Consider the following 284,133-nt stretch of genomic DNA (forward strand, 5'->3'; position numbering starts at 1 on the left):
TGAGTCCTAACTACTAGGTTACCAGGGAACTCCCTATACTGGAGGTTCTAGGCAGTGCAACAAAGCAGGAAAAAATTAAAGGCATCTGTATTGGAAAGATAAAACTATCTCTATTCACAGATGGAATATCATATGCATAGAAAACCCCAAGGAATACACATATGTGAAAAAAATTTTTTAAAGATAAAGACTTTAAAAAAATAATAATAAAGATAAAGACTTTAAAGGGAATTTCCTGGCAGCGTAGTAGTTAGCAGATCCCCGATAGTCTAGTAGTTAGGATTTGGGGCTTTCACTGCTATGGCTCAGGTTCAGTCCCTGGTTGGAGAACATCCTTCAAGCTGTGCAGCACAGCCAAAAGAGAAAGAAAGAATAACTAATGGATGAGTTTGGCAACGTCACAGGATACAAGATCAATATACAAAAAATCAATGGTATTTCTATATACTAACAAAAAAACACCTCCCCAAACAAAATTAAGTCAGTGTAGTTCCATCCACACAGCATAAAAAACAAAAGCAGTTAGGATCAACTTAACAGAAGGAAGTGCAACCCTTCAAAAATGAGAAAATATTGCCGGGAGAAATCAAGGAAGATCTAAACAAATGACAAATATTCCATGTTCATGGACTGGAAGACTTTGCATTGTCAGGATGCTAATTCTCCCCAAATTGATCTCTACATTCAACACAGCATCTATTAAAAACCCAGGAAGCTTTTTGTAGAAACTGACAAGCTGGCCTATAAAAGCTAATAGGAATGCGAAGTACCTAAAATATTCAAAAGGATTTTTAAAAATAACAAAGCTGGAGGACTTACATTATCTATTTTTAAGACTTACTTTAATGCTGGAAAACTCAGCACCATACAATCAGCATGGTATTGGCTCATGGACAGGCATATAGATCAGTGGAACAGAACTGAGAGTCTAGAAATAAGCCCTTATACTTATGGTTAAGTGATTTCAACAAAGCAATTCAATGGAGGAAGAGATAGTCTTTGCAACAAATGTGCTGGGACAAATGGATACACAGACACACACACACACAGACACACACACACAGAGACACAAAATGAATTTTAAAATTAACTTGAATGGATTCTACACCTACACAAGAGCTAAAATTATAAAACTTCTAGAATTTCTTCATGACCTTGGGCTAGGCAAAACTCTTAAGATATGACACCAAAAAGTACAATCCATAAAAGAATTTATAAAACTAAACAATCAAAATTAAAAACTTCTATAACACTATTAAGATATTATTCTTCAATACTATTAAGAAAATGAAAAGATGAGCTATAGGCTGGGAGAAAATATTTGCAAATCATTTATCTGATAAAGGATTTGTATCTAGAATATGTAAAGAATTCTTTAACTCAATAAGACATATGACCCAACTTACAAAGGGTAAGTTTTCAGTAGATATTTTATTACAGATATATAAATGGCTAACAAGAATATGAAAAGATGCTCAAAAACCATTAGCCATTAGAGAAATACAAATTGTCAGTTTCTTAAAAGCTTAAACATAAGCTTACCGTATGTATGATCCAGCAATTCTGCTCCTAGCAATCTACCTGAGGAATGAAAGTGTATGTGCACAGAAACTTGTACGTCAGAGCAGTACTGTTCATAAAAGCCCCACGCTGGAAACAAATTAAACATTCATCAATTGGTGAAAAAAAATGGATAAACAAAATGTGGTATATGCATACAGTGGAATACTATTCACAGGAACAATAAAATAAAAAGAACAAACTACCAATACCTTCTATGCCATCAATGAATCTCAAAAACAGTATTCCAAGGAAAGAAGCCAGACACAAAAGACCACATATTGTATGATCCTATTTATATGAAACATCTAGAACAAGGAAATCCATAGAAACAGAAAGCAAAATAGTGGTTGCCCAAGGATGAGGGTGAGAATGGGGACTAACTGCATGTGGGCACAAGGAAAGTTTATGGAGTGATGAGAATATCGTAACATGGGGCAGCGGCAATGGTTCCACAACTCTGCACGTTTACTACAAACTACTGAACTGCACACTTAGAATGAGTGAGTACATTACACCTCAATAGAATTATTTTTAAAAACCCAGTGATGCAAAACAAAGGGAAACTAGGAAGCATGATTAGGTGAACTTTGGATCTGCATATACTTGACTGCCCTCAAGTTCTTCAAGAAAATACTGGTCGTGTCTCTTCTGTGTGTCTGGGGCTGGCACACAATAGGGGTGACTCTTAAGGAGCTCACCATCTCGTGGGTGAGACAAGCACACAGGCCACTGCCCAGCTGGGGTTCAGTACCGGGCTGGCCAGAGAGGCCAGACCACAGCAGCCTTCTCCGCCCTGCTAGGTGGTTTGCACTTTCACCCTGAACTGCAAACCTAGAGAGAGAGAGAGTTAAACAGGGAACTGAGCTCCATTAGAGAAAAACATTTTGTGTCATCACTTGAGATGAAATAGGGAACAGTAAGCCTGGGAGATAATTGGTGAGAACTGTGAGATTCCCCTGCCATTTTCCGGTTGGGTAGAACTATGTTATTGTGAGCAGCAGTAAAAACCAGTGCTGCTGGTCTTTGGGGTGAAGAGGAGTGGGCTCTCTTGCTAGTTGTGAAGGCAGAGGAGTTCAGTGAACAACAGAGAAACGGAAAGTCCAGCAGATGAGCCGAGCTAGAGCTCCCTGGGCCACCCTGTGGTTCTGAGCAAAGCGGTGTAGGTTACATGGAAAGGGCTGTTAGCACATCACAGGCATTTGGCCTTTCTCCCACAGCCCAGAGCCCACAGCTAATCTGGTTTCCTGTTTCGACATAAAGGTACCTGTTTCCATAATCCCAACACGGTTTCTTCTCTCTCCCTCGCTGCTCAGCCTGCTTCTCGAAGGCCCGTCACAGTACTGGGCAGCAGACCTCCACGCTGGGGGCTTGCAGGATCAGCTGCTCCAGAGGACAAAGACACTGCTCCCCAAGCTGAACTGGACAGTAAGCATGGAGATCTGGCCTCGGTTCTTGATAATACTATCGGTTAGTTGATGAAATCAGGTCAGTTGCTCAGACCTTTTGAGATCATTTCTTTATGCTAAAATGAGCCACGTTACCTGGAAGTAACAGGCACAAGGGCCTGAGCATGGAGGTTACTTACTGAGAGGCCCGAGTGAGAATCAACAGTGCTGGTGGGGGGAATGTGGGAGTGACATACCCTTCCAAAAACTTTTAATTGTCACCCGAGAGTGTAACCATCACCCATGAGATGAGACTGGCCAACAGCTGACTTTAGGAAGAGTGTGAATGCAGAGTTTTCTAAGACCCACCGCCACAGGAACCAGCGTGCAGTCTCAGGAAGACAGATGTGGAACGTGGCTCCATCCGGGGAAGTGGAAACTACACGCAGGGGCCCGGTTCTCACACAGGGATGAGCCTATGAACCACAGCGGAGACTTGTCTGCATAAGGACCTGAGCTGCACTTCAGTCCAAGGGAACCAGTCTCTGGGGAGGGGTCAATCTGTGGTTTAAAAACTTTCCAGTGACTTCTACATGCACCAAAGCTAAGTACCTCTGGCTTGGAGTATAAAAAAACAGAGCTGGGTGTTTTGGTTCCAGGCACTCACAGGCCAGTCACATTCTGCTGAGGAACTCTTGTGGAGTTTTAGGGCAGGGAGTGAAGAAAAGGGGGGAGATCCAAGAAAGGGGTGATCTGGACAGGAGCAAACATGCAACACGTTCATGAAGTTTTTTGTGTATTTTTTCATCGGAACCCATTCTTATAAAATACACACACGTCTCTTTGAAAACTACATCTGCCATCCAGTTGGGCTTTTTTCTTATTTTCACAGAAACGTTTTCACTTTGTCCAATATTTTCTCACTGAATTACAATAAAAATATGATTTACCTCTAATTAAAAAAAACAAATAAATCAGGGAAGGGCAAGAAGGTATTAGGAGTGTACTCTTTATTTCTCTTTGGTTTCTTAACACAAAAGACATGCGTTCTATAAATAAAAGGAATGAAGATTTTCTGGGCAACAATAAATCGGGGGGAGGGAGAGTCAGAATTCCTACCTACTCACATCTGTGTGGCCAAGTCAAAAGGCTGGTCTTCAGCTCCCATCCTGGCTTTGCTCTCAGATGAAACCCAGAAGAGAAGGCTCCTTGTGTTATTACCTAAGGGGAAATACCCAAGGACGGCTGAGGCTACAGCCCTCTGCTCAGAGCTGGGCTGGACCCCAAGGCTCACTGTTCACAGTGTCTGTCCCACGTCCCTTCCACAGTTATCTCTGGGTGATGTCTTTTCATGGTTTTCCTGGAAAGGCTCCAACACCAAAGGCTCAGACCAGCCACCTGTGAAAAGTTATGACCGTCAGACCGAGCAACCTACTGTGGGGAGCGTGAAATGTTGGTGTCGGCTCGCTTGTGCTCAGAGCCCAAGTCAAAGCGCTGGCTCCACCTTCCTCGGAAACACTGAGCCCAGGGGCGGCAGTGTAACTCGCCCCGGGAAGTGGGAGTAGGTCTAGGAAGGTCACCACAAGAGTGGCAGATGCTGGGAAACTGAGCTCTCAACCCCGATGGCAACATCTGGGTCAGCATCCTAAGGACCTGGCGAGGCCCACTTGCTGATTCTGAACACATTCACAACTCAGGCTTGTCAGTGCTGTTGCAAATTCACAAAAGGAGGGGCTTATAAGAAGAAGATGCGCATTGCAAACTCCTCTCTTAACAGGAAACACGGGCCCCACCCTCCTTCCACGTCTACCTCGAGAGGCAAACAGGGAGTGAGAGATGCTGGAGCTCCACCGTGAGCCTGGGCTTAAACTGGATCAGACTGTTAAGTCTTTTAAAATAAAAACATAATTTTCGGGTGCTTTTAGCAGAGGCCCAGCTCCACCTAAGTGGCAGGTGTCAAAGGTACTTCCTCTGGAAACATGGCAATTGCACACAGTGGTAAGCCTCCTGGTCCCAGGGTAGGAGAGATGTCTCAGAATACCACATTGTGCCTTTCTGAATGGGCTTCCAGGACACCTGGGCAGAGGCGGCGATGGGCAGGAGACCAACCAAGTAGAGACTGGGACCCTGAGACCCAATCTCGCGTTGGAAACATATCCTCTCTTAAGTCTCTACTGGAAGAATTTTAGGAAAACCTGATTTTGGCAGCAGCAGTTGAGGAACAGCTCCCCTGCCCAGCGCACTGGTCACAGAAGTGTCCTCCCGTCGGTTTTCCGCTGTGCAACGTCAAGGTCCTACCCAGGGAGGGCGAAGGAGGAGCGTGGAGTCTCTTCAAGAGGTCGTGTGCTAAGATCATAGGAAGAAATATAAAATCTGTTCTTTGCAGCAGCAAGAGATTCTTTCGGCTTTTACTTCTTTGGGTCGTAAAGCCGGCTTTGTGAGAGTGTAAAGGTCCACCTTGCTGGTTGGTCTGCCAAGGGCTGGAGGGGAGGCCAGACCCCTGGAGTTGGCGAGTGGATGGGGGAGCAGCGGACTGGCGGGGGAGAGGAGGCGGCTGGACCAAGCCAGCCCTGGGGCTGGTGGAAGGACCAAGTCCCTGGTTAGGTTCTCGAGGTACAAATGGTCGATGTGCCTCAGAAGCGTCATGAAGAGGAAAACTATCCGAGAAGGACAGGTGGGCAAATGAGCATCTGGCCAGACCTGCTGTTTCCTGCTGGTCAAGGAAGGGAGGAACGCGAGTGGGGAGGCACTCTGCATGAGCTCCATGGTGGCAGCGGGAGGGGACCACCGGGGCATGCGGAGCCCCTGGCGACGAGCTGGGAGCTCCCACCTAGAAAGGCGGCGATAACTCAGCCAACTCGCTAAGCCTACAATTAAAAAAGTCCTCTGACAGTGGGTGTGGAGACAAACCCCGTGAGCACCGTGCTACAGGACTGGGTGAGAGTGCACTGGTTCTAGACACGCGGAGGGGCTCAGAGGGAACCCCGCGTGCCCTGCGAGGCCTCAGGACCCTGGGATCCGAAGAATGTGGGAGCAGATACCACCCTTTTCATGGCGGGTGGCGGTTTTCCATTTAAACATGTAACTGCCTTTAGTGTCTTTTATGTTTTCTTCTTGCAAAAAAAAAAAAAGCTCACTTGAAAAAAGTATTTTTCCTTCCAGTTTCTTTCAAGTGTTGCTTTAACTTTCCTTCAGTTTCTTTCAAGTATCTTTTTTTTTTCCTTCTCCCTCGGTTTCTCTCGAATAAGATGAAAAAGACCTCATGGCAATCCCAAAATTAGACACAGGAAAAGCTTCTGTTCTCCCTGCTTACTCAGCAATGTAGACAAGAATCCTCGGGGCCCTTGGATGGAAAGAGGCACAAGGGCCCGTGTGCAGCTGGCCCTGCCATGCTGCAGGCTCGAAGTGAGGACCTCTGGCCTGTGTCCCTCTCCCAAGGCCACATCCCGCAGTTTCCAGCGGCCTCGGCCACTGCAGCTGCCCCATCGCAAACTGGCCACGATACAGCTGGCGTGCGGTGGGCGAGGACTGTCAAGATGGAAAGCCCTCTGCAGAGGGGTGGCCATGGAGCTGTGGCGGCTTGGAGGTGGGCTTGGATGGAGCCCATGGATGTGTGGACTGGCTGAGCCGCCCCGTCACCGGCTGGCGGTGGGACCCACAGGGGCTCTGTCCCCTGCTGTGTATCCTGGTCACCCAGGCCTGAAGATCACAAGGGCTGCACAGCCAGGGAGGACTTGAGCACCTGAAACCCTGGACCTCTGGCGAGCTCACGCTTCACCCTGTCATCTGGTCCAGCACCTCTCCCCAGGGGGACGGTCCCTGGGAGGGAGTGCTGCCCGTGTTTGTACCAGATCCCTGCCCCACCACGGCCCACCCCTGCGCCTTAGATGGTGAGCAGAGGGATGCAGCCCACACCGACCCCACCCTCGTGACAGGCCATGGGGGCCATGAACGTCCAGCGGTCCGTGTCCGGGTTGTACATCTCCACCGAGCTCAGGTTGGACTGTCCGTCATAGCCCCCTACGGCGTAGAGCCGCCCGCAGCTGGCCACCAGGGAGACCCGGCTCCGGCGCGTGAGCATGGGCACGATCAGGCACCACTGGTCCGCCACTGAGCTGTACACCTCGGCGATGCTGAGGAAGCCCGAGCCGTCGTAGCCCCCGCACACGAACATCTTGCTTCCCAGGGAGGCGGCCCCGTGGCGGCAGCGCTTGTTGAGCATGCCGGCCGCCGGGTGCCACGTGGCCGTGTGGTGGTTGTAGTGCTCCACCTGCAGCGGGGAGACGGGCGGTCAGGCCCAGGCTGGGCCACCGGCGGCCCGGCTGCCCTCAGCGCCCGGGGAGAGGCTCGGGGGACGAGGAGCTCTGCCGGGCTGCGCCCTGGCCCCAAGGCCCACGTTCCTCAGCTGCACACCTGCTTGTGAGATGACAGGGAGACGGCCTGGCCTCACCAGCTCTGTCTACACCCACAGAAAGAAACCGAGGAGCTGCCCGCGATGCGCTCGCTCTGTGTGGTGACAGAGCAGCGGGAGTGCGGGGTCTCCCGAGATCCCCACTGTGTGCTCCCCCGCAGCCCTGACGGATGGTGGAATGACCGCTCAATGGCTCTGGAGCTCTTTTTAAAATAAATGCAATTTCAAGTCAAATGGCAAGAAGAACACAACTATCTGAAAGTTCCACTCTGTCTGTGATTGCACTTCCTCTGGGCAGGAATTTCAGGAGGCCTCCAGCACTGCTCACTGAGGAAATGACCAGGGTGGGGGTGAGAATGCGAAGGCCACACTCTTCCTCTCTGTGCACATGGGTTCCCACACTCGGAGGCAGCATTTCAGAGCACGTGGCAGATGGCCTGAGGCCCCAAGATGACACTTTCCCTAGCAGTGGCCAGGCTGAGCCTTTTTCCAAAGAACATCCTTTCAAAATAACTCTCGCAGGTAAAGGGAGTGTAGGTGCCCTTAGCCCAGGAGGAGCCCAGACTCACGCTGCTGAAGATCTGCAGACCGTCATGGCCGCCCGACACGTAGATCCTGCCCTCGAAGACTGTAACCCCCGCAGCACTGCGGTTCGAGCTCATCGGGGTCACCACTGTCCACCTTCAGGAAAGAGGCAAAGGAGAAAGGGAGCCATGAGATCTGGGGATCCTGCCCTCCCAAGACAGCGGGGGAGGATCTGGAGGAGCTGTGCTGTGTTCTGTCCTACCCTGGACGATCCCCCCAATTCTTATGGCCTCCTCCACCACCTCTGCTCAGGTCACTCTGGCTGCCGCCCTTCGCTTAAGCTTCAGGCCACACATTCAAAGTCAGGACGTCCAAGCAAGGCCTCTCTGACAGATCTGCTCCTTCCTGATACCTCTGGTCTTGTGAATGGGACCACCAGCCATCTAGCTGCTAGATTTACAGTTTCGGAATTTTTTAAGACCACTTCTCCATCATCAACATTCTGTGGTCACCATATCTCCGCTGGTTTGCCTCCTGGTCATTGCTTGTCCCCATTTCACTACCATTGCGCTGGCTGTGGCCTCTTGTGGGACCATTGCCACTGCCTGCTTTGGGGGGCTGGCTTTCAGATCATTCCCATCCCACCTGGGCACGGAATGTCCTCTGACAACTCCTATTTCCTCTAAGGCGACTCCAAGTTCCTTAACGTGCTTCTTTGCCACTGGGTCCTCATCCCCTTTCCAGCGGTGCCTCTGCCATGTGCCACCCACACCTGCTCCTCAACCTCACACAGCAGCTCTTTCTTATCTGCAAGCCTCTCTCCCTGCTGTCTCTTCTCCTGGGATGTGTGTTTCCCCTCAGAAAGTATCTCTGCAACTTGACTCTACACCCCCAGCCGTGGGAAGATGGAAGCCCTCCCCACTCTGTACCCAAGAGCTCTAGACACAGGCCCCCAGAGGAAGACCATCGCTGTGTGCAGTAGCCCCGGCAGACGAGGTGCTGCTTAACCATCTTAGAAATCCTGCTCGCTGCCTGACACTTAATAGGTTGGTTAAGTGTGTGGAATAAAGGCTTAAATGCTCTGTGATGGATCCAATGTGTTTATACTGTAGGATTCAAATACTGAATACAAGCAGATTAAAATACTGAAATGAAAAGCTTGGGCTGACCTTGCTGGTGTTTTTCAAAGAGTGTTCTTCAAAATGAGACTACAGGATGGTGACAGATACAGTGAAATTAAAGAGGTTTCTCTACTGCAGAATTTTTAAGTCTTTTAAAATGTTAATATGTGTTATGGGAAGATGAGGCCTCTGGTGGTACAGACATCAATGTTTCCCAAGCTTCTTTAATTTAATGTGTAACTTTTTCCCCCCAAATCATATATTACCCATTCTGGAAAGTGCTATTCATCTATTTATCATGCCCTTTCACCTGCATTTCCATTAAAATGAGTTGATTTATTTAAGTGGTACAGAGCATTAACAAGTGTTTCCAAGTACCTATGCAGACTATTTATTTTTAAAATTTAATTATTCATTCATTTAATCAAAGATTATTAAATATCTATTACATGCAAGGAAGTACAGGTGGTAGACTTCCCTGGTGGCTCAAACAGTAAAGAATCTGCCTGGATTCTTTACTGAATGCAGGAGACCAGGGTTTGATCCCTGGGTTGGGAAGACATCCCGGAGAAGGGAACAGCAATCCACTCCAGTATTCTTGCCTGGAGAATTTCATGGGCAGAGGAGCCTGGAGGGCTGTGGTCTATGGGGTTGTGAAGAGTCAGATACAACTGAGCAACTAACATACACCCCAGGGGCTAAACAGGAGAAATCTTCCTTAACCTCGAGAAGCATGAGGAGAGCACTTCTGATCTTCATACTCTAACAAGCTCCAACGCCCCAGGGGAGCTGGGCTCCTTACTTGTCTGTCTCAGGTGAGTAGGTCTCCACAGAGCTGAGAGAAGAGTTGCCATCGTAGCCACCACAGACGTAGATCTGTCCGTCCAGCACGACCGTCCCCATGGCACTGAAACAGACACGGCTGTCATCCCGAGGGCTTCAGACTTCCCGAGGCAACCTCTCACGTGCAGAGAAGTAAGCTGAGCCCCCAACTGCCTCCTTCTAGAACACACCTAAATCCCAGGTATGTGCCTAAGCAACGGTGTAAAATGGAAATGGAACCGCCCTGGGGTTCCTCTTGCCTCCTGCCCTTCCTGCCCGGGGTGCCTCCTCCACCTCCTTCTCAGCCCTTGATATGCTCTTCTGCCCTGCCGTGCTCAGGGTAGGATTCACCTTTAAGGCCTGGGTCAAATTCCTCCCTCTGCTCCTCCAGAAGCCATCCTGGATTCCTCAGCAAGAATGAGTCCCTCCCGACCCCGCCCTCCCAGCGCAGCTCCTTTCTCACAGCTGTCCGTCACCCAGTCGTCCAGCACACGAGACCTTCACCAGGCATACCGTCCAGGGCACCAGGTCTAGAGAGCCGAGCGAGCCAAAGGCCCTGCCCACAGGGGTACCAGACATCGACCCGCCATCTCTTCACAAGTGGGGACCTCCTGGAAGACGGGGGTCCTCATAGTGAGACCCTGACACTGCTGAGTGTGGTGCTTTGTAAGGAACAAGCCCTTAACAATGGGTGACCGTGACTTCCCCACACATTTCACTATAAGGTATGGCAGACATCTTTTTGTTACATACATGGCCCTGCATGTCCCCTGTTGTCTGAGGGGTCAGGCAACAGCTCCTGTTTATTTCACACCCACTGCACACAGCAGGTGCTCTCTACTTGCTATTTCGCACCCTCAGCACATCCCATGGGAGGCATCACCATCAGCCCTGCAGAGATGGGCAGCTGTGGCTTGAGGAGGCCAGGCGATCCTCTCAGGGCTGCCCAGAGGGCCTGCCTCGGATTTCAGTGCCACAAGCGTGTCTCCCACGCTGTTCATCGCGCCAAGCTCTCCTAATACCAAAGAAGCAGGGATCTGCTGTAATCATACAGTCTTCTGGTCTACACAAAGCCTCAAGGAAAATGAAACATGAGTGCCAAGCTGCCCGACTCACTGTGTTCAGACCTGATGCTGAAGAAGATTAAAAGCGAATCTCGGTGTCTAGCAAACAGTAAAATAATGGATGCCAGGCCTTACAGCCCCCTTTCTAATGTACACAGCAAATCACAGTGATCCAGTGACGTCCCTGAGTCGGCTGAAACAGGACAGGACTTGCCTGAGGAGAGGACTGTGGGAAGGTCACAGACTCACTGGACATGGTACTGTCCTTCAGGAAGTAGACAAAAGTAACAACTGTGGAATTCAACAAAAATGTAAGAAGGATTGAGAGGTGCCACAAAACCATGTGAGATTACCTTTTAATGAAATGGTAAAGACAATGTGAAGAGACAAGGGGAACTACCGCAGAACTGCACTCATCTCACACACTAGCAAAGCAATGCTCAAAATTCTCCAAGCCAGGCTTCAACAGTACGTGAACTGTGAACTTCCAGATGTTCAAGGTGGATTTAGAAAAGACAGAGGAACCAGAGATCAAATTGCCAACATCTGTTGGCTCATAGAAAAAGCAAGGAAATTCCAGAAAAACATCTACTTCTGCTTTATTGATTATGCCAAAGCTTTGGACTGTGTAGATCACAACAAACTGTGGAAAATTCTTCAAGAAACGGGAGTACCAGACCACCTGACCTGCCTCCTGAGAAATCTGAATGTGGGTCAAGAAGCAACAGTTAGAACTGGACATGGAACAACAGACTGGTGCCAAATTGGGAAAGGAGTACGTCAAGGCTGTATATTGTCACCCTTATTTAACTTATATACAGAGTACATCATGTGAAATGTTGGGCTGGATGAAGCACAAGCTGGAATCAAGATTGCTGGGAGAAATATCAATAACCTCACATATGCAGATGATACCACCCTTACGGCAGAAAGCAAAGAACTGAAGAGCCTCTTGATAAAAGTGTAAGAGGAGAGTGAAAAAGCTTGCTTAAATCTCAACATTCAAAAAACTGAGATCATGGCATCTGGTCCCATCACTTCTTGGACAATAGATGGGGAAACAATGGAAACAGTGACAGACTTTATTTTCTTGGGCTCCAAAATCACTGCAGATGGTGATTGCAGCCATGAAATTAAAAGACACTTGCTCCTTGGAAGAAAAGGTATGACCAACCTCAGTTCAGTTGCTCAATCGTGTCCGACTCTTTGCGACCCCATGAGCTGCAGCACACCAGGCCTCCCTGTCCATCACCAATTCCCGGAGCCTACTCAAACTCACGCCCATCGAGTCAGCGATGCCATCCAACCATCTTATCCTCTGTCGTCCCCTTCTCCTCCTGCCCTCAATCTTTTCCAGCATCAGGGTCTTTTCAAATGAGTCAGCTTTTGGCATCAGGTGGCCAAAGTATTGGAGTTTCAGCTTTAGCATTAGTCCTTCCAATGAATATTCAGGACTGATTTCTTTTAGAACTGACTGGTTGGATCTCCTTGCAGTCCAAGGGACTCTCAAGAGTCTTCTCCAACACTACAGTTCAAAAGCATCAATTCTTCGGTGCTCAGCTTTCTTCACAGTCCAACTCTCACAACCATACATGACCACTGGAAAAACCATAGCCTTGACTAGATGGACCTTTGTTGGCAAAGTAATGTCTCTGCTTTTGATTATGCTGTCTAGGTTGGTCATAACTTTCCTTCCAAGGAGTAAGTGTCTTTTAATTTCATAGTGGCAATCACCATATGCAGTGATTTTGGGGCCCCCAAAAACAGTGGGGGCTCCCCACAATTTCCCCATCTATTTGCCATGAACTGATGGGAAACAGTGGAAACAGTGTCAGACTTTATTTTGGGGGGCTCCAAAATCACTGCAGATGGTGACTGCAGCCATGAAATTAAAAGACGCTTACTCCTTGGAAGAAAAGTTATGATCAACCTAGACAGCATATTCTGGAGAAGGCAATGGCACCCCACTCCAGTACTCTTGCCTGGAAAATCCCATGGACGGAGGAGCCTGGTGGGCTGCAGTCCATGGGGTCGCTAGAGTCGGACATGACTGAGCGACTTCACTTTCACTCTTCACTTTAATGCATTGGAGAAGGAAATGGCAACTCACTCCAGTGTTCTTGCCTGGAGAATCCCAGGGATGTGGGAGCCTGGTGGGCTGCTGTCTGTGGGGTCGCACAGAGTCAGACACGACTAAAGCGACTTAGTAGTAGTAGTAGTAGTAGACAGCATATTAAAAAGCAGAGACGTTACTTTGCCAACAAATGTCCGTCTAGTCAAGGCTATGGTTTTTCCTGTGGTCATGTATGGATGTGAGAGTTGGACTGTGAAGAAGCCTGAGTGCCGAAGAATTGATGCTTTTGAACTGTGGAGTTGGAGAAGACTCTTGAGAGTCCCTTGGACTGTAAGGAGATCCAACCAGTCCATCCTAAAGGAAATCAGTCTTGAATATCCACTGGAAGGACTGATGCTAAAGCTGAAACTCCAATACTTTGGCCACCTGATGCGAAGAACTAACTCATTTGAAAAGACCCTGATGCTGGGAAAGACTGAAGGCAGGAGCAGAAGGGGGAGACAGGTTGAGATGGTTGGATGGCATCAGTGACTCAATGGACATGAGTTTGAGCAAGCTCTGGGAACTGGTGATGGACAGGGAGGCCTGGCGTGCTGCAGTCCATGGGGTGGCAAAGAGTTGGACACAACTGAGCGACTGAACTGAACTGAACTGACCATTGTGGACTGGAACAGTCATGGGATAGGGCTCTGGGCAAGGAGCCTGCAGGACTACAGGAGGGCAGGGAACAACGATAGAAAGCAGGCTGTCACCAGCCAGCAGGAGAGAAGGCATGTGGTTCATCAGGGGAGAAGTGACCATGCACATTTTAAGGCAGTTTGTCACTTCAGGGGGATGCAATGGAGCTGGGCCTGTGCGCCTAATAATCACAGTGACGGAAGGCGCCACCCAGCGGACTCCTCCCAGACAGCACTCCAGACCTTGTGACGTCGCAGCTAGCAAGCAGCCCAGAGCAGACACGCAACGAAAAACAACTCATGGCCATTAAAGCGAAAAAGGCCCTCCTGATGGGGGATATTGGGCAGTGAGTCACTTGAGGCCATAGAAAGCTGCAAAGGACGGAAGGAGCCAGAAGGGGAAGCCCCAAGGCAGAGGCAGGAGGAGAAGGAACCACTAGAGGGCAGATCTTTTCTACATATATTTTCTTCCAAAAACGAAGCTCTTTGGCCTTTCGTGAATCTCACTGATACAAAAGCAGGTTCCTTCCTGCTCGAGGTCACACACAGACACGACTGAGTGAGGACAAGCGCATCATGGCTGTGACACTTCCATGTGGCAAAGACTTCCACGCTGAGCAGGACCCCTCTTCCTCACACAGTGACTGCAAAGGACTTCCACGCTGAGCAGGACCCCTCTTCCTCACACAGTGACTGCAAAGGGCTTCCACGCTGAGCAGGACTGCTCTTCCTCACACACAGTGACTGCAAAGGGCTTCCACGCTGAGCAGGACTCCTCTTCCTCACACAGTGACTGCAAAGGACTTCCACGCTGAGCAGGACTCCTCTTCCTCACACAGTGACTGCAAAGGGCTTCCACGCTGAGCAGGACTCCTCTTCCTCACACAGTGACTGCAAAGGACTTCCACGCTGAGCAGGACTCCTCTTCCTCACACAGTGACTGGCATCTCTCTCTCTTTTCACATGAGCTTACGAGGACAAAACCCAAATCACGGCCAAAGGGGTCTGTGAGGCAAATACTCAGGCCCCAGAATTACAAAAGCAGACAAGGCCCTTAAAGGGCAGCTGGTCCAGGGCTTTTCAAAAATAGTATCATTTTAACTTTTTCCTCCCAAAGTTGGGCATATGTCCAGGAGGCGCAATACGTAAAAAGGATCAACGCAGAACCGTTCTGGTTAAATGAACAGGGCACTTTGGATGTCCTTTCATCTCTCGTCTTACTCAGGAAACGTGGGCGGGAGCAGACAAGTGGCTGAAAGGCGTTAGGAGACACAAGCTCGGTCCACCTCACAGCCAGCTGTGTGTTCAGGCCTGGGGACCGTGTGGAGCCCCCAGGTAAAGAGCACTGCTGTGCTCCACAAAACCCCTGCCAGTGAATGCATGTGGGGCGGGGATCCTGGGGGGAAAGAGAGCATAGGGAGGAATTCCCGCCAACTCCCTCGTGTGACTGATAAAAGTTAAATCCTCCTTACTCTTCAGCTTTCAAACTGTGGTCCGGGCACCTCTTTGCCGAAACCTTCCTGATGTTCCAGCCCAGCTTCTCTCCCTCCTCGCGTCTTCCATAATAAAAACCTTCAGTCCTTATCTAGCACTTAAGTTACAGTACAATGTCCACACGCCCCTGTGTCATCTCCCCAGGTCCCTCAAAGGACAAAGTTAAATCCTCCTTACTCTTCAGCTTTCAAACTGTGGTCCAGGCACCTCTTTGCCAAAACCTTCCTGATGTTCCAGCCCAGCTTCTCTCCCTCCTCGAGTCTTCCATAATAAAAACCTTCAGTCCTTATCTAGCACTTAAGTTACAGTACAATCTCCACACGCCCCTGTGTCATCTCCCCAGGTCCCTCAAAGGACAAAGGACAAGGCAGGGGTTTTACCACAAGCAGACGGGGGTGCTGGCTCCCAGGAGGTACGGACAGCGGCTGCAAGAATCCCCAGGCCGAAGCCTGCATTTGTTTTACTTCGTGTCCTGCTGATCTAGGATGGCGCCCCCTTCCTAGACCATGGGGTCCCAAAGAGTGACCCAGGACGTGCAGCCTGCTCCCGGAATACCTTCTCTTGCTGTTCATGCTCCTCACTCGCGTCCACGTGTCCGTCTCCGGGTTGTAGACCTCCACGGTGCTCAGCCGCAGCTGGCCGTCGTACCCGCCGATGGCGTAGAGGAGCCCATTCACCACGGCCACGCCGACGCGGCTGCGGGCTGTGCTCATGGGATGGCACTTCTCCCAGCGGTTGGCGACGGGGTCGAACACTTCCACCACATTCAGGGAGTCACCTGCATAAAAATTTGCTACTCAAATTAAAACAAATGAGACCGCTCGTTTAGATCACGGCTGCTGGGCAATGATTACATGGCATGTTCGACTTGATCTTATCAGCTCTTCCCACACAATCACTCAAGGCTGGAGGGCCCCCTGAGGAACTGGAGCCGGGGATAACCTCAAACCTAATTCTTTAAGGGAAATCAGAAGCAGACTGGAGGCACTTGTTTCCTTTCTAGACAGGGCGCTTTTAAGTGGCAAGGAGGTTCTTCACCTGCTGAAAGGCAAAGGTGAAGGCAAATGGGGTCCACTAGTTCCCCGACCCAGGCGGCATGCCCACAGAGCAGGGCATGGCTCCAGTGCGACTGTTGCTTCCTAGCAGGGGGCCTTGGGCAAGCTGCTTGGCATCCCCATCTTCTGTTCTCACGTATGAGATCATTTCCAGGGCAGAGTTCCCACGAGGATTAAATGACAGAACACCTAGCCGAGTTCTAGACTATACCCCGTGCTCAACAAATGGTAACTACGGCAGCAGGAGTAACTCCAACCCCGCCATTTTCACTGTTGTTTTTTTTTTTTTTTAAAAAGATCAAATGAAATAACCCCTTCCCTGTTTTATTCTGCTTTGGGACACTCAGCACCTGCCACGCTTTATGTTCACTAGTTGAGGACTTACCTTTTCCAGGTCATACAGTTAACAAGCAGCAGAGGCCAGGACCCATCTCCCCACGAAGTTTCAATCAAAAGCAAAACTGCCCAGGACTGCCCACCAGCTCCCCACCTCCCATCAGCCTGGCGGCCTCTGAAGAGGCCAGGCCTTCACATCCTAGGTGACAACTCCCTGTGCCTCTGCACTGCAAGGACTCAGCAGTCTCCACTGCCCTCTCCTAGAGTACTCCCGCCCGACAGTGACGCCTGGGGTGGGCAGGAGGGGCCTGGGCTCCAGGGAGCGTTCCTGAGAACCTGACTGTCTGACACAAGAGTGCCAAGAACATGGGGACTATAAGGCACGTGTATTTCACTAGAGGTTAAGAGTCCAAGAGTGAAAAGTACTGACAGTGCAGACCCTGTGTACTTGGAGAATCTTCCTTCTTACACGGTGACATGCTCAGAGTCTAAGCCCAGAGGGCCACACAACCCGATGTGATTAGCCTGGTAACAGAACTGGGTCTCTGATTATATCGTATCCAGAGCCGAGTAAATCCCGTAGCTGATGGGATATTAGAGAATGAGTGTGGGCCCAGGAGCCAGGCCCTTGCTCAGCCCAAAGAACTTGTGTGAACACAGATCAAGTTCTCTGAGCCTCAATTTCCTCACTGCGAAGGCCAGGCCTGTGGGACTTCTAAAGACCTTTTGTGCTCTGATATTCTGTTTCAAGAGTATTAATATCTGACATGCCCTAACAGCAGAGCAATGATATAAAATCAAGAGGCACCAGGGAGAGGAAGCAGGGAAACCAGGCTAGCTTGTTGGGTGCTTCTTCAACCACGGCGGCCAAGACGGGGCTCTATAAAGGGGAGCTGCAAGATACCTGCTGAGTTGAGGCCCCCCACAGCATAGATGAGCCCAGCGATGGATGTGCAGCAACGAGGCCGAGTTCTGAAAGCCGGCAGGTGGGGCCGGCGCTCCGGCATGAGGTGATAGTCCTTTGCTTCATCTACCAGGTCCCTGGAATAAAGTGCAAGAATCCAGGACAGGAAGGACTCTCTCCTCTTGCCCTACATTTTCAGGTCCCACCTACAACTGCAGGGGAAGCCTAGGAGGAAGGTTTGGTCTCAAAGAACGCAGGCGAGTCCAAGGGAAACTACACACAACCACTGAGACCTACTCGACACTGGAGGGACAAGATGAGTGGAGCCCACCTCCACTAGCTAAATAGAAGAAAAACAGTCTTTTGTAAACTAGCTGGGCTTGGGGAGGCTCAACAAGCTGCCTGCATCCTGTTGCCGCTCAGACCCAGCTCTTCCTTTTCTTTCCTGTAACTCACACCCTGTGATGAACCATCTCACCTGGACTGAGGCAGCAGAAGCCAACTGCTCCTGAGAGACCCCCTGCCTCCAGGCCGGCCTCCACCCTGCCGTCCAGGTTGGCTTTTTTTTTTTTTTTTTTTTTCAGGTTGGTTTTCTAATTAAGACCCTTCCGTAACTACCCACTGCCTACAGAACCAAGCTCAAACTCCCCAACAGCACCCTTGAGACTGCTCATCCCAGGGGCTCAGCTGCCTCCAGCCACACCTCCAGCCCAACCTGACACACACCTTCACACTGCTTGCCCCCCCACCCCCCGACTTCCTCCTGAGCCAGCTTCGAATGTGGAATGTGATGAGCAAGAAGGAAGACGCAGACGCTCCTCTGCTGCTCTACTTTATAACCTCCTCCCCCACGGCTGGCATCTCCTGAGCTGTTTTGGTGGCTCTGCCGCATCACAGTCTCTTTGGTTTACCCTGGGTACCATTTCTGCCTGCTCCTAAACATGCCCCACCCACCCCGCCCAGTACTGCAGCTGGACAAACCCACCCGAGGCCAGCACACTGACTAACGTTAACGGAGGAGGACAAGGAGCCCCAGGAAGTCACCACTAAGTCAGCTGCTGGTGAGGACAGGGTCAGGGCACGCAATACAGACGTCTGTAGGCTCATAAACAGCTTGATGGATGGCGATGCTAGAAAATCCTCAGATAACTTAGGGGAGGAAGACCCTTCTGCCTTGATGCTTCCACAGGGCACATTTCTCTGCTCAACGTGACAGACTTGGACCCTTCTAGGTTCTAGACAGAAGGCAGATCAACCTGTGTGCCACAAATTCAGAATGACCACTCCAAATGCTTCTTCCCCTGAACGAAGCAGCCAGGTTCTCTTCCCCGCCAGACCCTGGGCAGCATCCGTGTGCAGGCCCACCTCCGCTCACCTGCACTTGTGGCAGCAACGCACCAGGTCATCCTGCTGCACGCGGTCCGACAGGAACTGGGGCCGGCAGAGGGGCAGGCGGATATTGGAGAGCAGCTCGGGCAGGCAGGGCCCCCTCTGATCCCGGTCGTACCTGACCCAGGTCAGCACGGCCTCGAAGACCTGCCACGACAGAGAGGGGAGCGCTGGTAGTAACCCCCCCATCCAGAGCCTGCACCCCAGTACCCCCCAATCTCAAACCCTCCACTCCCTTGGGCCCACCCATCTTTCCTCCGACTTGCCTCCTGAATCCACTGCTTTCTCTCCACGTCCCCAGCTACCCCATCCGGTCCAGTCTCTTGAGGGGCAAGCCGAGGCTACTGGAACACCATCCTCGCTTTCATTATGACTCCCTAATGAAAACCTGCCCGAGGTTCCTTCTTCCTCTCTCTCCTACAACAAAGCGCTGTCGACCTTAATTCCCGCAGCTCCTGCATCCTCTTCTCTAGGCAGGCCGGCTGTCCCCTTCACCTAGAATGCCCGCATCTCTTCCTTTCCATCTGAACTCATTCCCATTTCTTTAAGGCCTGGATTCAGAACTGGGTTCTCCAAGGAGCCTTCCCTGGGGGCTCCAGTCACAAGCATCTCTCCCTCTGAAGCCCAAAGGCCCTTGAAGAATGTATCAGAGTAGATGCGAGCTGCCCTGGGCCATATTAACTAGTGGACGAATCAGGGGCAGGGCCCCTTGCTCCTGGGATGGGGCGTGCTCCTCCAAATCTCAGGGTCCATGTTACTGAGCTCAGGCTTTGCTTCTTTGATGGTCACTAACATGCAGGGGAGAGGACTCTTTGGACTTTAAGGAAAGGAGCTGAGCTGGGACTAACATCTCTGCCGAGTGTCTGATGGAGCCTGGGGCTCCTTTGGCCAAGGTACAGCTTCATGATACCCCCAGACCCGTGGCCAGTTGAGCAGAGGCCTTGCTGCCATGGTGCTCCGGCTGTCTGTAGTGCCGGGTCCAAATACACCTCCCCCAAACCCTGCAGCTGATGCCCTTCACTGCCCAGCCCTCATCGCCCTCCAACTCACTGTCCTCTTAAGACAACCTGCACCACACTTTTGTTCAACAGAAAGGATGACCTTCACTCCTCTCTGGCTACTAAAACCGTCCGCTTTCATTTAAGCTTTTCTTTTGTAATTAATTAGGCTGCGTGGGATCTTAGTTGCAGCATGCAAACTCTTAGCTGTGGCCTGTGGTACCAGTTCCCTGTGGTGCCGGCTCAGGGATCAAACCTGGGCCGTCTGCACTGGGGGTGTGAAGCCTTAGCTACTGATCCACCAGGGAAGCCCCTCATTTAAGCTTTTCCTGACCACTCTAAGGTGTTGTCTTTATCCTGAGAGGACCCTATAATCACCCACACCTCGCTTGGCCAGTACCTTCCATGATTTTAAGTGTACTAGCACCTGACCCAGAGAAGGCAATGGCACCCCACTCCAGTACTCTTGCCTGGAGAATCCCAAGGGCAGAGGAGCCTGGTGGGCTGCAGTCCATGGGGTCACGAAGAGTCGAACAGGGCTGAGCGACTTCCCTTTCACTTTTCACTTTCACGCATTGGAGAAGGAAATGGCAACCCACTCCAGTGTTCTTGCCTGGAGAATCCCAGGGACGGCGGAGCCTGGTGGGCTACCGTCTATGGGGTTGCACAGAGTCGGACATGACTGAAGCGACTTAGCAGGAGCAGCACCTGACCACTGCCTCCAGTCCTTCCAGCTCAGCAACCAACTCTACCTAGCCTTTGGCATGGCTCTCCCTCACCCCACACCTCCCTCTCAGGTCCCCCTCCAGCCCATTTCCTTAGCTCTCTCACCTACACGGGTTCCATGGGTTATCATGCCCATGTTAGTCTCCTATTTCTCTTAGTCACACTTACCTGGAAAAAACATGAGTACCCTGATGAAGCCCAGCTCTTTAAATGCAACCCACTCTCTACCCTGCACCAGTACATACAGCTGACAGACAACACACAACAGGGCCAACCAGCTTATGTGACATTTGAGACTGCAGATCTCACCCGGCTCTACCTCCTATCCAGCCCTCTCCAAGACCCGAGCTTCGTCTATTTACTCTCCCCTCTTTCCTCGATGCCTAGCTCGTACCTTTTCATCTCTCCTCAGATGTCTAACATTCTTCCTTCACCCTCGCTCTCAGTTGAGAACACAGGAACAAACCAGAAGACAATGTGAGCAGACTCTCTCAGCACCGCCCTTCCCACTGTGCTGGGCGTGGGCTCTCCTTTTTGCCTTGGACATGAGGGGCCCGAGCTCCTCTCAGACACCCTCCCTGTACCCTACACTCTGTCCATTCTCATTTACCCCAGGACAACAATCTCCCCTTTCTCCTACATTTCCAATTCTTCCCTCTTCTGGAAAATTCCCATCAACAGTCCAATTGTACTGTAATTTCTCTCATCTTAAAACAATCAAGACCCTCTTGACTTCATATGCCCCCTAGCCACTGCCCCATCTCTACTCACCTTTAGAGTAAGACTCTTTCAAGAAGTTATCTGTGCTCATTTCCAGTTCACGGAAACATTACTTCTAAGAGTAAATTTTGGAAAATAACCCAAACATCGAAGAATGAGGACCACACAGTTGATAAAATCAGCTGAGTATTATTTAGACGCTAAAATGTGTGGGAAAAAAGTTCTCATGAAATGTGCAGATGGTATGATAAAGTGAACCCATAAGCAGCAACGGGGCACACACACCACGATCTGCACTGTCTTCTGTTTTACTTTTTCCAAAGATGAGAAAGAACAGCAGCCCCCCATGTCACCTGCAGACTCTGCCCTACAGACCTGTTCCTCCGATTTCACGTTCAGCTCATCCCGAGACACCAGCTCGAGCACGTCCTCCAGGGGCAGGGCCAGGAACTCCTCTGACATGGACACCTCCACAAAGTGCTGGTGGATGAAGCTGTTGGCCGCGTCGTACAGCAGGGCACACATCATGGTCTCGGCAAACTGGCGCACGCCCAGGCAGTTTTTGGGGTGAAGCCTTTTGGCATAAGAGAAGGTGAGAAGAAGAAAGTTAAGAGGAGGAACGTGATCTTGCGTCATTCTCGAGTTGGTTCTGGGCGGAGCTACAGAATGGGGAAAATACACAAGCTTGGCCCTCAGCTTTGTTGGAAACTCCCTGGGTGACATAGGCGGAGCCTCTCTGGGACTCCACTTGTTAAAGGTATAAAACTAAGGCAGATTCTCCTCAAAAACGTCTGCCTCTTGGGACTCGGGTGTCGCCAGGGTGGAGAGAGCTCTATGGGAAGCCCTGCGAAGCACCTTTCGGGAGAGAACGGAGCACATTCTGAGAAACTGTGCTTTCCTTCAGGCGTTGACATTCTTGGTTGAAGGTCCACCTCTGGACATCGGGAAGGCCCTGAAGTTGTAGAATGAGAGTTTAAACCACATGGAGAATGACTTCTCTTACATCAGGCCCCTTCCACGTTTTTCCTTTTTTTCTTTTTTAATTTTTTTTATAAACACAAAGAGGCTCTCTGGGCCTTGGCTGCTCAGACAACAGTGAGACGCATTACTTATGTGGCGCCAGGCCTTCCATACATATTCTTTAGGATCTCTCTCTTTTTTTAAATATTTATTTGGCTGGGCCAGCTCTTAGTTGCATCATGAGGTTCTTTTTCAGTTGCAGCATGTGGGATCTAGTTTCCCAACCAAGGAATTGAACCTGGGCTCCCTGCATTGGGAGCAGAGTCTTAGCCACTGGATCATTAAGGAAGTCCCTCTCTAGGATCTTTTAAACAACACCCCAAAATAACAGTAATTGCGCTCATTTTTAGGTGGAAAACTGAGGCTCAGAAAAACAAAGAAATGTGCTCACAGTCTCTCTACAAGCAAGTGGGGATGCTGAGACTGAACGTTCCCAAAGCCCTCAGGCAGACGTGTGCTCATCAGAGCCAGGGAAACCCGGGGTTCAATTCTGGCCCTGCCACCCTGGGCGACTTGGGGGGATTCCTTAGGCTCCTCAAGTGTCAGTAGTAACCTCAACTAGAAAAGCTACCCACCTCCTGGGGCTGTGGCCATTAGGCAGGAACGTAGGAAATGCACTCAGCATGGTGTCTGGTATGAAGTCAGCTGAAGGTTTAATTTCTAGTACTTTCTAGTATGCTTGTTTTTTGAACTATTATTGCATCTGAGAAAATTCCCAGTGAGCTCAATGTGGTTCCGAAATCTTGATGGTACCAGTAGACCCTGAGGGACAAGGCTTTTCTTATTTTGATTTTGTTACTGATAGTCTTGTGGTGGGAGATGGTAAATATTACATTAAAAACTGCCCAGGTTGACCTTTCCTTGTGAGAATGCCTTCTCTCCTCTCCCACCCCTATTGATTTAAGGGTTACAGTAAGCTATACTTACCAACCAATATTCAGCACTGCCCCCCAGCAGCAGACCTGTCAGGGACTGAGAAGGCGGAGCATCTCGGGAGCCTGGTTTAAGACTAGACTAAATTCTATATAGTTGTTTTTTGTTCCAGCCTGAGCTGGCTCTGTCCATTGCTTTGCAAAGCTAAGCGTAGTTTCAAAGGCCAAGGAAACATGAGCACGGAGCACCCCTGGGCAAGCAGCATGGCCAGGGGGGAACACAGGGCTCAGGGTCAGAGTGTCATCTGTCAGATATCATTAGCCTTTCTCAGGAGGAGACCTGCTCAAAGCACCTCAAACCATTTGGCAGATGAGATACGAGGAGAGACCCCCTACCCCACTCCAGCCTCTATAAGCACATGCTCACTCAACTCCACTGCTCTGACATCAAGAGGGTTCAAATGCCATGGATGGGAGCTGGTAGAGTCCACAGACGTGGGAAAGGACGATCCACACTGCTGCCTGGGACACATGTCAACCCCTCCCTCTGGTCAGGATTCTTGCATCTCACCTTTGACTGGCTTGCCATGATACTGAGTGCAAAACACACCTTCCACTGAAGTGGGTTTTCCCATCTAAGAGGATGGGATGTGGGGAGCCCGTATGAAAGCCAACTGGTGGGGAAGGAGGAGGGAGAGCTGTGCAGGAGAGGGGGCCACTCAGGAGAAGGAGGGAGACAAGAGGGACAGTAACCCACAGGGCCGACAGAGGCCCACATCTGTCAAGAGCCGCTTCCCAGCCTCCTTCCAGGCTGACACAGTTTGACCAGGATAAGATGCAATGCTTTATCGGAGGCAGGAAGCGGCGACTTGAATTGAGTAAGTTACTGGCTTGGTTTACGGGTGCATCTGATGTTCCGATCCAGTTCTGAAAGGAGATTTTGGAAAATACCAACTTCTAATGTCCACCTAAAAACAAGGACGTCCATTCATCTGAAGGCTGGAAAAGGGGTCAAGAGAAAAAAATTAACCCCAATCTCATGGGGAAAAAAATATCAGCAGACTGCAGACCTCACAGGCAGAGCGGCCTCAGGAACTACTGCTCTAAGAACTCTGATGGCTTCATACCTTCTCTGTGCTCTGTCAAGCCCTGGCCTTTCCACTACCGCTCAGGATGGCTTCCCTCAAGTCTTTAGTAATCAGACCTTGAAAGTGAAGGGCCCACGTACTTGTCGTCAAGGGGGCAGCTGGGAGACCCCCTCACACTCTGCAGTCAGGCTCAGGGAGAATCACCCCCCAGAAACTCAGGCAGTGATGGCAGCCACTGAAAAGAAAACAGAAAGGAGGCCAAGCCTCTGGGGCCTGTGGCAGGGAATAAAAAACAGGAATAAGGTGTGAACTTAGGCTTCAGAAGGGGGCTCCCAGTGCTGAACAGAAAAATGTCAAGGATGGACTCAAAACATCAGGCTTTGTGTTTAAGCACCTTTTCCTGAGATGTCATTATTGGCGCATGTAAAAAGTGCACTGGTCTAAAAATCTTTTCAGTGACACTAATAGAGCCTGGATCCAGTGTTGACAGCAAGGATCTCAAAGGCCACTAGGTGGCGCTCTTGTCCCCTTGTGAGAATGGCCACCTTTCCTCCCTTCCAGAGGGCCTTAGTCAGTCTCCAAGTTCTGTGGGAATATAGGGATGAATCAAGTCCAGTCCGTGTCCTTAAGCTCACACAGGAGTAGGACAGACAGTGAGTGCCCCACGGCCTGCCACACGCAGCTTGACCCAGAAGGCATCTCAGGGCCGGTCAAGTCAGGCTTTGGGGCTGCACTCACTACATGGTCTCCACTCCAAAATCCAAACAGGACCACCCACCTCCCAATGAAACCAGCAAAGGGTGCCCCTGCGTGTTAGCATCATTCCCACGGTTGCTGAGACCAGCTGCACACACGGCAGTGCTCACTGATGCCCCTGAGCACCACATGGGCAGGATGTGGATAGCAGTGGGGGTCCTCAGAGCTGTTAAGTGATTTGGGCTTGTGGAGTAGAAATGGGAGAGGGAAGTGGGGGGTTTTCAGAGGGGATGAGGTTCAGGAGGGCAGGTGTGAGGCGAGAGGAATGCTGGTCTTGAGACTAGGGGCCCCGTGATCAGGGGAGCTCAGCTGGAGCCAGGCCCTGGAGAGACCACAGACAGAGGAGCGCTGTGGGGTGCTGTTCTGGCTTGTCTCTGCCTGTGTGTGGCCCAGCACTAACCCTCAGCACTGGGCCTCCAGTGTTCAGAGTTGCCTTTACTTTGTGACTAAGATCTCTGCCTCTTGAGGGAGAGGAAGAGCCTTTTTATCTGCTCAAGTCCTCAAAAGGTCAAGGCCAAGCGTTGGACTTAGGTAAGGCCATAATGCATGGCCCTTACCCTAAAAGCATACAATGATTGTTCCCAGGGGATTAAAGGTTAAAGGGGACAGAGAATTCTAGGAGGTGAAGTTTGGCAGGGGTATTTCAGAGCAGAAGGAAAAAGGAAGGCTAAGAAATTCAAGCAGGGGAAGGATCCACACAAAGACGGAGACAGCTGTGGAACAGTTAGGCAATGCTGACCAAATCTGGAGGTGGCTGGTCAGACTGCAGAGGACCAGGAGAGGACATACACGTCAGGCCAAGGGAGAGTGCAGGCAGGGCTCCATAAATCCTACTCCTCAAAGGTGCATCCCAAAGAACTGGGTACTGCTTCAGAATGATTTCAAGAAACGTCATTTCTGCAGAGTTATCTTCCCAGCTCCTCACTCCCTTCATAAGACTTTCCACGCCCCCAAGACTCAGCAAACTGGCAGAGGATTCCAGAAATGAGATGGTCTGCTCGCCACCACAGGCCACGCCCATCACATCACCTCACCGTTCTCGGAGGAACGTGCAGCAGGCGTCTTTGATGCTCTGCAGCTGCAGGAAACTTGCCCCCATCAGCAATGACTGCACATTCTGCTGGTCAATGGCGAGGTGGCCGTTGTAGGCAAAGTTGATCAGAGCTTCCAGGGCACTAGAGCAAAGAGGAAAGATGCTCTTCAGAGATGGGGCTTGGCTTACAGGAGACTCGTGCCCTCAGTGAGCTGACACCGTTAGCTGAGAATGGGTGGCCCCCTACTCGCAGATACAATTAGCCTGTGTCCTTTGAGAATCTACCTGAAAAGGATAATCATTTCACCATAGCTATACTTCTACTTCTTAGGGTGTCCTTACTGCCCAAATATTTTTATTACAGAAAGTTCTACAAAGAGAAAGCAACAACCCAGAATCTCACCACTGAATGAGTCAACTGTAGTCATTTCTAGGTTCATTTTCATTTCCTACTTCGCTGCATGCTGAAGTTGTATGGATATAATCATTTTGAAGCCCTTTCTGATGTTTCTACACTGTATTCATGGTTTTTTTGGCTGCACTGTGAGGCTTGCAGGGTCTCAGTTATGCAATCAGGGACTGAATGCAGGCCATGGCAGTGGGAGCACCAAGTCCTAACCGCTGGATCACCAGCAAACTCCCCACGTTTAACATTTTTAACGGGTGCTAAATAGTAGTCCAACACATAAATATGCTATAATTTCTTTCTTTATTGGTAAGCATAATAGCTATTACAAATAATGTTTTCCGATTATTTCCTTGGGATAAACTTTCAGCATGAGGCTTTTTCTGCCTTCCAGTTCACACCAAGAATGCAATCCAAGTTCTGTCTGTAGGGCTGTATGTGGTCTGGCCCCTCCACCTCTGACCTCATCACCTTCCACTCTTCCCCTTACTCTGTTCCAACATGTTGAACACACTCTGACCTCAGGGCCTTTGCACTGGCGGCTCCCTCTGTTTGGAGGGCTCCTCTCCTGGATGGCTTACTCCCTCACTTCATCTCAAATGTCACCTCAACACAGAGGGCTTCCCTGATCACCTTGAGATAGCATGGACCCCCACCATCATTCGCTAGCCTTTGTCTGCTTTTCTTTTTGCTTCCCAGCTGTATGTGGCTGTCTACTGCCAGATCGCAGCTACCAGAAAGCTGGCGTAATAAGAGGTGCTGTTTCCTCAACGTTGTGTCTCAGTGCCTACAGCAACACAGATCACAGGTGCTCCGTCTACCTGTTAAATGAGGCGCTTGGATGGCACGTGGCGATTAGCACGGCTCCATCAGACGCAGACCTCAGAGAAGAGCATGTTCAACTGCCCGTGGAGATAGACACGTTGCTGTGTCTCTCCTCACAGGTAGCTGGCCTGAGACTGCACCCCTGCAGTGGGTATATAAACCCTTGCCATGTGCTAGGGCAGGTCACCTTCATTTATCCACAGGATACCGCACAGTCTCCTAGCTGCTCTTTCGAGTTTTCACCGCTGGCAGATTAAGAAGTCGGGTGACAAAGGATAGGTTGCTGGCTAATATTTTAGAGTCACTGGTTTGTTTCTCGTCTCCCCCAACAAGAGTCATCCTGTGTGTCCTCTTCGCTGCTATGTGCCCAGACCCCAGCACAACGCCAGGCAGAGTAGGTGCAATGGACCTCTGCATGTAGCCGAGGTTATGAACAAACAGCCCCCATTCACAGACTTGCAGTCCACTCTTTTACTTCATATAAATACGCCTTTTTCCTCTCAAGGCCCAAAAAAGGCATAAGAAAATGAAAGTCGATCAGTCGTGTCTGACTCTTTGCGATCCCATGGACTGTAGCCCATGGAGTTCTCCAGGCCAGAATACTGGAGTGGGTAGCCTTTCCCTTCTCCAGGGAGAAAAATAAAAAAGGCATACTATGAAATATGTCCCATCTAAACATCTTTCAGTGTCCCAGAAAGCCCTCCATAACAAAGAATCATTGTCCCCAGATGTCAGTAGTGCTGAGGCTGAGAAATTCTGCCCTAGATTAATTTTAGGGTCAGGAGGCAGAACTGGAAACACTGAAAGTGCATCATTTATGCACTTATTTAAAGTTGTCCTTACATCTAGATTCTCTTCATGGAAAAACTCTCCTGATCAGGAGAGTATTTAAATCACACATGGCTATTTAAAACTAAATTTATTATTATTTATTTATTTTTTTGGCTATGCTGTGTGGCTTGCAGGATCTTAGTTCCCCAACCAGGGACTGAACCTGGGCTCCTGGCAGTGAAAGTGTGGAGTGCTAACCACTGGACAACTAGGGGATTCCCCTAAAATCAAATTTAAATTAATTACAATTAAATAATACTTAAAATTCGTCTCTCAGTCCTACCAGCCACATTTCAAGTGCTCAACAGTTGCATGTGCTAAGGGCTACCATTTTGGAGACAACAAATAGAACATCTCCGTCCATACAGGAAGCTCTAATGAATAACGCTGTTCCTGACTTAGGAAAAGGGTAATGAACGAAGACACTTATTGGAAAGACTACTTTGTCAGCTTATAAGGCTGGGAGAAAAGTGAAGAGAATAATACACCACCATCTCTGTACTGAACCCTAGTTCCTATGAGACATGTTACTCTAATAGAGGAAAAACACATAAAAACTCCTTATTTTAACCCTGTCTCAGGCCAGTGGCTGAGGTTCTAGCTTGTTTACTGGGCACCTACTATGTGTGTGGAGCTGTGCTAGATCCTGGGTCCCACTGGAAGGCCCTCAAAGGGCACCAAACACAAGGCTGAAAGCAGGCTGTGGAACCTGAGGGACAAACTTCACACCTTGGGTCCATTCCTTGCATTACAATCTCATCCTGCTTGCACTCCATCATGTCATTTGTAAACATAGCATGGAAATACGGGATAGAGGCTGCTAAGACGATCCGGTGAGCACTGAATTTGTGGTCTCCGATCTGTGGGCAAAGGAAAATACAAAGACAGACATTGAGCAACGCAAATGTGAAAGCCCACCCTATTCCTTCCACAGGTCAACTGTCTGCCCAGTGGAGGGGTATTGAAGGCATCCCAGTACGTGATGGCCAAGGCGTTCCACAAAGACCCTGAAGTACTTTAAACTCAGCATACTCAGTTATAGTCGGAGAATGCAAATAGCACATTTTTAAGAGGTATTAAAGTAGTTAGAAGTTTTTATTTACACAGCAGTCTTCACTGCACCCCTCCACACATCTCCTAGCAACTCAAAGACCTGACTTCCTGAACCCTTTTTCCTGATCCCAATTTTCAGATGGAAGACACAAACTAGCCAAGAGCCCTGAAGCACCTAACAGGAGGCTCCTCAAGAAGAGTAAACACATGAGAAATAAGACCAGGCTTGAAAAGTGCTGGGGGGCAGGGGCACATGTGGGGATCAAGGACAGAGCACATACCATGGGCACAGATATTATGGGGTCCCGGGGTGCCAAGCGGGCTGTGGTAGACCACAAGGAGCCCAGAGTTCTCTTAGGAACGTGACCCTGGCAGCAGCTGGAAGGACTCGGGCTGTGGACTGGCTGGCGCTCTGCACAGCTCACAGGGCTCACAGGGACAGAGGCTGACTCTTTCTAATCTGTACCAAACCCTCACGGACACATCCTTAATCCTAGGGAGTTCTCCAAAGTGCTTTCCCACTGTCTGCCAAAAGGATATTCCTTTTAACAAGCTTTGCCATTTATAGCTCCAAGACACATAAACATTTCCACTTAAGAACTTTCTACTCATCAGAAAGAGCAAAACAGTCTGGTTTTTTCCTTCCTTTTTCATCCAAGTCCCGCATTAGTGAAATGCCAAAGCCATTTCACTACCTCATACTCATCTCTTTGGGTCACATTTATTCAAGGATTCTAGCTGAGGCTGTGTCACCGTGTCCTCTTTTTCACTGAACTTTAGGTTTATTATCTATTAACTGCTTCAAGAACAGGCACACCACCTTCTAAATACCAAAGGATCCTTAACCAGATTCAGATTCTACATGTTCCTCATATAATCCAGGTGTTGTTCTACTACCAGCGTTGGTGACATTATATGGCTGCACGCTGAGGGCTTTTCATAATTTAAAAAAACCACACCAATACACACAATACTTCTTAAAATTGTTCTACAAGGCTTGTAATGAAAACCAGAAGTTTCTGGTCCCCCGATTCCTGCTCCTAAGGGCAGCCTCTTTCTTGTGGTATTTCTCTCCACCTTTCTAAGTAATATGCCTATAATATTATTTCTTGAGGCCTCTCGGGTGACTCAGTGGTAAAGAATCGCCTGACAATGCAAGAGATGCAGGTTCCATCCCTGGGTCGGGACGATACCCTGGAAGGGGAAATGGCCACTCACTCCAGTATTCTTGCCTGCGAAATCCCATGGACAGAAGAGGCTGGCAGGCTATAGTCCATGGGGTCAGAAAAGAGGTGGACACGACTTAGCAGATAAACAACAACAATTATTTCTTGAATTTTCACTGCTAGTTATTACTTGTGGTAGTCAGCCTCTGAACAGCTCCTAACTGACCCCTGTCTCCTGGCATCCATGTCCCTGTGCAGGCCCCTCCCACAATGTCTCAGGGTTGGTCTGCATGACTGATGGAACGTAGCAGAAGTGATGACGGTAGGTCACATTCGAGGCTGGATCACAGAACACACTGGAAATTCTTCTGGTTGTCTCTCCTGGATCACGTACTCTCAGGGAAGCCAGGTAACAACATACCCAAAGGAGAGGTCCGGGCTTCCCTGGTGGCTCAGATGGTAAAGAATCCGCCTGCAATGCAGGAGACCTGGGTTCAATCCATGGGTTGGAAAGATCTCCTGGAGAAGGGAACGGCTACCCACTCCAGTATTCTGGCCTGGAGCATTCCATGGGCTGTATATAGTTTATGGGGTTGCAAAGAGTTGGACACGACTGAGTGACTTTCACTAAGGAGAGGTCCACAGGGGTATAGCCCAAGGTGGCCCAAGGTGACATCTGGACTGCAACCCCATGGGGGCTTCTCAACTCATGACCCACAGAAACTGTGAGGCAATAAATACCTGATATTTTAAGTCACTAAGTTTTAGGGTAATTTGTTATGCAGCAAAATATAACTATGATGTTATCTATTTAATTTTTATGATGGAAGATTAGGATTTTGTTCTAATGCTTTTGTCACATACTACTCCGCTTACTCTCAATTTTTCTATAGAATTATGACAAATTTTGATTAAATTAGCATTAAGAGTTGCCTTATTAGGTCTATGTGAATACTATTTGTAGCCAAGCCAAGATGTATACTATGATTGCATTTCTTTGTTGGTATAAAGCCTATTTCCCCTGAAGATAATAAAGTACTGAACTCCCTTTAATATGTTCCATCAACTACTCTATCAGTTTGTTCTTGTGATATATCTATACTAGATATATATAGGGGAATTCCTTTCCCCTAACCTGTACTGGAATCCCTGTTTCTTGGATCCCATTTAATTCTCTTTTAAATCAATCTCCTTTTTCTGGTGAAAAGTGTCTTCTAGCAGAGCGTCTTTAAAAAGGGTGTACTATGAACTGTTTTTAACTCACAGCATATCTGACACCAAATGTGTTGGCTCTGTTCTCACACCAACCAATTCTCCAACTTTCCAGACACCAACTGGTATCCTACAGTTCAGTTCAGTCAGTCACTTCTGACTCTACAACCCCATGGACTGCAGTACGCCAGCTTCTCTGTCAATCACCATCTCCTGGAGTTTGCTCAAACTCATGTCCGTTGAGTCAGTGATGCCATCCAACCATCCCATCCTCTGTCATCCTGCTCTCCTCCTGCCTTCGATCTTTCCCAGAATCAGGGTCTTTTCCTATGAGTCAGTTCTTTGCATCAGGCGGTCAAAGTATCCTACAATTGAATTCAAATCTGACACTATGTAGAGGTAGTGTGGACCCCTAACAGTTCCACCAGACTGCTCCTGCTTCAGATGCCAGCTGCAAGTCTGGGCCACTTGTACTTTTGACCAATCAGTTATAAGGTCAGAAGAGCGGTGGGGTTCCCCACAATCCCCCTCTTCAGGTTTGAGAATTTGCTAGAATGGTATTTTTAAGTAAGCATGACTGATTAACTCATTGCTCACTGGTGATTAACACCATCTCCAGTCCCTCTCCCCTCTCTAGAGGCAGCGAGGTGGTGCTGAAAGTTCCAAACCTCTAATCACACAGTTGGTTCTTCTGGCAACCAGTTCTCATTCTGAAGCTATGGAGGGGCCCACAAAGAGTTACCTCATTAGCATAAACACAGGCATGGCTGACTTCTCCTCTTACCCCTATTACTTAGAAAATTCCAAGGGTTTTAGAAGCTCTTGGGTTGGGAACTCAGAACAAAAGGCAAGTATTACAACAGAAGATGCTCTTATCAGCCCTACAACTCAGAAAGTTACAAGGGTTTTTGGAGCTCTGTGTCAGGAATCAGGGACAAAGACCAAATATATATTTCTTATTGTATCACAATATCTAAGGGCATATGCACAAAATGTCTGAAAATGTCTTTATTACCCTTAAACTTGGGTGGTATTTTAGCTGGCTATAAAATTCTGTGTTGAGAATTTTTTTTTGGGTGGGGGAGGGCAGTGCTGTGGGATCTTAATTCCTCAACCAGGGATCTACCACAGGATTCACCGTGCCCTTGACAGTCAAAGTGTGGAATCCTAACCACTAGGCTGCCAGGGAATTGCCCTCTTTCAGAATTTCAGAGGTGTCGTTCCACTGTCTTCTAGTTTGTTACTTTCAAGAAAGTTAATGCCATTTTGAATACTAACCCTAAGTATGTGACTGCTCTCTCTAGAGGCTTTTGGGACTTTCTCTTTTTCCTCAGAGATCTGAAACCTCATAAGGCTGTAACTTGGAGTCAATTTTCTTTTATTTACTGTGCAGCATCATTCTATAGACATTATTTCAGTTCTAAGAACACCTTTTCATACCATTTCTTTGATAATTTCCTCCTGTCTACTGTTTATTTAATCTCACATTCCCATTAGTTAGGTATTAGACCTCTTGGAATGATCCTCTATAATTTATCTCTTCTCCCCAATTTTTCATCTCTTTCATTTGGTCTGTCTTCTGGGAATCTACTTAACTTTACCTTTCAATATTTCTGTGTGGTATTTTTCATACTTGCTATCATACTTTTAATTTCTAAGAAGTCTTGTTTTCTGGAGGTTTCTTTTATTTATTTTTTAAGAATCTAGTTCATCTTTTATGAATGCAATATTTTCTCTAATCTCTCTCAAGATATTATAATTAAAATATTTCCTTCTCCTTCTCCCTGCTTTTACTGTTTCTTCTGAGTTCTCTTCTCTTCCATTTGTTTTAGACTGTCTTTTATGTCCTTTAAATGTCTTATAACACCTGGCTATCTGCTCAGACTTTTAAAGCTGCTGGAAAGCTCTGTTTATAATGGCTAAGCTCATCAACTTGTGCACTTCACATTAGTGTAATCAGGCAAGAAGAATCTGCCATTTTTTGAGGGTCCCTCAAAGTAGGCAGTATCTTTAGGACTTCTCTGGAACTATATTTATCAGAGAAAGATCTTTCAGTCTTTTGCATGGGAGCATCTGCCTGCAAATATTCTGAAAACTGTGAGAGAGAAGAATTGTTCTACTAATCACTATATTTATAACTTTGTCTTAAAGCCCCTATTTTCAGTTTTGCTCTGTACTCCATCCCATCTTCTGTGCTTGGTGTACCTCTGATTCAATACCTAAGACTAAAATTTTTGTCTCCTGCGAGAGTAGGGGAGGGGCTGCAGGCATCTGTTTTTTACACAGACTTTCAACTAATCTTCCTGTTTTCAGTATTTGGTTTCTCCAGTTCTGGAGCTAATCCAGGGTTCCGCATTACAAATCCTCTTCCTTGTTAGTTCTCTCCCCACACCTTCAGCAAGAACTTTCAATTCCTCAGGTCCACTAAGTTCATCACACTCACTTCTTGGCTTCAACATTCCAATGACCTCTCATTTGCTGATCTCTCTTCTCCCTCTTCTGTGTGCTGAGTCATGTCTGACTTTTTGCAACCCTATGGACTGTAGCCCACCAGGCTTGTCTGTCCATGGGATTTCCCAGGCAAGAATACCGGAGTGGGTTGCCATTTCCTCTCCAGGGAATCTTCCTGATCCAGAGATCTAAATGAGTGTCTCCTGCACTGGCAGGTGGATTCTTTACCACTGAGCCACCCAGGGAGCCCCCTTTTCCCTCTTACTATCATTTTAACAGTATTACAGGAAGGAATGGAGGATAAAATGTGTATTCAATTTGCTGTGTTAAAACTCCTGTGCATTTATTTTTCATGTAGAAAGGAAACAGAAGACAAAAGGACAAGCTGTATATGCGCGAACTGGGTGACCTGATTTCCCAAAAAAGCTCAGCTAAAGAGACGACAGGGCTATCTTGGGATATGCTAGCCAGATTACATCTGAATTCCGTGCTCAGTTAAGGGGAACAACTAATTTGTCTTTAGGTGATGGCACCTACATGCATTTGAAAAATAGCTGTACCTACACCTAAACAATATAATTTATCTGGCCCACAGACTGGTGCAGGTGTTGATTTGAGGGCCCTTTGCAACAATTCTGCAGAATCCCTTTAGCATGGGAACCCCTGCACCAGAGGTACCTGGAGATCCCTCCTAGTTAGTGGTGTCTGAGACCTTGACTGAGCAAATGCAATCAGAAATCCTGAGCACCTCAGCTCTACCTAAGTTGTGACTTGCTTTAACACACACACACACACACACACACACACACTTTCCCATTTTCTTCCTTGGAAAGACTAAGAAATCTTTCATGCCTGACCCTGCCCAGGTATCTTTGGATCAGCACACAGATAGTGTAGCATGATACCACGAACTCTGTTCCTGTCAAAGGCAGGTGAGACTCAAGATTCAACTAGTTGCTTGTTCAGGCAGGAAAAGCAGCAGGGCGAAATCTGAGTTGGAAGTAATCGGAGACAGGCGTCCCCAAAGAAAGCAAGAGCTACGCCTAGAATAGATTTCTGTCTGATGGGAAACATTTTGATACTATTCCTCCTACCCTCAAGGAGCCCACAATAAACATAAATAAAACAGTAAGTGAATAGTTAAGTGCCTTGCCTGTGCAGGCACAGAATCCCCTTGGGATCAGTGGGGTTTAAGACTAAGCTTTTAGGCAGTCACAAGAGATGCTGAAATTGCATGACAAGTAGTAATCCATAATTTCACTAAGGCACACATTTGAATCATAAAAGCTATGAATCTTGTGGGTAAGGATGAGCCTATAAAAATGAGTAGGCATGGGTTAATCTGTAACATTCCTTCTGGCTAGAAAGTCAATAATTGTCTCTTTAAGAGAGACAGTTATCACGGTAGATAAGAACGGATACTCTGGAACTAAATTAACAGCTAAATTATTAATTACTCTGGGTTCAAATCTAAGTTCTGCCACTTACTAGCAGTATAACCCTGGGCTAGTCATTTAACTTTACTGCCTCAATTCACAAATCTGCAAAAGTGGGGTAAACAGTACCTCCCTCATGGCATTATTGGGAGGATTATATTGGCATTTAATGCAAAGCATTTAAAAGTGCATGGCACATATGATGTGCTACATAAGTGCTTGTTAAAGAAAGAAAGAAAGAAAGAAAGAAAGAAAATGTCCTTATATTGAGAATTTCACAGAAGTTATTTTTAATTCCTTTAAAGAAGGGGTCAACAAACCATGGTTATGGGCCAAAATCTGGCCTGCCTACCTGTTTTTGAACTAAGTATAGGTTTTACATTTTTAAATGGTTGGAAAAAATCAAGCCTCAGATTTCATGACATGTGAAAATCATATAAAATCCAACTTTGAATCCAACCATATACAAAATTTTTGTTTCTGAACACAGACATGCCCACCTGTGATAGTGACCATTGGCCCGCAAAACCAAAAAACTACCTGCTTCTTTACAGAAAAAGTTTGCTGACCTCTGCTCTAGAGTCACAGGGAACAAATATTATGAAGAGGGAGGTGAACACATTCTCTAGAAAGGGAAAGATGCTGACCACTTATTTAAGACACCACCTCATGCCCCACCCACATCACACCTGATTTTCAGAGGTCACACCCTGCTGAACTAGGATGAACTGTCTACACCTTGTGGAATCCAACACTGAGATACAGTGTCTAATACAAAAACACTCGTTCCTTTTGAAAAGGAAGTGAGCTCAGCCTGAAATAGAGGCATTCACACAGGAGTCATGAATGGCCTGTATGGGCCTGCTACCCCAGTTGCCTTTTTTTTTTTTAAACTTCAGTTTCTTAACCATAGTTACACAATCAATCATCCTTTCTCCAACACCCCCATGGAGTTTCAGTGCTAATTAGCCTCAGCAAATAACGCAGCCTTGTCCACCAGCAATGCAGGAGGTGGACTGCCTGGAGATGCCCTGAAGCACTTGCCTTCAGACCTCAGGAACCTACCAATCCCCCACGTTATTCAGCAACCACCCAGCACAAAGCCAGTGAGGCCCAGCTGTCCACCCAAACCAGAATCTTATTCACGTGTCAGACAAGTAAGGCTACTGCATGTTTGAGATGTGAAGCCTCAGTCTTAAGCATGATACTTTTCTGTTCTTATCAGTCCAGTGGACTTCAAACTCCTTGAGGTAATAACGGTCTTGCACATCCCCTAAATAGTTCAGTAAATATGTATTGAAATTAAAATACCAACTCCATCCTTAATGGCTACCCAGAAAATCAACGAATCTTTGCGAAAATAAAGTAATATGGTAGGAAAAAAATGGCAGTTTCACTAAAAGTGATAGCCAAAATGGACCACAGTTTCCTTCAGTTAAATTTAGAGAAGGATATAGAAGACTGAGCAGGGGGCATTGTGAATTTTCTACTCATTTCATTCAAAACTTTTTTACATATATAAGTAGATACAGTAAGGCTTCCCTCATAGCTCGTTTGGTAAAGAATCTGCCTGCAACGCAGGAGACCTGGGTTTGACTCCTGGGTTGGGAAGATCCCCTGGAGAAGGAAATGGCAACTCACTCCAGTATTCTTGCTTAGAGAATTCCAGGGACAGAGGAGCCTGGCAGGCTACTGTCCATGGGGTTGCAAGAGTCGGACTTGACTTAGCGACTAAACCACCACCACCAGATACTGTAAATCTAGAAATAACCACACGCTTGATGGCTAGTACAACAACAATCATGAATATTCATTATCACCTAGATATAAGATGACCTCTATAGCGATGTAATATAAAGTTACTAACTACGTATGAATACTGTTTAATAATATATTTGCTATGAATCCTCTGTAATAGCGCAATGATGATGACAACAGCTCCCGGTAACAAGGAGCTGGCGGGGGCCCCACCAACTTCCGTGTGTGATGGAGCAGTCTGCGGTGGGAGGACGCTGACCACACAGGGCAGGAGCCTTGGCAGCACTTCAGCTTCCCCTCTTTTCTCCTGTTTGATTACATGAGAAACTGAATGACTGGTCTAGACTGCTGAGGCTGGTTCTGCTATTAAGAGTTAAGAGTTCTGAGCACTGTGGTCTGGAGAAAGCCCTGGGAAAATGCAAGAAAGGGGGACCTTCCTTCCTGGTCTTAACAAATGGGCTCTAACCAAAGGTGGTTTCAGCTCTGACTGGCCCCTGGTGGTTACCTGGAGGCTTCCACTCAGCTCACCAGTTAGGTCTTCAAGGACCCCAGGTATGAAAACGCCAGGGAGACGGTGTCTGCTGCAGGCATCAAAGGGCAGAGCAAACACAGCACTGAACTGACTGGGAACACTGCAGGGGACCCAGAAATGGTCGACAGCCATCTACCGCGAAGATAACTCACTTTTTGAATCGGGGAAAATATCCTGACTCTGGATAGGGATAAACAAACCCAGCGTCCGACTGCCCATCGTAACTGGAGCATGTGACCTCCCTGAGGTCAGGTGGACAGGAACTAGGGCCGCTTGGTGTCCTCCTCTGGAAGTGTGAACGGTGGATTCCAGAGCAATGTGACTCCTAGCTCACCTTCCCCTCTCCCTCACCCACCAAAATGAGATCATTATAATAGCCCTAGAGCTAATAAGGAAATTGATTTTGTAATTTTAAAAGTCTCGAAAAGAAGGTCTCCAGGCTGAGACCTGGAGAATTCCACCAAACACTTAAAAAAGAACTAATACCGATTCTAAACTATCTCTTATAGAAAATAGAAGAGAAGGGGACAACTCAAATTGAAGTCAGTATTAGGCTAATACTCAAAGTAGACAACAGAGAGTACAAAAGAGAGGAAACTACAGACCAATATCCCTCAGGAATATAGATGCAAAACCCTTTAACAAAATACAAAAAGAATTAATCATATACTGCAACCAAGTAGGGTTTATTTGGGGGATCCAAAGGAGATTCAATATTCAAAACTCAATCAATATAATCCACCATAAAAACAGGTTAGAAGAAAAATAAATCACATGACCCTCTCAATCAGGGATGTACAACAGAAAAAGCATTTGACAAAATTCAACACCTATTCATGATAAACACTCTAAAAAGACTAGAAATAGGGGGAATTGCCTCAACTTGATAAAGAACATCTACAAAAGACCATCAGCTACCTGCATAGTTACTGGTAAAAGACTGAATACTCTTCCCTGAGAAGAGGAGGAAGGCAAGGTTGTCTACTCCTACCATTGCTATTATGCATAGTCCTGGAAGTTCCAGCCGGTGCAGTGAGGTAACAAAACGAAATACAAGGAATACACATCAGAAAATAAGAAATAATAGTATCCTTATTTGCCAATGACACAATGGTCTAGGTACAAAAGCCAAGGCCATCTACCTCCCCACAAAAGAAAAATGCCAAACGCCACCCAGAAATAACCTAGAACCAATGAGTGAGTTCAGCAAGGTCACAGTATATAAGGCCACAGGACACAATATCATCATAGACAATCAACTGTACTTCCACATACTATCTGTTAACCTGTGTGAGTCAAAATCTAAAATATAATTACATAATTGCTCAAAAAAATTAAACGATGTGAATTTAACAAGTCGAGCTAACAGGACTGATGTGCTAAAAAATGCTGATGAAAGACATCAAAGATCTAAATAAACAGAGAGACATACTGTGTGCAAGGATTACAAGACTCAACACAATAAAAATGTTGTTTCTCTCCAAATTCGTACATAGATTTAATGCAATTCCTACCAAAATTTCAGCAAGAGTCTTTATAGCTATAAACAAGATTATTCCAAAATTTATACGGAAAGGCAAAGGAACTAAAATAGCTAAAGCAGTTTTGAACAAAAATTAAGTGCAAAGGACCAAACAAGCACATGAAAAGATGTCTAACATCATTAGTCATCAGGGAAATGTAAATCAAAGCTGCAACGAGATACCAGTTCACACTCATGAGTATAGCTATTATTAGAAGAAAAAAAAAAAGGAAGAAAAGAAAAAGAAAAATCCAACAGAAAATCCCAAGCGCCGATGAAGATGTGGCAACCCTGGGACCCGTGAGCACTGCTGGTGAGATGCACAGTGGCAGCCACAGCGGAAGGCAGGCTGGCTGCTTCTCAAAAAGCTAAACACAGAACAACAATACGACGCAGCAGCCCCGCTCCCAGGTACGCATCCGAAAGGACTGAACGCAGTCTCAAAGACTTATTTGTACACTCATGTTCACAGTGCCAGTATCCACAGAGGCCGAAAGATGGAGACAACCCAGGTGCCCGTCAATAGATAAGTGGATAAATAAAATGCAGCATATACATATAACAGATCACCGCTCCGCCCTAAAAAGGATGGAATCAAGAAAAAGATAAGCCACAGATTGGAAGGAAATATTTGTAAACACGTGTCTGAGAAAGGACTGTTTTTCAAAAGATGCAAGAAACTTTAAAAAATCCATCAATAAGAAAACAGCTGAATTTAAAAATGGGCAGAAGACTTTAACAGACATCTCCCCAATACAGATGGCAAAAAATAAGTGTATTAAATAAGCATATTAAGACACTCCACACCATGTCATCAGGGAAATGCAAATTAAAACAATGAAGTAACAACACATATCCACTAGAATGGCCAAAACCCAGAGCACTGCTGACACTGAATGCTGGCAAAGATGTGGAGCAACAAAAACGCTCATTCCTCACTGGTGGGAATGCAGAACGGGACAGCTACTGTGGAAGACAGTTTGGCACCTTCTGACAAAGCTAAACATATTCTTAGCATGTAATCTGGCAATCACACTCCCTGGAATTTTCCCAAAGGAGTTAAGAAAAGAGCTATCAAGCCTCATATGAAAAGACATAGACGACCCTTAAATACATATTTAAGTGAAAAGAAAAAAAATCTTTAAAAGGTATCTACTATATGCATCCAACTACCTAACAATCTGGAAAAGGCAAGAACTATGGCGATAGTACAAGGCTCACTGGTTGCCAGGGGTGAGGGAGGGACCAACAGGTGGAGCACAGAGGGTTTTCTGGGCCATGGAATTGCTCTGTGACACTGTAACGGTGGACATGTGTCATTCATTTCTCAAAAACCTTGGAACATACAACACCAAAAGTGAACCCTAAAGTAAAGTACGGACTCTGGGTGGTACTGACGTGTCGATATAGGCTTATTGATTGTAACAAATGTACCAGCTGGGTGCAGGATACTGATAGTGGGGAGGCTCCGTGTGCAGCACGAACAGGGAGTGTATGGGAAATCTCTGTCTTCAGTTCAGTTATGCTGCAAACCTAAAACTGCTCTAAAAAAATAAAAAGAAGACTTTTTTTAAAAGGGGGATGAAATTCTAATACACACTACAACATGGATGAACCTTGAAAACATACTAAGTGAAATAAACCAGGCACAAAAGGACAATATTATATGATTCTACTTATGTGAAGGGAGTGGAATCGTGAAAACCACATGGACAAGAGAATACTGAGTTCTGCAGTACGTTTGTTTGGGTTTTCCCATAAGATGTCATGGAAAAACTCAAACGAACTTTTTGGCTGGCTCTATAAAATGAAGGACACCGGGATCTGGGGGAGGGGCACCGGGGACTTGTTACTCAATGTTTATAGAGTTCTGCTTCAACTGATGAAAAAGTTTCCAAAACACACAGCTGCACCGGCTATCCCACACTGCGAATGCACCTAAGGCCACTGAACTGTATGCTTAAAACAGTTCAAATGGGGGAAACAGGTGAAACAGAACAAATACAGGGGGAGGAGTAGCTCTCCCCATCTCACTACTTGTCACACGTAAAGCCAGAGTGAGCACAGCCGTGCTGTACCGGAGCAGGGAGAGAGACGCTGACCAATGAAAGAGAACGCAGGACCCAGAAGAAGCTCCATCCAGGGACAGCAAAGTGATTTCTGACAAATGCACAAAAGCATCTGCGCACCTCACATGGGAGAAAGACAGGCTTTTTAGCAAATAGGACTGGAGCAATTGGACACCCTTAGGAAAAAAAAAAAAGAACTTCGACATACACCTCGGTTTTTACAAAAATTAACTGCTATCTTGAGAGCAAGCCAGCAAGTGGGAAATTCAGGAAGCATTTCTATGTTGCAATCTTGAATAATCGTTTCTTCTTTGGGAAACCTCAGTTTCTGCTCTTAAGACTGTCGACTGATTGGATGAGGTCCACCCCATCTTGGAAGGTAATCTGCTCTACTCTAAGTTTACTTTTTAAACATTAATCACATCTTAAAAAAATACGCTCAGAGCAACATCTAGACTGGTGTTTGCTCAAACAACTGGGCACCGCAGCCTAGTCAAGCTGACACACAAAATGAACCATTGCACTCAGACAAGCTGGCAGGAATGTAAGATGGCACAGTCCCTCTGCAAAACAAGTTGGCGATTTCTGCTAGAACTGAAACTCAATTCACCACGTGGCATGGCAATTGTGCCCTTGGGCACTTATCCCAGAGAAATGAAAACTGACATTCACACACAACCCTGTAAATGAATGTTCACAGCACCCTTTCTCGTAATACGTGAAAACTGGAAAGAAGCAAAAGGTTCAGCGAGTGAATGGTTAAACAAGATGTGGCACATCCATCCACACCATGGAACACTCCTCAGATCTATTAAAGAGCACACTACTGATACAACAAATTAGATGACCCTCAAATGCACTATGCGGAGTGAAAAAAAGCCAATCTCAAAGGTCACGTACTCGGTGATTCCATTTTATACACCATTCTTGAAATGAGAGGTGGGGAACAAATCAGCGGTTGCCAGCAATTAGGGATGGTGGGTGGGAGGGGGTAGATGTGATGATGAAGGGGCAGCATGAGGGACATCTCTGAGGTCAAGGGGCAGCTCTGCACTGAGGAAGCGGAGGTCACCGGTAACCCCGACAAGAGCAGATGGTGGTTCCCTGACATGAAGAACTTACTTATCCTGAGTTCCACCAAAGGAGCAATCTTTCTCATGTTTCCTGGGATTGTCTAAAAATTAACACTCCTTATATGTTAAATGAATGAAGCCTATGAATAAATCAACTCGATTTAAAATTGAGTCTGGTCATGTCAGTCCCCATTTTGTTGAGCTCCTTACTGCCTGCTGCTGCTGCTAAGTCGCTTCAGTCATGGCCGACTCTGTGCGAACCCATGGACAGCAGCCCACCAGGCTTCCCTATCCCTGGGATTCTCCAGGCAAGAACACTGGAGTGGGTTGCCATTTCCTTCTCCAATGCATGAAAGTGAAAAGTGAAAGTGAAGTCGCTCAGTCCTGTCCGACTCTTAGCGACCGCATGGATTGCAACCTACCAGGCTCCTCTGTCCATGGGATTTGCCAGGCAAGAGTATTGGAGTGGGGTGCCATTGCCTTCTCCACCCTACTGCCTGAGTCAGATCCGAATTCTAAACTGGCCCCCATCTACCTAACCAGTTTTATGCCTCACCATGGCCTCTTCTGGGCTTCCCTGGTGGCTCCGACAGTAAAGAATCTGCCTGCAATGCAGGAGACCAGGATTCAATCCCTGGATGGGGAAGATTCCCCTGGAGATGGGAATGGCTACCCACTCCAGTATTCTCGTCTGGAGAATTCCATGGACAGAGGAGCCTGGGAGGCTACAGTCCATGGGGTCGCAGAGTCAGACAAGACTGAGCGACTCACACTTTCGTGCCTCTCTTCTGAGCTGCTGCCAATTCCCTTACATGGCCCTATTCCCTTGCCTGGATCCTTATTCCTTACTTTTCTGCCTGGTTATTTACTCCTCAACCTCTGAAGACCCAGCTCAACTGCTCCCTCCTCTGAGGGGCTTCCCTGACCCCCAGGCAGTAGGCTCCCCCGTTCCCGCAGCATTTGACATGAGCCTCCAGCACAGAAGATACCACACTATGTTGCCCCTAATGAATGTCTCCCCATCCAGGCTGAAGAATCTTCACGGAAAGGAAGGATTGAATCCTAGCACTTAACACAGTGCCTCATTCTTGAGTCTGCAGAATGAATCCTAAAATGATTTCATTTAAAAGGTGAGAGCTCTCAGTCCTTCATCTGGGGTACAAGTCACACAACTTTTGATGAGTTTCACCTCATCTTTCTGGCTCAGGGCTGTGGGAGCCAGTGGGAGGAAGACACTGGCCCTTGACTAAAGAGAGCATAAGGAGCATTACTCTCTGACCTTATCTGAAAATTCGTCAGCTGAAGTAAAAGCCTCAAGAAAAAGAGGATAAAGCTTGGGGCCAACCCGTGGAGGGCTTGCCTTCCACACTAACAGCGCATCTTGGACCCTGGAAGAAATAAACAAGCCCCGCTGCAGTTGTCTGGTTCAGGGCTATGTCCAACAAGGGGGTGGGGCTGTGTCCCTGGATAGCTTGCCCACTGGCCCTGGACAGGGGCAGAAGGATGCTCATCCCACTACAAGGAAAAATGCTTAGTCCTCACAAACCCACGGGGCTGGGAATGAGACAAGTACAACAGAACGCACTGAACTGGTTCAGTCTGGGGGTTTGATGCCGTTTTAAAGCACATTCTGTGAATGGATAGCCAACAAGGAGCTACTCCAGAGCATATGGAACTCTGGTCAGCGTTGTGTGGTGGCCTGGATGGGATGGAAGTGTGGGGAAGAATGTATATGTACATGTATGTACAGGTATGTACATGTATATGTATGGCTGGGTCCCTTTGCCGTACACCTGAAACTATAACACTGTTTGTTAACTGGCTAAACCCCAATCCAAAAAATGGCTTCTTTGATAGCTCTGCTGGTAAAGAATTTGCCTGCAATCCAGGGGACCCTGGTTTGATTCCTGGTTCTGGAAGATTCACTGGAGAAGGGATAGGGTACCCACTCTAGTATTCTTGGGCTTCCCTTGTGGCTCAGCTGGTAAAGAATCCGCCTGCAATGCAGGAGACCTGGGTTCGATCCCTGGGTTGGGAAGATCCCCTGGAGAAGGGAAAGGCTACCCACTCCAGTATTCTGGCCTGGAGAATTCCAGGGACTGTATGGTCCATGGGGTTGCAAAGAATCAGACATGATTGAGCAACTTTCACTTTCACCAATACAAAATAAAAATTAACAACAACAAAAAAAGCACAGTGTGAAACCCTCTGTGATGAAGCTTGGGTCTCTCCGCTTTAGGGGGCCTCACTGGTTAAGTGATTCAGGAAGGGGGTGAGGGAGGAAGTGGTTGACCAGCTAGCACTAAAAAAAGACCTGGGGCTATGGTCCCACGGAATGAGCCAGTCAAGAGCTGGCTAAACATTCAGGCCTGTCCCCACCTCTTTCAAACCCACCCCCGCCTCACCCGCGTCCAGTAGGGAAGGATGGGAGGAAAAAGGGAGACAGGAGGGAGGAGCCCTCAGAAACCACTAAACATCTAACCATACCAACCACATTCGATCTGCAAATGTTTCTCACCAGCTTAGATGCCTGACCGTGAGAATTCAAGGACTTCAGTAGCATTCCACCCACCTTTCCAATCGTACCTTCTGCCTGGCTCCCCCATGTCTTACTTGCTCAAGAAACATCCTGCATACACTCCTGCAAGCCTGGGCTCTTGAACCGACTCTCCCCAGGCTCTTCCTACCATGTCTGTCTGTCAAAGTCCTATTCATCTTGCAAGGTACCAACGAGACACCATCCTCTCGACGAAACCATCACAAACCCTCTTAACTGGAAGTAACTGCCATCCCTCAGGCCTCTGGTGATATTGGTGCAGTTACAGAACTTACCACCCTCTGCCTTGTCTCACAGTTAACTGATGGCTATCTATTTCCCCTACCAATCTTTAAAGTCCAAAGAAAGAGGTTGACTCCCACTCATGGCAGGGTGCCTCACACACGCAGCAAAGCATCATGCACAGCTAAATGCACTGCAGCAATATGCTGACTGAAGGAGTATCTCCAACCTAACGCCAGAGGCCCTGGAGGGGCACTCAGCAAACACTTTTGAGAGCTTGAAACATGCCAAGAACAGTGTTAGATAAGAGATGCTTCCCATGCTTCCGAAGCTCAACGTCTAGAGGGGAGAAAGACGTTCTCACACGTCTCTGTGTTAGTGTGCTAAGCAGGGTTGGGGGGTGGCAGGTGCACAGGACACACCAGAGTCTACTCAGAAGCTCCAGGGTGGGGCCTGAGTCTGCACTGCTTACAGGCTCTTAGGCAAGGCTGAGGCTGATGCCATGACGCTACTCTGAGTAAGCAGGGGTTGAAGTAAAGTGGGAGAGATTAACTATACCTGGAAGGACATGAGAAAACTGTCATATTTCACACAACATCTCCCCACCGTGAGAGGGCAAAAGAAAGCAGACGGCACGGGTCTCTGCCCATACAGGTTGGCAGGGAGTCAGGTGTGCAAATTTAGGACCACAAGACAGTGCTGAACAGACCAAATGCAAAGTGTTTTAGGAGAAGAGAGGAAGGAGTGTCTGGCCGCTTCTCTCCCTTTGAGAAGGGAAAACTGCAAAAGGAGCTGTGAAGCATGGGTAGGACTCTGCTGGCCGAGGGGAGCGGATACTCCAAGCCCCGGGAATATTAGAGCGGAGGCCCAGAAGACGGAGAACTGACGTCCTAAGACACAGTCAGCAGCTGAGACCGTGGGCAGCTAGGAGAGAAGGGCAGAGAGGGGACGGGTCTGAAGGAACTGGAGTATTGAGAACACAGGTGGAGATCTAGAAAAGTTGTGCAGGGTGGCCGTAGACACCCCCAGAACATCCTTAAGCTTCTCCCTCTTAAAGCTCCCAGGAGGCAGCCACGGATTTCCGAGAGCAGCTTAGGATAATCAGAGGTTCAGTTAGATCAGCAGTCCTTCCATCCATCCTACGGAAAACCAGCCACCGCCTGCTGCTCCTGGGCTCCACCACCCCACGGCTCTCCCCACGTCTTGCCGACTTACAGTGACGAGACGGTCTACAGACACGCGGGACAAAAGATGAGCTTCACCCAATGTGGGCAGGAGCCCCTCTGAAACCCACCAAGAGCTGAGCAGCTCTGTTCTACTTTCCTGCTCCACCAACAAGTTTCTAACCTCTGATTTTCTTTGTGGTGTGGAAGAACAGACGCTCCTTCAAGAACAAGCCAGAACTGGTCTCTCTTGCTCTGGCCATTAGCATTCTCCCTCCTGAACGGGAAAAGAAGAGGAAAGTGCAAACGATACCGTGTGCTTGCTTCATGAATTGTGGAAAACGCATCCTACCTTAGATACACCTGCAGCCTTAGATACACCTCTAAGACCCACTCTGCCTTGCCTTCATTGCCCCCTCATTCATTCATCCGTAGATAAATAAATGCTATCTGGCTTCATTCATTCACTTGCTCATTCAACACGCATCTGTGAGCCGGACTGTACTGTGCAAGGAACTATGCTGGGCTGGGGGCTGCCTCTCCGATCCCGCGTCCTTTTACTTTTCTCCTGGCCACTCTATTCTCATCGCACCAGCTGCCTGCTGTCCCCACAAACGCGAACTATGCTCCTGTTTCACTTGTGCTGATCATTCGCTCTGCCTAGAACACTCTTCCCTCAGATACGCTCATGGATTCCTCCTTCACTTCCTTCAGGTCTTTACTCAGAGAGACTGGCTCAGGTCCCTCCAAAAAAACCCAGCACCCAGTCCCCTTACTATTCTTCTTGACTTTTCTGTCAATGTCACCGCTGGACATTTTACACTGTTCATTTGTTCACTGTGCCCGCTGGGGAAGGTAGTAAGCTCACACCCGCAGGGGCTCTGCCTGCTCGGCTCCTGCCCCGGCACTTTGGACAGTGCTCGACTCAGGGAAGGTGCTGACATTATCTGCTGATACCCTGTTGAATGAGAATGGAAGGGAGGCCACTCAGGACAGACCTGTAAACCAATCCCCTGGCTGCACCAAGATCATCCCATAAAGGGTCTGCAGCGATTCTCAGCACGCTGCCAGAGTTAAAGAATCCCCAGGTTAGGAAAAGGTGAAGAGGGTCTGAATTGGGACAGTGGCTTACTGAGCACCTGCTCTGCAGACGCCTCACTAAATGCTGCACTCACAGCCCCTGTTCTCACAGAGTTATAATCCTGTAGATAACTATGTAATTATCATTACTGATAAATGTCACAAAAGGCACCTGAAAGAGAGAGGACGAGATAAAGCCAACCTGAGAGTTTCAGTCCTACACGACTAGACAGGTGGTGTGCCATCTTTAAACAAAGCGAACAGAAGAAGAGATGGTTTAGAAGAGGCCTCATTTCAGACTCAATGAGCGTAAAGGTCAACAGGACAAATGGGAATGCAGATCCAGTGCTCAAGAGAGAAACAAGAGGCTGAAACCTAGATCTGAAAGGCGTTTGTAATTTGTAGACTATGCCAAGAAAGATGCTGTTGGAAGACAGGTTAGCAAAATGTGTTTCACTGATCCTCTAGCTCTGTTAAGATGACACGACTTTTACATTTACAAATCGCCACAGAAATAAAAAGCTTATAACGTGTATGCCTCACTTAAATGTACATCTCTTAGAAGTTGATTCCTTTTAAGTGACCATTTGAAATGCAGTCATGGGGCTGAGCTAATAAAAAATGTGGTTCCTAATGAGTGAAGCGACTTATTGCAAACACTGAAGATTAAGGACGATTACTCCTTAGCATGAAATGTTTCTGACCAGTGGATCTAGCAAGAGAGACAAATTCTGTTTTTAGTGTCTTTCCAGTTACAAAGCACTGTAAGCAATCTCACTGGCCCACTAGCTAACAAGTCTTCAGCTTGTCTCTTTTTAAATTGTAGTAAAATATACATAAAACTTACTGTTTTAACCATTTTTAGGTGTACAGTTCAGTGACACACTGTTGCAGAACCATCACCACCACCTATCTTTAGAACCTCACCTTCCTAAACAGAAACTCAGTACCCATGAAACACTCACCCCCATTCCCTCCTCCCAGGCCCCGAGAAATCGCCATTCTATTTTCTCTTTTTATGAATTTGACTACTCTGGTTACCCCATTTAAGAAGAATCATACAATATCTGTCCTTCTGTGACCAGCTTATTTTGAAACTTAGCTTAATGTCTTTAAGGTTCATCCATTTGCGCTTAGGGTCGGAATTTCCTTCCTTTTTAAGACTGAATAAAAGATGGGCTCGATAAAGGACAGAAATGGTACGGACATAACAGAAGCAGAAGATATTAAGAAGAGGTGGCAAGAATACACAGAAGAACTGTACAAAAAAGATCTTCATGACCAAGATAATCACGATGGTGTGATCACTCACCTAGAGCCAGACATCCTGGAATGTGAAGTCAAGTGGGCCTTAGGAAGCATCACTACGAACAAAGCTAGTGGAGGTGATAGAATTCCAGTGGAGCTATTTCAAATCCTGAAAGATGATGCTGTGAAAGTGCTGCACTCAATATGCCAGCAAATTTGGAAATCTCAGCAGTGGCCACAGGACTGGAAAAGGTCAGTGTTCATTCCAATCCCAAAGACAGGCAATGCCAAAGAATGCTCAAACTACTGCACAACTGCACTCATCTCACACGCTAGTAAAGTAATGCTCAAAATTCTCCAAGCCAGGCTTCAGCAATACATGAACTGTGAACTTCCTGATGTTCAAGCTGGTTTTAGAAAAGGCAGAGGAACCAGAGATCAAATTGCCAACATCCGCTGGATCATGGAAAAAGCAAGAGAGTTCCAGAAAAACATCTATTTCTGCTTTATTGACTATGCCAAAGCCTTTGACTGTGTGGATCACAATAAACTGTGGAAAATTCTGAAAGAGACAGGAATACCAGACCACCTGACCTGCCTCTTGAGAAATTTGTATGCAGGTCAGGAAGCAACAGTTAGAAATGGACATGGAACAACAGACTGGTTCCAAATAGGAAAAGGAGTACGTCAAGGCTGTATATTGTCACCCTGCTTATTTAACTTCTATGCAGAGCACATCATGAGAAATGCTGGACTGGAAGAAACACAAGCTGGAATCAAGATTGCTGGAAGAAGTATCAATAACCTCAGATATGCAGATGACACCACCCTTAACGGCAGAAAGTGAAGAGGAACTCAAAAGCCTCTTGATGAAAGTGAAAGTGGAGAGTGAAAAAGTTGGCTTAAAGCTCAACGTTCAGAAAATGAAGATCATGGCATCCGGTCCCATCACTTCAGGGGAAATAGATGGGGAAACAGTGGAAACAGTGGCAGACTTTATTTTTTGGGGCTCCAAAATCACTGCAGATGGTGACTGCAGCCATGAAATTAAAAGATGCTTACTCCTTGGAAGGAAAGTTATGACCAACCTAGATAGCATGTTCAAAAGCAGAGACATTACTTTGCCAACAAAGGTTCGTCTAGTCAAGGCTATGGTTTTTCCTGTGGTCATGTATGGATGTGAGAGTTGGACTGTGAAGAAGGTTGAGCACCGAAGAATTGATGCTTTTGAACTGTGGTGTTGGAGAAGACTCTTGAGAGTCCCTTGGACTGCAAGGAGATCCAACCAGTCCATTCTGAAGGAGATCAGCCCTGGGATTTCTTTGGAAGGAATGATGCTAAAGCTGAAACTCCAGTACTTTGGCCACCTCATGCGAAGAGTTGACTCATTGGAAAAGACTCTGATGCTGGGAGGGATTGGGGGCAGGAGGAGAAGGGGACGACAAAGGATGGGATGGCTGGATGGTATCACTGACTCGATGGACGTGAGCCTGAGTGAACTCCGGGAGTTGGTGATGGACAGGGAGGCCTGGCGTGCTGCGATTCATGGGGTCGCAAAGAGTCGGACACGACTGAGTGACTGAACTGAACTGAATATTCCCATGGATATATGGAATATTATTCCACTGCATGTATGGAACAAAATAGACCGCATCTTGTTTGTCCATTCAACCACTGATGCAGCATGCCACTGGGCTGCTTTCGTCTTTTGGACATTGCAAACAATGATGCTATGAACTGGCTTGTACAAATATCTGTTCTTGAGCTTATTTTCCAAAAAAAGCATTTCTGTGTTCTCATCAGACATGCAGCACACGGCCCAGACATACTGAGCCGCACCTGAGCTGCTGACCTACCTGGCCTGCCACAAGCCCGCACTCTGGCCTTTACCTTCCCAGCCCTGCACACAGCCAGTCAGGTCCATGGGAACACAGGAGCCATCACGGTCTCCTCTGGCCTTCCCCTGTGTAAGGAGCTAAGCATCCTCAGCTTCCACTGAGACAGAAAGGGACCATGGTGTCCTTGGTTAATACTTCGGAATAGTCAGCTTCAAGCTTCAACAGAGCTGCAAGGCTTTAAAGATGAGATATTGGGACTTCTCTCGTGGTCTGGAAGCTGAGGTGCTCCCAACGCAGGGGGCCCAGGTTCGCTTCCTGGTCAGGGAACTAGACCCCACGTGCTGCAGCTAAAAAGATCCCTCAAGGAAGACAGAAGACCCATGTGCCAGACAGAGACCCAGCACAGCTCAATAAATAAATTTTTTTTTTAAAAAAAGATGAGATGCATAACGTAACAGTAGCTTCTCCTATGTCAGTTATCGGTCACAGACCAGGCCAGTCCCTTGATCAACTGCTGTGAGCTGGAAAACAAAAAAGTTTTCCATTTCTGGTTCACCTGTACTCTTTAACAAGAGCTGCTTCCAATCTCTGAAACCACAGAAGTAGACACTGGGGCAATAAAGCAAGTGTAACTTACTCCACATGTCTTAAACTTTACAGAGGCTGTATCAGTATACAATAGGGGTCAGCCAATGGGTATGGCCAACACCTGTTTTTATAAATAAAGTTTTACTGGACCACAGCCAGACCCACTTGTTTATATTCTAGGTACAGCTGCTCCTGTGCTGCAACACCCAGAGTTGGATAGCTGCAACTTAAACAGCGTGACCCACAAATCCTAAAATATTTACTATCTGGCTCTTTACAGAATATGCTTGCCAGCTCCTGGTTCACACATCTTGGTTCATTCTTTCTTCTCCCCAACTAAAAACAAGTAATGATGTGATCCACTGTTTGGGTAGAAAAGGCCTAAAAGGACTGTGAGGAAGTTGGCTAGTTTCTATGCCAAGGAGACAATGGGAGTGCCACCAGTCAACAAACCTAAAGTAGAAAGGCAGATGCCATACTTGTAATTCAGGAGGAGCTTGGAACACATCTTTGGAGAAAGGACATGGTCTCATTTTCCATCAATCAGCCCACAAGTTGAACCAGGTGTGGCCAAGGGGCAAACAATGGGATCTCATGTACAAAACAATAAAGGAACCACCTGCAGTAAGAAGCATCCCCAAAGACAGGCTTCTGACATTCACCCAGAAGGCTGGCCAAGCGCCAGAAGCCACAGGATGAACCCAGTGAATGTTGCTCGGTTAGGAACTGATTTTCCAAGATACCTCTGTTGGGCTGCACACAGCAGGCCTACAAGGCCTGTATGTGCCCAGCTTTAAGACCAAAGAGAGAACCTGAAGTCAGCAACAGAGCCATCAATGGTTTAACGGATAGCGGGGATCTTATATGTCTGAAACAAGGTCCTGGAGGGGCATCCCACTGTGTGCAGAAGGCAGGCAGGACATGGGGGTAGTCTTCACTCCCAAGTGGAAGGAGATGACCAGTAGTAGGGAACCTGATGTCAGGTGGGCTCATTAGTCACCAGGAAAACCAACAGAGGGCACACCCCAAACTGTGAGGGGTGAGGGGGGCAGGGAATAAGAGGGTGTAAAGGTCAGTCATGTGAGCAGGATATAGATGAAGCAGGTACTGGTTGGGCAGGAGATGTTCAGAGAGCAAGACAACAGCCATCTTGAGTAGCCTGACCATGTAACTCTCTTTCTCCACCTACAGTCAGGCAGCATCAAGCGCTTTCATTCATCTAAATCAGTGTCCAAATTTAACAACACCCCCGACATAACTCACAAAAGAGCAAAACTGACTTTTTGATGAATATGAATTCATAGCACAGGTGTCCACTGTGATATGTGAACATGTGCTCTAACGGAACACACTCTTCCCCTTAATTTTAACTACTCATCAAAAAGAGGCAAAGCTGAAAAGGAAACACAGCTACCTGAAAAAAGTGAGTAGAGAGCCCCGGTAATGAACAATATTCAGAAGCACAGGATTTCCCAATACAGGGTCATCTCCACATCAAGAGTCAAGAAGTCTTAGGTCCAGAAGACTAGCAGAAAAAGCCCGTGTCTGTCTCCTGTCCTGAAATAGAAGAGTGATACTGCACCTGGCTATACACATCACTGTCCTTTGTGCTCACAGAGGACGCTGCTGACAGAGGACAGCTTGTTTCCTGCTCTGCTTTATATGCCATTAGCAGGTGAGTAATCTGACAGAGGATGCAAAAGCATCTCTTCCACCAACCAACAGCTGTGCTGGATCTCAGGTAATACAGCTTTGTGCCTTAGGCAATCCCTTAATATCGCTAAGCCCCAGGGTTTTTTCATCTGTGAAATGGATGGCTTTGTTAGAAGACCTCGATGGCTCCTTTTAATATGATTATTCTAGCTCTCTAATGGGAGAAGGCAATGGCATCCCACTCCAGTACTCTTGCCTGGAAAATCTCATGGACGGAGGAGCCTGCTGGGCTGCGGTCTATGGGGTCGCACAGAGTCGGACACAACTGAAGTGACTTAGCAGCAGTAGCAGCAGCTCTCTAATTATACCGGTGTAACTCAGTAACGACACATGGCATAAAAATGGCGTGCACCAACAAGTCCTTACCTCACTTCCTGATATCCTCCTCCACCTACTCTTTCATCACAAAATCAGTATGACAACAAATTAGGCAAGATTCCAGACTCAAATGTGTGGCCCTTGAAGTCAGCTTTAGTGAAAATTGTGTACTTGGGTTTAGTGGGTTAGGGTGAGGGTTATGTAGTGTGACCATCTAACTCCATCACGTCCTTTTTGCATCTCTGTGTCTTAGAAGCTTTCCCTGGCTTACCCTTACAGCCTAAATCTCAATCCGAAAATTCACCCCCATTATTGCTTTTCACCAGTCTCTACTCACCCCAAGCATTACTGCCAAAAACAGATCATTCTCTTGCTTACAAATCTCTAGAACCCTCAACACCTGCTTCCATGTGATCACCGTGAACAAAAAAACCTCTCATTTATATTTATTTTCTGTTTCCTTTAGTCCAGCTCATTTTTCTCAAACCACTCGCTCCCCATGAAAGATGCTGTCCCCTTGCTGTCCACTTTACTCCTCTCCTGGGAAACTAATCTCCTTCAGGAGGGCTTTTTTTTCCCTATTAAAAAAATTTTTTTTAGTTTATTTATTTTTAATTGAAGGATAATTGCTTTACAATATTGTGTTGGTTTCTGTCTCAGAAGGGGTTTAGAGTGACGAAAACCTTAGGCTGGGCATTATGCAAAGAATACCGCAAGTTTTCTCATTTAATCCTCATATGAATACTAAGAATTAGAAATCATCCCTATTTTTACATTTGGAAAGCTGAAGCTAAGAGAGCTTAAGTAACTTGCCCAAGGATTTTAATCCAAATCCTTCTTCTATCTCCAAAGCCACACTCCTAACCATTCTACTTAACTGTCTCAGGAGGTCTGACTCAGAAATGTGGAAGAGGAAGTTTCCTTAACCCTGCGGAAAACAAGAAGAGCACAAAGATATCTGCATAGTTTTATTTTTTAAACAGGGGCCTTCGCAGATGCTAACATCCTTCTAGCCAAAGCCCAACAGGGAACAGGATTTCCAGCAGCATCTCCACCTGGAGAGCTCCACCTGGCTCAGCAGCTCGGCCGCAGAGCAGGACAGCATGCCTCCCCAGCAGGAATGGATACAAAAGCACGGGAGGAAGGCTGGGTCTTGTGCCCAGAATGCCAACAAGGAACAGGTGGTTAAGAGGGGGGTCTGTCCCCACGGGAGGCCATCAGTCCATTCTCCGGGACCTCTGCGGTGCTGGTAGCGTGCCTTCTAGTGTGGGGTCAGGGGAGTGGCCCACCTCAAAAGATTTCCAGATCCGATTTTAAAAGCTCTTATTACGAGACAAGGCAGGGGGAGCAATGACTCCTCAGGAAGAGCCCACGCCTCTATCACACCGCAGCTAACTAGGAGGTGGCACGTCTGTGGTGACAAGAAAAGGTGCTTTTCCGTGGTGCCCATCAAAGGTAGAAAGAGCCGCCGCCCCCTTCCTCCACAGAGCGGCTGCAAGTCCGTTTTTTGCTTTTTCTCGTCTGTGTGACAGAAAAAGGAGGCGGGTACCCCAAGGTTTCTACTCCGAGGGCCTCAGCGGCGCACCTCTTAGCGTTTCCTTCTAAGGTCTGAGACTGAGAGGCTGACCCTGTCCGTCTACCCCCTCAGCCCCAAGCCCCCTCTCCCGCTCGGCACCTCTCTTTCCCCGCCGGTCGCTCTCACTCCCATCTCGTTTCTCCACCCTTCAGCGCGCTAGACCTCTCTTCCCAGATCCCCCCATCTCTCTTCCCTCCCCGTTCGGCCCCCGGCCCTTTCAGCCCCGCGCTGCCCGACCCCTGGGACCTTGAGCGTCACGTCGCACAGCTTGCCCTGCCGCCGAATCTCCTCCATGACGCCGTAGCCGCGACTAGGCAACTCGGACACGGAGAAGTGCACCAGGTCCTCCAGCTCCTCCGCGCCGTCCTCCACCATCTTCCCCGGCCGCCGAGACTGCGCAGGCCTGGCTGTGCTGGCTCGGAACTAAACTGGGCGGGGCGAGGGCGCGGGCGGACGGCGGCCCGGGCGCCGGACCGGCGTCGAATGGGCCTGCGCGGCCGCCGTAGTCTCAAATTGCTCTGCGCCGGAAGCCGGGCCGCGGTTTCCCAGGTCTTGCGGCTCCGTTCCCCAGCTACCCCGACCCTGGCTTCGTGCCTGCAGCTCCCGCAGTCTTTCTGGATTAATCGGTCTCATTGCTCGTCCTCCTCTTTCGGCCCTGACCTTATTCGTATCGCAACAGAGGACCGCGGACTTCGTTTCCGCCACCACCTCGTACTTCCGGAATAGCCAGAAGCGGCCCGTTGCCTCGGCGACCGTATACACAGACTGGCAGCGGCGCTGCCGGTATTCCGTAGCTGCTAATGCAGCGGTCCGGCTGGGAGAGGGCTCCTGCCTCCCGAGCGGTGAGCAGGGGTCACGCGCGCTCGGGATGGGGAGAAGGGAGGCTGGAAAGGGGGGTGTCCGCCCGGTGACGGGCAGTTGCTGGAATCTGAAGACCGCTCCTCGCGGGAGTTCCCCGACTTGGCTCGCCGGTCTCCTCCACCGGGCGGAGGAGGGTGCGGTGTCGAGGGGATTCTTTCAGCCTTTTTGCCGCTTAGGGCCTTCGGATCTAATATTCCCTGGTTTCACGAAGGTCCTGCGTCGCGCCTGAGGTTCAGGGACCTCTGCTCTTCTGGACCCTTTTTTATTCGTCGGTTTTCTAACTCGGGAAGCCTGGCGTGCTGGAGTCTATGGGGTGGCAGAGTCGGACACGACTAAGCGACTGAAATGACTTACTAACTATAGAGAGCTTTGGGATTACCAGTTCCGACCCTTTGCTTTATAGATACAGAAACCGCTCCAGAGAGACACAGAAATGGTCCCAAGGCCCATTGCCTCCCAGACTCCATACAGAGGTCCAGCCTGTTGGGTTAGAAAAAGGAGAAAGGCCAGTTCGGCTTGGGTCCGAGTTTGGGGACCTAAGATGCTGCTTCCTTTTTGGTGGCTGTGATTGTTCTTGAGAGTCTGTTCTGGACAGGAGCGCTGAAGACAGGAACCCACCTGAACCTCTGCTTTTCTCCAGTTTTTAGGGGTGCTGGGTGGCAATCTGTTCATTCTCACCCCTAAAACAAGTGAGGAAACTGTGAGCCTCTAAGCAGAGAGGGCTCCTGGTGACTACTCAGAGGTTCACTTATTTACACCAGAGATATCTAAGGGTGGTGTCCATGAGGGAGAGGCATTCCCCACAAGATCCTAGAGAGAAGGACCCTACTAAAAGGGAGAGCGTGGTAAGGAGCTGAGATGGCTTTTTCCAAATGGTGCCTGGAAACCTAGTGTCCTCCTGGAAGGGCTGTGGGCTCAGGGGTTGGTGGTGGTGAGGGAAGGGAGTGACATCTTGTGCCCTTTGGGACTCTCTCAGTTGTGACTGAAGATGGGCCCACACATGGAGATTCAGCCAGCCTCTGACTTCCAGCCATGACCACCACCATCACCAGTCACCATTTCTTAAGCACATGCTCTGTGCTTGGCAGTGTTCTGGACTTAGAGGGGGGATTCAAACGAGATAAAAGGCACCATCCAGTCCTTCAAGCAGCTTGTTATTTAATTTGGGAGCTGAAACTGTCTCAAATGATGCGGTCTAAGAACAGTAACAAGCATTATTTCAGTAAGTGCAAGATGGCATGCATGGGGTCCCTAAATGTCTTGTGTTTGAGGGGCTGCTGGCTAGTGGACACAAAGGAGGCATGCAGTTTGGGGAGAATATAGCTCCTGGCATGCCTGGAGCAATGGCGTGAGCATGGGGAGAATTGGGAAGCACAGATAGAATGGCTGCATGTGCATGTTGGCAAATTCCTGGGCAGAAAGGGGGCAGGCTCTGAGGGGAGGGTGATGCTTGAAGCTGGCCTGTGCTGCTCCTGGGCTGTCCGTGGGTAGGGGCTGCCAGGAAGGAGTTTTAGGCACCTGCCCCCAGAACATGCTCCCTTTCAGAGGGCACCCTGGACAGCATCTTAACTTCCCTGAGCAGGAGGACGGGCCCTCAGACCGGAATGGGGAACTTTAGAGAGTGACACTGCTTGCCCAAGTCAGCACACCTCCCTCTACTCTCCACTCTCCCAATATCCGAGATCAAAGTGAACCTGGAGATGACATAATCTCTTCAGCTTTCTCAATTCGGCAGTCCTGTTAGAGCTACTTGGGACTTTTTATTTCTAGAGCTCAATCTTACAAACAAAATTTTTAGACCTGAAATGGGACAAGGCATGATGCTTACCCACCTGAATACCTTTCACATTCATTTTCTAAAAATGGAAAGATTTTTAGCGTTCCTTAGAATTTTTTGACATTTTCTCTCAGTACTTCATCTTTTGTCATCAGTGTATAAGAGGCACCTAAAGAGCTGATTACATTTTAAGTTCCCCCTTAAAGCAGTAAAAATCAGTGTGATTATTACTTCTATTTAATAACTTTCTTTGCTTTCCCACTCTTGATCAATGTTAGAACCAGAATTTACTAGGTGACAGTATTAAATATATTTACACAGACGTTCTCAGGAGAAGCTAGTGTGATTTGACCAATGAGACTAGTATCCAATAAAATGTGAGATTTCTTAGTTATCATTTGGAGGGTGGTACAATTCAGTTTTTTTAAATGTTTGTGAAATACTTTAGTCATACAAGATATTAGAGATCTAATTGACAACAGCCCCTTTTTTTAGCATCTCTGCTAACTGGTGTCTTGCTTTACTGTTTATGATGTTTATAGTCCTTATTTTGAGAGTCTTTTCCACTATAGGAAAATTCTACATAATAATAAGGTTATTTACCTAAATTTCCCTCCCTGTCACTTACAGCTTTTTTTTTTCTTTTTTTTAAATTTTTTTTAAACTTTACAAAATTGTATTAGTTTTGAAAAATATGGAACGCTTCACGAATTTGCGTTTCATCCTTGCGCAGGGGCCATGCTAATCTTCTCTGTATCGTTCCAATTTTAGTATATGTGCTGCTGAAGCGAGCATATGTCACTTACAGCTTTAAGCCTTCATCCTATTTGATGAAACTACATTTGGTGTTTAACATTTTATTATACATGGTAATTATTCATGATAGTATGAATGAAGGAATACAGACATGTGTGTCTACCTGAAAATGATGAGAATGCACATAATTAGGTTTTAGGAGAGGCAGAGGAGGTAGGAGACTGATTTTTCTCTCGATGGAGTGGTGGAGAAGAAAGAATATTTGACTGCAGGCTCCATTAAATATACTTCCAGGAAATCTTTTTTTCTGATCTATGTTAGTCTAATGGAGGTAGAGGAGGAGGTGCTACATCTCAGGTAAGGTATGTTAATGAAAAAAAATTAGTTCTAATGCATTTCATAGTAAGTATTTTAAGAGGAAAATACAATGAAGAAGGCAAAGTGTAGGTGGACTCTGATACGGAACGTTTCTAGAATCCACATCTAAACTTAGGCCCACTGAAGGGAGCATTCTTTTTGTTTTGTACTTTGGTCTCTTAGGGGGTCGGTGGAGAACGGTGAGGCACCTGAGAAAGTTGGAAGTACACAGACTTGTTGAGCAGGATCCTGTGGGCAGAGCACTGAGATGCTAGGGGGCAAAAAGGCTGGCTGGCTCTCTGAGAGAGGAAAACATGGACCACACATCATGCTTTCTGATCTTGTTGATCAGTGACATCTCCCTTCTAATGGTTGTTTGAGGATGACTACTGAAAATGTTGCTGTTTTCTTCTTTTTAGCTAAAATGGGTTCTAGGAAAAAAGTTCACGCATTTGTCCGTGTGAGACCCACTGATGACTTCGCTCATGAAATGATCAAATATAGAGATGACAACAAAGTAAGTACAGTTGTGTTTGCCTTCACCTGCCTGAGAATCTCTCAGTGCTTTCTCACTACACTGTTTTCAGACCACCTTGTAAGGACCAGGACAGAACTGGTAAAAGTTCAGATGGAATCTAGAGTCCTTCAAGTCCAGAGCACTCTCCCACCAACGCTGTCGATGAGGAAGCTCATGAAACTCCCATTTTTATTGGCGTTTTGATTTAATAGTTTGCCTTTATCCTTGTATCTGACACTGGAAGGTGACATTTGTCCACACTCATAAAACTTTCTGGTGATCAGATCTCCCACTGTACAATCTCCCAGGGAGTACAGTAGGAATGTCTTCAGTTGATTATTGTTAAACTTACCAAAGAGTGGGAGAAACTCTTACGGCAAGAACTCCCCATGTCCTCACCAATGTCTGAGGACTATTCTGAAGCCTGAGACAGATTGAGCACACCTTGAGAGTTATGGAATATTTTTATTCAGCAAACATTTGTGGTTCTACTATGGGCAGCATGGAGACATTGTTCAAGGGAGCAATTCAAAGGTCAACTTTTCAAGCTTTTAAAGTCCTAGCAGTCAGAAAGAAACTCAGGTGCAACCCTGTGAAGTGCACCCTGCTGGACGTGGATTCAGTGACCCTGAAGCACAGAACGTTTAACGTATGAATGGACCAAGCCCTGCTCTGTTGGTCTTATTTTTTCTGCGTGTGGCTGTGTCTTGGCTTCTGGATTAAGGCAGCCAGTGTAAGAGTCCAGTGAGAGTCCATTTACATCAGAAGTCCTCATTTCAAAGACTGGAATCTACCATTAAGCTGCTGCTGCTGCTGCTAAGGCGCTTCAGTCATGTCCGACTCTGTGCGACCCCATAGACGGCAGCCCACTAGGCTCCTGTCCCTGGGATTCTCCAGGCAAGAATACTGGAGTGGGCTGCCATTTCCTTCTCCAATGCATGAAAGTGAAAAGGGAAAGTGAAATCTAACCCAATATATTTCTAAACAAGCTCCTGCCACAGAGGCTTGCCATAGAGGGATCTAAAAATCTAAAAATAAAGTTTTTAGAAATCTTTGCATCTGAAAACGTGCTGATTACAAGTCTGCAGGCACACTTGATTTAGTGCCAGCGAGTTACTATGTCGGAATAGACCAGTGCCTTTCCTGTGGCTATCATTTATTCACTGCTCACCGTGACCCACAGTGTGTGAGGGAGTAGTTGCTCACCACAACGCTGAGGGAGGCCTCACCTCCAGTCACCAAGGAGCTAGGGCTCTAGCCCAGGCCTCCATTCCCAAGCACACTGTTCTCTCTGGCCTGTTTGAAGGTATTCCTGTGCTTATTGGACTTACCTAAAACTTGTTTAATGAGAATGTGATAAATGTGCTTCACCCCATATCACAGATGAGGGAACCCAGACAGCCAGCCCCCTGTCCACGAGGGTGAGATGTGCTGAAACCAGCATGTGCTCCCATCTCCTGCTCCTTCCACCCTGAGGGTGTGTGGCCTTCCTGAAGTGGCTCCCTTCCCCCCATCCTGAAGGTCTTCCAGGATACATGCAAGTCCCTGTTCTTCCTCAGGTTCACCTCCTCTGTTTCCTCCAGGTCAGGCCTTGGCTGCCGTTGACTTTTTTATACCAGTTTCTTAACAAGTCTTCGTTTTTTCCTAGACCATTGATATTCACTTAAAAAAAGATTCTCGGAGGGGAGTTGTCAATAACCAGCAGACAGACTGGTCATTCAAACTGGACAGAGTTCTCCATGATGCCTCCCAGGACCTGGTTTATGAGACAGTTGCGAAGGATGTGGTTTCTCAGGCCCTCAATGGCTTTAACGGTAATTTAATTAACTGTTGTTTTAACGTAAGAACCTGGGGAACACCCCCACCCAGGAAGAGGTACAAGGATTTTATGGTGAATAAAATAAACAACAATTTCTCTTACTAACTTTTGTTTGTCTCCATGTTCTTATGATGGAAAACTTTGGTGACATGGTGGTCATGGCTTGACCCATGGTCCTGGGTTCCTACCTTCATAGGACGATTTAATGACCCTGTCCCTCTATAGGTCATGGGGATTCAACTATTATCCTCTTTCACGTTCCTCGAATATTAGTTTTGGAACAATGTCTTTATGATAAATTTGATGGAGTCAAAACATTTTTCTCCTAGCTACCTGCTAGGAGCTATTTCCATTTATCCTACCAGCACAATCAATCTGTTCCATTCCAGTATTAAGTTATTTACATATATCACTAAAAACTTGAGTAGAGTTTGATATTCTTAAGGTAAAAGCTTAACAAAAAAAGCCATTTAGCAAATTAACATTTATAGGGAAATTTGTACAAACTTGTTCGGTCTAAGATTGTTTTAAAATCTTAAGAATCTTAAGATTTTAAAGTCCTTAGAAAAAATACATCATAGTCTGTAGACTGCCTGTCTGGCGGCTCCTGACAAGCATGTTCCCCGTTTGCAAGTTTTAGGTCTTCTGTTTAAAAGTCAGTTGAGTGTAGATGCCTGAACACTATAGCCTGTATGTGATATATAGGTGTGGTCCTCATTCGTCCTGAGGGGATGTGGCCCTGAGGAAGTAGAGACAGAGGAGCTAAGGCCCAGGGAGGCTGAGTCATGGGCGCTGGGTGCTGTGGAGCCACAAATGGGCTCTGTGTCCCAGCTAAACTGATTCCTTCCTGCACATTCCTGCAGGATTAAAGATACTGTTTCTGACTCCAGTGCAAATGCTGAATTCAGGCCCCTTGTGTTAAAACCTACCAATCCCAGGAACTAGAGCATCCATGTGGAAAAGGTGGACACTGATTTCCCCCACCCAGTGTTGCCTGGGCATTTCTGCTGTGTGAATACCTACAGAAGCAGCCTTTGGGTTGGGTCTGGTTCAGGCTGGCCGAGTCAGGAGGAAAAGCAGATGGGAACTGGGGCCCAAGGTGACTGGTTTGGGTCCCACAGCCTGGTGGTGATGGTAGACCTAAAGCACGAGTGAGTGCAAGTGAACATCTTTCCAGGGAGGGCACTGGGACGGATCAGGACCTAGTCACAGTATTCGGTTTCTGAAAGTGGCCTGGGACCAAGTTTGGTCTTGTGGGAATGTGCTGTCTACACAGAATTCTCACCAGTAACAGAAAATGCCCTTCCCACTCCCATCTCTTCCTGGGGATTCTGAAAGCTCTTCTTTCTTTCTGTCTGGGCAGCCTCATTGGGAGACCTAGCCCTGGGAGCCTAGCTGTCCATGGTCTTGCTGAAGAAGGGCTGAGTTCAATGCTCTCATCACCCTCATCTTGCTAGGAAAATTCCCAGGTCCTCTGTAGCCCAGAATTCTCTGCTCTCCTCAGAAGCCCTAGGATCAGATCCCCTCTTGGAAGGGGAAGCAGTAGAGCCCTCCATGGACCACAGATTCAGAGCAGCTGTCTGTGTTTGACCCTTTACATCCTGTTTCCCTGCTCAGCCACTCACCCTACATGGCAGGAATTCCCGATGTCCTTAGCTGCTCCTGATGGCCACCTTCACACCAGGGTTCTGGCTGGCGCTGGGCATGCTGGGGGAGGGAAAAGCTGTCCTTAGATATATTTTCCTGGATGTCACCAAAATGTGTTTTGAAATGTTTGCAGGCACCATCATGTGTTATGGGCAGACAGGAGCTGGCAAGACGTATACCATGACGGGGGCAACCGAGAATTACAAGCACCGAGGGATCCTCCCTCGTGCCCTACAGCAGGTAGAGTGTGGGCCCGTGGGCAGGATGGCACACAGAAGCTGCCCATCCCAGGCCAGCTCCTGGAGCCAGTGGGATCCAGGCCTCCAAGGAGCTGCAGCCTGTAGGGGAGACAGGTTATGCATGGTGGAGTGTGTGTGTGTGGGTGTGTGACCGACTCCCATGCTAAGCTTGTTTCCCATTTGGTAGAGTGAGTCAGATGTGCAGACTGGCTTCTTGCTGCTCTGTTGGTCTGTGGCCCTGTAACAGAGGATACGGAGGACCTAGTTCTGTTCCTTCCTGGTTTTAATGAGGGGGAGGGACCATTGCAGAGCTTCCTTACTGGCCTGCTCTGGCTTCTTCTACCATCATCACACGACATGAGCTTTCAGGACCATGTCAGCCCTGGGGGTCTGGGAAGTGTGACTGAAGACAGGACAGGAGGGCCTTCCTTTGGAGTCTGCTAGCCTGTGTTCTGTGAGGACCCTCGTTTTGGAAGTGGGAGGCAGAGGATTTTTCCCTAAAAAGCAACTTGAGGTTTTATAGCCCTGTCCAGTAGGAAGTGAAGTTGCCCCTCTTGTGCATAACCATCCATGCTATAATTTTTTGAAGCAATATCCTTAACATCCCACTGTCAATGCCTCAGCATCTTAGACCTTTTTTTTTCCCCTCTTTTATTTTATTATTATTATATTTTTTATAATTTATATAATTTATAATATTTATTATTATATTATTATTCAGTAGGCAGTGAGGGTCTCAAAAATCTTTCTCTTCATCAGATGTTTGGTCTCCTTGTAAAGCTTTGGGTTTTTGAGGTTGAACATGGAGCTTTACTCCATCAATAACATGATTTTCCTGTTGTAGTGTATTGTGAAGTTCTTCTGAAGAAAAATGAATCCAACCCATACCTTTGTGAAAGCCAGTCTCTTTGTCAAAAGGAACAGTGCACTTTCTTACATGGCCAAGTTGTGCAAAGTGTTCTCTCAGCTCACTTGAGGCCGCCTTCCCTGGAATTCTTCTGACAAACGCAACCGGCCAGCTGATATTTGTACGCAGCGCCATAGTGCCCCTCGCTGCCGAAGCCCCCCCATCTTTAGCATCTTAGACCTTGATAGTCTAGCTCGGTGCAGCCCAACAGAAATATAATGTAACTCACATATGCAGGTTTAGGTTTTCCAGTAGCCACATTTTAAAAAGTAAAGCAAATGAAATGAATTGTGGCTTAGCTGGTAAAGAATCCACCTGCAATGTGGGAGACCTGGGTTCCATCCCTGGGTTGGCAAGATCCCCTGGAGAAGGGGAAGGCTACCCACTCCAGTATTCTGGCCTAGAGAATTGCATGGACTATATAGTCCATGGGGTCGCAGAGTCAGACATGACTGAGCAACTTTCACTTAAATGATATATAATATATAATATTTTATTTAACTCAATATAGCCAAAATATCATTTCCATATGTAATCAATGTGAAAATTATTGAGATATTTTACATTCTTTTTCCTTACACTAAGTCTTTGAAATGTATTTTACATGGGCTTCCCAGGTAGCTCAATGGTAAGGAATGCCCCTGAAAATGCAGGAGATCCAGGTTCGATCCCTGGGTTGGGAATATCCCCTGGAGAAAAAAATGGCACCTGACTCCAGTATTCTTGCCTGGAAAATTCCATGGACAGAGGAGCCTGGCAGGCTACAGTCCATGGGGTCGCAAAGAGTCGGACATGCATGACTTAGCGACTAAACAACAACAATGTATTTTATACTTAACAGCCCATTTCATCCTTTTTTTGGCTGCACTGCACAGCATGTGGGATCACAGTTCCCTAACCAGGCTCGAACCCACATTCCCTGCATTGGAAGCATGGAGTCTTAAGCACTGGACCACCAGGGAAGTCCCCATTTCAATTTAGACCCTAAATATTCATCAGAAATAGTTTCTCTGTATTTATATTTCATACAATTGACAGTTGAAAGGGTGGACTAATAAACGCAAACTGTTCCAAACATACTTAAAAGTTTACCAGTAATTGAATTTAGTATCAGTTTTAATTATTTAGTCAAATAAAATTCAATTCCTCATTTTCGTGAGCCACATTTCAAGTGCTGAGCAGCCACCTGTGGCTAGTGTCTGGCATGTGGCACAGCACAGATCTAGCCTGTTAGGATAAGGGGGGACTTCAGGGATCATCCAGCCCAGCTTCCCATTGAACAAATAAGAAAGTTAAGGTCCAGAGACAGGGAAAAGACCAGCCCAAAGTCACCTGCTGATAAGCACTGGAGTTGAGAAGGCTGAGTTCTGGCTTGGCTTTTTCCCTTATTAGCCCAGCCACCACAGATGGGTGTGGCCCCTGCCCTGCTTCAGTCACAGTGGAGTTAGGAGGACACAATCAAATAATGGATGTGAAAGAAGCTTCTGTGTGGTAAAACTCCACAAAATGATATTTTCACTTCACAGTCTTTTCCGTTCATCATGCCTCTACTTCTTGAGACTGTATAATTATTAGCCAATCTGTAAGTCAGGCCTCAAAAAACTACAAGATGATAGTGAATATCACCCGATGAACTACTAGCTGTTGATGAAGACCATCACAGTAACTAGGCCGTAAATTCTTCCAGGGTGAGGATTCTCTCCTGAGCTAAGAACTCCCCTAATCCTGGCTGGTTGTTGGAGTTCTGCTCTTGGTGACGGCTGTCCAATCTCCCATCTAGGTCTTTAAGATGATTGAAGAACGTCCCACACATGCCATTACTGTGCGCGTTTCCTACCTGGAAATCTATAACGAGAGCCTGTTTGATCTCCTATCCACGCTGCCGTATGTTGGACCCTCGGTCACACCTATGACCATCGTGGAGAATCCTCAAGGGGTCTTCATTAAGGGCTTGTCGGTTCACCTCACAAGTCAGGAGGAGGATGCATTCAGCCTCCTTTTTGAGGTGAGATGATCAGGACCACAGGTGCCTTCTTCCTAACCTTCTCTCTCTCCCTTCTTTCCTTTTGTTCCCCTTTTCTTCCCTCCTCCTTAGTTTCTTACTTACTTTGATAACCAGAATTAAAGTTAATATATACTTGTTTAGCAAGTTCAGATAATAATGAAAAAATATAGAAGCAAAAAAGAATTCACTCATCTGTTTTCTACATATGGCAATAATAATGTGTCTTGTGTGTGTATATATATATGTGTGTGTATATATATATATATATTTATTTGGCTGCACCAGGTCTTAGTTGCAGAATATAGGATCTTTAGTAATGGCATGTGGGATCTAGTTCCCTGACTAGGATCAAACCCTGGGCCTCTGCATTGGGAGTGCAGAGTCCTAACCACTGGACCACCAGGGAAGTCCCAATAATATATATTTTGGCTTAATAAATTTGACTTCTAGTCTTTTTTTCTCTTGAAGTTTTTTCTTTATTGACACTGTCCTTTAAAAAGTTAACCATGGGCATTTGTGATATAGAAAAAATTAAAAATTAATGTCCTTGAAATATAAAGGCTCTTACAAATCAATAAAAAAACTCCCTGGGATTTGTTATTCTTTTTAAAATCATGTTTTAAAATAAGATTAAAATTCTTATGCATTGCTGGTGAACTATAAAGTGCTGTAGCCATTTTGGCAGTTTCCTAAAAAGTTAAACATTAATTTTTTCATTGAACCTAGCAATTCTGCTCCTAGAGATCTACCCAAGAGAAATGAAAATCTATGTGCACACAAAGACTTGTACACAGATATTCATAATAGCCAAAGACCAGAAATAACCAAAATATTCATCAACTGGAGAATAGATAAGCAAAATATGGTACATCCAAACAATAGAAAACTAGCGATAAACAAGAAATGGAACATTGGTACATGCTACGACATGGATGAAATTCCTCCTCCCTCCTCGGAAAAATGCTAAGTAAAAGAAATTTTAAAAGGTCACCTAATGTATGAGTCCATTCATTTGAAATGTCCTGATAGTCACATCTATAGAGACAGAAAGCAGATTAGTAGTTGCCTGGGGGAGGGGAGCAGGAAGTGACTGTAAATAGGCCTGAGAAAACTGTTTTGGAGTGATGCAACATTTTAAAAATAGAATTGTGATAGTGACACAACCCTGTAATTTTACTGATTTAAAAAATCACTGAAAAAAAAATCACTGAACTATAATACTTAAAATGGTGAATCTTAGGGTATTTAAAATATATGTCAAATAAAAGTTTTAAAAAAAGTCACTTAGGTGTCCTCAGAGGTGATTTAAACACAGATCCCTTGCAAGTACACAGAAGAAAGAGCCTGCCAGGAGGCAGCAAAAACACATTCTCATCTTATTGCTGCTCCTAACATTTCACCATGAAGAATGATGTTTGCCGAAAGTTTCTTGGCTTAAGGTTAAAGAAGGTCCAAGTTTGTGAAGAGTTTATCACGAATAAGTATTTATTCATACCCGTAGAAGTAACTGGGCTTCTAATCCAAAGAATCCACCTGCTAATACAGGAGACGTGGGTTCAATCCCTGGGTCAGGAAGATCCCCTGGAGGAGGAAATGGCAACCCACTCCAGTATTCTTGCTGGAGAATACCGTGGACAGAGAAGCCTGGTGGACTACAGTCCATGGGGTCGCAGAGTCAGACACGACTGAGCAACTAACACTGGAAGCAAGCACTCTCCTGACTTGTAATCATTTCCTTGGTCTTCATTAGGGCTTAACCACCTGTAGCATAACACTTATATCTCCTCAAACAGTATAAGTTAACCTTTTTGGAAATTTATATAAAAGGAATCATGTAGGATGAATTGTCTTATTTCTTTTACCTACTGTTTATGTGCAATTCATCTGGTATTCTACGTTTTTCACTTTTATCATATTACATTGTGTGAGTATACTGCAGTTTAGTTATCCATTCTACTTCAGATGGACAGTTGGGTTTTACTAATTTGGGGATATATCAGACAATGGCACTAGGAACTAGAACTGCGAATGTTCTTGTATGTATATCTGATGCACATAAGCATGCATTTCTCTAGGTAAAGCCAAGAACTGTAATTGCTGGGTCACAGAGAGTATGTGTCTTAAGCTTTCTTAAACGATACCAATAATGGCATACTCCCTCAACAGGTTGTCAGAATTCCCATTATTCTGATCCTAAAATTTTGACCAGTCTGGCTGGTGTGTATTATTTCCCATTATGGCCCCACTCATTGGGTTTTATTTCCCTGATTATCAGTGAGATTAGGGACCTCATTATGTGTTTATTGACCATTTGAATTTCCCTGTTCATGTCTTTTGATTATTATCTTTACAGATGTCTTTTTTTTCTCTTGTTTGTATAAATTCTTTATAAATTCTGAAAACTAGTTCTTTTCTCAGTTGTATGTATGACAACTGTTTTCTCTCTCCTGTGACTTGTCTTTTTTTCTTGATATGTCAATTTGATGAACAAATATTCTTAATTTTAGGTTAGTTGAATGTGACAATGAGACCTTGGGGATGTAGCCTGGGAGCCAGCCAGGCCTCCTCCACAGCCCAGGGCCTCCCCTCCTCTTTAGGTGCTCCACTCTCTGCAGGGGAAGGCAGTATCACTGATTGGGGGTTTCTTCATAGCACTTCTCAGGGTCCTTTAAGGAGACAGGAGTCCCTCCCGTACAAATCTTTTTCTCTAAGTACAGCCGTTTCTACATGTCTCTTTTTAAGTATATTCTGGTCATAGTGCCTAATCCTGTGGATTAGAGGCAGGGGCTGTCTGTTTAAAGATACAAATTACTGATTTTTTTCCTAATGTTTAAAAGTAATTCATGTTCACTTTAAAAATATGGAAGCATAACCTGTATATATAAAAGATCCACCTATAAACTCCAACCCAGAAGTGACCATTATTAACATCTTGGTAGCACCGTCTGTTTATTCCTTCTTCTATAAATGCTTCTGCATTCCTCAGATTGTACCATCATATGATTTTGTCCTTCATTTTGTTAATGAGGTGGATTACATTGATTGATTTGTGTATGTCAAACCATCCTTGCCTCCAGGGTAAATTCCATTTGGCTGTGGTGGATAGTCCTTTTATTGTGCTGTTGAAGGCAGTTTGCTCTGATTTTTGGATTCTGCATTATTGTTATTAAAAGCTATTTGTCAGCATTCTTCTGGTCACATAACATTGTTCTCCAGATAGATCATTCCTGAATTGTTGGATATGTAGGTTGGTTTTGACTTAATATCTATGAACATTTTTTAGGCTCATAATTTTTGTTGCCACTTTGCTTTTCAGAAAGCTATTATACAAATTCACATGTTGCTAGCAGTGAGTGAAAGTATAGGTCTGGACTCCAATTTGTCTTCTGTTCTACTAGTTTATAAATCAGATTTCCCTGGAAGGCCTGACCAAGGGCTGTGATGTAAAGATCATTTCTGTATAGTTAAAAAATGACTCAAATGCCTTGTTATTTCAATATGTCAAAATGTCTACATGTTTTCTCTCTTCTTTAGGGAGAGACCAACAGGATTATAGCCTCCCACACAATGAACAAGAACTCATCCAGGTCACACTGCATTTTCACCATCTATGTGGAGGTAAGTACAAGCTCTTTGAATAGCTTGGGAAGGGAGGTCGATTCCCATGGAGCCTGTTCAGTAAGAAGCTTCTCACTATGACAGCCTAACCTCTGTTTTGGGTGTTTCACAGGCCCGTTCACGGACCTTATCAGATGAAAAGTACGTCACTTCCAAAATTAACTTGGTGGATCTAGCAGGCTCGGAGAGGCTGGGGAAGTCTAGGGTAAGTGGGGGAGCAGGAAGTTCCTCCTCAACAAGCCATGGCCCTGTTTCCAGCATTTTGTCTGTGTGCGTGGACTGTCCCTCACTGGGCATTTGTGAACACTGTTCCTAGCTAGGCGCAGTTCAGCTTGGGGGACAGAACTAGCAGAGGTGAAACAGCTGCATCAGAGAGGCAATTCCTACCTGGCAGGACTGTTGTAAACGCTAAAGGAGATGATGGCTCCTAAATTCTTAGCAAAGTGCCTGGCAGTCAGTGCTCAGTCAGTGCTCCATGCTCATATTAGCATTTCTCTGTGCATGAGTGTTCATATGATGAATATTTACATGAATTTTTCATCTCACATACATATTCATATGAGTATTAGCATAAGTATTCACAAGAGCATTCAGATGAATGTTTGTATTTGTGTGTTGAATGAATGTTTGTATATTCCCAGGATTATTTGCTCAAATATCTGCACAAATATTCCCCTGTGTGTTCATAACAGTGTGACTCTTAAGGGAGTATTCATATGAATATTCACACAAGTATTCATATTCATATGAGCATTCACTCATATGAATATCTGCATCAGCATTCCTGGGAGTGTTCTTATTAGCCCAATGTGGAATACAAGGAAGAGAAGACCCTGCTTCTGGGCAGGAGGCTCTGGCCTGGCCACAGGCCTGCAGTGTTTTTTGTGGGGCAGCCTTTCCACTTGGCCTGAAGCAGAACTGACCTTTGGTTTGTAGTCTGAGGGCCGAGTCCTGAAGGAAGCCACCTACATCAACAAGTCACTGTCATTCCTGGAGCAGGCCATCATTGCCCTCGGGGACCAGAAGCGAGACCACATCCCCTTCCGGCAGTGCAAGCTCACCCACGCCCTCAAGGACTCATTAGGTGAGGGTGGCTGGTGTGCAGGGAGGAGGGACAGGACTGGTGTGTCTGCTACTGGTGGTAATGGACTTGCTCCCTCCCGGTGGCATGGACTTGCCTGCAGCCTTTTCACAGTGACCTCAGACACACCTGGAAAGGCAAAATCAAGCACAGTGCCCTCTCGTGTCCCCTATGCCATTCTGCTCCCTCCTCAGAGGCTTTGCCTAAGCTTTGGCCTCTACCAGGGGCACCCTCTCATGTCCTGCCATCCCTGAACCAGCGGGCAGAATCCTTCATCGCCTTGAAGCCCCAAGTGGAGGGCCTCTCCTGTGAGGTTTTCCCTTTCCTTCAGCCTCCCTGATTGAGGAGCAGGGGCTGTGTCTTGTCATCCTGTGTTCCCAAGCTTTTGCGTTGGGCCTGAAGGTGGGTGTGTGATTATTAACTGTGTGCCCCCCATAAGCAAAGCCCTGGCCACAGGCCTCTGCCCTGCCCCAGCCATCTCGCCTCTGCTTTCTCCCCAGCTCCTCTTTTAGGTACATTTGGCGGCCTCTCCCTCTTCTCTCCGTCTTCCCCCTGCCTCCCAGGCTTGTGCATGCTTTCGTGTGTCTTCTCTGGCCCTCAAACAGGTCAGGCTGCTAGAACAAAATACTATGGACTGAGGGGCTTACACTATGCAGACATCTGTTTCTCACCCTCCTGGAGGCTGGAAGTCCCAGATCAAGGTCCAGCAGGAATGGTTCCTGGTGAAAACTGTCTTCCTGACATGTAGATGGCCACTTTCTCCTTGTGTTTTTACATGACGGAGAGAGAAAGAAAAGAGATCACAAAGAGACAGAGCTCTGGTCTCTCTCTCTCTCTCTCTCTTAAGGGCACTGATCCTATCATGGGGCTCCACCCTCATGACCTCATCTAAACTTAATCACTTCCTACAGGCCCCACCCCCAAATGCCATCACCTTGGGCACTAGGACTTCAACATATGAATTTTGAGGGGACACAAGTGCTCAGATAATAACAGATCACCACCACCAGCTTCAAAGGAATGTCTTGGCAGAAAACCCATATGGTTCACGGACCTTCTGTGTCTTGCTTTCTGCAGGGGGAAATTGCAACATGGTCCTCGTGACAAACATCTATGGAGAAGCTGCTCAGTTAGAAGAGACGGTATGTAAGGACAATCAGTGCAGCCGGGTTAGCATCCATCCTCAGGCGTGCCGGACTGGGTAAACTGACTCAGTAGCCGCAGACATGGTCAAGAGTGGACGGATCCAGGGGATGAGTCTGAGCCAAAAGGGCTCCAGCCAGGATCCAGATACCAAGTCCCAAGGGGCAGAAGCTGTGTTAAGGGAGAGGCAAGGCAGGGGGCAAGCTCAGTGTGGAAGCCTCTGAGGAGACAAGGCTATGCGTCAGCTGGGTAGGGCAAGCACTGTGTTTTCTGACCCACGCAGTGGGAGGCTCAGGAAAGAGGAAGGAGAAGGTGAGTGGCTGGAGGGGCCCTGGTGGCCATGCTGGGGCCTTGGCTGGTCTCCTGAAGATGGCAGGGGTTGTCACGGGGCTTTAGTAAAAGAGGGTTGTGGCCAGACTCGTGACTCAGGGAGATGAACCCAGCAGCAGGAAACAGGTGATCTGAGGAGGCGAGAGGCTTATGAGAACCAGAGGCAGGAATACAAGCTGAGCTAGTGACACAGGAGAGTCCACATAGCTGGGGCTCCCCGCCTCTCCTCCCAACTCATCATAAGTGAGATAGGACTGGAAATCTCTCCCTAGACATTTTGCTCAAATGTGGATGGCTCAGGGCAAGCTTCAGTCATATGCAGAATCCACTCGGTGAAACAGGTCAGACACTGCAGGGTGAGACGCTCCTGCAAGGCCTCCCAGCTTTGTGCATTAGTGACCGTCCCAGCTTCCAGGGGGAGTTCTCCTGCTGCACACTCAGCGTCCTGGGACGTGGGAGGCCAGAGAGGGGAGCTCCAGCTGACGTGCAGGCAGCATCCCCAGAGGAAGGCTTCAGGACCTACTAGTCTCAGAGTATCATAAAGTGTGAGTGAACCCCAAGAGGAGTCATGTGACTATTGGGCCTTCTGGCTGCCTGGTTTAGAAATCTGTCCTCCTAGACCGTGGAAGACCCTCTCTCCCCGTACGCCCACCTCTGAGATGGTCACACAGGGAGCAGCTCTCCTGGCACCTGCTGTCCCCAGAGGCTCGTGCCCATACCACCTGGGATCTCTGCCCAGAACTGAGTCCACAAGAGCCCCAAGGAGCTGCTGGGAAGGGGTGTCGTGTTGGGACAAACGCAGATTGGCAGTGTGGAAGGTCATGATTCTCTTCTCCAAATTTTCTAACTTTAAAACAGTGCCTGTCGTGATTCGTGTTGCTTTATGCAGTGACCCTGCCTCTGTGTACAAGGGAGTCGTGGCCACACGTGCTGCTGTACTTGCAGCAGGAGTCTGGTTTCACCCCACATAGAAGTAACTCTAATGACAGGGGCCTCTTTGAGGGCTGACTGTGGGCCAGTTCTGTCCAGAGCACATGTAACACCTGAGCACTAAGTCTCCCAGTGACCCTGTGAGCCAGGTCTCCCTGATTTTACAGAGAGGTTATAAGACCCATCTGAGGATGTACAGTCGGTTAGTCTGTGCAGAGCTCTTAACCACTAGGCAAGACTGTCCAGTGGAAGAGGCCTTTCAGGCCTTCCTCAGGCTATTTCTGGGTGACCCATCCCTCCTCTGAGTCTGCCTCCCTGCTTCAGGCCCTGAGTCAGCCCAGCATAGTCTGAGGCTGGGATGTCAGGGCCTGCCCCATGTGCCTCTGGCTGCTCCTCACACTAGGGAGCAGCCCCCCACTCCTCATGGAACATCAGTGCTCCGGGGCTGTCTCCCAAGTGCCTACCCATGGGCCTCCAGCCATAACCACCCCTGGCTAGCTGTGCCCCTGGAGGGACACAGACAAGACCCCCCGGATGTCACTTCATGAGCTCATGGAGCATTCCTCTCTTTGGGGAGATTTGTTTTCTAGTGGACTCCTTTAGACGTTGTTTAGCAAATGTCTCTAGTCACAGGTAATTTGCCAAGAACATAGAGGTCTGTCTGATCTGTTTTTCAGTTGTCTTCACTGCGGTTCGCCAGCAGGATGAAGCTGGTCACCACTGAGCCTACCATCAATGAAAAGTATGACGCTGAGGTATTAAGGGTGTAGGCAGGTGTCTCCCTCTGGGGAAGATGTATGGGTTTGCTGCCTGGGTCCCATGAGCCTGGCTTCCCTTCCTGCTTCCACCAAAGATACCCATGCTATCCTGAGTCAGTCGCTTTCTGTTCTGGGGTAGGTCTCCTTGGGGGCTGCCACCAAGGTGAAAGGGCTAGGTCAGGCCCCCACCCAATGCATGGGGCCTCAAGGCTTCTGAGTACCCCGGGCTTCTGCATGGGAGTCCTTAGAGCTGCTTCTGAGCTTAATCCGTGTGGGCTGTCTCTCAGACTCATCTGGCTAGGTCACTACTGAACAGCTTTCTTCCCAGCCTGAGTGATCCCTCTCGGCATACAGCTGACCAATCAGGAATGCTCAGCATCAACACTAACCAGGGAAATGCGATTTAAAACCTTAGTGGAATTCCACCTTCAAACTAGCAAAAATTAGACATTTTCTGACAATGCAAAACATGGTGAGTATGTGCAGAACAGCAGATCTTATTTATTTCTGGTCAAAGGGTAACTGCCAACCACTTTGGAGAGCATTTTGGCAACATCTACTGAAGTAAAAATACATTTACCAATAATTTGCTTTTCCTTTAAGATGCTTATGCAATCATAGTTATTGGAGAGGAGCATATGTGTGCCCTAAACCCATGACAAATCACCTAAACTTTCCAGACTCTAAATCCTGAAGGAAAATAACAGTCCCAGGGCTCTGTGTATCTAAACCATGGTTTGGAGGTTGAGGAAGAAGTACAGCTTAAAGCTTACCCCAAGGGCTCATTGAACCACAGGTCACTGGACCCGTTCCCAGAGTTCCTGATTGCCTCGGTCTGGAGTGGGGCTGAGGGTTCAGACTTCTCCTAAGTGTTCCCAGTGCTGCTGTTCTGGGACCTCACTTGGAGAATGACTTGCACCGTAGTTAAGAGCCCTGGCACGTGCACTGGGCTATCCTGGTTCAGTAGCCTGTTCTCTTAGCTGTCTAGCCTCAGTGAGATACTTGTTCTTTCTAAGGGAAGAATAAGAGTCCACCCTCAAAGAGATGTTGTGAAGAGTAAGGTAATGAGTAGAAATCATTTAGCACAGTGCTGTCATGGCGTAAATGTTTAGGAAATGTGAGTTAGCAGTCCACTCAGTTCTGCAGACCAGCAGCCTCACTTCTAGGTGTACAGTCCAGTGGCATTCTCACGTATGCACAAAGAGACTTACAGAAAACGGTGCTGCACCGCTTACTGCAATGGTGAAAAGTTAGGAATGCAATTAATAGCCTTTAACGGGAGAGTAGCTAAATAGGTTGTGGAGGGAGGGAGCAGAGCTTGAGCTTTGAGCGTGGATAATCTCTAGGGAGAAAACAACTTGGGGATTGAAGTGGTGGCATCTATCATTCATACCAAGTATAAAGAACATAAAAAGCAATGCTGATTGTTCTTAGTGCATACGTGTGTGTGCAGTCAAAGAAAAAAATGTGTGGGAGTGAAAAGACCAAAGTGAGCTGGGGGTTCCCTCTGGATGTCAGGGTGGGGAATGGACTCAGAGTGGGGTCCAGGGGCTTCACATTTATCTTAAATGTTTTATTTCTTTTAAAAATAAAAAATACCTGCAGCCAGTATTTAGCATGTTGTTTAAAAGTCAGATTTTAGGGTGGTATTCCCAAAGTTTCATGGCATTATTCTCTATGCTTTTCTGTAGCTTGGAGCTTTTCTTATTTATTTTTCTTATTTTCTTATTTGGTATTCACTTAGCTTAGGACTATAACATTACCACCTGTGAACCTGGCTGGGTGGGCATTGCACCTGATGGCAAGGACTTTCATTTTAATATAATTCCTGTTCTGAAATCTGCACTGTTGGTCCTGGACAGCCAAGTTGCCATGTCACCAAATGCGAATGTGTTTATAATCTTTGCAATGAGCCTTTTCCTTTCTGTGCATGAGTTCTTGAGAGAGACCTGGCAAAGTATTTTAGTGCCGCCTTTCCTAGACTGTGGTCAGTATTCCCAGGTTGTCTCCAGCCTGTTTTCAAGGGGGTGGAATAGCTTCTGTAGGGTTCCTTGGCTGGCGGGGCTGGCTGAAAGGTGGGAGACTGAGTTCCTCCTCTGCTACCAGCTCTCTGCAGTGAGTTGCTCAGAGTCTGAGCCTCAGGGTATTCATCTGTGAACTAGGAAGTTGGACTGAAGACCTCCAGTGACCTTCCCACTATGTCTGTGATTCCATGAGGTGGTGGAAGGGTTGTGAGTCATGGGTATAAACAGACAGCAGAAAGACTTGGGGTATCCTAGTCTGCCAAGAAGAAATGCACTTACACGCTGCAGTGAGGTCACATAGGGCAACTGCTTTGGCTGAGAGCTGTTCCCAGCCTGATGTGAACTTAAGCAGAACTCTCTGAATTATCCTCATTACATTTATAATGGAAACACCCTAACCATCAAGGAACTTACGTGGGGTCTGTTTTGTCTCCAAGGTGTTTTTTTTTTTTCCATCCAGAAAATGCTCCTGTGTCTTACAAGGGAGCTGGTCTGCCAGAAGGTGCTGCCAGACCCTATTCTATGGGGTCTGCTGTTCCAGCTCTGTGTCTAGGCAGTTTCTTTCCAGTCAGTCAGTAGAAGAGGACAGATAGAGGCCACTAAGCCTGCCAGGCAGTAAGAAGGTGGCTTCTATGCTCTCAGGGTACAGCTTGGAGCCTGGTGACCCAGGGCAGCAGATGGCCCATTCCCGCCATCACCTGACTGGCTCAGAGGTCTCAGCCTGGCTCCTCACACCACGCTGGACGGAGGAGTCATTGAGCTGGAGGTCCCCTGCAGCTCAGCCAGTTTCCCTGGCTGGGTAGAGTGCATTTTCTAGAACTGAGATCCCTCAGCTGAGACGAGGGGATGAATATGAGTAGGGGCTGGCCACCAGCCCTCTCTCTTAGGAAGGTCTTCCTCAGTCACCTCATAGGAAGTCCACTGAAGGACTATCTTGAGGTTGCCCAGAGGGGCAGAGTCAGAATTTGGACCCTGGTCATGTGTCTTGAGTTCAGGCTTTGTGCTCTGATTTGCCAGTGAGCCACCAGGACCCCTTGCTATAGACTGGTCCCTGCTTTGGTCACCAGATGGACAGAGGACCCTGACAGGCTACAGTTCATGAGGTTGCAAAAGAGTCAGACATGAAGTGACCAAACAACTAAACCTGAGACCCAGCTGGCAGGGGCTCCCTCTAGTGGGCATTTTGGACAACTAAAAGAAGCCTGTTGTTCATACTGAAGGTTCTCAACATGAAGTCCTGGGCTTATATGAAAGACTCAAGGACAGTACCAGATGTAAAATGACTAAGCAATTCAGTTTCTAGAAATGTATCATTTATTCATTCAGCTAAAATTTATGGAGTACTTACCATGTGCCGGGCACTTTTTGAAGCACTTGGGACATGTCAGTGGACCAACAGAAACACAAATCTGTCTTGAAGAGCTGACAGTTCACTGGAGATGGGAGAGACAGATGTAATAAACAGAAGAAATCAGTCAGTTCTAGATTCTTCCATTTGCGACAACATGGATGAACCTGGAGACATCGTGCTAAGTGAAATAAGCCACATACACAAAGAAAAACACTGCATGATCTCACTTATATGTGGAACCTAACAAAGCCAAATTCACAGAAGCAGAAAGCAGAGCAGTGGTTACCAGGAGTGGGAGCAGGCAGGCTAAGATATGGGAGATGTGGGTCAAAGAGTACATATTTTAAGTCCTAAGATGAATGAGTTCCGGGGATCTAACATACAGCATGATGAATACAGTTAATAGTAGTGTGCTGTATACTGAACATTTGCAAAGGAAGTAGATCTCAGAAACTGTACCACATACACAAAAAATGGTGACTAGTGGGTATGTTAATTAGCTTGATTATAGTAGTCATTTCACTGTGTACATGTATATCAAAACATATGTTGTACACCTTAAATATATATAATTTTTCTTAAAACTAAAATAGGTTAAGTTCTAGAGCTTCACTGTCCAATGCAGTAGCCACTACTCACACATGGCTTCTGAAATCAGTAAAAAAACAAAAACAAAAAAAACTTTCTTTTTGGTCACACCTCATGCCACAGGGATACTAGTTCCCCAACCGGGGATCAAACCCATACCCCCGGCAGTGGAAGTGCGGGGTCTTAACCACAGGACCTCCAAGGAAGTGCTCTGAAATCAGTAAAATGAAATAAAATTAAAAATTAAAAAAAAAAAAACTCACTTCCTCTGTCCCACTAGTCACATTTAAGCGTTCAATAGCTTTATGTGGCTTGTGGCACAAACAGAACCTTTCCATCATTACAGCAAGTTCTGTTAGCACCGCTCTAGGGTATGTTCTATGAAAAAAAACTAGAGCAAGATTTTTAAAGAGTGGTGTGAGAGTGGGAGGGGATTGCAGTTTTACATGGGGTAACTGAGGGGCGCCTAATTTAGCAGTGTTTGAACAGAGACTTGAGGGAGGTGAGCTATGTGAATACCTGGGAGAAGAGTGTCCCAGGCAGAGGGGACAGGCAGCACAGAGGCAGGAGTGTGCTCATTTGGTGGGAGTGGCATGAGCAGGGGCAGAAGCGTAGGCAAGGAGTGATGGGGCAGATCACAGCGCATTGCTGCTGCTGCTGCTAAGTCACTTCAGTCGTGTCCGACTCTGTGCGACCCCATAGATGGCAGCCCACCAGGCTCCCCCGTCCCTGGGATTCTCCAGGCAAGAACACCGGAGTGGGTTGCCATTTCCTTCTCCAGTGCATGAAAGTGAAAAGTGAAAGTGAAGTCACTCAGTCGTGTCCAACTCCTAGTGACCCCATGGACTGCAGCCCACCAGGCTCCACCATCCATAGGATCTTCCAGGCAAGAGTACTGGAGTGGGGTGCCATTGCCTTCTCCGACAGAGTGCATAGGTCACTGTTATCCTACACAAAGATGTAAGAGCAAAGGTGTTCTGCAGCATTGTTTATAGCAGCAATAAATGGAGGTGGCATACCTGTCAGTTGGGAATGGTGATGCTTTGTGCAGTGGCTGGAGAGGATGAGGGTGATAACATCCTGGAGGCACAGGCTGCATGGAGAGGGCGGTGACCCTGGTGGATTGAAGTATGCTGGAGCTTCTGGAGTCAGGCTTTAGGGTGGCCCTAGTGGTGCCCATATTCACTCTGTTCTCAGTCTCCCCTGCAAGTAAGAGGCAAAGGACAGAGAAGTGCTGAAACCCCTTCAAACCCTAAACTCACCCAGTTGGGGAAAAGTCACCAGCTTGGAGGGAATCGTCCAAATGTTGAGATCACACTCCATGGATTACCTGCAAGGGCCAGGATGTCTGAGGACAGGGTGGGGGATTATAAGTGGCTTCTCTGACTGTCCTCCTTGCTACCCCCCACCTCAATATGCTTCCCTGGCAGAGAATGGTCAAGAACCTGGAGAAGGAGCTAGCACTGCTCAAGCAGGAACTAGCCATCCATGACAGCCTGGTAAGGGGCTAGAGGTGGTGGGCGGAATACTAGAGGGACTGGGGTCAGGGTACCAAGTGGGAAGAAGGACTATGTGGGAGGGGGCAGTGGGGTCAGGGCAGGGGTGGATCAGAGGGTGGGCTGGGTGAGCAGAGGGACTGGGTGGACAGGGGGCCATGTGGGTCTGGGGCTGAGTAGACAGGGCACTGGGGGAACAGAGACTGCAGGGGCAGAAGGCCTGAGGGATCAGGGATGTCTGTTGGGCAGAGACCCTGGAAGAACAAGATGTGGGCAGGGCTGTCAGATGGCCAGGGAGCAGAGCCAGGCAGTAGGCAGGGGGATGAAGGGCAGGGGCCACAAGCCTGGCAGGTGGGGGTACAGAGGCAGACAGCCTGATGACGGCTCAAGGTCAGGGAGGTGGACAGGCTGGATGGTTATTAGGGGCAGCAGGGAGCTGGAAGGTAGGGGTGGGGGGGCAGGAGACCTCCAGTGCTGGTCTGAGCTGATGCTCATGGTCCAGAGGGTCTCAAGGCAGAGGTGCCCCCTCCCTCCTGTGGCCCTCATCCCACAGTCTGCTGAGACTCAGCCAGCAGAGCCCCCCGGCTTGGAGGAGCAGGCCCTTGTCTGGCAGCCTTTCCTTCCCTGTCCCACCTGGTTGTCCCGTGCTGACCCAAACCTGGCCTGTGAGTCAGGCCCTCCCTACCAGGACATGGTGATGAAGGGAGTGGAGTGGCTTGGGTAGCCAGGCTCTCTGCCCAGCCTCCCCACTTTGGTCCTCAGAATGGTCCCTGCCACCCTGCTTGGGCTCGGGCGCTTGGAGCTTAACAGTACGTTCCTCTTCCTTCTCCAAGGCCAACCGTACCCTCGTGAACTATGACCCTATGGATGAAATCCAGATTGCTGAGATCAACTCCCAGGTGCGAAGGTACCTGGAGGGAACGCTGGAAGAGATTGACGTAAGGAGCCCCTCAGGACCACCATATCTGGCTGGCGCGGGCCTCTGTCTCCGTCTCCGATGTATGCTGTGATAGCCTGGGAACCTCACTGAGAGGGTGCAGGGGGTATAGGGTGGGTGGTGCTGGACTCCTGGCCTCAGGGCCCTTCAGCCCACTGAGGCTGCAAGGCTGTGGGTGCCCCACAGAGTGGCCTACAGCCTTGACCACAGGGGAGGTGGTCCAAGCCTTGACCACGTGGGAGGTGGTCCAAGCCTTGACCACGTGGGAGGTGGTCCAAGCCTTGACCACGTGGGAGGTGGTCCAAGCCTTGAATACAGTGGGGGTGGTCCATCATGGGGCCACCAATACAGATCCTAGAGCCAAGCTGCTCTGGGTCGAATCTCAGAGCTCAGCAGTCTCCCTGCTGAGTGGCCTCAGGAAAATGCTCAAGCTCGTGTACTCTGGTGGCCTGACCTGTATGGTGAGGAGGGAAACCGAGCTGGGATGAACTGAGATGCAACACCTCAGGGGCTTATCTGTGGCAGGCAGAGGGAGGGCATTAAAGGATGACGGTCATGCTGGTTGTCTACAAGGTGGACCCCTCCAGGGCCCATGCTGGAGTGGGCCAAGGAGGAATAGAGCAGCCACAAAGGGAAGGCTCTCAGGGGGAAAGAGGCATTGTTTTCAGAGCACAGGCTGGCAGACTTCTCATCAGGGGGCTCACGGACAGAGCCTTGTCCAGCCTGTTACTGTCAGCAGCTGCCAGAGGCAGGCCTGGGACAGCTGAGGGCTCTTCTGATCTTCCTAGGAAGGGCAGCCCCAGAATGACCGAGGCGTCAAGGCTAATGCTAGAGGGTAGTGGGGTCAAGAGAGGCTGATGGTCTTCCTTCAGCCGCAGGTGTGTGTATGTGTCTGTACCCACACAGAATGGTTCATAATGGATCCTTTTGGAAGCAGGAGAGAGCTGAGGACAGTTAATTTTATTTAGATGTTTTCTTAGTACCTTCAAGAATTAGAGTCATTTCAGTTTTATATAAATCTTCAGTCAGAAAAGGTGATTTTTTTATAGCCTCAATAAATAGTTTCCACACTACTCATCAAGGGTTTCTCTGTTCTTGAGGAGGGCTTGACTGCCACTTTGCTGAGAGGGTGTTGGTACATGTCCCCTTCTTGAGACATATGGTCCAAGGCTTAGTCAGGGGGTCCTGATTTCTCTACAGACACAGCCTTAGTTCCGTGGTGCCCCTGGTCTAACCTCTGCCTTGGTATCCTCTCCAGATAATCAACCTCAGACAGATCCAGGAGGTGTTCAACCAGTTCCGGGTGGTGCTGAGGTAAGGGACCCACCACACCCACCCAGTTCTGCATCAGGCTGCCATTCTCCTTTCCCATGGTCTGGGTGCCGGCCTCCAGGTGCTCTGCCTTCTGTCTGGTGTGCGCGGAGCCGGATCAGAGGCCTCTGGGTATGGCAGTCCCGGGTGACCCCAGCAGTCTGCCTCTGAGCTCTCAGGTCCTCCTACCCTTACCTTCCCCTGGAAGTGGGGACAGCCCCCCTTTTGAGGGTTATGCAGAGAGGAGGCAGTCCCTGGTTTCCTGAGTTTGTTCACTGGACAGGAGGTTTTTATGTGGCCAGAGCAGGGTGTTTTGATGCTCCTGGCACCCTCCTCCCCACCTCAAGAGGGATTTGTGGTTTTCTGGGGTACAGACATACCTGTAGCCTGACTGGCTCATGCTGGGTGTTATCACAGAAGCTGGGCACGTGATTTCGAAGGGCCAGTTAGAGACAGATCGGGATGCATGATGCAGGCTTGGGGTCCTTGTCAAAGGTTATCTTAGAGCAGCTGTCCTTGACACATAGGGTGACCCCTGTGGATTTGGAGACTGGACAGTGGGTACATGCTTTGGGGAGTGGGGAGCGGGAAGCGAGTGTGTTCTGTCTGGTCTGGTTCACGATGAGGGTGTGGCTCTGTCTCAGGGGCCACACACAAACAACTTCTAACTCCAGAACTTGGTGCTGCCCCAGGGAGCTCAGCTTGCCCCAGGTGCGAGGGGTTCTTTCACTCTGTCTCCCAAGCCAACAGGAACAGGAAGTGGAGTCCACTTTGCGCAGGAAGTACACCCTTATAGACAAGAATGACTATGCAGCTATCTCTGCTGTCCAGAAGGTAAGCACGCCTGCCTCTTGCCGACAAGACTCACATCAGAGTTTTGCATTCCCAGATCTTGCCAGAGGCAACGAGTGTCCTGCATTAAAGAAGATCTAGGGTTGTAACAGGTAAAGGTTAACAGCAGCATGAGCATAGAATGACCCATGCAAGAGTCAACCACGTATGAATTCAAAATGATCTCCATAAATTGGAGATGTGCCCAGCAGCAAACAAGACAATTCCCACAGTTAGGTTGGAAATGGGCCTCAGGAGTCTCAGAGTATGGATGAGACACCCAGCTATGAGAACAGTTGGTGTAGACACTGGATGTTTGGTGGGGTGATCAGAGACAGCTGACGTGGGGACAGCCTGAAGTGACATCCGCAGGAGCCACATCCTGGTGTGTGGGATGAACATGTCCACCGTTGGTCCATATACACCGGGGTCCCCCAAGGGCCTGAACACTTGATCTGACCTGCAGACCTGTGACTGGCCTCTGTCCAGGCAGGGCTCGTAGATGCTGATGGCCACCTAGTGGGTGAGCCTGATGGACAAGGCTTCGGACTCGGAGTCGCCCCTTTCTCTACCAAACCCGGGAAGAAATCCAAGTCCAAGAAGATGTTTAAAGAGCAGCTCAGGTGAGTAACGTTCCTGATGCTCCTGCTGATCAGCACCTTGCCCTCCTTGGCTGGTGAAGGGGAGGACACAGCTGTCCCTCCCTTCCCCCAGTCTTAGTGATGGGGTGGGGTGCTCACAATGGACATCACCCGTGCCAATACTAAGAGTGTCTGTTGGGCCCAGGCTGGGACTGCTCATCTGTCATGCTCACAGCGGTTCTGTGAGGTGGGAGTTGACGTCTCCAGTTTACTAATGAGGAAACCAAGGCTCAGAGAGGGGAGGTCATTCCAAGGTCACACTGCTGAGGAGTGGTAGAGTGGAAATGAGATGCTGGGCTGCCACTCGCCCATTGGTACTTCACGTGGAAACCCACCCCACCACCACGTTCCTTCTGTGACCCAGCTAATTGGCACCCATGTCGCATAAAAACCCCAGCTCACCTTGCAGGCAAGACACATTTGTGGGTGTAGGGTGGGAGGAATGTCAAGCTTCCCTTAATGAGCCAGCCTCTCTGGGAAGTGCTGTGTTGTGGTGGACATAGCCCCTACTCTGAGGGTAACTCCTGGGCTCACCTCCTTGCTGTGTACGTCTCTCACCCAAGAGGGTCACCTGTGAGGCATGAGAGCTTCTCTGCCTCGGTTTCCTCCCCCTAAGTGGGAATAATAATAATAGCATCAGTCACTGGGGTGGTTTTAAGGATAAGTGAGTAAACGCAGTCCCCGTCCCTGGAAGACCTCAATACCAACATGTTGTTAACCATCATTACCTTTTCCTTGGGAAAGGACATGGGTCAACGCTGACGGTAGCAAACCGTCACATGCAGGACTGGCGTCAGGTAGCGGGGCGTCCTGGCCTCCTCATGCCTCTTCAGGCAGGGCGGTCACCCCTCTGTGCGGCTGTCAGGCAATCAGTGTGACAGTAGATTGAGGCTTGGGCCCCAGGCCACACCTGTTGCAAGAAGACCAGAGAAGGAAGCAGTCACAGAGGGAGCCATGCATCCTTCCTTCAGTTCAGCCCTGCTCTCACGTGCCTCTCGGGAGGCAGGGCCCTGGGCGCCATCACGTGGAGAGGGATGGCTCTTTTCCCGGGAGCTGGTGTGGGCACTGATGGTAGGTGGGCGAGTGGGTCGTGGGCTGGTCAGAGCAGGGGTGCAGACGTGTCTGTCTTTACTGCTGGGCCTCAGACAGATGCGCCCAGGGTGAGGGCTCTGCTTTCCTTCCCAGGGGCACCTGTGTGACTCCCGCCTCAGCAGCCAGGATGTTCCTTAGAGCCTGTGGCCCACTCCAAGGTCCTCATGCTTCCAAACTGGAGACTCCGCGTTCCTCCCAGGTTTCTCCTGGGAGGAACGGGGAGTCTCCTGGGAGGTTTCTCGCCAGGAGACAAATGCTCCCCTCCTCCTCTCCACGTGCATGGCTTAGGGCTGTACTCTCCGCCCTTTGGAGGTGTGTGTTAAGACCGGAGCTGAGTGGGATGGGGCTCTGGTGTATGAGTGTTGAGCAAGATTACTCCCCTCAGCGTCAGAGACACTGAGCCCGGGGTCTCCCTCCCTTCTCCTTCCAGCTCCTCAGCAAGAAAGGAGGGTGCCAGCAGCCCTCTGAGTGGCAAGGACTTGGATGTTTCCACCTCCAAGACCCAGCTGACCCCGTCCTCCAAGGATGGGGATGTCAAAGACATGGTTGTGCGGGACCGGGAGACCTCCAATACTGAGCCCCTGGCCTCTGACTCCCCAAAGGAGGAATTACGCCCACCCAGGTGACCATCTAATGCTAGCTCCTGCGCCAGATCATACAAAACCAGACTATGACGTGGAAGGAGCACCTGCAGATAGAAGAGAGCTAAATGAGGGTGACAGGCAAAGACTAGGAGCACACCCCCAAGGAGAAACATGGTGGCTTATACAGGCACACACTGGCTCAACCTCAGGAGCCACCCAAGATGCAGGGACACGCGAAATCATTTTAGACCCTCCAAATAGCAATTATTTAAATAATTAAATTTGCACGTTATGGCTAAGTAATGTATTCAAAAGATACAAAATTCTCAAGTGTGAGACCCTTCCTCCAGCTACCCAGTTCCTCTCCCCGGTCAGTCAGTAATTGAGTTTTTAGGAATCTGTCCTGAGGAAATAATAAAGAGATTTAGACATAAATTTATATTAAAAGATTGTGTCATTAATTTAAAAAGCAAAAGGAAAATTTTTTTGGTAACACCTTCAATAGTCAACATTAGGGAAAGGGCACCAAGTGAATGATTCTCTCTGCCCTTGAAATGTACAAAGATGTACATGAAGAATTTTTCTCCAGCTTGTGAACATTTCCAAACATTCAGAGAAGTTGAAAGATCTGTATAGAGAACACCCTCTTGATTGTACTGTTACTGTAGTATTTCATCATGTGTCTTTCTCTCCATCTTTTCATCCATCTTTTCTTTTAAACGGATTTCAAACTAAGTTGCAGACAATCTACTTTTACCTACACGGCACTTCATCTTACATCTAGTTAATAATAACTAGGATTCTCAAAGAGTTTTTAATAGCATGAAAGAATGCTTCTGTGAAGGATGCAGAATTATATATACTGCATGATCCAAATATTAAAAAACATATCAAATAAATTCCTGAAGGAGATACATTAAAGTGTGGTTGCCAGTAGGTAATGAGTGGTATTTTGTTTTTTTATTTTTCCTTATTTTCATTTTCTGCAGTGGGCTGAATAGAACAGAGATGAGAGAATGATTCCTATACAGTTTACCTCTCATCTAGGGTAGGTGGTACCCAGGAATTCTGACCTCCAGCTCACAGAAGCCCCAGGGAAGAAATGTAAAGTGCCCAGTGGCTCCAAGACAGCTGCCCCTTTTCTTCCTTCATCTCCCTCTCCATCTTCAGGCCTAGCACCCCACCCGCCAAGCCTGTGGCCTTTGAGGACTTTAAGAATGAGCGGGGTAGTGAGATCAACCGCATCTTCAAAGAAAACAAATCCATCTTGAACGAACGGAGGAAAAGGGCCAGCGAGACCACACAGCGCATCAATGCCATCAAGCGGGAGATCGACATGACCAAAGAGGCACTCAATTTACAGAAATCACTACGAGAGAAGCAAGGTGAGCGTGCTGAGAAGGTAGTTGGGGGACAGTGGGATCTCATTCATCCTGCTTGGGATGGGCAGACGTGGGCACTGGAGGACCGAGTTGGAAGGGAGCTGCAGGGGATGCCGGGGTGCACCCTTCATCCCTGGGGCATCACTTGGCTCTGGCCAGCCCTGGGGAGCTAGAGTCCTTCTTTGTCCCTCTGCCCACACCTTCTTTGAATATGTGCTTAGTCACTCAGTCGTGTCTGACTCTTTGCAACCCCATGGATTGTGTGTAGTCCATCAGGCTCCTCTGTCCATGGGGATTCTCCAGGCAAGAATACTGGAGTGGGTTGCCACGCCCTTCTCCAGGTCTTTGAATATACAACCCCTTATTATATATTTGAACTCCGGGAGTTGGTGATGGACAGGGAGGCCTGGCATGCTGTGATTCATGGGGTCGCAAAGAGTCAGACACGACTGAGCGACTGAACTGAACATATATTTACATATTTTAAATCATATGCATATTATGCTGATATATCACTTACTCCTCAATATGCCTGGAAAATGTTTATTTTTAAAGGATGGGAAGAAGAAAAAATAAACAGTATTTTTAAATAGTTAAAATTTTATGAATATCAGAAAACATTTTTGCCCTTCCCTACCCCCCAAGCAGTTGTTTTCCCATTGGTTGGTAAAATACCAAGTAAAATAACTTTATCTTAAGGGAACAGATCAAGTAGTTCATTTTTTAAAATACCTGCTAGGTACCTTGACTGGCAGCCACTTGTCAGCCCAGAGTGATCATTTGGGACATTAGACATGAGACATGTCTTCCATGAAAGAAAAATGAAAATCATCTTAAGTTCAACTCTTAAGAAATTTTTTTCTTTGGAGATAATCAGAGAACTTCTGGGAAGTGTAAGAGATGCTATCACTCCCTATCTGAACAGAGTGCCGTAAAGTCTCTGTGATGGATTTTTGGGCCTTTCCTGGCAGTCCAGTGGTTCTTCAGTGCTTCCAATGCAGGAAGAGTGGGTCTGATCCCTGGTCAGGGAACTAAGATCACACATTCCGCATAGTACAGCTCAAAAAAAAAAAAAAAAGATTTGTGTCTATCAAGTAACCACACTGGGACTGGCCCACAGCCCGCTGATCAGGTTGCTCTGCAGTGAAGGTGAGGGCAGACACCTTGAATTGGAGCCCCTGCCTCTCCATGGATGGTGTCAGTGACATCTCATGTGCCTCACTTCTCCCCCGTAAACATCAGCAGAGGTGCTAATGCCTTCCCAGGTACTGGGGACCACCTCATGCACCCTGGCTGCACACCTCAGTCACACACAGGACTAACTCTCCAGGAGCCTGGGCTTGGGTACTAACACGATGCCTTTGCTGGACTTTCAAGTGCTATAGGCAGTAGACCACCAGGTGAGTGGCTCCACAGATAATTCTATCTTAACCCAACAACCCTCATCAAACTGACAGACCTTAAAAAGGACTGTGCAAAGAGACCGTGAGTGGAGGACATGACTCATAGGATGACCGACCCCTCCCTCCTGGAGCCCTCTTCCAGCCACCAGACACAATACAGATGTCTGATGCTTTCTAAAAGGTAGCTGGTGAATGCTGAAGTTAAGACAATCTGAAATTTGGGTTTACATCTACTGTTAATAAGGAATCTTGCCCAACTGCCTTGTGGTACTAGCCAGTCGTAGCAGCTTGTTTATATAACCTATGAAAAAGATAAACACCTGTATAATAAAGGTATTTACTGGATATTCTGGTTAATGGGGTTTAAGATCAAAATAACCATAGAATGTGGGCCATCTGTACCATTTCCTCTACTCGCCTCTCCTGTGGTCCCCTCACCTGAGCTCCCTCTCCCTGTGAGACCTGTCCTGGTAGCCCAGCCTTCTCATGCCTTGTCCACCTCTTCGCTGCACTGCCAGCCCTTCCCCTCGCCCTGTGTTCGTGCTTTGCCAGCACTGCCCTCTTTCTGACCACCTTCCTTCCCACACCCCAGGTGGGCCCCTATTCCCTGACCTCCTCCATCCCCTTGCAGGCGAGTATGAGAACAAAGGGCTGATGATCATCGATGAGGAGGAATTCCTGCTGATCCTGAAGCTTAAAGATCTCAAGAAGCAGTACCGGACGGAGTATCAGGACCTCCGTGACCTCAGGGCTGAGATCCAATACTGCCAGCACCTGGTGGACCAGTGTCGACACCGCCTGCTCACGGGTGTGCCATTTGGGGAGGTTGGCTAGCCACCTGGGGTTCCAGGAGGCTCAGGGCAGGGCCACAGCCTGGATTCTAGAAGTGGCTTCTGAACTACTCTGTGGCAGAGGCAGGGGGACAGGGCTTTAGATGTGTTTCCAGGACTCTGAGGGCAGGAAATGGAGATGGGAAAGGATGAGACCTGGGAGCAGGAAGTGAACAGCGGGCAAGCCTGTGACAGGCACAGGACAGGCACACATAACCTTGACCTGCTTCCTCGAGACTCCCCACCCTCATGATGCTCTCTCTGCATTTCCCTGCAGAATTTGACATCTGGTACAATGAGTCCTTCTTCGTCCCCGAGGACCTGCAGATGGCACTGAAGCCAGGTGGCAGCATCCGGCCAGGCATGATGCCTCTCAGCAAGATTGTGTCTCCGGTGAGTGGCACAGGGTAGGGGTGGGGATGGTGGACAAGCACAGAGCAGTGCCCCCTGCCCCGTCCACAAGCATAGCAGTGGATGGGCTCCTCCTGGCCTTCCTACAGCCGCCCCAGGCAGGTGGGCAGGCACAAATCTCTCCTCAGTTTTGGGGGATGAGGACCCAGGAAACACCACGTGCTGCTGCCAACCTTCCTGAGTGGCTCATCTTGTCCTGATGGCGGTTACAGGCATCTGTGATGACACTGGGAAACTTGGGGCTGAAGGACTGTGAGCTCTCCTGGTGGAGGTTTGCCAGCCTGATGAGGGTCTGCCCTGATGCCCACCACAGGCCCCGTCAGAGCAGATCCTGACGATGCCAGGCAAAGGGTCTGTGCTGAGTTGGGCTTCTTCTAGGGAGAAGACGACCAGGACAGGTTCAGCCAGCTGCAGCAGACGACGCTGCCCGAGGGCCCTGACTCTGTCTCCTTCTACAACGCCAAAGTCAAGATGGAACAGAAGGTAACTTTGGGGATCCAGGTCTCCAGGAGGGCAAGGCCTCAGGGACCTCAGTACTGGGACACCCAGGATGGCCCTCCTCACTTTAGAGGCAGAGGGGGAAAACACCAGCCCAAGGAAATCCAGTCACCCGAGTCAGTGGGTATCTTCTGCCAACTCCAGAGTGGCACACAGTAGTGGTCCCACAGACCTTGGCCAGGCATGGACATGGTCAGTGAGTGCCAAGACAGCCCGTGTGTGGTTCACATGCCAGGGCAGGGCCTGGGGCTCCCCTGAGGCCACGGCCTACTGGGGAGAGGCTCTCCGATGGAGGCCTCCGATGGAGGTGCAGGCCAGTTATGCTCTCCTTGTGTTAAGTGTGCAGTCTTGGTTCAATCAGCTGTGGCTTGGGGCAGGGTCACCTGCCCATCCTAGTTGCCTGGGCCCACTCCTTCAGCAAGAGGATGGCTTTTCCCAGGCAGCCACTTAGCCTTATGCTGTGAGCATTAAGCTTTATTAACCCTGGCCCTGAAGGGAGGCCCAGATCAGTGAACAGGGCCCTGCCTCTGTGGAAAGGCAGGGCTCTATGAGAGAGGATGGAGTGAGGTCAACTAGGCGTAGGCAGCCCAGCTTCAGAGATCATTTGATTGTGGCCACTATGCAGGAGCTTCCTTATCTGACCACAGAGAGGCCTACCCCTCTCGGCCCAGAGGAGGGGGCATATGAGGTGAGGCAGGGGTTCAACTTTATTCTTTTCCATGTGGATATTCAGTTTTCCCAGTACCAATTGTTGAAAAAATGATTCTTCTTCTGTTGAACTGTTTGGTACCCCTGTTGAAATTCAGCTGACCAAAAATGTGATTGAACTTAAAAACTCTAGGAGTCCTGAATAAGTTGAAATTACTTGGTTCCACTTAGATGGAGTAAGTTGAAATAAATGGTTCCACTTATATGAGGTAGTCAAAAATCATAGGGGCATGGAGAAGGAAATGGCAACCCACTCCAGTATTCTTGCCTGGAGAATCCCTTGGACAGAGCCTGGTGGGCTATAGTCCATGGGGTCGCAGAGTTGGACCCGAATGAATGACACACACAAAACAGAGGAGATGCTTGATGGCACAAGGGTATACTTTATCTACTCTCCCATCTCCTGCAGGAAGCAGGATGGGGCAGGCAGCACCTGGGAGGCAGGATGGCTTGCTCCCCCCATCCCTTCTGGAAGTCTTGGGGTCTCAGTGCCTGCAACAGCTGGCCTTGGACAAATAAAAAACTAAGTTGTTTACTGGAAAAAAAAAATCGTAGGGGCAGAAAATCTAAATGAACATTTCTCCAAAGAAGACATACAGATGGCCAAAAACCATATGAAAAGATATTCAACATCACTAATTATCAGAGAAATGCAGTCAAAAGTACACTGAGGTATCACCTCACACCAGTCAGCATGATCATCATTAAAAAGTCCACAAACAACATGTTCAACTCATAAAAACAGAGATTAGAATAGTGGTTACCAGGGAATGGGGGTGGAATGTGGGAAACGGGGAGATGTTGGTCTAAGGATACAAACTTCCAGTTATAAGATGAGTTGGTTCTGGGGGTCTAATGTATAGAATGGCTATTATAGTTAATAATGCTGTTAATAATATATCAATAGCTGAAAATTGCTGAGAGTAGATCTTAAAGGATTTCACCACAGAAAAAGAAATAGTAATTATGTGAAGTGATAGAAGTGTTAGCTAATGCTGTGGTTGCAGTCATTTAGTAATATGTAAGTGTGTCAAGTCAACACATTGTATACCTTAAACGTATGCGGTATTATATTCTATGGCACTTATATCTCAATAAAGCTGAGGCGGGGGAAGTCTACAGACAATAATGATAAATGCCAGAGTGCGTGTGGAGAAGAAGGTGCACTGCTGCACTGTTGGTGGGAATGTAAGTTGGTACAACTGCTGTGGAGAACAGTATGGAGGTTCCTTAAAAAGCTAAAAAATGTAACAACCATGTGATTCAGCAATCCCACTCCTAGTGGTATATCCAGAGAAAAACATAATCCAAAAGGATACACGCTCCCCAATATTCACTGCAGCACTATTTACAACAGCCAAGACATGGAAGCAACCTAAATGTCCATCGACAGAGGAGTGGATAAAGATGTGGTACGTATTACTCAGCCATAAAAAAAGAATGAAATAATGCCATTTGCAGCAACATGGATGGATTTAGAGATTATCACATTAAGTGAAGTAAATCAGAGAAAGACAAGTATCATATGATATCACTCATATGTGGAATCTAATTAAAAATGATAAAAATGAACTTATTTACAAAACAGGAACACGCAGATATCAAAAACAAACTTATGATTACTAAAGGGAAAACATGGGGAGGGAGTGATAAATCAGGAGCTTGGGATTAACATACACACACTACCATATATAAAATAGATAATCAGTGAGGACCTACTGGATAGCACAGGGAACTCAATAGTCTGTGATAACCTATATGAGAAAAGAATGTAACAAAGAATGAATATATGTATACATAATGTATAACTGAATCACTTTGCTGTATACTTGAAACTAACATAGCATTGTAAATCAAGTATTCGCCAGTAAGTTATTTTAAAAAATAAAACCGACTTAAAAATCATAAAGGGAGAAAGTATAATAGTGCTTTTCAGGGTCTAGGGGGAGAGGAGAATGGGGAGTTATTGCTCCACACATATGCCGTTTCAGTTTGGGATGATGAAGTTAGGGAGATGGGTGGTAGTGATGGTTGTACAACATTATGAATGTATTCAGTACCACCGCACTGTATACTTAAAGATGGCCAAGGTGGAAATTTTTATTTTATGTATATTTTACCACAATAAAAAATAATTCCAGCTTCAAGTGGAAGTTTCAGTTTCAGTTCAGATTCACCATGTGGGGAATCTAGGATTCACCCCCATACTCCAAGTTGGTGGGTTTGGCATTTGCTTGCTCACTGCCCTGCCCACTGATGTTGTTTCAGCCTCCTCTCCCCACCTGCTTCCCAAGAGCCTAGCAGTGCATTAAAAGGTAGGATTCATGAACATCTAGTTGATTTGCAGAGGGAAAGCCCTTCAGAGTACATGGGTCCCCATCCCTCTGGAGAGAAAGCCCTCTTCTTTTCTTTTTTTGAACCTAATTCTTGTGAGAAACTTTCAAGTGAGCCCTTGAAATATGCATGTCTGCTTTTCAACATTTAAAACATTTTATACACTTGAGAATGAAAGAATGATGAATGGAACATATTTTTTCCTCACAGAACTGGGACTCATCAAAGGGGGTCCTTGTCCCCAAACGGTGATATCTGCAGGAAGAATGTTGGGGTGGATATAGGTGGTGTGGCTTCTGAGGCCTTGCTAGGTCTGCAGGGCCTGATCAGTTGCTATTTTCTCCCCCTTTCTGTGTCCAGCACAATTATTTGAAAACCATGATGGGCCTCCAGCAGGCACACAGAAAATAGGTACTCACGGCCAGTGCATTGAAGGATGAGATCCCCAGTAAGTCTTGCCTGCTCTAGAGAAGCTGCCAGCACTCCTGCCCAGACTCCAACCCCTCTGCTCCAAGACTGGCACCCAGTCCAGGGAACACAGTGGCCTGCCTGATGGAACAGCCTTCAAAGGACACCCTTGACTACCTTCACAGAATGCTTTTGGTTTCAGTACGCTGTCTTATATGCAGGAACAGGATAAAACAGCTTTTTGGTTTCGACTTTCAGTGCTCATCCAAGAACTTTTATTTTTGGTCATGCAACATGGCACATGGGATCTTGGTCCCAATCCCATCCCCAGGGATGAAACTCGTGCTCCCTGCAGTGGAAGCACCTTAACCACTGTACCACCAAGGAAGTCCCCAAATACCTTTATTTCCTATCTGGGAGGATGTCTTCCCTATGCAGAGGTGGGGTCCTAATAAGTCTCCAGTTAGAAAGTGGACAAGTAGCCCCTGGCAGGCCTTGGTCCCACTGATCAGCGTCTTTTCCTTCCTGAATGGCTATCCTGGGGTGAGCTGGGTCTGAGGAGCCCTGGTTCTCATGGCTCAGGCCATAGCTCTCTGTGTTCCTGAGCCAGTTGAAGGCAGGACTCCCTTCTTCAGCAACAGGGAGAGGATGGGGTGTAGGCAAAAATGACTGAAAGGCAGGTTTTTATCACTAAGTAAGAAGAGGCTTAAAATGAGATCATTCCTGCCATGAAGTTAGTAGTGAGAACCCCATGGTGGGAGGCTGACAAGGAGACTGCAGAACCTGCACTATTTGCAAGACTGAACTAAATAGTACCTTTCCAATCAAAGGCCCCATGATTCTGCTCTTCAGGCCTTCAGTGAGCAGCTGGATGGGGGCTTCTGTTGAGAGAACGTTGAAAAGCTTTTCCTGAGGGCTGTCCTTTCTCTCCGGTCCAGCCCCTTTCTCTTTCACTGACTGGCAGGTGCACAGTGGTCCTAAAACAGATTCCCAGAACAGCTGTGAAGTCCCCAGACTTCATTCTCCTTGATGACACATGGGGGCTGTCACTGATTGATTAGCACTGACAGTGTGCACACAGCCTTGATGGTCAGTCCTCATGTTTCCTTTAAATGTGGCCAAATGACAGATGTGTCCAGGAAGTATGCATTGTCCCAGCAGCTGGAGGCCTTAGAGTTCAGATTCTTTCCCTTCTCTGGTTGCCCCTGCCATTACTAGGACCTGTTTGGGGTTCCTGGGTCTTTAGAACAGCTCAGAAAACAGAACATAGTAAAGGTGATTCAGTGGTAAAGAATTTGCTTGCTAATGCAGGAGACCTGGGTTCAGTCCCTGGGCCAGGAAGATCCCCTGGAAAAAGAAATGGCAACCCACTCCAGTATTCTTGCCTGGGAAATCCCACGGACAGAGGAACCTGGCAGGCTATAGTCTAGTTGGTTTTATAAGAGTTAGCAACTAAATAACAACAGAAAACACAAGGGTACATTTCGTTGGGTGCCAAAGGAAGTAGCCGTTTGTAACATTACAAGCCCCTCTCCTCTTCCCTTCATTTCCCATATGCTAGAATAGCATATGGTATCCTGAATGTCCATGGACAGAACTCCTGGGCAGCCAGACCTGGGGCCTGCAGGCCAGGCAGGCTTGGCCTCTGTCATGGCAGTTGATCCCGTTTGTTTCTAGCTCATTCATCATTACACAGGCCTCTTTGGTCAGTTCTGGCACAAAAGGAAACAAGTAATCATCAGTGTGGGCAGAGCCACAGGAATAAGCCAGGATGGTGCTCAGTTAATCACCCTCCACACAAACTCCTTAGAGGAGCAGATGCTTCCAACATGACAGAGAGCTAGGGGCATCAAGTCCACTCAAATGTGCCTTTTGTTCTAGAAAGTAGTTCCTTCTGAGCTAATCTGACCATCATGGACATCCCTGAAGGGGACTTCCAGTTCCATCAATATGACAGAATAAGATAACCTGAAGATACTCCGACTATGAACAGAGATGCTGTCTAAAGTATACTATTCTTTTAAATACAAAGCTAAATTTGTAAAAGAAAGGGAACTGCCAGGAGCTGGAGAACTGAAAACCAGAGTGGTCAGTGTCAACCAGCTGTGTCTGGGAGGTGTGTGAGTGGATGGTTGCTCTTGAGTGTTCATGTCCACGTAAGTGTGAGAAATAAGACTTGGCCCCTGGCAACCCACTTCAGTACTCTTGCCTGGAAAATCCCATGGATGGAGGAGCCTAGTAGGCTGCAGTCCATGGGGTTGCTAGGAGTTGGACACGACTGAGCAACTTCACTTTCACTTTTCACTTTCATGCATTGGAGAAGGAAATGGCAACCCACTCCAGTGTTCTTGCCTGGAGAATCCCAGGGACGGGGGAGCCTGGTGGGCTGCCGTCTCCAGGGTCTCACAGAGTCGGACACGACTGAAGTGACTTAGCAGCAGCAGCAGCAGCAGCATGCCTCATATGAAGATGGAAATGGAACTCCTTGCAGAAAGGTGTCGGTATCTGATAAAGAGGTAAGCTAGAAAAAATTTTCCCACTGCATGGAGAAATAATGAGAGAAATCCAAAAGGGACATTTTTTGTTATTTTAGGAGGCAAAAATGGAACAAGAGTTTTCCAACTGCAGAATGGATGATCTTGGTACAAACTGGGCTCCCAGTCCCTGGAGCAGATAAACTGAGAGCATAGAGAATGTGGTCACAGATGTGGCCAGGCACATGAAATACCCATTATTTATTTATTCCTGTTCATAACTTCCATGAAAAATTCTCTTTTAACAAGAGATAAATGGACATTATTCTTCAGTGTTGGAGAATCAACTGGCTCATGTTTTCTGGAGGACAATTAGGCAGTGTATTTCCAGAGCCTTAACAACATATACTGGTACACACTTTATGCATTAGTATAAACTTTTTGGACAAAAATTTGGCCATATCTTTAACAACTGTGTGTAACAGATGTGTACCATAAACATATTTGTTCAAATGCAAATGTAATTTATTTTATTGTAAAATTATTTCAAAATATTATATAGTATTTATTTTATAGATAATTATTTTTTTTATTGCCAGATTTTGTAAGTTTTACATTTTAATACTCAAGGGCACCATGATTTCCAAGTACCATGGGCTGGTCAATTACTCTGTGTACTTCTGAGATACTAGTCATTCATTTTCAGCATTGAGTAAAGAAGCCAGATTTATTTCTGTAGGTTCTACAGCAAAGTGTTCAGCTGACAGTGATGCTGTCATCAAGTTATTAAAGTTTCCTTCCTTTCTAATAGTGAACTGACTGGGTAAAGATTTATCTCCTTTTCAATTCCTGGACTTGATGCTAGGTTGATGATACAATTTCACTGAAGCAAACACACAAACTGAAGCGTTTTGCTTTACTTGAGGAAACACTAAATATCAGAGGTAACACTGCTGTTTTCACTTATATATTTTTATTTCTGATGTACAGATTCTATTGACTTTGGACCTAGAACTGTTGCTGTGGAGCAAGGGGATTTGAGTTTAAGAAAACAAAATTGTCTATGAATATCTACGTGGTACTCAGCTTCCATTGCATACACACCAACTGCAGCACGTTTCCTGGAGTGACAACACAGGAGAATCTTCAGAGCAGGGTTTCTGCCGCCAGTAAAGGAGATGCAAGAGATGTGGGTTCGATCCCCAGGTCAGGAAGATTCTCTGAAGAAGTAAATGACAACCCACTCCAGTATTCTTGCCTGGAAAATCCCATGGACAGAGGAGTCTGGCAGACCACAGTCCATGGGGTTCACAAAGAGGCGGACATGACTGAGTGCATGTGCACACACAGTAAGTAGACTAGCACTCTCAAGGTTACTTCTATTGATTAAGTAAGTGAAGTTGCTCAGTCGTGTCCGACTCTTTGTGACCCCGTGGACTGTAGTCTACCAGGCTTCTCCATCCATGGGATTCTCCAGGCAAGAATACTGGAGTGGGTTACCATTTCCTTCTCCAGGGGATCTTCCCGACCCAGAGATCGAACCCAGGTCTCCCACACTGGAGGCAGACAGTTTAACCTCTGAGCCACCAGGGAGTAAACCTCTCCAAAGGACCCCCTGAAAATCTGTTCAAGTAAAGTTAAATTTAATAAACTTCCAGCATTAAAGAGACTGCCAAAGTGTCATAACAATTTCTCAGAAGGGAAAGTCAGAGAGGGTATGTATAGACCTTTAGGGCCCAAACTTGGAGGACGGTGTGGCAACCCGATCCAATATTCTTGCCTGGAAGATCCCATGGACAGAGGAGCCTGGTGGGGTACAGCCCATGGGATCACAAAGAGTTGGACATGACTGAGTGATGGCTGAGAGGAGCTACCCCACGCCCGAGGTCAGGGGCGGCGGCCGGGAGGAGCTACCCCACACCCAAGGTCAGGGGCAGCGGCCGAGAGGAGCAACCCCATGTCCAAGGAGCGGTGGCTGCGCCGGCGCAGGAGGGCCAAGAGAAGCTACTCCACGTGCAACATCAGGAGGGGCGGCTGTGAGGAGATACCCCTCGTCCAAGGTAAGGAGCAGCGGCTGTGCTTTGCTGGAGCAGCCATGAAGAGATACCCCATGTCCAAGGTAAGAGAAACCCAAGTAAGACAGTACGTGTTGCGAGAAACATCAGAGGGCAGACACACAAACCATAATCACAGAAAACTAGTCAATCAAATCACACAACCACAGCCTTGTTTAACTCAATGAAACTAAGCCATGCCTTGTGGGGCCACCCAAGACGGGTGGGTCAGGGTGGAGAGGTCTGACAGAATGTGGTCCACTGGAGAAGGGAATGGCAAACCACTTCAGTATTCTTGCCTTGAGAACACCATGAACAGTATGAAAAGGCAAAATGATAGGATAGTGAAAGAGGTACTCCCCAGGTCAGTAGGTGCCCAATATGCTACTGGAGATCAGTGGGGAAATAACTCCAGAAAGAATGAAGGGATGGAGCCAAAGCAAAAACAATACCTAGTTGTGGATGTGACTGGTGACAGAAGCAAGGTCCAATGCTGTAAAGAGCAATATTGCATAGGAACCTGGAATGTCAGGTCCATGAATCAAGGCAAATTGGAAGTGGTCAAACAAGAGATGGCCAGAGTGAACGTCGACATTCTAGCAATCAGCGAACTCAAATGGACTGGAATGGGTGAATTTAACTCAGATGACCATTATATCTACTACTGCGGGCAGGAATCCCTTAGAAGAAATGGAGTAGCCATCATGGTCAACAAAAGAGTCTGAAATGCAGTGCCTGGATGCAATCTCAAAATGACAGAATGATCTCTGTTCGTTTCCAAGCCAAACCATTCAATATCACAGTAATCCAAGTCTATGCCCCAACCAGTAATGCTGAAGAAGCTGAAGCTGAATGGTTCTATGAAGACCTATAAGACCTTTTAGAACTAACACCCAAAAAAGATGTCCTTTTCATTATAGGGGACTGGAATGCACCAGTAGGAGGTCAAGAAACACCTGTAGTAACAGGCAAATTTGGCCTTGGAATATGGAATGAAGCAGGACAAAGGCTAATAGAGTTTTGCCAAGAGAATGCACTGGTCATAGCAAACACCCTCTTCCAACAACACAAGAGAAGACTCTACACATGGACATCACCAGATGGTCAACACCGAAATCAGATTGGATATATTCTTTGCAGCCAAAGATGGAGCTCTATAGAGTTAGCAAAAACAAGACTGGGAGCTGACTGGCTCAGATCATGAACTCCTTATTGCCAAATTCAGACTTAAATTGAAGACAGTAGGGAAAACCACTAGACCATTCAGGTATGACCTAAATCAAATCCCTTATGATTATACAGTAAAAGTGAGAAATAGATTTAAGGGACTAGATCTGATAGATAGAGTGCCTCATGAACTATGGAGAGAGGTTCGTGACATTGTACAGGAGACAGGGATCAAGACCATCCCCATGGAAAAGAAATGCAAAAAAGCAAAATGGCTGTCTGCGGAGGCCTTACAAATAGCTGTGAAAAGAAGAGAAGCGAAAAGCAAAGGAGAAAAGGAAAGATATAAGCATCTGAATGCAGAGTTCCAAAGAATAGCAAGGAGAGATAAGAAAGCCTTCCTCAGTGATCAGTGCAAAGAAACAGGGGAGAACAACAGAATGGGAAAGACTAGAGATCTCTTCAAGAAAATTAGAGATACCAAGGGAACATTTCATGCAAAGATGGGCTCAATAAAGGACAGAAATGGTATGGACCTAACAGAAGCAGAAGATATTAAGAAGAGGTGGCAAGAATACACAGAACTGTACAAAAAAGATCTTCAAGACCAAGATAATCACAATGGTGTGATCACTCACCTATAGTCAGAAATCCTGGAATGTGAAGTCAAGTGGGCCTTAGAAAGCATCACTACGAACAAAGCTAGTGGAGGTGATGGAATTCAAGTTGAGCTATTTCAGATCCTGGAAGATGATGCTGTGAAAGTGCTGCACTCAATATGCCAGCAAATTTGGAAAACTCAGCAGTGGCCACAGGACTGGAAAAGGTCAGTTTTCATTCCAATCCCAAAGAAAGGCAATGCCAAAGAATGCTCAAACTACTGCACAATTGCACTCACCTCACACTCTAGTAAAGTAATGCTCAAAATTCTCCAAGCCAGGCTTCAGCAATACGTGAACCGTGAACTTCCTGATGTTCAAGCTGGTTTTAGAAAAGGCAGAGGAACCAGAGATCAAATTGCCAACATCCGCTGGATCATCAAAAAAGCAAGAGAGTTCCAGAAAAACATCTATTTCTGCTTTATTGTCTATGCCAAAGCCTTTGACTGTGTGGATCCCAATAAACTGTGGAAAATTCTTCAAGAGATGGGCATACCAGACCACCTGACCTGCCTCTTGAGAAACCTATATGCAGGTCAGGAAGCAACAGTTAGAACTGGACATGCAACAACAGACTGGTTCCAAATAGGAAAAGGAGTACGTCAAGGCTGTATATTGTCACCCTGCTTATTTAACTTATATGCAGAGTACATCATGAGAAATGCTGGGCTGGAAGAAGCACAAGCTGGAATCAAGATTGCTGGGAGAGATATCAATAACCTCAGATACGCAGATGACACCACCCTTATGGCAGAAAGTGAAGAGGAACTAAAAAGCCTCTTGATGAAAGTGAAAGTGGAGAGTGAAAGAGTTGGCTTAAAGCTCAACATTCAGAAAATGAAGACCACGGCATCTGGTCCCATCACTTCATGGGAAATAGATGGGGAAACAGTGGAAACAGTGTCAGACTTTATTTTTTTGGGCTCCAAAATCACTGCAGATGGTGATTGCAGCCAGGAAATTAAAGGATGCTTACTCCTTGGAAGGAAAGTTATGACCAACCTAGACAGCATATTCAAAAGCAGAGAGAGACATTACTTTGCCAACAAAGATCAGTCTAGTCAAGGCTATATTTTTTTCAGTGGTCATATATGGATGTAAAAGTTGGACCGTGAAGAACGCTGAATGCTGAAGAATTGATGCTTTTGAACTGTGGTGTTGGAGAAGACTCTTGAGAGTCCCTTGGACTGCAAGGAGATCCAACCAGTCCATTCTGAAGGAGATCAGCCCTGGGATTTCTTTGGAAGGACTGATGCCAAAGCTGAAACTCCAATACTTTGGCCACCTCATTCGAAGAGTTGACTCATTGGCAAAGACTCTGATGCTGGGAGGGATTGGGGGCAGGAGGAGAAGGGGACGAGAGAGGATGAGAAGGCTGGATGGCATCACTGACTCGATGGACGTGAGTTTGGGTGAATTCCGAGAGTTTGTCATGGACAGGGAGGCCTGGCGTGCTGCGATTCATGGAGTCGCAGAGAGTCAGACACGACATCGACTGAACTGAACTGAGTGACTAATACACACACAGGACCCAAACTGGGTAGATTTAAGGAACATCTTGCAAAGCAGGAAACTGACTGAAATTTGGCAGAGTTTATAACAATAATTTTGGATTGATAGGCACTGTGAGGCAATAGCCTTTAAGCAAGTATTGATGAGTAAAATGCTAGTTTTGACAAGTAAGCTCTTTCTGTTAGTTCACAGTCTTCTAGGATCAAGTATTTACTGAAGCAAAGAGCCGAGTTATTTTTGCCTGTTCTCAGTGTATAAGGACAGGAAAGTATGCCTGGTCCCATTTTTTTTTTTTTTTTTCTTAAACCCAAAGAGAGGAAATTAAATTGGTTTCAGTTCCCTTTATCAGGTTCCTGCAAACTATTTTTGTTGTAAGCAACCATTGGTTGTTAGTAAGTCCTACTATGCTGGTATTATCAAAAAATAGTGATAAGGCTTCTTGTTATCCTGTTGCACCTAATGGCTGCAGTTTCTTGTTTGAGCAACTTGTATATGTATGACAAGACAGTTCCTGAATCTCAGACAGGTCAAGTAATTCTTGGCCTGAAGAAAAGTGATGAAAGTCGTCCATTCTCTGCCTTTCACCAACACATCCTTGTGCACTAAAGGGACTCTGAAGAAACTGCTGAAGGCTACAGACAAAACACTATATGCTTATGACTCCAAAACTGCCCACGATCTTTACCATGAGTGTTCCATTGTCGAGGACACTCATCAGATATTTTCTTTATTGATTTTCCATGATACTTACTTAACCAGATTTGCTGTTAGCTCAGAGACCTTTTGATCAATGTATTAGTTTTCTGTTGCTGTTGCAACAAATTGTGTGTGTGTGCTCTGTGGTGTCTGACTCTTTGTGACCCTACGGACTGTAGCCTGTCAGGCTCCTCTGCCCATGGAGTTTTCCAGGCATGAGTACTGGAACCAGTTGCCATATCCTACTTCAGATCTTCCTGACCCAGGGATTGAACCCACATCTCTTGCATCTTCTGCATTGGCAGGCGGATTCTTTATCATTGAGCCACCAGGGAAGCCCTGGTAACAAATTACCACAAACTTAATACCTTGAAACAATACAACTTTACTATTTTATAGTTTAAAGTCTGACATGGGGCTAAAATGAATGTAACAAAAGGGAAGAATCCATTTCTTTGCCTTTTCCAGTTTCTAGAAGCTGCCTATATTCCTTGGCTTGTGGCCCCTTTACTCCATCTTCAAAGCCATCTGTCTGACTGTTTTTCCTTAGTCTTGACTCCCTCTGACCCTCCTTTTCAGCTTCCTTCTTGTCCCCATCCAGATAATCCAGGATAAGCTATTTTAATATCTGATTAGCAAACTTGATTCTGTCTGCATCTTTGATCCCCTTTTGCCATGTAACTTACCATATTCACAGCCTTCAGATGTTAGAAATGGACATCTTTGGGGGAGGGCATTATTCTACAAATCAGAGTCAATAGTAAAGCAGGAATTTTGTTGACATCCAGGCTACCACTGATGAGAAGGTTAAGGAAATCAGAAGTGATCACAAGGCAAGCATTTTGATATTTGGCTAAAGCCAAACTTAAAAATCAGATTTTGGTAGAATACCAACACTGAGACCGAACTTCAGTACATTCCTAACACCTAGAAATCCACTTCTAGAAATTTATTCTACAGAATTACACGTGTGAAAGTTCTACTAACAAGAGTATTTACTGCCACCAAATTTATGAGAGAAAAATTGTAAGCAACTTAAATGTCTGTCCACACAGAATGGCTGACAAAATATACCTATATTCTGGAATGTTTTGCAACTTAAAATGAAGTAAACTTATACACCAGGAGGATGTTCATGATCTACTGTACTTTTTATAAAAGAGCAAGCTTTGGAACAGTATGCATAATAGGATACCGTTTTACCTTTTATGAGCATGTGTGTGTGTGTGTGCGCGTGCATACACATAGTGTGGGAACATGCAGAGAAAAAAGGCTGGAAGAGTATATACCTATCAACAATATAACTTCTGTATTGTTTGAATTTTCACCATGAGCAGGCATCACTTCAGTTTATCCCTTGAACCAGAAATTCTAATTCTAGGAAATTTACTAATGAAAACATCATGGTGGTGAACAGATTTCTCTGCAAGGATAAACACCCCTGTATATGAGAGTGAACAACTGTTAGCACCCAAAATGAAGAGGGGATCGATTAAAGGAGTTGTACATTTATACTACGGAGGAGTATAGAGCCATTAAAAATAAAGATAATTTACAAAACAGAAATAGACTCACAGATATAGGAAAAAAAAACTTAATGGTTACCAAAGGGGAAACCTGGGGGAGGGATAAATTTGGAGTTTGAGATTAAAATATACACACTACTCTATGTAAAACAGATAAACAACAAGGGCCTACTGTATAGCACAGGAGACTATACTCAATATCTTACGTTAACCTATAATAAAAAAGAAACTAATATATGGCTTCCCAGGTGGTGCGGTGGTAAAAAATCTGCCTGCCAACACAGGAGGTGCAAGAGATATGGGTTGTGGGTTCGATCCCTGGGTCAGGAAGATCCCCTGTAGCAGCAAACAGCAACCCATTCCAGTATTCTTGCCTTGAAAATTCAATGGACAGCGGAGCCTGGTGGGCTACAGTCCATGTTGCAAAGAGTTAAGACAAGACTCTGTGTGTGCACGCACATGTGCACACACACACACATATATATCTATATATATCTGAATCACTTTACTGTACACTTGAAACTAACACAACATTGTAAATCAATTATATTTAATAAAAATTAAATTACCCACACTATAAAGACTGACAGATATACTATTAAATAAAAATACTATAAAACATTATGTATAATGTATGCCATTTCACTCAAATATATACACAAATAATTATTATGCAAATGTGATCAGTAGCTATCTATGTAGGGTGGAATGATGGGTGATTTTTACTTATGATTTTTTTGGAAGAGAGGAGGATGTCAGAGATGGGGGCTCTAGTTCTACACTTCTCTCAGCGTTGAATTTCCAAGGACAATATACGTATTAAGGACCCACAGTTTTGAAGTGTGACTCATTTGAAAAGACCCTGGTGCTGGGAAAGATTGAGAACAGGAGGAGAAGGGGACGACAGAGGATGAGATGGCTGGATGGCCTCACCGACTCGACGGACATGGGTTTGGGTGAACTCCAGGAGTTGGTGATGGACAGGGAGGCCTGGCATGCTGCGGTTCGTGGGGTTGCAGAGTCGGACACCACTGAGCGACTGAACTGATACTGAACTGAGAAATCCTAGAGTAGACATTTTGTCCTGGGTTCCCTGGAGCAGCCACTTAGAAAGCCTGTGCAGCACTCAGTAATCCCTGAGGGCCCACCAACATGCCCCCTTCTACTTGGTTCCACCGCCAACATGGTGCTACATCCAACATGGTATTGCTGCCAACGAGGCACTCGGTCTAATGTGGAATTCCTTTCACATGCTGTCACCACCAGCACAGCGGTGCATCACAGGACAGCTGCACCACACCGTGGCATTCTATCCAACACGGTGCTACATCCAACATGACACCAGAACCAACAAGGCAACTGAGCTGCAGAGTAACTGTGGCTTGAGGAAATCTCCCGGGCAGTGGAGCTTGAGTTCAGCTTCACTGGCCAGCACATCCCAGTGAGGTGCCAGAACAGAGGCAGAATCCAAGTAGTATACATAGGTTAACAAGGAAGGACCATCCACTCTCCCATTCAAGCTTCCTTACCTAGGATCCCAGGAAGGAGGGTAAGAAGAGGAGAATCCTTGGGAAGGGGGCAAATGCTGTAACACAGAGGCAGAGATTTACACACATTTGATATGTGGTTGTTGAGCTTATATACACTACATTTCCCTTTGCCATATCTGGTTTTCTCCCTTTGTGTGTGGGGGGGAATGTCAAAATATTAAAGCTTATCAACAGCAACAGGTCCTTGGACCTGCATTCTACAGCTCTGTTGATTACTCTGGGAGCCTCTTACCTTGGCCTTTCTTGAATTTACCCTCAGGAGAGAGGTTTTTCGGGTCTTTTCTGCAGGCTTTTGCGGAATACATTTTTTCTATAACCAACTCTCCCTTTTATAACTTAAGCTCTTTGCCCTTTGAAAGTCCTTTTCTTTACTAATCAATTTTCAAGGAATATTTTAGTTTACTCATTAACAATGATCACTGCTCTTGACATACACTGCATATTTTTATTGTGTAACACATATTTTAACCACATTGAAGAAAACGATTTAAAGGAAAAATTCCTCATGTTTCTCCCAACTTAATATGTTAAATTTTTCCAATTCAACTCTGAAATGAAATAATCTGACTCACTCTGATCAGTGTTCTAGTTTCTGCATTTAAGATGCTATTTAAGCTTGGGATTAATATACACACACTACTATATATAAAATAGATAACCAACAAGGACCTACTGTATAGCACCGGGAATTCTACTTAACATTCTGTATTAACTTATATGGGAAAAGAATCTGAAAAAGAATGAGTATATGTATCACTATAACTGAATCACTATGCTGTACACATAAAACACTAATTTGTCAATCAACTATAAAGCAAAACAGTTTTTAAAAAAGATGCTATTGTGCAAGTCCATATTGTTTGCCTTCAACATTGCTGTTGACTGCATGGTATTTCATTATGTTGATAAATTAGCGTCTCTTGAGCCATTTCCCAAGTCTAATAGTTTAGGTAGATTGAGACTTTAAAAAGTGTTGGGCGTAGTCTCAATAAAGGAACTTAAAATCACAAAGTGATTACAGATCTTCAAACAAAACAGTTCTAAAGAGAAAATCAAATTTTGGCTAACTATTAAAAGAATTAAAAGATCTCTCTTAATAATTTTAATGTCAAATAAACATGAAAACCAGTGTGTATGAGCACTAGACATAAATAATAAAAGCAACAGTACATAAAAATAAAGTGTATTCATGAAAACCATGTACAAATTAAGAAGAAAGGTATTATTAATTACTCATTAAAAAGTCATAGTCCCTCCCTTTTGTGGCCGATGAAGGGACTTCTCCAATTCCTTCTGAATTTGCCAGAGTGAAGAGGCAACATCACTTCACCAGTTCCACTGTGACTAAGATGTATGGTCTTGCAAAGCAGGATCTGATTCCCCTGGGGGCATGAGAAGGCCTTCCTAGGGCTTTGATACATGTTTCCAGGTCCTCATTGCCCATAAATTTTCTAACATTGGTCAGATCTAGGTCTAGATCACCAACAACTCTTTGTCCCTTTATAAGAAAAAGACATACACCTTACCCTTCTCTACTCTTGGAGGGGGTTTCCTGTCTCTCTCTCTCTCTTGGGCTCATTTCTATTAAGAGTAAAGTTAAATTAAGAACAGGGCACTCTGCCCCAAGTTCTGAATTCAGATAAATGATAGAGTGAGGCAGTGGGAGTATTGGTAACTTTTACTAAATAATTTTGTCTCTTCTATCCCCTATTGCCCAAGAATGCCTAGCTCTTGTTAGATAATCACTTGTGAGCAGACCAAAAAAAAAGGATGAGCTAACGCTCATAAAAAGGAATGAAATATTGCCATTTGCAGCAACATTGATGGACCTAGAGATTATCATACTAAGTCAGAAAGAGAAAGACAAATATCATATGATATCACTTATACATGAAAACTAAAATATGATACAAATGAACAAACATATTTACAAAATAGACTCACAGACCTAGAAAAAAACTTATGGTTACCAAAGGGGATGGAGGAAGGAAAATGGGAGATTGGGAATGACATACACACAGTACTATGAGGGAAAAGAATCTGAAAAGGAATATATGTGCATATATGCGTGTGTGTGTGTTTGTATATATAACGGAATCACTGTGTTATACACTTGAAATTAACATGATATTGTAAATCAACTATACTTCAATTAAAAAAAAATAAGAAATTCTGTTCTGAATGCCAAAAATATCTTTCTTTATTTATGTAATGTAAGCAGGTCTTTAAATGATCATTTCTGAAAGAAAAAAAGCATCAACTATTGACAGTGATTCTTTTAAATATACCTGGAATGTTTTAATGGGACTACTAAGTCTCTTCAGATACACTGGATAAAACTCCCAGATAAAACTTTTAAGTGATTTATTTTAGAGTTGTTGTGCATTACTTGACTAAGTAGTTAAAATTTTTATCAAATCATATCATGAAATATTTGTTATTATGGTAAATCTTTGTTGTTTTAAAAACTGAGGGTTTTTTTTTGTTTGTTTTTTGGCCGGGGGGGGGAGAAATTACATGCTAGTTTAATCAGTTTTTAGTAATAAATACTTTTCTGCTTCATTAAATAGGAAAAGATCTCTTGTAATGAAAATAATCGAGTTATTTACTATTTTCATACTTGATTTTTTATTTTTTTAAAAGCTAAACGCCAGAATTTGCATCACATCCATATGTACATTCTACCCAGGGAAACCATGCATTTATCATACTCTTTGCTTCATAAGTGATTTATAATTTTAGCTATATATTACATTGTATTAGAAATTAGTTAAGAAACAATATAGTTATATATTTAAAATATTTTACCCCTTTACTTATTTGGCTGTGCCAGGTTCTTGGTTGGGGCACGTAGAACCTTTGGTGTTCGTTGTGGCATGCAGCATCTTTAGAACTCTTAGTTGTGGTGTGGGATCTATTCCCGGACCAGGGATGAAACCTGGGTCCCCTGCATTGGCAGCACAGAATCTTAATTACTGGACCACCAAGAAAGTCCTAAGAAATAGTATATTAATATATTATCTGGTTTTTAATAATTATAGAATGGACAACTTAATTATATTAGATCTGTATCACTTTAAACTAAACCTGATGGATTTTAAAAATCTTATAAGATTTATTTCCTAGTGGTTACTGTCATGTTCCTTGAAGTAAGTATTAACATATTTGTTTCATGTAAAAAATAAACTCAGATGTCTTCTGACAGTAAGTAATTCTGATTTAATGGCAAAGAGGAAAGTTGTTAACAACTGGGTTATATAGCTAGCATTTTCCATCTCTTAAAGGAACGAAAGTTGCAGTTCCAAGGTTATGAAGAAAACACACTGATGACATGTGCTGTATTTAGGCGCACAGTTCAGTGGCATTAAGTACCTTCACATTGTTGTGAAACCATCAGCACTGTTCATCTCCAGAACTTCTACAGTCTAGACACAGAGCAGCCAGGTTTTCAGTCTAAGAGCAGGAGAGCTTCCTAAAGGGAAGAAAGCAGATGCCAGGGTAAAGATAAAGGAAATTTTTGCAGTAGTTGACCCGTGATTCTCTGAGGAAGTAAAGGGAGCAAGTGAGTTTACAGTGTTCAAGGATAGGAGGATGAACCTCCACAATTTTAAAGGAGCACCACTGCGGTGATGAGGTCAAGCATGGAGCATGGTATGGAATTTCAGAAGCTCTATGTCCTGTGATTAGAACCCACGGGCTGCTACTGAGGTAAGTGCCTAGTAGGTCCAGAGGGGAATTTGGGTGATGTACAGCACCCTTTGTGCTGTTCAATTCATTAGCTTCATGCAGTAGATCTAAGCAGTTCAGTGCTAACCTCTCAGTTCTGATGAAAATTCCATAAAATCAAGTTTCAACACACATTATTTCTGTTCCTCCTCTGAATAAGTTCATGCTGTTTCTGTCTCCCAGAGATCTATCAGCCACTGGCAGGGTTGGAAGTATCTCTCATACTTCTTTCATAAGCAGTGTGGTCTGATGCTAATACTTGGACTTGGGTGGTAGGTGGCCCTGGAGTTGAGGCCAGGTCTGCCTCTTTCTGTGGATCTTTGGCAAAGGTGTCAGTCCTTCTCAGCCTTGACTTGCATGCAGACTCTCTATAAAATGGGATCGAATATTTGCCTCATTGGACTGTTGGGAAGATAAAGTAAGATGATGACTATTCCCCATTTCTATTAACCCATTCTAGAGCTTTCATGTAATTAAGATAATTGTGCCCACTTTACATGCTGTATCACTTGGCCTCTATTATTGATATTTTTGCATCCTATGAGGAAGGCTGGTTGTCTAAGAGCATCTCCACTGTTAGCCCCAGACTCCAAAGACCAGTCATCACTGTTTTTTCTTGATGCTAGTACCTCTCTCACCTGTGCATTCTTGACTGCTTTGATAAATGGAGTGTCCTCTGGGCTCGCCCATGAACAAGGTTAAATCAGAGGATGGGTTGAGAAAACAGTCCATGGATTAGACACAAGTAGATTCAGCACAAGAAGGAAATGAACGCCATCTGAGATGGGGAGAGTACACAAAACACTTTTGGTATCAAATTTAATAAAACACTGACAAATTCGTGGTCAAAAAGACTTATGCCTATGTTTTCATCTAAGAGTTTTACAGTTTTATTTAGGTTTTTGGTCCATTTTGAGCTAATTTTGTGAGGCAGTAGTTGAAATTCACTTTCTTTTTTGCATTAAAAATTTTTCATTGAAATATACTTGATTTATAATATTGTATTAGTTTCAGATATACTGCAAAGAGATTCAGTTATATATATATATATATATATTTTTTTTACAGTCTCTTCCATTTTAGGTTATTACAAGATATTGAGTATAGTTCCCTGTGCTATACAGTAAGTCCTTGTTGGTTATCTATTTTACATATAGTACAACAGTTTGTATATTTTAATTTGAAACTCCTAATTTGTCCCTCACCCCTCTCTCCCCTTTGGTAGGCTTGTTTGCTATGTCTATGAGTCTATTGCTGTTTTGTAAATAAGTTAATTTATATCATGTTTTTCAGATAAAACATATATATGATATTTGTCTTTATCTGGCTTACTTCACTTAGTATGATAACAAATTCATTCTTTTGCATTTGGATATGCAGTTTGTCCCATGATCAACTAACTGCCTGAATTAATGACCTTTCAGACTTCTTTTTGTGGTCCAATTTGCAAGGTTTTTTTAATTTATTGTTTTGCATCAAAAATTCAGTCAAAGCTGAATTTAGTCACTTTAAGTCTCAACAAGATATCACAAATTTCCCACCAATTGTACAAAATGTCCCCTAGGGCCAGTTTTAAATTAGGTTCACACAACAAAATGCACATTTCATTTGAAAGCTTTTGTGCAGGTGTGCCCAAGCCATCAAATCCAATTAAACAGGAGCAAATGCATTAATAGCTGAAGACTTAGTTTTACATCAGGCTGTCTCTAGAGATGTTCCAAGCAAATAAAATAGTGAAATCCCAAGAACCATTTTTTTTTTTTTTTAAGACTAGCCAAGATAAACTGGTACTAAGTAATTTGGAAGAGTGTCAAGTGGGATTCATTACAGCACTGATTCTGAGAAGAGGGTGCCAACTGCATCTGCCCTTGAAGGATAAGTTGTTTGATCTCTGGCAATGAACCTCAGGGTCTTTGGCTGATGGGACAGGGTGGGCAATAGCTCTAAAGTAGAAGAGAGTGGTATGCGTAGAGAGTAAGGGGTAGAAGGCAGTTCGGCTTACAAAGGCATGCTGGGACAGACGGGTTGGGTGGGATAAGACAGCTCAAACGCCTGGTTTTAGAAACATGAAATGTTAAGAAAAATTACTTGGAAAAAAGGCAAGAAGGTAGGTGGCACGTACTTTCAGTGCATTACTAGGAACTAAGAGGGCTGGTGGTCTCGACCAAGAGTTATTTCATTACCTAGCCTAAGGGAATAAAGCATTGTTATTACTATCAATTATGAGCTTAGAATCTCAAATTATATGCTTGATATTATCCAACAGAAAAAATAACCCCAAAGGGTACAGTTTGAATGCTCTCCTCTTTTATATCAAATCTAACATTTTAATTCTAACATTCCTTTTTTACTCTTAGTTTTCTTTTACAAATCTCTATGAATACCCAATTCTTCAACATGCTCTTATAACCAGCTTTAACGAACTGGCTCCCTTATTAATAAGTTATTACAATAAATCTTTGACACACATTCATTCTGTATTTGTATAAGTCATGTTTCCAACACTTTGAAAACTTTGACAAAATTCAACCGTGATGACCCAAACTATCCTTTAGGCATCCTTTGAGGAAAAAAGCAGCCCTCACTCCACCAAGGAGCCCAAGTACAAATGATCATTGGATTCCTCATTCTGCATGAATTTGTAAAAGACTAAAAAATTTTAAAGCTGTGAAAATGTATTCCAAGGGAATAGGAGGCTCATTCCTGATGCTGTGACACTACACCACAGTACAAACCCTAGGAAGCCAGACATGGCAGGTGAGCCAGACGCTCTCCCATGATGAGCATGTGTTAATATTTAAGAATGATTGCAGGTAGTCTTTCACCTTAGCTAGCTGCTGCTCCATTGTTGAAAGTCCATGTAAAGACGTTCAGATTCTCATCAAAGTGAAAGTCGCTCAGTTGTGTCTGACTCTTAGTGACCCCGTGGACTATACAGTCCATGGAATTCTCCAGGCCAGAATACTAGGGTAGCTGTTCCCCTCTCCAGATCTTCCCAACCCAGGGATTGAACCCAGGCCTCCTGCATTGCAGGAGACTTCTTTACCATCAGGGAAGCCCTCAGATTCCCATAACCTAGCATATAAAGCTGTCTAACCACTGCTTTGGTTCTTTATGGCAAAGAAAACCCTTCTTCAAGTATGATCCATACTTGGCTTTAAGTATGATCCAAAGTTACTAAGAAACTCATTAATGGGGCTAACGTTCACTGCCTAGATTGCCCTCATCTGCCCTCTTTTCTGTCAGATGATTATTAATCAATGCTCAGCGTATGTATCACGTCCTTTCTAAACTCCTCTAGGCATAAAGAGTTACTTCCTTTTCCCATAGCACTCTGGTTCCGTCTTTACAGTACTTTCAATACAGTACTGTCCCTGAACTATTTGAAGTGTTTTCCCAGTTACTCTGAGAGCCTCCCAAAGCCAGAGATTACTTTATCTCTGTATACCCTGTTTCTACCCACAAGTTTTGGCAGATAGAGAGGAGTCAAGAAATTGCTGTTCAGAGAGTACATTTTTGAAAAAGTCCTCTAGTGCCATCATAACTGGTAAACCAAAAAATAAAAACAAAGGATGTTCATAGAGGGAAGAAGAGATTACTAATTTCTTACTCCAGGCCTGGGATTAATTTCAACTTCCCTAGGTCCTTGGGTTAGATGAAACAGTAGCAAAGGGCATTTTTTGTGTAACTCAATACAAATGAGCCTTTTCAGTAGATCTGAGCATCAGTTCTCTAGACACAAACCATTTCTCAATTTTAAAAAAGCATGGAAAATTACTACATGAGTTTTCTCTCTGAGTCGTGAATGCTGTCTGGTGAGGCAGAAATTAGACTGTAAGGGACAAAATGACAAAAAAAAAACTGTCCCTACCATATGGGGTACTTGGCTATGCTGAATTCTGTTCAGTCATATGCTAGGGTTAAGTAGTATGAACCAAACGAACAGATGCTGTGCATATTACAATAGGGTTAAAAGAGTCTGTAAACATTGGACAATCTCTAATCTCAAAAACAGTTCACATTCATTTGAAATGGACAATGGTGCACATTTACAATTTTTCCCAAAGCTACTTTAACTCTTTGACTGTGGTCAAACTATAAAATGGAGAAATCCAAATAACATGGACATTCTTAAGAATATCACATTAGTTCACTATGTTGATGACATCATATTAATGGACCAAATAGGCAATAAATGGCTAGCATGGAGGAGTCTTCGTTATGTGCTACAATGACTGGAAGAATAATCTTATGAAGAATTGGGGGCCACCACATCAGTAAAAAATGTTAGGAGTTCTGTAGTCTGGGATGTCACCTCCAAAACAAAAGACAAATTATTGCATCTTGAACCTTCCACCAGCAAGAAGAAAGTAAAATGTATCTTTGCCCATATTGGAAATAGTCAACCTTTTTGACTTTAGCTGTTCTGATAGGTGTGTAGTGACATCTTGTTCCATTTTAAATTTGCATTTCTTCAATGGCTTCCCTGATAGCTCAGTTGGGTAAAGAATACACATAACAGTGCGAGACCGCAGCTTGATTCCTGGGTTGGGAAGATCCACTGGAGAAGGGATAGGCTACCCACTCCAGTATTCTTGGGCTTCCCTGGTGGCTCAGCTGGTAAAGAATCCACCTGCAATGCAGGAGACCTGGGCTCGATCTCTGGGTTGGGAAGATCCCCTGGAGAAAGGAAAGACTACCCACTCCAGTATTCTGGCCTGGAGAATTCCATGGACTATATAGTTCATGGGGTCGCAAAGAGTTGGACACAACTGAGCAACTCTCACTTTCAATGTCTAATGATGTTGAGCACTTTCCATGTTCTTCTTTGCCATCTGGATATCTTCTTTGATGAAGTGCCTGTTCAGAACTCTTACTCATTTAAAAAATTGTGCTGTTTTCTTATTGGTGATTTTTGACAATTCTTTGCATATTCTGGATTCAAGTTCTTTATTAGATATATGCGTTGCAAAGATTTTTCTCCTAGCTTGTGCTTTGTGTTTTCATTTTCCTAACATTGTCTTTTAAGCAGCAGAAATTTTTAACTTTGGTAAAGTCCATTTTATCAATTTGTTGTTTTATGGACTGAGCTTTTATTGCCTAAGTCAAGGTCACAAAAGGTTTCTCCTGTTTTTCGAAGTTTTATAATGTGAGGATTGACATTTAGGCCTATGACTCCTCTAGAGTTAATTTTTGTTTATGGTGTGAGATATGGATCCGAGTATATTGCTGTGGCCCGCGGGTTCTACAGCGCATGCTCAGTAGTTGTGGCGAATGGGCTAAGCGCTCTATGCATGTGGAATCTTCCGGACCAGCAGTTGAACCCATGTTTGCTGCACTGGCAGGCAGACCCTTAACCACTGGACCGCCAGGGAAGTGTTCTATAATGTTTTGAGTGTATCTCTTGCACAGATTTTTTTGGGGGTATTTACTCTAAATATTTAAATTACTTAACACAGTCTACTGGTTTTAATATTTTACCAGTTCAAATTAAGTATAGAAACTGTAGCTCCCTTTAAGTCCCTTTACCCTCCCCTATTTATAACTGTCTTAAATATTTCTTCTATAGTCACTGCAAACCAAATCAGATATTATATATAGAGAGATTTTTTTGTTTCAACCGTCAAACATAATTTAGAAACCTTGAGAACAGGAAGTATATTGTATTTAGTAATATTTTGTTCTATTGTGCTTTCCTTTTTCCTTATAGCTTAAACTTCCATCTTTCATTATTTCCTTTATATTTGAAGAACATTTTCCAGAAATTTTTATAGTAGGTTCAGTGGTGACAAATTCTTAGCTTTTCTAAGTTTTCTTTCATTCCTAAAGGATAATCTTCCCATATGTAGAATCTGGAATTGGCAGGGTTTTTCTTTTCCCATAGGTTTATTTTATTATTGTTGTTATTTATTTTGGTCGCACCAGGTCTTAGTTATGGCATACAGGACCTTTATTTGCCTATGTGGTATCTAGCTACCTGAACAGGGATCGAAGCCAGGCGCCTTGCATTGGGAGTGCCAAGCCTTAGCCACTGGACCACCAGGGAAGCCTAACAGTTTTCTTTCAGAAACTGGATAATGTTGTGCTACTTCCTTCTGACCACCATGGTGCTGATGAGAAATCTGCCATCCAAAAAATATTTCCTGTAGGTGTTATTGCTCTTTCAGTTTTCAAGATTTTTTCTTTTTTTAGTTTTCAGAAGTTTAAATTTGATGTACCTGGGTATAGATTTCTTTGGGTCTATTCTGTTTTGGATATGTTCAGCTTCTTGAATCTGTAGGTTTATCTATTTTGACAAATTTGTAAGTTTTCAGCCATTGTTTCTTTGAATACTTTTGAGCCTTCTCTTCTTCTGGGACTCTGACTCTGATTTATAGATAGGTTCATTTGTGTCATATTTTAGTACATGTAAGTGATATGTACATATTTAGTACATATCACTACATGTAAGTGATATGTTATTTGTCTTTCTCTTTCTGGTGTCAGCATCTTTCAAAATTGTATTTTGTCATTCAGTTTGTAATTCTCCTGATGAATGATTTTTTTAAAATGGCATCCTGGACTGTCAGAGCATTATGAGACTCTGGATCTTTTGTAAACCTTCTATTTTAGAATGACCTCTCTGACACTAGGCCAGATGGAATAGAGTGTCATGTCCTAAGTGCCAGGTGGGGCTGAAATTTCAGGTTTCCCATTTCACCTTCTATGATACCCCAGAGGGGAGTGGTGCCTTGTTCTTGTTGGATGGAAGTACAGATTTCTGGCTTCCCACTAGGCCTGACAATTGAGAACCAATACAAGGATAAATGTGCAAAGTAGCTGAGAGCAAAAAGCAATATTGCTTCTTAATTTTTTGTTAATTCATTTAGAAGCTTTCTTTTCATGGCCTCTATGTGGCCACACTCTCCTGTTTGTTATTAATTTCACCTGTGTCCCTTTGCTGGCTTACTATTCTTTATAACGTGTAAAGGCTAAGTCTCAAATGCTCAATCTTGAGTACTGTCCTTTTATCTGCTTTTCTTCTTTAGTTGTACTTTTCCCCTAGGAAAACTTGTGCAGTCCTATAGCTTTAAATATCACTTGTATACTGAGGACTCCAAAATTTCTATTTTCTTATGAGGAATCCTCTAAATTCCTGATGGGTATTTTGAACTGCTCACTTGATATCTCCATCTGAATGTTTATCAGCATTTCCTGCCTTAATACATTGAAAGCATAATTATTAATTCCAACCTCTTTCTCCTGGTCTCAAGTCTTCACCAGTTATCTAGGTGTTGAGGTAAAAATTTAGGATTCATCTTTGCTTTCTTTCTTTCTCTCATACCTCACATATAAAACACTGGTAATATTAACAAACTCATCTGTATCATTCTGCACCCTTCTCATTGTTTGGATATACTTACACAAGCACTTATTAATATATTAGTATGCACATCTTGGGCTTCCCTTGTGGCTCAGCTGATAAAGAATCTGCCTGCAAAGTGGGAGATTGGGTTCGATTGCTGGATTGGGAAGATCCCCTGGAGAAGTGAAAGGCTACCCACTCCAGTATTCTGGCCTGGAGAATTCCATGCCATACAGTTCATGGGGTCGCAAAGAGCTGGACACAACTGAGCCACTTTCACTTTCATGCATATCTTGGTTTAATAGACATAGACTCCAAATACTTACTTTTTAAAGTTAACACCCCTTTAAGCCAGTAGATTCACACTTTTTTCTCCTAATTTCTTAAAGGCGCCCTAAATATATACAAACATCTATAGATCAATATATATTTATCAGGGTGTGGTAGTAGTAATTTTTCCTTATTTTTTTTCTCACTCCCTCCTTCAACTCTCAAAACAACTTGACTAAATGGCATATATTTGTTCATATCTTTCATCATCCTCACAAAATCAAATAAATATATGTATGTATATATGTATATTTATATATAAGTCTAAAAATCTTGCTTTTCCCATTCAAAAAATCCCCAAACCTCATAAAAACTCCTCCAGAACATCTAGTACAGTGAAAATTCTTTCTTTTTAATGACAATATTCTTTGGTATAAATAGTCTATGAAGTAGAATTTCAGAAACAGAATTTGCTGAATCAAAAGATACACACACACACACACACACACACAGAGTTTTTATTAAATGGTGTGTGCTAAGTCACTTCAGTTGTGTCCAACTCTTTGTGACCTTATGGACTGTAGCCTGCCAGGTTCCTCTCTGTCCATGGGATTCTCCAGGCAAGAACACTGGAGTGGGTTGCCATGCCCTCCTCCAGGGGATCTTCCCGACCCAGGGATTGAACCCTAGTCTCTTACGCCTCCTGCATTGGCACACAGGTTCTTTACCACTGGCACCACCTGGGAAACCCTATATAACAGCTTGAAAGTGAATGTGTTAGTCACATAGTCCTATCTGACTCTTAGGGACCCCATGGACTGTAGCCTGCCAGGCTCCTCTGTCCATGGAACTCTCTAGGCAAGAATACTGGAGTAGGTAGCCATTCCCTTCTCCAGGGGATCTTCCCGAACCAAGGATTGAACTCGGGTCTCCTGCACTGCAGGCAGATTCTTTACCCTTTGAGCCACCAGGGAAGCCCATATAACAGCTCATTGATACCCAAATCATGTTTCTATTTTAATGTTAGGATGTACTTGTTTGTAGTTATGATGTTATGGTTAATGTGCAACTACAGTAACAGCGAGTTTTGTTTTTTCATTACAAATAATGAAAAATACATTTCTGGAATATGTAACACAATTCCTCTATTTAAAAGTACACTGGACTAGAAAAAAAAAAACTGATGATAGGATCATTAACACTAAGGAATAGATTCAAGGTAATAAATAATCAAGGAAAGTAATTAGGTGTCTTACAAACTGCTGTGATCTTCATAAACCTTGTATTGGCAAGTCTCAACTTTCAAGCATTTGATCTTGATATAACCCAGTCTTGTATATCATTCATGTATACTCCCAAACTGCCTCTGATATTAAATTCAACCTTTTATACACCAGCGGACCATTATTAACCACGGGCTATGGCCATTAAGAATGGGCCTAATTTTGCCAATGTGAAGATATCTGTGGGAGCACATGGGTAGAGACAGGGTTTCCCACATTGCCCTGGCTCACAATGCCCACACTGGATTTGTTGCCACTGCCAACCTTGTCCCCTCTTGGCAAAGACAGGAACTCTGGGGAGCCGTAGGACTGAAGGCCTAGTTCTTGTATGTCCTTCCCAAGTTGGCATTTCTCGAGGAAGTCTTCTGAGAATCCTCAGGTGGGGGCAGGATTTGCTGAAGGCAGAATGGGATGGTAGGAGATGAGGTTAAATAGGTAGGGGCAGCTTCCTCACTCAGCTCCAGCTACTTTGAGGGGGAAACAACCTTTTCTCTCTCTCTTAGAGCCTTAGCCAGGTTCTCATTTGAAGCAGCAGAGCTTTGGCCTGGCACACTGAAAAGAGGAACTACCCAGTGGTACCTCAGAATAAGCTGGCTGTCTTGATCTTATTGTTTCTGAGTTGCACCAGTCCTAAGAACCGCCTTGTCAACACATTACTTCAAAAATTATGTTTACACATAGTAGTTCTGGAAAATGTGCTCAAGCAAGCAATTGATACTCTCTTCAAATCCCAGGGACGGGGGAGCCTGGTGGGTTGCCGTCTGTGGGGTCACACAGAGTCGGACACGACTGAAGTGACTTAGTAGCAGCCACCTTAAAAAATGATTTTTCTTTTCCCATCCAGGTACCAAGAGCGTAACTGGGGGCAATGTCTGATCTTTGGCCTTCCACCTCCCCTAAGGCAAGAAATGCCTGAGTCAACTTTGTTTCAGGGTCACTACTGGCTTTGTTTGGGTTCCCTGAGATGGAGTGCTCTGGGTCTACAGGCGCAGTAATGGCAAGAACAATTATGAAGGATTTTATGGAATGCCTCTTATAATAATGTTTCATTTTAAAACTTTTGACATTTTTCCTTCAAACTTATTTGTAGGCAGTCTTAAACAAGAAACTGGGAGATGGTCAGTTATAGACCAAATTATTCCACAGCTTTGATCAAGAGGCCAGGCCTAAGTATGCGTTTTGTGAACGCATTCTCTTTGAATTTAAAATAGTTGTACAGAGAACTCCTAGTACAGTCATAGATGAGGGCATTTAATAGTATTCAATCTTGCCTGTAAAAACTTGGTTCATTTATTTATGTTTGGGACTTAGTATTTCCCACTGAACCCCACAGGTCAGCATGCTTGTTGCTTTGGTTTCTAACCAGACTAATGCTATCCTAAGACTAAGTATTAGAGATATCAACTGGTACCTCCTGTAAGAGAGCTATCTATTTTGTTACTTAGGAAACAGGAGACCTGTAACTGACTGCTTTTTTCTCATTTATCTCAGTTTAGGTCTTTGTCACCTCACACTTAACATTATTTCAGCCACCTCCACCTATATTTATAATAGTCCTTTCCGGTCTGTCCAACGTGAAGTGGCTCCCAATAGCCTATGTGGTACCCAAGGCATAGGGCTCCAATTTATTCCTTCAAAGCCTAAAAGATAACTTTACTCAGGGAGAGGCATTGTGCAAGCATGTTTTATACAATTTTAATAATCACAACACTCTGTGCAATAGATAATACCTCTATTTTACAGATAAGGCACTGCAAGCATGAAAAGTAACCATGCCTCACGTCACATAGCTAGAAAGTGGCAGGGCGGGTATACAATGCATTCTGGTAAGTGCTGACATTTATTGAAAGTTTAAAGCTTTACAGACATTATCTCATTGGATCCTCACAACAGTGAGGTCCTGTACACATTAATATTCTCATCTTACAATGAGAAAAACCAGAAAAATTAGGCAATATTCATAGTTTGTAAAGAAGTGGCCATGAGAGACTTGAACCAAGGGAGTCAGATGGGGTCTGGATATGCTGAAAAGCCAACAAAAACCCAAAATAATCCTCAAGTGAGAAACAATGATGATAAAGCACTAATAGACACTAACATATAAATATGTGTGTGTAGGATATATAGGATTTTATATCCTTTTATATAGGATATAAAAAAGAGCTAGGAGAGGCTTTATACTCTCATATACTTTGGTTGCTAAAACGGAATACCATAGAGTGGGTAGCTAGCTATAAACTACAGAAACTCACTTCTCAGACAGTTTTGGAGGTTGAAAGTTGGAGATTGAGCTGCCAGTATAACTGAGTTCTGACAAGGGCCACCTTTTGGGTTGCAGACTGAGTTTTCTCCTTATATCCTCAGAACAAACAGGAGAGGGCTCAATGGGCTTTTGAGTGAAGTGCAAATTGCTCAGTCGTGTCTGACTCTTTGCCACCCCATGGACTGCAGCCCACCAGATTCCTCTGTCCATAGGATTCTCCAGGCAAGAATACTGGAGTGGGTTGCCATTCTCTTCTCCAGAGGATCTTCCAGACCCAGGGACTGAACCCAGGCCTCGCTCATTGCAGGCAGATTCTTTACCATCTGAGCCACCAGGGAAGCCATGAGCAATGGGCTCATGAAGAAACAGGCAAAAAGACAGAAACTCTGAAAGGCTATTGCAAAAAAATCTATGTGTGCTCAGTCACTCAGTTGTGTCGGACTCTTTGCGACCCCACGGACTGTAGCCTGCCAGGGTCCTCTGTCCATGGGATTCTCTAAGCAAGAATACTGGAATGGGTTGCCATTTCCTTCTCTCAAGGGCTTTTTATAAGGCCACTAATCTCATTCATGCAGGCTCCATATATCCTGTCCTAAACACCTTCCGAAGGCCCCACATCTTGGGGGATAGAATTTCACATATAAATTTAGGGGATGGAGTACACATTCAGTTCCTAACACATACCTCCATCCAGTTGCTTGCTAGTAAAATCCGGTTCAAAATTACAGTGGAAAAAATAAAACTACAAAAAAATCAGACCTTATGAAACCCTCCCCACCCCCTTAGCCTTTAGCTAATGGCTTTATACACTCTTTATCCTTCCAAAAATAAAACCCACAGCCCTTTCAAGTTATCCTACTTAATCTTACTACGTCATTTGGGCAGGAAAGCGATTCATAACCTTTTCTTAAAGGACATTTCCTCCAAGGTCGTAAGAACCACGCAGAACACGGGAGCCACCGCTCCCAGTGGTTGGGGTGGAGGGTAGAGGTGGCGGGACGTAGTCGGGCGGTGGGCGGACTGAGCCCGGCCGACCCGGCGGGGGCGGGAAGGAGGAAGGGGCGTCCCCAGAGCTCGGCTTCAGCGCGAATCCCCGGCCTAGCTCTACTTCCGTGCTTGTCGACGGGACGAGATGAAGAGGCGAGAGGAAGAGAAGGCGAAGAGGAATAAAGGAGAGAGGGGCGAGAGACTAGGGAGAAGAGGCGCCCGCCTTACCTCAGAGCCCGCAAGCCCAGGGGAGGGGCCCTCGGCGCCGCTGAGGACTCCGGCGCTCCGGGAGGGCAGGTCTTCGAGGGCGGCGGGGCAGGAAGGCTCGTAGTGTCTGGGCGGGCTCGGGCTGTTCGCCCGCAAAAAACCCTGAGGCGCGCCGTGTCACACCTCAGCGCCCCAGCCGCCACAGCGAGCCCGAGGGAGGGGTTGCGGCGCAGCAGCTTTCGGCCCCGAGCTGGGCCGACAGAGCTAGGGCCCGGGGCTTATTGTTCCGGGAAGTCGCAGGCGAAGTCGGGCCGGGTCGGCGGGCTTCGCACAGCTGCTCCCCCCGCCGCTCCTCTCAGAGGACTACCGGCAGCTGCCGGCGCGCCGACTGGCGGCGGAGGCGCGGCGGGTGCGTGTCTCTTTAAGGGGCCGGGCCTGTGCGGCTAAGGGGCGGGCGGGGTAAGCGTCGCTCCCCGTGTGAGTGTGTGGGGGAGAGAGCGGCGGGCGGGCGCCGGAGGGAGGGAGCGAGCGGGCCAGCGACGCGGGCCGCCCCTGCCGCCGCCGCCGCCGCGGTCGGACCAGCGGCCTCCTCCCCTCCCCTCCCTCGCGTCGCCCTGCCGCGGGGAGGGGGCTCGAGTCGCGGTCTCCAGCGGCTCCCGATGAAGCAGCAGCTGCCGCCGCAGCCGCCTCCAAAGATGGGGGATTTCTACGACCCCGAGCACCCGACCCCTGAGTAAGTATCAGCTCCGCGGCCTCCCGCTGCCCTCGGCCGTCTCAGCCCGAGCCGAGGGCGGCGCGTCCTGGCGGATGGCGCGGGGAGTAACGGGCCCGCGGTGAACTCGCGCGGGCGGCGTGCAGAGCGGGCCCGCGCCGCCGCCACGGGCCCCTTGTCCGGGCCGCCGCGGGCCGGTGGTTGGGCCCGGCGTTGGCGCCGCTGCTCGCGTCGCCGCGGCGGTTGGGCCGGGCCGGTGGGGGAGGGGCGGCGCGGCCGCGACCGCCGCCGCCGCGTCTGTACCGATCCGGCCCGCCCGAGGATCGGCGGTCTTCCCCGGATCCTCGTGGCCCATTTGGGCTGCGCTACCTACGAAAGGGACCGAGTCGGAGAAGCAGCCGGTGCCAGACTCGGCGAGGGGGCACCGGCAAGAGTAGGCCGCGAATCCTCGGGCTCAGGTGGAAGCCCGGCCCGTCGCCCGGCCTCCCGGCGACGGCGGCTCTGACCGGAAGGGCCTACGTGCGTCGTTCGGCCCAGGGCGGCCGAGGGGCCCGCGCTGCACTCTCGGTTTTGATTTTTTTTTTTCTTTCCCCTCTTCTCCTGGAACTTGATCCTGGCCTGGTAGTGCTTCCGGCTTCACATTCTGCACCTTTGGCACTTCGGTTTTGTAATGGTGGCGAGGTTTGAGTGGCTCCAATGTGGAGGTGACACCGGGTTTGTTTTTCCGCCCGAAAATGAAAGCCTCCGGAGGGGTATACATTCTCTACCAGATTATGAGATTTGCACACTTTCGGACACTCAACTTCCTCGGTAACAGCAACCTCTTGCCGTGAATAGATGACTTTCTACTCCTTGTGAAGACTTTGTTAAGAAGCAGGAATCGCTTGAGGAGTCTCTAAAGAAGACAGTGGTCTTGAAAACCGAAATATCTAGAAACCAATAGTATATTTTAAGCCTGGGACATTTTTACATTGCTCTTGAGGGCCGTATCAACTACTGTATCTTGAGACAGCTTCCACTCCAGAGCTTGGATTCACTTCTTTCCCTACGTCCTCCCAAGACTATTGTTTTGAAACTTAAACTGCATTTGCTGGTGTTGGCTCAAGTCTGGACCTACAAATGTATGGCATATTTCAAACCTAAACAGTTGATAGAGATATCAAATGAAATTCACTTTTATGACCGGAATGCTTCCAAGATATTTGCTCTTTTGACACATTTCAGCTTAGTTCTGCTATGACTCTTTACGGGCTCTTGGTTTGAGACTTGGAAAACCTCACAAAAAGGAAAATTCTGTATCATGATCCAATAACTGCTCATTGAGCACTTGTCCTGTCCAAAATAACATGCTAGTTCCTGAGTGGTCTTAAGTGCTTGCTTTTCAGTTTTTTTACCAAGTTGTTTGGTGAGGTACAGAAGCCTTAAGGATCACATTCTTAAACTTCTTGAAAGAAAATACAGTTTTTCATATTATATGGAATAATGGACTCAAGTGCATCTTTGATGGACATGAATGTGGGGAGGAATCAGAAATGTTATTTTTTTTATTTAAGGTCTTGGAGTTTTTTTATTTTTATCGCTTTTCTATCTGTCCTGCTTCCTAACAGTGGAGATTTCTAATTTCTGTAGTGACTAAGTGCTAAAATATGTGTGGGGTGTGTGTGTGTGTGTATTAATCGACAAGGAGTGTGTAGAGAATTATAAAACGTTTTATTTTGTAATACTGTAAGAACTGGGAGGGGTCTTGGTAGGAAGCATCCTGAATGATATCACCTGCTTTAACAGATGCAAAAACAACTGAACAACAACAAGTGACAACAAATCCCATGAAGTAGTTTGTATAAGCTAGTTAGGGTGTATAACCCTGGAGAGAGAAAAGTGGTATAGTGGTTAAAGAACTTGGATTTCAGAGCCAGGCATACCTGGGTTTGAACATTCGTTGAACCTTGAACAAGTGACTTCATCTCTCTAAGTTTGAGTTTTTCTTATCTTTGAAATAGGTGTTGTAATGGAAGCAACCTCATAGGACTTTTGGGAGAATCAAATGAGAATAATATATGAAAAGCACTTGACACAGAGTGTGACACATGTAAGTGCTTCTAGCTGGGGTCATCAAGGAACGCTTAAGAGGTAGGATGTTAAGCATGAAACGATTAGGTGGGCTAGAGAGGTGGTGCCAGTGGCTGGGGGGGAGGAATGACCAAGTGCCCTTTTCAGACTGTAGCTGGTTTGAAATATTTCCTAGACACATGAAGAAATGAATCATGAAACTTAAATTCAGTTTGATTGAAGTAACAGTTGGAACTTGATGTTCTGTTTGTCTCCTACCAACTATTTAATGAGACACAGCTGTAAGACCTAGCTTTTCCTCAGGCATCTAGGATTATGTTTCAGGTGAAAGTGACTAATCACCTGAGTATCTGTGCATTAGGTGTCTGCTGTTGAGCAGACCCAGGGCCAGGTGTTGACACTGCAAATTAAAAATCCAGTTGGAGACGTCAAGGAGTTCTTCTAATGAGACACAGGCAAATCCTTAACAGAGATTGCTGTCCTTTGATTGTATGCATATTTACTTTGTGCCAAACATAGGCATGCTGGGGTGAGCAATGTACAAAACAATTTTGCTTGTGTTTGCACCCTTCCTAGTGAGGGGTGATAATATAGAATGTTCAAAGGTTATTACTTTGGAAAGTGGAGCACAATAAGGGGGATCCCGAATTTCTGGGGTAGATGTTGAAATGTAAAATGAGGTGCATTGGGTGAGCCTTCTTGAGAGTAATGTTTAGGCAGACTTAAAAGAGAGGACGTTAGAGGGAATAGTTTGTTCCAAGGCACTGAGGCAGACCTAGAGAGTTCTGCTCAGTATGGCTAGAATGGAATGAACAAAAAAGTAAGAGTATTAATACATTATGTTAGGATGGGGTACAGATTTCACAGGGCTTTGTAGAGTGTTTATAAGTTCTTTGCCTGGAGTTTTCAACCAAGGAGTGACACGGTCTGCTTTCAGCTTCCAAATGATCACTGAAGTTTGCAGAGAGGAACAAACAGTAGAAGCAGGGAGATACATATAATTATAAGGAAGCTGGAAATTGAGGAGAGAGATGCTCATGACTTCTATCAAGGTGCTAACAGGAGATAGTGAAAAATGGTTGAATTCTGGATATATTTTGAAGATCATACCAATGTGATTGTTGATAGATCAGATGTAGCATGTGAGAGAGGAGTCAAGGATGATTCCAAGAATTTGGGTCTGAGCAGTGAGAAAGTTGGGGTTGCCATCAACTAGAATAGGGGTGACTGTGAGAAGAGCACGTTTGGAGAATAGATGAGTTCAGTTTTAGAAGTGGTAAGTTTGAGATGCCTTTTAGATATTCTGGTTGAATTGACATTCAGGTGTGGACTTTAGGAGAAAGGTCTGGACTAGAGATAAACTTTGTAGTCGGCCACTTAGGTAGTATTCAAAGCCACAAGACTGGATGAGAGCACCAAGGGATCCAGTGTGGAGAGAGAAAAGGACGCAAGATTACTGTTGTTGTTCAGTTGCTAAATTGTGTCTGATTCTTTGCAACACCATGGACTGCAGCACACAAGCCTTCCCTATCCTGTAACAGTCTCCTGGAATTTGCTCCATTTCATGTCCGTTGAGTCTGTGATGATCGAACCATCATCCTCTGCTGTACTCTTCTCCTTTTGCCTTCAGTTTCCCCAGTATCAGGGTTTATTCCAGTGAGTTGGCTGTTCGCATCAGGTGGCCATAGTATTGGAGCTTCAGCATCAGTCTTTCCGGTGAATATTCAGGGTTGATTTTATTTCACATTGACTGGTTTGATCTCCTTGCAGTCCTAGGGACTCCAAAGAGTCTTCTCTAGAGCCACAATTCTAAAGCATCAATTCTTCAGCGCTCAGCCTTTTTTATGGTCCAACTCTCACATCTGTACATGAATACTGGGAAAACCATAGCTTTAACTACATGTTTTGGAGCCCAAGAAAATCTGTCACTGCTTCTACTTTTTCCCCTTCTATTTGCCATGAAGTGATAGGACTGGATGCCACGATCTTAGTTTTTTGATTGCTGAGTTTCAGGCCAGCTTTTTCAATCTCCTCTTTCACCCTCAACAAGAGGCTTTTTAGTTCCTCTTCACTTTTTGCAATTAAAGTGGTATCATCTGCATAAATGAGATTGTTAATATTTCTCCCAGACTGCAATCTTGATTCCAGTTTATGATTCATCCACCCTGGCATTTTGCATGATGTACTCTGCATATAAGTTAAACAAGCAGGGTGACAATGTACAGTCTTGACGTACTCCTTTCCTAATTTTGAATCAGTCTGCTGTTCAATGTCTGGTTCTAATTGTTGCTTCTTGACCTGCATACAGGTTTCTCAAGACACAGGTAAGATGGTCTCGTATTCCTATCTCTTTAAGAATTTTCCAGTTTGTTGTGATCAACACAGTCAAAAGCTTTAGTGTAGTCAATGAAGCATATGTTTTTCTATAATTCCCTTGCTTTCTCTGTGATCAGCAAATGTTGGCAGTTTGGTCTCTGGTTCCTTTTTCTTTTCTGAACCCAGGTTGTACATCTGGGAGTTCTTGGTTTACGTATTGTTGTAGCTTAGCCTTACTAGCGTGTGAAATGAGCACAATTGTCTGGTAGTTTAACATTTTTTGGCACCGCCCTTCTTTGGGATTGGAATAAAAACTGACCTCTTCCAATTCTGTGGCCACTGCTGAGTTTTCTGAATTTGCTGACATGTTGAGTGCAGCACTTCAACTGCATCATCTTTTAGGATTTTTAAGTAGCTCAGCTGGAATTACATTGCCTCTACTGTCTTTGTAGAAATACTTCCTAAGGCCCACTTGACTTCACACTCGAGAATGTCTGGCCCTAGGTGAGTGACCACACCACCATGGTTATCCTAGTCATTAAGACCTTTTTTGTATAGTTCTTCTGTGTATTCTTGCCACCTCTTCTTACTCTCTTCTGCCTTTGTTAGGTCCTTACCATTTATGTCCTTTATCATGCCCATTCTTGCATGAAATGTTCACTTGATATTTCCAAATTTTCTTGATCTCTAGTCTTTCCTATTCTGTTGTTTTCCTTTATGTCTTTGCGTTGTTCATTGAAGGTCTTCTTTTCTTGCTATTCTCTGCAACTCTGCATTCAGTTGGGTATATCTTTCCCTTTCCTTTGCTTTTTGCTTCTCTCCTTTCCTCAGCTATTTGTAAAACTTCCTCAGACAACTACTTTGCGTTCTTAAATTTCTTTTTCTTAACTGCAATGCTAAGAGGATTGATATAGAGGGCAGTGTTAACATGGATACCATCCATAAACTTAGGGGGAAAATTATGTCCTCACTAACCTCTAACTAGAAGTTAGCATTTCTTTTAATTACTAATGTAAACAGAAAACTATAGTATTATTAACCCGTGATTTTATTAGCTTGTAATATAGTACCTGTGATTTTACTACTAGTACAAATCACAGATTTTTTATATGTTTTGATTATTGTAAATACTTCATTATCTACGTTCATCATTACATAGAAATTTCAGTAGATTGGAGATCCACCACTAGATTGTTGAGAAGCATATACAGTACTGTATCATACATTTGGGATTTTTGTCCCAAAGGTAATTGGTCTCCTTTGTTTATTTCACATATTTAAAAATATTAAGCTGAAAAGGAATTTGCAGGCTTCACCTGATCCCAGAATCGTCCAAGGCACAAAACATGTTAAACCATTGGACTCTGTATCCTAACTCTTGGTTTAGAATCTCACCTCTTTTACTTAATAGCTGTATGAACCTGGGCAAATTTTGTAATGCCTTGGTGTCCTTGTAGGTAAAGTAAGAATCATAACAGTATTTTCTGCAGAGGGTTTTATTAGGATTTAAGAAATAGAACAGTGTTATTTTTTTTTGAAAAATCTGCTTATTTTTAATTGGAGGATGATTGCTTTAAACTTTTATTAGTATTGGCTAAAAAGATGCAGCTAGAAAGAACAGTACTTTATAAGGCACTGTGATATGAAAAGCATGGTGAATTTGGCAAAAATAAAGTTTATTAGCTGGCAAAAATACTTGAGCATGTTCAAATTAAATATAAAGCAGTGGCGATAGTCATGTTCTTATAACATTCTCATAATTCACCTAAGTTATGGTGGGGTTAGAGATGCCATAGGAAGCCAACTGAAAGATTCCACATAGAGTCTGGACCTTTAGGAGCTTTGCAGCCAGTCCATAATTCAGTTTTTGTTATTTTATAAGAGAAAAATAGCTTTATAGTGATTGAGGTATGTTCTTCAGGCCAAGGTATAGTTTTTGGGCTACTGAGGTATATGGGAGGCCAAACTACTGCTTGGAGGGTTTCCTGGTGATCACAGTAAGCCTGACAATGACTTTGGCTCAGAGGTTAAAGCATCTGCCTCCAATGCGGGAGACCCGGGTTCAATCCCTGGGTCGGGAAGGTCCCCTGGAGAAGGAAATGGCAACCCACTCCAGTACTCTTGCCTGGAGAATCCCATGGACGGAGGAGCCTGGTAGGCTACAGTCCACGGGGTCGCAAAGAGTCGGACACGACTGAGCAACTTCACTTCACTTCACAGTAAGCCTGATGGAGCTACTCTCTTGCTTAGGATAGAGAGAGTGTGTGTGTGTGTGCTCAGTCGTGTCTGACTCTCTGCGACCTTGTGGACTGTCCATGGAATTATTCAGGCAAGAATACTGGAGTGGGTTGCCATTTCCTACTACAGGGGATCTTCCCAACTGAGGGATCAAACCCACGGTTCCTGCATTGGCATACAGATTCTTTACCACTGAGCCACCTGGGAAGCTCAGGATAGAGTATATTTCTCCAGATTTCATGTCCCTCTTTTTGCTCTTGCTTCATCTAGATTTCCGGCCAACGAGTCTTCCTACTGACAGATTATATCTCTAAAAGGGTATCGAGTAACTGTTGATGAGCAGTTGCTGTGTTTCCCTAAGAAATGTTCAAACTGCCAAGACATACCTATCAGTTGTCCCTTTCTAGTTTTAGTGGAACTTTGGTGTTTCAAATCTTTTCTGCCACTTTTCACTGTAGTGACTAATTGATTTAATCTATAAAAGCTGATTCATTGGAAAAGACCCTGATGCTGGGAAAGATTGCAGGCAAAAGGATAAGAGGGCGGCAGAGGATGAGATAGTTAGATAGCATCACTGATACAATGGACATGAATTTGAGCAAACTCTGGGAGATGGTGAAGGACAGGGAAGCCTGGTGTGCTGGAGTCAGTCAGAAAGAGTTGGGCGTGACTTAGCAACTGAAGAACAACTTCCCCTTTAAATCGTAATGCATTGTGATTTACTGTTTAACAGATATTGATGATAATCTTTCTTAACCCTGATGTTTAGTGTTGTTCTGTGAGCATTGTCAGTTTTTGCAGAGAAGCAAGAATAGTCATATGCTAGAATAAAAAGTTGACCAGCTTCGTAATTTCTGTTAATTCTTGTGAGATACTGTAGAGTATCTTATTTTGTAATGTATGTATTGAGGGCTTTTGTAAGACCCTGAAAGACGATTCATATTAGAAACTGAAACATTTACACCTATAGTCACTGAAATTCAGGCTTAGAATTCTTTCTTTTCCTTTCTGAGAGAGATCGCTCTCTAGGGGGAAAGAATCTTTTATTTGGGGGAAAAAAAATTCAAACTTTCAGGGAAGTTCTAAGAATAGCATAGTAAACTCCCGTATTTTCATCTGGATTGACTGGTTGTTGAAATTTTGCCACATTTGCTTCATCTTTCTTTATAAAAATATATATACCTGTGTTTGTTTGTTTGTCTTTAATCTATTTTTAACTGAAGGATAGTTGCTTTACAGAATTTTGTTGTTTTCTGTCAAACTCTGTGTTTGTTTATTTTGGGCTAAGCCATATTCTTGCCTGGAGAATCCCATGGACGGAGGAGCCTGGGGGGCTACAGTCCACGGGGTCACAAAGAGTCGGACACAACTGAGTGACTTCACTCACTCACTCACTCATTCATTTGAGTGTAAGGTGCAGGCACCATGACCCTTTACCCCTACCTAAATAGTTCATAGTATAACCTGAGAACAAGAATGCTCTTAGGTATAACCAACTTGCAGTGATCAAATTCAGGCAGTTTAACATTTATAATACTACACTTGATATATAGTTCATAATTAAAGTGTGCCAGTTACTTCAACAGTGTCCTCTTTTTTTGGCCTGGGGTTATATACTGCATTTAATTGCCATGTTTTTTTAATCTCTGAAGATAGGGCTTTAAATTCAAGGTACTTTACTACTATTAACTCTTTGTACTAAACATAAATATTTTGAAAACAATAACAATGTCTGGTATTGGTTTGAACTGTTTTCATTTTTTCTTTTTATTTATTTATTTAGGCTGCACCCGGAGGCATGCGGGCAGGATCTTGGTTCCCCTAGCACAGAAAGTTCAGGGTCTTAACCACTGGACCACCGGGAAAGTCCAGAAATGGTTTCTTTCTTAATTACTAGAACAATAAATGCTTATTGCAAAAGGCAAGATAATATACTTAACAGAGGAAAAAGTAAAAATCTACCTTTAGCATCTCTTCTTGGCTCCATCTCTTCAAATCCAGCTCATCCTAGAGGTAACCACTACTCACAGTTCAGTGTATACATTTCCAGATCTTTTTGTCTACTACATATACTGCATCATCTGCCTGCTTGCATTTGTGTGTAAGATGTGCTTATCTTTTTTAATAGGGAATGCTCTATATTGTGAATGTGCCATGTTAAGTTGCTTTATTTTATATCATGTTAAGTAGTTTAAAAGCCTTAGGACATGAGCTGCATGGAAAGTATCTCCTTCCAAATGTTTTCCCACAGGGTGAGTTTATCTGGTAATTTACAATGGCGTTTTCGTGATTCTGTTTAGAGTTTGATTCCTACACTTCTCTCTTTCCTTTTCTTTTTTAAAAATCTATTTTAATGTCCATATTTACTTCTGTTTGTCTTGTCTGGTGTTGATGGATTAAAATAGCTTTTATTCCTGCCCTACTTTGATTAGTTGGTTTTTGCAACTCAAGGTATTTAAGCAGTCTCTTGAAAATGGTTAATTTGAAGCTAGCCAACAACCTAGTCAACTGAAGATTCAATAAGTTTTTTTTTTTTTTTTTTATAATGGGATTTATATTTGTAAGTGTACTTTCATGAATTCAAATGAGAGGCAATTATTTTGTATAATTGTTGGTTATTGTACGCTAATTGGGTGTTGTGTTTGAGTCCCTCAGCTTTGGAATTCATGTATAACATTGGTAGGTTGTTTTTTTTAATTAAGCTTAATGATTATTTCAGCGTCTTTTCCAACTGAACAAATATTTTGGTCATTTAGATGGAGGTTTAGAGTTCGTCTGAGGTTCTTAGGTGTTTTTATTTTAGAATGCCTTTTCTGTCCCATTTTAACATCTCACTAGTGAAAATATCCTTAGGATGGTGTGGGTAGTGATAGGGATTTGATCCTGCTGGCAGGCTTCTACCAGGTCTGCTTACTGGGAGCACTGCTGTGGGTGTATAAGAACCTGGAGCAAGTGGTAGTTTCTGATTGTAGCTCTTCCGGCTGCCCACTTCCTGCCAAATGCAGTTAGACTCTTTGGGGAGGGCTATACAGTAATCACCACTATTTGCTTCATAATTACCTCTTTGGAGACTCGTGGACTAACTTGTGTTTTGAGTCTTTTGCGTGATATTTCGCTTCTTGTTGATTAATTGTTAATTACATATGCTCTACTTTAGTAAGCAGAAGATGTCATGTTTAAAATTTTTATGAATTTTTGTATGACTGTAAAGTAGGGCTAATGTTTTTCATAAGTTATATAGATGACTGCAAAAACCCTTTCTTGAGAAGTCCATTTTTCTGATGCTGAACACACAGACTTTCTAAAATTGCCTGGTTAAATGTATATTTCTTCAATTAATTCCTCAATTCTCATATCTATATCAATTCTAAAACATAAGCTACACTTTTTGTGGTACTGCTTCTGTGCTAAAAATTTTAAAGATTATCTGTAGAAAGCAGATGAATTTTGAGGTACAATAAAACACTTTGTTAGAAATAGGTTAAAATGGACTCCTGAGGTTTTCCTCAGGGTCACCGTAATAGGTATCTTATTTTTGCTCAAGTTTATCATATCCATTAAAAAAGAAGTACGAAAGTATAATTATTTAGGAAACCAGTTGTCTAAATTATGAAAACTACAGTATGTAGTCTTCTTGGCAGATTAACGGCAGTTTGTATAAAGAATTAAGGTTAATAACTAAATAGTAAATTGAAACAGTGATAGTTAAATATAAAACCAGTATTTCCCCAATTATAGAATACTCTTGTGTATTATAGAGAGACAGTGAGTCTACCAAAAAATATTTGGGGCTCATCTTTCTTTGGCTACTTTTCTTGATTATTGGAGAGGATAATGATAGTGTCACAGGTTATGAAATTGGAGCAGAAGTTGGAATCTCTGATAGGAAATTTTTTTCATATATGCACATACTAGCTGTTCAATTTGTTAGTCGTGTACTTTTGTGACATGTACCTATTCAGTTCAGTTCAGTCGCTCAGTCGTGTCCGACTCTTTGCGACCCCATGAATCGCAGCACGCCAGGCCTCCCTGTCCATCATAAACTCCCGGAGTTCACCCAGACTCACGTCCATCGACTCAGTGATGCCATCCAGCCATCTCATCCTCTGTCGTCCCCTTCTCCTCCTGCCCCCAATCCCTCCCAGCATCAGAGTCTTTTCCAATGAGTTAACTCTTCGCATGAGGTGGCCAAAGTACTGGAGTTTCAGCTTTAACATCATTCCTTCCAAAGAAATCCCAGGGCTGATCTCCTTCAGAATGGACTGGTTGGATCTCCTTGCAGTCCAAGGGACTCTCAACAGTCTTCTCCAACACCACAGTTCAAAAGCACCAATTCTTCGGCATTCAGCCTTCTTCACAGTCCAACTCTCACATCCATACATGACCACAGGAAAAACCATAGCCTTGACTAGACGGACCTTAGTTGGCAAAGTAATGTCTCTGCTTTTGAATATGCTATCTAGGTTGGTCATAACTTTCCTTCCAAGGAGTAAGCGTCTTTTAATTTCATGGCTGCAGTCACCATCTGCAGTGATTTTGGAGCCCAAAAAAATAAAGTCTGACACTGTTTCCCCATCTATTTCCCCTGAAGTGATGGGACCAGATGCCATGATCTTCATTTTCTGAATGTTGAGCTTTAAGCCAACTTTTTCACTCTCCACTTTCACTTTCATCAGGAGGCTTTTTAGTTCCTCTTCACTTTCTGCCATAAGGGTGATGTCATCTGCATATCTGAGGTTATTGATATTTCTCCCGGCAATCTTGATTCCAGCTTGTGTTTCTTCCAGTCCCTATTAAGTATTTTTATTACTAATTTTTCATACGAATATTTTAAAAGATATATTTGTATGCATGTGTATTTTTTATAATTCTCTAACTTTAAGATACTTTGGGTAGTTCCTCATACAGACCATCAGAGAAAGGCTGACATTTCATTGGAGCCTATCTTAGCATTTATCTCTTCTGTTGCATGATTTAGACATGTTGGTTCTGTTGTTAGGACCTAAGGGATTTTGTAGTCCTGTGCTTAGTCATGTCCGACTCTTTGCAGCCCTATGGACTGTAGCCCGCCAGGCTTCTCTGTCCATGGGGATTCTCCAGGCAAGAATACTGGAGTTGGTTGCCATGCCCTCCTCCAGGGGATCTTCCCAACTGAGGGATTGAACCCAGGTCTGCCGCACTGCAGGTGGATTCATTAATGTCTGAGCCACCAGGGAAGCCTTTTGTAGTCCTAGTTCTAGAAAATCCAAGGACCATGATAAGTATGTTTTAGAGACTTACTCTTTTAAATGGAGGAATCCCAGTAAGTAGCGTCCGGGAACATAGTCATATGTGCTTAGTTAATGTTTGAGTTGATCTGATTGGTCATAACTCTGTTTATCCTGTTTTCCTCATAGAGTGAATGAGGAAAATTATAATCATACTAACATTGATGGTAAGACTGTCTTAAATAACTATTAGATTAGGAGAGGGGAGTCAGGGAATTGAGTTGTATGTGTTGAGCTTATGAAAGTGGTTGGTGCTCAAGACACTTTTTAGGCTTTTTCTGTTGATCTTGGTGAAGACAAACTAATGAAACCCAGAGATCTGGTGATGGTGGTCTGAGAGAGATTATGACTGCTGCCTTAGGTAGGACAGTGTATTGTGCTTTGTGTTAGAACTTACTTCATTTAGTATGGTAACTTTAGGTCCATCCATTTTGTTAAAAATGGCATTATTTCTTCTTTTATGGCTGAGTAGTAGTTCATTTTATATATATATATATATATATATATATATATATATATATATAGCGTGTATAAACACACACACACACACACTACAGCCTCTTTAACCATTCCTCTTTCGATGAACATTCAAATTATTTCTATGTCTTGGCTACTGTGAATAGTGTTTCTATGAATATAGGCGTGCCTGTATCCTTTTGAATTGCAGTTTTGTCTGGATATATGCCCAGGAGTGGGATTTTTGGATCATATGACAACTCTATTTTTAGCTTTTTGAGGAACCTCCATATTGTTTGCCATGGTGGTGGCACCAGTTTCCATTCCCACCAACAGTGTAGGAGGGCTCCCTTTTCTCCACACCCTCTCCAGCATTTGTTGTGGGTAGACTTCTTAATGATGGCCATTCTGACCAATGTGAGGTAGTAATTGTAGTTTTGATTTGCTTTTCTCTAGTAATTAGCCATGTTGAGCATCTTCTTGTGTACCTGTCAGGCATCAACGTGTCTTTTGGGGAAAATGTCTGTATTAAGATCTTCTGCCCATATTTTGATTGGCTCTTTTTTTAATCGAGTTGTTTGTATGTTCTGAGTATTAGCTCCTTGTCAGTTTCATTGTTTGCAAATATTTTCTGTGTGAAGAGTTTTATGGTAAATAGATGTTCTCCTTTCATTGTCTTTGAAGTAATTACAGTATTACTCTTTCAGTTCTTAGTATTGTAGTTGGTTTTCAAATCCAGTTTAACTGACTTTTCTGACTTTTAACTGACTTAACTGACTTTTGAGAGTCCCTTGGACTGCAAGAATATCAAACCAGTCAATCCTAAAGGATATTAGTCCTGAATATTCATTGGAAGGACTGATGCTGAAGCTGAAACTCCAGTACTTTGGCCACCTGATGCGAAGAACTGATCATTTGAAAAGACCCTGATGCTGGGAGAGATTGAAGGCGGGAGAAGGGGATGACAGAGGATGAGATGGTTGGATGGCATCACCGACTCAATGGACATGAGTTTAAGTTCCGGGAGTTGGTGATGGACAGGGAAGCGTGGCGTGCTGCAGTCCATGGGGTGCAAAGAGTGGACACGACTGAGCAACTGAACTGATGACTCTGTTATGCCTCTCCATCAGGTGTTTTGGAAACACATAAAGGGGGAGAAGAGGGATTACAGCATGCCTTCTGAACAAAAGGCCCTAGAAAAGAAAACTTTGGCTGAGTCATATAGTACTTTTTTCATTACACTGTACTAGTTACAGTGTTTACACAGTGTCAGCCTTGATTTTTCAGTGTTTCATAGGTGTTGATGGCAGACATGAAAACCCAATTGCCTAGTCGCACTTCTGGATATGGTATTAGTTACTGTTGTTAATTCCAAGTCATTGTCCTTCTATCCTTTTATTTTACTCTTTGTTGTTTCTCTGTAAGGTGGGCATCTCCCTTGTCAGTTTGAAGTATTTCTTTGTTATAGAGCATAAGTTTTGACCTCGTACAGTAAGCTGTTGACGGCACTCCCCGACCCTCTGTGATGACTAGAATATTTTGGGACTTGACTAGGGCTGTGGACCAACTACATTTTCAAAATTGTAATTTAGTGTAACTTGACTTTTGAGATATAAATTAAAACTAGAAACACATGGTATAGAAGTTATTATGCGTTATTATAGTATGTATCTGGAATTTGATATCTGGTAGTGGAAATTGTACTCAGATTTCTCGTTTGCAAAATGACATACAGAATACTGTTTTTATTAATAGATTTACTTTGAGAACTCAAAAGATAATTTTCACAGGAAGTGAAAATTTAGCACCGTGGTGCCTTATCCAAAGAGATTGGCAAATGGGTGGAAAATAGGTTCAAATATTCAGAATATTAGTATTCTCCTTCCCAAACACAAAATTGCTTTATATTCACTGTTGCTGGTCTTTTCTTTTTTTTTTTTAAAGTTTCTCACCTTAACTATTTTAAAATAAAATGACTCAAGTAGAACTGTGTATTGATGTTATTTGGCAAAAGTTAATATATAGAAAATATTTCCATCGAACATAATGTTTGCTATGGTTACATATTTATGATTTTATTTTGGTTTATTATTGAGGAGTTAAATCTTACAACCATGGAAATAAATTCTAAACCAGATGGGTAAATCCTGGTGATGACTTTTGCTTGGGTCAAGGGTTTAATGCTCAGCCACAGCCAGGTGAATAGGCCCTGATTGTGGGTAGATGGGTGATTGGATGGTAATGGGAATACATATCTTTTGCCAGCACTTTGCTTGCTACATGTGCACACATGGTTTCTTGTTTGCAGATTGGTTATCCTCTTTTGTGTTGCAGTTACACCTTAAGCATTTTTTATTATGAAAAACTTCAAACGTTTGTACAAGAGAGAATGGTATAATTAATACCCTTTGCTCTTCCCAGTGTACTCATCAAGCTTCAGCAGTTATTAATGTTTTGCCATTCTGGTTTCATCTGTCTCCTACTCTTCTGTTGTTGCTGCTGTTGCTACTGCTAAGTCGCTTCAGACCTGTCTAACTCTGTGCAACCCCATAGACGTCAGCCCACCAGGCTCCCCTGCCCCTGGGACTCTCCAGGCAAGAACACTGGACTGGGTTGCCATTTCCTCCTCCAATGCGTGAAAGTGAAAAGTGAAAGTGAAGTCGCTCAGTCGTGTCCGACTCTTAGTGACCCCATAGACGGCAGCCTACCATGCTCCTCCATCCATAGGATTTTCCAGGCAAGAGTACTGGAGTGGGGTGCCATTGCCTTCTCCGCTTCTGTTGTTACTGGAATATTTTAAAGCACCCCAGGTATTCTATCATTTCATACTTACAGAAATAAGACAGGCTTTAAAAATAACCACAATATCATTGTCATATCTAGTGCCCGTGCATACATTCTAAGTTGCTTCAGTCATGTCCAACTCTTTGTGACCCCATGGATTGTAGCCCACCAGGCTCCTCTCTGTCCATGGGGATTCTCCAGGCAAGAATCCTGGAGTGGGTTGCCATGTCCTTCTCTAGGCATATCTAGTGCAACTGGCAGTAAATATTTAATGTTATTTAGTATACTGTCCTTGCTCATTTTTTAAAAAAAAATCAGGATCTAAATAATCATATGATTCCTAGATTTCAAATCTCAATCTGTGATAGTCTCCTTATACGTTTGCTGCATTTTTTTGAAGACTGGTAGTTATATCAGGCCATTTACCCCACCTCCTTCCTGCTAGTAGTTTTTCAGTTACATATTGTATCATGTTGGCCGCAGGTAGGGGAGGGCAGGTACCTGGTTGGTTTAATTTTAGTGACGTCAAAATTAATCATCAAATTCTAGTGTAGTTGGCTTGATCCATTCATTACAAAAGTTCCTCATCAACCTTTCATCTGCTAGGTTTTGCTGCCATTGATGATTATTGCATTTATTAGCTAAAATTCTCCTATAAAGAACAGCTATTACTCACCATCTGTTTGATTGCCCTGAAACACAGACACACGATCAAGACTCTAGTTTGAACACTTCTGTTACTCTTTATTTCATGATGCAGCCCCGTCTGTTGCTAGGCAGATACATTTACTATTACACTAAATCAAAATATGTTTCTCTGAAACTTTTTATTCTTTTTCTCCCAGGTCTGTGTCAGTTCAGTTCAGTTCAGTCGTGCCCGACTTTGCTACCCCATGAATCACAGCACGCCAGGCCTCCCTGTCCATCACAAACTCCCGGAGTTCACTCAGACTCAAGTCCATCGACTCAGTGATGCCATCCGGCCGTCTCATCCTCTGTCGTCCCCTTCTCCTCCTGCCCCCAATCCCTCCCAGCATCAGAGTCTTTTCCAATGAGTCAGCTCTTCGCATGAGGGGGCCAAAGTACTGGAGTTTCAGCTTCAGCATCATTCCCTCCAAAGAAATCCCAGGGCTGATCTCCTTCAGAATGGACTGGTTGGATCTTCTTGCAGTCCAAGGGACTCTCAAGAGTCTTCTCCAACACCACAGTTCAAAAGCATCAATTCTTCGGCGCTCAGCCTTCTTCACAGTCCAACTCTCACATCCATACATGACCACTGGAAAAACCATAGCCTTGACTAGACGAAACTTTGTTGGCAAAGTAATGTCTCTGCTTTTGAATATGCCATCTAGGTTGGTCATAACTTTCCTTCCAAGGAGTAAGCGTCTTTTAATTTCATGGCTGCAGTCACCATCTGCAGTGATTTTGGAGCCCAAAAAAGTAAAGTCTGACACTGTTTCCCCATCAATTTCCCCTGAAGTGATGGGACGGGATGCCATGATCTTCGTTTTTTGAATGTTGAGCTTTAAGCCAACTTTTTCACACTCCACTTTCACTTTCATCAAGTGGAACTTTTGAGTTCCTCTTCACTTTATGCCATAAGGATCGTGTCTTCTGCATATCTGAGGTTATTGATATTTCTCCCGGCAATCTTGATTCCAGCTTGTGCTTCTTCCAGTCCAGTGTTTCTCATGATGTACTCTGCATATAAGTTAAATAAACAGGGTGACAATATACAGCCCTGACGTACTCCTTTTCCTATTTGGAACCAGTCTGTTGTTCCATGTCCAGTTCTAACTGTTGCTTCCTGACCTGCATACAGATTTCTCAAGATGCAGATCAGGTGGTCTGGTATTCCCATACCTTGAAGAATTTTCCACAGTTTATTGTGATCCACACAGTCAAAGGCTTTGGCATAGTCAATAAAGCAGAAATAGATGTTTTTCTGAAACTCTCTTGCTTTTTTGATGATCCAGCGGATGTTGGCAATGTGATCTTTGGTTCCTCTGCCTTTTCTAAAACCAGCTTGAACATCAGGAAGTTCACGGTTCACGTATTGCTGAAGCCTGGCTTGGAGAATTTTGAGCATTACTTTACTAGCGTGTGAGATGAGTGCAGTTGTGCGGTAGTTTGAGCTCTCTTTGGCATTGCCTTTCTTTGGGATTGGAATGAAAACTGACCTTTTCCAGTCCTGTGGCCACTGCTGAGTTTTCCAAATTTGCTGGCATATTTAGTGCAGCACTTTCACAGCATCATCCAGGATTTGAAATAGCTCAACTGGAATTCCATCACCTCCAGCTAATAAATATTTGACTTAAAGAGCAAGGGCTCTGCAGTCAAACAGCCTGAATATTTGGCTCTGCCACGTTACTAGCTATAACTTAAGTTTCTTTATTTGTGAAAATGGGAACACAAATATGTAGTATACTCTTCTTAGATCTGAGGATCAGATGAGCTAGTTGTATGTAAAGCATTTAATGAAATACCTGGAAAAATGGGAAATATTCTGTTAGCTACTTATAATGGTGCTGGCAGTCTAATTGGCTGTAAGATAGTAGTATACATAACATGGTCCGGTTACTAAGAACTTAGCCTTCAGCTCTTTCTGTTGTGATTCGTTGGCTAGTACTAAAAATGAATTTCAGCATTTATGCATAATGTCTTTTGAAGGTTATTTGGTAATGGTTATACCTTCTCCTACAATTTATTAATGAGGAAAATAAAACAGGTAATTTAAGAGATTTAACTCAAAACAGAGAAAAATGTAGTGAAACTCGTTTGTATATAATAAGCCCTAAAATGTTCAAATTACTGCCCAATTATGGGTTTTGGAAAACAGATTACTTTAACTGGAGAACATAATTCAGTTCATGCAAGTGTTGCTGGAGGCTAATTTGGAAGACCAATTTAGAAACATTTCAGGTATACATACTATTGTTAACATTTGGGATGATATTCTTAGCTTTCCTCACTGACTAGAAACTCTTCAGTGATACACTGGAGATCAGCTGTGTTTACAAAGGGATTTCTTGTTTAAAGAAGATAACTTTACTATCTATATAGACACTCCACATTAAAATAAAGTTTCAACTATTTGGGGATATAAGAGTAATTGATGAATATGACATGGGAGAGAGAAATACTGTTTTGATCTATATTTATTTATATAACCAGAGATAGCTTTGAAAAGATGCCATACTGTGAATATTCTTGCTGTAATTTTAATAACATTTAAAAAATAACATTTAATCTGTATACATGAAACTCTTATCAGTCAAAACTCTGTTTGAGATACTATGCTAGTTGAAGATGTGGGCTTTAGAGCAAATGAGAAATAGTGCCTATGTTTATCAAGTCCGTTGGCACTAGTTCAGGTTAGTATATTCATTCCAAACTGCTTTGCCTAAAGTTTCCAGGCCTTTGATTAAAAGCAGTGGTATTCATGGCTATTTTTTTGTCCACATAAATCATATATATATTTCTCATCAGTGTTTTTATTCACTTGTCCTCGTGAGTTCCATTACTTGGATGAGAGGATGGCAAATGTTACAATTTATGACTTGTATGGCTTGTTTTTTCTACAGGTCAGTTTTGAGGTATTGACCTCTTTTCCTTTGAGAATTGTTTAAAATGAGAAAGCTAAAACCTGATATTATTGTTAAGAAATTTCTTTGATTCAAAAAGTAATGAGAATTTATGCTAGGAATGGGACTGGCAAACCCAAGGAGATTGTACAGTAAGGACAAGATGTTATTGATACGTTTGTCTCTTTGTAATTTACACTGTTTTGAGGAAAACGGACACAATAAATGCGAATCAAGACTATATATGTGATTGTCATTCTGCAAAGTTTATGATGTAGGAGGAGGGTGGCTGGAGCTGTAAAATTTTGCTTCTTTCCTAATATTGGAGATAATCACTTAGTACTTGAGAAGGATTCCTTGCCAGTATTTCCTATGGCTCTTACTTGGGCCTTGGTGTGTATAGCAAACCAGTTTTCTCCTGGAGAGCTCAGAGTACCACTTGAAGTCAACCTCTGGGCTAAGATGTTACGAGCAGTGTTATGAAATACTAGCCTTCCGTTTTGTCAGTTATCTTCCTTCCCTTTGTTATCAGCCAGTTCTCTCCTTTCTCTTGAGTTTTCATCTCTTCACAATACTACCTCTGTAATTTGATGGAATTCCAGTTGAGCTCTTTGAAATCCTGAAAGATGATGCTGTGAAAGTGCTGCACTAAATATGCCAGCAAATTTGGAAAACTCAGCAGTGGCCACAGGACTGGAAAAGGTCAGTTTTCATTCCAATCCCAAAGAAAGGCAATGCCAAAGAGAGCTCAAACTACCGCACAACTGCACTCATCTCACACGCTAATAAAGTAATGCTCAAAATTCTCCAAGACAGGCTTCAGCAATACGTGAACCGTGAACTTCCTGATGTTCAAGCTGGTTTTAGAAAAGGCAGAGGAACCAGAGATCAAATTGCCAACATCCACTGGATCATGGAAAAAGCAAGAGAGTTCCAGAAAAAACATCTATTTCTACTTTATCAAGTCAATAAAGCAGAAATAGATGTTTTTCTGGAACTGCCAAAGCCTTTGACTGTGTGGATCACAATAAACTGTGGAAAATTCTGAAAGAGACAGGAATACCAGACCACCTGACCTGCCTCTTGAGAAATTTGTATGCAGGTCAGGAAGCAACAGTTAGAACTGGACATGGAACAACAGACTGGTTCCAAATAGGAAAAGGAGTACGTCAGGGCTGTATATTGTCACCCTGTTTATTTAACTTATATGCAGAGTACATCATGAGAAATGCTGGGCTGGAGGAAGCACAAACTGGAATCAAGATTTCCGGGAGAAATATCAATAACCTCAGATATGCAGAAGACACCATCCTTATGGCAGAAAGTGAAGAGGAACTAAAAAGCCTCTTGATGAGAGTGAAAGAGGAGAGTGAAAAGTTGGCTTAAGGCGCAACATTCAGAAAATGAAGATCATGGCATCCGGTCCCATCACTTCAGGGGAAATTGATGGGGAAACAGTGGAAACAGTGTCAGACTTTATTTTTTTGGGCTCCAAAATCACTGCAGATGGTGACTGCAGCCATGAAATTAAAAGACGCTTACTCCTTGGAAGGAAAGTTATGACCAACCTAGATGGCATATTCAAAAGCAGAGACATTACTTTGCCAACAAAGTTTCGTCTAGTCAAGGCTATGGTTTTTCCAGTGGTCATGTATGGATGTGAGAGTTGGACTGTGAAGAAGGCTGAGCGCCGAAGAATTGATGCTTTTGAACTGTGGTGTTGGAGAAGACTCTTGAGAGTCCCTTGGACTGCAAGAAGATCCAACCAGTCCATTCTGAAGGAGATCAGCCCTGGGATTTCTTTGGAGGGAATGATGCTGAAGCTGAAACTCCAGTACTTTGGCCCCCTCATGCGAAGAGCTGACTCATTGGAAAAGACTCTGATGCTGGGAGGGATTGGGGGCAGGAGGAGAAGGGGACGACAGAGGATGAGATGGCCGGATGGCATCACTGAGTCAATGGACTTGAGTCTGAGTGAACTCCGGGATTGTGATGGACAGGGAGGCCTGGCGTGCTGCGATTCATGGGGTCGCAAAGAGTCGGACACGACTGAGCTACTGAACTGAACTGAATTTTATACTCTATTTATTATAGAGTCGAGTTCAATGCCTACCTGAATACAAATTTAGAAAGATTTCAGGTAATGTTTTTCTAGCTGAGGCTCTAGGATCCCCAAGAGTCCATTAGTCTCTTTAAAAAAAAAAATTCTTAAAGGATGAAGTATTCTGTTGAGGATATTTAATATTTTTTCACATTTTATTATCTTATGTTTAAAAATAATTAAATTTTTGAAATAATTTCAGGCTTATAGAATGATTTCAAAAGGAATAGGGATTTCTTATATACCATTCATCTGGATCCCCCAAATATATATAGCACAGGGAACTCTGCAGAGTGTCATGTGCCAGCCTGGATGGGAGGGGGCTTTAGGGGAGAGTGGATATGTGTATATGTGTGGCTGAGTCCCTTCACTGTTCACCTGAAACTGCCACACATTGTTAATTGGCTATACCCGGATACATAATGTTTTCGGTGTTTAAAAAAAGAAAAGCAAAAAAAAAAAAATCTACTGCACTGAATGGAAAAGTAATACAGATTCACATGTAATAGCAAAGAAAAAAATATAAAGAGGCCCATGTGTCACTCAGATATGAGAAACACCAGCTTTAAGTATTTGAGGAATATTTGAGTTTTAGTAAGAAAGCATTAAAGATTAGGAAGGAGTCACTCTTTAAATCCTTTACTTATTAAAATCAAGATAAAATGCTGTATCTGATGTATGGTTCAGGAAATTCAATAAACTGAAATCCTGGATTGAGACATTCTAGGGCCTCACTTTTATAACCTTATATCTAGGATAAGAATTGTGTCTGATCTTAGGTTAAGTTCTTATCCATATTTTTCTTAAATGTTTCTGATGACAAGGAAACTAAAGTACGCAGTACAGAGGCACATTCCAGTTGCAGCTACCTCATATTTTGTTTTCATAAAGCAGTAAGAAAGACTAACAACTCAGTACCTAATCAGTGGCAAAGGAGCTGAAAAAAGCACTTCCCAGAAAAAAGAAAAAAATGCCAATGACCTATAGATATCTGTTAGGCTGGTAGAACTACAACTGGAGCTATATCTTAAGTACGTTGATGTGTAATTATATCCAGGGCTTTCAGCCCAGAAAAGGTAGAGAGGTATAATTTCCATTTGTGTATGTCTTTTCTCCTTTAAAAGCAATGTGTATGCCCATATAAGCACACACTTTTTGAAAGGATATGCAAAAGATAACAATAGTCGCCTCTAGGTAGATCTAATTTTAGTTGTATATCTTTTTGTAAATTTTATGTTTTTCCCTGTGTACATGTATTTTTCAAATAAAGGAAACTAATATGTTCTAACTTAAAATGAGGTAAAATCTGTCATTCTGTACTTTTGTTGGTCACAGGTCCAACTTTTGGAATTGTGCAAAAATAAGGCTATTTTATCTTCTAAGTTTTCTGATACTTTGAGATGCATTGCTATGGTCCTGTAACTTGTCTTTTTCCAGAGTAAATAAAATTATATCCTTTTAAGTATAACCATTTCCTGTGTAACATGGTATCTGAAATACATTTCCTTACTATCTGACTTGTTTATATTTATGAATCTTGTTGATATGGCCAAATCTCTCTCATTATACACGTCCTCCCTTTGGAAACTTCCTGTGTTTCCTGAGAAGTTGGTTAATTGGTCGATTTGAATAATCATGTCATTCTTTGGTTCTTTGAGCTTGCTCTGACAAAAAATGTTAATTAAATCTTTTTCCACGTGTGTCCTGTGACCTAACAGAGATTTGTCTTTGTGTTGACATGGATAGTCAAAATTCTTTAAATACAGTTCTTCAGTAAGCTGCAGATCTGCATACTGTACATTTTTGACAGAAAATTGGCTGCATATTCCTCTGGTTTTTCTTCTGTAGTAGATTTTCCAAAGAAGAAACAAGGCATTCTAGCATGATCTCATGCTGGAGAGTTAAATGCATGTTTTTGCATTATGTTTTTATGTTTTATGGCGAGGGCACAGGAGACTCAGTACTACCTGTGACTTCTTACCCCTATTCTATCAACTTTCCTTCAAACTTTCCTATTCTTTGCTCTTGACATTATATTATTTACCAAAGCAAGTGTTCTTCTATTAAAAACATTTGTGGCTGATTCCTACTATTAATTATGTCCTAACAATTTCATTACTGTCTTTAAAAAGATCTTTTAAAAACAATTCTTTGCATTCCTATCCTTCCACTGAACTAAGTTGCTTATCTTCCTCTTTGCTGTTATACTTGTGCATACTTCTATCCTTGTGTTTATTTGCTCCATTATGTTGGAGTTACTTTTAGAACAGTTATATTTTATGTTTACAGAGAACCATAAGAGCTGCTTGAGGGGAAGGACTCTGCTTTAATCACCTTTTCTCTCCATCACCTAGCACAGTGCATAACACTATCTTCATTGAATATTTGCTATGCTAAATGTAACTAAGGCTATGAAGGGACAGATAAGCCATATAGAATATACCTGGAGGTTGTATGTATCCTAAGCTTTAATAAAAAACTTACATTTCATTCCATTTTAAGTATTTATGATTTGTTTTTTATTCTTTTGCATGCTTTCTTGGCTGGATGACAATAGAGAAGAAGAAAATGAGGTAAGTGTAATTTAATTAGGTATTCAGTGATTATGAGATTGAAAACATTCAAAATTTAGCTATCATTTTGAATATGAAATGAAGTAATAGTTTTTGCTTAATTTTGTTTTTGGATCTGTAATAATTCATTCCTGTGAGGATGTTGTATATTTCATGAAAATGGTTTTTAAACTTTCAAGCTTCAAGACCTTTTGTCAAGGTAAAGGAAGCTGGCAACTTAAGACAGTTAATTTTTACTGTTTTTATGCACTGAGTTTCCGTGTAAGATTTAATTTGAACAGTGAATTCTCTTTCTTAAGAAATATTTGAAGACCACGGCTCTGTGATAATGCATGTAAAAATGTTTACTTTCCCACCTGAATGGTTACTGTATAATTTTTGAAAACTGATTTCAGATTTTTACCACGTTGAAGTAGAAAACTGTTCTCTTAAATAGCCAGAGTTGATTAAAGAACATCAATTAGAAAAATGTAGAGGGCAAGTGTACTATCTTTAATTTAGACTTGAGTTTGTTGCTGTAGACTTTTCTGATGTTTTGTCTACAACCGAGGTTAAGCCTTTAACTTCTGAAGCCCACCAGTTCCTTTGGTGGTTTGGCAAATAATGAAGGGTAGAGTCTTCTTAAATATATACTTTGTAGTTGTTGCTTATAGTAGGATAATACGATAAGTCTGCTTGGCCTGGGTATGTATGGGGTCCAGCAGATGTAGTGGTTATGTGCCAGGACAGTGATTTCCAGGAAGGCAGAAAGGCCTGGTTCTCATTTGGTTTGGTTACCTCATCTGTAAAATGAGTGAGGTGGGAAACTGCTCTGTACCAGCGGTTCCCCACATCTAGGAAGTCCCTCAGAATTGCCTGAGATGCTTGTTTTCAGAAAACAAAACAAACTTCTTTTTCACTTTAGAGCTATTGAATTGATATTTCCTGGAGTTTTGTCACAGATCTATATTTTCTACCAAGTACCCAAGCGACTCTCTTTTTTTTTAATCTATTTATTTGTGTGGCTGCACTGGGTCTTACTGCAGCACATAGGATATTTAGTAGAAGCATGTGAGCTCTTAGTTGTGGCATGCGGGATCTAGTTTCCCGATCAGGGATGGAACCTGGGCCACCTGCACTAAGAGTGTGGAGCCCTAGCCACTGGACCACCAGGGAAGTCCCCTCAAGTAGTCCCTTCAAGTGATGATTCTGTATGATGCCAGAAGACCACTAGTTGTAATGACTTAAGATGTTTCTTACAGGATAGGGACAAGAACAAAGTATTTTCATGATGGAGATGTTAGCTATTGCTGTCTATCCACATGTCCTCTTATAGTGTATGTTGAAATACACATTAGATTATTTTTAAAATTCTGCTTGGAAAATAGTTCTAAAACTGTAAAATCCTTTAAGAGACAATAAGAGTAGAAAAATATGGATAATTGTTGAAACTGGGGATGGGTACTTAGAGGTTTATTTAACTATTTTACCTATGGGTATGTTTAAAATTTTCCATAATAAAGAGGATTTTTTTTAATGCTTTTATAGCTTAATGAAATTCATGCTGTTTTTGTCATTAAAAAGGACTTTTCATTTCTCTGACATTGTAAACTGTGATGCTAGCCATTTAAATGTAACTTTATTGTAGTAGTAACTGCTCTTTTTGTTCATTCATAGGCAAAGATTGAAAATGTGCCGAAAACAGGTTTCATCAAAGGACCAATATTCAAAGGTGTTGCTTCTAGTCGATTTTTGCCCAAAGGCACCAAGACAAAAGTTAATTTGGAGGAACAGGGACGACAGAAGGTGTCATTCAGCTTCAGCCTTACAAAGAAAACTTTGCAGAACAGGTTTCTGACTGCACTTGGCAATGAAAAGCAAAATGATACTCCAAATTCCCCAGTTGTACCTCTTCAAGTAGACTCGACCCCTAAAGTTAAGACGGACATTGGAGATACATTATCTACTACAGAAGAATCTTCGCCACCGAAATCAAGGGTAGAATTGGGCAAAATCCATTTTAAGAAACATCTGCTTCATGTAACATCCAGGCCACTGCTGACTGCCACCACAGCAGTGGCATCTCCATCTCCTCCCATGGCACCATTACCAGCAGTCAGAGCAGAATCAACAACTGTAGACTCGCCACCCTCATCTCCACCTCCACCACCTCCACCTCCCCAAGCCACAACACCCTCATCACCAGCACCAGTAACAGAGCCAGTGGCCTTGCCACACACACCAGTTACAGTTCTGATGACAGCACCCGTAGATGTAGCTGCTAGAGCCTTGAAGGAGCCACCAGTAACAATTGTACCAGAATCATCAGAAGTGGACACTAAACAGGACCCTGTATCTAATAGTTCAGAAGAACACATAACTCACAGTTTGAATGAGCAAGCAGATATCCCTTCACAAAAAGAAGATTCCCATATTGGGAAGGAAGAAGAAACTCCAGATAGTTCTAAAAGTAGTCTGGGCTCTAAAAAAACAGGTTCTAAGAAGAAATCCTCACAATCTGAAGGCACCTTTCTTGGTTCAGAATCTGATGAAGATTCTGTACGGACTTCCTCAAGTCAAAGATCGCATGATTTAAAATTTTCAGCAAACATTGACAGAGAAAGAGATTCAAAGAAGAGCTTAGCAACTTTAAAAAGTGAGGATTTAGGGAAATCTTCACGATCTAAAACAGAGAGAGATGATAAATATTTTAGCTACTCAAAACTTGAAAGAGATACTCGGTATATATCTTCTCGCTGTAGAGAGAGAGAACGAAGGAGGAGCAGATCTCGGTCTAGATCTGACAGAGGCTCTAGAACTAGTTTATCTTATTCTCGGTCAGAACGATCCCATTATTATGACTCTGATCGTCGCTACCATAGGAGTTCCCCCTATCGAGAAAGGACTCGCTATTCTCGGGCATATACAGATAGCAGGGCGAGAGAGAGTTCTGACTCAGAAGATGAGTATAAGAAGACATACTCAAGGCGCACCTCATCTCATTCTTCCTCTTACAGAGACCTAAGGACATCATCATCCTATTCTAAGTCTGACCGAGACTGTAAAACTGAGTCCTCTTACTTAGAGATTGAGAAAAGAGGAAAGTATTCTTCCAAATTAGAAAGAGAATCCAAAAGGACTTCAGAAAATGAAGCAATGAAAAGATGTTGTTCTCCCCTCAATGAACTCGGATTCCGACAGGGGTCATCATATTCCAAGCATGATAACAATGCTTCCCGTTACAAATCTGCCCCTTCAAAACCTGTATCCAAGTCTGATAAATTTAAAAATTCTTTCTGTTGTACAGAATTGAATGAGGAAACCAAACAGTCTCATTCTTTTAGTTTACAGACTCCTTGTTCAAAAGGTAGTGAATTAAGAGTGATTAGTAAAATTCCTGAGAGAGAGAAGACTCGGTCTCCATCTCCATCAAATCGATTAAATGATTCACCTACTTTTAAAAAGCTAGATGGATCACCTGTTTTTAAGTCTGAATTTAGAGGACATGATAGCCATGATAGTATTAAGGAAGTAGACTCTTTATGTAAAGTGAAGAATGATCAGTTAAGAAGTTATTGTCCCACAGAATTAAATATAAATGGGTCTCCAGGGGCAGAATCTGATTTGGCAGCATTTTGCACTTCTAAACATGACACTGTTTTGATGTCTTCTGATGATAGTGTGACTGGATCAGAGGTATCCCCCTTGGTCAAAACATGCATGCTTTCATCAAATGGATTTCAGAATATTAATAGATGTAAAGAAAAAGACTTGGATGATACTTGCATGAAGCATAGTAAGTCAGAAAGCCCATTTAGAGAAACAGAACCTCTGGTGACACCACACCAAGATCAACTCATATCTTTGCCAGTTATGACTATAGATTATTCCAAAACAGTTGTTAAAGAACCAGTTGAGGTGAGAGTTTCTTACTGTAAAACCAAAGATTCAGATATATACTGTACTTCAAATGACAACCACCCTTCTTCATGTCATTCCGGAGCTGAAAATATTGAGCCTTTAGTCACGAAGATGTCTTCAAATAGCTTTATGAATGTGCATTTGAAATCAAAAACAGTTATATGTGATAATGGAAATCTAACTGATCAGCACTCAAAATTTGCATGTGGAGAATATAAGCAGAGTGTTGGTAGTACTAGTTCAGCTTCTGTTAATCATTTTGATGATTTATATCAAACTCCAGGGAGCTCATGTATTGCTTCATCTCTTCAGAGTCTTCCCCCAGGAATAAAAGTGAACAGTTTAACTCTCTTGCAGTGTGGAGAGAAGATATCTCCAGTTTTGGATGCTGTGCCGAAGAGTAAAAACTCAGAGTTTTTAAAGCATGCAGAGAAAGAAACAGTAATAGAAGTAGGTAGTGACCTTCCTGATTCAGGAAGGGGATTGGCTTCATGGGATAACAGGCATAATAATGGACTGTCTGAGAAATGTGTGCAGGAGGCTCACGAAGAAGGGAATTCTTTATTGCCTGATAGAAGAGGAAGACCAGAGATCTCTTTAGATGAAGAACGTGGAAGAGGACATGCACATACTTCTGATGACTCAGAAGTTGTGTTTTCTTCTTGTGATTTGAATTTAACTATGGAGGACAGTGATGGTATAACATATACCTTAAAATGTGACAGCAGTGGTCATGCCTCAGAGATTGTATCTACTCTCCATGAAGAGTATTCTGGTTCTTCTGAAAGTTCAAGTGATGAAAGTGATTCAGAGGATACAGATTCTGATGATAGCAGTATTCCAAGAAACCGTCTTCAGTCTGTTGTGGTTGTGCCAAAGAATTCTACTTTGACCATGGAAGAAACTAGTCCTTGTTCTTCTCGGAGCAGTCAGAGTTACAGACACTATTCTGATCACTGGGAAGATGAGAGATTGGAGCCAAGGAGACATTCATATGAGGAAAAATTTGAGAGTATAACAAGTAAAGCCTGTCCTCAAACTGAGAAGTTCTTCTTTCATAAAGCAGCAGAGAAAAATTCCGAAATTTCTTTTATACAGCCCAGCCGAAAACAGATAGATAATCACCTGCCTGAAATTGCTCATCCGCAGAGTGATGGGGTTGATAGTACAAGTCATCCAGACATAAAATCCGACCCTCTAGGTCATTCAAATTCTGAGGAAACAGTGAAAGCTAAAATAGTTTCTCAGCAGCAAGAAGAGCTACCAGTTTATTCTTCTGATGATTTTGAAGATGTCTCAAATAAGTCTCGGCAACAGACTGCTTTTCCTAACAGGCCAGATAGTCGACTGGGAAAAACAGACTCAAGTTATTCTTCTTGTGAGATCTCCCGAGTGGATGGCTTCCTTTCATCAGAGGAGCTCAGAAACCTAGGGTGGGACTTGTCTCAACAAGAAAAGCCTACCACCACGTATCAGCAACCTGACAGCAGCTATGGAGCCTGTGGTGGACACAAGTATCAGCAAAGTGCAGAACAGTATAGCGGGGCACGCAATTACTGGCAAGGCAATGGCTACTGGGATCCAAGATCAGCAAGTAGACCGCCAGGAGCTGGGGTTGTGTATGATCGAATTCAAGGGCAGGTACCAGATTCCTTAACAGATGACCGAGAAGAGGAGGAGAATTGGGATCAACGTGGAGGATCTCACTTTTCAAGTCAGTCCAGTAAATTTTTTCTGTCCCTTCAGAAGGACAAGGGTTCAGTGCAAGCACCTGAAATAAGCAGCAATTCCATTAAGGACTCTTTGGCTGTGAGTGAGAAGAAAGATCTTCTGAAAAACTTAGACAGAAATGATATGAAAGATAGAGGGCCTCTTAAAAAAAGAAGACAGGAATTGGAGAGTGATTCTGAAAGTGATGGTGAGCTTCAGGACAGAAAGAAAGTTCGAATGGAGATAGATCAGGGAGAGACAACAGTGCCTCTCGGCTCAGCGCTGGTTGGGCCTTCCTGTGTCATGGAGGACTTCAGGGACCCCCAGCGGTGGAAGGAATATGCCAAGCAAGGGAAGATGCCTTGTTACTTTGATCTGATTGAAGAAAATGTTTATTTAACAGAAAGGTAAGCCAAATTAATACTTGTCTGAGAAGTTTTAACCTCTTTTTGTAGGAAAAAACTTAGCTTTCAGAAGTTAATATATGAGCTCAATTTTATGAAATATGTTGTGTGATAAAATGTAAATTAAAAAATCTAAAAAGTATATTTTTCTATTTAGATTTGGTGGTGTTAGAGTCCCTCCCTCAATTTTTTTTTCCTCTCAGGGAGGGGATATCTGCTTTTTTTTTTCCTCCCTTTACCTCTTTGGTTCTAGAAGTACATTAAAACCAAAGTATATAGAGCAGCCCAGTTTTTCTTAAATTTCTTTTTACATGTGAACCTGGAATAGAAAGTGGAACAAAGCTCCAGCAAAATAGTCTGATCTTAGAGAAGAAAAAAGTTAGGTTGGATTTTTTTTTTTTCTTCATTGTGAAGATTTTTGAAAAATATCTTTAGGTACTTTACAAACTAGAACTAGATTGAAACACTGTTCTTTTGTCATATTTTTAAATCTGATGCTAATAGATTAAACTTGGCAATAAGATGAGTTTTTAGGAAATAAATGGTAAAATCCCTCACATGAAATAAGGTATAATGAGAATAGGCTAATGAAAACATAATTCTCTAGAGCAGAGCTTCTTGGTCAACTTTCTTTCACCTCTTTCTGATAGTCTTAATTTTCTCAATGTAAATATATGTTGAATATGTGTTTAAAAAGTTTATAGTCTCCTAATCACCTACCTCCTTTTGGAAATTTCTCCTCTAGTTGAGAATCAACTTAGCCATCATCCCTTTAAGCATTCAGAATTTTTTAAAATGAAGACATTTTCCACTGTGGAAAAGGTAAAAGACTTCATCTTAACGTTAGACCCATCAGAAGTTTTTCCTATTTAAAAAAAAACACTTTTTTTTTTTGAAGGATAAAAAGAGCCTCTTACAGTAAAATTCATTTGTATCTAGTTGTAAATTAGGTTTAACTTCAAAATATTGACTATTTTAAGTAGTACTCCTTAGGTATTTTGTGAGTAGAGTCATGCAACTTACATGATCTTTGTACAGGAATAGAAATAAAATTAACCCAACTCTCTGGATTTTATTTAGCAGTGAGTTTCAGATACATATAAGACTATACACAATAAATTTGGTTGGTGAGAGGCATTTGAGGGCCTTCTAGAGGGGGAGGCATTTATATATATACACAACATTTGAAATCCTGGAGAGGGGCATGGCAACCCACTCCAGTATTCTTGCCTGGAGAATCCCTTGGACAGAGGAGTCTGGCAGGCCACAGTCCATAGGGTTGCAAAGAGTTGGACACAACTGAAGCGACTTAGTACATATGCAACATTTTAAAGTGCTTGACATATGCTGGGCATTTGTAGAACCCACTGAGAAAACAAGTTACTGTCAAGTATGAGCATTCTTATGTCTAGTGAAAATAGGCTTACATGAAAGAAATCTGGGCTCATTAGTCCTCATCTGGCCTTTTGGAGCAATGCAAAATAAAACTACTGCTTTTATATATAGCTTTTAAGTAGTTGCAAGAAGGTATTTTGTTTATCTTTGGTCATCTTTCTTCAGGCAAAGCATATTCTTATGTGTATTAATGAGTTATGTCTTAAATTGATCCAGATGAATTATTATTGCAACTTGGTGAAAAATGAAAACTCTCATGACCCTGGTTAGGTACTTTCTAAAACTGGGACTGTAGAAGAACTAATGTTGAAGGTGAAAGCAGATTAGTTAGGAGATTAAGACAGTCGCCTAGAGCAGCAGCTGTGCTCTTCACTTGTCTGTTAGTTGAAGAGTAAATCATAGTTCCCTGATCTTAAGAAAGGGAACTTAGTCATCTGTCCTTGAATTTTTTTTAAACAGGATTTGCACAAAAATGATGTTGCTGAAGGAGTCTCTAAAGGGTTTGATTGAGGTAGATTCTTGATTAAAAACTGTTTTTGTTTTTTTAGTTTGTTTGTTTTGTTTTTTAGCAGCCCCTTATCTTCCTCAGCCTAGTATCTCAACTATTATTTGTATAACCATGAGGACTGATTGTTTGTTTTTTTTTGACCACATGGCAGCATACAGGATCTTAGTTTCCCTACCAGGGATCGAACCTGTATCCCCTTGCAGTGGAAGCATGAAGTCTTAACCACTGGACCACAAAGGAGTCCATAAGGACTGATTCTTAAACTTAACTTTAATTAATCAGCTGTGTTATTACCTGATACTCATGAGTTTTCCAATTTTCCTCTGGAGCCAAATATGAGTACTAACTTGAAACTGCTCAGAATTTGAGGCTTAGATGACAAGGACTAGGAAAGAAGACGGAGAAGGCAATGGCACCCCACTCCAGTACTCTTGCCTGGAAAATCCCGTGGACGGAGGAGCCTGGTGGGCTCTAGTCCATGGGGTCGCTAAGAGTCGGACACGACTGAGCGACTTCACTTTCACTGCATTGGAGAAGGAAATGGCAACCCACTCCAGTATTCTTGCCTGGAGAATCCCAGGGACAGAGAAGCCTAGTGGGCTGCTGTCTATGGGGTCGCACAGAGTCAGACACGACTGAAGCGACTTAGCAGCAGCAGCAGGAAAGAAGGCGATAGACTTGAGCTTATCCCATCTTCCCATTTGCCAAGGCTGAGGTTGCCTCTCATCTATTTTGTAACACAGTTCTTTGTGTTTTCAGTCTCATAAATGCTTAGTGGTTCGACATTTTTTCTTTTTAAATGATTGACTGAACCAGAATCATTAAAGGGAAAACAAATGAAATTTGGCATTTTTTGACTGTGTATATTGTATCATTGCTAGGACATTTATTTAACCAATTTTAATAAAATTTTACCTAATAGAAAGAAGAATAAATCCCATCGGGATATTAAGCGAATGCAATGTGAGTGTACACCTCTTTCTAAAGATGAAAGAGCTCAAGGTGAAATAGCATGTGGGGAAGATTGTCTTAATCGTCTTCTCATGATTGAATGGTAAGTAAATCAGAATGCTCTGCTTTTGCTCACTTATTCTATTAAATGTCTCTAAATATTGAGAAGAATTATTAAGAGTAAAATTTTGACTTTTCTCCTCCTACCTACTGTTGAGTATTTATGAGCCATGAAATCTCCCATGTGAAACTAGAGATGAAAACTCCAGTCTCCAGTTTATAAGGAGACAGATTTCCCTCACATTGTGCATTAGATTATGATACACACTGAAAGTGCTCTGTAAGGTAACCCTAATGCTGATATAGCAATATTAATTTTTACCGAGTCTCCTTTTATCTCTTGTAAGGTTCATGTCCTGAGAAGTCAATGTTGGTATTTTTAAATTTTTACTATAAAATGAACTAAAATCCTAACATTTCAAAAGTGCTTAAAGTAAAATGTCTTGTTGTAAGCCTCAATCCCTCTATTTGTATAGTTTTTCCAGGTAAATTTTATGCCTGTAGCAGCAGAGGTAGACATTTCCTTTTTTGTGTGTAAAAATGAAATTCTTACTGTATGTACTGATGAAACTTTGTTCCCCCTCACTTGCCACACACGCTTTTAATATGTTTTGGAGACCTAGTCAGAGCTACATATTTTGACCTACCCAAATCTTCCCCTTGACTATATTGTGTATTCTATTCATAGTTAACGTGTAATTATTAATCTTCTATTGATAGACATTTGGTTCAGTATTTTTCATGTAAATAGTAAATATCTTTACATTAAAAAATGTGATTTTTAAAAAACAATCAGAATGAAAATTGTATCATTTTTAACCATCAAAAGATTATTAAGGTGCTTTATAGTATAAGGGGGCTTCCCAGGTGGTGCTAGTGGTAAAGAATCCACCTGCCAGTGCTGGAGATGCAAGAGATGCAGGTTGCATCCCTGGGTCGGGAAAATCCTTGGAAGTAGGAAATGGCAACTCACTTGAGTATTCCTGCCTGGAAAATTCCATGGGCAGAGGAGCCCGTCAGCTTTGGACTATTAAGAATTCAGTAAATTTTTTATTTTATTCCAGAATCCATTATGGAAGAACCTTGCTTCTTCATGTAGTGCTTACTCTGAACAAGGATGTGTTTAACGATGACTTTGGTTTTGCTTACATGTAGCTCAAGTAGTTAGCTACATTCAAAAGATGAAATTAGTGATGACTGGAGTTGAATATAAGAGAAGGTGCACCGATTGAGAATAAGTTAGCTCTGCATAGTCGTCAGAGTGCCGCAGGCTTCCATGCAGTCTGGAAATGTGTCTTAACACTGAGGGAGGGGTAGTGACTAGTTGAGAGACTGTATTTTGGATACCATGTGTTTAACTAACAGTGTAGGCACTCAGTTCTAAGGAGTCCCTTCATGATGGGAAGAATTATTGACGAAGGGTCACTTGGAGGTTTACCACACATATGCTGATTATGCCATAAAGATACAGATATATTTACATAATTCTAGTGAATACGTTTTTGGTTCTTTTGCTGCTTTTAAGAATTAATTTTCTCGCTGTCTCTTTTCAGTTCTTCTCGGTGTCCAAATGGGGATTATTGTTCCAATAGACGGTTTCAGAGGAAACAGCATGCAGATGTGGAAGTTATCCTCACGGAAAAGAAAGGCTGGGGCTTAAGAGCTGCTAAAGACCTTCCTTCGTAAGTTAGGTTTAGGAAATTAAATAGAAATCTCTTCTCTATATATATGAGAGAGCAGTTTGTCCCTTGTGATGTTTGGAATAGGCAAGTCCTTCTTAGTCTGATAGTCACATTACCTTTAATTCCAGGTAATTACCAAGTATTTGTGTAGACCCCCAAAATCCCCATGAAATTCTGTAAAAAGGAGTTAGGACAGAATCTATAACAGTGAGTCTATGTAAGTTGGGATAAGAGTGGTGAAGAGTATCTAAGGATATTAGAATAGAGAATTAAAGCATACTTGATAAACAGTAAACATTTTTGAATGAATAAATGTTGCCTTCTGTCTAACTCATGTTACTTTTATATGTAATGTAATAAAACAGTTTATTTTCTACCATATTCAGTATTTCCTTTAGCCACTAATTTTTTCTACATAGTATATTTAAATATTCTTATGAAAGTTGATTGTCTTTTTCTTTAAAGTTAAGTATATATAGATTACATGTGTTTATGATGGAAGAATTTTTAAAAATACATCAAAGGAATAAAGGAAGAAAATAAAACAGTTGCTGGCTTCTGGTGACTAAAGCACAGCTATTCTTTCAGAATCCTAAGCATATGGCTACACTTGAATGGGAATTGGAATGGGGTGAGGGGTTTTAATCTTTTTGTTGTGAGGATTCAAAGCAACCAGGTACTTTAGTTTTCTGACAGGAATCCTCATGTATCTTTTGAAAGGTTGGAATTGATATTCATATCACTCTGTCTTTTTAAGAACCAATCAGAAAAACATGTTTCATTTAAAAAAAAGTAAATAGTAGAAACGTCATATTTCTCTTTTTACAAAGTATTATCACAATATCTTGGTTCATAACCATTTTTAAATTGTTTCTTTGAAACATATCTCACCGAATCATCTAAATATATTCCATATCCAAACTCAGTGGATCCATTATAATATTTTAAATAATAGACAAGCTTCTCTTGTCTATTATTAGACATCACACTCAGTATTTCCCAGGGCAGTCCAGTGCGTTTCTAAAGTCACTAACTCTGATCTAGATGCAGCTTTTATTCTACTGAAGCTAGCCAGGTTTTTCTTTTGGAGAATCTTTTTTTTTAAATGTATTTATTTTTTAAAGAAACTCCACTTTGTACATAAACTTCTGTTATGGGCTAGTAATGGATACTATTGTCTTCTGGCAGAGTCTGCACTAACATAGCTTCAACTTAAATATAAATTCTTATTATATGCAACAGAGACTATTCGTTGGCTCAGAAATCCATTTCTTTTATGAAGAAGGAAATGGGAGAGGAGAAAGTCTGTGACTGGTTCACATAGCAGGTTAAAATTTCCTGAAGCTCTTGAGCTTTCCTCAGCTACTCACAAAGAACCCTGCTTTGGTAAAATATATTGGGACTTAATGTTGCCATGTTTCTGACACCTTCACTCATGTAACTTCCATATGCTGATGGTAATACCAGTTTTATAAACTTCTGATTCCAAGCTATTTAGATGTTCACTTTTAGAGTATTCCCACTTAACAAGGACATACTGTCAGATGTGCACAGTGTAAGTAGGTATTTGGAACAAAACTACTAGTTAGTGTTAAAATATGACAGACTCCACCAAAAAAACAAGCAAATCCCTACCAAACCCTCCAGTTTTAGGTTGTAGGAATGGAAGACAATGCTGTCCAGGTTGAACTAATGTTGTTGTTGTTGTGTGTTTAGTTGCTCGGTCATGTTCAATTTTTTTTGTGACCCTTTGGACTGTAGCCCACCAGGCTCCTCCATCCATGAGATTTTTCAGGCATGGACAGAGGATCCTAGCAGGCTAGAGTCCAAAGGCTGGCAAAAAGTCTGATACAACTGAACAATTCAGCATCAGCAGATGTTGGGCAGCTTATCACCTTTGTCTAGTTACAGAAATTTCTGTCACCCCTAAAGGAAACTCCTTAACCCAATCAGCAGAATCTCCTTGTTGCTCCCTCTTCCCAACCTTTGGCAACCTCTAAATCTGCCATTTCTGTGGATTTAACTATTCTAAGTATTTGTTTCCGGCTTCTTAAAGAAAGTTTTAAGCATAGCATTTTTTTAGCATGGCCCCCCTCCCCAAAAAAAGAAATATACTGATTGCAAATACAAATGATTTGCATTTTTACATTTAAAAAGTCTCTTGGGTATTTGTTGCGGTTCAGTTGCTTAGTTGTGTCTGACTCTTTGCCCACCAGGCTTCTTTGTCATGGGATTTCCCAGGCAAGACTACTGGAATGTGTTGCCATTTCCTACTCCAGGGGATCTTCCTGGACCAGGGATGGAATCCATGTCTCCTGCATTAGCAGGTGGATTCTTTACCACTGAGCCACCAGGGAATGCCAGTGGTTAATGTTAGGGTATGTTCGTTTATTTTTTTGCTTTGTGTCTTGGGGGGATCTTAGTTCCCTGACCAGGGAATGAACCCCAGGCTATAGCAGTGAAAGACCAAGTCCTACACACTGGCCCAGGGAATTCCCAGGGCAAGTGTATTTTGCAAGGATTAGAGAAAACTTCCAGGTAGGTCATTTCTTGTCAGAACTTGGGAGTAAGGCATAGAGAAGTATTTGTTTACATGGAGGTAATACTTGAAATCATTGGTGAGAATGAGCTTTTATAAAGGGAGAGAGAAGAGACTGAGAATTAATACCTTCAATAGAGAAGAAACAGATGAGTAACTACTAAAGAACAATCAAGAGTAGAAGCTAACTGAAAGAAGCCAAGAAGAGAGCTTAATCATGACTATTGATAAATGTTAGAGAAAACTAACAGACTTCTTTTTCTCTTTTTGGCCAGGAACACCTTTGTCCTGGAATATTGTGGAGAGGTACTTGATCATAAAGAGTTTAAAGCCCGGGTAAAGGAGTATGCACGAAACAAAAACATCCACTACTATTTCATGGCCCTGAAGAATGATGAGGTAAGTGGCATGAATATGTTTGTTTTGAAGCAGATCTGGAAATTGTTGAGTTTGAAAGGGGTCATTGGTATGGACTATAATATCAATATAATATTGCCACTGAAATGTAAGTGGCAAAAATAAGGAGCTGAACAATGTGTATAGTTTTTTTCTATTTGCTTAAAAAAAGGATGAGGGAGAAATATTTGCATGTATATGTAAATGTAAACATGCATGTTTCATACTACAATTCTTAAAAATCATTGATGTCTCCTAAAGAGCTTTTGTTTATGTGGATTATATTTATCAATATATTAAAAGCTGAGAAGTTGAAAATATTTTTTTATTAAACCATTTAAAAGTGACAATAGTTCAGTTCAGTTCAGTCGCTCAGTCGTGTCCGACTCTTTGCGACCCCATGAATCGCAGCACGCCAGGCCTCCCTGTCCATCACCAACTCCCGGAGTTCACTCAGACTCAGTCCATCGAGTCAGTGATGCCATGCAGCCATCTCATCCTCTGTCGTCCCCTTCTCCTCCTGCCTCCAATCCCTCCCAGCATCAGAGTCTTTTCCAATGAGTCAGTTCTTCACATGAGGTGGCCAAAGTACTGGAGTTTCAGCTTTAGCATCATTCCTTCCAAAGAAATCCCAGGGCTGATCTCCTTCAGAATGGACTGGTTGGATCTCCTTGCAGTCCAAGGGACTCGCAAGAATCTTCTCCAACACCACAGTTCAAAAGCACCAATTCTTCGGCATTCAGCCTTCTTCACAGTCCAACTCTCACATCCATACATGACCACAGGAAAAACCATAGCCTTGACTAGACGGACCTTAGTTGGCAAAGTAATGTCTCTGCTTTTCCAAAATCACCATCTGCAGTGGTTTTGGAGCCCCAAAAAATAAAGTCTGACACTGTTTCCACTGTTTCCCCATCTATTTCTCATGAAGTGATGGGACCAGATGCCATGATCTTCGTTTTCTGAATGTTGAGCTTTAAGCCAACTTTTCACTCTCCTCTTTCACTCTCATCAAGAGGCTTTTTTTAGTTCCTCTTTACTTTCTGCCATAAGGGTGGTGTCATCTGCGTATCTGAGGTTATTGATATTTCTCCCGGCAATCTTGATTCCAGCTTGTGCTTCTTCCAGCCCAGTGTTTCTCATGATGTACTCTGCATATAAGTTAAATAAGCAGGGTGACAATATACAGCCTTGACGCACTCCTTTTCCTATTTGGAACCAGTCTGTTGTTCCATGTCCAGTTCTAACTTTTGCTTCCTGACCTGCATATAGGTTTCTCAAGAGGCAGGTCAGGTGGTCTGGTATTCCCATCTCTTTAAGAATTTTCCACAGTTTATTGGGATCCACAAAGTCAAAGGCTTTGGCATAGTCAATAAAGCAGAAATAGATGTTTTTCTGGAACTCTCTTGCTTTTTCCATGATCTAGCGGATGTTGGCAATTTGATCTCTGGTTCCTCTGCGTTTTCTAAAACCAGCTGGAACATCTGGAAGTTCATGTATTGCTGAAGCCTGGCTGGGAGAATTTTGAGTATTACTTTACTAGCCTGTGAGATGCGTGCAGTTGTGCGGTAGTTTGAGCATTCTTTGGCATTGCCTTTCTTTGGGATTGGAATGAACACTGACCTTTTCCTGTCCTGTGGCCACTGCTGAGTTTTCCAAGTTTGCTGGCATATTGAGTGCAGCACTTTCACAGCATCATCTTCCAGGATTTGAAATAGCTCAACTGGAATTCCATCACCTCCACTAGCTTTGTTCGTAGTGATGCTTTCTAAGGCCCACTTGACTTCACATTCCAGGATTTCTGACTATAGGTGAGTGATCACACCATCGTCATTATCTTGGTCATGAAGATCTTTTTTGTACAGTTCTTCTGTGTATTCTTGCCACCTCTTCTTAATATCTTCTGCTTCTGTTAGGTGCATACCATTTCTGTCCTTTATTGAGCCCATCTTTGCATGAAATGTTCCCTTGGTATCTCTAATTTTCTTGAAGAGATCTCTAGTCTTTCCCATTCTGTTGTTTTCCCCTGTTTCTTTGCACTGATCACTGAGGAAGGCTTTCTTATCTCTCCTTGCTATTCTTTGGAACTCTGCATTCAGATGCTTATATCTTTCCTTTTCTCCTTTGCTTTTCGCTTCTCTTCTTTTCACAGCTATTTGTAAGGCCTCCGCAGACAGCCATTTTGCTTTTTTGCATTTCTTTTCCATGGGGGTGGTCTTGATCCCTGTCTCCTGTACAATGTCACGAACCTCTCTCCATAGTTCATGAGGCACTCTATCTATCAGATCTAGTCCCTTAAATCTATTTCTCACTTTTACTGTATAATCATAAGGGATTTGATTTAGGTCATACCTGAATGGTCTAGTGGTTTTCCCTACTTTCTTCAATTTAAGTCTGAATTTGGCAATAAGGAGTTCATGATCTGAGCCACAGTCAGCTCCTGGTCTGGTTTTTGCTGACTGTGTAGAGCTTCTCCATCTTTGGCTGCAAAGAATATAATCAGTCTGATTTCGGTGTTGACCATCTGGTGACGTCCATGTGTAGAGTCTTTTCTTGTGTTGTTGGAAGAGGGTGTTTGCTATGACCAGTGCATTCTCTTGGCAAAACTCTATTAGCCGTTGCCCTGCTTCATTCCATATTCCAAGGCCAAATTTGCCTGTTACTCCAGGTGTTTCTTGACTTCCTACTGTTGCATTCCAGTCCCCTAAATGAAAAGGACATCTTTTTTGGGTGTTAGTTATAAAAGGTCTTTTAGGTCTTCATAGAACTGTTCAACTTCAGCTTCTTCAGCGTTACTGGTTGGGGCAAAAACTGTGATACTGTGATATCTGGGGCAAAATTACTGTAATATTGAATGGTTTGGCTTGGAAACGAACAGAGATCATTCTTTCGTTTTGAGATTGCATCCAAGTACTGCATTTCGGACTCTTGTTGACCATGATGGCTACTCCATTTCTTCTAAGGGATTCCTGCCTGCAGTAGTAGATATAATGGTCATCTGAGTTAAATTCACCCAATCCAGTCCATTTTAGTTCGCTGATTGTTAGAATGTCGATGTTCACTCTGCCATCTCTTGTTTGACCACTTCCAATTTGCCTTGATTCATGGACCTGACATTCCATGTTCTTATGCAATATTGCTCTTTATAGCATCGGACCTTGCTTGTATCACCAGTCACATCCACACCTGGGTATTGTTTTTGCTTTGGCTCCATCCCTTCTTTCTTTCTGGAGTTATTTCTCCACTGATCTCCAGTAGCATATTGGGCACCTACTGACCTGGGGAGTTCCTGTTTCAGTATCCTATCATTTTGCCTTTTCATACTGTTCATGGGGTTCTCAAGGCAAGAATACTGAAGTGGTTTGCCATTCCCTTCTCCAGTAGACCACATTCTGTCAGACCTCTCCACCCTGACCCACCCGTCTTGGGTGGCCCCATGGGCATGGCTTAATTTCATTGAGTTAGACAAGGTTGTGGTCCTAGTGTGATTAGATTGACTAGTTTTCTGTGAGTATGGTTTCAGTGTGTCTGCTCTCTGATGCCCTCTTGCAACACCTACCGTCTTGTGTTTCTCTTACCTTGGACGTGGGGTATCTCTTCACGGCTGCTCCAGCAAAGCACAGCCACTGCTCCTTATCTTGCATGAGGGATATCTCCTCACCGTTTCCTCTCCTGACTTTGAACGTGGAATAGCTCCTCTAGGCCCTCCTGCTCCCGTGCAGCCACCGCTCCTTGGACGTGGGGTTGCTCCTCCTGGCCACCGCCCCTGGCCTAGGACGTATTAATAAGTGACAATAAGCCCATTATATATTGACACAAATATGCTTTTATGAAAATTGTTTTCCAAAAAAGTTGTTTTTTAGTGAGGAGAACCATTTACAATTTCTTTAATGACTGACTTAATAAATTTAGCTAGATTCTCGTGTCTGCCTCTGTTCAGTCTGGAAATGCAAGTTGTAGGAACTTATCCTTGGATCTGCTGATTCTCACTGTTAGAGTGGACCCAGCAAGAGTTTTAACAAGCTCTCCAGTGGATTTAGATACATACCCAAACTTGAAAGCTACATACTGTGGTATTTCATGCATGCATTTTAAAATGAAGTTTTATACACGTGAAGTAAGTTTGCAGTATAATAGGATGTAAGAAATAGCTAAAAGAAAATGAGACATTGATCAATATGGAGATAATTTGACCCAGAGGTGAAATGTTGATAGCAGATCTCTTCAGAATTAAGAAGCTGGATATTTGACACTGTGATGTGTAAAGTTATGTGAGAGAGTTCTCTAAAGGAACAGGATATTAAGGGTGTTTAATTTGCCAGATGCTTTTCTTTTGCAAAATGCACATATATTTAAGGTCTCATTTTTAACTCTTAAATTATTCTTTTCCCTAGATAATCGATGCCACTCAGAAAGGAAATTGCTCCCGGTTCATGAATCACAGCTGTGAACCCAACTGTGAGACTCAAAAAGTAAGTTGAGGTAGATATGAGTTTGAAATATTTGTTCACAACTGCTGTTCTATTAATTTTAGATCTATATCAAAGATACCCATGGATATTATTTTTAATCATTTTTTCTTACTCTGTTCTTAAAATTTATTTTTAAATAAGTTTAGATTTATAGAATAATAAATAGTGAGGACTGAGTTCCTGTATGCTATCCTGCATTAGCTTCCCCAACTGTCTACTGAATGTAACCATAGTACAGTTACCCAATCCAGGAAATACTATTAACCATTAACTCTTTTAAAGACCTTGCTTAAATTTTGCCATCTGTCATTTTTCTGGTCTAGGATCCCATCCAGGAGCTCCAATTGCATTTAATTGTCACATCTCTTTGCCTATAAGTTTTATATATTGTTAAGGTGCCAAAATGAGAAACTAAATTTTAATTTTGATGAAGTCCAATGTGTAGTATTCAGATTTTATATCAATTATATATCCGTCTTATCCAGGTGCCAGATTTGGTGGTTTTAATATTTGTAAGGGACTGAGTGGCTGCAGATGAGAAAGATAATATGTGGTGTGCATGTAGGTATTCTTCTCACCCTCAACAAGGCCAGACTTTAGGTCTTGGTTATCTTTAGGTCCCTGTGCCTGGCACATAGTTGACATGCTTGATAAATCCATTTACTGAATTTGATAAAACATTTTGAGATAATTAATGATCTCCATACCCTCTGATTTGTGTTTCCAGCTTAGGAAACACACACACACACGTGTGTGTGTGTGCGTGTGCGTGTGTACATGCGCGCGTGTACGCACATGTATGTACATGTGTGTGTGTGAATATATACATATGTGTATATATTCACACACACATACGCGTGTTAGAATATTGTGGTTCTGTTTTAGGTTAAGAAAGCTATGGATTCACTCCCTAAAAAAAATACATCAATAATTTCCTCTCATATTGAAATAATGGTTTTGACTCTTGGATATTTTTTGCTCTTTAATCTCTGTACTAATAGATGTAGCTCTCCCAAGAGCCGAAACATATAATGAATAGGAGAACCCAGTGTGGATTTATTTAATTAAGTTCTGGTTCTAGTTTTGACTGTAGCTGGTGGCCACATGTCTAGCCATGAGACTCTAGTTTTACTGTGTCCCTTCACCTCTTTAAGCCTGGGTTTTTCATCCATAACATGCTCAGATGGTCTGGACAGGAGCTCTCCAGCCAACTTACATCTTAGATATTTTGGAATTACAAGGTCCAGTTCTGGCATATTTACCCCCAGTTTAATTGTCAGGTTTTATGCTCTTTTCTGATGCTTCACTTTCTGTACACTCAGCATTATAACCACGGCTTCATGCAGTTAAACTTTTGGCATTATTGTTTTCCTGTTTCCACACCCCATCTTAGCTTAGAAGATAGTTACTTTTTACATAGTATAAAGTAATACAAATTTGTCTGGTACTCAGTGATACCAAACATTCCCTATATGCCTGTTTTTAGTACAAGTGAATCCTTACTGTATGGAAATGTATTTTTAAACAAGTTAAAATAGCAGTTAATTTTATTAGAGATAAATTATAGATGATACTCTATTGGTAGCTCATTGAGTGGTAACTCATTAAGTGAGCTCATTAAGCTCATTCTTTTTTATTTTTTTTAATTCCTCCATTTGCTGTTTGGAAAAGCATTTATTGTCCAAAGAGACACATACATAATTAAGGCAGATAATGATGATCTTAAAAAAACAAAAGATTAACCAGTCATTAATTTATTTTCTTTTAAAAACAACACCTTAGTGGACTGTGAACGGACAACTGAGAGTTGGGTTTTTTACTACCAAACTGGTTCCTTCAGGCTCAGAGTTAACATTTGACTATCAGTTCCAAAGATATGGGTAAGTATTGATTCTGTTCTGTTTTGCTGCTTCTGATGGGGAAATACTGTTTAGATGTAGGAGTCTAAAACTTAGATATGAATTACTAAGAAGTTATATGTACTTTTAGTTCTTACCTATAGTGTTCTCTTTTAGTGTTTTCCTTTTACATGTCACATCAGGCCATTAAGGGATATTGTGCAGGAACTACATGTTCCTCTGAACCTCATTTATATAATTATGTTTCTAATGTAATTTTAAAACTTTTTATTATAGAAATGTCAACAGGGTGTGGATGTGTATAAAGAAAACAATATAATAAATCCCTGTGTAGCCATAATTCATCTGTCAATTATCAGCTCATGGCTAATCTTGTCTCATCTAGATCATATCATATACTCTGAAAAAATATTTTTGTTACCTAGTTCTGTCTACCAAAAACTGATGCAATAGCACTGAATACCCCTTGCGTTTATATTGTGGTCTTATAAAACCCCACTAAAAGAAAGGTGTCAAGTTTGTGACAGGTATTGACTCTGGATTATCTCCTCATGCCAGAAAACCAGTTATGAACGATTATGAGGGAATCTCACTTACTGAAAGTGGGAGAGTTTTTATTTAGACTTAAGCATCAATAAGAATAATAACTACCAGTGGTTTGAAACACAGTATATAAAATCCATGAGTTTAATGATTCTTTAAAACTGCGTTAGTCATAATTGAAAGGAACCAATTCGTGATTTTGAAAACTAATTTATGGTTTTTTAAATTGAAATATAGTTGATGTGCAGTGGTACAAAAGTTACGTGTGTACAACATGTGTTAAATCACTTCAGTCGTGTCTGACTCTTTGCTACCCTATGGACTGTAGCCCACCAGGCTCCTCTGTCCGTGGGATTCTCCAGGCAAGAATACTGGAGTGGGTTGCCATGTCCTTCGCCAGGGGATCTTCCCGACCCAGGGATCAAACCCACATCTTCTGCATTGGCAGGTGGAGTCTTTACCACTGAGCCACCGGGAAGCCCTTGTAGCCTATTTATTTTATGCATAATAGTTAGTACCTCTTAATCCCCTATCCATCTTTTGCCCCTTCCCCTTTATCTCCCCTTACTAGTAACCACTGATTTAAAAAATAAAAGAGGGAAAAAAGTCAAGCATTTATCCTTCCTTTCTTAAGTGAATTCTATTTCAGATTCAAGCAATTTGTGAGCGGAATTCTTTATAAAGATATTTTAGCTAATAAATGAGGTAGTGATGGTATCACCATTTGCAACACCTAATGAACTAATCGATTTAGGCAGTAGTCAGATATGCTGAGATTGACTGAGTTCCACGTAGGGCTCCATTTTTTTTTCTCTTGTATTTGTACTGTCCCCTTTGAAAGAAGGGAAACTAGAAATTAGATCTGTTTGTGATCCCCAGCTGTATTTATCAAATATTTTCGTGCCTCTGATCGTTACTGTTAAATACTAAAATCTATCAGTTTGCTTTTGGAATAGTCCTTCACGTTTTCCTTAGGTAGCTCTGGTTGCCAAGTAAATAGTTGGCAGAGGTGAATTATACCCAGGGCTGTAAACTTAGGCCTGTTCTTTCTTCCACTTTTTCTTGACTCCATGGTTACATTTATTTATTACTATATGTATTAGTAGTGTCTCATCCTTACATAATGATAATTTTTAATAGCCACGTGTTTCCTAAGTGTCCTTTACTAATTATGCATTGTATTATATATATATATGTATTCATAATAATACATTTTGTTCTGTGTGCCAGTTAAATATTCACGTATAAGTAATAGATACTGATCTATTTAAGCTATTTTGTTCTTAGCCCAAATAGATACATGATTTCTTATTTTCATACATTAGTAGGAGCTCTCATAAATGGAGAAATTACTTATTAACTTCTTGGCTGGTTTTGTCTAGCTAATAAAAGAAGATTGGGAAAAAATGAATTTTTTAAGAGCAATTTTCAGGCATTTCCATTAGCTAGTATCAGATTTGTTGGTATCTCAAAATAATTGTTTGGTTTTTTCCTTTAGGTTGGATTGACTTCTCTCTTATATGTAATTACTATACTACTATCAACAGTTTTTATGGTTTACCTTCACATAACAGACATCTTTCATATGTTCCTTGCACAGGAAAGAAGCACAGAAGTGTTTCTGTGGGTCAGCTAATTGCCGGGGTTACCTGGGAGGAGAGAACAGAGTCAGCATCAGAGCAGCAGGAGGGAAAATGAAGAAAGAACGATCTCGTAAGAAGGATTCAGTAAGTGTTGCATTCTTCTTTCAGCTTTCACCATACACATTTCAAGAAGGAAGGTAACTTTATTTATTGAACTTGGAAAAGTTAAACTACAACCAGAGAAAGTCAGGGTTAGTAGATGAGATAATTTTGGAAAAGTACAGTTGCTATTTTTAGTTCATAGAGATTACACTTGAATACTAAGAACTGTTGAAGTCATCTTGAAAACACATGGGCTAATAGTTTTTAAAAGCCTGTAAAATTTGTAATCTTACTATAAGTAACTTGTTAATCTGTCATGTTAATCTGTTCACATAAGTCTGATCTACATTCCTAATCTTTTAATACTAGTGTTTTCATTTGTTTGCAAGTGTTCTTAAAATCTCTAATCCTCTTTGGGAGCATAAGGTGAGCTTTGAGAAGTAACCGGTGACTCAGGAGTGAGAAAGGGATAGTCTCAGATGGTCTTTTTATTTAACCCATTATACCAGTGGTTGATAGCCTTTTTTCTACCTCAGTTCACACCTGAGACACTACTGGAGGTAAGTGGTATCTTGGTACTGAAGGGACTCTTAACTGGGACAAGAATTTTGTGTTGTTTTTCAAACCTCCCCTGTCTGAGGATCCCTTTGTGAGAGCAGTGTTTCTTCACCTCAGAACCACCTGCAGTGTCCATCCTAAAGATGCACATTTTGGGACCTAACCCTAGACCTGCGAATCTTCAGGGAGGGCTGGGTGAAGGAGCCAGGGAGCCTCAAATGTCAGCCAGCAAATCTATCTATCTGTGATTCTTGCAGCTAGCTCATTTCTAGGCTTTTCAGAAACCCATACTACTAAGAATCATAGATGACAGCCATCTTACTATTTAGATGAGCAGACAACAGACATAAGACACGGAAGGGATAATAGTTAAAAGGTGATTTCAGTAAGTCCAAATTAATTGCAGAGAATGAATTGAGAATCTGAATTCTATAAGAAGATTTAGATAGCAGGAAGCATTGAAAAGGGCTATTTAAAAATTCCCCAAAAAAGGGTCATTTAAAAAATGTAAAAAAGGAAAGTTTATAAGAAACAGTTAGGCTTGTACCACCCAGGATGAACAACTGCTGTTTAGAGTATTGTCATTCAGCTCTGTTTTAGAGAGCATACGTGTTGTAACTGTGTGTCAAGCACTCTTCTAATCACCTGACACCTTAACTCATTTGCTTCTCACAAAAAGTTCTTTTAAGTTAGGAACAAAGATTTTCCCTCTACAGATGAGAACACTAAGGCTCAAAGAGGTTACAGGGTCATTCAGTAGGCAATAGAAAAGAGCTTACCTAGTTCTTTTCTTTGCTCTTAACCATACTGAGTTCCTTTGTGTAGTTTTAGAAATGATATCTATGTATTTCTGCAATTTGTTTTTACTCTTATTTTAAAATTTGATCTATGTTGAGATATATACACACACATTTAACTGTTGTAAAGTTTTTCATCATGTAACTGTTCATTTACATATATTTGTACTCATGAACACTTGTGTTTTCAATTTTTTACTCCTCATGTCACCATTAAAGTCTTTGCACATGTCTCTTCTGTATATGTTTCTTTAAAGTGTATCCATGGAAGTGGGGTCACTGGGTTATAGCCCTTTAGCTTCTGGACTTTACTGTTAAGAGGAAATTTTTCTTAAAACTTCATTAATTATTTTTATTATTAAGGCTTATTTCATAGAATTGGTAGTTTACCAGAACAACCACAAAACTCATTAAACATGTTTCAGTTCATTTCAGTTGCTCAGTTGTGTCCAACTCTTTGTGACCCCATGAATCGCAGCATGCCAGGCCTCCCCGTCCATCACCAACTCCCGGAGTTTACCCAAACTCATATCCATCGAGTCGGTGATGCCATCCAGCCATCTCATCCTCTGTCGTTCCCTTCTGCCCCCAGTCCCTCCCAGCATCAGGGTCTTTTCCAACCTAAGCTAAAATCTACATAAAGGCTTTCATTTGGCTATTTTGTGTTTCCAAAACTTACATTAAAAACTGTCTTGTTGGTGGGGAGTGTTCTTATAATGTGATGGTTTCTTGGGTGGTATTATGCTGGCATCATAATGATAGAAGATGACTTTCTGCCTTCTTGATAAGATTCAGGAACCTCCAAGGGACCGAGATGTAGGTACTCCTGGTTTTTGCTTGCTTGTTTTTATTCTTATAGTAGTGTGTGCATATCAGTGTTTTGTATTGGTGTAGACTAAAGTAGATGTAACGTGAATCTAGTCATTTGGTGGGTTGAGGTCATGGGTTGCTCCTGATGTGAATTTGAAGCTATTCTCGAACAGAAATGTTTTGGATGAAACTTTACCCTGATAGAGGAAGGACCCAGAATGAATCTGAATCCCAAAAAGTTCATCTGTCCTTGACTCTCATGAAGAGCTTCACTCCACTTTCGGTTGGTTTGTCTGTTACTGAAATTCTGGCAGAATGCCCTGTTCGATTCTGAATTCTGGTCAGATATAGTTGAATAGAATCACAAAAATAGCACCTTTTGAAATTTCCAAATGTTAGGGCATTCCCTGGCATTCCAGCGGTTAGGACTCAGTGTTTTCACTGTCGTAGCCCTGGGTTCCATCCCTGGCTGGGGAACTAAGATCCTGCAAACCACATGGTACAGCTGTCACCCCCTCCCCACCCCAAAAAAAGAGAAAGAGAAAGAAATGCCCAAGTGTTAGTTTTTGGAAGTCTGTTGGATAGGGGATGCCAAGGAGAGGGAAAGAGAGGAGCAGTCTCAAACGTAGTTTTGTGCATTTTAACTGTTAACAGGGATATGTTAATGGCACTGTGATCTGTACCTGTCCACCCCATATTAGCCCTTGATTGGTGAACAGTTCTTATTCCTTGCTCTTATGATTGCAGCTATATACATATAGTTTATCTGCTTAACAAAACTGTAAGCTCTTCCAGAACAGATGATTGCCTTCTTTGGGTGTGTCATAAACTGCTGCTGCTGCTGCTAAGTCACTTCAGTCATGCCCAACTCTGTGCGACCCCATAGACAGCAGCCCACCAGGCTCCCCCGTCCCTGGGATTCTCCAGGCAAGAACACTGGAGTGGGTTGCCATTTCCTTCTGCAATGCATGAAAGTGAAAAGTGAAAGTGAAGTCGCTCAGTCGTGTCTGACTCTTAGCGACCCCATGGACCGCAGCCCACCAGGCTCCTCCGTCCATGGGATTTTCCAGGCAAGAGTACTGGAGTGGGGTGCCATCGCCTTCTCCAAATTTACACAATAAAGAGCATAAAAAGCCATGTAAGAGAGGAAATAGTTGTTTTCAGCAGCTAACAATCAAATCGTAGTGTCCAGAATATATAGAGAACTCCATCTAATCAATAATAATAAAAGAATAGCCCCAAAGGAAAAATAATTTCCACAGACACTTCAGTATTCCAGATAGCCAGTAAACATATGAAAAGAGGTTCAATCTCATTAATCAGAGGAGTACAAATTAAAACTACTCTCAGGTGTTTTTTGGGTACTCACCAGATCAGTACAAATTAATTCTGATGGTACACAGGAACAAGAGATCTCATAAACTAGTGTTGGAGGTGTAAATGGGTTTAGTCCATTTTGAAAACACTTTGATGTTATTACTAAAGGTGAATGTACGTATACTGTATGAGCCAGCAGTTGCACTCCTAGGTCTATAACCAGAGAGAGTTTTGTTTAAAATGCACATCAGGAGCCACAGCAGTACTGCTTATGTTAGAAAAAGTGAAACAACTCCTCATTAACATTAGTATGACTAAATTAAAATGTAATTGTGTGATGAAAATAATGTGGCTACATGCAACAGCATTGACTCCTAAAATGTAAAGTTGACTGCAAAAGAATCCTGGCACAAAAATTTTGTCCAGTGTGATTTCATTTCCAAAAAGTTAAAAATAGACAAAATTATAATATTTAGTAATTTATATATATGAAGTAAACCTATTTTAAAAATCAGTGAACTATTTCCTAAAAAGTTAGGAGACATTATCTCTAGAGTGGAGAAGAGAAGGTATTATAACAAGGAAGTGGCCTGCACAGCCCTTCAGGAACACTGGTGGTGTTCTCCCCATCACCCCACCCAACCCTTTTCCTGAGTGTTGGTTGCTATGGATGTTGCTCCACTGCTTGTTTACCTATTTAGTTGCTAATTGTTTATATCTTAGGTTGGTGCAAAAGTAATTGCGGTTTTGCTGTTGACCTTTGCTGTTTGATATTGGTATACATTCTTAAGTAAGTGTGGTTATGTTATACATCATTTTAATGAGCGTTTCTCACTTTTTTTTTTGCTGATAACTTATTGCTTGCTCTTTATTTTAGACTATGGAAATGATTTTAGACAAAAAGCAGATTCAAGTAATTTTTTTTTTTTTATCCAAGTTCAAAATGGGTCATAAAGCAGCAGAGACAACTTGCAATATCAGCAACGCATTTGGCCCAGGAACTGCTAATGAACAGTGCAGTAGTGGTTCAAGAAGTTTTGCAAAGGAGATGAGAGCCCTGAAGACGAGCAGCATGGTGATCGGTCATTGGAAGTTGACAATGATCAGTTGAGAGTAATCATCAAAGCTGATTCTCTTACAGCTACGCAAGAAGTTGCTGAAGAACTCAATGTTGACCATTCTATAACCGTTTGGCATTTGAAGCAAATTGGAAAGGTAAAAAAGCACAATAAGTGGATGCCTCATGAGCTGACCCTAGATCAACAAAATTGTCATTTTGAAATGTCATCTTCCCTTATTGTACGCAACAACGAACTGTTTCTCTGTTGGATTGTGACGCACAACAAAGAGTGAATTTTCTACAGCAACCGGCAGTTACCAACTCAGTGGTTGAATTGAGAAGAAGCTCCAAAGCACTTCCCAAAGCCAAAACGTGTACCAAAAAAAGATCATGGTCACTGTTTGGTGGTCTGCTGCTGATCTGATCCACTACAGCTTTCTGAATCCCAGCAAAACTATTGTATCTGAGAAGTATGCTCAGCATTTCAGTGAGTTGCCCTGAAAACTGCAACACCTGCAGCCAGCATTGGTCAACAGAAAGGACTCAATTCTTCTCCATGACAGTGCCCAACTGCACGTCGCACAACCAACACTTCAAAAGTTGAATAAACTGAGCTATGGAATTTTGCCGTATCAGCCATATTCACCTGACCTCTTGTCAACCAGCTACCACTCATTCAAGCATCTTGGCAACTTTTTGCAGGGAGAATGGTTCTACAACCTGCATAAGGCAGAAAATGCTTTCCAAGAGTTTGTCAAATCCTTAAGCATGGACTTTTATGCTCTAGGAATAAACAAACTTATTTCTCGTTGGCAAAGATGTGTTGATTCTGATGGTTCCTATTTTCATTACTTAAGATGAATTTGAGCCTAGTTATAATGATTTAAAATTCGTGATCCAAAACCCCAATTATGTTTGCACCAACCTAGTACTTTTCTATATGTATATTATATTTTATCAGAATGTATTAAAAATGGTGCCTGGGCCCATTAAAGATAGTTCATATCCCAAAATACTAAAGTATTACTAAAGAATAAGAATTTATAAATATTGATAAATTGTGTTGCATTTGGTTGCACTTGATTCCTTTCATTGTAGTATATTCCAGTATGTGAACATACCAGTTTATCCAGCCTGGCCATGGGCATTTGGGTTGTTGGCGGTGTTTTGCTCTTTTGAATGGCTTTTCAATGAACATTCTTCTGATTCTCTGATGCACAAGTGCAGAAGTTTCTCTTGGGTTTATTCATAGGTGTGCAACTGCTAGGCATAGAGGATACAAATATTTCATTTTTCAGGCTAATGCTTTATTTTTTCTGACCTACTTTTCACCTGATACAGTTTTTTTTCCTCCCATAAAGGCAGATTTTTTTGTTTTGCTTTCTTGCAGTGTCTTCAGCACTTAAAACTGTACTTGACATATAAGTGCTTGATAAGTATTTGATGAGTGAATGAAGCTTTTCAAATTGATCATACCAGTTTGTTTTCATTATTAGTGTATAAAAGTTCATTTTTTTAATTTAAAGTTCATTTTGATCCACGTCTTTGCCTAAACTCAGTATTATCAGACTTCTTACAGTGAGTATAACATGGTTTCTTATTGTGGTCTTAATTTTGTTTTCCTTATTACTGGTGAGGTTGAGCATCTTTTCAAATTGATTATTAGGTTAGTTGGAGTTTTGTTGTTGTTCTTGTCTTATAACCAGATTTTCTTCCCTTGTTGTGGCAGGTGGATGGGGAGCTAGAAGCTTTGCTGGAGAATGGCGAGGGTCTCTCTGATAAAAACCAAGTGCTCAGCTTATCCCGGCTAATGGTTAGAATTGAAACTTTGGAACAGAAACTTACCTGTCTCAAGCTCATACAGGTGAACACTTTGATATTACTTTATTTCTGAATTTGAGGTGGGACATTTAAACTACAATCCAGAATGATGAAAAGGAATAATTCTAATAAGAGTTACTCTTATTTTTAGAATGGTTTTGCAAGTTCTATATGACATTGAAAACTTGTACTCTTAAAAATGTCTTAAGAGTTCAGCATCACTTACTCTCTTAGTAGATACTGTTTTCTCTCTAGTCAAAGAACATGGTGAGATTTTTTTTCTGTGTGTGTGTGTGTAATAGTTCTTAATAGAGGTCTTCCCTCCTCCCTTGATTATTAGCATGCCAAGGCCATTTTTACCACATGATCTCAAAGCAAGGAATTTTAACAGGAATATGTTTATTCCAGTTTTTTTTTTAATTTAAATTTATTTATTTTAATTGGAGGCTAATTACTTTACAATATTGTATTGGTTTTGCCATACATCAACATGAATCCGCCACGGGTGTACACGTGTTCCCCATCCTGAACCCCCCACCCCCCACCCCCCCCCGACCGCCCTCCCCATACCATCCCTCTGGGTCATCCCAGTGCACCAGCCCCAAGCATCCTGTATCCTGCATCGAACCTGGACTGGCAATTAGTTTCTTATATGATATTATACATGTTTCAGTGCCATTGTCCCAAATCATCCCACCCTCTCCCTCTCCCACAGAGTCCAAAAGATTGTTCTATACATTGTGTCCATAAAAAATTGTTTTATAGTTTTAGCTTTTCCAGTAAAAATGGTGAATGTAGTTTTTTTCTTAATCCCTCAGAATTGAACTTTAGTAAAGTCCAGGTTGACATTTTAGGTATCAAAAGAGATTATAATCTTACTCTAAAGCATTTATTAATTGCACAATTCTAATTGAGTTAATCAAAACAGAATTTCTAGATTTCTTTTTGAATATAAACGAACTTTTCAGTCCTCTCTATGGGCCCTTTTTAATGCTGTTTCTGGTATTATTTGTCTCCTTCCTCCAATCCCCAATACCCTGCATCCTGCTTCCCATCCCCCATGGAAGAACACACACTCACAGTCTTGTCTGAAGTCCTTTCTGGAACGTCACGGGCTGTCTTTGTTGTGGATCTGGATGGCAGAACTAGGTGATGGCCGGGAAAGTAACCAGAAGCTTCAGGAAGAGGTCAGTTCACATTCAACCTGCTTGTTTCTTAAAACAACTAAATTTATTATTTAGGTTGAGGGCATTCTGATAATATCAGTGATAATGAATTTGTTGTTGTTTAGTTCCTAAGTCATGTCCAACTCTTTGAGACCGTATGAACTGTAGCCCTCCAGGTTCCTCTTGTCCATAGGATTTCCCAGTCAAGAATTTTGGAGTGGGTTGCAATTTCCTTCTCCAGGGATCTTCCTGACCCTGGGATCGAAACCACCTGTGTCTCCTACATTACAGGTGAATTCTTTACCACTGAACCACGTGGGAAGCCAGGTGGATAATGAATTTAGCTCTGTAATTATCACCCATATTAAATAATTGCATAAATTTTATCATCTCGGTATCATTTCTGTAACTGTAACTTTACACACACCTTCCTTGAAGTAAGTTTGCCCACTGGTTTTCCCTATGGTATCTTTTAAAGTTTAGTACTGCATAGTTGGGAACTGCAAGAGCAAGATACAATAACATCATTGTTACATGAAAGACCCAGTGTGTTGCTAAACCATAGTTTTTAAAAGTTAGGAAGCTATATGGAAGTTGAATTCTGAGGTTCTAAAAAATTAGTAAAAAGCTGAATTTTGATGACAAGAGTAAGAACATTTTGAGGAGTAATCAAGTGTTTTTAAACATCTAAATAAATGTTCGTTGATAGCATCATTAGACTTGTTATATTTATACCTTTCCATACAATATTTTCTAACTTGGTTTAAATGTAGTTCTTTTTAATCATAAGTTCTAATATAATCCCAAAGTCATTTAATAATATGCTTTTTAAAACAGAAATATGAGAGTGGTGAATTGAGTGATTGCCTTGCCTCCATCCTTCTCTCAAGAGATTCAGCAATAAATAGGAATTGGGGAAGCATTGGGGTTTCTATAAAACTACAGTGGGGAAATACTTTGGAAAGAATTCTTGAATTTCAGAGAGTGGGGATGGATGATTATCTTGGAATGAAGAGAGAATCTCTGCTATACAGCTGTTTGTCAAAGACTAAGGAAATTAAGTGATATTTGTGTTTTTGTGTGTATATAAGACATTTAAATGTATATTTTTTGTTGCATAGTTTCCAAGCATTTATCACAGTCACTTGGGAAATTTTTTAGAAAAACATACCTAAGATGAGGTCCAGTAGTGTTGATATTTTTTTTAAAAAATCTTTTTGGGTTTGAGAACTACTGGTGGAGAATATTAATCAAATTAGTCCTAATAATATGTGAGCAGTCACCTGCTCCACATTATATTTTTGCTGGTCAGTGTTACTAAAACACTTTTTCGGGACTTCGCTGGCAGTTCGGTGGTTAAGACTTTGTGCTTCCACTGTAGGGGGTGCGGGTTTCATCCCTGGTTGGAGAACTAAGATCTCGTATGCCTTATGGTGCAGCCGAAAAATATTAAAAAATAAAACACCTTTCCTTCCATACTAGAAGAAAGTAATATTATGACATGTAAATCTGTCTGTGATTGTAAGACCTAGATCTTGATTTAATAAGACAGTAAAAACCACTGTTTCTACAGAGTTGATCTGAGTCTCATGAAAAGTCAACTGTACAAAATGATTTTTTTTTATTGTGTTTAATTAGATTATAAAGACTCTGGAACATTTACCTATTCCTACTAAAAATATGTTGGAGGAAAGCAAAGTACTTCCTATTATTCAACGTTGGTCTCAAACCAAGACTCCTATCCCTCAGCTGAGTGAAGGAGATGGGTATTCTAGTGAAAATACATCACGTGCCCACACACCGCTCAACACACCTGATCCTTCCACCAAGCTGAGCACAGAAGCTGACACAGACACCCCCAAGAAGCTCATGTTTCGCAGACTTAAAATTATAAGTGAAAATAGCATGGACAGTGCAATCTCTGATGCCACCAGCGAGCTAGAAGGCAAGGATGGGAAAGAGGACCTGGACCAGTTAGAGAATGTCCCCATCGAAGAAGAGGAAGAGCCTCAGGCGCAGCAGCTACTCGTGCAACAGCTGCCCGAGCCTAAAGTTGACAGTGACATTGCTGCGGAGGCCAGCAAGCTCCCCACGTCCGAACTGGAGGCTGACGCTGAAATAGAACACAAAGAGAGCAGTGGCGCGAAACTTGACGAACCTATTGCTGAGGAAACACCATCCCAAGATGAAGAGGAGGGTATATCTGATGTGGAGAGTGAGAGAAGTCAGGAACCGCCAGACAAAACAGTAGATATAAGTGATTTGGCCACCAAGCTCCTGGACAGTTGGAAAGACCTAAAGGTAAGAGAACAGTTCTGTTCATTTTAATCTGAATTACCCAGGTTTAGAGTTCCATAAACTTTCAGTTGAATTACCTACTTTTCTAGCTGTGTGTACTTTTGAAAAATGGAATGCTATCTCTCTGTTAGCCAATTATAAGTGTTTCTATAAATAACGTCTTTTAAACTTTGACCAGAGATACCAGCCAAACCAATACACAGATATCCCCTTTTTCCTTGCTTGCAAAAGTATATCACAATAGTAAACTTAGTCATTCAAGTGGTCTTCACATTAAAAACAAAAATCCTTTGAGTAACAAACATGAGTCTACATTTGAAGATTCTATGTAAGGAAAAAAATGAATGTTGAAAATAGTTGGGAATTAATTTCTTGGATTAACTAGAAGTTAGTTAAAATTAATTGGAAAGCCATGGTACTCTAGCAAGTTCTCATCAAAAATGACTGAACATAAATTATCTGTTCCAGTAAAACAACTTTATATGGAGCTAATTCATATCAGTTTTATTACTGTTTCTGAACTAGGCCTAATTTTAAAAGCCTGTTTCTTTGGCCAAAAGAAAAAAAACAGAGTTCTGGAACCGTTTCATCTAATACGTATATAATCGTTTGTTCAAGTATGTAGCATGATGTGCAGGGTTTTCTTTGCAGAGAACCCAGTCTGGGTCTTGGATAAAACACAGAAGTGAATAACAGGATGAGCCTAGGAGAGGTGTGGTAAATTTGGATTGTAAGTGATTTGGATCTGGGATCCAGGTCTCGTGGACTCGTGTGAATAGGTTGCTACCCAGCCACTTTTTCTGTTCCTCCTGTCTTCTACCAGCGGTGGACAGCCAGATAAACCAGGAATCCTCTCAGTTCCCAATTGTATGACTACAAAACGCACTCGTTATATCCTGCCATTGGGCCTATAGGGAACTGTCCTTACACTGAGCAGAATGAGTAGTCAGTTGTTTGTGCACTGTGCTTATTTTTGCATTTGTAATTTACTGTGTTGAGACCCTTCTTTAAGGATGGTGTGGTTTCAGCTCTCATTTACCCATTTGAGCTCTTACTCATGCTACTCTCTTTGATCATTTACAGCTCAGCATAAACTCAGCCTTATGAAATCTGACCTTTTATAAATACAAAAGGAAAGATTCAAAGTTAATCTGTTTTTGATACAGCATGTGAACACAGGGACTGGAATTGCAGTTAATTGAAAGAGTTCCTGGGACAGTCATATGTGTGAACCTTTATTTAAGGCCTGCTTTGTTGAGGGCAAAGGAGTCCTTGGAAGAAGTCCCTCATGTGTTTGGAAACCACTATTAGAGCCTGTATGAAGACTGACTCAGTAAGGGAGGTGGAAATGGAGACAGGCACGCAGGTGAAGACAGGAAAGCCCTGACAGGCATAGCTTGTGAGAGTGGGCTTGCAGGCCTAGTAGTTCACTTTTGCCTGAGAAGACGCTGCTTGACGTAATTTTTTAAAAAAAAGACATAATCATCTTAATTTCTTAAAAACCTGTCTCTTCTTAAAATCTAGAATAAGTATTTTGTTTCTTTATATGGTAGTTTTTTAATTATAATCGTAATGATATAAATTATTCTCTGGGATATCTTTAACTCAGATATGACTGGTACTTTAAACTCATATTCCAGACATACATTTTTTTGAGTCCTACCAAATTATTTCTTCCCCTGCTTATTATCCTCCCATCTTAAAGATCAGTGTGGTTACACAGTACTATCTGGATTGATTCTCTTGACTTGTGATTTAAAATTTTACTTGTACCTAAAGCATATCCTTCTTCGCCTTCATACTTTGGATTTATCCCAGTTCTTAGCATCAAGGAAGTCATTAAATAAAATCTTCCTTCTTCAAACTTTATAATTTGCTCTGGAATCATTACCCATCTAGAATTGCAGTACTGAGAAATGTTTTTGCTTGACTGAACTGTGATGTTGTGGTATGCATTGGTACTGGAGTTCTTAATTCATCTGTCATTCTGATTAACATTTACCATGGTTCTAATTTCAAAACTGATTATAGTTGTCCTTAAAATATATATACTTTAGCTAGGGACCCATAATTTGAACATGTTTTAGAGAAACACCTTGCCTTGATGTGATTTGTATATATCCATCCTATTCCCGGCATTGAGAGAGTTAACTACTTCTGTCTGACTTCCACCTATATGTTCAAGTAAACATTGGCAGAAAAGAAAATGTTATTCAACCAACCTTTTTTAAGCACCTGTTTGCAAGCACGTGTTAGTTGCTGGTGTTAATTCCAAGATTACACTAAAAAGCCTTGCTCTAAGACTGTGGTTATGTTAGCTACTCCAAGCTTCCTTGACCTTCCTGGGCCACTGTAACATTGCTGGACGTGTGTTCCACTTGGCCTGTCTACGTACTGGATGGAGTGAAGAACTCAAAGAGGTTGCCTCAGGTTTCTTAGCCCTTTAGCTGTGAAGGCAGACAGTAGGGACCACCAGGGAATGAAAGAGGGTGGGAGGGAAGGGAGTGGAGCTTCGGGAATGACTCTTTGTCCTCGCAGGCCTAATGATGACCCCCCTTGTAACCTGAACCTTTCCATCCAGCTTCTCAGGGCAGCACGGAGCTTGTTAACATCACCAGCTGACCATGTGTCTCCTTTTCTCAACTCCATTTCCAACTTCGTGCTGAAGAAACACAAGAACCTAGCGTGCATTCTGTGAAGAAACAGGAAGATGGTTGGGAAGTTGGATGATGCATGAAAAATAAAATAGGTGAAAAGAGGACAGAGGTGGTTAACTCACTGGCGCCGGCGTTATTTTGGTGCGTCCATTGCCGACAATGGATGTCGTTCTGGGAAAATCCCGACTCCTGGCGAGAAAGGATTAAGTGAGCTACTTTTTCTATACCTCTATACACAGGACCACTGCCTTGGTTCCACAAGGCTTACACATTTTTGACTCCTAAAGTAGACCTCAACAAGAAACATCACTTAAGCACATTGCTACACATAAGCATGTATTCATTTTCACATGCAGATCAACTGGGCAACATTTTCAGCAGGGGCATGTGCATATATTTCTGTTTGTAAAAGGAATTCTTGTACATCACCCCTCATGCTGAAAATATACCCTATGCTTCACAGGGCAAAACAGCTGGTTATAAGTGATGATTAATTATAATTTGACTGGAAAATCTTCATTCATTTGGATCATGAGAAGAAGAGGTAAGGTTCCTGTGCATTTGGCAGTATCAGTTGCAGTTAAACAGCTGAGAGAGTGTGATGGCTAGTGATTCCAGAGCCTCTTTTATGAACACTTAGGTCACAGGATGTGTGTTTCTTTATGGTGAAATTTGAGTAGTTACTTACCTCGATTAGATGATTTAAGGAACATTTTGTATATGTGATAAGGTAGACTTTTCTTGAGGACCATCCTTATTATCTTCTTTATCTCAAGACATTATCTTTATTTATTTATCTTTTAAGTTTTGGTTTTCTGGCCAAGAGGCATGTGGGGTCTTAGTTCCCCAACCAGGGATCAAGCCTACCCTCTGCATTGGAAGGCGAAGTCTTAACCCCTGGACTGCCAAGGAAGTCCTTCAAAACATCTTTAATTAAACATTATTTTCCTAGAAAGTTAAGCATCGAACTCTCTACAGAAGTTTTAAATAATATAGAGTTACCCAACTGGAAAGTTTTGAGCTTGAGGGACTTCCCTGGCAGTCCAGTGATTAGCACTCCGTACTTTCACTACTGAGGGTCCTGGTTTGAACCCCAGTCGAGGAACTAAGATTCCACTAGCCTTGCGGCCAAAAAAAAGGTTTTGTCACTGCTTGCAATTTTGGTTCCTAACTAATATTATATGTGAAGTCTACTGTGCCACATTTCAAAATGAAATGATGTGCCCTGAATTTCTATAAATTTCAAAATACTTGGTAAAGATTATTCTGTTTCCATAAGGATCAATATTAGTTATCCTTTTCATTAAAATTCAGAATTGCCCCCAAAGAGCACTATTTTGGATACCACTGTGTTGAATTTTTGTAATAAATATCTGACTTGATAAAAGACAAGCATGGTTTAAAACTTATTAGTAGTCTAGGTTTTTTTATTATCAGATAATTTATCTAATTTATGGGCTGGCCCAATCTGCCACACTGCTGTTTTTTGTAAATGAAGTTTTAGGGAGAGCAAAGCCAAATTCATTTATTTACATACTGTCTGTGGCTGCTTTTGCACTGCACTGGTAGGGTTAAGTAGTTAGTTGCACCAGACTGGATGGCCAACAAAGCCTAAAATATTTACTGTGTTGTTCTTCACAGAAAAAGTTTGCCAACACCTAATCTAAATGACAGGAATCTGGCTGCTCTAAACATTCTGATTTTGAATGAAGTCATTTTGACAGTTTATTCTTTTATGTGAGCTCTTAATTCTGTTTCCCTAAAGACTTAATGATCATGTTTCCATAGCCTGTGAAGTTACTTTTTTAAAAAAAGCCTTGACTCTGTTTAGGATAAGTTACTTTGAGTGATTTGGATGTAGGACTTACCCGAAGAAGATTATATACGGTATAGAATCTCTGGGCTAGAAGACACCTGTAATGAATGTTGTTTTTCCCTCAGGACCGTGATCAAGTTAGTCAGAAACTTAAGAAGTTTTTCAAGTACAGATAAGTTGGTATAATCCAGTTTTATATATAACCATAATGAGACTATATAAATTTTCCTTCTTAATGTTCTTTTAATTCTGATGTAATTTCAGATTTATAGGAAAACTGAAGGAATACTATTCTTTATGTATTCTTCATGTAATACACATTCCAGTGACGAATGTAGTTAAAAACAGTAAAACATTCCTCTAAACCTTTCATTCAGATTCCCCAATGTTAGCATTTTACCAAATTTACCTCATTATTTTCTCTTTTTTTTTTTAACTTTTAAAGAGTAAGTTAACAGATCTGACACCCACTGTGCCTAGATATTTTTAGATGTTTATTTCCCAAATACAAGGATATTCTTCTGTATAACTTCAGTGTTACCAAAATCAGCAAATTGCAGTGACACAATACTATTAATCTTTTAAAAAGGCCTCATTCAAATTTTGCCAGTTGTGCATATACTGTTCTCTATAGAAAAAAAAGAAAAGTTGTGATTCAGAATGAGATCAAGTGTTACATTTTTATCTCTTTAATATCCTTTAGTATCCTTTAATCTGAAATAGTTCCTCAATCTTTGTCTTTTACAAATTTCACATTTTTGAATACTTAAAAATTTTTCTAGAATACCCCTCAATTTGGTTTTGTCTGGAGTTGTGCTTGGTTCATTTATCTCATTACTGGCATTGTCAACTTTGATCGCTTGGTTATGGTGGTGTCTCCTAGGTTTCTATTTTCCTCTGTATAAAAAAAAGTGTCATATAGGAGCACCTTTAGAAATTACAAATACTTTGTTTTTTGTGAAATTTATCCGCCAATTGATTTGGCCTGAATCTTGTGCAACTATGGTTTTTAACAAATGGTGATTTTCTAATCCAGCCTTCCTTTTTATGTATTTCTGTACAGTGGTAGCAGATTTACCAGGTTTCTAAAATTACTTGCTTAGATGCCTGTTTCTCCTCACAGGACCATGAGATCTTCAAGGGCAGAGACTGTTCTTTAATCTTTGTAATAAGAGTTTAAGAGTTACTCTTATCATGGTGTCTTTGTAGGAATAGTTGTAATAATGTTACCACTTAAGAATAGTGAATGATACTCTGTGCCCCTCCAGTCTGTGCTACATTCAGTCTCCAGAGTTATCCTTTTGGAAATATACCTGCATTCATGTCAAAGTTGTACTGAAAACTTTTAAATGGTTCCTTATTACATGGTTAAAGTTAAGTCCATTTTTCTTAACAAAGCTTACATACCATGGCATAATCTGGTCCTTATTTATTTATACATTCGCACCGCAAGCATTTCTGATCTTCCAGTGGGGATACTACTAATGCTCCATGCACACACACACACACACTCTCTGACTCATTTCTGAGAAGACTTTTATTTAGATGTCTGTTCTCACTTAAGTTTCCTCCTTTGCCCTGAAAGTCATTTCCTTTTCCTCAAAGATAGAGTATTCTGCCTTTCCTTTATGCTCTCATAACATCCTTTCCAGTCACAGCAGATACCATTTCGTAATTGCACATAGTGCAGAGGCAGGGACTGGGTCTGCCGTGGCCACTCGAGTCTGCCCAGAGTGCTGAGAGAGTGTAGTATATAGTTTGGCACTTCAGAAATATTTGAATGATGAAGGTCCTTTTTCCATGGAACCACACTGCTGCTTGAATCCATAGTATGTATATTTTATTTGATGGGTGGTCAGAAAATACTAGAATGAGTGTCATGTAATCTTTACAGCCCTGTAAAGTAAGTGGTGGTGTTTTTATCAACTATAAAATAGAAAGAAACATGCCTATGAAGTTGTAATTTAACTTTAAGCGACATAGTTGAAAATTAATTCAGGGGGTACTCTTTCTGCCCCCTTCTGATGCCTATGTCAGAAGCTTTCTCTATCTCCTTTATACTTTAATAAAACTTAAAAAAAAAAAATTAATTCAGGTCTTCTGATTTAAATCCTACATTCTTTCCACTCCTTTTTCTGATCCAAAAATAGTGATTGCTATATTCCTGGACAACCCATGTTATGTACCTTTGCTGAATACTTTTCAGACTTCCTTCAGTCCCAAAGTGTTAGTCACTCAGTTGTGTCCAACTCCTTGTGACCCCATAGACTCCTCTGTCCATGGAATTCTTCAGGCAGGAGGAATACTGGAGTGGGTAGCCATTCCTTTCTCAGGGGATCTTCCTGACCCAGGGATTGAACCCAAGTCTCCTGCATTGCAGGCGGATTCTTTACCATCTGAGCCACCAGGGAAGCCGTTCTTAAATCATAGAAATGACTGTTTTAGTGTTTTGTTCAAGTATCTTTTCTCCCTTAATGCTGCAGAGATCAAACTATGATCCATGATTGAATTTAAAGGAATTTTTCTTCCCTTTCCCTTTCTTTTTTCTCTCCCCTTTTCTCCCTCCCTTTAAAAATGTGCAAAGCCATTCTTAGCTGGGGTTGAAGGGATACTTAAAGAACCAGGCTGCAGGTCAGACCTTGGGGTGAAGTCAGTAAAAATAATACTGAAGAAGTTGGAAAAGAAATAACACAAGGATACTAGTATACGAGAAGCATTTTCAGAAAAAATAATGAAAAGATTATTTTATTGTTTCATTTCATTATTTCACATAATGAAAAGATTCTCATGTACTCTTGGGTAAGTGTGTTACATCATGTTATCAGTTAATTGTTTGGGAAAAGTATAACAAAAACGTCACCAATTGACTCATCTTTTCGGGGGAAGAGTTGTTGAAGTTTTCTCTCAACATAATGATTTCGGAATTACAAATAAATGTTCGTGAGCTGGTGAGTTTGCAGATACAGAATCTCTGGATAAAGAGGATAGATAGAATTATGAAATATGCGGCTTTTCGTGTCTGAGTGCTCTTACCTAGTGTAGTGTTTTCAGACTTCATCCACATTGGAGCATGTATCAGTAGTTAATTCCATTTTATGGCTGAATAATACTCCATTGTATGGATGCAGTTTTCTACCTATCTTAAAATGAGCCAGAATGAGATTGGGGGGAAAGGCAGCGATAAACCCAGACGCAGACTTGCTGCTAAGTCATAATCTTTTTGTTGCCTATTTGATTTATTGTTCAGTCGCTCAGTTGTGTCCGGCTCTTTACGACCCCATGGACTGCAGCACTCCAGACTTCCCTGTCCTTCACCATCTCCTGGAGTTTGCTCAAACTCATGTCCATTGGGTTGGTGATGCCATCCAACTGTCTCATCCTCTGTCGTTCCCTTCTCCTGCCTTCAATCTTGCCCAGCTTCATTTGATGTTCTTTGCCTTTTTAATCAGAAGTATTTTATATTTCTTTAATCCTGAAAAAAATCACCTTGATTGTTTCTCAAAATAGTTCCTTCTCTCCTAGAATTCCTTTTACCTGGAGTTGGCACTTTAACTTCTAGCCTCCATATCTCATAACTTTGCTTTCACATTTTCTTTTTTTGTGCCCTTCCATCAATAAAAATGGCATCTGGCTCAGAGTCTTTCTCTTTTTTATTCTTAGTCTTGCCATCATTTAGGAAGAAAGATTTGTTTAATGCATACTACACAATTCTGTCTGTACTTGCTAACAGGGAAAAATAGTTGTAAAAAAAAAAAATCTGTTATTACAGAATATATAATCTGATATCTATATAATAAAAGGTAAAATTTAATTATACTCTCATTGTAAAGTATTTTGTTCTCAAAGTCTTGTTTAGCTAAAGAACAGTCTAATCAGTGCTAAATTTTTATACTTTCCAGAAAAAGTAATCCTACAAAGTTTTGAAATTTTGTTTTAATCCTTTTTCTACAGTCTATTCTGTGAGTTCATTTGAAATGTGTTTAAAAAAAAAAAAAAGAATGTGCTGGAGTGCTTTGCCAACAAATTTCCCATGTGTACTTTTTGAGACTGTTGGAAGAAAATGACCTATCTGCAGTAGGTTACTTAGTCAAGGAGGAGGGATAGGTTGGAATGTGGTCTTCTCTAGGCACATGCAGCCCAAGAGGAGGAAGAGCCTAGATGGCACTGAACTGAGGGTGCAAACATAGTTCTTTTGTCAGATTCTCCCTTATGAGGGAGAAATGAGTGAGGCCTCTTAAGAGAAGCCAGTAGTTCAGTGGTTGTTAATCTTCTCTGGACTTCAGAATCATCTGGGGAGCTTCTAAAAAATACAGATGCCTGGGACTCATTCCCAGAATTTTAGGTTCAGTTTGTTTGGGATAGTACATCTATAAGTTTCCTGGAGTGATCTAATCATGCTGCCAGAGTTGAGAATCGCAGCTCTAGTGGAAATCCTACATAGGAAAGGCTAGGTGGATGGTGGATTTTTACTACATTTGTGCATAAATCCACAGAACGGCACTCCTTTCCAGAATATGCCACTTCGTCATATGGACAGATGTGCTCTGGAGTCAGAGCAAAAGTGCTCTGAAAGCATCAGTTGCTAAACTTTTTAAGTAAGTTTTCTCATTTGTAAAATGGAGATAACAAACTATGAGAGTTGTTTTGAAACTCAAATAAGATTATGTGTTTGAAATGCTTGGCATGACACCTGGCACACAGGATAAGTGCACATTTAATAATGTCATCGTCTTTATATTAGATAATTTGTCAGCATGCATGGAGTCTTATTAAAGGGTTCTCTTAAAAATCTATATTCTTATAGATTGCCATGTATGTGTATAGTCCACATTTGGCATTTTTAATGGCAGCTGAATATTACATCTTGACCTTTCTTCAGTTGTGTGATATATGGGTTATTTCCTTTTCCACAGATGTTGCTAGAACCAAAAATCATGTAGAAAGATTTTCCTTGGAGTACAGTTCCTTAAAAAAATGGGATTACCAGGTCACCTTGTATGTGGTCAGTATTTCAAAAAGACTCTAAAGCAAGGGTTTTATATGATGTACTATTGAGAATGTGTGGGAGTGCTGTTCCCACTCAGCCAGGTGACTGGATAAGGAAGAATGTGTCTAAGAGCTGCTTCATGGACTTAAAACAGAGATTTTCAGGAAACAGGTTCGTTTCTAGGCTCTAGGTTCATACAGCAAGAAAAGTTACCTCAAGACTTAGTTTATATTTCTCAAGAAGAATCTTGATAGAGTATTAGATGGTATTTGAAGAGCCACAATGATCCGAAACTTTTATTTTTAAAAATAACAGCAGGAGTGTAAGAGTAAATGACATTTAGCCATTAGCTAAATTGATTCTGTATTTGTAGGAAAATATACTGAAAAGCAGGAATTATCTTTACACATGTAATTTTTCTGAAATGTGAAGCTGTTATTCCTAACCTTGCCTTTCTCTAAGTAGCGATGGCAAGTGAGATGTTCCAGTTGTTCATATGAATACTCTCAGTAAAGAAACTATAGATGACTTCATTTTATATGCAGACAGTTTATGGAAATTAAGATTTTTCAGGAGGTGTATTTCTGCCAGAAATAATGCCCTAGTTACTTAATCTGCTCCTTGGCTAATGAGGTCATGCAAGCCTGGTAGATGTTTAAGAATAAATATGTATTTGTGTTATATATTTTTTAAGGGACCAGGATCTATTCTTATTTAAAGCCAAATATAAGTAAATTTTTGAAGAATAATTAAATACCAGACTATTCCTCCCCATTTCTTTTTTGCCAGTGTGAAATCAAAGCAATTAATCGCTTCCACTCATCACTAATAACCCTTCTTTTGGTTTGTGTTTTTGCAGGAGGTATATCGAATTCCGAAGAAAAGTCAAACTGAAAAGGAGAGCACGAGTAGGTATTCAGAGATATTTTGTGCATGAAAAAGGTGAAGTGAAAGTGTTAGTCGCTCAGTCATGTCTGACTTTGCAACCCCATGGACTGTAGCCTGCCAGGCTCCTCTGTGCATGGAATTTTCCAGGCAAGAGTACTGGAGTGGTTTGCCATTCCCTTCTCCAGGGATCTTCCTGACCCAGGGACTGAACCCAGGTCTGCTGCATTGAAGGCAGATTCTTTACCATCAGAGCCACAAGGGAAGCCCATTGATTTCCTATGTTACCCCTCAGCGTCAAGCAATTAAAAAGCTTAGAGCTGTTAACATTCGGAAGAATTGTGAAATACTTTGGGAAATACGTAGTCTAGCTTTTTTCTCATTTTAAAATATGAGGAAATCAGCTTCTGTATATAAGATGATTTCTCTGCTTCACATATTCAAAGGTACAGAGTCAAAATATATACTACTGCTATGATTCCTTTTCTTATTTTACACATATATAGTGAAGAAATAGCCACATTTTAAGGAAATTAACACAAGGGAAAGGAACCTAGATCTGAAGGAGGAAATAGTCATTGGGCAGATCAAAGTGAAACCAGATAATAATGCTTCTGAGTAGTACTTTAGGGCAGCTTTTGGAGCAGTGGCAGTGGAAGTGGGTGAGAACCATTCTAGAGACTGAGTGAAGAAGGTTAGCTTCCATCTTTGAGTAGCAAGCTGGCATTTGTTTTTTTGAGATGTAGCTCTTTGGCTTTGATAACTTCCTTAGTTACTGCTAATTTTTTTTTTCAATAAGAGACTTTTCTATTGAGGTGGTCATGCTTTAGCCTACCAGGCTGTTCCACAGATTGTAAATATGCAGCATTATAAGGGCAGTGGAAGGCTTTTGCATTTTGAATCGAAAAGCCTTATTAAAGGTATCAGGAACATCGTGCATGTATGTGTTCCACAGAACTTGTTAGAAATGATGAAAGCTTGAACTGAGACTTTGGTGGAAAAAGGTAGAAAAGGGCATTCTTGGAAGAGTCTTTTAGAGAGTAAAGCACACAAGCATACAAGACCTTATGTTTCGTCCAACTTCAGGACTGGGTATGTGAAGGAGAGTCCATTGATCCATTTGTTGGATAGAAATTTTATTATACAGTTATACACTATCATGTGGAGAAAAGTCTTCAAGTAAATTTTTTTAAAACCCTTTTCCCTTAGTAACCGAACGAGGAAGGGATGCTGTAGGCTTCAGAGATCAAACAGTTGCCCCAAAGACTCCTAACAGGTCGAGAGAGAGAGACCCAGACAAACAAACTCAAATTAAAGAGAAAAGGAAACGAAGGGGCTCTCTCTCACCACCTTCTTCTGCCTATGAGCGGGGAACCAAAAGGACAGATGACAGGTAAGTGGCTTCTGTGAGTTATTCTCTGTCTCGAGCAAGTCATTTTTTGAGAGCCCAAGCAACACACTTCTGATTTGGGGCAACATGGGCTTTTGTAATAAAAGTATTCATGGATATTGAGATAGTCTCTTTTGACAGTAATAATATTGTAAAGACTAATAGATTTTTGTTAACTTGAATGGCTTCGACTTCATAACATTTAAGTGCTATTTGAGGAGCCAAAGATTTGTTCTTTAAAGGGTTGTATCGGTTGATGGGAGATAACCTTTCAAAGATAATAGTAATTCTTCTAAACAAAAGTCAGAACTTTTGTTTTTTAGTGACTCTTGTGCCATACTTGTTCAAAATGTTTGATCCCTGTGGCAGAGGCTGTCTTTGTCCTGATGGTAAAAAAACAGGCCCCATGATCACCTCCTGCAAACTAGAAAACATTTGTTCACAACAAGTTCTTTTTAAATTAAATATTCTTAAAAAAAAAATTGAGATGCAGTAGTTATGTAATGGAGTTGTCAGAATTTTTTTATTTGTTGTTCATTCAATTTTGTCTTTTTAAGTTCTAGGGGTTCTTTTTCTATATTCTAAATATTCTGCAAGTATATTTCCCTAGTTTATGACTTATGTTTTGATTCTTTCTGTGTATTTAAATATTCAGGATGTATTAATTATGATGTTATTGAATATATCATAGTATTGTATGTTTCTTTTATAGTCAATGTTTACAATCTTTTAAGAAATTCTTCCCTACTTTTAAGGTGATTCTGTGTGTGTGCACTTTTTTTTTAAATGAAATTTAAGTTCTTAATCCATTGGGAATTAATTTTTGTATATATTTTACAGTAGGGACCTGGTCTCATTTTTTTCTAAGTGAATACCCAGTTGCCCCATTATCATTTACTTCTGAAAGTTCCTCTTTTTCCCACTGATCTGCAGTACCGCCTCTCTCCCAACAGGTCTTCACATATGGGAGGATCTGTGATGAGGCTCCTATGACTGTCTTATATTTAAGTCTTGATAGCAAGTAGAACAGATCCTTACTTGATCTTCTGGGATGTTCCTGTCTTTTTCTCACATTTATTCTTCCTTAGAATCTGCTTTGAGTATTTGCATATTCTCTGTCTAGTTATTCTTTAATATTTTTGTAAAGTTTTTCGTTAATGTTTTTAATTGTTTATAGTTTTCTTTAGGAAAACTTAAAAAATACACATCTTTTGGTGTATTTATTTCTGAGAAACATACCTTTTGTTACATATTCAGTTTGGTTTTAGTGTTCAGATATGCAGTTGACCATTGCATTTGTTGATCGTATGTTTGTTAAGCATATGAAATTCTTACTAATTTAAATAGTGTAGATTTTTTTTGCCCATTATGCCCCACCCTCTCCTTTTCTGTCCTTGTCAACAGTCTATGTCATACAAATTTGTTTTGGTTTTCCTTTCTAATTCTTAAGCCTTGTTCATGTTACTGTGCTAGTAATAACTTCAATGCAAATCATAGAATGAAAGCATTTTTTTATCTTGGTAATTGATTTCTACTCATATTTATCATGGAGTGTTGTTTTTTTTTTTTTTGTATGATTTTTAGCCAGTGTGAAATTGGAGTTGGGGTGGTTATTGGTTTAGCATTGAGTGACATAACATTTACTAGTGCTTTGGTTATGTCTCTGATTTAGGGAAATACTTCTTGTGGTGCTTTATTGTTTTCTTTCTAGATATGATACACCAACTTCTAAAAAGAAAGTACGAATTAAAGATCGCAATAAACTTTCTACAGAGGAGCGTCGGAAGTTGTTTGAGCAAGAGGTCGCTCAGCGGGAGGCTCAGAAACAACAGCAGCAGATGCAGAACCTGGGAATGACGTCTCCACTGCCCTATGACTCTCTTGGCTACAATGCCCCTCATCACCCCTTTGCCGGCTACCCACCAGGTTATCCCATGCAGGCCTATGTGGATCCCAGCAATCCGAATGCTGGAAAGGTGCTCCTCCCCACACCCAGCATGGACCCTGTGTGTTCTCCTGCTGCTTATGATCACTCTCAGCCCTTGGTGGGACATTCTACAGAACCCCTCGCTGCCCCTCCACCTGTGCCAGTGGTGCCACATGTGGCAGCCCCTGTGGAAGTTTCCAGTTCACAGTATGTGGCCCAGAGTGACGGTGTGGTACACCAAGACTCCAGTGTCACTGTCTTGCCAGTGCCAGCCCCAGGCCCAGTCCAAGGACAGAATTACAGTGTTTGGGATTCAAACCAACAATCCGTGAGCGTACAGCAGCAGTACTCTCCTGCACAGTCTCAAGCAACCATATATTACCAAGGACAGGCTTGTCCAACTGTCTATGGTGTGACGTCACCCTATTCACAGACAACTCCACCAATTGTGCAGGTAACTAATTTTGGAAACCCTCTTTTCTGTAAATCTGATGAAGGCGGGTGTCCTGCCTTTGAGCACTTTTAGGCTGCTAATTTTGAATATACAAATTATCTGTTTTGTCACAAGTTATTTAACAGCTTAAGACAATAAGTAATTATCTCATAGTTTCTGTGGGTCAGGAATTCAGAAGCACTTTTGCTGGATGGTTCTGGCTCAGAGTCTTTGATAGAATTACAGTCAAACTGTTAAGCAGGGCCGTAGTGATCTGAAGGCTCGACGGAGGATGGAACGTTTACTTTCAAGCTCACTCACATGTTGTTAGCTGCTCTTGGTTCCTTACTCCACTCTAAATAGGACTGCTGACAGTATTCCAGCTGGTTTCCCCCAGAGGGATTGGGGGTGGGGGGAGGGAAGGTGACTATTTTTGTGGTTTTTAATCAGGTCTTAAAAAATATTTTGTAAAACCAACACATTTTAAGTTTTTCTAAAAAAGCAGACTGTTTTAAGGCATCATCTTCATCACATTCCTGTGTCCCTCCCATCATTCCTTATCACCCCTTGAAGGTGAATTGCTGTGATGGCAGAGACTCCCTGACATGTTTCCTGTATACATACTTAGTATTGAAGTAAAAGAAGTAATTTTTACTTCTGTTAGTTTTTTTTGTGTATGATGAAGTTGTACCAAAATTTTGCTCAGAAGACTATGACAAAGTGTCCTGCTTTTTTTATTTCCCTTTTTAAAGTGTCCTGCTTTGATTATGAAAACCTAAACTGTATTACTGCCTTCATTTTTTATGATCTCTTTTACCACGTTTATATATTTTAAGTATTTTTGAATTTGGACGTTTTTTATCATGTTTTTCTGTGTAACATGATTCTTAGCCATTTTTCCAAATTACTCTGTATTTTTATTTGTATGTGTTTTGATGACTATATTGTTTATCCGTTTTCCTGGAGTAGTTGTTTAAATTGAAAGTTCTTTTTCATAATTATAAATATCACTGCACTGGACATTCTTATGCTTAGTTTTGTATGTGTGATTTTCCTTTCATGTTTGGCTTAGAATTAATGTTACCGTGCTAAATACAGCTGGTAAGAGAATGGGCATTATTGGTTTTTGGCTGTCAATTTTCTTAGCTTTTTACAAAAGATTGTTTTACAAATTTGTAGTAAAATACATTGAAAGTTTAAAAAAGTTAATGGATGTTTCTTCCAGTCAACATCTATGTCAACTTGAAGTCAGATACAGCTTTATTAGAGCTAGAAATGTATGAATTGTGAGTTTCTTCATTTTATCTTTTAGAGTTATGCCCAGCCAAGTCTTCAGTACATCCAGGGACAACAGATTTTCACAGCTCACCCACAAGGAGTGGTGGTACAGCCAGCCGCAGCCGTGACCACAATAGTTGCACCAGGGCAGCCCCAGCCCTTACAGCCAGTAAGAAATACTTTAGTTGATAAAACTGTCATCAGTAACACCTGTTGGCTTAGGGCCCCATTCTTATGACCTCATTTAACTTTAATTACCTATTTAAGGGCCCTGTCTCCAGATACAGTCACATTGGGGGTTGGGGCTTCATACGAATTTGAGAGAGGCAGAATTCAGTTTATAACAGTGATTATAAAGTTTTTGGGCTTCCGGGTGGCCCAGCGGTGAAGAAATCCTCCTGCAGTGCAGAAGATGCAGGCGACACCACAGGTTCGATCCCTGGGTTGGGAAGATCCCCTGGAGGAGGGCTTGGCAACTTGCTCTAGTGTTCTTGCCTTGGAGAATCCCATGGACAGTGGAGCCTGAAGTTTTTCTGGTTTTTCATAACGTAGCATTAAATTTTTAAAAGCTATTTGTTTAGAAAAAAAATTTTAAACTGGAGGAAAAAAACCCACCAACCTGGTCACCCATTTCTATATTTTAAAAATGTAAATATGAGATTTCAAACATAGAAAATAAATAATGGATAAATGTTAACATTCTATCACATGTGTTTATGTCCTAAATCCATTCAGCTAATCAGTACCCTGGAGTTCGTTAAATGCCATTTAGCATTGGTTTTTTTTTTAAGATCAAAAAATATTGTTCTAATGAGCTGCTGAATATTTTTAAATATGATGCATTGGATAGTGAACTTGGAGCCTGCTCTAAATTTTCTGATAGATTACTAAAAGCTCTTCATGTAAACCATTTCTGATCATTTCCCAAATTGTACCCTTTTTTTTTTTTTTAAGAATATATGTAATGTTTTTATTGAAACATACTGCTTAAGGTGACTACTTTTGTCCTTTTCAGCCAAATTAAACGAAATGTCACCGGGACTTCCCTGGCAGTCCAGCAGTTAAGGCTCCATGTTTCCAGTGCAGGGGGTGCGGATTTGATCCCTGGTTGGGGAACTAAGATCCTACAAGCCATGTGGTGTAGCTGAAAAGTGAAAGAAAAAAAAAAAAAAGGAATGTCACTGATCAACTGATCAAGACCTTGTATGTGTCTTTCTTTTTAGCCTGAAATGGTTGTGACAAATAATCTCCTGGATTTACCACCCCCATCTCCTCCCAAACCAAAAACCATTGTCTTACCTCCCAACTGGAAGACAGCCCGAGACCCAGAAGGAAAGATTTACTACTACCATGTGATCACCAGGTAAGAAAAGCTGCTGGCACCCCCACGTCGGCTTTCAGTTGGTCAAAGAAGCTGCCTCCACGAGGGGGGCTTTATGTTTATAGACTTGTCACTAGCTGTTAACTGTGCTTGAGGGCTGCTGGCTTTCCAGAAACACATCATAAATGTTGGAACATATGTTAGACTTCTGTCCTTTTTTGTTAACATTCTGGTGTTTTTAATCTGCAAGACTCTTGAAGAAAATTAAGGAATCTTTTTAAAAAATGCTAATAACTTCATCTAGCATAGTAGATTTCTCGGGTCATGGGCAGACCTTTTCTGTAAAAAGCCTGAGAGTAAGTATTTTAGGCTTTACATGCCTAACAGTCTTTGTCACAACTGTTCAATTCTTCTGTTGTTGCATAAGCAGCCATAGACAGTACATAAATGAATGGGCGTGTCTTTGTTCTGAGTAAACTTAATTTGGTTCGTGAGTCATAGTTTGACCCCTGCTGTATATAAAAAAACCTGATTTATCTTATTCTTAGAATTTAAAAATATATTTTAGGCAGATAGCTTTATGTGAATGTATATATGTTCTGTATACATTGGTATATAATGTAAGTTGTTGGGGTGCATGTTTTGTCATCTGCTTTATTTACCAGTCTATTTATAGAACTTCCCTTATCCATTAATATAAAACTACAGTATTTTTAATACTTGCTTATTTGTTGCAGGGGTCAGTAGACTATGCCCAGCCCATGGGCTTCTTGTTTTGGCAAATAAAGTTATTGGGAACACACCCATTTATTTAGGAATTGTTTACGGCTGCTCTCATCCTCCAGTCACGGTAGACTAGTTGTGAGAGAGATCATTTGGTCCACAAGGTCACAGATCCTTTATAGAAGTTCCCCTAACCTCTGCTCTTCTGTGTGACATACCAAATTTTATTTAACCTATTCCGATGGATGGATTTTTACTATTTTATATATAGCTCTAAAGCTAGACATTCTTACAGATGCTAATAATTACTGCCTTCTTCAGGCAGATTCTTAGAGGCAAAATATTTGGTCAAAAGTGATACACATTTTAAATTAACATGTATTATCAGCTTATCATTTAAAGAAAAAAAAATCATACCAGTTTTGACTCCCACATAATGTATATACAAAGGTACCTTTTTCTTCATGTAGGTTTTTTAACTCATGTAAGATAGTAGATAAGAAATCTTACTTTCATTTTCAGTTCTTTTATTTTTGAGATGGAAAGTCTTCATTAGATTATTAACCATTTTTATCTTTTGTGAATTGCTTTTTTGGGGCATCTACCATTTTCTGTTAGCATCGTTAGATCTCTTAATCCAAGAATATTGCAAGTTCTTGTTGGTAACGTGACAGAAGGAAATGAAAAATTTCATACACTCAAGTATTTTCCCTTTCTACTTAGGTCTTCATTACTTCTGTAAAAATATCTTTATAAAACAAGCTCTTGTTATACTGCTGACTGAAAGTGTTGTGACTTTAAAAATCAGTGTCTGCAGATTTTATCAGGACTTTGTTTTTTTCCCAATACCAAAGCAAACTTTATCACTTTTTTCCAGGAAAAAAAAATTTGTATTTCTTATTTATGTCTGCACTTTTCTAGCTTTTCTTCAGCTAGCACCTAAGAGCATAATACCTCCCTCTCTGTTTAATTCCCATAATAAAACCCACAACTGCATGTGGTTCTTTGATTACAATAGAAATCTTGAGCCCTTTTTTTAAAATTAATTCTGTCGGTTAGAGATACTTTCATAATCATCTACAGAACTGATTTACATCAAATGCTTTTAATGTTGCTGACTAAAAATTGCTGTGGGAGAAAAGCACAAGACTGTGACGACAGGATAGACCTGTCAAGCACGTTGCTAGCTTCTTGGAGGCTTTTGACATTTTAAGTGATTCCCCTTAACAGCATTTCTTGTGACAACTGACTTCTGACTCCTGAATATGAGTTTCCTTAATTCTACTTGTTACTTCACAGATCTAGGTTTTTTAACAAAAACAAAGCCACTCTGCCTGCTTACCTTCAAAACAACCATAAACATGCAGGGAGGTAATTTCCTGGCAATCCAGTAGTTCGGACTCTAGCCCAGGATCCCAGGGTTCAATCCCTGGTTGGAGAACTAAGATCCCTGCAAGCTTTGCAGTGCAGCCAAAAGAAAAAAGAAAAAAACATGCAAAGAGTTAACATGGTTGAACTCTTTTTCTTTTTTTCTTTTTTTTGTAGTCAGTTGAGACTATTTTTAGCAGAAGGCGCAAGTTTTTAAGCTGTTCATCACATCTTTTCCATTTTGTCAATCATCAAACCAGAGGAGCAAAACTATTATTAATAATACAAATAAGAAAACTCCTAAAGCAGGAAAGAGTTTTCTCACATGATCAAGGATTATGAGGAGGGTGTTGTGATTTATTTTCTTTTCCTCCATGTACATGCTAGGTACAGTTATGATTGATCTCTTCACCTGCAAAAGGGTGGCATAGGCAGGCGCCTACTGCATGTACTTTCCTTAGCCTTTGTTGAATCCTATTTGTAGGACATGAAGAGCCAGATGAGAGCCAGACAGAATATTTGGTTTTACTGTTGTCTTTGATACCTAGTAAACGTTGCCACAACGTTGGCTATGGAAATACAGTGGCCTAAACAACATGTCTCTGGGATAGAGTTATTGCTGTTGGGAAGCATGTCCCTCTCATGGAGCTGACTTACTCTGTGTTTCATTGCATGTTATATTTTTATGAGTATATGAGCAGAGATACCTATGCCAGTGTCCTCTGTTTTCTGGCCATGACAGCATAGCTGTTCTTACCTTCTTCTAGGCAGACTCAGTGGGATCCTCCTACTTGGGAAAGCCCAGGAGATGATGCCAGCCTTGAGCATGAAGCTGAAATGGACCTGGGAACCCCAACATATGATGAAAATCCCATGAAGGTGAGTGTGGCTTGTTTCCTGGTCATTTGGGAGTCTTTGTCTTGTCATTTTTTAATACCATTAGCCATGTTATCTTGGAATTCTGTTTTCCTTATTGTCCTGGAGAATTAGGCATGTGAAACATGCTTGGAGGTGGTAGGGGATCCACACAGGGCAGAAGTAGGTACGGTAGAACAAAACATAAAACCCTTAATTTCTTTGTATTGCTCCCGTTTTGTCATAGTCCCGCTCTGGAGATAAATACTGTTAGCTTTTTAATGCAGGGGTTCTCAACTAGGAGCAGTTTTGCTCCTCAGGAGACTTTTGATAATATTTAGAGACAGTTGTACTTGCTACAGCTGAGGGGATGCTCCTAGCTTCCAGTTGAATTAGGATTAGAGGTCATGTAAAATCAGTGTGACTCTGAGCAATTGAATTAACAACTTTTATCCTTTTTCACTTGGAACAGGACTCATTGTCTCCAAGGAGGTGGTGTCTTGAATGAAATCAAAGATAATATATTTGTGTTCTAAGATTTGAATAGTATTTAATTTTGAAAATAAGAGACACTTAACTAGTTAGGTCCGGAGAAGGAAATGGCAACCCACTCCAGTATTCTTGCCTAGAAAATCCTGTGGCCAGAGGAGCCTGGTGGGCTGCTGTCTGTGGGGTCGCAGAGTCGAACACGACTGAAGCGACTTAGCAGTGGCAGCAGCAACTAGTTAGGTCAGTGGAGAAACATGGGAGAGCAAAGTAGGGAAGGAAATTGGAGTGAGAGAGAATTAAAGTGGAAACAAATACATAGCTCATTTTATTTTTATTCACTGTGAGGGGTATGTTTTTCTTTGTTCAGTGTTATAGTTAGCATTCCTTTAGTCTGAAGAATTTCCTTTAATATTTCGAGTATTTTAGGTCTAGTGGTGATGAGTTCTCTAGTTTCTGTTTGTCTGAAAAGGTCCTTATCGTAACTCTTATTTTCTTGGTAGATTTTATTTTTCAGAGTAGTTTTAGGTTGCTATCAGCGTTGAACTGGGAGTACAGAGTTTCCATACATCTCCTGTCACCACACATGCACAGCGTCCTCCACTGTAACAGCCTGCCAGGGTGTGGTGCGTTTATTGCAATCTGAATGTACATTGGTACATCGTTATTACTCAGTCTGTAGTTTGCCTCCGGGTTCTTGGTACTTCTGTGGGTTGGACAAGCGTAGAGGCATGTGTCCCCTGTTAGAGTGCACTGCATGGTCTCACTGTGTTGAAAGTCCTCTGTGTTCCCCTCTTCATCGTGTCCTCCCTCCCCATCCCCCGTCCCCATCCACGACAACCTCTGAGCTTTTTACTGTTCTCCAGTTTTGCCTTTTATAGGATGTCATATATTTGGACTCGGTAGCCTTTTCAGATTCACTTCATTCACTTAGCAGTATACATTTAAGGTTCTCCGATGCTTTTTCATGGCTTGGTAGCCTATTTCCTTTTCGCATTGACTAATATCCCTTTGTATTAGATGTGCCACATTTTATTTGTCCATTCACCAATTGATGGACATCTGGGTTGTTTTCACTCTTTGACTGTTATGAATAATGGTATATGAACAGTGGTGTACAAGTCTTTGGACATGCATTTTCATTTCTCTTGGGTAGATACCTAGGAGTGGAATTGCTGGGTCAGTTAGACAATGTTAATATGTGCGTCTGAGTTCTTAAGCAACTGCCCAGCTGTTTTCTCGAGTTGCCGCGTCACTGTGCATCTGCCAGTAGTGCATGAAGTTTCCGTGGCAGAGTTCTCATAGAGGCAGGTGCGTGTGCGCTCAGTCGTATCCGACTGCGACCCCGTGGACTGCAGCCCGCCAGGCTCCTCTGTCCATGGGATTCCCCAGGCAAGAATACTGGAGTGGGTTGCCATTTCCTTCTCCAAGAGGATCTTCCTGACCCAGGGATCAAACCCGAATCTCCTGCACAAGCCATAGTCTCTATCATGGGGACCTGATCTGACTATATGATAACCAGGAACTTATTTGGATCTCACCTTCCTCACCGGTGTCCTGCTGTGTTCACCCAGCATCTCAGAAGGATGCCTGTGGGGCATGTGTTTATTCCTTCTGTTCTTTCCCCCCCCCCCCCCCCCATCTTTAGGGTCTTCATTTCGATTTTAAAGCCCTTGGAAGTGAAGACCATAATATTGTAAATTTTCATTAATTCATGAGGTATTACACATAGAAGGAAAAATAAATCTGAGTACTAGTCTTCATGAAGTTCAGTCTAAGAAAATAGCCACATCTATAAACTTGAAATACAATGGGATAATCGCTGTAGTTAAAGAATGTACAGAATGCTATGGGAATACAGTGGTTAATGGTCTTAAGAAAATGCACCAGTGATATGTCGTAGAAAACATGAGTTGACCTACAGCTAAGCTGAGCAGGAAAGAGGATTCTGGGCAAATAAAGTAGTTTTTGCAAAGTATAAAGTCAGTACAAGATAGAGCATATATATAGAGAGAGAACAATAAAAATAATTTGATTATGGTAAGAGTTTGGGTACATATTGGGTAGTGAGCCAGACAAAAATATGGAAAAGTATGTCAGATTTTAATGGCCTAAGATCTTGGTGTCCTCCCAGTGTGATTATTGTATGATTAAAAGTCATGGATACTTTTAAAGCAGTGAGTTCGGCAGTCATGTGTGTCCCCTGAGTGAAACAGGCCCGTTTGAAAAAACGAGGTTGGCAGCAGTGGAACCCAGATTGAGGAGTATTGTAATAGTTTAGGCAAAGTGAGGAACTCAGAATGGAGATGCTGAAGATTCATGCAGAGGCATCGGAGAGGCATCACTTGGGCCTAAGGACACAAGTGGATATGAAAAAGGCCAGGAATAGCCCCTGTTTGTTGAAAGTGCTGTGGAAACAATTAGTTCCTGTTTCCCCACTTCCTGCCCTCCTCCCCCGACGCCTCTTTTTAGTATATAGTGCCTGGTCTAGAACCAAACTGAAGTTCTTTTGCTCTTTTTGTTATCAAAGGTGGCAGGAACTTCTAAACAATATACTGAGTTCTGTATTGTTTTCAAGGATGTTTCTTTCTGAACCTTTGAATTGGTGTGTACAGGTTGGTGTGTTGCAGAATTTAGGTTGAATCACATGCAGTGTTTCTGATAGCTCAACTTCTTCTGGACCAGGCTCCTAGACAGAGCTCAGGAGATTGTGCTCAGTAATTGGTTTTAAAGCCCTGCAGCCTCACCAAGTCAGAGATTAAATTAGAAGTGCACTGGAATTATTTTGCTTTCTGAACACATACCCCATTCAGAGGGAAGCAGGACGTGCCTGTTTACACAGTGCCCTCACTGAGAGCCCGGCCTCCTCTATAGGACCCAGAGCCTTGAGGTAGTTGTTATACCTTGAGGAGTTTTCTGTACTTACTGCTGTTGCTACTCATTTCTGAGATCCACAAGAGAATTAGCTTAGGGTGTGATGAAATTATCTTGGCTTACTCAGGGTGTAGTTGATCCCTTGCTATGTGAGGTCTTATTGTGGAGCACACCTATACTCTCTACTGCTAGAAAAAAATAACCACAAAATCTCAAAGCAAAACATTTGAAAATTTGCGTTTTGTTTCCTGAAACCAGAGGTTGAATCTGTGTGTTCTTTCTACCCTGTCCTCCCTTTCCTGGTCCCACAGCCACAGAAAGTAGAAAAGGGGAAAATATGCAAAGCGTTTATAACAAGTCAGAGAAAGCTGATTTACAGAAGCCAGGGGGTGCGCCACCTTTCTCTGGAGCCAGTCCAGAACAGAGGGGGTTGAACTGTCCCTTCATCACCAGCACCTTCATACTGAAAAAGAGGAATCAGAACTGGTGATAGGCTGGGACTAGAAAAAACTGTGCTGTAAGCAGCCAGCTAAACCCTGAAGTACCTGTAATGCCAAGTGCAGCTCCTGCATCCACCTGAAGCGCGTGGTATTCGAAGGGGGTGCTCATAATCTTTTCCATGGACAAGTACACTTCTAGGAAGGGGCTTGATGACTGGCGGTGATCTAAAATGTGGGAAGATGGCCTTGCCCGGTGGATGCTCTGAATGCCAGGGCTTCCAGCCCCTTCCCTCTCTGCAGTGCCTGATTTCGGGGGGTGGGGGGGAGCAGGGACTGGCAGCTTCCCCGCTCGCAGTGCTGGAGGGAAGTATTCCTAAGTGTGTCATCATTTCAGCATCTTGAGACTGAGGATCTTCTGTCTTTGAATCTAGTCATCTGGTCAGTGACTTGGATAACTCTCATCTCCTCCCCTTCCCACCCCCAGTACCTTGATACCTCTTCAGTCTTTCCATTCCTGGACTGAGGCTGCCAACCTTGAAGGAGCCTCTCCTGCATGCTGAGACTGTCTCCTACAGTCTAGGAGACTAGGATGTGGAGCATGGTATTTGGACCACGATCGGGTGGGCAGCGCATTCTGCCTTTGTCCCAGAGTCCTGGAATGTCAAGAGATGGGAGAGGTGGAGTTGGTGAGCCTGGGGCTAACTTCGCAATGTGGGGTGCTGCATCTCACAACAGGGACCTGAGTGGTCCAAGTCACACAGCACACTCCTTTGCAGAGGTAACCCGGAAACAAATGGTTACCAGCTATACCCAAGACCTACTTTCTCTTAGGATAGAGAATTAGAACTTGCTTTATAGAAATGAGGCTGGAGCCAGATGGCTGGATTTAGACATGAAGTGCGAGTGGTAACAACAGCTCGGCTGACTCCAGGTTGTGTCCCGTTAGGATCCTATAAATAATACCAAGAGTTGGGTATCCCATCTGGGGACATCACTGACCCGACCTCTCATCCTTGCACCGTGGTGTTTTCTTTACCATTTCTAGACCTCAAAAAAGCCTAAGACAGCAGAAGCAGACACCTCCAGTGAGCTGGCTAAGAAAAGCAAAGAAGTATTCAGAAAAGAGGTAAGGTTGGCTGGGATGTGGGCGCTAAGCTTGGAAAACTTAAACTTGAGCACCATTCCTTCTTGTCCAAAGTGGGCACAGCTGTTTGCAGTACTAGGTGGCCCTGCCTTTGGGTGTTCCTTGCTTCTGTGACTGGACTGTGCAGTTGTTGTTGGTGACACATAGGTATGGTCCTTCGCAGCTGGATAATAAGCACTTTCATGTCCATTGTATCTTTTTACCCCTACAACAGCACTCAAGGTAGAAGCACCAGAATTGTCATTCCTCTTCTGCTTGTGGAGCTGCTCTTGAGGTTCAGAGAATACAGGCTCTAGACAGAAGACTTGAACTTGGGCCTTCTGGCTCAGAGTCCTGATCCCCGTGATGGCTCTTTTGGTGGTGATGGAGAGAAAGCAGCTCCTCTATATGCTGTTAGAAGTATATGTTTCCAGTTCTCAGAACACTAACCTTTCCTGCCTCGGGGCATCCAGATTCTAAACTCTAGTCTTCATTCATTGAAGGGGCTCATAGTCCATTGGAGGAAGCAGACCTGCAAAGAAGTGATGGGGCTCGGAGGTCACTACTCAGGGTGTGAGGAAGGGCTCTTGAGTCAGGGGTCGGGATTGACCGGATATGCAATGCAGGCAGAAGGTGGCATCCCTTTCCTGGACTCTGGGGGCTGTGGCTCAGGGTGTGGCGGGGGTGGGGGAAGATGAGGCTGAACAGTATTGTGCTGCTTCATACTGAATTACAGGGAACCACCGCATGATTTTAAGCTGGGAATAGTGAAATCCCTTGTTGTACTCAGGGAAACAGATTGAAGGGAGAGTATGGAAGCAGAAGACCACAGAAAAACTGTTGATCAAAAGCCTTCCTCAAGGATAAACCTTAGTGTTTCACTGTCACCGTGTAAAACGATCGGCAGGCGTTTCAGCTCAGCCAGCTAGCAGCTGTTTATTTAGTGCCAACCTGGTGACACAGCCTTGTCGTTTGAGTGTCTGAAAGCTCACTTTCAGGAATGGGTGGACCCTGTTCATGGTGCTCCTTGATGAAGCGACTCAACGCCTCACTCCCTTTGTCCTCGGGAGTCAAATTTGTGGCTTAGTGCCCCAGATGCTTCCAGAGGTCCTGCGCCTAGATCATTCTTGAGAGCTACGGGCTAGGACAGACACTAGAGACAGCTCAGGAGGACTTGGGAAGTTGTGTACTGACTGGGGTCTTATCCCAGATGGTCTCCAACCAGTTGCTCTAGCATACGACCATCCGTCTGCTTTACACTGATGTGTATAAATCCCATGAAGTGCAACACTTACAGAATCTAAGCAGTCTTCAGTGACAAAACACCTGCATTCCTGGGGTTACTGAGCCTCCTGGCAGCACAGAAAGGCCCTTTCTGCCCTGCCTGCAGGAGCCAGAGAATTTAGCTACAGTCTCTTTATGAGAAGGACAGGAGACTTCTTAGCTGAAACCTGGGGCTACCATGAGGTTCAGCGTGGAGCCCTGCTCTTCTGTCCCTCCATTGCCCAGCCCATCCGAGGGAGCCCTGTCCCTCTTGGGGCTACCCTGGATCCTTATCTCTTGTCCCACTGGCATACTAGACTCCTTCTACCCACACCAGCCAGCCCAAGTGAGGGAAAAGGAAGGACGGGCTGGCTCTGCTTGCTGCCTTTCTACATTTCCTCAGTACAACGTTCTTGCCTTCTCTTCCCCCTGCCTGCAGATGTCCCAGTTTATCGTCCAGTGCCTGAACCCTTATCGGAAACCTGACTGCAAAGTGGGAAGAATTACCACAACCGAAGACTTCAAGCACCTAGCTCGCAAGGTATTCTCCCCTGCTTGTGGTCTGACAACATTCTCGGCACACTAGACCTTCTAAAAAGGTCCCTTTCATCATAAAAGGGGAGGTTTTCCTTGCCACATGCCCAGGCTGGAGACCCAGGAACATAAGGGGAAGATTTGGGAAGGGAGGCAACCCTCCTGGAGGGTAGTGGTTCTCTAACAGCTGAGCTTCCTGTTTCTGATGACCTCAGCACCAGCCTGCCCCAACCTCCCTGCGTCTAATTCACCTCCCAGTCTCACTGAGAAGGGTCCTGGGGCAGAAGAATGCCTTCCCCCCTGAATCATTTCCACTCTGATTGGTGGCCTCTGGTCTCTTTCTATGTCCTGGACAGCTGACTCATGGCGTTATGAATAAGGAGCTGAAGTACTGTAAGAACCCCGAGGACCTGGAGTGCAATGAGAATGTGAAACACAAAACCAAGGAGTACATTAAGAAGTACATGCAGAAGTTTGGGGCTGTTTACAAACCCAAAGAGGACACTGAGTTAGAGTGACCTACGGGGCCAGGGTGGGAGGCCGGGCAAGCTGGTAGGAGAGACTGGGGGGAGAAGACATCCTGTGGGCCCTCTCCCCACCCCACCGTCAGGGCTGTGTGCTGCTGGTGACGCAACACCCTGGGGACTTCAAACCTGCGGATTAAACTGAAAGCGACAATACTGAGCTCCATCTACAACACGTGGTCCCTGGTTGTGAGCTGTTGGTAGAGGCCATCAGAGGCCAGGGGTTAGGCCCTTGAGACCTTCCCTTGTGAGACCTGCTCAGCCTGACCCCACTCCAACCTGGGTCTCCTCCTCGGCGGTGCTGTCAGCGCACAGGCTCATGCGCATCCCCACCCACGATCCCCGACCCTGACCGTCTGTATTATATTTTAATGTATATGTGAATATATTGAAAATAATTTGTTTGTTTTTTCCTGGGTTTTGTTTTTTGTTTTGCTTTTAAGCCTCTATGTGCTAGGATCACAGAAGACTTTGTAAGGATGGTTTAAGTTCTCCTGCAAGGTTTAATTTGTTATCATGTAAATACTCCAAAGCAGGCTGCCTTGTGGTTTTGGCCAGCCTTGTGCTATGTTGATAAGATTGATTTACTGCTTAAAATCACTTTACTTTATCCAATTTTTACTGAACTTTTTATGTAAAAAATAAAATCAATTAAAGAACTTGGCGCGTTTGTCTATAGTGTTGTGCTGAGAGAGAACGGAGATGGTGGCCAGAAGTGTGTGAAGTCCAAGGTTAATCCTTGAGATTGGACTTTATCCCAGGCCTTCCCCACAGGTCCTAGGCATCTTACCACGTGCATTCCCGAGCAAAGGAAGTAGACCTGCCACCTCTCTGGTGTTGGGCTTCTTTACTTAGGTTAATAGGCCACTCAAGAGAAAGGCACTTGTCTTTGCCGTTGTACCTTGTGGCTGGCGAGAAGTGACTTCCTAGCCATGCTCTTCTGATGTCTGGGTTCCCTGACTCCCCACCACGCGCCCCGCCACTGGGCTTGGGTCCTAGAGGGAGCCCCCATCAAAGGGGTACATCGCTGAGGTGATAAGAGGACACAGGGCTCAGTGGAGACACACCCACCCTTGATGGACCACTTGCCTGGGCGGTGAGAAGGGCCAGAGCGTTCAGCCTCTTTGCAAAGAGGCTGATCCCACCTCTTCCTCACTGGGGTGGTTTTGCTCAATGCAGCATGCCCTTGGGGAAGAGGCTGGGGCCTGCCAGATCTTGGGGGCGTGGAGCAGTTGGAACACTCACTGCCTGCTGGGCACTTAGCGCTCTGGTTGGGTTCCTTTGATCCTCTCAACCCAGAGGCACAGGAATTGGCACTTCCTTGGATAAGGAGACTGAGGTTCATAGAGGCTCAGTAACTCTTTGTATCAAAGGTTGTGAAGAGAGACATAGATCTATTTTAAAGGCATACCCATTAAATATGCTATTTAACAAGGTAGCCAAAGTATTTCCCGTGGGGTTACAGCCTTATACCATTAACCCTAACTCAAGCATGTTATATCAGATGGAGGAACCCTGATTTAACCCCCTTAACATTTTAGTGTTATTAAGGAAGATGTTTCAGCTAATGTGTTTGAGCACATTAAAAAGAAGTGTTTCTCTTTGGGGTAGGTTTCCCATGCAGAGGTGCAGCCATATGTACTGCAGCCAAGCCCAATTCATGCTTTTACACAAGGCTCCAGGTTTCACATTTTCCCAGGAAATCTAGGCAGCCTTTTGTTAAAGGGTGGTGACCAGGGAGTTGCCAGGTTTTAGAAAGGACCACTTTGACGAGGAATTCTGTTACTTCATTTCCCCTGGAGTGTTTAGTTGTTTTTGTTTTTTGTCAAAATCTTGCCCTTCCAGTCACCCTTTGAAACCTTTAGGCTCAAATCCCCTCAGTGGTGATGAGGGTTACCTGCTAATCCAGGGCCCGTTCATTCCTCTCAATGCAGGATTTCACACTCATTGCTGATCTAATCCTCCACAGTCCTCTGGCCAACTCCCTGCCGGTATGATGTCTGCAGTGCTTTGGCCTGTTTAAAGCTGACCGAACACCAAGCCTTTCTCTTCTGGGTTATTGCCCAAGGGTCATCTCCGGATGAGGGTGGCTCCAAACCTGCCCTGATCTTAAGGATAAGAGTTGCAGGAGTAAGCAGCCCTGGTAAACTCTGAGGAACAGCAGCTGCAGCAGTCTCCCAGCATAGCCAACGCTGGTCACATCTCAGCGAGGGGACGGGGTCTAGCCTGGGCACTTGGATGGTGACTGGATCCATGTCTGCTGAGCTTAGGTGGCTGTATTTTTTCAGCACTCTGATCCTGATGGATGCCAGGATGTAGCATTGTTCCTTCCTAGGCAGGGCCTGTCTGCTGTAGCAACACCCTGGAAGCACAGTGACGGACCTGCCGCTCCTGCATTCAGGGCGGCCATATGCGAGGGGTGCAGGTGGGCTGGCTGCAGCTGCCCTGTCCTCAGGTAGGTGGGATGACCTGCCTGTCCTTGGCTTGTGTGGAAGCATCTTTGGACCTCCCTCGCCCGAGTCTGGAGTGTGGGTCCTGAAAGGAGAACACTTTCTTCCTTTTTCTCACCTAAAGATGCCTGGAGGCCCTTGGGAACAGAGTCCTAGTTCCTCAGGACCAGTCTGCCTCTTACTGCCTGCCCAGGAGGGGGCAGGCTTCCAGCCTCCCCTTGAGGCTAGTCACAGCCCAGATGAGGAAAATGGTCTCAAACCTAAGGCCTGAGTGTCCTAGCAGGTGGGAGGCTTCTGAAGGTGCCAGTCTGTTGTTCTCCAGCTAAGGAAGTGTAAGTTCAAAAAGGAAAGTGCTTCCTAACACGCTTCAGCTGGGGAATGGCAGATGCAGGATGTGAGCTCGACTCGGCCCGCAGAACTCACCCATCTTCTGCGGGTACACACTCCGTCTCGGGTGCCTTTCACCTTAGGGAGCCCAGCCTTTTCCTAGGCCTCTGCCACATTAGCTACCCAACTGTCTCACAGGCCCACGGAGCCAGACAGAGCCTACAACAGTCCAGAGTTGCCTTTAATATGGGGTACAAAAGTAGAAAAAACAGTTGAGACTAAGTATGGGGAGGTGGAGTGGGGATCGGGGTGGGGCAAGACTGCTGCTCCCTGTCTGGCTGTGCCCCGCCCACGTCCTGATCCCTGTCCTGGAAGAAGGCAGGGGGAGGGGAGGTGACTGGTGTTTTGTGTGTCCCCCCAAAACAGAACAAGCTGAGGTCACCAATGCCAGGAAGCCTGTGAAGGGGAAGGTGTATGAGGTGGGGGTGGTGGCAGCACCAGAGCAGGTTCCCTGAGAGGCCAGGCTGTGGAGCCACGACTCACACCACGGAGCCACCCTCGGCCGGGGGGCCCAGAGCCCGAATCACGTCTTCACGGCCCATGGCAGCGAGGGCGTCCGCTAGCACTCTGAGGGTGGCGCCACTGCCTTCCTGGACAGCCCAGTCCCTCAGCAGGGCAGAGGCGGGCCCCGGGCTCCGGGCCATGGTCTCCACTGCCTCAGCCTGGTAGCCCAGGTGGCCCGCCAGGCCCCGCCAGCCGTTGGCCGGTTCACCTGACACCTCCAGGAGCCGTTCCACCTCCTCCTGCTGCTGCCGAGGAAGGTGGAGGTAAAGCCGGCAGCCAAGTTCAGGCGGCGGCCCTGGGATGGGAGATGTGAGGGGCACGCGAGGGTTAGACAGATTGTGGTACGACAGGGCTGGGCAGGTCTAAAGGGCGACAGGTAGGGGAAGGGGCTCACCTTGGATGGGGGCACAGGGCTCCAGGCCGGCTGGAGAGTCCCGGAAGACACTGCTGTCCCCATGTAGCTGGTCCCTGCTGAGGGCTCCCAGCTCTGCGGTCCGAGCTTTGGCCAGCTGCTGCCTTTGTTTGCGTGAGCGCCAGCTGTGGGGAGCAGGGGGAACCTGCCAGCCTGCTCCAGCCTTCACTGAGATGGCGAGCTGGCTGGGAGTCCAGACGGGGAGCGGGGGGTACCCCAGGGCAGTGCCCAGACCACCTACCACTTGAAGACCACGTAGGCGAGCAGACCAAGGACCACGGTGGCCAGGAGGGCACAGTAGACAGGGATGATGCTGCCTGAGTCCCCTGGGGGCTCAGGGGAGAATGGGGAGGAGGTGCTGGGGGCCAGGGCTCCCTCTGCCGCTGCCCACACCCCTTCCCTGTCCTGCTCCCTCCGGGTCTTATCTGTGGAGAAAAGGACAGACAGGGTCAGCGGCAAGGAATCAAGACCAGGGGTCGATTTTGCTGCTAGAAAAGCTGGAAATCATAGCCCGTACTATGGAGTGACAAAAGCTCATACCATGACAACCAAAGCTGACTGGCTCATTCCCTACCATCACCTCCCACAGCCTCCCCTTGGCTCGCCATGCTTGGAACCTAGCCCCGGATGTACCTTCTCCAGGCTTCCAGATGTCTGCCCTTGCTGGTTTACCTTTGCTCCCAGGCAGCAATCTCCTGCTCTGGGAAGTCATCCTTGGTGTCTCCCAGTCTCTCCCTTTCCTGGTTCCTGGGGCACCTCCTCTGTCTACAGTGGCACTAAACCGTGTCCTGTCGCCCCCAGCGAGTCTGGTCTGTGCACACACAGCCATTCACGCTAGTCCCTGTGGAAGCCTCTGTGCACAGGAGACCTTGCAAATTTTTACAAAATAAAAGTGAACCAGGGGCTTCCTTGGTGACTCAGTGATAAACAATCGGCCTGCCAATGCAGGAGGCATGAGTTTGAGCCCTGATCCAGGAAGACCCCACGTGCTGCGGAGCAACTAAGCCCATTGTGCACCACTATTGAGCCTGTGTCTAGAGCCCGTGCTCCACAACAAGAGAAACCATTGCAATGAGAAGCCCATGCACCACAACAGAGAGTAGCCCCTGCTTGCCACAACTAGAGAAAAGCCCTCACAGCAACGAAGACCCAGCATAGCCAAAAATAAAAACTGAACCGGAAGGCAAGTAAATGCTGCTGCTCACTTCTGCCGGCAAGTCAGTTGTCCCTACAATCCAGTGCAGGCAGGGCACCAGAAACAAAATGCTCCAGGGCTGTGACTAGACTTGTATGTGGTCTGCAAGGCCAGGGACCCATGGATACCTCCCATCCTACCCAGTGCCCAAAATCTGGATCAAAAAGTACTTACCCACATGGACCATGGCTTCCCTGTGGCTGGAGTTCTGCAGCATGGTTCTACCAGCTAGCAGTGCTCCCCAGTGGCTGCACTTCTTAGAGAAGGTTTTTAGAGTGTCTTGAGCAGCGCACAGAAAAAGGAGCTGGGAGACCTCTGAGTCCAGCAGGGGCTGTGTGTAGGAACAAGGAGGAAATCCCTCAGGCTGCAAGTCAGGAGTCCCTTGGGGTCGTCTGTCCCCTCTGCTGGCTCATGTCATCCTGATTCATTCCAGGGCTGCGCACCTCCCCATCTTTCCACTCGCCAATCTGGACCAGTTTCCTCCGATGTCAAATGGGGTGGAGCTGATACTGCTGGTCCCAGCTGGCCAAAGCTGGAGGAGACCAGAGTGCAGCTGTCTCAAAGACTTGGCAAACCCCGGGTCTGCGTCCAGAGCCAGCACAGGAAGGCCAGGGAGACTCCTGTCCCCCATAAGCCAGAGCCAGGCGGAGACTCACTGGCTGATGGAAGTTCCCCAGAGTTCTCAGAAGAGCACAGTTCCTGTGCTAACTAACTAACTCTCACTCCTGCCTCCAGGGTCAATGTCCAGCCCTTACCTCCTGGTCAGGGGCAGGATGGGAGGCTTCCTTGGTGGGTTCAGCAAACACAGAGGGTGTGTGGGCCCAGAGGTACCCAGGCCCTTTCTTATCTGGGAATTTGGAAAGGGCCTGCAGGCTGGAAATCTGAAGAACACACAGTCCCAGGACCCATCTGCCCTTACAGGGCTGATCCTGCTGGGACCTCCCTCCTGAGGCCTGGGGAAGAGAGACCCTGGACTGGGCAGAGAAGGGGAGCTTGCCTGGAAAAGGGATGGAGATGAGGCCTGGGCGAAAGTCCTGTAACTCCCAAACATCCACATCTGGCCCAACTCCTGCACTCCAAACTCACTTCCCTCCATATGACCAGGGGCGGATGTGGACAGCAAAACGCACACTAGACAAGTGGGTCTGGCATGGAGCCTGTGGCGACCTTTGCAACATGAAGGATGTGTACGTACAGTTGTGTCACTTACCACATAAGGAACCCTGCCTGGATCGGGGTTGGCGGGTGAGCCTGTGACTAACGCTAGCTCGCAAAGACAGCCAGGCCTTGTGCCCGACCCACCTCGAGCCGCAAAACTGGAGCCTCTACCAACCCCTCCTCCACACACACCCATCTGGAGGCCCACAAATATGCACACATGCGCACACAGGAACACCCTAAACGCCCACACTACCCTGACTTCCCACAGGCATCCCAACCCAGATGCTGGCACCACAACCGCGCAGGATTTTGGCTCCAGAATGGGGGAGGTACAGAGAGGCAGCCACAGCTCCCTCCTTCCAGGAAGACCCGACGCTGTGTCCCCAACCCGCTCCTGACCTGTGGTGGCTGACCCTCCGTCGGTCCCAGGATCGGTTCTGCCTGCAGGATGGGGCCCCCCCGGCCTTAAGCCAGCAGGGAACACGCAGTGGAGTCCCTGGAGAGGCCAGGTTTTCACCCGGCGGAGACGAAAGCGGGCGGCAGAGGACTGGACACCGAGGGGGCGGGGCGATGATGGGGGCGGGGCCGCCCACGGTCTGGCCCCGCCCGGACCAGGAACTCGCACATGCGTGGAGGTGAGCCTGAAGCGGGACTGGGCGTGAAGCTGCCAGAAAAACAGGCCCGGGCCCCTAGGGACAGGGGCGGCGTAGTTGGGGGGCTAGGGGCACGGTGCGGTGTGGATGCTCATGGACCAGGGGACGCCAGCCCAGGGCGGTGGCCAGTACCGGTTAAGACGCGCGCGCACATGCTCGGAGGCAGAACAGCTACAAAACTAGTCCATGTTTATTGCTGAGATGCGAGAGCGGGAGGGGTCGCCCTTAGGATTAAGGCCACAGCCCGGCCCCTGTGCTCCGCCAGGACCGGGGATCGGGAGCCTGGGCTCCCCACCCCAGACTGTGCAAAAAGTGCTGTGCGGCCACTGGGGCCAGTGCTGGGACTCCGGGCGGCCCCTCTGCCGGCGAGGGGCAAGATTTCCTGGAGTGACATCGCCCGCCAATCCCTGAGCTGGGCAGAGGTGGGGCCCCGCCCACCCCCGCCTGAGTGTGGGCGGGGTGTCTCCCCGCCCCCCGAGGGCTCTCGGGCGGAGCCTACTGGGGCAAAGCCCGCTGGGGGCGGGGCGGCGCGGCAGGACGAGGCGGGCTGTCAGCGCGCCTCGCCAGGGTTGTACTCTGTCTCCCCAGAGGACACCTGGGAGATGCGCCGGGAGGAGGACCGCCACAACTTCCGCGCAAACTGGCTGCTGCGCACCTAGTGAGAGCAGGCATGGGTCAGCCAGGATCAACGCTCCCACCCTGTGCAAGGCCCACCCTGCCCGCATTCTCACCTCTGAGGGCTGCCCTGCGCCCACCACGATAAGCTTGCCGTCTTCCAGCCCCACGAGCACGTGGCTGCGCTCTTTGGTCACAGCCACGCTGCGGATCGGCACCTTCATGGGCAGGGGAGGAGCGGCTGGCAGCAGTCTAGAGGGAGGGAAGGAGGTGATATATACAAACTTGCAACTGCAAGGAGTTTTGCATCCAGCACACAGTTGTCTCTTCATTCTCCCATCCACCTCCCCGTCCTCATCTGAAGGATGGCTGGAGGAAAATCCTGACAAAAGGGTCCCACGCAAGTGTGTGCCTAAAAGAGGCCCAGGGCAAGATCTCCCCATTGGGGGATGGGAGGACAGAGACAGGCCTTGAAGAATGTGTCTATAGGGCATTTAAAGGGGTTAGGGTCCACGGAGCACCTCCTAGTGTCCCTCTGCCAATAACTACCACCTGAGGGGTCACGTGACCAACCTAGACAGCATATTAAAAAGCAGAGACATCACTTTGGCAACCAAGGTCTGTCTAGTCAAAGCTATGGTTTTTCCAGTAGTGGATGTGAAAGTTGGACTATAAGGAAAGCTGAGCGCCAAAGAATCGATGCTTTTGAACTGTGGTGATGGAAAAGACTCTTGAGAGTCTCTTGGACTGCGAGGAGATCCAACCAGTCCATCCTAAAGGAAATCAGTCCTGAATATTCATTGGAAGGATTGATGCTGAAGCTGAAACTCCAATACTTTGGCCACCTGATGCGAAGAGCTGACTCACTGGAAACGACCCTGATGCTGGGAAAGATTGAATGCTGGAGGAGAAGGGGACGACAGAGGATGAGATGGTTGGATGGCATCACCCACTCGATGGACATGAGTCTGAGTAAGCTCCAGGAGTTGGCGATGGACAGGGAGGCCTGGCGTGCTGCAGTCCATGAGGTTGCAAAGAGTCAGACACGACTGAGCGACTAAACTGAACTGAACTGAGGGATCACAAACCCATAAACAGTGAGGCTCACTTGTTCAAGTGGAGGATGTGCAGGGCACACTGGGCCGTGCCCAGCAGAACAAAGTCCTCTGTCACCTCGAGGGCTGTGGGCTGCTCCACCAAGGGCAGTGAAGCCCGCAACCTCCCATTCACTGAGTACAGGTGCAAGGAGTAGGTGACCTGGAGGAAGCAGGACGTGTTAGCAAGGACAGAATCCCAACTACCCCTATCTTGGCTGGGCGCCCCTTTCCCATACCTGAGCCCCCAGACGCTCCCGCGCTGAGCTCTGCACCACAATCTGGCCCTCAGACCCCAGCACCAGGTGGGACACAGGTCCAGGCAACGTGCTTCCTGGAGGGCTGAGTGTGGCCACAAACTGGCCACGGCGTACAGTGTGGATGATCACAGTTCCATCCTGCAGGAAGGTGGCTTAGGGTGCTGGGCACAGGCATCTGGCTCCAGGGGCAGGGCCCAGCAAACAGCCTCCCCTGGGCACAGGCAAACACACACCTCAGATCCGGACACCGCCATGTCAAGTTCAGTGCTGATGGCCACACAGCTCACGGCAGCCTCATGCCCATATAGGATCTGCACAGGCTTTGATGCCAGCCCCACCGAGAGACCATTCTGTGGGGAACACCAGGGCTGGCGTAGGACTGGGGCACCCCACCACCTTGGCCCCAGAGTGAGAAGGCTAAAAGCTCAGAAAAGTGAAGGTCTGATCCAAAGTTAGACAGTTGGAGCCCCAGACTCGCTCACGGTAGCAGTGGGAAGGGGAAGAGAGCAGGGTAGGACTGGAGGCCCACTAGAGGGGCAGATGGGCCACAGATCTGGACCAGGGGGGCCCCACGGGCTGCTACCCAGCACACCTGCTGCATGAGCCGCCACACCATGCATGTGGTGTCTCGGGAGCCTGAGATGAGGTAGATGCCGCAGGTGTCCAGCGCAAGGCAGGTTACTACATCTGCACAGGAGAGGGGAGGAAATGGGACGCGGAAGAGAGAGGGGAGGGGAGAAGAGGGAAAATAGAGCAGTTACTCCTCCCTGGCCAGCTCCAGAGCCCTGCTCCCACCCACATAACCTGAGCTCCCAGGCAGCACGTACCGAGGTGGCAGCGGAGCTGGCTGAGCAGCCTGCCCCGGGGCAGCGCAGTCACTCGCAGGCTGCCATCCCAGTGGCCACCACTGAACAGCAGCTTTCCATCCGGGGACACTGCCAGGGCTTGCCCACTCACACCACCGCCTGGAACCCACGGGCCGCTCAGCAGTCGCTGCATCCTGACCCAGTGAGGAGGACCACAGGTGAGGCCAGGCTACACAGGAGACCCTCGCCTTCAGAGACCTTGGCCAGAGCATTTAGAGCCCACCCTGGCCCACAACCCTCTGTCCTACTTGGGGTTGCCCATGGTGGGGTCTTTGCTGAAGCTGAAGTAGTTGCTTATGTTTCGGTCATAGGGCAGCCAGCTGTGGGTCCCCAGCAGCCCACTGGCACTCACGGTCACCTGGGCGAGAGAGGACAGAGGTGGGTTGGGGCAGAGTCGGGGGTGGAGCTGAGGTGGGGCCCGGCCCGGTGCACTTACCAACAGGTCTGCGGAGCCCTGGGTGATGAAGGAGTGAGGTTGCCGGTGGGGAACCAGGGCCAGCACCAGGGGCACACCATCGCTGATGACCTGCGGGGGCAGGGCGGGACTAGCTACCCGAGCAGCCGGCTAGAGCCCCCACCACGCTACCTGCTTCTTGGCCCTCAGCCCCGGGGCATCACGTTACAGGCAGAGGTCACTCTGAGAGACATGCAGAGACCAGTGAGCCTTCAGGGCATCTCAGGAAGTGAGAGACCAGATGGACAAGGAAGATCCTTCAAGCCTGGTTTCAACCTTGGTCATCCCACCCCACTACTCCACATCTCCGAGTCGGCTAGCATGAGGAGAGGAGAGCCTGAACACCTTGGAGCTGGGGGCCTTCTGGGATGCAGGCAAGACGGTAAGGAGAGTATTGAGGCCAGACTCTCTCCTTCTGTTCTCCCTAAGGATGACCAGGTGAGTCAACCTGGCCTGACCCTCCCTCATGAAGATGGCACCCAACCCTCAGTGATGTTTACCTCATATTTCCTCTTATTTCCTCGATATTTACCTCTTATTTTTAAGATGTCTTAATATCAGGGACTTTGATTTAGGTTTTCCATCTCCAAGAGATTGGCAAGGACCGTGGAATTAAATGAACTTCACTGGGTAGGTAGTTGAGACCCTGCCTCCTCTCACCTCTGCAAAGAAGGCCTTCAGCTGGCCCAGGTGCTGGAAGATGCTAGGTGAGTTAGTGTCCAGACGTGCAAGGCGCTGGGCTGCTTCCTCAACGGAAAGCCGAGCTGGATGGGGCTCCTGTGGGCAAGGAACCATTCAGTACCGCGGCCAGGGCCTCCCTGACCACGGTCTTCCCAGCCGGCCTTACCTTCAGCAGCTGACAGGGTGTCTGCCCGAAGTTGCTGATGATGCCCTCCAGCGCCTTCCGCTCCCGCTCGTCTGCCACCTGGTCCAGGTCCACAGCCCCTGAGCATCGGCAGGTTGGGGGGGTGGGCAGTCAGGACTCCTTCTGTGCCCCCTGCACGCCCCATCCTCTGCACCCCAAGCCCCACTGGTGTCCAGGGCACTGCTCACCCTCGTAAGTGCAGTAATAGAAGACATTGAGGGCCTCCTCTGCAGCTGGCCCCCGCTGCTTGTAGCCAAAGATGAGGTCGATCCACTCATGCAGGTGGGCAGATACATACTCTGACTCCTAGGGGCAGGGAGGTGGCCGTCAGTCCAGGAACAATGGACCCTCCGCCTTGGCCCTCCCCTCTGGCCACCCGCTGGTATATGTGCGCACATCTCACCAGTGCCCGGCGGTGCTGCTGGATGAAGTCCTCAGGAGAGCTGGCCCATGGGGGCAGTACCACATCGCCCACCTTCTCGTTGGTCAGCTGGAGGCAGCCCAGGTCAAAGCCTGGCACAGAAGGCTGGGTCAGCTGTCTTGCTGTGCCTTCTTCACCAGCTCCCCGGCCACCATCCATCTTCACACCTCCCGCCCCCACCCAGCGCCTACCGTTCTGGTTCTCCAGGAAATCGGGGAAGTAGAAGAACTCTGGGATGAGCTCCTTCACATCAGCGGGACTCTCCAGGCGGGCCTGCCAGGCTGCTGCCACTGAGTGGAACTGCCGGTCCGAGCAGTCGAAGCTGGGGAGGGGCACGGGCCAAAGTAAGGCAGTGAGAAGGGAGACAGGGAATGAAAAGGTGCAGCCCTGGACAAGCAGGGAGCCAGTCTATCCAGGATGCCTGGAAGACCCACCCTTCCCTCATCCACCCTGCCTGCTGCCCCACACCATCTGCCTGCCCCTCCACACCGGCCACTCTGCAGCTGGACGTGCAGGGAGGTGAAGGGCTCCACGCGGATGAGGTAGTGCATCACACCCGCCGCATTGGAATAGTGGGTGCCATAATGGAACTTGTCGATGGTGCCCGCTGGGTCCTCGAAGCTCTCATACCTAGAGCCACGGTTGGAGGGAATCAGTTGAAGCCCTCCCTGGTCCACCCCAACCCCGAGCCCAGCCTTGCTCACGCACTCACTTCTCCTTCACAAGCTGGGCGTGCTTGGGGTTCACCACACCGATGGGCTTGGACAGGTCCCGGAAGACGGCTGGGTTGCTGAGGTCCAAGGTTGGGGACACGTAATCCTGTAGGACCCAGGGGAACTGGCCGCCCACCCAGGCAGGAGCTGCATGAGGGTCCTGATGGCCTACATGGCCAGCCTGCCCTGCCCGCACCCTCACCCTCAGGAAGATGGGTGGAGCCCACAGGTGGGGGTGCACCATGGGGAGGGGCTTCAGGGGAGCAGGAGGGACTGAGACAGGATTTCCTTCAAGAACAGAGACCAGGAGGGGAAGGGAGTGGGGCTGGGTGTGCGCGGGGGCAGCAGGGCGTGGGGGACTGAGCCAAGAACAGAGGCCAGGCCTCAGGCAGCATCTGCCCAGGACTGAGCTCAGGGCTTGGCCCGCTATCAGTACCCACACTTGGGTGGACCAGGGCGGGCGGAGCAGAGGGTGGGTGGAGGGGTAGCAGGCCCTCACCACAGGGTACTGAGACAAGTCATTGTAGGTCCGCCCCGCAATGGTGTTGAGCTGCATCAGGTACTCAAAGTTGGAGATCTCTCGCTGCACCCATTTCTGGGGGGGCAAGGATACGAGGTGAGCCAGTGGGCTGCCAGCACTCTCCCCAGTGGCGGGGCTCTGACCTCACCTGACCCCCACCCTCCAGGGCTCTCACCTGCGTAAGACCTGAGGCGCGCAGCATCTCCTGGGGGGAGCGGCTACTTAGGTAGCCTTGGGTAGGGGGTCGCAGACGCAGGAGCCAGGAGTACACCTGGTTCCGCACCTGGGTGTGGGGTGGAATGAGGGAGGGCTGGGGCCTGGGCACCGGGGAAGGGGATGAGGCTGCGGCTCCGCCCGTCTTGCATGGGAAGTTGAGGAAGTAGTTGGCCTGGTCAATGAAGAAGAGCTCGAGAGCTGAGCGGCGCAAGTTGAAACGCCGCAGGTGGACCTCGCGCAGCTGGGCCAGTGGGCGCCGGAAGTCATGGCCAATGCCTGTAGGGATGGAGAGCAGGTGCTGGAGCCACCCGCCCCAGCCCCACGAGACCCTAGCCCCCATCCCTGCCGGCCCTCCAGCCCGCTCCAGCAGAACACACCCTCCTCAGTTTCGACCCGCTCGGCACTGCCATCGTAGAAATACACGTGCTGCGTGGTGACCTCCAGCAGCCCTGGGACCACAGCCACCACGGTGACCAGTTGGCACTCAGCTGACAGCACCAGATTCTCATGCTGCTCATCCAGCTCTGCGGCCTCCAACCTGGGGGCCAGCACCCACTTTAGGCACTAGGCTCTGGGACCCCCATTCCCAACCAACCCAAGGACCACACTCTCAAAGTACCACTAAGTCAGGAGGCACGCTTCTCATGATCCCATAGGAGAAGGAGGAGCTGCCTATGGTCCTGACTGGCCCCAGTCCATACCCTGAAACCTGGGCTTCTGAAGTTCCTGCCAGGACACCAACCCCTGTCCCCAGCCTCCCCTCACTCAGCACCTGCCCACTCCCATGGGCGCACATCCTGGTCTGGCTTCTCAGTCCTGCTCTGGGGTGCCTGGCCATCAAACAGCAACTCTCCATCCTCTTACAGATCTGCCTAACCCTCCCACCTGACTTTGGACCGTCCCTTCGGGGTGGTTAGCCCCACAGCAGGAGGGCAAGTACACTGAGGAGTCCATCCCTCTGCCACTGGCAGGCACACATTGGACAGGCCCCCTTGCCCTGGGCAGCTCTTTCCCAGCCCCACTCACGGGGTCTCCAGTGCAGCCAGCTCATCCTCGCCCAGCTGGTCTTCCTGTAGCTCCTCTGGTAGGCTGCTGACTTTGGCCTCTTTGGTCACAGCGAGAGGCAGTGAGGCCTCCTCGGTGGGTGTCAGGGGGGCCTCACCTGCAATGGGCCCAAGGGTGCTCAGCCAGAGCTGGACAAGACAGGGCTATGAGGTTGAGTGAACACAGCTCGGCACACCCTCTCACCCAGGTTGTCGCGTAGGGCACTGGCCTCCAGGTGAGGGTTGAAGTGATGGTTGGGCACCAGCTTCAGACGCATGCGTGAGTAGGTCTCAGCACTGGAGAGCTTCCAGTGGGGGGTGGGCGGATCCCTACAGATATGACCCCACTTACGGTCATGAGTGGGAGGCAGCGGGTTGCAGACCCCTCTGCCTTCCTCCCCGGCTTCTCCTCAAAGACACTCTCCTGGCCCCTCCCTCCCAAGACCCACCCACCCTACCAGACTCCCCAAGCCCCGCCCACCTCAGGGCCCAGGCCCCACAGGGGCTGGCTAGCTGGCGCCACAGCGCCCCCCAGTGCAGCAGGGCAGTGGAGTGCTGCGCTGCCTGCTGCTTCAGCGCCGCGGCGTATCGCAGCCCCTCGAAGCGCGCTCGCCTCTGCACAGGGTCCAGCACCAGCTCCTGCGGGGTGGGGGTGGAGGAACAGGTGAGGCCCGCTGGGTGCTTCCAGCTCCTCTCTCTCCTCTCAGTCCCAGCAGCCGTCCTCTGGGCCCACAGAGGGCCCAAGTGTGGAGCTGCTCCCGGCCCCCAGGGCAGGCAGGTCGCACACCTGGAAGGCCCGACGGCTGTGCGCGCGCTCCCGCTGGCGCCGCTGCCCACTGCTCATGAGCATGTCATAGCAGGCGTTCCAGAAGCCCGACATGAGGTCGTGGCTCTTAGCGTAGGTGTCCATTTCGAACTGTGACATGGTGGGCTGCACCTGGAGGACCGAATAGGGAGAGGAGACCGCGCTCGATGTGGGCCCCCAGCCCCCACTACTTTGCCCGTGCCCCTGGCCCCAGGCACCTGCTTGTCAATGAAGTGACGCCATTCGGGGGTGGCACAGAAAGCCTGGAAGTCCTCGAAGAAGGTGGGGCTCCCGTTGGTGGGCGGCAGGGAAGGCAGGCCCCACTGTAGCCCCAGTGGGCCGTAGGCGCGGTCCAGCAGCGTGCGCACCAGCGGCACCAACCAGGAGCAGCGCTCTGCAGCAGCGGCGGCGACTGGGGGCTCCCCGTTCTCGGTGGGGGTCTCTGATGGGGAGGTGTTCAGGGCCCGCGCCAGCGCCGCCTCCAGCTTGGAGAGCACGTAGCAAGCCTCCTCTCGGCGCATGGGCACTGCGGTCTGCAGCAGCGCGTGCAGCTTCACGTAGGCTTGGGCGTGCAGCTGCGGACGGAAGAGTGGGGGTGTCACCAGCTACTCCCCGAGCTCCCTAGACCCGCTGTGCACCCTCCCCCCACAGCCGCCCTGCGCTCACCTGTGGGTCCTCCAGCAGGATGTAGCCGAGCACCAGGCGCAGGCCGATCTGCGCCATCTCTCGGAGGTCCGCTGTGCCGTTGGCCAGATGTGGCCAGGCTCCCAGGCGATCCAGCAGGCTACACACTCCTTCGAAGAGCTGCCGCACACCATATATTCCAGGTGGCCATCACCAGATGAGGCCAGAAGCCCGTGGGGAGAGAGGGAGGTAAGGTTTGGGCTGGGGGCCAGAGAGTGTTTCCACATACAGATAGACCTCTGCTCACAGATACCAGAGCTGAGGTCCCCATGACTGCATATGTGTACTCAGCCACTTTGCAGACCAGGAGCCCTCGGGGCATGTGAACACAGTGCTCCTGCCCCGAGCTGCCATACCTTCTCACTCCACAGCTCCTGGTTACCATGGCCCTCGGCGCACAGGAAGTCCTGCAGCAGACGCAGCAGCCAAAGCGCCTGCTGGGTAAGGCTGGCCAGGACCCCAGGGGGGGCCTCTTTGATGTCGGTCAGGGCTGACTCCAGCATCATCTCCAGGAGGCTGGAGGGCAGTGAGGGACTCTGGTGTCTACCTGACTGCCTTCTGGGCCCCCAGGCTTCCCCACGGCCTTGCTCCCTCACCTGCGCTTGATGCAGTCTGGTGGGCGCACCAGCATGGCTGAGGCCCCCAGCTGGGTGAGCACGGAGAAGACCTGGCCGCGCTCCCGCCAGGCGGCCTCGTCACTGCCATCCACACCCCGCCATGTCACCGAGAACAGCACGTTGGTGAGCAGGTTACAAAGCTCCTCCTCACAGGTTTGCTGTGGACGCAGGGGGTGTATGGAGTGCAGGCTGGGGAGGGAGGGAATCACTGCCCCAGCACCATCCCTGTCCAGCACCTCTGCCCACCCACTAGTAGGCACAGCAGGAGGCTGAGCCTTTGGCCAACGGCCCAGCCAGTGTGCTGCTGAGGGCCTAGACAAACAGTGTGGGACTCGACCACCACCTGAGTTCCGGGGAGGATCCTGGGGTTCCAGGATTCCTAAGAGGAGACGAGGCAGTTCACATAGTTACCTCACAGGCCTCAAGGACTGTCCCAGAACCGTCTGGAATAATGCCATTGAATAAGCAAAGGCCCCTCCCCAGATCCAGAAGCACAAGGCAGGACTCTTAGAGCCATGCCGCTCATCAGCCCTGAAAAGCCCATGTCCCACAGGCTCTCAAGGGCCTTCCAAAGCCTGGCAAGTGCCCCCAACTGTCTCAGCACAACTTGCCCTGTTCTGGAGTCTCCGCCACCCCTCAGAGAACACACTGCAGAGGAAAGCTATGAGGGGGCAGCGCTGGACCTGACTGGCCATCACAGCCCTGATGTCAAACAGTACCACACCTCTGGAAAAGCTCCACTGGCTGCCCTGGGTCCCCGAGGAGCCCTACCTCAGAGCCCGCCTCACCTGAGGGTTGCTGGTATTGGAGGTGTCATCCCCACTGATGGTGGGCTCCGGCAGGCTGCCGTCCTCCAACACGTTGGAGAGACTGGAGCTGTGGCGGCCCTGGGCCATAGGGAAGGGCCGGGGTCCATCGAGCGGGGACGGTGTGCCAGGCTGGCTGGCTGGAGTGACAGTCCCGCTGCCGCTGCCGCCACCGGCAGTATTCCCTGAGCTCACACTGGCCCGCTCCAGGCCCAGCTCAAAGGGGGTGGCGAATGGGGAGAGGGCGTGGTAAAAGGCATCAGGGTCAGGGGCCTCTGGGGGCAGGAAGACGTCCGAAGGCTCAGGCGACTCGGTGGGTGGCTTGTGTGAGGCTGGCTCCGGGGAGGTGGGTGGCTCAGGGGTAAAGGGCAGGGGACTGCCGGCTGTGACAGCTTCCAGGACAAACAGCCGGGTCAGCACATCCTGCCAGCCGGCCTGGCGGGCCAGCAGCCGCACTATGTCTGGCTGTCCGTAGATGAGGTGGAAGAGCTGCCAGGCCAGGGCACAGGAAGTGAGGGACTCACTCGACAGCCTGCCCCAGCACCTCCTCAGGGGGCCTTTGCACGGGAGGCCTGCAGAGACCCCTCATCCCAGGCAGGCAAAGCCCTCAGGGTGGAAGCCACCCCACACCCCCAACGAAGCTTTCACTTTCCACTCACCTGACGACAAATGTCCAGGCGGACGCTGAGGTCGGCCTGGAGGGACAGTTGCACCACAGCCAACAGATCAGAGAGGTTCAGGCAATCTGGGAAGATGGCCAGAAAAGGCCTGAGGGACTGACCCCAGAGGGGGACTGCGCCCCGTTGCTGGGTCAGCCTTGGCCCTTGGACCAACACCTTCCTGATTCCCACCTGCCCTGTCTCCTGGATCCATGTCATCCCTCTACCTGGCCTGCCTCTTGGCCCCACCCAGGTTGTACCTGCCCCCAGGAACAGCTTGTAGAGGCCCTGGCAGAGCTGGGGGGAAACGGCGCCCTCTGGCAGGCAGGCAACGAGACCCTGGAGACCACACTCTCGCAGCCGGAGCCGCTGACGGCTGCGCTCAGGTAAGCGCTCATTCTGTTGCAGTCTGCGCAGGATCTGTGTGGGGTCATCATCAAGGGGAAGGCGTTACTGTAGGAGGGGAAGCCACCACACAGGGGTGGGGCTCCAAGAGAGGCTTGCAAAGACAGCTCCACCCACTAGCCCAGGGCCTTCTGCCCATCCCTGGACTCAGGCAGGGGCCCCAGTGAATGAGAATGCAGGGTTGGGGAGAGCTAGATATACCTTGCAGACTCGGTCAGGCAGCAAGGGCATGGGCCTCGGCCTCACCAGAAGTGCCAGCAGCACCTCAAGGTTCCCTGGCTCCAGCAGGAAGACAGCCAGAGACTCCTGTGCTGGGGAGCCCTGCAGCAGCGCCAGCAGCAGATCGAGCGCACCCACCACCTGGGGACACAAAGGCTTACGCTGAGCGCGCCCAGCCCCAAGGCCCGCAACATGGTCCACGCTCCACCCCTCATCCAGGCTTCACCTCTGCCAACCTCTAGCCTACCTGGCCATCATCACCCAAGGCCGCCAGGAAGTTTAGCACCACCTGCAGGTCATCAGCGGTAGAGCTCCGCACCAGAAACTCCCGGGCCAGGCCCAGGAGTGACGTCTGCACTGTGCGCAGGTCGTCCGCGGGTAGGGGGCGCTCGCGCTGCGGACTGGGCAGGTCCCAGCAGAGAGGTCACCCAGGGCCAGGGAAACCACCGGGGCATGGAAGGGAGGCGAGAACACGGAGGGCCGGCAGGTGAGCTGGGGGGCTGAACAGACCTGCCCCCAAGGCCGGAGGCTGGAGCATCAGCACCCCACCCCATCTGTCCCCACCAGCCTCACCTGTAGTGGACACGCAGGGCATCAAGGATGAACTGGACCCCATACTTCTTCCGCAGCTTCTGTCTGTGCTCACGGACTATGCTAGACACGTACTGGATGTGGCCTGAGCGGGCATCAGCAGAGGGCTCAGCCCACCAGGCTGAGCTGGGTTCCCTCCATCATCCAGGACAGGGCCATGCCACTGCCAGACCCCCCACCCCCACCCCGACCAGGGGAGGGTCGTCGTCCCCTCAGATCAGCTACAGGGCTATAACCTCTGAGAACGTCCACTGCCACCCTGGCTAGCGGCATCTCCTCACCCAAGTCGGCACACCTACCCAGGCGCACAGCGAAGTCGCTGAGGGTCCAGAGGTGAAAGTTGAAGAGCAAATGCTGGTAGAGCAGGTACAGGAGGGGCCCACTGCCCTCGGCTGCTACCTGCTCCATCAGCAGCTGGGCAGACATGAGCACATTCATGTCCATGGCCCAGCTGGGGACCTGGGAGGGGGCAGGAGCTGGGGTGAGATATCAGGCCCTGTCCACCCACTATCAGGCCTCCCAGTTTCCACCCTGCCCAGCACAGGCAGATGGACACAAACATCCTGCCTGCTCCAAACCCTCTGGCGGCTCCCTGCCCTCTGAAGTACAAGCTCCCAGCCTACTGTGCGGGTGTCCTGCCCCAGCCTGTGCTGGTATTTCCCCAGACCCTCTTGGCCCAACCCTGCCCCGCCTTTCAAATGCCACCTCTCCCAGGAGGCCCTCCCTGACTGATGGCATCAGGCACCCCGGCTTGGTCCCTCCAACAGCCCCTTGGTCAGATGAGGGAGTCCCCTCCCTGCCTGCCCCAGCAGGCCTCACCTTGCGCAAGAGGGCCCCGATGATGGCGGGCCCCTGGCAGTGCATCAGGCTCTCCTGATTCACGGGGTGGCCCTGCAGGAAGTTCCGCAGCATCAGCAGAAAGGCAGCCACTGCATTCTTCTCCATTCGCTCCTCTGCCACCACCAGGAAGGGGACAGGTGTGCGTCAAAGGCCTGTCAGGGGCTGCAAGACCTCAAGCACTCCAGCCCCCTGCCAGGCCAAGGTCTTCTCTCACCAACACAGGCATCAGGGACACTTTACCTGAGGACTTGCCCAGTGGGAGAAGCAGGCCCTGGGCACTGTGGCCAGAGGTCAGTTCGGGCCCCACAAGGTCATGTGTTTCTGCTGGACCTGCCTCGGCTTCCTGGGGTTGTGCAGCCACTCGCTCCAGCAGGGGCAGCAGGGCACCCATGCCTCCCACGCAGTTCACCACATCCTGTGGGCAGGGGGCCTCTGTGAGGGCAGCACCCCATCATCTCCTGCCCCCTCCACCCTGCAGACCCTCCAACCTGGAATCCTGGGTCTCCTTAAGACCTCCCAGGGCACAGAGCCACTCCAGCCCACCCTGCACACAAGTGCCTGTGCTCACACTTCCTGCACACACTGTCCACGTGGGCACACACCTTCACGTCCCAGGTCTCCACTCTATGGCCCGTAAGGCGGCCATCCAGCCCATGGCCAGGGGACAGGTCCAAGCAGATGTTGTTTTTACAGGCCTGGGAACAGGGGGTGAGCAAGGCTCAGTGTGGGTAGGGGGAGGCAGGCGATAAGAGGGCGGGAGCCAGGGGAGATTGAGCCAACTGCCCTGCCCCCCATACCTGAGGTGAGTAATGGAGGAGCAGTTTGGTGCCAAGTTCATGCAGTTCACCCTCAGGCTTGAAGGGTGCTGTCTCATTGGGCCCTGGAGGTGGGCAGGGGGCTTCAGACCTGGCTGGGCTTGCAGCCAGACCCCACCCAGAGCCTGCCTCTTCTCTGCCTTATCAGAGGACAGACCCTTGGGGATACCTACTCCCCACTGGAGCCCCTACTTTCGGGCCTGGACACTTTGTGAGACCCAACCTCTTGGGTCCTGGGAACAGGGGTAGGGCTGGGCGGGGCGTGGGGAGCATGCTGCATACCCAGGGCACACAGGACGCGCAGGGCAGCCGCCTGCAGGGCTTCATGGAAGATGGCCACAGCCCCCAGCTCGCCCTCCAGGGAGGTGGGGCTGCCCCACCGAGTGTCCTGCGTGCCGGCAAGGGTGGAGCTGATGCTGCCCTCCTGCAGGGGGGCCACCAGCCCGGACCCCCAGCCAAGCCCTGTGGTGGCCGGGACTGACTGGGAGCGGGTGAGCGAGGGGTGAGTGTGAGCCAGGGCGGCGGGGCCCGGTGGTGCAGGCAGCCCCGTGGTGGTGGTCGTTGTGCGGTGCCCAGCAGACCCGATACAGCAAGACGAGAAAGGCTGTGGGGGCCAGGGTTGGGGGGCGGTCAGTCAGGTCATGTTACAGCCTGGGGTTCCACCTTCCTCAGGGACCCCCAAGGCTGCACAGACCCCAGAGGCTGAGGCCTGTGGGGTGGGGGGCGGGAAACAGGGGCTCCAGGGCCCACCCTGTCCAAGGCTACCCAGCTACCCAAACCTCCCCAAACCCTGCCTGGCACACCTCACTAAGGGAAGGGCAGCGAAGGGGTGCTGTCTTGACCAGATGGCCGTCTTTGTAGACATGGACCAGGTTCTGGCTGAAGGGCCGGCGGCCGGGCACATGGACTATGGCCACACAGTGCTGCAACAGAAGTCACGAGATCAGGTGAGGCCCTGGTGTCCCCTGCACCTCCCCGGGCCACGTGAGGATGGAGGCTCACCCAGGCAGAGTCGGCAAAGGACACTTCAGGCAAGCTCATGGTCAAGTATTCCTTCCGGGTGCACACAGCCACCACCAGGGTCCCAGCCGCCGTGAAGAAGGCTTCAAACCCCGAGCCACTGCTGGTGAAGAAGCTGAGGGCCAGCCAAGCCAGTTAAGCCTGCTGGTTCTCCCGCTTACCCTGGCAGCCTGCCCTGACCCCTGGCAGTCACCTACCTGTACAGCTGCTTCCGCTGGAGCGGCTGGGTGGGGGTGGGGGTGGGGGCGGGGGCAGGCGCTCCAGCCGTGGGGTGCAGACAGAGCCAGGCATGGAAGGTGAAACCAGGGCCTGGCCAGCGCTGCACAGGGGGGACCATGATGCCCGCCATACTGGGTGTTAGGTCAAAGTAGCGTAGGGCTCGTGCTGGGCCCTGGTGCCGGGCCATGCCAGAGAGCGCGCGGATGATGGCACCTGCGTGGCGGGCCTGCCCAGCCTCTGCTCCGCCTGGCCCCGAGTCCAACCCTGGCGGCGGGCGAAGCAAGCGACGCAGCTCCGAGGGCCTTAGCGACACGTGGCCCAGTGCTTGCAGCAGTGCCAACAACTGCTCCTGGCAGCGGGCCCCCAGGGCTACCCCCTCGCTGAGCGTCTCCAGAAGGCAGCCCACCAGACCGGCCTGCACGCACGTGGCACGGCTGGCAGGGCAGCTGTCACAGAGCCACCAGAGGCGCTGTGCTAGGAAGAGCCGCAGCTCGGCCGTGGGCAGGGTCGGCAGCCACCTCATCAGCACCAGCACTGGCTGCTCGTTGCGGATCGGCGGTGGGGGACACGTGCTGTGGTCGCCCTCCACAGCCTGTGGGGGGAGAGGATGGGCTAGCCCCAGGCAACTGGCATGGAACAGGCCACCCTCACAACAGTGGGACTTCCTGCATCGTCCTGGGACTTGCTAACAAGCAATAGCTTCTGGACCCCATGCAGCTCAGAATCCTCGCCCCAGTGACCCTGACACACAGGGTCAGGACACAGGTCACACTGTGTACGGGCCACAGTCAGTATGGTCCCCCAAGGTGGAGAGCTCATCTTCCGTGCTTGCCCTGACTCAGTCCTGGCTGCCCACGGGGACCCTGACCCCCAGCCCCTGCCCTCACCATGTTAAGCAGCTCTTGCAACAGCCGATGGGTGGGGGGACCATGGCTCTGCAGGACCTCGTGCAGGTGAGGGTAGCCGATGCGCTCCTTAAACACCTCCTGTGCCAGGATGGGTGGGAAAGGCACGAGCACGGATGTGGGCCCCAGGGCACGCTCACAACCCATGGGAACCTTGGAGGAGGTTCAGGGCTCCCTCGCCCAGCTCTGACTCTGGGTCACGGTGACAGTAGGGGCGGGGACCCATGGCGGGATGGGGGGGAACGGTTCTGCCTCGGAGGGCTGCAGATGGTGGTCGGCCACAAGCATCCGTTCCCCTCCAGCCAGGACACCCAGCTCCCAGGACTAATGACGAATGACCATACCTGCCCCATGGGCTGATCTGCACCCCAGAGGGCAGGATGGCCACCTCCCCAGCTCACTTGCTCTGACAGCCATCAGCCAGACCCGTTCTATTTAACTCCACCCCATGGCCCTACTGTAGTGCGACGGCAGCATCCTCACCTTAGCGGAGGGGGAGCCACTCATGATGCAGGTCAGCACTCTGACCACGTGGACTGCAATGGCGTCCGTGTCCTGGTCCAGCACCTTGGGGTGGGGAGGGGCAGTCAGGAGAGGCAGGTGCCAGGATGTCGCAGCTGGCAGCACCCTGCAGTGAAAGGGGTGCAGGGACAGGAAGAGATGCCCCCAGGCCAGTAGCTGAGTGGGCTTGGGGCCCCAAGAGGGTGGCACCCTGACACGGACACCAGTGTGTCTACCTTTGCCCAAACTACTGTGACCTTCACCCTGACCTCAGGGCCCCCGCTGAACCGCTTGGCAAGACCCACTCTGAGAGAGAGGCCGGAAGAAGCCGAGGCTGGGAAGATCACCAGTGAACGCTTTTGCTGCAGCCCTCTGCCCACCACAGTCTGGTGGGTTCATAGGCCTCAGTCTCCACCCATCCCCACCCAAGCTAGACACACGTGCAGGCAGGCTGGCAAGTGCCCCATCACCCATGATGATTGACAGGGGGTCTGGGGATTTAGGGACAATCAATCACAGGATGTTAGAACCAAAAGAACCTTCGAGACCTTTAAGTCCTACCCTGCCCCTTTCCCCTAGATCCAGGTTGGGGACAGAGGCTCAGCCTGGACAGACCCGACAGCCCAAGGTGTGTTACTCCTTCACCCTGCCCTACGGAGGCGGTGAGGGGTCAGGAGGGCTTGCACAGTGTGTCAGCGAGCGCTAGACCATTTCAGCTCCGTGGGGCCCTTGGCCCCAGCTCTGCCCGACTCCCCAGGGGATCTCAGGCAATCTTCTTCCCCTGTCCAGGCTTCAGATTCCTCATCTGTAACAAGCAGGGGTCTCACCAGCCTCGCCTGCTTTGTAGAGGAATGGACCTGCAGGTTCTCAGAAAACAGCCAAGTGCAATAGACACATGGGGCTGCTTCATGAGGCCAGAGCAAGGGCAGGGCTCCGGACATGGGGGCCCAGGTGTTGAGCCACAGAGGGGGTGCCCCATGAAGAGCCCCCAACCAACACCTTACAGCCTCCTGGAGCCCGCAGGTGAGGTGAGCAGGGGGCACGGCATGAGGTCATGAGGGGATGGGGAACTCCCAGGGACCTGCTTAGGGCAAGTTCAAGGATTCAAGCAAAGAAGTGGCCCCATGCGAGGGACCCCCTCTGTGAGTGCCCACAGCCAAATCCCTGAGTATCTGGCCTCCTGTTTCTGCTTTGGTGCAATGGAGGTGGGTGGTTGAGTATCGAAGGTTCCTTCCGGCTCAGCAAAGCCAAACCCCAGCTCCCAGGACTAACACCAGGCAGGGCACAGATCCCTCCTGTGCGGCTCCCTGGGCTGGGGATCTGGAAGGCGGGTGAGAGAGCGTGGGGGACCCAGCCCCATCGCTAGGATCCACCAGGCCTCACACAGATCTGCTTGCTCCCCCTGCAAACTACAGAAAGGCTCAAAGAGGGAGCCCCAAGGGGTACATGCCCAGGGACGTGCGTGACTGAGGTGGTGTCAGCCTGAGGGTGGTACCTTCTGGACATCGGGCTCAGTCAGTAACCGGGTAGCCAGGTCACTGTCCCCCTCAGGGGGCGCCCGGGCCTGCAGGTACAGCTGTGGGGATGCGGGAGGGCATAAGGTGGAGGGGGCAGAGGAGAGAAAAGATGGGGGAAGGGTGGGGTTAGAGCAGGACCTGGGGCGGCTGCCAGGGCTCCCCCTGCAGGCAAGGATGCGCCCTGAGCCCCAGGCCAAGTGCCCCCCAGCACAAGGGCAGAGCAGGAAGCTGAGCCACCCACACCTGCCCAGAGGGACAGCGCCGAGGGCAGATGAGTGGGCAGGAGTAGACACCGAATCCGAAACAGCTGAGCCTTCCCTCCTGCCCGACACCTGGGACTGGGGAGAAGGGAAACGGGGGGCCAGGGCAGCTCCCGTCCTTCTACGACATCCTCTTCCTATGGGGTCCAGAGCATCCTGACTCCAAGCCCTCCCACTGAAGAGCAAGCCACCCCACCAGCCCCAGCGCATCCAACCCATTTGCTCAGCATCCACACATGGTGCCCCCAGCCTCTGGTTCCAGGCCCCTGACCTGGGCCCCGCCCACCTTGCTGTTCTGGATGAGGCGAATCAGGTGTTCAAAGCAGTTGTTGCTGAGGAAGGTGGCCTGCAGCACTGGCCGGTCCTCGCATGCCAGCATCATGGGGATGGCATCTGTGGAGGAGTCAAGGGTCAGCCCCGTCAAGCCTCTTGCCAGCACCACCTCTGGTCAGCCTGAAACCTTCCTCCCATGCTGCCCAGGCCGGCCTTTCCATCACCACTTGGGGCTTCCCCTGCTAATGCCACCTCCCTGAGAGGCCATACACACCAAGCATGCTGACCCGCAGAGTGACATGGGCTTCTTCAGGGTCCGGGCTCGGCCCGGCTGGCCAGTCGGTATTAAGGACGCGGAAGTAGCCCTCCAGCAGGGCTCGGAGCTCTGGCCCCCGCGGGGGTGCGCGGCTGGCGTGCAAGACGTGTACAGCACCCACCAGCACCTCCAGGGCCAGCGGCACCAGGCGGGGGTCCTGGGCTGGCCTGTGGCCCCAGCCCCGCACCACATCCAGCAGGCCCTGCACAGAGCCGGCACTCACAGCCTTCTGCCCATTCTCCTGCAGGTGTGGGCAGAGATGGGGAGTGGGTTCACCCAGCAGAGAAACCCCCAAACAGCCACTCCCTGGCCCACAGGCTCCTCCCAGCCTACCTTCCCTCCCGCAAGAACAGCTCCAAAGAGGTGGATGAGACGCAGCAGGAGCACAGAAGGCAAGCGGTCTGCATCTTGCAGGCTCTCTGGACAGGGGAGGGGGCAAGACAAGGTCAGCAAACTTGCAGGGCTGTGGGTCCAGGGGCCATACAGGAGATGGGTGCCCTGGGGTGGCAGGGGGAGACTGGGAGATCACATCTCAAGGAGAAGACTGGTTCGGTGCTAAGTGTCGTGACTCTGTGCCAGGGGTTCTCAGGAGGACACAGCCCTTCTTTGGGGAGCTTGTAAGGGGCATGGCCCTGCCCTAAGAGCCTAGCCAGATCCCTGGATCCTTAATCCTGAAAGCGAGGACCCCAGGGTGAGCGCCCCCCATACACACTTCCCCACGGCAACCTAGGGTTTAGTTTCTTAGATGCAAATCTCCTGGTCCCTTTGCACTGTGACGGTTGGAGCTTGCCGCGAGCAGCTCTGGGGGCCCTGCAGTGTCTACTACACAGATGCCCCATACACCATCCCCCACACCCGCACTGGGACTTCTAGGGGCTTTCACAGCGTCATATCTGGGAGGCCCACCTGGCCCTGCTCCAGCCAAGCTGGACAGGATGCCAGGACATGAACTGAAACCCAGAGAGCAGAAAGGACCAGCTCTGGGTCACATGAGTGTGTAGGGGCTGGGACCACGCAGGGTTGCCTTGACCGGTGGGATGGGGTGGGAGGCTTCCCCAGGAACAGGACCATGGCTGGAGAGCAGAGAGTGAGTGGGGCTGGAAAGGAAGGCTGTGGGAAGGAGCAGGATGGGATTCTGAGGGTGTCAGGCCCCCATAGAGGAATTTACAGCACAGAGAACAAAATCCTGCATGTATTAAGAAGAGTACTCAGGCTGTGGAACAGCAGAGCCAGGAAACTCCCCAGGGGCATCTCCCCTCTTGGAGGTATTGCCCCCACTCCAGACCCAAGCCCACGGCTCCCTGGGGCAACCCAGAAACACTGAGATATTTTCTAGCCCAAAACACCACCGCCTTCCCAAGCTGGCCTGCCCTTGTCCAGGCAGCACCCTGCCCTAGTAGTGGCTTAGTGCAAGTCACTCAGTCATGTGCAACTCTTTGTGATCCCATGGACTGTAGCCCGCCAGGCTCCTCTGTCCAGGGGATTCTCCAGGCAAGAATACTGGAGTGGGTTGCCATTTCCTTCTCCAGGGGATCTTCCCGACCCAGGGATCGAACCCAGGTCTCTGATATTGCAGACAGATTCCTTTATCATCTGAGCCACCAGGAAATACCCTGCCCTAGGCCCATCTGAGATCCTGGCCAGTCTCCCTCCAATGAGAGGAGAGGGGAGACCCAGGGGCATAAGGTGCCCAGGGAGAACAGGTGCCCAGAGATGTCCTGAGGGGTTAGCAGGAAGGGGGGACACCTACTGTAGAGACTGTCATGCAGAAGTGAGGAGACTGGGTGGGGCTACAGGGACAAAAAGACTGGACCAGGCCAGAATGGGGTACAAGTCACTGGGGGGATCCAGGAGATAGGAGAGAAGCAGGGAGGCAAATCAATTCCCCCCTCAGAAAAGAAATTACTCATTTTGTGCAGACGTGCCCTTCCTCTCCTCTCTGCCCCTCAACTCCCATTTCCCTATAGAGGCCCATTCACATTCCTTCTCCCAGCACCAAGTGCAGCCACGGTAAGTGGGTCCTTACTACATGTGCGATGGGGAAACCACAGGAAGGGGCTCGGGTATGAGGGCGGGGCCAGATGGAGCCGAGTGGGATGGGGGTGGGGCCTGACCTCGGAAAAAGGCGCTGAATTCAGAGGGCAAAGCAGCTGGAGGGAACTTGTATTTGCTCTTCTCCTTGGCGCTGATGACTTCCCTGGGGGGGCGGGGATGGGGCAGGGGCCAAGGTGAGGCCAGCGCACTCCTCCTGGGTCACACCCCCTCAGGGGCCTGCACCCCGGCCCCTCCCACCCCTGCACCTGGGCCACCCCCATCCTCTCCCCGGTCTTCTCTGGGTCCTCTGCCAGTGGGCCACCTCTCACCCCCTGTGCTGGCGCCGCCAGGTCTGGTATGGGTCGAAGAGGCCCTCACAGAGGAGCAGGGCATGCAGGGCTACATTCTCTAGCTGGGGCCCACGGTCCTCCTGCGGTGGTGGGGGTCCTTTCAGCTGTAGGCAGACGGAGAGGGTGGAAGGGTGTTAGCTGGGCCGTGGCTACCACCTGCCACCCCCAGGGTAGAGGCCACCTCACCTCGGCCACCAACTGGGTCAGCAGCGCCAGCACCCGGGGCGCCAGCACCCGGCCCCAGCCCGCCTCTACGTTCTCAGGGTTCCTGATGAGTGAATGATGGGAGAGGTCCCAGTGATATGCCAGTACCTACCCCGGGCCCCAGCTCCATGCCCTCCCACCGTGGAGAAGACAACAGGGACCCACCTACAGAGGACGACGAAGAGCTTGAGCAGCAGCAGGGCTTGTTCCAGGTCCCCAGCATCCAGCTGCTCGGCCAGCACGTGCAGCGCGTCCAGAGGGAGCAGCGGCACCTCGGCACCCACCTCCTCTGGCCTGCGGGGGGCAGGGGGAGGCGTCACTGGGCACCGAGGACCCTCAGTCTCCCACCCTCTGAGGAGCTCCAGCCTCACCTGCGTGGCTCCAGAGAGGAGAGTGAGATGCTCTTCTCGAAGGCACCCACAAAGGCCTTCAGCCATTGCTGCAGGTAGCCCAGGTCCTTCTGCAAAGGAGGGCGCAGGAGGGGCACAGTGGACAGAGGCGGGGAGTGAATGGGGGTGGAGAGAGATTGCAGGCAGAGCAGGAGGGGAGGTTGGGGGTGGGGAGAGAAAGGGGGGAAGACAGGAAGTGGAAGGTCAACATCAGAGGACTGCCCGACATACTGACCACTCTCCCAGGCACCCCTGTCTGCACTTCTCGGCCTCCCAGTCTCTGCTCCCACTTCCTAACTCTTGGGGATCCAGGCAAGCCTGACACCAGCAGGGGAGGAGCTTAAGTGTGTACATGTCTAGAGTGTGGCTGTGGCCCACAAGGGTGCTGGGGCTACAGGTCTCCAACCCACTAGCCTCCCTGAACCCAAAGCTATGGGCTGGGCTCTTGCTTGCTACCTTCTACCAGCTTCGCAGGCACCACCTCCAGGAAACCTTCCTGGACTGTACATCTCAGGATGCATGTGCACCATCGACCAGGCAGAGCCATGCACACACAACACCCCACCCACATGTGCAGGTGCAATGCCTGACCTCGCCCCAGGAACCTCCACCCACCCTGGCTGGTTACCTGGACCCCAGGTCCCAGAGCTGGTTCCATGGGCAAGAGCGACAGCCGCTGAGCCCAAGTCTGGGCGCCACCAGCCAGGGAAACTTTGGTGTGAACGGGAAACGTCCCCTCCCGCCCTGGCCCCTGGGGCAGGAAGCGCAGAGTCACGGTGGGGGAAGGGGGCCGCTTCCTCCCGGCAGACCGCAGGGATGTGGGGGGGCCTGGGGCACCCAGGGCCCAGCAAAAGAAGCTGTGAAGGACCCAGCCTAGCGCCGGGGGTGGGGCCTGCAGCACAAAGGGGCGGGGGTCACACTGCCCTGGGTGGAGTTTATGGACAGAAACTAGTTGTACAGGCGTGAAGTCCGGCCTATCTAGGGACAGGCTGTGGTCCCTCCTACAATAGTGCCCTTCATTCAGGGCACCCACAGCTCCCTGAGCAGGGTCTGAGGCCTCTGGCCCAGGAAATGATACTGGAAGACTCATCCATACCTTTGCCCTGCCCTCAGGCCAAGTCTTGTCTTGGCTCCCCATTGGCCCTGCAGCTCTCTTTGCTTCAGGGACACAGGTAGCCCCAGACAGCCCTGACCTCTAAGCTCCTCCCAGAGCATAAAGTGGGCGGTAGCCTGGAACTAAGCTCCTCCTTCCATCCCTCCACCTTCCTTCCTTCCACGCTGGCGTCGTCTGGAGTTCCCATCTAACAGTAGGGCCCAGAAGGCAACTTTTGTTTCCCAGGGGCAGAGGGGAAGGACAGGGACTAAAGTGGAGAAACTTTACGGGCCAGGGACTTATCACAGGCAACACCCCGATACTGTTCCCCGGCTGCCAAGACCTCAACTCCAGGACCTGCACAACTATCTTTGCATGGACAGCTCATTTTTTGGCCACTTGTGGGCCTCAGACCACAGGGCCAGGACTGAACGGTCCCCAGGGAAGAGGGTCTGACCCCAGCAGACTGGGTCAGGCCCCCCAGAAACTGCGGCAGAGCAGCCTTCCACCCCGTGGTCGAACCCTCTCATACATTTTGTCACAGAGGTGAGACCCAGGCAGCTCAGAGAGAGGGTGCGGCCACCCAGGTGCACACCACCAGGACTTTCTGCCGGTCAGTTCTCTTTGGTGACCTCGCCACCCTATACTGCTGGCCACCTCCCTGCTCACCTACCTCTGTCCATTCCATACCTCTCCTCTCCACAGACCAGCAAGGACACCAGCATGCCCAGCCCTGAAAACACCAGAGCCGGCCAGGGCTCTCAAGACTATTTCTTCTGAACTCTTCCCATGGCAGATGGGAAAACGGGGGCCCTGAGGGGATGCCTCATGCACTACCACAGCTGCAGCTGTACCTCTGAGGATGCTCAAAGCCAGACCCATGCTCTAGGCCAGGCCCACTCACGGTGGCTCGAGTCAGTCAGCCCAGCTGACCACACAACTCACGACTCTGCCTTGGTGATCCCACACATCCCAGTCTACCTGCAGAACTCTCCCAACACCATCCTCCCTTCTACTCCTAAACCACCCCTAGTCAAGCCACCGTCTCTCCCACCCAAAACATGAGTCTCTTTTGCCCACTGTAGCTCTGATGAGCACCTATAAGCCACATATGATCATGTCCTCCCTCCCTGGACCAAAGATAAAGGCTCAGTTGCTAAGCCAGGCATCCTGGGTCCCTAGTCCAAGCAGGGCCTGCTTCTCCAGCCTGTCTGGCCTTCGTATCTGTGATGCATACTCTCCTGTGCAGGCCTCTGCTCCCCACCCAAGCCCCGCTGCCCATCTGTGACTTGTGCTTGTGGTACTTAAGCAGGAATCCTTCACCCTCTTCATGTCCATCACCTCGATCGGCCCTCCCAGACCCGGACAGGCCCCCTCAAACTCTGCACACCTCCTGCTTCCTGTCCCTAGAACCATATCCTCTGCCTGTCTGGTCTTGTAGACTTCCAGCAGGTCCAGGCTGGGCCGGGTTCAGGGCTGAGGCAATGCAGGCGGCAGCCTCGGTGGGTTCTGGAGGGGTCTCTGAAGCACAGGTCTAGGCAGGGGAAGGGGCAACTGCCTGTGTTGACTCTGTGGATCTCACCTCTTCACCCCTGGACGCCTCAGCCTGGCTCTAACCCGGGTCCTATGGCTTGAGGCTGCAGTGCTGGGGACTGGGAGGCTGAGCAGAGCAGGGGCCTTGTGCATGGAGGCAGTGCCACGTGCAGAAGTTTCCAGAGCCTGAAAGAGGCGGCTGTGCTGCCTGGGCTCCCGCACTCCTCTCAACACTCCGCCTCGCCGGCTCCTCCTTCCCACTCCAGCTCTGAACAGGAGCATGGGCAGGCCAGCCCAATCCCCACCCTACCTGCCTGGCCCAGGGTCCCAACCCTGCCCCTCCCGTCAGGAAGGTCAGGAGCAGCCACACCCCGCCCTGGGCCCTGCAGCAGGGAGAAACTGTGGTGTGGCGGAGGTCAGTTTCCCGGGGTGGGGGGGTGGTTCTCAGAGTCACCCCTGTAGGGACCCCAATTTATGCCCCACCAGCCTTGAGGACACTCAGTGCTGAGGGAGGGGAGCTCCCAAGGGCTGGTGAGGCCCTGAATGGGCAGGGAACCACCACTTCCTCAAACTCTGAGATAACCGGGAGGATGGGTGGGCACGGCTGTCTGTCGGGGGGACAGGGACCACTGAGCGCCTGGCGCCACGCGGAGACCTGCCTGCCCTACCCCAAGCCTGACAACTGCTCCGGCTTACTCTGTGTCCCAGGCCCCAGACTTTGCCCCAAATCCTCCATCACCATCAAACACAAAAGTTCCTTAAACAGCACCCAGCGCCCCCCAGGGCACATCGGTTACACCACTGTTGGGGCAGCTGGCCGGCCGCCCTACCACAAGCTCAGGGTATGTCCACTGCCGACACCTCCAACTGAAGCCCCACTGGCGTGGTGCCCACCTCACCTCCAGCCTCACGTGCCACATTCACTGGATGCCCCCTGGGTATTACTCACTGTCCCCACCCCCACAGGTCTGCATGTGTTTGGCTTTCTGTGCTTCCTCTGCCTGAACGTTCCCTATCAGACTCAGCACCTCCCACAAGATGCAGCTCTGTCTGGAACTTCAGAGGTCGGGGGTCCCACACTGAATGTGGGTAAGAGCATGGGTTCTGGAGTCCAGTCCCGATTCTTACACTTGGCAGCTTACTTAACAGTACTCTCTCAAAAGGGAACCCTCCTACACTGTTGGTGGGAATGCAAATTGGTACAGCCACAATGGAGAACAGTAGGGAGGTTCCTTAAAAAACTATAAATAGAGTAATCATATGGCCCAGCAATCCCACTCCTGGGCATATATCTGGAAAGGAAAAAAAAAAAAAAATTCTTTGAAAAAAATACATGTACCTCAGTGTTCACTGCACCACTATTTACCATAGCCAAGATAGGGAAGCAACCTAAATGTCCATCAACAGAGGAAAGATTAAAGAAGATGTGGTACATATATACAATGGAATATTATTCAGCAATAAAAAGGAACAAAATAATGCTATTTACAGCAACATGAATGGATCTAGAGATTGTCATACTAAAAGAAGTCAGGCAAAAAGACATATTATGTGATATCACTCATATGTGGAATCTAATTTTTAAAAAGTGATATGGATGAACTTATTTACAAAACAGAAACAGACTCACAGATTTAGAAAACAAATTCATGGTTACCAAAGGGGAAAGGTAGAAGCGAAGGATATATAGGAAGGTTGGGATTAACACACACACACATATATACATACATATATATATATATAATAGATAATTATAAAGGAGTATAGCCTAGGAAACTTTATTCAGTGCTCTAAAATAACCTACATGAGAAAAGAATCTGGAAAAGAATAGACATATGTACATGTGTAACTAAATGACTTTGCTACACACCTGAAACTAACACAGATTGTAACTCAACTATAATACAAACAAAAATCTAAAAAACAAAAAAGCCACAACATTAACCTGTTTCAGCTGCCTCTTTAAAAATCCTTGCTTTGTTTAACAGGTAAAGGCTCCCCGACCACACCCACCAGCATGTGGTAAGGTGAGTGGGCTCTGCCTTCCCAAGCCCTTGGCGTTCTACAGCATCCCTCTCTTCTCCCCACCCACCTCCATGAGTGACACATGAGAGGCAGACCTTGGCTCACTGGCTGAACCAAGGTCCCAAGGGCTACTCCTCAGCTGGGTTGTCCAGGCAAGTGGAATCGGAGGATCATGGTGGACCCTGGGTTAGTGTTAGGAGCAGGGTAGGGAGAGCAGACCAAGGCTCCACAGTGGTGACTCCTCCCAGTCAGCACCCCTTCTCCTGGAACAGGCAAACAGAAATGGGATAAGGTGGATGGAGCCCGATCAGGATGACCTCTTTCAGGCCTGGGCATCTTCCCAGTCAGCATCAGGAGGGGGATGGCAATGTCAAGCTGAAAGTGGCTTTGGGCTACACCAGGAAGACTGGAGGTCAGACTCGGAAGACCTCAGGCCAAGGAATGAAACGAAGATGGGGACTTCTCCAGGGCCAAGGCAAGTGAGACTAGTGGTCCAAGGGCCTAGGTGGCTGGGCCAGCCGCTCCCCTTACCTGGGGAGGGGTTCTTGAAAGGCATGGACCTTCTGGTCTCCGTAACACCCCTTGGGGCTTAACCTTCCCCTTGTCCTATCACTATGGAAACCAAGAATTTCCTTTCAGGGTCCCCATAGTAACCGACCTGTTTCCATGGGGACCCCACACTTCCACATCAGCTCCCCAGTTGCCATAACAACTCCAGTGATTACCAGCCCCTCCCCCAACTCTGGGCTCTGTGCTACTCTCCCCATTACCTCAGTCTCTCCCTCTTCAGTTGCCTCAGTAATGAAGGCAGGGAGGAGGAAACCCTGGTTGCCCCTATGAGGTATGGATGGGGATTGGTGCGGCCAAGCAGCAAGGAGGTCCTTTTCCTCATCTCAAGAGGGTGAACTGAGGCATAAGAAGAAATATGGCCCAGCTAAGGTCCCAGAGGGAGCAGAGGGCCTGACTAGGCTTCCATGATGCAGCAGAGCTCATCAGTCAGGGTGAGGGACCAGGAGGGGTGGGCAAAGCAAGGTCAGCTGGAGTTCTCACCTGACCTCCCTGGAGCCCCATGTCCTCAATGACATAAACGGAGTTCAGCCTGGGGTCCGCACCTGCACCCTCAACATCTGTCCCGACCTTTGGGTCCCCAAGTGCCCCTCAGCTCTCATGCACCCCAGTGCTCCCTTTCACTGGAGGGCTACCGAGCAACACTGCTGCTCCAGCTGCAAGGGGGCCACTCATCTGCATCTTTTGCATCACCTTTACACACCAGTTGCTAGCCTTTGGGTGCTGTCCCCAGTCCCCTTATCCTTGCACCCACTTCCTAAGCCCTCACTGGGGAAGCCCTTGTGGGGGGGTCCTCTCGGTGTGCTGCCACCCGTCCCTCTCACTCCTGACATCCTGCCTCTCATATTTCCCATGGCCATGTGCCTGATCCTCCCTGTCCTGCACCCTCAGATCTCAAGGCCCAAACTCCATCCTCTGGCACCACATCCCTGACCAGTAACTGCTCTGGGGCCTAATGCCTCCATTCAGCTATTCAGCTAATACCCAGGGAGCACCTACTAAATATGAGGTGAAACCGTGCAGCAGCAAGCACAACGAGGGTGCAAACGAGGACATGCCTGGGCTGAGGTCCAGCTCGGTCAGGGTTGGGGGGACAGGGCGCAGACCCACCTGAGTCCTGCCCATGGGGCTAGATCTTTCCTGGGCAAAGGAGCGCAGGACAGAGCTGGCTGGAGCTCTGCTGGACAACCTTTGTACGACCCTGCCTTGGTTTCTCCCTTAAGGCCCTGGGAGGCTCGGACTGAGTGATGTCTAGGGCGCACTCTGCTCCTCCTTCAGTAGCCACCCACAGCCCCCTCACCCACTCGTGGCCCCCAGAGGTACGGGGTGAGTGGGGCTGAATCTAAGGTCTGTGAGGGGAAAGGAAAGGCAGAAACGGGGGTGCTCCCTGGGCGGGCCCAAACCCACAACTGGGGAAACAGGTTTGCCAGCTGATGTCAGCTCTCACTGCTGAAGGGAGGGGTGAAAGTATTGGGGGACCTACTGGCTGGGTGGCTGGCCAGCTCAGGGTTTCTTAATAGCCTCTATCGGTTCAACCCCTTACCTATCTTCCCCTCCTCTGAGCACACACACAATAGGTCCCTGCAGGGCTCTGACGAGGACAGCCACCAACCACTCCAACCACTCCCTGGGAGCTCAGTGCAGAGGGTGGAGACCACGTTCCGGGAGCAGGAGCAGGACCAAGCCGGCAGGAAGGCCGTGCTGGGAGGCTGGCTGGAGCTTCCTCTCCCCAGGAAACCTGGCCCCTCCCGGCTCCTGGGTTCACACTCATATCCTGGATTTGTTTGCCTGGCCCCAGGCTGTCCCCTGCCTGCCCAGGCTTCCAAGGCTACAACCAGCTAGCCTGTGCCCCACACCTCCCAAATGAGGTGAGGAGCAGGAGGGGGAGAAGGGACTCAGCACAGGTGAATGCTAAACACCTGTGAGGGACTGACTGCCTGCAGAGCTCAGCCAGAAGGGGCAGCAAGAGGCACCCATGTTGGAGGTACAGTTCTGGGAAACCAAGACACACCTTCCCCAGCAGCATGCCACCCTGCCCGAAGACCCACCATTAACAGCCCTCAGACTCATCACCTCATTCAAGCCCTTCACCTGATCACGGAGAAGAAACTCACAACCAAGAACCCGCCCACGACCACGGGGACAATCAGAAGCACAATTAACATCCCTCAGATCAAGCCCCCCTTCACCTGGTTACAACTGAAGGACGTGAAGACCAAGAACCTGCCCGCAACCACGAGGGCAATGAGAAGCATAAGGGCCAGTGGCAAGTTTCCTCCTAAAGCTTTTCCCCATCACAAGGACCAGTCTTTGGACATAGAGACAGATAAGCCGGGGGAACAGGATCCAATGGAGCAGGGAAGCAGAAAACTTCTCTGGCCTAGACCAGTCATACTGGCTACCCCAGTCATACTGGCTACCCCTCTGCAGAGTCCAGGCCAGGATTGTGCCAAATTTACAGATATGGAAACGGAGCTCAGGGTGTAAACAGTATGCATGCCCTGAATCACACCAAAGATGGACTCTACTCCATTTACTGCCTCCTGCCAGATGCCTGGATTTCTCACCACCCAAGAGAGCTCAAGAAGCTATGGCCTTTGTGGCCTGGATTCCTGGTCCCTGGGGCCCCAGACCTAACCTGCAGTCCCGAGAGACAGTGGGCTAGCCTCTTCTCAGAGGGCCCGCTGATATGAGCATGAACTTCCCCCCAGTGCCCAGATCAGGAGCACACAATAGTCCATTGTGCCCAAGGTGCACCTGAGCCAGGAGTGTGATGCCAGGCAGGTGCAGGGAGGAAGGTTGGTGCTGGGTGAAGGGCAGAGGGGTGTTGCCCTGGGTTCTCTCCCTGCTGTGGATACAGAAGGAAAGTGGGGCCCTATGTGTTCGATACAGTTTGGGGGACACCTGTGTTGCTCCCATCACCTTGAGGCCACTTAAGGTAATCAATGAGGCAGGATGAGAATCTCAGGAGACAATGGTATCCCTCCATCCCTTTCAAACATCCCTCCCAGCTTGTCTGCATTCCCCGTCTCCACCCTCAGCATCCAGAGAAAATCTTTTCTTTGGGCTGGACCCCCGGTAACCCACACCCTCCTCCGCGCCCGGGGTTGGGGTGGGGCCGGCTGGGGTCAGGAACTCACCACGGTCAGTTCGCTGCAGCGGATCTGATGAGTTGACCCAAGACCGAAGTAGGGACCTCCCACCCAGCCCACTCAGACCCGTCGACCAAGACTACCCAACTGGGCGCAGTCAGGAGGAGCAAGCCCAAATGTAAAGTAAGCCTCCCAACCCGGCCAGTCTCTTTCCCGCCCCCGCCGGGGCCTCAGTTTCCCCATCTGTAAAAGGTAAAGGCCGGCTTGGTCCAGGCCTCTCTCCTCCGGCACAACCGATGCTACCCAGTCCGCACCCATGAGGCTCCAGTGTGGCGCGCGCCCGTAAGGACCGACCCCCAAGTGTAAACGCCAGAGGGACCAGCGGGCCGGGGGCGCACACGTGCGTGCGGAGCCGGAGCAACCCCGGCTCGCGCGCAGATACGCGGCCCAGGTTGTGCCGGGCGCAGGTGCAGCAGGCGCCGGGCGCGCGGAGCTGGGGGCCCGGCGGGCGCGGGGCGGGGCGGGCTCACCTGCGCGTAGTAGAGCAGCCACAACTCGTAGAGCCGCTCCGAGGCGGCCATGGCCCGATCGGGCTCCGGCGCTGCCGCACACCACCTGCCGCCACCGCCTCCTCCTCCGCGCCGCCCGCCGGTTGCCCTCGGCCAGGCCCATGAGCGGAGGGCGTCACTCCAGGGCGGAGCGGCGCGGTACTACTGGGGAAGTAGTACTGGCCCCCGCCGCGCTCCTCCTCCTCCCGGTCGGCCGCCGCCCGGCTTCCTGCACTTCGGCGGCTGCCACCGCCGCCCCACCCCTCCCGGGACCGAGCAGAAGGCGGGGAGCCCGGCGGGAGGAGGGGCCTGAAGTCAGGGCGGCCCGGAGGGCGCCCAGCGGCCCCGCCCCCTCCCAGTGCCTCGGGTAGGGCCAATCTGAGCCTTCCGGACTGGGGTCGCGGTCTGGGATTCCAGGCTTGCCCCAGGTCTAGACCTGACCGACACGCAGCCCGCCTGGCTGGAACGGCCACCATTTGTGCAAGGGAGAGGCTCGCGGGCTTGGGGGAAGGGGCTGCGGGCCGCGAGTAGATGGGCAGTGTCCTTCAACAAGTTGTGAGGACAGTAACCGTGACGACCACTTGTAGAACTTACTACGTGCCAGGTGCTGGTCTAAGTGCTTTATGCGGAGACCGAAGTGCCACCTTTTTTTAAATCCTATTGTTAGTGGAGCAGGCTAGTGTGACAGGAGTGTGGAGTGGGGCTCGGGGATAAGAAAACTAGGACAAAACTCAAATAGCTCTGGGCGAGCAGTTTCCTACACCTGTTTAGCAGTAGTCTTCACCTCGCCTGGATCCCCTCGTTCAGGAAGCCTTCCTAGATGCTCCAAGTGGAGGCAGCCTCCACTCCAGGGTTCAGCACTTGGTTCACATCTTTTAACTTCAAGAGGATAAAGGCTAAAGGGTGCCTCGTGTCTCTGTTTGACAGGCAGAGAAACTGAAGCCCCGATGGGCCAAATGAGGACCATTTGGGCAGCATGAACAGGGACAGATGCCAGACAGTTTTCAGAACCAGTGCCAACCATCACCTCGGGCCTCTTTCTTTCCCTACTTTCCCCAGCCCCAGCTCCCTGAGAAATGAGGAGGGCCCTTGTTGTTGGCCAAGGGTAAGGCCCTCTATTGGGGCTGCAGGGGGTGGGGTTGGGGTTGCAGGACCCAGAGAGTTAACATCAATTGGAGGAATTGACTAGTCTAGAGCCCACTAGACCCCTATGGCCAAGAGGAGACAGACTCTGTCTCCATACCCATCCTATTCTGTCCTCGTGGGTTCACGGGCATCTCCTCCACTCTGGCCTTTTCCCCTGCCCCATCTATCCTACTTCTGACATTTCCTGAGCACTGACTATCTTCATATTGTGTATCACCTGGATACCTGGAAGGGCACCCCACACAGTGCAAGGGAGAGAGCACCAAAAGGCCCAGGTTAGAGGTCAAGAGGGTCATTTGTGGGGACAGGCTAAAAAGGGTTATGTGGCTCTGGAGATCTCCGTTGGGAACTGGAAAGGAAGGAAGGAGTGGGTGTCCTGGGAGACCGCAAGCAGGGAACAGCCTTGTTGAGACAAGTCACCGGTGTAGGCGGGCGGGTTGGGGGGCATGGCCTCCTCTCCTCAGGAGATGGGAGGAAGTGTGGCTCTGGGAACCTGGATAGGCTATCAGAAGGTACTGACTTCAGCCAAAGAGGTCTGTCTGTTGTCGGTTGTCAGGGCATGTTAATTAACTTGAGAAAGGATACCGTGGCAGCTCCATCTGCGGAGCGGTGCACCTATTGGCCAAGGTCACACCAACTCTCAGCTTAGTTCTCAGGAACTAAGCTCAGGATGGTCTCTTGGGGCCCTTTGGGCCAAGCTGGGGTTTGCTCTTCTTCAGGTTAGGTAGTCTGGCTCTGGGTACTCTGCCACCCCATGAGGGGTTCGAGGTGGGAGGGGAGCAACCTTGAACCCAGAAGAAAATGGTCATTTAGCCAAGCCCTGCTCTGCTCAGGCTCTGTCTGAGCTGACAGCGGCCAGAGAAGGGCCCAGGGGCCCATGAACAAATGTATCATGGAAGCCACTGGTATCTTAAGAGGAAAGGAAAAGCAGACCACTTAATCTGGGGTCGGAATGGAGTCAGGGAAGGCTTCCTGAAAGCATTCGAGCCTTGAAGAATCGAACTGGACAAAGATGGGTCAGTTCAGTTCAGTAGCTCAGTCGTGTCCGACTCTTTGCGACCCTATGGACTGCAGCACGCCAGGCCTCCCTGTCCATCAGCAACTCCCGCAGTTTACTCAGAAAAAAAAGATGGGTCAGCGAATTGCAAAGTGGCGCCTAGGTAAAAACCAGAGAGAGCGATGCGCTCTATCCTCCTTCACTCAGGTCTGGCTGCTCTTGCCGCTTTTTTTCCTAATTGGCATTGGACGAATCGAGCCTTGGAGCCTTCTTTACCGGCCCCGAAGAGTTCGGAGAGTCGCGAGGGAGGAAGAAGGCGGGTCCATTGGTTGGCTTTCAGGTCTTCCTGCTCTCCCATTCTCGTCCCTGGATTGGCCGCGAGAGGCTCATCTACACCTTGGGCCTGCGCGCTGAGGGGCGAAAGAAGGTTGGGGGAGGGGGTTGTCTGTGGGCAAGATGGCGGCGACTGCAGCCGGTGTGGGCCGATTAGAGGAAGAGGCGTTACGGCGAAAGGAACGGCTGAAGGCCCTACGGGAGAAAACCGGACGCAAGGTGAGGAATGCCCTGTGAGGGCCGTGGCTGAAGTAACCAACGTTTGGATCCGCCATAGCGACGAGAGGGCAGGGGGCTGCTGGGAAAAGGCAACGGCCGAGGTCACGCATGCGTGCTGTTGGAGCATGCGCACTGCGTCTGTGCCGGCCCAGTCTGTGTGGCTTTGCTAGAGCTGTTAGTCCTTCGCTGGTGCTGTCGCGCATGCGTAGCCACGGGTAGGGCAGTGGTCGTCGCTCCGCAGTCCCTTTGGCCCCTGTGTTTTCCTTATGGGACTCCAGGGCCACTACGAGTTTCGCATGGTCATTGGTTTAGGCGTGGTTTGTTCGCGTCTGAACACGCTGAGTCTTCCGTTTTCCCATGACCATCCGGCCTGTGTGCCAGAGCGCTCGGAGAACGGCAGTACGGACTGTACTCTGGGCGCCCAGCTGAAAGCCTTGAGTGCAGAAACCGACAAGCAAGATCCATGTCTAGATTAGGGTAGACTTCGGGGAAAGAGGCGGGCGCTTAGTTGTTTACCAGGCTCTTCTTTGGGGCTGGAGTCCTGCTGGTTGCCAGACTTGGAAGCGTTGTTCCTTTGTCTTGTTTGACACCAAAATGGCCTGTTTCTGTTTCTACTTTGTTCATCTCTCGGAAGTAATCGAGGGAAAGGAGAACTCTGAGGCTCACTGCTTCTGTGCGAACCCTGGACCTGTCACTTGGGGTTGTGGGATGTGGGACAAATTGCTTCATCTCCATGAGCCTCGGTTTCTTCATGTCTCCAGTGGAGAGTAACAACCCCTAAACGTTCGTTCTCACTGGGTTATTTACTCTGTTAGATTATCTATATGCAAGAGCCCTGGAGACTGTAGAGTACAGAGGATGGACGTTGTTTATTCTGCTGTGTTTGGATGGGCAAAAACTTTGTCCTCAAGTGTGCAAAATACAAAGGATGTTAAATATCTAGACCTGCAAGGGATTGGGGAAAACAGGGAGGCCATTTTTCAACTTAAAAAAAAAAAAAGGCAGGTCCCTTTTGTTTGTTACTTTTCTGCATGGCTCTCTGATGTCCTGCTAGAAAAGAGGAAGGGGAAGTAATAGAGAGTGAAAGCCAGCAGAATTGCCTTCTGTGTTTATCGGCAACTTTTCGGTCCTGTCCAACAGTCAATCTCTGCAAACTTCATGGCCCAGGCATGCTCAGGACCTCAACTTTATTATTATTATTTTTTAGGACCTCAATTTTATAAACAGTAGCTAGTCGACTGGAGCTGTTGGCTTAGATTTAGGGCCCAGAAGATTGGAATTTGGGTTTGAGGGCAGAATACAAAGAACAAAACAGCATCCTGAGTGCCCATTACAATGGGAAGGAGGCCTAGGCTATCAGAAAACTGGCCTTTAAATACACTATATATTTATTTTTGGATGTGCTGGGTCTTTATTGCTGAGTGGGCCTATCTCTAGCAGCAGCGAGCTGGAGCTACTCTGGTGCGCAGGGCTTCTCATCGAAGTGGCTTCTCGTTTTGTGGAGCTCTGGGATACAGGCGCAATAGTTGTGGAACCCGGGCTTAAGTTGCTTCGCAGCATGTGGGATCGTCCCAGGTCAGAGGTTGAACCCATGTCTTTTGCATTGGCAGGCTGATTCTTTACCACTGAGCCACCAGGGAAGTCCAAAACTCAGCTTTTAAGAGGGATTCTCTCAATGGGCTGAAAATATGAGCCTATTTTTTCCCTTTGCTTTAAAAAAAAGTTGTGTAGAATATACATAAACACAAAATTTACCATTTTAAGTGTACAAGTCAGTGTCATTAAGGACACTCAGAATGTTATAAAACTATACTACTATTTCCAGCACTTTTTCATCATCCCAAATGGAAATCTGTGCCCATTAAACAGTGTCTCTTTCCCCTGTCTCCCCAGCTCCTGACAACCACCATTCTTTTTCTTTACTATTCTAGGTATCATATAAGTAGAATCATGTAGTACTCGTCTCTCTGTTCAGCAGCTTATTCATTCAGCATAATGTCAGGGTTCATCCATGTTGTAGCATGTGTCAGGATCTGTTAGCAGGCAGTTGGATTGTTTTAGCTGTTGTAAGTATGTAGGGGGTATACAAACATCTATTTGGCTCTCTGTTTTTGCACTTATATCCAGGAGAATTTGGGGATCCTACAGTAATTCTGTGTTTAATTTTTTGAGGAACTGCTGTGTTTCCCATAGCAACCACATCATTTTACATTCCCAACGGCAGTGCTTAAGGATTCTGGTTTCCCCACGTTCTTGCCAACACCTGTTATTTTCTGTTTTGTTGATTATATACATACTAATTGTGGTTATAGTTTTGATTTGCATTTCTCTGATGATTAGTAATATTGAACATCTTCACATCTTCTCATGTGCCTATGGCCATTTGTGTGGTTTTTTTTTTTTTTGAGAAGTGTTTATCAATCCTTTCCCCATTTTTTTTTTTTTTCTTTTTGCTATTGCTTTGCTCATTTTTTAATTGGGTTTTGACTGTAGTTGTTGAGTTGTAGGAGTTCTTCATGTGTTCTGGATATTAAGCCTATATCAGGTGATTTGTAAATACGTTCTCCCACTCCCAAGGTTGTATTTTTACTTTCTGATAATGTCTTTTGATGTGCAGAGATTTAAATTTTGATGGTCATTTTCCCTTTTTCTGTTGTTGAGGCTGCTTTTGGTATTGCACCTAATGAACCATTGTCAAATAGAAGATCATGAAGCTTTTCCTCTGTTTTTTTCTAAGAGTTTTATAGTTTTAGCTCTTTCATTTAGGTCTTTGATCCATTTCAAGTTAATGTTTGTATATGGTATAATGTACCTTCTTTTGCATGTGAAGGTCCTGCTTTCCCGGTACCATTTGTTGAAAAGACTGTCCTTTCTCTATAGAATGTTCCTTGTACCCTTGTTGAGAATCATTTCACCATGTATGCAGCAGTTTATTTCCGGGCTCTCTCTCCTGTCCCATTGGTCTGTTGTTTGTCCTTAGGGCTGTATCACACTGTTTTGATTACTGTAGCTTTGTAGTAAGCTTTGAAATCAAGAAGAATGAGTCCTCCAACTTCATTCTCTTTCAAGATTCTTTTGGCTATTTGGGATTCCTTGAGCTTCCATATGAATTTATTTTTATTTTTTCTGTTTGTGCAAAAAGCACCATTGAGATTTTGATAGGGATTGCTCTGAATCCATAGATCATTTTGAGGAGTATTGCCATCCTAACAGTATTGTCTTCCAGTTCAAGAGCAAGGGATGTCTTTATGTTTATTTACATCTTCAGTTCCTCTCAGCAGTGCTCTCTAGTTTATACTGTACAAGTCTTCAGCCTCGTTGGTAAATTGGTATTAGTGTTCCTCAGTATTTTATTCTTTCTCGTGCTGTTGTAAATAGGGTTGTTGTCTTAAATTCCTTTCAGGTTGCTCATTGACAGAAGTGCTGCTGATTTTCATCAGTTGATTTTGTATCCTGGAACTTTGCTGAATTTGTTATTGTTCCTGAGTTTTTTGTTTTTATTTTTATTCTTGTTTGTTTTTATCTGGCTGGGTTGTTTGTCTGTTTTGGTGGACTCTGGGGTTTTCTGCATATAAGATCATGTCATCATTGAACGTCCTTTTTTGGCAGGTCTAGCTAGGAGCTCTTGACTATTCCACTCATATAGGCCTTTTCCCGCTTACAAAGGGAAGTTAGAATTTTTAGTTGATTCTTCAGTTTCCACACAGTGGTGTCAATGGTTCAGCAGTGGTAGGTGATGAAATGTTGTTTGGTTTGTCTGAACATGGGTTCTTAGAGCTAGTACTCCTGTCGTTCAGCAGATGTCTATTGAACACGCACTGTGCACCAGTCATTCAGACGCTGGAGGTGCCACAGTGAACCAAGCACACAGAAGCCTGTGCCCCGGGCAGCTTCCATTTAGCTGGGGGAGCACACGGTCAAGCAAAATGTATCTCGTGTTAGATGGAGATGGTGTTACGAAGAAAAGGAAAGAAGGAAAGAGAGATGGGGCATGGATGGTGCTCCTGTTTTACTTGGTAGCTCTGGCAGTTTAATTTCTTTATTAAAGGCAACAGTATTTTCAGATTTAACATGGTTAATGATACCACCTGCCTGGCTTATCTTATCTGGTGTTGATGACAACCTTGAGAAGAAGGAAGAAGGAGGGCCAATTTGTAGGTAGAAGCACTGAGACCAATAAACATGAGGCGGTTTTATTTGTCAGGTAACGAGGAGGTACCTAAATGAGCGCCGGGGTGAGGAGGGACCACGAGAACGCGGTGGCTGTCTTTACTCACTGAATGGGACTGGTTTCTCTGAGGCAGAGTGGGGAAAGTTGAGAAACCTTCCTATGTATTTTGTGATTCCTTGAGGTTTTATGAATTACATCCCCCCAAAAACAACAGTGGCAAAAGAGTATAGACCTCAATCCAAGCTGCCCACATACCTTAATCTTTTCTGATTAAGACCCTGACTAGTCCTGATTCTGGCCCTTCTTCACACCAGCAAGGATGGGTGTGGCCTTACTTGCCACAGTTCCTTTTCTTTCTTTTTTTTTTTGATATATTTTTTTATTTTGGTAAAATCTGGGTGACCTAAAATTTGCCATTTAACTGTTTTTCATCGGCATTAAATATATTCACAAGTGTTGTGCAACCATCACCACTATTTCTGCAACGTTTTCATCACTCTAAACAGAAACTCTGCAGCCATTAAGCAATAACTCCCCATTCCTCTCTTACCCCAGCCCCTTGTAGCCGCTAACCTACTTTCTGTCTCTCTGAATTTGTCTAATGTAAATATCTCATATAGAAAGGAATCTTTCAGTATTTGTTCTTTTGTATTTGGCTTATTTCACTTAGTGAAATAATGCTTGTAATTCTGGGTCCATCCATTCCAGTATGTAACAGTTTCCTTTTAAAAGCTGAATAATATTCCATTATATACATATATGTATATATGTACACACGCACACTCACCTTATATATATACACACACAACACATTGTTTAGTCATCTGTTCATGGACACCTTTAGACAGTTGTGATTAATACTGCCATTGGTATATTGGTGTACTTTTTGGTGTATAAATCTTTGAGTCCCTGTTTTTAATTCTTCTGAGTATATATCTAAGGAGTGGAATTACTTGTAATTCTGTGTTTAACTTTTTGAGAAACCGCCAAACTACTTCCCACAGCAGCTGTATCATTTTCCACTACCACTCGCAATGCATGAGGGTTCCAACCTCTCTACATACTTGCCAAGACTTGTGATGTTCCTTAAAAAAAAAAAAATTCTAGCTCTCCTGGTAGGTGTGAAGTGGTGTCTCATTGTGGTTTTGGTTTGCATTTCCCTGATGATTATTGCTGTTGAGCACCTTTTTATGATTTTCCATTTGTATATGTTCTTTGGAGAGAAATAGCTATTCATGTCCTTTGCCCGTTTTTAATTGGGTGGTTTGTCTTTCTGCTGTTGAGTTGTGGTTGATTTCTTTACATATTCTGGATATTAAACTGTGGTCAGATATGGGATTTGCAAGTATTTTCTCCCATTCTGTGGGTTGTCTTTTCACTTTATTGGTAGTGTCCGTTGATCCATGACAGTTCTTAAAATTTTGATGAATGCCGATTTATCTTTTCTTACCTTTTGTTACCTGTGGTTTTAGTGTCATATTTAATCTTCACAGTTCTTGAGTGACGTTATTGTTGGGGTAGATGCCTGGGAAAAAGATAGTCAAGAGTCTACAGAGTTAATTTTCCAGCCCACAGTCATTTCCTGTGGGACCTGTGAGTGGGAAGGAAGTACAGCCTGCCTGCTGCTGGCAGATAGGAAGCGAGGGGTCTCCTCACCCAGAGAGGAAGTGGTGCCCCGCTTTTATAGTTCATTCCTCTGATGTGAGGACGAGGCCGCTCTGGGGCAGGCTCCAGGCTTGAGCACTGCCTCAGCCTGTTGGTGGAGAGTGCCTGTCTGCCCCTTAGGGCTGGCTTCCTGCTGGCCCCCTAGACTCAGTGGTACATCCTTCATTGATACCATCTGTGCGCATGGTTTTGCTGGAGGTATCATGGTTTCAGGCATGAGGTTGATTTTCCTCATGGTGTATCTTCTCCCTCACAAGACTGTAAACTCATAATGTAGTGTCGTCTGGAGGTTCCAGTCACAGAGTTTCCGTGTATTATTCAGTAGTAAAGCTCTATCATGGTTGTGCAGCTTGGCAGTTTTCCAGAGTGCTTCCTTGCTATCCCATGTGATGCCACTTATTTGAGAGGGGGCAAGACAAGATGGGGTTCAGAGGTGCTGGGATGCCCAAGGTCATGGAGCCTAAGTAACTCTGCTGGATTCTAGCTCAAGCAAGACCCTCTGCTAGAGGGGGCTTTTATTCAGGGCAGCCTCACTTGTAGCAGCATCCTGCAAGTCAGCCAGTCCAGGGTGACAGGTGGAGAGACCACATACAATATTCAGCCGTGCTCCTGGGGTTCCTGGGAAAGCCAAGCTGGGTTCAGAGATGCTTCACGGGAAGGCAGAATGGAACATGAGCTGAGTCGTGATGGATGGGACTGAGGTTGGAGTATTAAAGTAGCTGGAAAGGAATGTTCCAGGGGAGCATTTCAGAGGTGGGGACATCAGGGGCACAGAGAGGCCAGCAGGGGATGCTCCAGAGGGTTTGACAGCACGCAGTTGGCAGGAATGAGGTCTAAAAGTGCCGCTGGGCAGTCTGGTGGCCAAGTTCTACAGGAGCCAGGGCTTCCGGCTGGGAGGGCAGCCAGCCTTCCCCGGGCACATATTTCTGTATTGTAGCATTGGAACCTCGTATCCTGATGCTCATCCAGAGGTTCCAAGCCAGGTGAGCAGGTGAACAGTTCAAGGCTGTCGATTCCGTCCTGGCCACCAGGGCACCTTGAGGCTACTTTCTTCTCTAATCTCATCCTCATCAGCAGCCAGATGGAGGCTTCCAAAAGTGATTCAGTTGGCACAAACATTCGCCCCTTGGCTGTTGGTTCTTCTGACATTTGGCCCGGATTGGACTGTCTCTTTCTGCCCTGAGACTTGGAGACTGGTTGTCTACTCAGCCAGCCCCTCAGGGATTGGGTGTGACCCCAGGCCCAAGGTCTGGCTGTCAGCTTTCAGGTTCAACAGCAGTTCCTGTTTTTCTCTCTAGAGAGAGCAGAGCAGCGCTGTTCAGTGTTCTCCGTACAATCTGTGCCGTCTAGCGCTGCAGCAGCGAGCCACATGTGGTTCTTGAACCCTTGAAATGTGGCTAACATGCGTTAATTTTATTCCATGGGCTTCCCTGTTGGCTCAGTGGAAAAGAATTCACCAGCAATGCAGGAATCGCAGGAAACCCAGGTTTGATCCCTGAGTTTGGAAGATCCCCTGGAGGAGGACATGGCAATCCCACTCCACTATTCTTGTCTGGAGAATCCAATGCACAGAGGAGCCTGCTGGGCTACAGTCCATGGGGTCGCAAAGAGTCAGACACAACTGAAGCGACTTAGCACGAATGCAAATTAATTTATATTTAGACAGCCATCCTTAACATATGACTGCCTTATAGAACAGTGTATTTCTGGAGGGCTTGCTCCATTTCATCCAACTCATAAGAGACTGTATCTCACCTGAACTCCCATTTATTAAGAGCCAAGAGGGAGAGGGCAGGTGGCAACCCAGGTGACCATCATGTCAGCCTCGGGGTCTAGAGTTGGGGCAGAAGGCTTTGAAGTTGTCCGTCTTTGTGGCCAGCGTCTCCAGCCGATGTATATTCCTGACCTTTTGAGTGTGCACCCAGTGGAGTTGAATGCTGACCATTCGGTGGTACAGTTGTGATCTTCACACTCAAGACACGTGCATGTGGAGAGCGGAAGCAGTGCCAAGGCAGAGGGGAGCAAGTTGGAACTCTCTGACTTGGGTGTTGTGGGTAAAGTCCTAGCCAGTGTGGGGTGAGGGCATAAGAGGGAGCTGGAGGGAAGGGCTTGCATGGGTTGTGGGCAGCAGAGGGTGGCAGCAAGCGAGGGATGATGGAGGAGAGACGAGCGAGCTGGGGTGGCAGGGGTAGTCCAACTTGTCCGTGACCTGCTCATCTCTCAGGAAGCTGTCTCTGTCCCCACCCCATGTGACCGCATCCCCATGCCCAGCAGCCTGATTGCTAAGTCACTTGAGGCAGTCATGTCTCCTGGGTTGACAGCCTTTTGCAGGTTGGCAGACCCAACATTTACATGACCGCTTATAGGGTCTCATGACTTGTTCATTCCTGAAGGAGTCCTTTAAGATAGATGTTGATTACTCCCTATTTATTAGGTCAGGAGACCTGGGGCTGTAGGGACCTCTCATGTCTGTGCTTTGTCATGTTGTCAGTCTCGGGTGGTCCCTTAAGCTCTGGCCCTGTGTCCCTCTCCACTCCTCACCCCCTGAAGAAGAGGTCACCTTCCCATCACGTACAGAAATTGCCACCAGGTTGCCTGGAGGGATCCGCAAGACATAGCAGAGAGCGTGTGTTATGTGTGTAGACTGTCCGGTTCAAATCTCAGCTCCACTCATCACCTCTTTCGGATGAGAGCAAATCTTTAAAGCTCTAGACGTCCCTACCTCTGTCTGTAAAATCCAGACCTCGTCAGTAGCCAGGAGCACAGAGAAGGGGTCCAAAAGAGTCCATCTTAAAGTCTTGCACACGGGCCTTTTACCAATGTGGGCGTCTGTCCTGTCTCTACTGCCCTCCTGGAAGCGGGAGGTCAGGTGGTCCTCCAGCCCTCTCTGCTGGGTGACAGTGGGTAGAGCCCACCCTGTTTCCAGCGGAAGCAAAGAGGACATCCTCCTGGTCCCCTGACTTTACTCAGCCCAGCCCTGATTCCTTGAAGGTATCAATAGAATTCATTTTTAGTGCAGAAGGTTTAGATTAACCAAAAAAAGAAAAAGTGAATTTGCAGAGCTGCAACCTCAATGAGGTGTGCAGTGCCCATTCATCCTAAGGACCAATCTTCACTTCCCCACCTCTGCTCAGACCCCGAGGTCTTAGAGTCCAGTGAAAGGGAGAACCTCGTGGGTGAGCGGTTTGGGCTCCCCACACAGACACCTTTTGATGAACCAGTATTGAAACCTTGGATTGAGTTATCCCCTCAGAGGGCCCTGACTTGTTCATTTGTCAAATAAAGGTGTTGAATCAGTCAGAGGTCCTCACACCTACTGGTGCCCCAGGATCACCTGGGGACACAACTTGGCAGTTTCTTCCCTGGCTCCATTTGAAACCTCCTGTTGGGATCTTAGGATAGTGGCTAGAAATCCGAGCATTTTTGAAGTTCCCCCAGATGATTCTGATACGGTATTTATCTGGAAATCCCCGATCACTCCCTGGACATCCCCCCTTGACAAAAGGAAGTGGAACACTCCTTTTCCTGGAGCCCTTCCTAACTGCAGAAACTCTGCAGCCAGCCACCCAACAAGTATTGAGTACCAGCTGTTTGTCAGGCCCTGGGGATCTAACCTGTGAATAAGACTGCCTCCCTGCCTCCAGGGGCTTCCATGGGAGGGGCGGTTAAGGGGTGGGTACGGGCCCTTGTTCCTGAGATAAGTCCAGGGGAGAGTGGTCTTGCAGAGGAAATCAGGAGTCCAGTTTAGGCCACTTTAGTTCTGAGATGACTATTAGACACCTAAGTGGAGATAGACTGTCAGGCAGGCATCTGCTCTGCTGAGAGATTCTTGTGTAGGAGGATTCGAAGCCCTAGACGAGATCCCCTGGGTACCGAGCTTAGACAGCAGAGGGGGTTAGATACTGCCTAACAGTGTATAACTTTATTGCTACTTCTGTCTCGGGTATTCCTTTGGAAAAGGTGTATGGATTCATTACACATTCTAATGTATTATCTATAGATTATAAGATAAAGTCAAGCATGTATCTGCTGATACTTTTCAAGTTGACTTGTCTTTATACTTAGAAATGTCTCTTAATAGTAGGCTTCCCTGATGGCTCAGATAGTAAGGAATCTGTCTGCAGTGCAGGAGACCTGTGTGCGATCCCTGGGTCAGGAGGATCCCCTGGAGAAGGAAATGGCAACCCACTCCAGTATTCTTGCCTGGAGAATTCCATGGACAAAGGAGCCTGGCAGGCTACAGCCCATGGGGTCGCAAAGAGTTGGACACAGCTGAGCGATTATCACTTACTCAACAGTTTTCCAAAGTGCCTACACCATTTTACACTCCCACCAGCAGTGTATGAGAGTTCTTTCCAGTACTTGGTATGGTTAGTCTTTTTCACGTTAGCCTTGCTGATGGAAGTGTAGGAGTATCCCTTTGTGGTTTAAATTTGCATTTTCTTCCTAATAAAATTCTGTATCTTTTCATATATTTATGTGAAGTGCCTGTTTATGCCTTTTATTGGGCTGTTGTTCAGTTGCTCAGTTGTGTCCAGCTCTTTGCGACCCTATGGACTGCAGCATACCAGGCTTCCCTGTTCTTCACTGTCTCCCAGAGTTTGCTCAAACTCATGTCCATTGAATCGATGATGCCATCCATTGGGTTGCCTGGCACTTTTTCCTATTAATTTTGGAGAGTTCTTTATTCCAGTCCTGAGCGGGTCCTTTGTTCTATATTTGTACTATAGCTGTCTCTCTGGATCTGGACTTTTCTTGCTTTTAATCACAGTCTTTGATGAAGAGAAATTCTTCATTTAACACAGGCCAGTTTATGCATTTTTTCCGCTAATGCTTTGTGGCCCATTTAAGGAAATGGCTGCATACTCTGAGTCATGTTGATATTCCCTTGTGTTGTATTCTAAAAGTTTTATTGTTTTAGATTTATTGATTTAGATTTAGTTTTATCACCTTCAGATTGCTGATCCATCTGAAATTTATTTGTACATGGTTTAAAGTAGATGTCAAGATTTTCTCCCCATATGGATATCAGTGACTCAGCACTATTTATTATCCGGCATTTATTTTTTTAGAAAGAAGACTATTTTTCTCTGAATGGTTGGCATGCAGTATCCTTGATAAGACATACTGCTAATCTCCTGCAACTTCTTTTTTTAAAAAATATTTATTTATATGGCTGTGCCAGGTCTTAGATGCAGAACATGGGCTCTTTAGTTGTGACATGTGGGATCTGGTTTCCTGACTAGGGATCAGACCCAGGCCTCCTGCACTGGGAGCAGAGTCTTAGCTTCTGGACCACTAGGGAATTCCCCTGCAGCATCTGATAGTACTTGTAGTTACTATAATAATAGTAGTAGTGACTTTTTTTTTCTTTTTTTTTTTTCTTTAAATGTTACTGAGTCCCAGTTCATGCCAGCCCCCCAAGAGATAGGCAGCTCCTTGGAGCAGGGACAACTCAGATTTATTTTGACAAGGATTTAGACATTTCATGGCCTGGGCAGTTGTCCTGCGCGTTCTGTGTCCCATAACTGAGCCTGTTGGCTTTGTGCACAAAAAGGGACTTATTTCGGACTCACGAGGAGGGCGGTGGCCTGTCAACTGGCTCCCCAAAGCCACTTAGACTCCATCCACTCTGTCCATACTCTAGAGCAACTGGGGGCTGTTCTGACTAGAAATATGAGTTGCCTCGAACAGTTGCTTCTAGGTCAGTTGTCTAAACTTGGGCTTTGTGTTTTCCATTCACGCCTGCTGACCCTTGGAGCAGGATGTGGTTGCTCTGTGGTACTAAGTATTGTAATCCAGGATTGAAATGCGATCTGTGCTATTATTATTATTTTAAAAAATTTGTTTGTTGGAGTCTAGTTAATTTATAATGTTGTGTTAGTTTCAAGTGTACAGCAAAGAAAATCAGTTATGCATAGACATATGTCCACCCTTTTTTAGATCCTTCTCTCATATAGCCCATTACAGAGTATTGAGTGGAGTTCCTGTGCTATAGAGGAGGTCCTTATTAGTTACCTATTTTATATATAGTAGTAATGTGTATGGGTTTCTCTGGTAGCTCAGCTGGTAAAGAACCCCACTTGCAATGCAGGAGACCCCTGTTCAATTCCTGGGTCGGAAAGATCTCCTGGAAAAGGGATAGGCTACTCACTCCAGTATGCTTGGGCTTCCCTGATGGCTCAGACGGTAGAAATCTGCCTGCAGTGCGGGAGACCTGGGTTCAATCCCTGAGTCTGGAAGATGCCCTGGAGGAGAGCATGGCAACCCACTCCAGTATTCTTGCCTGGAGAATCCCCACGGTCAGAGGAGCCTGGCGGGCTGCAGTCCATGGGGTCGCAGGGTTGGACGTGACCGAGCGACTAAGCACAACACAGCAGTAATGTGTGTGCGTCAGTCCCGTTTTCCCAGTGCGTCTCTTTCCCCCTTTTCCCTCTGTGTTCTTGTTTCAGGAGAAGATATGCCCCATGTTTCATCCTGGGATACTGAAGAATACCTCCCCCCAACACACACCCTCATATTTTCCCACCCCCCAGATACCCCCAACTCACCTCCACATACACACAACAGTATACCCCCAAACCTCGCACCCCCATTGACTCCCTTGCATCATTGCACCACACACCTCCTCACACACCCCCAGCCCCCTACCCACACACCTCCCCACACACCCCAAACAGCAACCCGCCAGACTACGCCCACACCTCCTGTACTCCCAACCCTCAGTCCCCTCATCCCACCCCTGTACGCATCCCATAACTCCCCAAAGCACACACGCCCCACGCCCCACACCCTCAACACTGCCCTCCCCCCAGCACACACAACCCTGAACAGCTGGGAGGACTCGCGTGTCTAGCTTCTAAGCCCCCGCAGAGATTTGGGAGACCCCGTGGTGGAGCTCGCTGTGGCTAGGGGTCACGGTTGGCCCTGCTTCCTCCAGGGCCCTTCCCTCACTGCTGGGCTGCCTGGCTTCTCCCTGGTTTTGTTTTGGAAGGAAGCAACAGCTTGTACTCTTGAAAGAATTCCTAGAGGAGAAACAGTTGCTGTGGTAACGACGCCCAGTAGGGAGTAAAATCTACACTCCAGGGCTGTATTGACTCCAGGCTCTCAAGAGCTGCTCTGTCTAGAAAAAGTGCGAGTGACTGTCCTTTCAAGGACAGCACTCCGTCTCCCCCCACACCAACCCACCTCTCCTCGTGTTCAGGGCAGGGCTGCACGCAGGGTCTGGCAGGGCGATCTGAATGCTAAAGAAGAAGCGTGTGTGTGTGTGCGCACGCGCGCGCATGCACCATCTGAATACTAAATAAGAGAGAGAGAGAGAGTGTGTGTGTGTGAGTGTGACAGCTGGAGAGGCAGTTCTCCGCTGACAGCAGAGCCTTCCTGCCCTGGGTCCAGGAGTCCTTGCGAGCCAGGCTCTCTGGGGTGAGCAGCAAGTTTCCAAGCCCTCTCCTCACTCCTGCTGAGGAATGCCGGCTGTGTGTTGGGCCTGTGATGGGGGCCAATGTCAGCGAGGCTGGGCCCAGTGGGGCGATGAACCTGTGCACACCGGTTGCAATCCTGCTGACTGGCATGCACTGTCCTAGGGCCGGAGTGTGTGTTGGGGGGTGCCCCGACAGAACTGTGCGGGCTTGCAGGAGGGGTGAGCTGTGTGGAGGAGGGAGTCCTGGACCCAGTGTGAATCTCCTGTATCTTACTGGCTGGCCTGTGGGTCACATCTTCATTTGGGCTCTGTGCTCCAGGTGGCCTAACTCCGACCTGGTGGATGTGCTGCAAAAACCCTTGAGGAGGGGTGTGAGGGGCTGGCTGTCTGGAACCCTGGGAGAAGGAGGGTGGGGTTGGAGCAGAATAGGCCAGTGGGAAGGTGTCTGACTTCAGGGAGACCGCCTGTGGAAGCCCCCGCCCTAGCAACCCCGCACACTGCGGCTGGCTTTTCTGACCTGGACTCACATCCCCTACACGCATGATGGAGCTGCCCTTCTAAACCGTGGTCAGCTCAAGGGCAAAGCCTAGGTTCTCCTCGGGATGAAGGGAGGGGAGGGGAGAGGTGTGCGTGTGGGGTCAGTCATGTGCCCCTTTTCAGCGATGGGGTGAGGGGAGCAGGCCTCACTTGGGTGATGGAATTTCAGGGGCCTCGTGCTCAGGATGCAGGTGAGAGCGTGCGGCCCCATTGTCATCATCGTCGTGGTCGGCGCCTACTGTTCATGGTGCGGCCACAGCAGAGAGCTCCACACGTCACAGACGCTCCCTCATTTAACACCCCTCTGCACTTTTGGAAAGTGCTGCTCAGAGAGGCCCACGAACTCAGAGGAGTCCCACAGCTCTGCTTCCTTGTGCGGTTCAGCTTCTCAACCTTTCAGCCCAGCACACGGTTAAAAGAAAAACTGCTTTGCTTCCAGAGGAAATATGTGTAGGTGGAAACCGAAAGACCTTGTTCAAGCAATTTTTTCCCCCACAAATAAATGTGCCACTTCTGGCTTGTAGTTTAAATTTGGTTTTAATGAGGACTTTATCATTTGGAGATTACACCAGAGAGGAGACAGCTGTCTTCCCTGTACTTCCCAGACTGTGACACTCTGAGAAGCAGCTGATCAGAGGTTAAAATAGCTTCTAGTCTCCTAGGAGCTTCAGCGCACTTTGTTGCTCTGTAAACCGCTGACTAGCCTGGGAGTTGACTTGTCAAGAATTTGCTGTTTGAACTGGGGTGCCAGAGTGGGGGCCCTGCACATTTCAGGCTCAGCTCCAGGTTGGGATGAAGGGATAGTGAGAGGAACCCAGGTGAGACCCCTGGCTTGCCTGCATCTGCCATCGGCCTTTGTGGTGGACCTGGTGGGATTCTGGAAACACATCCACAGAACACTTTACATCCCGAGCCCAGCTGCTCCATTTGCAAACTGGGCCTCAGGACCTTTGCCTGGCTTGTATCCAGGGCCTCCCTGTGGATCAGATGAGTTAGGGTATTTAAGAAACTTGGAATGCTTAAAGTGATGGTCATGATGTGTTGTTGTGCTGTTCTTACATGTGGTCACATGAAGCCAGGGTACTTAATTGCAAGCAACAGAAATCTGTTCTGGCTGGTTAGTTCATTAAAGAAAAGAGAGCATACCTTGGAGATAGGCAGTCAGAAAGAAGCCCAGCGTTTCACAGGAAAAGGGCTTGCCCTCAAATGTCTGGACACTGCAGCTTGCTTGCTGCCAGCTCTTCCAGAGAGAAGTCTTGTTTGCTGGCCCCTCTCCCTGCTGGGACAGCGAGTAGTGGGCACTTTCAGCTTCTAGAGCATGAAGCTGGCTCGTCCTCTCCCAGGACTCCACATGGAGCCTTCCCAAGTAAGGGAAGGGTTTGGGTGGGCACTGGGCAGCCCATAGAATGACCTGGGAATTCAAGTTCCAGTCACCTTCTTGCGTGGCTCCAGGCAACGTGATAAAATAGACAACGTACCAGTCTGATTGAAATCAAGAGACCCCAGGTCTAGACCAGCCCAGCTCTTGGCCTTGTCATGCTGCGCTCTGCCTGGGTCTCTCGTGGCCCGTGTTTATGTTGTATGAGAGATTTCTCTATTTCTTCTCATCCTGTCTACTCTGATGCAGAGCCCACCCCGGTGACCACAGTAAGCCCTCAGGCAGCTTGGGGTGGCCTCATACAGGTCACTTCCCCCGCTGGTCAGCCTCTTTGAGAGGAGGGATGTGGTCTGACTCAGAGGCTCCTCAGCTGGGGCCATTCACTGGAATCGTGACCCCAGAGTGGGCCAGCTCTTGAAACATGCAGATTCCTGGGTCTTACCCTGCAAGATTCTGATTGAACGCGTGCCCTGGGCCTCTGGATGTAGTTCTTGTTGGACCGGGTGCTCCCTGAGGTCTTTGCAGGCCTAGAGTTGGTGGCTTTGTTACTTTTCTCATTCGGTAATGGACGTGGTCAGCCTTCGGTGGCTCCTGTGCGAAAAGCACTCCCAAGCCTTGAGGCTGTTTATTTGAAAGAGTTTTGGGGGCGTGGTGCAATCAGACACCTCTGTTTAAATGCTGACCTGTCTTTTATTAGCTGCAAACTGTTGAGTAAGCTCCCTAGCTGTTCTGAACCTCGTCGGCGTTGTCTGGATGGGATGATAATGCCTGACCCCAGGGGTGGCTGTGGGGGCCAGAGGCCCCGTGTGCATGGATGAAGCGTGGGCAGCTGTGTGAGCACAGCCTGGCACCGTGCGGCTGGCAGGGGCTGTCCCTCCAGACATACCCAGGGGGCAGCTGCCATCTGCCAGCCTTTTTGACCCATTCCTGGCTTGTTTTTCCCGTGGCCTCAACCAGTGACCGCTGCCCTTTCCTTTCTGGCCCTTCCCGAATGTTCTTTATGAATACCCCCATCACATTGTTGCCCCCTGCCTGTCCTCGACTACTCGCTGGTTTCACGCTGCTTGTGGATGAAGTCTGTAGCCCCCGGGGCAGGCCTTTCCCTGCCGGTTCCTCCTCCAAGGGCACCGTGGGGGTCTCTGCCCACCCCTCGGACACAGGGCCTAGCCTCACACGCCCACTATTTCCAGTAACTCTGGCACTCCCTGCGCTGCCCTGCCTGCTCTGCTTTGACTGACTGTCCCTCCAGGTCAGCTTGAATTTCATCTTCCGCCCAGCTGTTAGTCACCCCACATTCCCATGGCTCTGCGGGAACTCTCCATTCACCTGTCTGCTTCCTCTTTCACCTGCCCCTCAGCTCCCTGAGGGCAGCAAGTCATGTCTTAGTCACCTCTGCCAGGTTACAGGACTCAGGGCACTACATAAACATCAGAACGACAAATTGAAGCAGTTCAATGGGCTCATGATCTGGGAGTTGGCTCGGCTGAGATTTTCCCGGAAGAAAAGCAGGAGTTTGGGAGGAGTTCAGGGGAGAAGGCGATGGCACCCGACTCCAGTACTCTTGCCTGGAAAATCCCATGGGCGGAGGAGCCTGGTAGGCTGCAGTCCATGGGGTCAGGAAGAGTCTGACACGGCTGAGCGACTTCCCTTTCACTTTTCACTTTCATGCATTGGAGAAGGAAATGGCAACCCACTCCAGTGTTCTTGCCTGGAGAATCCCAGGGACGGGGGAACCTGGTGGGCTGCCGTCTCTGGGGTCACACAGAGTCGGACATGACTGAAGCGACTTAGCAGCAGCAGCAGGGGCTTATTTAAAAGTCTGCGGGCGGCAGCCATGCCAGCAAGATCAACCTCACGGTGTGTGAAGTCTAGTGAGTCTGTTGCTCAGGCATGGAGTGGGCTTGCTTTGACTGCTGTGCGCATGAAGAGCTGCTCGTTTTAGGGGGTCACAGGCTTGTAAAAAGCCAGCCACGTGACATTGGTAACAGGAGCCCTGATGTTGTCCTGTTGGTGGCCGTTGGGAGAACCATTTGGGGGCACCACCGTTGGTGTGAACGGGCATGTGTGCTTAGGTGTCTGGGGGAGGTGGGACAGTGTCATTTCAGGGGCCACTCCCGGTTTTCAGGCCCTGTTTCCATGGAATCCAGGATGGTGAACACACAGGAGATAGGCACCCTTGGGCCTCCGTCCAGGACTCCGCTTCAGAGCCCCACCCACCAGCCAGAGTTCAAGTGCAGACGCTGTTTGTTCTCCAGCCTGGCAGACCTGGAGAGGGTCAGACACCATAGGGTTCCGGGGGGCTGTTCCATTCCCAACAGCTGATCGGCTGGGCCTGGTGACTCTGACTGTCCCCTGTGGCCAGTCCCCCAGAGCTGCATGTGGCTGTCCCATCCCCGGGCAGGGGGCCTTCGGGGACCTTAACATTTGCCATTGGGATTCGCTTGCTCTGGCTTTAGCTGTGAGCCTCGCACTGTGAGGAAGTCCCGGGGGCTATGAGTTCTGCTTTGTGGCGGGGGAGGCGTTTTCCCCCTCCCTCCAAAAAAGGGAAATGGTGGGGCCAGGGAGGGGAGGGGGGTGACCTCATGGATCACCACCTGTTAACTTCGTAACTGAAATCTTCAGGCTGATTATTCACAGGGAGACGTTAGGCCTGATTGGAGGCGCTCGGCCTGCAGCCTGGCTGCTGGTTGGACCGCCGGGCCCCGTCCCTAGGCGCTTAGGGCCCCTGGTATGTGCAGGCCTCCATCTGCCCTCCTCTCTCCCCGGCAGTGCTGGGGGGTTTTGTTTTTGTTTTCAGCTTGAGAAAGGTCATTAAACCCTGATCAGGCTGGGTCGGGCCTGAGGGCTACCTATGGTTCCCTGCTGGCCCGCTGGGGCAGGTGAAGGTCAGGAGAGTCCAGGGTGAGAGCACAGGCCAGACAGGGAGCTGCAGGCAGCCGGGCTCCTCCGGTTGCTTATGTCTTTAAGTCATTTCGTAAGTCATTTGACAACAGTAGGAAAGGAAACGGAGGAAGCACTGCCCACAGCCTTGTCGTGTGACCGTCCCGCGTCGGTGTCGCCATGGCTTCGCTCACGCTCACGTGTGTGGCTCCACGCCCCCCGCATCCTGTCCTGTCTCACGGTGATGCCCGCTAGGTCGCTACTCCAGTGACCGACTGGCGGGGGGCGCGAGCCGCTGGCCTGCCTCCCTGCGCCCGCAGGTCACAGCCTCCTCCGAGCCCCACTGCTCCGTATCACGAGAGACACAGTGGGGAGCACCTCTGTGTACATCACCGTTCCGTCTCCCGTGGTGCTTTCCTGGGACGGGAGTTCCTGGCCCAGGAACGGCTGTACCTGGGACTCCTCGTGGTTTGCTTGTGTTTCCCAGAGATGACACCAGGAAGGGATGTCAGCCCTGTGATGTGAGGCGGAGTGACGTTAGATGCCAGTGAGACCCTCTGAGTGTTTGAGGTGGGCGGAAGGAGGGTCAGAGCCGAGGTTCTGTGGAGACCCCGAGGCTGAAGGCCCACCCTCCCCTTGGGGCGCCGGCAAGCCCGAGCAGCAGGACTCCGGGCGAGTTACTTCACAGCAACATCCCCGGGCCTCCAACTTTCTTATCTGTGAGAGGAGAAAGCAGTGCTGACCGTACTATGTTTTTATGCTGATGAAGTAAATAATGTTATCTCCATTCATTGAATAGTCAGTTGCCTGGCATCCTGTTATGACTGCTAGGAGATACAGTAGAACAGAGGTGAAGAACAGCTGGGTCCCGCCCTCCCCAGAGCTCACCTGCTATTGGGAAGCCTTCTAATGTTGTGTGGAACCTTGTTATATTCGATCCTTCCCACTCTCTTAGGAAGTGGGCACGGTTGGGATTTATTTGCCCTCATTCTCCAGGAAAGAAGAGGTGCAGATAATTGACAGAGGGGGAGGGTAGGACAGACAGCTAAGGGGTGAACAAGCAGATGTGTTGGTAGAAGGAACCATGTATGTAGCAGCAAGGAACCGGCTTCCAGTTGTCTGTCTGTCTCAAACTGACGGAAAGACCTTGGGGTCTGACATGCACAGAGACCTGTGTTAGGTGTCACCAGGCCTCAGACCCTGCATCCTTGGAGGCAAGGATAGTGATGCCTGGTGCGTGAGTGCAGTTTGGCGGCCCAGACCACGTGGGGAGGAGAGCCTTGTCTGTCAGGGGGTGAATTAACATGTGCATCCTACCCCCCACCCCAGGTTGCCCATTCATTCGTTCTCCATTGTCACCTGCTGCCATGTGTCAGGTGCTGGGGAACAGTGATGGGCAAGCCTTTTGTAGCTTAATCTAGGAAGACAGATGACAAACAAAATCTCAAATAGGCAAATCAAGGTAAAATTAAATGTCTGGGACAGTTATCACTTGATGGCCTTCCTGGGAAGAACGCCCTTCTGCTAAAAAGGGGTGTAACCTTCAGCCTGCCCACAGCCGGGGGAGACAGTGCCGCAACCTACCAACTGTCTTCCAGCTGCCGTGGAGCTCTGTGGTGGATGCAGAAAGAGGTTTCTGTAGGGAAGCCTCACAAATGTGGTGTCTGCTCTCCCAGCCTGGGGCCCCTGAGGGAATCAGACAGGCCATTCTTCATTTGAGTCTCAATTTTCAAAATGAACAGTTGGTCACTTACAGAAACTTGGCAGAAAATAAAGAAGCACTATCAGCAAAGGATACCAAGGGCGCAGGGAAGTGGGTGGTGGCGGGGAAAGGAGAGGATACGCCTGGTTCTCCAGGCCCCGCCGCTGATGGAGGGCAGGGCTCAGGACATCCCAGGATGCCAGCGGTTCTCTCCCACACTGGGTATCTTGTAGCGTTCTGCCCCAGATGGCGGATCCCGAGTTAGTGTCTTTAATCCTCAAACACCCTGGGACAGAGCACCAGCCCCACTTTAACAGAGTGGGGAGAGCCTCTAGCGGAGGCTCGGAGAGGTCCTTTAGGTGCCCATGGTCTCACCACCAGTAAGCGATGGAGAGGGATTTTCCGACCGCTGGTCTGTCCAGCCCTGCTGCCCGGCTTCCTGCGGACCACAGTGCATCCAGCCGCCGGGGGGCCGGGCAGGAGCTGGGAGCCTTGCCTCCCTGCGCAGGGGAACTGGTCCAGGCTGGCTGTGTGTGAAGGAAAGGAGGGGTTCGTCTTTGCTCTGCCCTCAGTGTTACGTCCCAGTGGCTTTCCTGCAGGGGCCGTGGGAGGGTCCTTGTTAACCCTCTGCACACTCAGGGTGCTCGTCCCCTCTGCTGCCCTCCTCCCAGCCCCAATTTCACTCAGCCTTTAAAGTGCAAGAAAAGTGGGGGACTTCCCTGATGGGCTAGTGGTTGAGATTCCACACTTACACTGCAGGGGACACGGGTTCGATCCCTGGTTCAGGAACTAAGATCCCAAATGCCACAGGGCCCCCCAAAAAAAAGAAAACAAGAGAGAAAGGTGGTATTTCCTTTGGCAAGCCTCCTCAGATACCTCAGGTGCCACCCAAAGAAGCCCCTGTGACCTTTCCTTTCCTCCTCTGGGCCACCGCCCCGCTGAGAATCTGAAGCACTGTGGATTCTTCCTCTGGAAAAACGAGCCTTTGCACAGCGGGCCTGTATGTGTGTCTGATCATGAGATCCTGCCCGTGGACCCAGGCTGAGTGCCCACATTGGTCTGTGAACAGCCGGTACCTACTGGTTCTTTTTTTTCCTTCTTGGCACCCAGTGTGGAGTGCCTAGCAGAAGGGAGCCAGTCAGTATTTCTTGACTGGTAGACTGCTGGACAAAGGTCTGTATAGTCAAGGCTATGGTCTTCTCAGTTGTGAGAGGTGGACCGTAAAGAAGGCAGAACACCAAAGAATTGATGCCTTTGAACTGTGGGGCTGGAAGAGGCTCCTAAAAGTCCCTTAGACAGCGCAGAGATCAAACCAGTCAATCCTAAAGGAAATCAGTCCTGAATATTCACTGGAAGGACTAATGCTGAAGCTGACGCTCCAGTATTTTGGTCATCTGATGCGAACAGATAACTCATTAGAAAAGTCCCTGATGCTGGGAAAGATTGAGGGTAGAAGAAGAGGGTGTCAGAGGGTGAGAAGGCTGGACGGCGTCCCCGATACAATGAACATCAACTTGGGCAAACTCCGGGAGATGGTGATGGACAGGGAGGCCTGGCGCGCTGCAGCCCATGGGGTCACAGAGAGCTGGACACGGCTGGGCGACTAAACCACAACAACAGACTGCTGGAGGACATGCCGCCTCCTTTGAGCGTGACTAGTTCCCCGTTTGCACTTGTGACCAGAATAGGACCAGACTTGGCTTGGGGCCACCTCCCCATGCTTCTCTGCCACATGCAGGACGCCAGCGGTCGTCCAGGGCAAGGCTGTGCGCTGGAACCTCGGCCTGTGTCTGCGCCGACCATTGTCAGAGTCCAGGCATCGGGCCTCAACCCTGGACAGCCTGAAAGCCGCCGCACCCTTTCTCTTTGTCCCCTCAGCCCTGGCACCGTTTTTGTCTCAGGCGCCTTCATTCTCCCCCTGGTCAGGACCTCAGTCGTCTCTGACTCCTCCCGCTTCAGGCACCCCCTTGTTCTGTCTCCCCCCCACCCCACCCGCTCTGGCCCTGACCTAGTTCCGGGCTCTTATCGGCAGCCTTATCTCCCGCTCCCTTTCTGTCCTCCCAGCCCTCCGCTCCCCGTAGCTTTGTTCTCTCCGCTCACAAGCCTTTAGAGAATGTCCGCACCCTTAAAAGCTTGGGCGGCTCTGGGGCCGTTAGTCCCCACCCTCCCCTGCTGACCTCTGATTCCTGGTGGAGCCCTGAACCAAGGGGAACAGGAGATCTGTCCCCCCTATGCCCGTTGTCTGACACGCCTTCTGACATGTTTGTGAAGCAGACATTTTAATGCTCTGGGGACTGCAGAGAATGGCTGGTGGAGACAGTGCAAGTGAACAGTCCTCATAACCTCCGCAGGTGCCAGCAGTCTGGGCCTGTGGCTTCTCCGCAGCTCTTCCCTTCCTGCCCTCAGGGTCTGCTGACTTGCCACCCAAGCTGCAGGCCTTCCTCTTTCTTCCCTGATCTTTTCTTTTTTATAACAGGGCCATGATGTTGGTGTGATCATCACACTTCATAGATGAGAAAATCCAGACCAGAGAGGTTGAATGACTTGCCCAAGGTCACACAGCAAGGTGAAATCAAAGCCATGAGGTGTGCCTTCTGTAGGCGGTGTCAGGCCCAAGGGTAAGACAAGCATCTGCCTTCAGGGATCTCCCTGTCTCCTGGGCAGACAGTGGGCACACAGGCCAGGTGGTCCTAGCAGCAGGCTGAGTGCCAGGGCCCAGAGTCAGGGCCCCTACAGCCCACGAATATCACTGCCCACGAAACTCGGACCCTCCTGCCCACTCCGTTCCCCATCTCTGGGCAGTAGAGGGCTGTGCAGCGTCTATGTCCAGGCATGGTGGCTCTTATCACTGGCTCCGCAGGATGAGTCAGACTCTGGGTGACTGCCCTACCCTCAAGTGCCCTTGGCACACAGCTCCTGCTGCAGCTGCCCCTGACAGGAAGTCCCTGTGCCTTCCCCCAGGGTGCCCTGGCTCTGAAGATGTGTGGCAGGGTGGTGCAGTGGAACATGCCACATTCACCCTCCACGTTGTCAGTCCCCTTCTGCTCCCCAATCCTGGCATCTGGGCCCGTCTCTCTGTGACTTTTCCCCACCCTGGGCCAAGTCGGGGCTGGAACGGCTCAAACCTGGGCCCCTTTCCCCTCTTCCTAGGGGACTAAGGTTTGCGCCTATTTTCTTTCTCTCTTTTAAATTTATCTGCACCACATGCCATATGGGATTTTAGTCCCTCAATCAGGGATGGCCCCCAAATTAAGAACAACCCCCCCAAAGCACCAAGTCTGAACGTATCCCCAAATTGATAAATCTCTAGCTGGTCTAATAAGGAAAGAGAAAAAAATGCAAATTATCAGTATCAGTGGATATCACCACAGATCCTGCAGACATTAAAAGGATAATAAGAGGATATTATAAGTGACTTTGGCCAGTAATTTCAGTATAAATGGAAATTTCCTTGATAGACACTATATAATAAGATTGACTCAAGAAGAAAGAGGAAATCTAATGAGCCTCTTACCTAAAACCTCACAAAGGAAAACTTCAGGCCAAGATGAATTCTTATCATATGTGTAAAGAAAAAATAACACAAATCTTGCACAACACTAATTTTATTTGTAAAAGTGTTGTTCCTGGCGAAAGGATTTCAAGCGTTATGAAACAGGTTAGTCAGGCTCCGTTTGGGGCAGGGCTGTTTTTGAGAACCCCTGAAGTCCTGCCTCCGCGGCACCTTCCTCCTGTGGGCTCTGAGGAGGGTGAGAGCAGGGATGGGGCTCTCGTGTGGAAACCTGGGCTGGGGTCAGAAATGTGGGGCATCTCCAGGAACGGACTGGTGGGCTGTGGGGAGGACCCCGGACCAGGCCAGGACTTCCCTGCCCTGAGCCACTGGTGTTTTAAGAATTTGGCTCTTCTGGAGTTGGTGAGGAGAGTTGAAGAGTTGGTGAAGTTGGCAAAGAGCTCATGAAGGTGATCTAGTCCCGGCTCTAGGCTATGCCTGGAGGGAGTCCAGGAGACATCCCCCCACTGAGAGGGACTTGAGGAAGGGAGCCAATGATGAGTAGAAATGACCACAGGCCTGTGTCCTGGGCCCAGAGGGGTGACAGAGCCCAGTCACCTCAGAAGGCGGCCTTGAGAAGGTGGCCTTTGAGCTGGTGTCTAGACTGGCCAGAGGGTGGGCCGTCTTTGGGGTTATCAGAATGGACAGGACTTGAGACGAAGGGTCCAGTGTGTGGATGAGGCCAGTGCGGACAGGCTACGGGGAGTGGGCTGGGCCTGGGGAGGCTGCGAGGGGGATGCTGTAGTCCGGAGCTTGTCCGGAGGGTGTGGGGACCAATGAGAGCTTTCAGAAGAGCACACGCTCCATCCATGTGGATGGACAAGGTTCAGAGAGAGGTAGGGGAGGGGGATTAGAAAGACAAGGAGGAAACGCAGCAGGCCGCGGTGTTCTCCAAAGCGGAGGGGATGTAGCTGTGGGCTTGGCTGCGGTGGGGACCATGGGCGCAGGGTAGAACATGGGGTTGGAAGGAGGGGAAAGGGTGGGGTTTGGGGAAGGTGTGTGTTGGAGGGGCTAGGCGGTGAGTTGGATTTAAGGGTCTGGGGGGCGGTGAGGAGTCTCCAGATCCCCTGGGATGCCGTGCACCCTGGGCCGTCTGCCTGCACACCCTTGGGTGTCCTCCAGGGCGTGGACGTTGGCCCAGCTGGCTGTGACTGGTCTGATCTCACAAGGCCAGGTCTGATCTGCGGGGGGAGCATGGCAGAAGTGACCGAGGCCAGAGCTGTTTTTAGAAAGTGAGTGCCTCTCCCATCTCCTTGGCAGGATTGCAGGGCTGGGTTCAGGAAGACCTTGACCCAGACCCGCAGCCAGCGCTGACACGTTCTGTGACCCCAAGCCAGTCTTTCCTTTCCCTAAGGGCCATTTGTCAGCTTCCCCCATGGGTTGAACTGAGGGCTTAAAAGACGGCAGTCCCGAATCCTTCAGATCTGAGGGTCTTCAAGAGTCTCTCGGGCTGGGTGGACCATGAGGCTGGTCAGTGCCTCCTATCACCCTGCCTAGCAGTGTGAGCGTTGTGAGCCAGGCCAGGGTCTCCCCCAAGCCACACCCTTCTCATGGACGCTCACCGTGCTACCCGAGTTGCCTTGAATGGCCACTGCAGCGCACCTTCGTGTGGCCTGCTCACTTGTTCACCCGCTCCCAGCCCCCACACACACATGGGTACCATTCCTGAGCCCCTGCTCTCACATGGACCCTGCCCTCCCGACTACAGGGGGCTTCCCTGACCTCCGCAGCCCGCACCACTGCCGCAGCCGCCCACCAGACTGCGGGGCGTTTTCTGTAAATGTCATTTAAGATCGTTGGGTGTTTTCTCACTTATTAATGAGTAACTTGGCCTTTGCCGAGACACTTGAGCATCTCCGGGACCCCGGGAGGGTGGTGACAGACACGCTGCTGAGTTTGTTCTTGCTCAGGGCTGGGAAACAGGCATGGGATTTGCAAAGGACTGGCTCCCAAAGGCTGTTCCCGCAGCCCCCACCCTTTGCCCCGAGCTGGCCCAGGTTAGCAGAGCCCGCGGGTAAAGAGGTCTTGCCGGGGGCTTGCCCACCAGCCCCCTTGAGGGGCAAGCTGGGCCTTTGCTGTTCTCTCCTCTGTCCTTGCTGCCGGGTGTGTGTATCATCACCTTGTCCCCTGAGGCAGGCCCCCTGGCCATCTGGGAGTCCATTGGCTGCAACTAGGAAGGAGTTTGAATGTCCTGGCTTCTGACTTGTGTGCGTGTGTTCTTCTTTCAGTTACGTCCGACTCTTTGCAGCCCTTTGGACTGTAAGCCGCCAGGTTCTGCTGCCTTGTGTAATCACTAGCATTTGTCAGGGAGGGGTGTCCGCAGGCGGGAAGCCACACGGGGAACCCTGACTTCTGTTTTAATTAAGAGTTTATACTCTGCTCTCCCATCTCTTTCACCATCACCAAATCTGCCTCTGCCTCTGCACCTCCCTTCCCAGCCTCGTCAGCAGGCTTCTGGGAAAGGCCTCTGGTCCTTCCGCCTGTAGTTCCCACAGTCTCCTCTGGCTTCTGTTGCCTAAGAACCCTGGCCAGAGCCCTGTGTGACCGCCCCCCACCCCCCCCACCTTGACAACCTCACCTGTGTGTATGTGCTCCAACCACCTGTGTGTTCTTCAGACCACACCCGCTCTTTGCTCAAGCTTGTTCCCCTCTGGGAATGCCCTTCCTGCTCCTATCTCCCCATCCTATGACACCTGCATCCTGCCCACCCCTCAGTAGGAAGGTAGGAAGCCCCCCCACCCACCCACCCCACAAACCCATGTTGACCTCACTCAGGTAGCTGCTGTCATTCATTCCTGCCGCCTCCTCCCCAGGAGACTGAGCCACCCGGGTTGAGAGCCAGGTCAGCATCTTGCCCTGTTCACATCGCAGAAACCTTTCTCTGGGCCAGACCTCCCAGCCGGGGTTGGTGGCACAGTCTGGTTGCTCCCAGGGTCTCCACGACAAACACTGGCAGGAAGTGACTCATAATGTGAGTGCCACCCTCGGGGAGGCCGTGTCAGTAGCATAAACAAACCTCTAGGAGAGGTGACACGAGCAGCTGTTTTACTTAGACTTTATATGTTCTTATCTCCCTGGCAGCAGGTTCCCCGTGGCAGGGGCTTCCGATCGTCTCCTCGGAACATGCTCCAGAGAGTCAAAGGCAGGTCATGGCTGGTAATCAGGGGCACAGGGACTCCCTCTGGAGGGCCAGCCCTGGTGTGCAGGCAGACCCCCGACAGGGCTGTGTCCCAGGGCCTCTCAGGACAGGCACTGGGGGCGGGGGCCCGCGTATGCGAGAGCATGCTCCGTGTTCACTTGTCTGCGGGCACGTCTGATCCAGCGGTCGTGGTCTCGTGGTAAGGAAGGAGTGGAAACAGCACGGGGTGACTTTCTGCCATGCCCTCGCCGTACCTGGAGAGCAAGCGTACTCCGTCGGGGTTGAGATGAACGTGGCTTCTCTAGACCTGCAGAGAGGCTGGGGAGGATGGTGGTGTCAGGGAAGGAAGTCCAGGTGTGCCAAGGAAGAGAAAAGAACCAGATTTAGGGATTTCCCTGGTGGTCCCGTGGCTGAGACTCCACTCTCCCAAGGCAGGGGGCCAGGTTCAACCCCCGATCAGAGAACTAGATCCTACATGCTGCAACCAAGAGTTCACATGCATGCCACGGCGAAGATGGAAGATCCCATGTGCTGCAACTAAGACTCGTCACAGCCAAATAAATATGTTGTGTTTTTTTTTTTTAAAAGAACCAGATTTAGAAGAAATTGTTCCCATATAAAGTTCAAACCAATTCCCTTCCCCTCTGCCCCGCCTTAATACATTGCAAGAATAAACTTGTACAAGCCTGGTCCTAACTTGAATGATACTTCTCCTGCAGCGAGCCAAATAGATATCTCTGGAGAAGCCTCTGGCCTGGAGGGGTTTCAGGAGGCCTGAGCTTTTGTCCTGCCCTGGCTCCTGGTGACTCGTCTTCACTCTGTCCCTCCCGACTCCTGAGGGTGGCTCCATCCAGACCCATGAGGGTGGCTGGTGGCCTGCCAGTGTGGGCCCTCCTCGACCCTGACCGGCATCATCTCTCAGCACCCATGACCTTCCAGCTCTTCCTGCGCATGCAATCTGAGGGCTCCCCAAGTCTGGGCCTGGGCTGGGGTCAGGGGCTTTAAATTCTGCTGGGGGAGCCGAGGGGTGGAAGGGCAGCTCCAGCACTGTGCCTGTCAGCTACATCAGGCGTGTGCTTGGCTGGAACCCCAGGCTGGTCCTTGCCAGGCCGTCCTGTTCTCTGTTAGTTGCCTGGTTGGTGTGGACTGGAAGGAGGGGTGTTCATCTGAGCAGTGGTTTCTCTCCCTTCCTTGCAGGACAAGGAAGATGGGGAGCCAAACACCAAGCAGCTCAGAGAAGGGGAGGAGGAAGGCGAGAAGCACAGGTAACGCCTCGCACTCAGCTCTCTTCCCGTACCTGTCGGTTTCCACATCGTCCCGGCATCGTCCCATCCACATCTTTTCTGTTGCTGCCTCTCCACCCCATGGCCACCTTGTTCAGACAGGATGGTCTTCCTATTGGAACCTTTTCTGCACCCTTGCCCTCATTGGCTATCTGACTCTCAGCCACCAACCATTTTTTTAGCCACCAGACCCCTCACATTATGTCTCCTCACTGTATTCTAAAATACTTGGGGTGACATGGTTCTACAGCAACCCCAGAATCAGGTCCAGACTCTCCCTGGTGTGTCAAGCTCTGCTTCAGCCATCAGCCTGGGTTCCTGCTCCCTGCTGTGCATTGAAGGGTTGCAGCAGGAGGGGGGCACTGGGCCGGCGACTTCCCGACGCCGCAGCCTGCCCTGGCCTCCTCCGCCAGGGTGAGTGGAACCCTGTCCGGGGGCCGGTGCCTCGTCTGCGCCTCTGTGTTCAGGCGCCGACCGCAGACGAGATGGGGCCTTTTCAAGCCCACAGGGGCGCATGTGTGTCTGTGCGGTGTGACTCCACAGTTTGCAAAGTGTGCTCACACCGTCCCCACGGAGGCCCTGGGGCTCTCGCCATCTCACTTGTTTTCAGAGATGGTGACAGCCCGGCGCTGAGGAGGCTGGTGATGCTCCACGCTGGTGCAGGGACCCTGGTCGCCCCAGCTCCGGGCTCTGTGGTTTCTCGTTGGGGCTCAGCGCCCCAGCACGTTGTGCAGCCCACACTGGTGACAGAGACGAAGGCCGGGTCATCGCTTTTATTTGCCAAGTGACCACAGGCTCGGGGGCTTGGCGGTGGGTGCCTGCAGTTTCCCCCTTTCTGTGGTAACTGCTGAGAGACCCTTTGGTTTCCTCTGGGTTTGTCCTCAGGTTTTTGATTGCTGGCTGGAGCCTGAGTCATGTCTCAGATTCGGTCGTCTACCCAGATACAGTGCAGGGTCGGGGTGGTGGCTGAGGAAATGGGAAAGTCCAGTAGGACTAGAGGCAGGCACCCCAGTACCTCACCCCTCACCAGCCTTGCTGGGGAGTCACCCACCTTCCTCTCCGCCCGTCCTCTGGCCCATCTGTCCACAGAGACCTTTTTGGAATCATGGCTGATTTAGTTCCTTTGGCTTTCCTTATAAATTTTAGAGTCAGCTTGTTAATATCTATTTTAAAAGCTTGCTGAAGGTGACAGAGTAAATCGTGACCGAGGGGGACAGTGGCGCGCTGTGGAAAGCGGGAGAGGAAGAGGGGGCTGTCTGGATGTGGTACCCTCCCTGTTATTTTAACCCAGTCCTTAGTGGCCCCGTCTGTGGGTATTTCAGAGGCGGTGGGAGGGGCACATTGTCTCATGTCAGTTCCTCTTAAAATTTCAGAATGTCGTCATCATCTAAGTGTATGTGTCTATTGTTGCCTACCTATTAAAAATAATGATAAGCTAATATAAATAAAAAGTTTGCTAGAGTTTCCATTTGTATTACATGGAATCTATAGCTCAGAATACCTTAAAAACATTTTTTTTTCTTACTCTCTTCAGGATAAATCCTGCCCCATTCCCCTACAACCAAATCCCCATGTAGTGAGAGTCAGTTCCCCAAAGGCCGACCAGGCTCTGTGTGAAGGAAAGACATGTTCCCACCCCCAGGAGGACCCCCGCTTCTCCTCTGGGCTGGGTCTTTCCTCTCCCAGCCCTCCTTCCCTCATGGCCCACCTCTAACACAGCCCCGCTGCCTGCCGCCTAGAGGAGAGGTGATCCCACAGCCCTGGAAACCTGGCCTCAGAAAGGGACACTCATGTCAGTTGCTTGCGTTTTTCATAAGCCCTCAGTCACTTCCTCCTGATGGCAAGTCGGTTGGTGTGTGCCGTGGAGGTATGTCGAGGGTAGGGCTTGTGGCTGACAGTCATGGCCACCCGGCCAGGGGGGAGGGAACGGGTGGCGTTGCACACTCCGTTGGGCACGGGGCAGGGAAGCGTGTCCTGTTAAGTGTCTGAACAAGCCAGCCCCAAACCCTCAGCCCCCACAGCCCCTGGCTTAAGATCGTGGTCAGCACCCAGCCAGAGCAGTCACCGCTCGGGACGGCGGTTCACCCTGGGTGAGCGTCATGTACCGCAGACGGAACTAGGCCACTCACCTTCCTTCTTGGGGATGGAAAACCGGTTCTGCAACTTCCATGTGGAGAAAGGTCCCACCCCAGCTGAGGCCCGGCCCAGCTCTGGCCCAGTGCCCGAGCCCTTTAGGCTGGCCAGTGCCAGGCCTTCTCCCGTCTGCCAGTTGGGTCCCCAGGATGGTGGCGGTGCACCAGAGCGTCTCACAGACCGGTGACACGAGTTTGATTCAGCAGATGTTGCTCCACTGAGCAATGTGGCAATGTAGCAGTGCGGATCAGAGCGGCCCCCACCCACAGCCCCTGAGTCGCGTCACTCCCGCTCCAGCACTCGCTGGGGAGGCACATAGGAGGCTGTTTTCTGGCTGGCCTCAGCTGCTGGCCCGCCCTGCCACTTGGTGTGTGACAGGCACATCCCTGCCACGCTGTGGGCCACTTGCCACCTGCATGGGCAGTATTTCGAGAAGCCTCTGTAGGCTGTACATGTGTCTGCTGGGCTGTTCCTTCCCATCTGCCTTCAGGACAGTCTGCCTTCATCTCATCCTAACAGGCAGAGAGCACTCAGGGTTTGGGAGGGGGCTTCCAGGGCAGCAGTCGGACACCCCTGTGAGATTTGACCCCTGCTCTGCAGAGCACCACTCTGTTCGGGGTTGATGTCCACAGTCTATATCATCTACAGCCTCAAGAGAAATGAAATCCTTGATTTTCATGTGGAGGCCAGTGAAAGCATGAGCCTGCCCGTCCTGTCTCAGAAGCATCAGAGCTGGGCTTTGGGCCCAGGCTGGTGCCTCAGATGGTAAAGAATTTGCCTACAATGAGGGAGACTCGGGTTCGATCCCTGGGTTGGGAAGATCCCCCAAAGAAGGGAACAGCTACCCTCAGCATTCTCTGGAAAATCCCATGGACAGAGGAGCCTGGCGGGCTACAGTCCATGGGGTCGCAAAGAGTCGGACAAAACTAAGTGGCTTCCACTCTTTCACTTTCACAATGTTGGCAGAACGGGGCTCTTTTCACCCCCTCCCCTGAGCAGCTACTTCATTCTAAAATGGGGGTTACAAAAAATTTCTAAAAACATGACATTGGAGTAGCAGAACCAGCGTGTGCATCTAGTGGCCTTCAGAAGAGTGAATTCCGCACCCCCCCCCCTTTTTTTTTAAGTTGCAGAAGGAGGGAATTCAACCTTGGTCCTTTGTTAGAAAGGCTAGACCCTAGAGCAGCACCAACTGCCCCGTGAACTCTGTCCAGAGACTTTCGCCATTTGGCAGTAATCAGGGTGGGGCGGGAGGAGCAGTTAATTGGACATCAGTGTGGGTCAGTCTCCTCATTAGCTCTCAGCTGAGTGAATCAGGGCTTGAACCGCACTCCACAGAGCTCGACACACCCAGCAGGCCTCCTTGTTTACAAGTGTGGAAATCAGAGCTCAGGATGGGGTAGTCCTACAGAGACTGGGACCCAGGTGTTCTTGACCGCGTGACCAGCGCTCAGCTCTAGGGGAGGACAGGGAGCGGCGGGCAGCACAGCTGCTGGGGGCAGTGGTCGCTGAGCGGCCAGCCCACCAGCTGATGCCGCTCTTGCCTGTTGCCACTGGCCCCCGCGTCCCCCGCTGTGTCCCCCTCATGCCAGCCAAGGGGTGCTGGGGTGTGGGTGCTGTGATCTCAGGGCTCAGCTCCCACCGGCCACTCTTCTCTCCCCTCATCTTAGGGCCCTGGCCCCTGGAGCCGGTTTCTGAGAGTGGCAGGGTGTTTTTTCATTCTCACTAATCCCTGCAGGTTTCTTCCCATGCCCAGTTTCTCTTCCGCTTTTCTCCCCACCCTGTTATAAATGAAAGTCAGCATTAGCGATCCTGCCCCACTTTCCCCGCCGGTGCTTCAGTGACCTGGCATTTACCTCCTGGCCTGAGGCAGGCATTAGGGGATGGGGTTCAGGGCGGTGTCCCTGCTTCATAGAGAAGGCAGACCGTGGGAGTGGGCAGCAGGCTTCTTCCACACCAGCCCCGGCTGGTACAGCCCCAGGACATGGGGGTTTAGCCAAGCCCCAGGACTGCAGGTCATGGGGGCCCTGGCAGAAGGCAGGTGAGGCTCACAAAAGCCCCGAGTTGAGACCATGCCCCTTGCTGACTTGTGTAGCCACACACACCTTGTGGACTCCTTCACTTGAGCTTACCTGTGCCACAGCTGGAGAAATCAGCCACATTTCCCTGGCACGGACACAGGGTCCCCTAGATGAGAGACTGCAGGAGGCCTCCTGTTGGGGAAATGTTCCCAGGACTTCCGAGGGGCCAGCAGTGCAGAGAGGGCTCAGAAGAGCTTGTGGGGAAGAAGGACCCACATCTAGTCCCATCTGGCTGACAGGCTGGCGGGTGGGGGGCACTTCTGCCTCCCCCAGGGCATGGTGGGTCTGTCCCGGTGTCTCTGTCTTGCTTTTATTAAGCAGCAGCTCCCAGGACCTCTCTCTCTTTGCTGCCCTGTGGAGTTAGCTGAGGGCCCGGCCTATATGCGGGCTGCTGTATGTGGAGCTTGGCATTTGATGAGCTGCTGAGCCAGGGAGGCCTCCAGGGAGCACTTGGTACAGCCTGCCCTGCCCAAGGAGATGCAAGGAAAACAACCAACCACGGTGGGTGGCCAATCCCCGTGTGAGATTCTGGCTCCTCGTGGCTGCTCCCCCTTCATAGAGGTTGTGGGGTCCGCCCTGCTCGATTTTCAAGCCCTCGTGCAGGAGCGAGGTGTGTGAACTTATGGCTGCCCAGGCGGATCGTGGCTTTCCCGCCCTCGCACATTGCCATGCCTGTTCCCTCAGCCTTGGCTGGCCACTCCCAGCGCACCGCACCCTTGCCACATGTGTCTGAGGCTCCGGGGCACGAAGGCTGTGAGTGGGAGGCAAGCTTGGGGAACCAGTGGGTGACCGCTGGTTTCTCTTTTAGGAGTAACTCAGCCCAAGAGCTCTGGTCCTCGCTTGGAGTCATAGCTTGCCTTGTCTCCTGCTGCAGCCACTGCTGTGTGACCCTCTAAAACTGGTGCAAACTCTCTGGCCCTCAGTTCCCACAACTGTCAAGTGGAATATGCTGGAGAGACAAAGTGAGTGCTCTCCGCGTGCCCCTGGCCCCAGCTCTGTTCGAGAACCTCCAGTGCAGGTGGGGCTTTGGGAGAGCACACAGCCCAGCTGCTAACGGGAAGATGAGGGGCTGAGGCTCAGAGATGCTTCTATCCCCGTGCTGTCCGCCTGTCCCAGGTCGTCTGCAGAGAGAGCAAAGTCGGGAAGTGACCAGCTCCTGTGTCTCATCTCATGCCAGCCTGCAAGTGTAAGAGATGAACGAGACTGTGTCCAGCACGCACTTTACTTCCTCTGTGCTTGTCCTCGCTGCCCTTTAGGGAACTCAGGCTGCGGAACTACGTCCCAGAGGATGAGGACCTGAAGAAGAGGAGGGTGCCCCAGGCCAAGCCAGTCGCAGGTAGGTGGGCTCTGTGGCCCTATCGGCCGCCTCCTCCTTGGCAGGCATCACCCTCTCCTGGAGAATAACTGGCAGTGTCCGGGCTGGAAGCTGGGCCTCTGGGACCCTCCGTCACCATCACGGCAGATGGACAAATAGAAGCGGTCAGAGCACTGAAGCGGCCTGTCACGCCTGCTTCGCCCCGCTCACACCCTGCCTTGCAGGCCTTCCAGGGACTGCAAGGGAAGGTCCCTCAGAGGACTCTCTGAGCTGGGAGGTGGACATGGCCCTGGGCCCTTGGACGGCAGGAACAGGAGGAGGGGTCCTGTGGGCCCTTGGAGGGTCAGAGAGACCCTGAAGAGGGGCTGACTGTCCAGGTTCCTGGACAGCAGTGGGCAGGCAGACACCCGCCCAGCTCTGGGAGTGGCTGCACTGGGGTGCAGACGGTGGGGAGAGGTGTCCTCGCTGGTGGGCTGAGGGGCCTGGCCCAGTCACGCCTGGATGGGGAGCATCTGGCCAGCTGCGGCCTGTCCACAACCATCCACACGGAGGGTGCTGGGTGCTTCTTATGATGCAGATCCCTGACTCTGGCTTGGTTTTTATTCTTTGGTTTTTAATTTTAATAATAAGTACATTTATCCTATAAAAGAATAAAGTGTTAGCTACTCAGCCACACCCCGCCCCGCCCCTGCAGTCTGCTTCCCCATCTCCTTGGGCCCTGAGAGCACAAATCTAATCTTCCAGAGCTGCCTTGGCAAGGTCTTTGCCTCTAGGGAGTTAGGGGCTGAGGGGAGAGGCAGGGGCAAGAAAGCACAGACCCCCTGGCGACCTGCGGCTGCCGGCTGCCATTGGCCACATCGGGGAGTGGTGGCTGGTTTCCGACCGGCATCCGTTGGTGTCTTGCGCCCTCTAGTGGAAGAGAAGGTGAAGGAGCAGCTGGAGGCCGCCAAGCCAGAGCCGGTCATCGAGGAAGTGGTGAGTGCCGGGGGTGGCCCTGTCCTCTGCTGCTTCCGCGGGTCATTTTCTCCTCCCCACCCGCTCTTCTCACTCACCCTTCCTTCTTCTCACTTCTTTCTTTCCTTTCTACCTCCCTGCTTCCCCTCAGCCCTCTCCTCCCTCCCCCCTTTCCTCCCCTTTTCCTACCTCTGTCCCCCGTCTTCTCCTGAGCCCCTCCAGCGCTGACATGTGTCTGCTCCCTCCCAGGACCTGGCCAACCTTGCGCCCCGGAAGCCGGATTGGTGAGTGTTGCCCGTGTAGGACCAGTGCAGACTGACTGGATGTTCTTGGTGCCTGGCATGGGCTCGCAGCAGGAGGCAGGCAGTGGAGACAGACACCCCTGGGGTATAATTACAGTCTGACGTATGTGCTGAGAAGGATGTAAGTGGAGAATGAGGGACGTGGCAGGGCAGGACACCTGAGGGTGGGGAGTGGCTCAGGCAGAGGGGGTTCAGCAGTCCCCTCCAAAACGTCCCTTCCGAAAGGATGAGGGCCCACTGCGCCTCAGAGAGCTCCATCTGAACAAGGCTGACCCTCGTCCTCAGGGAGCCGTAGGGTGGAGGCAAGATGGCAGGAAAGGCAGATGTAGGCTTCTGCCCCACTTCCGCCACCAGCTAGCCTGTCCCCCTTCGATCCTGGTTCCCTCTTCTCTGAAATGGGAATCTTCACTGTCCTCGCGCCCCTGTGACTGGGCTGAGACAGAGGATGAGAGAGGGCCAGGTGTTCACCTTGGGCCAGAGGCACCGGTCCCCCACCCTTCTCGCTTGCAGTTCTGTGTCAAGTGGGCACCAGCTGAAGGTGTTCTAAGTAGACGAGACAAAGGATGGGGCGCATGTCCTCGGAAACCCCGAACCAGGGGGAAGAAGCTGTGTGTGCACTTGTGGAAGTTCCTGGGGGTGAGGGGAACTGGGGCCAGAGGAGGAGCAGGACCCCCCGCGGGCCGGGGCGCGTCACTCCCTGGCGGTGACCAACGGGAGCAGACCGGGAGGGGGCCCTGGGGGCCATCTGGCCTGCGTGCCTCAGCTTGGCCACCTGGGTTGGGCGGGCCGTGGTGCTAGCCGCTGTCTCCCTGGGGCTGCAAAGGGCGGCTGCTGCTGGGTTTTGGAGGATGCAGAAAGGGAGAGAAAGGAGGCACACCACCGTAGTTCCTAATGCCAGAGGGGCTGTCGGAGGTGAGGGAGCCCCAGGGCCGCACCAGGCCAGCCTTCAGCCTCCGCCTCCTCCCGCCTCCCTGCTCCAGGGACCTCAAGAGAGACGTAGCCAAGAAACTGGAGAAGCTGGAGAAGCGGACCCAGAGGGCCATCGCTGAGCTGATCCGTAAGTGCGGGGCCTGGCACGGCGGGGCCCCCTGCCCTCCGGGTGGTGGCGCAGGCGCGCGGCCCCACTCCACTCCTCCCATCTGCTCCCATCCAGGCGAGAGGCTGAAGGGCCAGGAGGAGAACCTGGCTTCTGCAGTGGCCACCACCGCCGCCACCGAGCCGGAGGCCTGTGACTCCGACTGAGCCGTGCCGTCCCCTCACCCGCTACCAGGCCTGTCTTACAGGAAGATGGTCTTGGGCCGGGGTGGGGGCTGGACTTGCCACCACCTCCAGTTTGCCTTCAGAACTGACTCCCTGCCTCAAGTCTGAACCCCACCCGTCCCACTGGGTGAGGTCAGCTCCTTGTCTCCTGAAGGGCCCCCTCCATGCTGAGTGGGGGCAGAGGCTACGATAGCCCTGTGGGCATGCTGTATCTGTGCTTGTTCTATGTATTTTGAACTTCTTTTTCTATCTGGAAATAGAAACACACTGACCCATGTGTGTGGCAGAAAACCGTCTGAATATTGCAGATGTTTTGAGTTTGGGCCCCAAGACAGGGCAGCTGCAGAGGTGATGCTTACTATGAGGAAGCCCTGTATTGGGCTCAGTGTGTTGAGGTTGGAGGGGTGGGGAGGGCCAGGCCTGACCTTCAGATGTCTAGGTCCTGGCCCAGTCCTTGGTTAGCGGTCATCATCTCAAAGCCCTCGGGTGACGGCTGTGGACCTCACAGTAATCTGTGGGACACCTTGGAGAGGTTCTCGCTGTGGTCCTCTGTAGAACCCCTGACAGTGAGAGAGAGAGAGAGAAGAGACTGGGCCCCTGACGGGTGTGCTGCATCCTGGCAAGCCTCAGCTCTGGGCTGCCACAAATTCCAGGTCCTGGCACTGTTCATTCACATCCACTCAGCCCCAGAAAGCCCTCTTCCCCCTTCACCCGTCAGAGCTGAACTCTGGTTTCCTCGGGACAGGGCCCCTGCATGGGGAAGACTGGCCCATTCTGCTCACCACTGGGGTATTATAGCCTGGATGTCGGGAGTGGCCTTGGACCCTGAGCCCTCAGGGTCCTGGCTTTAGGACCATGAGCCTCCCCTGTGGAGCTTAACGTCCAGAATGACCGGCTGACCACAAGGCTGACTCCAGGAACCTGTGACCATTTAGTTTCGTCTCCTCCAGGATCCTGAGTTTCCATCTGGATTACCCTTGAGCCTCCTGCCCCAGTCACGGGTCACATCCCAGTGTATTGCGCCCTCTGTGCTAGTTTTCAGGGACACAGCGGCCTGGCTCCGGTGGACGGTGCTGAGAAGTCGGGCGATGGAGGGCAATGAGCTTGCGCACAGACTGCCACACTCATACAATAAAGCAGACGCTTGAACGCACAGTGACGCAACTCCTCTAAGAAGGCAATTCTTAGGATGAGGGGCAGAAAGCCGCAGCTGTAGGTAAGGGCCGAAGTGGTAGGTGGCTAAGGCCAAGACGGATTCCCCCCATAATGAACGGGGATCAGACATGCCCCCCCAGGTGTCAGGGCTGGAGCCAGGCTCCCTCTGCATAGCCAGGGGTCTAGAGCTGTTTGCCTTCCTAGGCATAAAGGATGAAAAGATGCTCACACCTCCTGGGATTGCATTTGGAAGCAGGGTGTTTGTCTGTGGCAATGTAGGAGTCAGCCACCTCAAGTAGGCCCCCACTTGGCACCCTGTAGGTAGGGAGAAGGAAAAGCAGAAACTACCCATGAGGGGTACTCAGAAATGACAAAATGCATGAGAAAATCCAGCCAGTGCCATAAAGAATGGCCAGCAACCCAACAAGTGGGAGAATTTCTGCTGGAAGAAAGAAAACAGTAACATCCTCATGGGCTTTGAAATGAGCGTTTGTTTCATCACCAGAGAGATCAAAGAGGGACTGACTCCCCCCTCACAACTCAAGCACAGGGATTTGTTATAAGAACAACTGATGAGAAATCTTGAAAATAAAGAGTGTTTATTAAAATAAGAAACTCACTGAATGAGTTGAATGATAACTTATAGTCGAAGAAGGGATTAATAAATCAGAATTAAAGCTGAAGATCCAAAAGGTGGTAGAGAGAGAGAAATAAGGACTGTTTAGAGAAGCATCATGCACACGGAATGAGTGATCCAAAAGTGAAAGCAAGGGGCAGTTGTGACCAAGTCTTGGAAGTGGTATTCCTCCACAGTCTGTTTGTTGGAAACAAGTCACTCCATCCAGCCCACACTCAGAGGGAGAAGATGGAGATTACACCTCAAGGTGGAATCTTTAAGAATTTGAGGGTGTATTTTAAAACCAACACATACCTGGGCACAGTGTAAGAAACTGTCAGAACAAAAAGACCAAAAAACGATCTTGAAATTAGAGATTATATCATCTTGCAAAGAGCAAGCGCACAGCAGATGTCTCGACCACAGCCGGCGTGAACTGGAATGGTAACCTTCTAATATCAGTGTTGACAGACAAGGGTAATTGTTGAAAATTCTATACCTGACAAGAACATGCCTGACAAGTGCAAAATAGTTTTAGACAAAACCAGAGATTTTTGTCACCAGCAGACTAAACATCTGTTTTGAGGTAATGAAAATATTCCAAAATGGACTGTGGGGGTGGTTGTACGAGTCTGTGAATATGCTACAAGCCTTTGTATTGTGCCTTTAAATGGGTGAATTGTATGAGGTATGTATTATATCTCAATAAAGCTGGTTTTTTTTTTTAAATGAATGTCTTCAGACTGTAAAGCTGAAGATCCGTTTTTTTTAAATGCATGTCTTCAGACTGAAGGGCCACAATTCCAGGTGGAAGATCTGAGATATAAGGAGAACCTAAGAGAAAGAAAATATACATTTAAGTAGGCACTGACCTTATAAAACAAATAGGCATTGTGAAGTAAAAAAAGAGCTACTTAGAATACATAACAACCATGGTGTGTATGTCCCGAAGTGAGAGGTGACTGAATTCTAGCCATCAACCAAACTCACCCAGGAAGAGAGAAAAGACTCTAGTATACGGGCAGGCTGACATTTCTAGAATAAGCCTAAAAATAAACATAGAATGTGCTTCCTTCCAAAGAAATTGAGAAAAAAATAGAATGAGAAAAATTATCCAAAAGAAGGCAAAGAGAAAAAGAAGAGGCAAATAAATCCAAATATGTCATATATTATTATTAATGTATCTTACTGCTTAAAAAAAAAAAAAAAAAAAAAAAAAACAGAAAACCTCGGTCTGATGCTGTTTAAAAAGAAACCTAAAGCCAGTCTTTCAAAGGGAAAGACTGAAAGTGAAGGGCCTTTCGGGTAGCTGAAGTGATGCCGCACCTACCTGCATTTTCACTACAATGGTCAAGATGGGTAAGGGGAAAATCCTACAAGCTACAGGAGGAAAACAAAACTAAACACAGATTGCCTACTGATGAGTGAGTTCTGCTTTCATCACTAGGAGAAACGGAAGGAAAAATTTTCCTAAGTGCCGAGGAAACATAAATGTCAATTATTTCATAATTCTCCATTGTAAATAATAAGGGCAAGACAGATGTTTTCAGGCCCATGACACTGTTTACTATGTACTGAAGTTTGCTGAAAGGATGCTGCATAGCAGGAGGAGCGGGGTGGGGGCAGGGAGAGACATGGGGATCAGGACGGCATTTGACAGGTGCACCTACAGATCTTGGGGAGAGCTCTGTTGTTCTTGTGTTACATCTAGTGACTCCTTGAGACCACCAAGGACATCAGTTCCTTCTGGGTCCCCAGCTGCCATCCTTAGCTCCCCTAGGAGCCTCCCCCACCTCCCTCCAGGTTCAAGCTCCAGGTGGGGGGCAGTGGTGAGGGGAGAGAGGGGAAAGGGCAAACCAGCTGAAGAAACCATGGCTTCAAGCCCAGTCCCCCATGCTTGCCTTCACGTCTGATCAGCCATCACTGTGTCAAATTCAGTCCTAACTTCAGACATGTGGGAGGAAGGGTATTTTAAGCTGGGCACATTGCCACTGTGATTGATGTTGAGGTTCCATGAGAAAGGAAGAAGGGCAGAAAGAGTGCTGGAAAGGCAGCCAGCAGTGCCTGCCACAGGATGCAGGAAGAAGTGGTGAGCAAAGAAAAAGTAAACCGCGCAGAAATCAGTAATCGACTAAAGAAAGACCAACAAAGAAAGAGGAGACGTACATTAGGAATATTAGCAAATGAAATAAGGCAATCACTGTAGACCCCATGGACATCAAAAGGACTATAAAGCGATACTGTAAATAAGTACCCACATAAATTTGACAGGTTGATTCAATGGACCAATTCCTTGAAAAGCACAAACTGCCACAACTCACCCCAGATGAAAAGATAAGTTGCATAGCTCTGTAACTATTAAAGATATTGAATTAATAGTTAATAATTTGAGACCTCTTGAAAAAGAAGTCTCCAAGCCCAGGTGATTTTACTGGAGAATTGATACACAGGTTTAATGCAGTTCACATCAGAATTTCAATAAGATCTTTATATATGGACAAGAATATTCTAAAATGTATCAGGAAAGTTATAAGAACTTGAACAGCTTAAACAATTTTTAACTAGATGAATGAAGCCCCTAATGGCTCAGACGGTAAAGAGTCTCCTTGCAATGCAGAAGACCTGGGTTCGATCCCTGGGTGGAGAAGATCCCCTGGAGAAGGGAATGGCAGCCCACTCCAATATTCTTGCCTGGAAAATCCCATGGACAGAGGAGCCTGGCAGGCTACAGTCCATGGAGTCGCAAAGAGTCGAACACGAATGAGCGACTAACGCTTCCACTTTCATAAAGCAGGAGGAGCCAATCTACCCATTTAAAGACTTACTGTACAACTATGGTAATCAAGATAGTGGTATTGGTGGAAAGATAGGCACATAGATCAATGGAAGGATACAGAGAACTCAAAAGTAGCTCCACACAGGTACAGCCAACTAATTTTTGGCAAAGGTACTCAATGAAGGAAGGATAGTCTTCAGCAGATGGTGCTGGACTGATTGGAAATCCATCCATAGGCCCCTCAAAAAGGAACCCTAAACTTCAAACCTTATTAAAAAAGTTAAAGTGGATCATAGGAGGAAAACTTTAGGACCTAGAGCTTGGCGAACAGAGTCCTCAGATGTGAGAAAGCATAATTCATAAAGAAAAAAAAGCAAATTTGACTTATGCTCCAACAAAGACCCTGTTAAGATGATTAAGAGAAAAGCTACTGAGACAATATTTGCAAACCCCGTATCTGACAAAGAACTCATATCTAGAATAATAAAGAACTCTCAATTGGAGAGAGAGGTGGGAGCTCTCAGGCCCCAGCAGCCCCTCTTATCGGGCAGAAGAAATGGGCTGAGTGGCAGTGCCCAGCTCTCTGGATGAAGCCTGGTGTGCCACTGCTACCCAGCCCACCAGGCACTCCTCTGGGACAGCCACGATTGACCTCCCAATGCTCCACGCCCCTCCTCCTGCTTAAAATCCTCAAGGACATCTGACCTCTGGGTCATTGCAGGGCAGGTGTCAGGCCTGAAATGTCCTGCAACAGCATGGATGCCCCTTCGCCAAGCAGTGGACAGGAGCACAGGGCCTGCTGGCCTGGAAACTCAGGCTGGGTGCCTCTGGGTGATGGGGGGAGAGGGGGGAGGACAGCACAAGGGCTGGGAGGAAGTCACACCTGGGATTGCAGGAACGGGACCCTAGAGGCCAGGTGGACATCCTGGCTGGTACAGGGCCTATACCTCGTGAGGAACGGCAGACTCTGGGTCAGAGAGAGGCAGAGCCTCCAAAGTTATAAGGGAAAGTTCTGTCCCGCCTATCGGGCTGCAGGTCAAGTGTGTGAAATTGGCCAGTTTGGGTAAATTGAGTCCCCTGGACTCCACCTGTACATCCTCAAGCCCCTGGCATCCTCCAGGCCAAG

The 284,133-nt window shown here is 46.9% G+C and overlaps 6 protein-coding genes, 2 long non-coding RNA genes and 1 other non-coding gene across 50 annotated transcripts; 3 read left to right on the forward strand and 6 right to left on the reverse strand.

The window, feature by feature from the left end:
• Window positions 1-3,941: 3,941 nt before the first annotated feature.
• On the reverse strand, window positions 3,942-55,065 carry KLHL18 (kelch like family member 18). Of its 5 annotated transcripts, none has more exons than XM_006065209.3 (10): window positions 54,917-55,065; window positions 28,825-28,955; window positions 26,035-26,175; window positions 21,640-21,838; window positions 18,807-18,967; window positions 17,432-17,568; window positions 15,692-15,914; window positions 9,808-9,912; window positions 7,929-8,040; window positions 3,942-7,218 (listed from the first exon to the last, which is right to left on the reverse strand). In XM_006065209.3, exons 1-10 carry the CDS (start codon window positions 55,043-55,045, stop codon window positions 6,832-6,834), a joined length of 1,725 nt encoding a protein of 574 aa, XP_006065271.1. In that variant the 5' UTR covers window positions 55,046-55,065; the 3' UTR covers window positions 3,942-6,831. The 5 variants fall into 5 exon arrangements, with proteins under 5 accessions (XP_006065271.1, XP_006065270.1, XP_044789835.1 ...); XM_006065208.3 differs by having other exon boundaries at window positions 15,692-15,929; XM_044933900.1 differs by having other exon boundaries at window positions 28,717-28,955.
• Window positions 55,066-55,374: 309 nt separating this feature from the next.
• On the forward strand, window positions 55,375-92,501 carry KIF9 (kinesin family member 9). Of its 8 annotated transcripts, none has more exons than XM_006065211.3 (22): window positions 55,375-55,512; window positions 56,508-56,753; window positions 58,841-58,938; window positions 60,587-60,752; window positions 62,538-62,644; window positions 65,331-65,555; window positions 69,090-69,173; window positions 69,286-69,378; window positions 70,110-70,257; window positions 71,332-71,396; window positions 73,335-73,412; window positions 78,809-78,877; window positions 79,708-79,812; window positions 81,070-81,125; window positions 81,866-81,956; window positions 82,443-82,576; window positions 84,117-84,308; window positions 85,441-85,655; window positions 87,687-87,863; window positions 88,163-88,278; window positions 88,675-88,779; window positions 92,197-92,501. In XM_006065211.3, exons 2-22 carry the CDS (start codon window positions 56,564-56,566, stop codon window positions 92,245-92,247), a joined length of 2,565 nt encoding a protein of 854 aa, XP_006065273.1. In that variant the 5' UTR covers window positions 55,375-55,512; window positions 56,508-56,563; the 3' UTR covers window positions 92,248-92,501. The 8 variants fall into 8 exon arrangements, with proteins under 8 accessions (XP_006065273.1, XP_006065272.2, XP_044789828.1 ...); XM_006065210.3 differs by lacking the exon at window positions 92,197-92,501 and adding an exon at window positions 89,912-90,798; XM_044933893.1 differs by lacking the exon at window positions 65,331-65,555.
• Window positions 57,997-58,103, reverse strand: LOC112581292. Its single transcript, XR_003105827.2, has one exon. It is a non-coding gene; the product is annotated as a U6 spliceosomal RNA (small nuclear RNA).
• LOC102392359 lies at window positions 59,384-120,124 on the reverse strand. Of its 16 annotated transcripts, none has more exons than XR_006547446.1 (10): window positions 119,985-120,124; window positions 116,771-116,901; window positions 108,247-108,386; window positions 107,255-107,354; window positions 83,323-83,504; window positions 82,997-83,205; window positions 78,398-78,581; window positions 76,788-76,872; window positions 62,383-62,464; window positions 59,384-61,496 (listed from the first exon to the last, which is right to left on the reverse strand). It is a non-coding gene; the product is annotated as an uncharacterized LOC102392359 (long non-coding RNA). The 16 variants fall into 16 exon arrangements; XR_006547444.1 differs by having other exon boundaries at window positions 78,398-81,657; XR_006547441.1 differs by having other exon boundaries at window positions 78,398-82,035.
• Window positions 120,125-120,472: 348 nt separating this feature from the next.
• On the forward strand, window positions 120,473-203,538 carry SETD2 (SET domain containing 2, histone lysine methyltransferase). Of its 10 annotated transcripts, none has more exons than XM_025272219.3 (21): window positions 120,473-120,696; window positions 144,025-144,064; window positions 145,721-150,081; window positions 152,904-153,035; window positions 154,546-154,674; window positions 157,489-157,612; window positions 162,004-162,081; window positions 163,864-163,961; window positions 166,084-166,210; window positions 172,440-172,574; window positions 173,599-173,718; window positions 175,336-175,998; window positions 186,315-186,363; window positions 187,550-187,733; window positions 189,442-190,111; window positions 191,403-191,537; window positions 192,592-192,731; window positions 195,548-195,659; window positions 200,481-200,561; window positions 202,261-202,362; window positions 202,712-203,538. In XM_025272219.3, the coding sequence occupies exons 1-21, from the start codon at window positions 120,623-120,625 to the stop codon at window positions 202,871-202,873; spliced, it is 7,716 nt and encodes a 2,571-aa protein (XP_025128004.2). In that variant the 5' UTR covers window positions 120,473-120,622; the 3' UTR covers window positions 202,874-203,538. The 10 variants fall into 10 exon arrangements, 4 of the variants coding, with proteins under 4 accessions (XP_025128004.2, XP_025128008.2, XP_044789824.1 ...); XM_025272223.3 differs by having other exon boundaries at window positions 144,049-144,064; XM_044933889.2 differs by lacking the exon at window positions 200,481-200,561.
• A 2,341-nt stretch (window positions 203,539-205,879) lies between these two features.
• On the reverse strand, window positions 205,880-209,667 carry LOC102394491 (death domain-containing membrane protein NRADD). Of its 3 annotated transcripts, none has more exons than XM_025272232.2 (5): window positions 209,388-209,667; window positions 208,002-208,158; window positions 206,874-207,057; window positions 206,615-206,757; window positions 205,880-206,515 (listed from the first exon to the last, which is right to left on the reverse strand). In XM_025272232.2, the coding sequence occupies exons 2-5, from the start codon at window positions 208,042-208,044 to the stop codon at window positions 206,196-206,198; spliced, it is 690 nt and encodes a 229-aa protein (XP_025128017.2). In that variant the 5' UTR covers window positions 208,045-208,158; window positions 209,388-209,667; the 3' UTR covers window positions 205,880-206,195. The 3 variants fall into 3 exon arrangements, with proteins under 3 accessions (XP_025128017.2, XP_025128016.2, XP_006065278.3); XM_025272231.2 differs by lacking the exon at window positions 209,388-209,667 and adding an exon at window positions 208,271-209,381; XM_006065216.3 differs by lacking the exon at window positions 209,388-209,667 and having other exon boundaries at window positions 208,002-209,381.
• Window positions 209,668-209,813: 146 nt separating this feature from the next.
• On the reverse strand, window positions 209,814-240,185 carry NBEAL2 (neurobeachin like 2). Of its 5 annotated transcripts, none has more exons than XM_006065215.3 (54): window positions 239,978-240,185; window positions 231,120-231,208; window positions 230,914-231,042; window positions 230,731-230,812; window positions 230,524-230,648; window positions 230,275-230,357; window positions 228,494-228,579; window positions 228,119-228,401; window positions 227,858-227,964; window positions 227,290-227,370; window positions 225,777-225,860; window positions 225,276-225,374; window positions 224,367-224,980; window positions 224,152-224,284; window positions 223,953-224,072; window positions 223,432-223,753; window positions 223,132-223,214; window positions 222,937-223,029; window positions 222,575-222,749; window positions 222,314-222,447; window positions 221,794-221,953; window positions 221,477-221,579; window positions 221,151-221,304; window positions 220,886-221,044; window positions 220,540-220,699; window positions 220,280-220,365; window positions 219,603-220,109; window positions 218,794-218,972; window positions 218,554-218,713; window positions 218,180-218,317; window positions 217,732-218,088; window positions 217,496-217,645; window positions 217,190-217,347; window positions 216,914-217,038; window positions 216,692-216,827; window positions 216,043-216,203; window positions 215,625-215,941; window positions 215,429-215,524; window positions 214,929-215,053; window positions 214,706-214,846; window positions 214,408-214,538; window positions 214,199-214,308; window positions 213,984-214,101; window positions 213,778-213,875; window positions 213,591-213,707; window positions 212,913-213,002; window positions 212,725-212,834; window positions 212,438-212,610; window positions 212,203-212,297; window positions 211,844-211,960; window positions 211,590-211,748; window positions 211,365-211,513; window positions 210,373-210,508; window positions 209,814-210,296 (listed from the first exon to the last, which is right to left on the reverse strand). In XM_006065215.3, exons 1-54 carry the CDS (start codon window positions 240,026-240,028, stop codon window positions 210,192-210,194), a joined length of 8,253 nt encoding a protein of 2,750 aa, XP_006065277.3. In that variant the 5' UTR covers window positions 240,029-240,185; the 3' UTR covers window positions 209,814-210,191. The 5 variants fall into 5 exon arrangements, with proteins under 5 accessions (XP_006065277.3, XP_044789820.1, XP_044789823.1 ...); XM_044933885.1 differs by lacking the exon at window positions 239,978-240,185 and adding an exon at window positions 231,766-231,892; XM_044933888.1 differs by lacking the exon at window positions 227,290-227,370.
• A 2,233-nt stretch (window positions 240,186-242,418) lies between these two features.
• CCDC12 (coiled-coil domain containing 12) lies at window positions 242,419-278,756 on the forward strand. The gene is made up of 7 exons (XM_006065217.3): window positions 242,419-242,690; window positions 270,330-270,397; window positions 275,886-275,965; window positions 276,858-276,919; window positions 277,148-277,182; window positions 278,181-278,257; window positions 278,354-278,756. Exons 1-7 carry the CDS (start codon window positions 242,595-242,597, stop codon window positions 278,440-278,442), a joined length of 507 nt encoding a protein of 168 aa, XP_006065279.1. The 5' UTR covers window positions 242,419-242,594; the 3' UTR covers window positions 278,443-278,756.
• Window positions 269,025-272,725, reverse strand: LOC112581136. The gene is made up of 2 exons (XR_003105584.2): window positions 272,545-272,725; window positions 269,025-269,450 (listed from the first exon to the last, which is right to left on the reverse strand). It is a non-coding gene; the product is annotated as an uncharacterized LOC112581136 (long non-coding RNA).
• Window positions 278,757-284,133: the final 5,377 nt, after the last annotated feature.

This window comes from Bubalus bubalis, chromosome 21 (genome assembly GCF_019923935.1).
Source record: "Bubalus bubalis isolate 160015118507 breed Murrah chromosome 21, NDDB_SH_1, whole genome shotgun sequence".
Classification (NCBI taxonomy): Eukaryota; Metazoa; Chordata; class Mammalia; order Artiodactyla; family Bovidae; genus Bubalus; species Bubalus bubalis.

What these genes read in the sequence shown, in the direction of transcription:
- KLHL18 (XM_044933899.1), bottom strand. Translation starts at nt 55,045, where the DNA reads ATGGTGGAGGACGGCGCGGAGGAGCTGGAGGACCTGGTGCACTTCTCC. An exon ending in TGCACGTTCCTCCGAGAACG is followed by an intron (nt 21,839 to 26,034) that starts GTGAGGTGATGT and finishes TTATGCCAAAAG; the next exon opens with GCTTCACCCCAAAAACTGCC. An exon ending in AGCATGAACAGCAAGAGAAG is followed by an intron (nt 9,913 to 15,691) that starts GTATTCCGGGAG and finishes TGTCTGTTTCAG; the next exon opens with TGCCATGGGGACGGTCGTGC.
- KIF9 (XM_006065210.3), top strand. Translation starts at nt 56,564, where the DNA reads ATGACCACCACCATCACCAGTCACCATTTCTTAAGCACATGCTCTGTG. An exon ending in CAGTAACAAGCATTATTTCA is followed by an intron (nt 56,754 to 58,840) that starts GTAAGTGCAAGA and finishes TCTTCTTTTTAG; the next exon opens with CTAAAATGGGTTCTAGGAAA. An exon ending in TTTTCACCATCTATGTGGAG is followed by an intron (nt 69,174 to 69,285) that starts GTAAGTACAAGC and finishes GGTGTTTCACAG; the next exon opens with GCCCGTTCACGGACCTTATC.
- SETD2 (XM_025272219.3), top strand. Translation starts at nt 120,623, where the DNA reads ATGAAGCAGCAGCTGCCGCCGCAGCCGCCTCCAAAGATGGGGGATTTC. An exon ending in CGTCTTCTCATGATTGAATG is followed by an intron (nt 153,036 to 154,545) that starts GTAAGTAAATCA and finishes GTCTCTTTTCAG; the next exon opens with TTCTTCTCGGTGTCCAAATG. An exon ending in AGCCCCAGCCCTTACAGCCA is followed by an intron (nt 191,538 to 192,591) that starts GTAAGAAATACT and finishes CTTTCTTTTTAG; the next exon opens with CCTGAAATGGTTGTGACAAA.
- LOC102394491 (XM_025272232.2), bottom strand. Translation starts at nt 208,044, where the DNA reads ATGCTGCAGAACTCCAGCCACAGGGAAGCCATGGTCCATGTGG. An exon ending in GGAAGCCATGGTCCATGTGG is followed by an intron (nt 207,058 to 208,001) that starts GTAAGTACTTTT and finishes TTTTCTCCACAG; the next exon opens with ATAAGACCCGGAGGGAGCAG. An exon ending in GCCCTGTGCCCCCATCCAAG is followed by an intron (nt 206,516 to 206,614) that starts GTGAGCCCCTTC and finishes CTCCCATCCCAG; the next exon opens with GGCCGCCGCCTGAACTTGGC.
- NBEAL2 (XM_006065215.3), bottom strand. Translation starts at nt 240,028, where the DNA reads ATGGCCGCCTCGGAGCGGCTCTACGAGTTGTGGCTGCTCTACTACGCG. An exon ending in CGACTTCGCTGTGCGCCTGG is followed by an intron (nt 221,580 to 221,793) that starts GTAGGTGTGCCG and finishes ATGCCCGCTCAG; the next exon opens with GCCACATCCAGTACGTGTCT. An exon ending in TGCCCTACGCGACAACCTGG is followed by an intron (nt 216,828 to 216,913) that starts GTGAGAGGGTGT and finishes GGCCCATTGCAG; the next exon opens with GTGAGGCCCCCCTGACACCC.
- CCDC12 (XM_006065217.3), top strand. Translation starts at nt 242,595, where the DNA reads ATGGCGGCGACTGCAGCCGGTGTGGGCCGATTAGAGGAAGAGGCGTTA. An exon ending in CCAGGCCAAGCCAGTCGCAG is followed by an intron (nt 275,966 to 276,857) that starts GTAGGTGGGCTC and finishes TGCGCCCTCTAG; the next exon opens with TGGAAGAGAAGGTGAAGGAG. An exon ending in GGCCATCGCTGAGCTGATCC is followed by an intron (nt 278,258 to 278,353) that starts GTAAGTGCGGGG and finishes GCTCCCATCCAG; the next exon opens with GCGAGAGGCTGAAGGGCCAG.